General features: G+C 41.2%; 1 protein-coding gene across 1 annotated transcript; it reads right to left on the bottom strand.

Annotated features, from left to right (window-relative positions):
* Nucleotides 1-53,683: 53,683 nt before the first annotated feature.
* LOC142964558 (transmembrane protein 132C) lies at nt 53,684-263,842 on the bottom strand. The gene is made up of 16 exons (XM_076104924.1): nt 263,228-263,842; nt 194,585-195,003; nt 193,380-193,957; nt 155,650-155,790; nt 111,406-111,601; nt 91,284-91,427; nt 65,871-66,076; nt 62,156-62,219; nt 61,804-61,935; nt 61,374-61,451; nt 58,847-58,909; nt 58,631-58,759; nt 56,144-56,272; nt 55,665-55,964; nt 55,081-55,355; nt 53,684-54,311 (listed from the first exon to the last, which is right to left on the bottom strand). The coding sequence occupies exons 1-16, from the start codon at nt 263,307-263,309 to the stop codon at nt 53,684-53,686; spliced, it is 3,564 nt and encodes a 1,187-aa protein (XP_075961039.1). The 5' UTR covers nt 263,310-263,842.
* Nucleotides 263,843-288,358: the final 24,516 nt, after the last annotated feature.

Genomic DNA, 288,358 nt, shown 5'->3' with positions numbered 1-288,358 from the left:
TGGGTAACGCTATTACACATTTTAGATCCCGCCGTTAAACATCTGGCAACTTAAAGCACAACACATTCTTCTGTTTATCAGCATATAGAAATATTGGATCCGTCTGTAACTTTCTTCCTAGTAAGTCGTTTGCACAGCGCTTCCAATACAAGGTGAAGCCATGAGGCTTTGGTGAAACCGGTCCCGAGATGAAAAAAGAAAAGCGATCTGAGCAGTTGATTGGTGCTCTACTTGTGAGTGACGGTCTCAGCTCAGCACAGAACATTTTGACAGTGTGAGCTTGACAACCGCCGTTTACAGATTGCATCATAATTAAGCTGAATAGCCATCTTGGAGATTTTTTTTAACGTCATCTGTGTCAGTACGAGTTGACTGAGCTGATCCTGTTCAACATTCACACACATCTGTACGAACACACCGGTCTTCTACTACCACTCTAGCAGTCACATGGACATCATAATGTAGCCACACTACAATTGCTGTGTCCTACTGATGGCCACAGGCTGCAGACATGGACACTTGAACAGTAGCTGTTGGATTGGTGGGAGTGTAGTGGGTTCAACTACTGGTGCTACAATTCTGAGGTCTGCATGTTTAACATACGTTATGACCTGTGAACATAAATAAGATTGTGTTTGGTAGTTTAAATCGCGGCCCTGGTAAATGGTCTCATTTGTGCCACATTGTAATTAAAAGGCATCTGGCTCTATAAGAAACAGACAGTGTCTTTAAAGATTTGAGGAACGAATGATAATAAAGCCATTTATAAAAGAAAAAACTTATTTTCGTCTTGCAGCAGAAAGACCACAAATCACTTAAAAGGCTACTACACCAACATGACCTATCTGCGGCTAGCAATAGATGCAGTGTTGATGTTGTTGATGGGAAGCTGTTGGCTGGATGAGGCCGTCGTCATCAGGAGGTGATGAAGGGGAAGTAAGAGAAGTTACATCATTAGATTAAGTGAACCAGAGAGGAGCTGCCTCTTAGATTTTAAACAGACAGAAAGATAACAGAGTAGGTTAGCAGGGAAATATATGAATCATAGGAGCCAAGCAGTAGTCTGCATTTCATTTGTGCTTAGCTTTAGAATATTGATTATCAAACTGTTGCCATTGTAGCAAAACTACGAGGTATGGGTCATGATGGAGACAGATTTGTTTCCTTAAAGCAGTGGGATTAGTATTCAATGATACCAGATCAGTGACTTGAGGACAGTGCAGCTATACGGCTACAATAAGCAAAAACTCCATGAGGCTATAAAAAGTTATGGGGCACCTTTAAATGTTGGCAGCCAAATATGGAAGCTGCATTGATTTTGTACATCTCGGTTTTGATTTAAACTTTCATCCGAGTCTGTGTTGAGCCAGTGAAGCAGCTGAACACACTCGCACACTTAAGTGCGCAGTCAGTGCTACGGTAAGCATTGTGACACAGTGACGGGGCTCTTCTCTTCCTCTCCCAGCCAGCATCTCATTACTACCCTGACAGATGCAGCATTTAAAATGCTTCGCCGATTGTTTGGGACCGTGTGTGTGAGAGCGCTTCCAGAGGACTTCATGTCATGACTTCAAACAGCTCCCTATATATTTCCAAGAATGTCCTTGTGATGACAACTGCTAACTCGCTTCCCTTCCCTCTCTCTGCTTTGGACCTATGATATGTCTCTTTGTCTCTGCTCATACATAAACACACATACAGTGTATGCCAGTAAATCTAACTAATCTGCCTCAGCAGCATTTCATTACAGTGCTGTCACACCACACTGAGTGTAAATGTGTGTGTGTGTGTGTGCTCGTCTGTCTGTTGTATATTGATGTTTGTCTATTCCACGTATGTATGAATGTGTATGTGTGCATCTTCCAACCTTGTGTGATTTCAGTATATGTCCAGCATGTCCCCTTGTGTGTGTGTGTGTGTGTCTGTGTGTGTGTGTTTCCTGCCCTGCTTCCTGGCCTCTCTGTTAAAGGGGATATGTACTACCAGCTTTTAAATTAGTCAGGCATCACTGCAGGCGTAATACACACAAACACACTGGGACAAGCGGCACACATGTTAGAATGATGCATAGACACCAGTTTGAGAGACACACACACACACACACACACACACACACACACACACACACACACACTGAGCACTGGTGAATAACAATAGAGACGGGGATAACGCCTGGAAAATGCTGGCCTCTCCAAATGGTAAGAGGGGAGATGAGAAGCAATGAGAGGGGGGGGGGAGAAACATGTGTGTGATGATGACAACATGGGAGGAAACAGGAGAGCGATATTTTAAATAAATAAAATCATTAAGAAAAATAGTTTGCACACATTTGATCATGGATTAGTTGGGTCTATGTCTTGAAGGGGTCAGCCAGCCAACAGCGCAGCTCGTGTAGCTCAAGTAATGAATTACAGGAAATGACGCCTCCTTCATTTCTGGAGAAAACATTAGGAAGGTGGAGGAAGCAGAGAAAGGTGCTTACTTGAGCCATATCTGATCAAATATAATCATCATCATCATCTTTATTTATAGAGGAATTGTAGCTCAAAGTGCTTTACAAAAAAAATAAATATATATTATTATTGACAGATTAATCGATTATCCAGATAGTCGTCAGTTGCAGCCATGCTTGGAGGTATTAACTGCACACAAAAAAAACCTGGTTTTCTTTTTGAAAATGTGACATCTCTTGTCCTCTATTTACTCCTCTTCATCCCTTTCTTCCTCACTCTCTTTCTCCTACCTTGACTCCTTCACAGTAAAGCTTTGTGATGCTCTCCCTCCCTGCCTCATCCCTTATAATGAAGTTTTATGTTTTTTCCACATACATTTTAAGTCACAGGTGTGTGTGTGTGTGTGTGTGCTTGCGCCTGCATGCCCGTCTTGTCGATTGGATTATACTGTAGTGGCCCCTATTTTTAGTCCAGCACACAGGGAGGAGAGAGAGTTCAGCTATCCAAACATCGGTCTTGATATCACCGTGCAGTCACCTTGAAATCAGATAATCCTGCAGACAGAAGTAATGAAAGAGGAAGTATTCCCATTTTTCCTCTGTCTTTTATTATAGGTTCCCAAAAGAGATGCAAGTGAAGGGTGAGAGGCATAGTGACACAGGACGAGTAAAAACAAACAGACCCACGTCACTGCCTTTTTATGATTACAATTAAATATAAAATGCATATTACAGTTGCTACTATCTATATGCAAGTATTTACTGATGTTTTTGCACGTCAGCAGAGATGTCCCTGGAATCATTTGGTGCTTTAAGTCCTCTGACTTCATACACCCTCCTCATCAGACCTCAGCTCCAGTCCAGACGTCCCATTGCTCCCCCCCGGTGCTCTTCTCTTGAGCCACAGCTATCTTCAAACTCACTCTGCTGCTGGACGGCTGTGCCTTTCATCTTCCCCTGAATGCCCAAAAAAGATGAGCGCTGTGGGCATTGGACTGCCACCCCCCCCCTGCAACTTCTACCCTGCTCTCCAGGTTGCTTCCAGACATTAATTGAACAATCCAGCATGTCGCAAAAGAGTCCTTTCAATGTAATGGCAACCTTCCCAAGGCACTCCCCGCTCCAGCGGGACAACGTGCCTGGTGGATTCAGACAATGGTTTTCTTGAAGGAACATATGCTGAAGGAATTTCATTTGTTTCTCCTAATCTACCACTAGCTGCAGCCCTTTGCAGAGGACAGGCTCCCCACAGACCAGAGGGTTTCAAAGACTGAAAACGGGGTTCCCCCCTTCGGAAAAATAATCAAGACAACCGGGCAAGACTTATCCTGCCACCATCTGTAGCTCCTCTGGGCTGATGTGCTCCAGGGTTAGAACATTTAGCTCATGCTCCCGTCTCGTCCTCGAGTGAGGAGACGATGTTTGATCGGATTCAGACTCACACAGACCAGCCCAACATGAAGGGACCCATGACATCACTCCGCCGCTCTGGACTCTGCAGAGAGACTCTGCTTCTCCTCTCCTTTAGCGGAAATAGTGTAGGAAGATTCTGCCGGCACAAAATCATCTTCCACTTTCTCACTTCTTGTGCTCGTCTTTATTTCAGACTTGTGAACCTTCAGATCATTTTTAACTGACATGCAACTCTTTAATGTCATCTTGAACTTACAAGAATCTGGGTGGCAGTTGCAGTTTGTGTTTGGGCAGACTCAGCACATCTTCCTCCGCGAGGCTCGTCAAACATTTGTCCAAACAAGGACAGTTGTTGCTGGAGGTGCTGCAGGTGATTCAAACTTTGTGCATATACAATTACGGTATTAAAATTCAGTATTGATGTATCAGCAAATGTGGAAAGAACCGAGAAGGCGATCCGGAGTGAGAAAAAGACAGATATGGGTTCAAAAGATATGAAACATGAAAAAAAACAAGCTTTTTGAGAAAGAGGAAGGAGAGAGTCCATCACAGAGCGAGAGGTAGAGTGAATTATTATGGCAGGCAGAAGATCACAGACTCCAGACACCCTCAGGACATTTACCTAACACACACACACACACACACACACTGATACTGAGGAGGGATGGAAGGAGAGGGTGTTTAGTGTGGATGTGTGGATGTCTGTATGTGTTTGCTCTAAAAGCTCTGATACCACAGAACACACGCAGCAAAGAGAGCACCAAAAACATCACTAAAACAAAAAAACATAAATCTTGTGGATCAGCGCTGAGAGGAATAAAGTGTGTGTGCTTATAGTGTGTGTGTGTGTGTGTGTGTAAGAGAGGGAAAGCATTTAAGAGGCGTTAAACAGATGGAATGCCAAAGGACTAGTAGATATTACCCGTCAGAAAATACACATCTGCAAATGTGGTATATGTTTTGCCAAGTGTTTGAGCCTGAAAGGACTATTGAAAAAAAACAAAAGAACTTCATCATTTACTCACTCATACATCCGTCTTTCATTTTAGGGAACGAGTGAGCGAGCACTTTGTATTTACTCAGTTTGAGGGCGCAAGCATGACTGGAGTAAATTAAACTACTTTGCCTTAAAATAGGATCCTGTTATTGTGTTAGTGTTTTAAATGACTCATTCATGAGTGAGTTCATTGCTCTCATGTCATGCTGCATAATGTACAAACCAGCAGAGCAGTTGACACCTTCGACATCAGGCTGAACAGCGTGCACGCAACACAAGTGCATGTTATTTGTTGAATGTTGTACCTGCAGAGACCTTCCGAGACCATCAGGATATTCATCATTTCATATGCACACGGTCATACAGCAGTACAGCAGCAGCTGATTAGGCACAACATGTTTCCACTTTGACAAGGACACAGAATTAATAACCCTGAACAACAACACACACACACACACACACACAGGACAAATCCACACACATGAGTTTAATCTAAATTAGCAGGCTAACAACAGTAACACAGCATCCAGAGTACATTAGAGTTTCAATCAGGCTTCTCTATGAAGAGAGAGAACAAGAAAGCGACAGAGACAACAGAGGTGGAAAAGCAAAGAGATACAATGTTTGTATGTGAATATTTTGATATGCGTATGAATAAATTGGAAAAAATAAGAATCATAACATGTTTTATGCTTAATTGAGGTGGTAAAGTAGCATATCAAAGAATGTGTTGATCAGACAGATGTTTGGAAGAGACCTTAATGACACAGCTCACGGTGCTTCTGCTTATTTCATGGCAGACTCAGCATTGTTTTGCATGCTGCCGCTCCACCACAAACACACTCAGGTTTGATTACAGACGGATGTCAAACTCCAGCGATTCATAAAAACATCAGCGGGTACAAGTAAATCAGAAGGAACGTGGAAATGGTAGAACACATATCGCATCAATTGCCTCAGTATGAATTAAATGATCCATCAGAGGTACATGTGATGTGTAATCAAGTAAGTTAGTTAATGCATACAAACACTGATCAATGACATTTCTTAAAACCAGGGAAGGAAAGAGTACAAATGCTACTACAGTAAGAGTAAGATTACTACAGCTCACAGACAGCTCTACAATACTCGAAAAAAAATACTTGTGTGTAGGATTTAAGGGAATCTAGTAGCAGAAAAGTAAGAATTGTTGTGTCTATAATCCAGCATTTGAGGCAATAATGGAGGCATTTCTGGCATTTTCTGGTATCCGAACAAATCTAGTCGGCAAAGACAAAACCTCAGGAGAGTATGGAGGAGATGGAGAGGGAGGACAGAGGGTGAGAATGGGTGTGAAAATAAAACAACATTTACAGAAAGACACAGAGAGGGAGAAAGGGGGGGGACGCAGAGAGCAAGAAAGGAACCGGAACAGCGTCCTGAAGGACTTCAAGTGTTAAATTAATATTGTTTCCAAATGTCAAGGGAGCTAATGTGACGGGGGAGAAGCCTCTGGAACATCACAACCAGTTGATGTAATTTGATAAAAAAAAAAGTATTTTCATTTTGGGAGCTTTTGGAACGGAAGTTGGAATGTGTGTGTATGTGGGTGCAGTTGGACACATTAAAGCAATGTTACTTAGGTTATAGTAAGCATGTGAACTGGGACCAAATGTTTTATTTTGTTTTACAGGCGATCAAAGCTTTTCACAAGCGACAGAGACGCCCGAGCATCTACAGCCACAAATCTTTACTGATGTTGTAAAGTATTTCAACAGCCGGAGTCAGAGTTTAAATTAGTGGTTAATGTTCATTTAAAAAGCAGAGGAATTCACTCTCCGTTTGCAGGCCTCTAAATTCAATCTCCTATAATGTAAAGCGTTTGATTGATAGGACGTGTTAAGGTGGGACACAGCCAAGACGAGTTTGATGCCTGAAATAACAAGTTCAGGGCACAAAAGTCCCAGGATGTATTTCTTGATGAGGGAACATCTGTGTTGTTTACCAGGTACATCTATTTTTGGCTATCTGGCAGCATCTGTCATCGAGCTAAGCATTTGCAGTAGGGTTATTAACTGTGATGGTTTATTTCACGTTACACTGGAGCTTAAAGTATAAACCTACGGTGTGCTTTGAAAAATGGAGTGCACTGATAGAAAATATGTATGCAGTCGTGTACAAGCATGCTACATAAAACTAAAAACCTACTGAAAAGGGCACAGCAGCCTGTCTTTAGGCATGGTCTTCACATCATAGTATATGAGAGGCAGGCAAAGTGTAGCTAGAAAGTGGTCATGATATAAACGCTCTCTAAAGCTGAGGACTGTTGCGCTACTGTACACGAGTAGATTAAGGGTCAGTTCTCCACACTGTGAATATGACATGTCATTGATATTATATTGTACGTCACTTTAGATTCAACAGTGTCAGCAAAATGAGTCAAATGTGAAATGAAAATGATTGACTGCCTTGTATTGTTGAAATTTAACGGTGGGTTTCAGATGGGTCCCCGTGGTCTCATCGGCCCTTAGGCTGTGAGACACGGAGGAGTCGTGGAAAAGAAGAACATCCCACACACGGAGAAGTGAAACACTGCAAACGAGTGGAATAATCACAAGGTAAGCAACAGACATACGATCTATTGTAGTATCGAGTATTAAACGGGCACCGGTGCTAAATTATTAAAGACTATAATATTGATAAGCTCTGACCTGACAGGTCATTTTATCACTACTTTTTAACTCTTGGAGTAATTCATTATCACGCTGCAGCATCTCTGCTGCTCTCTGTCGGGGCTGGGCATGGAGTCCCTCCTCCATTGTCGTCTTGTTTCTCTCACACACACACACACACACACACACACACACACACACACACACACACACACACACACACACACACACACACACACACACACACACACACACACACACACACACACACACACACACACACACACACACACACACACACACACACACACAAACAGCTCCGCTAACAAGCTGAAACTAAAGGTGTCTGTGTGTATTCTAACTACTTAAGTCTTATAAAGTTAATGCAGGGGATCACATCAGAGGACAGGATGAATGACTGATACCGTCTGTGGTCTGTGTTCTTTATCATTTATAAATGTATCTCATGAATATCAGCTATTATTTAGTAATGAAAAAGAACCAATAAGAGTATTGATAAAGAACCTAAACAATAAGAGGTATCAATAAGAATAGTAGTAGTGTTATGATAATATAATAATAGTTGATGATAACGATAGCAAAGGGTGAAGCTCGGATGTGTAGCTGTCTCCTAAACAAATAGAACACCATATATTAAAAAAACAGCAACAACTGAGCAGTGTCATGGCTTCAGCTGTACACACCTATGTATTTTCTATATATATATATATATATATATATACTACCTACCAATTATAACAAATTGCCTGATATTACAAGTTGTCCATATCAGCATAGGTACTGTAATTACATACTGAGACACATAGTATAAATAAATGCTTACATGTACACAAACATAAATACACACATGAACATTGACCTGTAGTGTCATACCGGCAGTGTGAAAGGAGGAAAAGCAGCATATAATCACACATGCTTCTTCTCTTGTTTCTGGTGTTCTGTTTATATATTTATGCATGTATACTAGACTTGCTGTTTTTAATCTTCCCATGTCACTTTATCTTGTAACTTCTTTGTAACTTTATCCCTAATCATGTTTGTATAGTTACTCTCATACCAAATATACATTCGTCTTGGTGTGATTCATTTTTACGTCTGTATTTATTGGTACTTATTCAGGCTTTGTGCTGCTGGATCACCTGAACTTCCTCTCTAGGGATCCATAAGGAATGATCTCATCTCATCTTGTGCTTAGAATGCTTTAATCAAAGTTGTGATTAAACTGTGATACGCACCACTCGGATCTATACATTGCCTGCCTTGTTGCCTTCATGTGTGTACTTTGACAGTGTTATCACGGTAGTTACTGTTTGGGAGTAGGTTGCTTGACTGTTACTGAAGGAATTATACACGTACAAGATAGATGCAAGTTTAATGTACAGTACACATCCATGAATGTACATGTATGTTTTTCTAAAGATGTGTGTGTGTGTGTGGTAAACAGACTGCTGCTGTTGTTGGTGAGTTGTAATGTGAGAGCCTTCTCATGTTTTATGGCCCTCCAGGGCTCTATAGTCTCAGGATGTCATGTTTATGTCCCATCAATATTCCATCACCATGGAGAGCCGTTATTCCCATTAACACACACACACACACACACACACACACACACACACACACACACACACACACACACACACACACAAAAAACAACTAATACAGCAACAAAAGACACTCAGAAAAAGCTGCATTACAGTGAGTTTGCAAATGCTCTTGACACTTACCTAAAAATCACACAAACAAAATGCATACGCTGCATATTCATGCTTTCCAAATTCATAGATTATTCAAGACATCCTGCAGGCCCAAAACTCAAACACATAAATAAACACACACACACACACACTTCAAAATACAAGGAAAAACATCTTTAAAATAACATATCGCAAAGCATTTAAAAGACATTATTCACAAAGTTCAAGAGGGTAATTGCACTGTGCTTAAGAAGGTCATCCTCTGTTGTAACGGCAAACAATTTCTGGCCAAACAATCCCATCAGCATACCATAATGTTCTCTCACTGCCTCTTGATGCAGCTGCTTTCTACAGAGCACAGAGAGCAAATGAACTAGTCGGCTCGCTGTGCACTCTCATGCCCGCACACCTGCTCTCCTCTGAGATTTGTATTCTGCTGTTTCTTCCATTGACATTCTTAACCTCTTCACCTGCTTCTCTCTCATGCTCCGATCAAGACGTGGAATATGTCTTTATAATGTTTTAGGAGCAATCTTTCGACACGTGTCTCAATTTGGGTTTTTAATCGCAGTTTGCGACAAACGACCTCTTGCCTGTTTTGTACAAACTAACTAGCCAACAGTTTGCAAGGCTTTCGTTAAGTTTAGTGAAACTTGACGGTGACAACACTCCTGCAGTTGGAAGAGGAGGATGTACATCGTCAATTGGAGAATGATGGGGAAAATGTCCAGCAAAAACTGGAATATTTTGGGCATGTAAACAAATTCACTGTTACTCACTCTCTCTCACATACACACACACGCACACGCACACACACACACACACACACACACACACACACACACACACACACAGCTTATTAAGAGAATCAACTGTTTCTAAACAACAAGATGCTTGAAAAGGTAACAAGCTGAAGAAAAACAAATTATCACCTTTATGCTAAAATCAGACCAGTGGGTTATTCATCCACTTCTGCAGGCAAACATTCACTCAAGATCTTCTGTAATTGCAATTACGTCAGACGGTAATGTTAATTGTGACCGCAATGTTTTCTTCTGGAACATCAAAGCCAGGTTGAATAACAGAAAACCAGAGGAGTCCTGCTCTTTACCCGGAAATCATGATTAATGGCTCACAGTCAGACTTCAAGATGGATGATTACAGATGAAAGAGGTACAGACGGATATATTTTTTAGATATTCATTGTAAACCACCAACACATTTAAAACTGGGGAACACAACAATTTGATCATAATTGTATTAATATTTCCCAGCTAACTCTCGTATATTGATTCAGAGTAACATTAGCTAGCATGTGTCTGAATGGAAACAGATGTAGCCGTTATATATCGATATCAATAACGCTGCTTTCTAAAAGGTTAAGACTGCTAAAGATTCTGACAAATAAGACGTCGGCGACGAACCAGCAGCGCTTCATTGATTCTCTGCGCAGACATACGAGTCCACAGAGTTTGCAACCAGGCGATCAAATGTAAGTAACGGGGGGAAATTATTCAATACAGACATCAAGCCCTTGCTGTTGATATGCTTTTAAATGAGGAGGAGGGGGAAATTATAGTTCATCATCGCTTATATCAATGTCTGGTCAAAACACATCTCCCAGCATCAAAACAGGAAGTCAGTGGTAAAGTAGTAAAGCCCGCCTCTTGCTTACATTTTTAAACTTTGTGTTTAAAATCCGTTCTACCAGAAACTGCCACACTACGGATGAGTTATAAAACAGATGATCACATGACACGTTTGTAGAACAGATTCTGACTTGCAGGAGAACGCCTGATACAGCCCCAGTAAACACAGTAGGACACAGATGAACAGAAACAGGGAGTAAAGGAAAGGGGAAAGGCTTGAGAGGAAGACCGGACGGTGGAGAGGCTGAACCACAGTAAACAAATACATCACAGTCTTATTGTTGAACCTCAGTAATAACTGTCAGCTGGTGGCTCAGGTGTATTGTTAATCCAGCAAGCTTTCACCTGTAATCAGACAAGTCTGAAAAGACACTATGACATCAGGAACCTGTTTAATTAACCACCTGCTGTCACACACGCAAACAATGCTAGATTGTTATTGCCATCGATACTATTGTCGTCATTATCATTTCTACTTGGACACAGTGTGGATATGAATTTAGATGAAGCTCAATAGCCCACCAGTGTATGACTGCATCACAGCGTCTGTGACCTTTATCTGGAATACAGAAGAAATGCATCAGATATCTCACGTCACTCTTCATTTCCCTTTCCTTCTCTCTTAGCCACTAAGCCCTTATACATAATGCATTATTTAGATAATCAAACTATGTCTATGTGAAACTACACTATCTAACTTACTTACTTACTTACTTAGTAAGCTTAAAAGGAACTGTAAACCAGTTTCTTAAGAGAAAAGAGGTTGTGGTCTGCTTGGATTAAGGGCTGTTACAATGGATTCTAACAGTGAGCAGGAAGGAGTGGAGATTCAATGCGGGTATTAAAACCGACACCAATACCTTACTTTGAGCAGTATTTCAACATTTTTCTATAAAACCGTATTTTAAATAACTACATCGAACAACTCTAATGCATCAGTGGTTTATTTTGTCGATACTTAACAGCTGCGAAATCAACCTTTAGATCAGGAAATAGCTGCTTAAAGAATTAGTGAGAGAAACTAAGAATCAGACCAAACTTCCCATACTTGACAACGGTTGGTTTCCCTGTAAATTATAATGTCGGGATGAGGGTGGTGGACAAAAGCATTACGGTATGTAGGCGTTGTAAAGAGAAAGACATAGGACAACGGCAATACATCGGGCATGTCCACACATATGAAGCGCCGCCATCCCAGTCTGTCAACGACGGGGGCCAAGGCACCACAACAACAACAACAACAACAACTTATCACCGCTGCATTTAAGAAACCGTTTGTGGCAGAATCTTGTGGTCTATATTGGAAACATTATCATCTATTTATAAAAAAACTATTTCATTTGGAATGTGTCTATAACTTTCATATTGCCATACTTGATGACCGAGCTGCAGTTTTTAAATCTTATGCAGCCTACAAACTGTAGTTTTTCTGTCAGTGGCACGTTCGTTGTTAACCTTACTCATGAGGAAGACTTCAGAGAAGCAGGAGGATCCAAGTCCGTTGTTTCTCCATCATCTCTAACTCCAGCTGTGGCCATGGCTTCTGGAGAAGTGCAGGTGCAGTCTACATGTGAGCTACTCTGTGTCGTCTTTGAGCTGCAGGATACCGGTAAGATACGCTGTGTCGTCTTTGAAATGTTGTTTCCTTTATTTTCCTTCAGACACACAACTATGTGGGGGTGGAAAGTAAAATAATACGAAAGAACATTTAAAAAATTGCAGAACCTCCTTTTGATTCAGAAAATCGAAGGCTGAATTTGTCAGCACCAGCACCAACCGTCACACTCGATGCACCCTGCCATAATATTTTAATATCTGAAAAGTTTTGTGTCAAACCTCAATCTTGCCCCAGAAAATCACACAATATCCAATACTGCCTCTCCAAGGCTGAGCCATAAATAACCGAATCACATCTCCCACCTGTTCTTGTAAAATGCAGAGGTGAAACAAAAGACTGAACCATTTTAGTTTTAATAGATAATAGCATTTTTCAAAAATCCTCCTATTCAAGGTGCATCCAGTCTGCATCACTGCAGGCAACCCCATTTTTGTCTAAAGTAAAACTAAATTAAAGTAACTTGTAAAACAAAACTTGAATGTCTTTAGAAGGTTATTGGTCGTCTTTAACAAGGTAGAGGCAACATTTTCAAGAGAAACCCTCAGAATGTATGTCACACCATAAAGGCACACTGACATTACAGATGACATTTTGAAATGCAAATTAACAAATGGTTGGAATCTCACTTTGCAAGCTGAAAGCCAGAGTTCAGATGGAAAACATCATTTTGGATGTTGTGATCATGAAGAAGAGCAAGCCAATTATTTTCTAATGCAGCTTTTGCGTTCATTTGCTCCCCTTTTTACATGTAGTCATAGTCCTAATTGATCAGTTTTGTACAGTTACAATCCTGCAATCAAACCACTTGCATTAAACCTGCACTGACTTCATTACATATTTTGTTTATTTATTTATTTGGAGATGAAATCCTGTGTCTGGCCATCTTCGGAGACAAACGTGTGTAATGTTGTACGGTGTGTCTGCATTAGAAACACATCGCCTATAGAGTAGTCATGCATACAGATTGGCAAATCAATAGCTTCCTTTTTGGATTGCCATTTCAAAGGCCTGCTTGGAATCCAATTTAAATTGTGACTTATGTTCACATCAATAAGCATGTATAATAAAGCTTACAGCGGAGGATGCGTGTCAAATTTAACATCCTGTATAAGTGTGTACGCGCATACTTTGTTATATCTGTGTGTGTTAACGTTTGCGTCTATGCGTGCATGACAATTTTAATGTACGTTCTTGTTTGTCGGACTGTGTGTGTGTGTGTGTGTGTTATAATTATAATGATGTGAGGGTTCTCTGGTCTCTAAAGTGAAACCCTTCATTACGTACGCGCTTGTTCCAGGTGACAGTCACACGTGTGCATGTGTCTAAGTGTGTGTGCTTCCTGCAGTCAGCTGCAATGGCTCAGTAATGCATTCGACATGGTCGATCTCAACGTATTACAAGACCGACTGGAACACCGTGTAGCACTGTCTGACAGGGAACTATCTGAGCGGAGAAATATGACCTACCGTGTTCAGCAAGGCTCCATTCTGGGGCCTCTTCTGTTTAACATCTACATGCTCCCACTGGCTCAGATTATGGGAACAAAAGAAAAGACACAAATCTACATAATCATATCACCAGGGGATTATGTTCCAAGCCAAGAAATCTAGGTGTAGTCATGGACTGAGACCTGAATTTCAACAGCAACATTAAGACAATTACAAAGTCAGCCAACTATCGCCTTCACAATATACCAAGGAATACAGGATTTATGTCTCAGCAAGATTTGGAAAAACTTTATGCATTTATCTTCAGTTGACTAAAGAAGGGATGGGACAGCTGCAGCTGATTCACAACTCTGCAGCTGGAGTTCCTATTACATTACATTACAGTCATTTAGCAGACGCTTTTATCCAAAGCGACTTACAATAAGTGTATTCAACATCGGTTTTCGAGAGAACAACTAGTCACCAGAAGTAATAAGTGCATGTCCCTACCTCAAACAAGCATCTAAGAGCATAAACCAGAGCCAACGTACAGTGCAGAAACAAAGGAATGCAATAAGTGCCACAAGGTAATATAAAAACAATAAGTGCAATAAGCTAGTATGAATACAGTAGATGCTAGGTAAGTGCTAAGCGGAAGGGTAGGCCTTCTTGAAGAGGTGAGTTTTCAGCCTGCGCCGAAAGATGGGCAGCGACTCTGCCGTCCTGACGTCAGTGGGGAGTTCATTCCACCACTGTGGGGCCAGGACAGAAAACAGCCGCGACCGGGTCGATCGGCCGCAGGGACCTCTGAGCGACGGGGCAACCAGTCGCCCCGAGGTAGCAGAGCGAAGTGGTCGGGCCGGGGTGTAGGGCTTGACCATGGCCTGGAGATAGGAAGGAGCTGTTCCTTTCACTGCCCTGTAGGCTAGCACCAGAGTCTTAAACTGGATGCGGGCTCTTACAGGTAGCCAGTGTAGAGAACGGAGAAGGCAAGTTGTGTGGGAGAACTTGGGGCGATTGAACACCAGGCGAGCTGCAGCTTTCTGGACAAGCTCCAGAGGTCTGATGGCCAGCGCCGGGGCTCCGGCAAGTAGTGAGTTGCAGTAGTCCAGGCGGGAGATGACAAGAGCCTGGATTAGCACCTGCGCCGTCTCATCAGTGAGGAAGGGGCGAATCCTCCTGATGTTGTAGAGCAGGAATCTGCAGGAGCGTGTAACCGATGCAATGTTTGCTGAGAACGACAGTTGGTCATCCAGGGTCATACCCAGGTTTCTCGCAGTCTGAGTTGGCGTCACCGTGGTATCATCAATGGTGATGGACAGGTCTCGGTGCGGGCAACCCTTCCCCGGGAGGAACAGTAGCTCGGTTTTGTCCAGGTTGAGCTTGAGGTGGTGTGTCGTCATCCACTTCGAGATGTCAGCCAAGCACGCAGCGATGCGTGCCTCCACTTGAGTGTCCCCGGGGGGAAATGACAAGACCAGCTGGGTGTCATCGGCATAACAATGGTAGGAGAAGTCATGCGAGCGAATAACAGAACCCAGAGATGTTGTGTAGAGCGAGAAGAGAAGGGGGCCCAGGACTGAGCCTTGCGGAACCCCCGTAGTCAGTATGCGTGGTTCCGACACAGAGCCCCTCCATGACACCTGGTAGGATCGACCTGTCAGGTAGGATGCAAACAGGGAGAGTGCAGAGCCTGAAACGCCCATCCCCTCGAGGGTGGATAGGAGGATCTGGTGGTTAACAGTGTCAAACGCCGCAGACAGGTCCAGGAGAATCAGGACAGAGGAGAGAGAATTAGATCTCGCTGCATGAAGCGACTCCGTCACCGCAAGGAGGGCTGTCTCAGTCGAGTGACCCACTTTGAACCCGGACTGGTGAGGGTCCAAGAGGTTGTTTTGGTGGAGATAGGAGGATAGTTGAGTAAAGACAGCACGTTCAAGTGTTTTGGAAAGAAAGGGTAGAAGAGACACCGGTCTGAAGTTCTTGACATCAGAGGGGTCAAGTGATGGTTTCTTCAGAAGGGGGGTGACTCTAGCAGTCTTGAAAGCCGTGGGAAAGTATCCTGAAACAAGAGATGTGTTCATGAGGTGGGTGAGAAAAGGAAGGAGTTCAGTCGCAATAGACTGAAGAAGAGGGGAGGGGATCGGGTCAAGGGAGCACGTGGTGGGGCGGTTAGATGTAACAAGGTTGAGGACCTCGTTAGGGGAGAGGGGAGCAAGATAGGGTAAGATGGGGCATGGAGAGGGGAGGGAGAGCTGTGGGGGAAGAGCTGGAGATGGTAGAGAGGGAGAGGGTGGACAGGGGGGCTGAGAGAAGGAGGATCTGATATCGTTTACCTTCTTGTCAAAGAAGTTGGCGAAATCGTCAGGGAGAAGGGAGGACGTAGGAGGAGGGGGTGGGGGTTGGAGGAGTGAAGAGAAAGTTTTGAAGAGTTTTTTAGGATTGGAAGCAGAGGTTAGGATTTTGGAGCGAAAGAAAGCAGCTTTAGCAGTAGATAGAGTGATGGAAAAAGTGGAAAGAAGAGCTTGGAAGTTAAGAAGGTCCCCCGGGAGTTTGCCTTTTCTCCATTTACGCTCAGCCTCTCTTAGGCTCCGTCTGTCATTACGCACTAAGTCCGACAGCCACGGGGCAGGTGGGGTTGGCCATGCAGGCCTGGAGGTGAAGGGACAGAGGTTGTCCAAAGAAGAGGAAAGGGTGGAGAGGAGAAGATCAGTAGCAATATCAGGGGATAGGAGAGAGAAGGCTTCAGGGTCAGGGAGAGCAGAGGTAACAGAAGATGAAAGATCAGCCGGGGAGAGGGAGCGGAGATGACTACGGGTAGAAACCATGTGGGTAGGTGGTGGAAGTACGGGGGGAGAGGAGAGGGAGAGGGAGTAAGACATGAAATAGTGGTCAGAGAGCTGGAGGGGAGTGACGGAGAGGTTAGCAGTAGAACAGTGTCTAGTGAAGATAAGATCCAGCTGGTTGCCGGCCTTGTGGGTAGGAGGAGAAGAGGCGGGGTAAAGGTCAAATGAGGAGAGGAAGGAAAGAAGCGGTTCTAATTTATCAGTCTGGATGTTAAAGTCTCCGAGCAGGATGAGTGCGGAGCCATCATCATGGAAGTGTGAGACTAATGTGTCGAGATCTTCCAAGAACTCACCAAGAGGGCCTGGTGGGCGATACACAACAGCAATGGTGAGCTTGACTGGATAAGTGACAGTAACCGCATGAAATTCGAAAGAGGACGGGGAGAACTGAGGAACCGAGACAAGAGTGTATTTCCATTTTGGGGAAATTAGCAAGCCAGTACCACCACCCCGCCTCGCAGCTCTGGGAGTGTGAGAGAAAGAGTACACTTCTGACAGAGCTGCAGGTGTGGTGGTATTTCCTGGCGTGATCCAGGTCTCAGTTAGAGCAAGAAAGCTGAGAGAGAGCAAGGAAGCGTAGCCCGAGATAAACTCAGCTTTCGGCACTGCCGACTGGCAATTCCAGAGCCCTCCCGATACCACTTGCTCAACATGAGCTGAGAGAGTAGGATAAATGAGGTTAGCGGGGTCACGGCACCTGGGAGTGGCCCAATGTCTACATGACCACCGAGCAGAAGAGAGGACCGAGATCGGATGCAAACACATGGTTTGAACAATAAAAATGAGGTAACTACACGTTCGAGAAGTCTTAGCTTGACGAAGTCGGGCTTGAAAAAGTCACCTTGTTGCCTTTGTTCGCCCTAGCCTTCGTTTGCCTGACGCTTCCAGCCTACAGAAGTGCTTAAGGACAGCAATCTACTGATTGTCTGCCAGGAGTGTAGGCTCCTCCCTTGCAATTAGCAAGGCTATTCAGCAGCTGAGACTAAATCACACCTCCTCAGACAGGCAGAAACTCAGTCCAATCACCACTGAGGCAAGCCTAAGTACAGCTATAAAGACAACTTAGTTGAAGCAAGAATAAAATACCTATGAGATTCTGGGTGAGTCAGAAGTTCAGTTCTTGCTCCAGAAGTTGAAAACAGTCTATTAAGTCAAAAGAAGTGGATCGAATCAAAAGAAGTGGATCGAATCCCTCCAGTTCTTAGGGCTTTACACTGGCTTCCTGTCTGTCAAAGAATTGATTTCACAACACAAATTTTGGTTAACAGCTGGGAAGTATGGCCTAAAATGTATATCACAGTATAAATGTGAAGCATGTACAGTACCTGTAAATATCAAGGTATATTTGTTTCCTTAAATGTCGATAGAATATCAACCGTCAAAAATTCTTAATGTTATCTTTTTACTGTCTTTGTCATCTATCGTGGTTATTTGCAGAAAATACGCAGTTCAAATGAACAGGAAATAAATGATTGTACCTAATTTAAACATTTGCTTTGATTAACAATAACCTTTGCATTAGCAGTTTTAATTAAGTATTATAAGCTGCTTAGACCCAGTGTTAGGAAATTAAACAGTCTATTTCATATTGCTGTGAAAACAAATAACTGTATTTATTCAAGTTTATCACATTCATTAAAAGCAGTTTCAGTATATTTGCATACGATATTCTTGCCAAATATTGGAGTTTTGGTTTTCTGAGTTTCTTGGTTGGGAGTTGCAAACATCTTCTACTGCTTCATGTTGAGTTCACTGGTTTTCTGTACACACTATCAAGACCACCCCATGAAGTTCCTCCAGTGGTCCACAGGCGGCAGTTGTTACATTCACATGTGACCGCACAACACACACGTCAACAGGGTGATGTGGGAGATGGTACTCCGGATTGTCAGCCGCATTTTTTACCCACTCATTTAATTCCATAGCTATAGTAGGAATTTGCGGATGCATTTCTGGCCCACAGCCTCATTAGCTACTAACCAAACACGTGTGTGTGTGTGTGTCAAGACGGCTCTAGTTATTATTTTCATATTCATTTCTTCTCATGGAATGCCATCTCTCCTCTTTTGAACCACGTATCACAGATGAAAGGTGTAGCCAACATTGTAGCGATGCAGACGATTGTTGCCATGGAGATGATTGTTTGCTATTGGTACAGGTCCCTGAGAGGAACCACAGCCTTATGTTTCTTACCCCCCCCCCCCCCCTTTTTTTTTTTTTGTTAGAAATTGCAAAAACTGAAAATCACCCCAGAACATGTGATAGAACAAATTAAAATTACTTGAAAAGTTCTCCAAACCGAACCATAAAACATACTTGTACTGCATCCAGCCTTGCGTCGATTAGAACAATTCATTAACAAAACAAACACACACTTCCTCCTGGGGGTTGGGCCCAATGGAATGGAGCATTTGCAATGGTTACTGTATTTCTGAATGGAACACTTGACTTCTTACTTACAGATACTTCATCAAAACATATAGCACTGTAATAGTCTTCCGACCACTCAAAGCACTTTAACACTACATGTCTACACGGAACCATTCACACCCATTGACACACTGATGGCAGGAGCTACCATGTAAGGTGCCCCCTGCCCATCAGGGCTCTAACTAACATTGATGCCCATTCACACACGGCAGCCACAGCCTAGGGGAGCTATTTGGGGTTAAGTGTCTTGCCCAAGGACACATCGACATGGACTAGCGGAGCCGGGGATCGAACCTGCTCTACCACCGAGCCACAGCTGCCCTAACAAGTTAAACAAAAGCAATGAGCAGGGTAAAACTAAAGGGAAGTATGAAAGTAAACGGTGACGAGAGGAAGGTACATTTTCTTCCACATAAAGATTTTCTTTCACAGTTTATGAAAAATTAAGAAATGTATCATATATTCTTTGAAATAAGTTCAGCTCCCTGGGGATAAACTCTCTCTTATCAGAAACACATGATCTTGTCCTTCGAATTCAACTAGAATGTGCCATTCAGTACTTCATTTGCTGTACTTTTCCTGCAGAAGACATTTTTACAGTAGGTAGCATTTTCTTTAATCGGTGTAATCAAACTGTTCCTTATGCAGAATTACAGCAGTAATTTGCCTCTGAAAAATTAAAAGTTCACCTCGACAATCTGAGTCTGATTTTCAGTGACATAAATGCATCCTCTAACAATTAAATTGCAATAAATAGCATTATGGACGTGATTAGAGCCATTTAGAAATGGTATTAAAAAAGTTTCTTTGCTACTGAGATACATTTTGTGTCATATTCGCCGTACCAATAAGGAAATAATGGCAATATCAAAAAATATTCTTAAAATCATTCTAGAATATCTTTGGAAGCGATTTTGGACGTCAAGCCAGGAAGGACAAATTACATAATTACATGCTACATAATACAATCAGTTATTACACATGCTTCATTCAGTGTAGTTTTTATCCAGTCATCGATGACTTCCCCCTTTTCTGGTTTGATCATCTATTTTTAAAATTAACAAATATTCACTCCATCTTCAAATGACTTCAGTTAAAGCCTGCACAACTAACTAACTCAAGCATGCCTTTCCTCCTTGTTTTAGAGCATTTTAGCCGTCTTTGGCAGATTCACAGATCAAAATTCAAAGTAGTTTGACTAAAGCCGTGAAAATCTGCATACATACATACATATTTCGATATATGCACATCTGAGGGATCATTGCAAAAGATGTGCTTTGATCATCTTCCCAAACGCAGGTAGCCATTTCACTTTGTAGACATTTTTGAATGCTGTGTAGCAGTGATTATTCTTGAGTGTTTATTTTTCCCTGAAGAAAGCTAAGATCAGGCATAATGTGCGACCTGTGCACAGTCGGGGGCCTGAGCCGAGAAGACACCACATGACTCCTCACTTCTCTGCTCAGCTGTGATGAGATAGGGACCGCCCACATTTCAAATCATGCCTATATGTTGGCTGTTTGATGTTTAAAAATGAAAGTTTTCCTTGTTTTTTTATTTATTTGCTATATTTTGTCTGTGAGCTCGTCTTTGTGGTTCATACGACACATTCTTTTGTTAATTAGAGATCGTGGTAATCGTGACTGCATGTTGCTGCTGTGGGAGTCTGGTACGGTTGGCACTCATAAAGTGAATTGGTTTAACAGCCTCCATGAGATGATGACAGGCGTCACCGATATGAAATCTAAGACCAGCTGCCATTTGGAACAGCTTTTGGAGTGTTACACGGGGACAGAGAGATGGAGAAAGATCTCTACAGTAAAAAGGTTTAGCCAGCCTTTCTGGTTATGGTCAGACTGAGGTGGTAGGTGTCTTTTAACATTAAAAGAAAGTCTGTGTATGAGTTTCTGTAATGAACTTAAGCTTGTAGTTTTGTTACTATATTGGTGCCAATGTGTGTGTAGGTTGATGTATCCTTGGGCAGTGCTATATTGTAGCTATATAAGCTGCAGAGGTATCCAGTTAATAAACATATTTATTGCTAATGCCTAAACTGTCCCCAGTAAGCCATGAAAGCCTCTATACTCACTCACTCACTCACTCACTCACTCACTCACTCACTCACTCACTCACTCACTCACTCACTCACTCACTCACTCACTCACTCACTCACTCACTCACTCACTCACACACACACACACACACACACACACACACACACACACACACACACACACACACACACACACACACACACACACACACACACACACACACACACACACACACACACACACACACACACACACACACACACACACACACACACACACACACACACACACACACACACACACACACACACACACACACGGTTTTAATAAAAGCACACTTTAATCACACTACTAACGTTATTGTATTTTTGAACCTTTTTTCCTCCCAACCCTACTGCATGCCAGTTAAGAAACCACCTACTGTACAAATGTGACATATATATATATATATATAATATATATAGGACTGTTTGAAGACCTTCATACATACAGTGCTATTCTACTTAACCCATTTCAAGTATTCAGTGATCCTCAATCATTTCTAAAAGTGAAACAGAAACTCACAGCAGTGTTTCTCAGCCTCTTAAAACTCAATGTCCTCTCACAACCCAAAGCTGCTTCTATGTGGCTCATTATAGCTGTGAGCACAGAGTGATTTCATGTCTTGGATTCCATGTAGCATTATCACATGCACATATGAATTGTGTGTAGGTTATCAAAGTCTGGAAATGAAGTCAATAACAGCCCTCGCACAATCACTACACACTCATTATCAGTCATTATCATCATGGTCACCATCACAAAACTTTAAAAAAGAAATAAGTTGTGTTCAGCAATCAAACTTTCAATTTCAAAACGCGATCATTTTGGAAGCAATCAGTCCGATTGCTATAAACGTACAAATATTGCGGTGACACTGGCAAAGCCACATCTAATAAACAACTGATTTAATTTGCATCTTTTAGAGCTAGAGCGATAAGTTGTCTAGGCCAAAGGCAGCTTATTGTAGATATCAGCTGGTGTTTTGCTGTTGGGGGTCGACCGTCTGACTTAACTTTAGCGCTGCTGGTCACAGTTTAAAAAAAAAAAGAAAAGGAAAATGGCCTATATATTATTTTGTCATCAGATTCTTTTTTTATACTAAATTCCAATGTAAAAATGGTCTTTTCCAACAACACAATGTAGCAATTCAATAAATGTAGTCAAACATGCTGAATGAATACTTCATTAATTCCCCAAAATGCGGATGCCTACACAGTTGAGCTGAACTAAAGTATCTGTGCAAACTTCCTGGCTGAATACCTGGGGACTTGAATTTTATCTCAAAATGATGGAAGATTATTTTTGTTGAGGATGGAAGACTTGAGGGACAAACCCTCTAATCTCACGTATCAAAGCTTCTTATCTGCCACACAGTATTAAACTGTCGGCAAAACTTCACCTGCATTAAATCCTGCAGTCTGAGAGAGCAACATGTTGAGAGCAGCAGAGCTCGTCTCAAAAACATTTGCAGCACCATTCATAGATCCAATGAAATGTTGACTTGACTGACAATGAAACTTGAATAGGAGACCTAAAAAAAAAGCAATCAAGTGGATGCAGAGATGCTCTAAAAGAGAACGCTTTGAGGAAACTCTGAAGGGATCATCAAGTCACAATCACAACTGTGAGCAAATTTACAACCAAACTTTCCAAATGATCCAGCAGCTAAACGGGTGACTTGAGAATTCCTGTAAGGGCTTTGCAATGAGAATGGCCCATCTGGTGTCGCATATCCTCAAGGTTTGAGCATCATATCAATCTGGTGGAATTCATAACAACTCATGTAGTTCACTTGGTAGCAGTTTGTTGCATGCCCACTAGCAGTTTGTGAAGCAAATCTGTCCCACTGAGAAAAATGGATTTCGTGGAACTCCGGTGAGATCATTTCTCCCCTGGAGAATAAAGCTGAACGGCCGACATGCATTGTCTGAATAAAAGAAGCATCTAGTCTGATCACGTGTTTCTAGCAGCCGCTCTAGACAACGCTCGTAGTGTAGCAGAGGCAAAACAGTCCGCTTCTTCATACATTGTCGTATGAAGTCCAAGAACAAAACCAGATCACAGCCGGAGCGGTGCGCAGCAGCACCGCCTGGAAACCAGCTCTAGAGTAGTGTTGATCAATAATAATATTTTAATCGTCACTGCTTTATGAACACGCATGAAAAACTCCTGAAACAGGATGAATAGGGAAATGATTTTACCAAGGGAAGGTTACCAAAACCCGATGTTAAACTGGTTTTGAGATTACTGCGCTCATTAATGTAAGCAAGTGCAAGAAATATAAAGCCAATACTTTATCAACACCTGTTCAATAAACAGGTCGAAAAATCTATATTTTAATCTGCTCTGTCTGCAGGCAGGAGGGCAGGAGGACGGACTTCATTCTTTTATACATTTCATTGAGTATTGTTGTCAGGAATATGATTGATGTTATTGATTTGTTTCCAGTGAGATGAAGCTGTAGCGTAAGTTCAGTCAGGAAGACTATACTCTTGCACGCTTAGGCTTGTAGTTTATTCCTCAAACATCTGCCATCCACTCCTCTCATGCATGCTCACTCATAATTTCCTTGCTGTCATTGTTCGGGGATGTCAATCATGATATCAGCTGTTCTGATCAGCTGGTCTCTTCTATCCAATAGCACAACGACACAATTACATCCTTAGTAGTGGTGCGACGGGCCACTGTCGATCCGCACGGATCCCCACTCGTTGGTTTGGCACGGACGTGAACAGCGGATTAAATACACAGTTTAACGTTAACCATCACAGTGTGAAATAAAGTTTCCCCGACCATCGTTATCTGCCAATAGTCAGTATATTCAGTTATATGCGAACAGGACTTCGGCTTATATGCTTTTGTAGTTGTCGATCTCTGATAATGTAACATTGTGTTTACATTAACCGGAGGAGAGCTGCATTTCTTTATCATCTGAATGGTGAGTTTTTATGAAAAAAAAATCAGAGGTTTATGATCAGTTGAACCACCGTGTGCAGTGTGATGCGACTGCTGCTGTTTATGGACAGAGACCAAACTTTCAGTTTAGCATTGTAGCGCCCGTTAGCGCATTAGTATTGACAAGTTTTTGTTTTTACAATTTTTTCTTAATTTTATGAACGTTGGCGCTGACATACAAAAATTAACTAAATAGGTTTTTATTTCTATTATTTTTAAAAGAAACAAGCAGACCAGCCTTCCACACACACATTTATATTGAGCACATGAATACAAGGACAAATTCTCCGATATTTCTCTTCCTTTTTTTAACTGCACAAACCCAATACACACATACACATATACAACTGTATTAAAATGATGTCCTGGCATGGTGCTCTCCTCTCCATCTTGGGGATGGATTCATTTTTATTTCTGTTCTGGTGATTTATAGGGCCAACAGGCTGCTATTAGTTAGCTTAAAAAATGTCTGTGCACTGAGAAATATCAGCCTTTATTGGACGAGACACGTTCCAACTTCTCACTTCCTGCTGCTGAGCAAACAAACTTACTTACAGTATGCACACAGACATTTAAACCTTTTCTTTCCTCTTCCATCATTGTCCATCCTCTTTCCTCAGGCCCAAGAGGGTAAATTGAATAATCAAATAAAAACGATTTACCTGATGAATCTTCAGCATTTATCACAACCGTGTTTGCTACAATAGTTACCATTCATTGTTCAGCGTGTAAAATGCTACAGCACAGGTGGTATTAAAGACATGTGGGGATGTGAATCAACACTCAGCCTTGAGGCTACTCATACTAACGGACAGGCCTCAGCAGATATGGTTGTTGCCAAAGACAGGCTGCAGGTCTTACTTGAGCTGTGTTCCCATCACCCCCAACATGTAGTATGGACATTTCCCTTCATTGTTGCCTCGAACAGGCGCAGTCTCTTAATGTTCAGCAACAAATCAATAAGGAAATGACAACCATGTGACCGTGACACAATCATCAAGGTATGCCCAGTGACCCTCATTAGCATACATACTCATTAACACAGCTGTTATGACCTGGCTAATGAAGCCAGCATGCAGAGCTGCAACAATTAGCCAGTTTATCGATTAATAAATATAAAAAGTTCGTCAACTACTTTAATAATTGAATAATAATTTGTATATATTTTCTGAAATGCCAAACATTTGCTTACTCCGAATGATTTGATACTTCTCTTTGTCATATCAGAATCAGAATTTGGTTTATTGCAGATAGGTTTTTACATACAAGGAAGTTGCTTTGGTGTACTGGTGCATAGACAATACATATATACAATGTAACCATTTAAAAAAAAAAAAAAAAAAAGCTAGGCAAGAATGTGCAGAAACATATACATGGGGATGTGCAAATCCAATGCACAGAGATAACGAAAGATGAGCTGGGCCTTGTTGATGAGGCCAGCTGCTATGGGAATAAACTGTTGTTGTGGTGTGAGGTTCTGGTCCTGGTGGACCGCAGCCTCCTGCCAGAGCGGAGTGATTCAAGGAGTTTGTGTCCAGGGTGGGAGGGTCCGCTACAATTGTCCCTGCCCGCCGCCACAGGTCCTGGAGAGACGGAAGATTGCAGCCAATCACCTTCCAAGCAGAGCGGATGATGCGCTGCAGCCCGACCTCGTCCTTAGCTCGGCCAGCAGCGTAACAGATGGTGACGTAGGAGGTTAAAATGGATTTGATGACGGCAGTGTAGAAGTGCACCATCATGGTCTGTGGAAGACTGCACTTCTTTAATTGTATACCCTCCGTTACTTATTAGGGCGCTGATGTTCAGATGCCACGATGATGTAGTCCAGGAATCTGAGGGACTCCATGGTGTCGACAGGGGAGTCACACAAGGTGATGGGTTCAGCTGGAATCCACAAACGTCTTCAGAGTGTATAGCTCTAAGGCGTTATGAACACACCAGATAGTTAACCTCCCACCTGCAGGTGGACTGAACCCCACCAGAGATGAGTCCAATGAGGTGTCGTCCACAAGCTTCAGGAGCTTGAAGGACTGGTGACTGGAGGTGCAGCTGTTGGTGTAGAAGGAGAAGAGCTGAGGGGAGAGAAAGCAGCCTTGAGGGGAACCGGTGCAGATCGTCCGGGACTCTGAGACATGTTTCCCCAGCTTCACGTGCTGCTTAGTGTCAGACAGGAAGTCTGGTATCCAACTGCAGGTGGAGTCGGGAACGTGCAGCTGGGAGAGCTTGTCCTGCAGCAGAGCCGGAATAATGGTATTAGAGGCAGAGCTGAAGTCCTTAAACCTGGATCCTGGCTTTGGTTCCGGTCGATAAGGGGCACTCAAATGACTTCATAACCACAGAGGTCAGAGAGACTGTTATGTCGCCATGAGGCCCTGTGGTCCTCGTTTCTTTTGGGGGATATGGGGAAGGTCTGCTGGTACATAACATGTGTCCAGTGAGGTTTTTCAGATGACATTAATGATAATAAACTCAGAATCTTTGGGTTTTGGACTGTTGGTCAGTGGAGAATTATGAAGGGCATTTCTAAAATGTTCTGATATTTTATTTTAATATTAATCAATGATTAAAATAACCGTTAGCTGCAGCGTAGTAAGGCCACACTTTGGCTTCTCATTTCTTTTTGATGACCACATGATGGCAGCAAGAAATAAAATGGTGAAAATGATTAATATGCAAAGAGAGAAAGGAGAAGAAATCGAGTTGTGAAAATGAAAAAAAAAATAAAGCAAATGACGAGAGGTTGAGGTGAGAGGGGAAAGAAAGGATGAGCTAAAGAGATACTTAAAAGGAGAGATTGAGTGAGAGTAAAAAGGAAGACTGAATGGAGGAGATCAAATGGAATGAGATAACACTGAAAGGAGATGCCAAACGACTGAAAGAGGGCAAAACAGAGGAAAGGCCAGATAGCAAACCGAGAGAATGACTCAGAGTGACAATAAAAAATAAAGACAGGCGGAAAGATACACACACACACACACACACACACACACACACACACACACACACATATCAGAACACAATAGGTACTAAACCGATCCATTTTAAGCTCACATGCATCCTAAACAGACAAGCAGATCTACAATGACACCAAAGAGCAGAGTGTCATGTGGTGTCCACACAAACTGCACTGCTGCTGTGGAGCTTTTACTGCCAGCGCTCACCAGATCATCTTCACTTTCATTTTAGCTGACAACCACGTGCGTCACACGGAATAATTTGGGGACTGCCTGATACAGAGAATTGTTCCATTACATTTTTTCCCCAAATATTCTTTATTGCTCAATAAGGTCGATCCCAGCTGACATTAGGCAAAGGTCACCGTGCTATCACAGGCTCGCTCAACCTGAGCTACATTGTCTTTGGACTGTGGGAGGAAGCCAGAGAGGACATAAAAACTCCACACAGAAGAGCCAGCCAGCCCGGGATCGAACCCCTCGTGCTGTGAGGTGACGGTGCTACTGAGGTGACCACTGCACCACCATGATTTATGTACATTATGCAGGAAATGTCTGAACATTCCCCTGTATTCTCACAAATGACTGTATATTGTTATGTTGATCAGCCTCATGCCGTGTTACAGCGGGCCGTTTGTTCCGTCAGTCCATCTTGCTCTGTGTGTCAGTGCAGACCTATAAGCTATGCAGTCCACCAAATAAAGGTGCTCCATTACATACAGCCACAAGGAAGTAAAAAGCCAAGACCATCCCTAAAACTTCAAATGCTGTTTCTCACTGCCAACCAAGATCACCTGTGTGTGTGTGTGTGTGTGTGTGTGTGTGTGTGTGTGTGTGTGTGTCGAGGTCACAACAGGCCCTTAATCAGAGAGACTGGAAGAAAGAAAGGGAGTAAAATGCAAGGACAGAAACAGTGAAAGTAGAGAAAAGAAGGTAACAAAACAGCAGCAGGTCTAAAGAAAAAGAATCACAGAGTAACTCACAATACGATACTATTATCATACGTTGCCCACGACAAAAATAGTATCACAATACAGCGATTCTCGATAAATTGCAACTTAAGCACTTTTGCATCTCAAGACAAAACCTTTCTGCGATAGAAAATTATATTTTTAAAGTTGAAAAATGTATGTGATTATTAGGATCTTTTGATTTATTTTTATTCTTTGTATAATGTTTAAATAAATGGAAACCAAACAAAACGTCCTCCATGAAATTCCTGAGGAGTGGGTTGGACTTTAGTGAGTTTGGCAAGAAACTCTCAGTTGTTATTTTTAGATAGTTTGTTGTGCAAAAAAAATCAAATCAATTATGGCCTCATGTGTATGCTAACTGACTAAGCAACCAGACAGGTTAGGAATTAGAGCTCTCTCTCCCCTTCATTCTCCCCCTCTCTCTCCCTCTGTGTGTATGTGTATGTGTGGAAGAGGTTAAAATGCAGGATGCTTCACAAGCTGAGGTCCTGAGAGTTCATACACAAAGTCAGCACAAAGGATGCATGAGCCATTCTAAGAGAGTGTGTGTGTGTGTGTGAGTGAGTGAGTGAGTGAGTGAGTGAGTGAGTGAGTGAGTGAGTGAGTGTGTGTGTGTGAGTTAGACGAGTGTGTGTGTGTGTGTGTGTGTGTGTGAGAGTGTGTGTGTGAGAGTGAGTGAGTGAGTGAGTGAGTGAGTGAGTGAGTGAGTGAGTGAGTGAGTGAGTGAGTGTGTGTGTGTGTGTGTGTGTGTGTGTGTGAGTGAGTGAGTGAGTGAGTGAGTGAGTGAGAGTGTGTGTGTGTGTGTGTGTGTGTGAGTGAGTGAGGTAGACGAGTGTGTGTGTGTGTGTGTGTGTGTGAGCTGCAATGTTAGCACGCCCTTGGTGCCCTCTCCCTAATCAATCTAAGAAGGATGTGTTGGGTTAACCCCGCCCCTCTGCCAGGGCTACAGGAATTAATATTAATCAAGCATTGATTAAGGCCTTAACACCGACCAGTCATTATTCACAACACCATCCTTCTATTCATCCCTTTCTGTCTACTCCTCCGTCCTGTACTCTTTCCCAGAACGTCATCCAGCATCACTTCTTTTTTTCTATCACACTCTCTTCCTTCTTTTTACTCCAAATCACCATTTCTTGAATCATGAGAGTTGAATAGAAAGGCATACATCTCTCCCTCATTCCCCTTCCTTGATCTATTTCTACTCTACTTTCCTTCTACTACATTCATTATTCATTATTCTTTCCAGTGGACTATCCATCCATCCGTATGTGCATCTGATCCTCTTATTATCTCCCTTGTTCTACCTGCACACAGGTTTTCTAAATGTATTTATTCAATCCACCCAACCATCCCTGACTTCATTCATCAACCCATCCTTCCTTCAAATACCTTGGAGGGGAGAAAATAAAAGGAAAAGAGGGAGAGGAGGAGACGCAGGCATACTGAATAAGAGGAGGGAAGGAGAGCGAGATGGAGAGCAGGACATGGGCAGCTCAATAAAACACAATAGGCCATTGTTCTGACACGACATTACTCACCTGGGCAGAGAATAGAGAGAAAGGGGAGTTTGGGGGTAAAAGAGAGAGAGAAGAGAAGATGGGAGAGAAAGATGGAAGGAGAAGACAAAGGCAGCACAGAGGGGAAAAGAAGAGGAGAACAGTGTTGGAGGGAAGGAGACGGCCATCTGCCACAGCAACATCAGGAGCATCAGCAACATCAGGAACATCAGGGCACAAAACTAACTCCTCTTTGAGTCCATCTGCTCTTGCGGTTGCTACATCCTAAAATGTCTCCTAAAAAAAATGCATAAACTACTTATTCACTTTGTCAATTTACATTGACAGGCATGAGGAAGAGTCACGAGGAAGAGTCACGAGGAAGAGTCACGAGGAAGAGTCTCTTTAATGTTCTCTTTAAGGCTACTTGATTAGGGTTGAGCTTTTCATAACATCACATTTTTCAAGTTTTGTATCAAGTTTGTTTTAATATTCAACCAAGGCTTCAGTCTTTTCTACCCCATCAGCAGAAAACAGCGTTGATGCTAGATGCTGGACAGTTCTACAAAACTTTTACATCACACGTTATCATTTTTCAAAATTCTCGCTTTCCACTTAAATCCTGGCGGCATTGTGTTTGCCTACAAAATAGTTTTATACGAACAGATTTTTTTAGGAAACACATTCACCTAAATTAGCCACCTGACTTTAGTCTGTCAGGCCCAAAGCTCAAATGAACAGTCAAAATGGCTGAAATTTGAAAAAGCATTAGAAATGTATTATGAGAGTGAAAGATACAGTATATGATGTCACAACCTGGTGAAATTCATTACATTTTGTAAATCTCTGGTGGGCCTGAAATACAAGCGTGTTAAAACTCCCACATGTCTGTGTCCTGATGTTAAATGTAGCGAGCAGCCACATTCCAGGATGATTACACTGCATTTGTCAATATGAAGAGGAGGTTCATTATATTTGCATCCTTGTCAACAGTCAACCCAATGCTCACACAAGCACGCATTTCTTACGTTTAGCATCACATAAACTTTGCCAAACTAGAACAAAATGTTCTTTTTCCCCAAAGATATTTCTAATGGTTAAGGCGTCACCACAAGTTTGTCCTCATACCTCTTCTGTCACGCCATCTTCTGTGAAGTCAAACACTGAGATTATTCCAAACAGTAGAAGGCATGCAGAGGAGAAGCTTTTCTCTGCAAAGAATGGCCCAGCAAAAGGCAGAAGGTAGATATTGCAGGGAGACCATTCTTCTTCTGAAATGCAATGTCCAAACAGATTTCATTTGCACACAGGTGCAATTCAAGCAGTCGTACATCAACACAAGAGATGTGAGGAAAGAAGAGGAAAAGAGCTCTTTGGTTTGGAGCTTCCCAGACACGGTGAACCCCGACACTGTAGGATAAACTGTCCATCTTTATATCCTAATTAAAGTAGTAAGGAAACGTAACTCAATCCTAAAATAAGTGATAGGTCAATCAATTTGAGTGTACTTATTCGTTTTGAGCAAGTTGATATCAACGTTGAGCGACACCGACGATGAATCATCTCAACATAGAAAAAGTGCTTATTCTGTAGTCAGATCTCAACATACCAGTCAAATAATATTCTTGCAGGAGACACTGTCCTACACATAAGCAGTTGAGCAGAGGTCACATAATTATTCCATAGACCCGAACAAATGTGGTGCAGAATACACGATTATATGGAAGCCCACAGGAATGAGATAGCATTCACTCAGGCACCTCGTTAGGTTAGGTATGAGGAACAACTCCAAAGGGAGCTTTTTCCAGGTAAATCAGTCGTCAAGAGGCATTCAGGTCCCATTTACATGTGGTATTAAAATGGCGTGGGTCCTTTCCCTGAACATATTCTCGATAACAACAAAGATAAGATTCATCTAAGGTGGAAACACACAGTATCCGTAGCCTACGCATTCAATATGATTGGTTCTCAACCGGAAGCACCAAGGTGTAAATGTATATCAAACGATGCGTATAAAAAGAATCTGCTCATGGGATGAAATCACCATTACTTCACATAGACAAGGCATCACTGTGGGTGGAAGGAATTAATGAACAAACCTGTTGAACCCTACATGCCTGTGTTGTATTGGTTGTGTAATACTTGTTGGTTGTCTAGAGGGGAAAGTGGCTTATTGCAGCAGCAGTACAAAGTGATTGATGTGCTAAAGGCCTATTGCTTGCATTTATGGCCACTTTTTCTCACCTCGTCTCATGTATGCTTGCAATGTAGCAACGTCAAATCTTGGAGGAGGCCAACTGTTTCAAAGGCTAAATGGACATTCCTGTGATGTAGTTTTGGCCGTAGTAGTTATGTACAAAGTTAAAATAAAACAAATAAAAGTCAACCCTAAGTATGGGGCGAATGCGGATACCAGCTGTACAAACAAGGGAAAGATTGAATATTTCTTAACTTCATGTAGATACGCATCACATTTTGATACCAGACAACCCATTGTGAGAGAAGAAGAACTCAACCAGACAACAAGAACACTTTACCACACATAAATACTTAAATCATCTGAGCATATGAAATACAACTTCCTGTACATGAATCCATCAGCACAATGCAATGCCAGCAAACAATACTTCCAAATATGGAACATTGTTTTCTCCCTCTCTCACCCATCTGATAGGGTCAGTTAGCCTGTGAAATAAAGGAATTTCCATTTCTTTGATAGGGAACCCAAAACGGAGACAAACTTTTCACTTGGGGGGGGGGGGGATTTGATCCAGAAACTATTTCATTGTTCACTCGTCTGTGCCACAAAAAACTTTCAGATGTCTCTGCTTTGATCTGGCTATTCAAGAAATCAGTCTGAGACGGAAACCAACAAGGACAGAAAGAGACTCTGCACAATCGAAAACACTGGCGAGCCACAATCACTCAGGTGGAAAAAGAGGGAGGGAGAGGGAGCCGGCAACAAAAGAGACACCTTCTTCTTTTTGTTGAAATCAGCCCATTTTCACCTTTTGTCATTCTTTTTTTTTCTTCATTTTCAAATGCTTTTCATCTCTTGTGCATGTTTCCCCTGTGCTGCAGCAAAACAACATCAAGCGATTTATAAGCATGGCTGCCTCCTAAAATGGAACCTAGGCCTCTCCAAAGGAGGAGCCTACAACTTCACCACACATAAAATCTCAAACACCATCCAACTGTTTTATAATAGAGGCTGAATTCATTCACCGTCCACATCACTCACACACACACACACACACACACACACACACACACACACACACACACACACACACACACACACACACACACACACACACACACACACACACACACACACACACACACACACACACACACACACACACACACACAAAACTCCATCCACCTGTTATTCTAAAGGTTCACTTTATACTCCACAAACACACAATCATGAGATTGTTTAACCTCACTTGAGCCACACAAACACTTTTTTTTTTATGGCCGAATGATTTTATTCCTAGAATTGATGTTTCTTATCTACAACTTAATTAGTAAAGTAAAAGTAAAGAGCAGGTACGTGTCAGCAGCTATAATAGAGCTGTAAACCAACTTCACCACTTATTCAATAGTAAAACTACAGTTTGACTAACAAATAAAGTGGAGGATAAACAGAAGAAGAGGGCAACACTAAATCCAGATTGAAAAAAAGATGAGAAAATAGGTGATGTGAAATGAAAGAAAGAATAAGAGCACAAACTGAAGAGAAGAGGGAAGCAGTGAGTGGTGCCTCGAATAAATTCGGAGATAAATCAGTTCCAGTGGTTGCTTCCTGAAAAGTAGTTTGGCTGCCTGGAGACGGATGGTATCCCAGGACCAAACCCAGCACCACTGCAATTACTGGGCCATAATACTGTCATTGGTGTTCCTGGGTCTTACAGTTTTGGAAGAGGAGAGTAGAGGCAGATGGAGAGACACGGGAAGGATCAGATATCCCAAAAATCTACTAACGAAATACAAGGATACAGGTGGCAAGGCTTTTAAATACGATCCAACTGTACTCACATTGTGCACGTAGAATAGTTAAGCTATCCTGATGAAAAATAATGCAGTCTACAATATGTAGTTACCATGTATTTTACCAATAGGTTGGAGCATTGTAAGCAACCTCCGGTTCTGCCGAGTGAAGCCATTGCGGAAGTGTCTTAAAACCTGCATTCTCTCTACTGACCAGCAGGGGGCGACTCCTCTGGTTGCAAAAAGCCGTCTGATTGCATAGAAGTCTATGAGAAAATGACCCTTCTTCTCACTTGATTTATTCCCTCAGTAAACATTGTAAACTCGAGTTTATGGTCTCAATCATTATTTTGAAGTATTTTTCAATACAGCATGATGTTCATTTCGTAAATTATGGTTAATTTAGAGTCAAATAGACCATAAAGCGAAGTATGCTTTAGGGCGGGCTTACTGTGATTGACGGGCCGCTGCCGCTACAAGAGCCATACAAGCGTCCTTAAGTCACTCCTCCGCATTCCAAATATGGTAACTTCTGTTCATTGATTGCAAAAAACAACATGCCGATGGTCATAATCCAAGATGGCGACAGCGTAATCGACGTATTTTAAGCTTCATATTAGCAGTCCTAAAATCAATGGGTGACTTCACATCAGAGACGCTGTACGGGTATCAAGCAACATATTTTATTTATTTTTTTATTTTTAAACATGAGACATTAACACGCTTATGGCTGATGTCTGAGTTACTCAGCAAACAAAGCGAGAACGAGAGAGAGAGGAAAAACCAGAAAGACAGAAACAACAACAAGAAACACAACCTGAGCTCAAACTAGAGGGAGCCAGGATAGGCCAGCGCACAAAGCATCGCTCGTCTTTGTCGAGGCAACACGCTGGACGACTGTGGGTCTCCTGGGGAATTCAGCCTGGCTGTGAATGTAAATAAGGCTTACAGTATTGGGGCACAGAGCAATCCTGAAAGGAGGACGAGAGGGAGGAAACTAGTGTAGAGAAGCGTCAAGCGTAGCGGAGAAAAGTAATTTTAACCAAGAATGGTCATGTAGGGATGGCACAGGCACACACACACACACACACAGATGGCTGAAGCTGGGATGTAATTTGTATCAGCTATTTGTAGGACCACCAGAGAGATACAGCTACAAACATGCACAAATGCGGACATACACAAACAAATGCGCACACACACACACACACACACACACACACACACACACACACACACACACACACACACACACACACACACACACACACACACACACACACACACACACACACACAAAGAACAAGGCCCTGTGACTTCAGCCCTGAAGAGGAACACGACCACAGTAAAGTGTGTCTCAAAGTAGCCATACATCACCAAGGCTGGGAGGGGGGGAGGAAGGGGTGACGTATGAGGTGGAATGACACAAGGAGGGTGGAGGAGATGAATGGTGAGAAAGAAAAAGAGGAAAGGCAGGTGGGCAGCAAGGTAGCCTAACAAGATGACGGGTCATAGGTCAGCTAAATACTTTGTCAACACGTCTTCTTACTCTTATTTTGCATACAAATGGTGTAAAACTAAGTATGCTAGATTTCACTTATTTTTCTTCCACTGCAGTACGATTCTAGGTTCCTTCTGACAAGTAGCAATATGATCACCAGAGAGGCATCACAACTTACACTGTAGAAAACAACAACAAGGAAGCTCTCTTGTGATGAACCCTTCAAGAACGTACATCAAAGTTGACTTTTTCCAGGAGAAGATGGGTATTTGCCGTGTTTTTACTATCAGGACTAAGATACAAATGCTTAGATATGTTAAAGAAAATGTTCACACAAACAACTGTTAACATATCCCTTTAAAACACTTATTATTATTCTACATGATGCAAATTCTGACTATCAACAAAAAAACATTCCTGGTTAAATTCTAATCAACCTGATCTGTTTCTGACAGATAAGTGTCGCCGTATGTTTAGCAGAATTGAGGTTTGTTGAATACAAATAAAAGGTTCTGGTGATGTGGTTCAAGATATTTGATGATGAAACTTTAAGTCTGATACCAGCATCTGCAATATTGACTCTTTGTAATTATTTCCATTTATTTTATTCTATATTCCTGCTTCTTTCTTTCTTCTCAGGTTCCTTTCTCCCCTTGTTGAATCTCCAGTTGCCATTAAATAGAGTAGAATGGATGAGTCAGTGGCCATTTAGGGCTCCGAGACTGATTGAACATGTCATGCATCAAACACACACACACACACACGTATTGTTCTCACATAGCTTATTAATATAGTCTTAAGTAAACACACACACACACACACACACAGTCATAAATCAAGGAAGACGTTGCTGGACCCTTAATAGGAGAGTTGGGACAGATGGTGCAGTGGGCTGAACAGACACGTACCTGAAGCCAAATCTCTTCCACCTGTCTGCTGGTGTGAGAAAAGTCAATACTAAAAAGTAAGACATTGGTTGTTTTGTGTCGTGTGTGTGTATGCGTGTAGTATAGAAATAATTACGTGCTCTGACCCCTCTCCTGATTGTGTACATGTATTTCTGTATCCACGGGGTGAACTAGTGGATTTAATTGCAGAGAAACAGTCACTGAACCGTGAGTTTACTTGGGTTTTTTTTTTTTGTGTGTAGGTATATAGTACATTTTGTTTTGTATTCGTGAGTCTGATGCCATTGCATTCCTTACAATGTGTGTGTCAATTATATATGTGTGTATGCCAGAAGTAATGAGGCCATTATTTGCACCACCATTGACACAGAATATAATTTAGTTGCAAAGTGCGTGCATCTCTATCTACTATACGTCTATCCGTTGAAAACTGTGAATAATGCAACCATCTAATACCATTATGATCTGTTAACATGCTAAGTCTCTTATTTGTGTGCGTGTGTGTGTGTGTGTAGTAGATGTCATCTATTAACCAGCAAGCTCAGTCAGGCTGTGGATACCCAAACACCTCAGGAAGGTCACAGAGCGATTAATGAGCCATGGATTACACATGTCGGTGTGTGTGTGTGTGTGTGTGTGTGTGAGAAAGCCATTGTTATAAACCAAGTCACAGTCCATCTTATACACATTTACAGCCCATTGCTGCAGATCTGTGTGTCTCACTCTCAACTATTAAATCATTAAGATGTTTGAACACAACAAAGTTTGTTTCTGTCACTTACAGTAGGAGGGCAATGCAATGACTTACTGTGCATTTAGTTACCCTAACCTTTACCGCTACATGCCTCACCCCGACCTAAACCTAAGCTTAACGAGGGTTGCACCGATACCTGTTCCGATACAACGATGGCAAAGTGTCGCTGATCTCTCATCAGTTAAGCCTAATAAGTCGCAGCAACATTAACCTGATGCATGAACAGGTTAAATCCATCATTCATCGGCAGCTAAAGTGTATCCCAAAACAGGCCGTCCCCAGTAAGTCTCCATCGCATCAATTAGTTTAGCTGTGAGGTTGTCGGCTGTGTGTCTGCCTAACAAAACCTCTCAGCGTTTCTGCCAGTGTATTGCAAGCCAAGCGTAACTTTAGCCAGTGTCCGATTGAGAAAGAGTGTGTGTGTGTGTGTGTGTGTGTGTAATGATGAGTATGAAGTCAGCTGTAACATTACAGCTGTGTATGTAGCAGTGCAGTGGGAGTACAGTGAATACAGTGAATACATGGTAAACGTCTGAAGAACCGTGAGGAGACCCGAGCTTAGTTCAAGCTGCTGATTGAAGTGAAGCCCCGAGGTCAACTGCTCCAGCTCAGGCGCGATGGCCTTTAATAAGGTGGACCGAGAAATATTCCTTTGAACTGTTGATTAACAGCAGGGTTAAACGGTGTAATTATCAATATCCCTACTGCGAACTATGCTCCGTTTGAATCGGGAAAACACAAAGTTGAATTTTGAACCGTCAACAACAGACTTGTGTTGTATATTGAATTTGTCAGAAAGTGAGGAACATCTGATGAAAACGAAAACATGCTTTCAAAGTTGGCGTTAGAACTGTAATGGTATTATTAAGTACTCGTATAGGTACTCGGTATCGGCAAGTATTCAAAAATACTTGAACTTGGTCTGAGAAAAAGTGATGTCTGTGCGTCCCCATCGCTGATCATGTAGCACCAACTTCAAAAATAGAACAAATGTCTGATACAGTTGACAGACATTTACACTGGATGGACACCTTGCAGCTGGAAACCTAATTAAATACTTTTCTTTCTCTTCACAATCTGTAAAATGGACAATATTTACGAGAGGAAAAAGTCTAACCTATAATCTGTGATAACCCAATTAGACACCAATTGTTTATATGGCCAATGTAATAAAAACTCTTTTTATTTTATCTATTTTGATCAATTTATGTAAAAATATATACAAGCGGTTGTTTTGTTCACCCAGATCAGTTAAAAATAGGACTAATTCTGTCTTTCCACATTCAAGGCCTAACTGGCCCGCTGTGTCCCTTGGTGGGCTCCCAGGACACGGATGGTACATTCAGCCAGTTTGACCTCACTCTCATTCACAAACACACACTTCATCACTGTTAAAACTACACACACTTGCAGTCATAAATTACACACCTTCAAACGTACAAACTCTCCCTTGCTCTCTCAACCACACAGATGGTAAAGCTTAAAATCACAACTTACTGTTCAGTATTTCCCTCTTTGGCACCGTTTAATTCACCTTTCTGTGCCTCCATTTCTCTCTCTCTCACACGCACACACACGCACACACACACACGCACGCACAAGCTCTTGGCATGCATAGCAGCAGTCATTTTTCTTGTTAATGTAGCGTGTCGAATTTGCAGGGCGGCGGCGTGCAAATGAAAGGTTGCACGTCTCACTCGCTTGGCAATATGTATTTGATAAGAGCTGTAAATCAACTCGTGTAGCAGTGCAGAGCCTGCAGCGATGGACAACACACATGTTAATGGAAAGCAGCTCTAAATTGGAGTGGAATACAGTATGTTCATGAGCAACTGAGACTGAGAGAGCAAGACAGACGTTGGAGACATGGAGGGTCAGAGCGAGAGATAGGCTGCATGTGTGAAAAAGAAGACAGGCGAACCAGAGAGGCCGCGGCTGAGACGGTGAAGCGAAGATAACTGCAGCAAGTACGCTCATTACTCACAGTGCAATGAAACTGTCGGGAGTAAAAAGCCTTTACACCTGTTCAACAAGCATGAGCGTGATGTAAATGCGCAGCGATATTTAAATTTGTCTCTCATCCACCACCGCTCTGTTTACATGAGCAGAGCAAACTAGTTCTTACAAACAAGCTATTTAAAGCCGTCTGTTTGTGGTCTCGCTGTCCAGCCTAGTTTGCAGGTATGTTTAAATTCTTAGCGAGAGAAAGCAGCTCCTCCGCCCTCCAGCAGCATTCTTTATAAACTTCTCAGGAATGGGATTTATAATTTGTTTCCAGTGAGATATTATTGAGTTTAAATGGTGATTTGATGTTGGAAACATTATTTAGTTATATTTAAAACATATAAATTAATTCTAATCCTGCTCTGAATTTATTCTTTCTTTTAAATAATAATTTAAAAAGCAACCGAACCAATAAGAAGTATTGATAAACTGTACACCCATCTCTAGCTACAGCTACTTTACTCTTTTTGCAATATCAAAAAGTCTAAATTTATCAATTTCAACATTGTTATTTGTTTAGAACATATTACACCCTGCAAATTAGAAAAACAAACCTTCCTACCTCCAACTCCTCTCTCAAATATGTCCCCACAACCTCCTGAAACTGAGTCCCAGCCCATTTTAATATTTCTGCATTGCATTAAGAGAGCTGTTGCCCAATGTTTTGTTTTGTAATAAAATAAGTCATAAGAAAAACCCTCTCAGTGATCTTGTTGGGCCTTTCTGTCTCTCGCTCCCTTTAACAGCGAGTTCAGCGGAGCAGAGGAGAGTTCACGAGTTGGAGGGTTGACAGCAGCCCTCGATGCATTCCTGTGCACGATAGCTTTGTGGGTAAAAACACGGGGTCGGATTGGGCTCAATAGCTAAATATAGCGGATACGAATCCGGAAAAAAATAATGCATCAATTGGCCCGGTACCGATCTTTGAGATCGAATCGCTACATTTCTACAGAGTTTGGTACCCAACCCTACCGGTGAGGCTTTGCCAGGAGGAGGAAAAATGAATGGACTGGCAGACAGACTTACGTTTCTGGATAGCAGATAACTGATCAGTAGAGGTGTGGGAATTTCTTGCGTATAAGATGCATCGTGATGCGGATGTGAACGATTCGGCATCGATGCAGTGACGGAACATAATCTAGAGTTTGGTTTTACAGCTCAGTGTGAGTATTTTACCATCATGTAGTGTCTGCTGCGTTTCTTTCTCTCTCTCTCTCTCTCTCTCTCTCTCCTCTTCTGATCTGATCCGTGTTTCACTAAGGGCAGGTGTTATTAGCTGCTCTGTTGTCAACAATGTTGGGCTGAAAAAACAGAAAAAACCTGCATTGCATCGTAAGCTGTAATTCAACCGCAGAGTTGTTAACCCTGTCGTTAAACCAAGTTCAAGAGCTATGACTATGTAGAAGTCCACTGGACGTTAAGTGCCCCGTCATAGAGCTGCTCTGTGAACACCTTGGAGATTAACACACTAACGCACTGCAGAGGCTTTTATGTGTTGTGTTAATAATGTTAATGTACTGCGGTGGGTCACACAGATGCTGCTATTGAAAAGATGCAACTTTTGATATTATCGACTGTTTTAAATCAGATTTTTGAAAGCACTTGTATTAAATGATGAAAAAGTAGCCATGTGCAGTAATGTAGAACCTTGAGATGCATCTGGTGTATCGTAACCGAAACACCAGTAAAGATTCACACCTCTATTGATGAGCAACAAGTACTAATCTATTTATATTAGTATGTATACTGGATGACTCATAGATTGATAGATGACACGAGTCACCCTAAATTCAAAGTACTTTACACAAGCATTTATACGATAAATTAAATCATATTTAACAAATTTAATTTGTTGAGTAATTAAAAATATAGTTAGTTAAGTTAGGGTAAAGCATCTTGAGACTGACGTAGTATCTGGAACAGCTCTCAACATGGTCAGGAAAACAGTGGAAAAGAGACAGACTTCATCTTTAGTGTGCTGCTGTGTGTTTGACTTTAGTCCTTGTGTATGTGTGTGTATGCCCTGCAAGCATAAAAGAAAGTCTAGAAGGTGTATTTACCTTAATGGACAAAAACACAAGTCCATTTTGGCAAGGTGAAGGTAATACTGTGCTCCCTCTAAAATGACTCTATACTAACAGATTGTCATAACATTACATGCACTGTCTCTCTCTAACACGCACACATGCTTGAATAGCAACATGCAAGTACATGGTCACAAATACATAATTCATTGTAGTATTTATGCATTATATGCTCTACTTTAACCAAAGGATTTACTGTAACTCCGACCCTAATTTAATCCTAAATTATTCCTGAATTTAATCCAACATGTGACTCTAAACTAGGTGCACAACATTGTCTCTCTTTGGAGGTTTTCCTTTAACTATATATGGGCCTTAGAGCCATTTTGTCCTCATAAGGGTAGAAAAGCAAGTGCACAGACAAATACACCCATAAACACAACACACAGACGCATTTGAACATTACCAGAGTGATATGTGATTGAGGAAAATGGGATGCTATTTTGCGAAATGGCCTGAGAGACTCTGTGTGACCCGTATTACTCATAACTATACCATATGCTCATAAAGAGTAATAAGGGTCTAGATTTGGACTACTGCTCTTGCGTTTCCCTCATGAGTCTGCCTTTTCTCAATAGCTGCATTCTCACTGGGGCGTAAAATACATCTCAGTGCAGCATCCTCATGGCTCACACAAGCTGGATCATGTTCCTAAAAACTGAGCAAAATGTTGATATTGTTCAGAAATAATCAAAAAACAGCGAGTCATTTACTATTGACCATTTCACGGTTGTAAACGTGAACATTTAAAATGCGTTTATATCCTGTCCTGTCGCACTGCATAAAACCTATAAAACAAAGACGGGTCATTACATCATCATGACACAATTCTAATTTTGCAAGTACAGATATAAAAAAGGTCCAGATGTATACAGTAGAGGCAAATAAAAGACATGAATGACTGACAGGAAGTAAACACAGTAAATGCAATTCCCTCGAAACGGTCCACAGCTTGATTGATTAATTAAACGCGTGTCACTCATTCAACCCTACAGACACTGTGACCACTAAGATGAAGATATTAGAGACATTTTTAAGATGTATTAAACACAATAGAGAACACAAAGCTGATTCTCCTGATGAATAGGTGAAAAACTAACAACACAAGGAGTGACAAGCCCCAAAACCATTTCGTTTTCATGCAAAGACAATTTAATGCGGAATAATATATCCCATCTGTCGGACAAATGCCACTGAAAAATATTCTGTTTGAACAATATGAAGCTTAAAATGTGCACGGAAATACCAGACATCTGTAAAAGCTACCACTACCACCGAGAGATCGACATCAATTCAGTACATATTTGTAATAACTGCTGTCATTTATCATTTAAATGTTTTGTTTACGCTTGTCAGTGAAGTGTTGATGTAACCGTGGTCATTAAGGAGGCTGTAGTCTGTGATGTGGTGGTGCTTTAGACTGCTTATATTAAGATGTTGTTTTCTGAAAACACAATTGGTTCAACAATAAGGACACCAAAGTATTCGGTTGTAAGTAGCATTTGCAACTTATGTACACACAACCTTTTTTTCCCCCCTTTCATTTAAAATTGGAATGAATAGTTCTGACTATTTCTTTTTTTTTTATTGACACAACCCAATTCAAGCTTAGAGTTTGCACATAAAGTATTACATTTTTTTATACTATTATTTAATTAATGATCCAAAAAGAAAGATTCGTCTGTGTGTGTGTGTGTGTGTTTGTGTGTGTGTGTGCGCGTGTGTGTGCACAAAAGGGGGTATAAAACCATTAATTGGCCATCAGGTTTTTCCCTGCACCAAACTATAGTTATTACATTGACCATTAAAATCCACAAATCAGTCAACCTCTAGTTTGTACTCTTGATTTTCAGATCATGGGCATTTTTTAATTATTCGAGAAAAGAGAGTGAAATCCACCACCAGATGAGGAAGAAACAAGCAAGACAGCTAGAATGGATGGCAGAGCTAGGATGGCCTGCTTGGATCTTCATATAGGCTTTACTCCAGAAAAAAGCAGCGGAGTTTTAACGTTACTCGTTTCTTGGTAGCAGAAGACACAGCTGTCGTTCAGAGAGTGACGGGAGGGCAGGTAGTTCCCACGGGAGACAGCAGAGAAAGGGGTCGTAGGTCAGAGTCATTTCAGTAGTAAGTGGTGTGTGTGGGATGCATTTACTTTCTTTATGCCATCTAGGTGCAGGCAAACACGGGATATCAGGGAATCCTGAAAGGCTGCAACAGCCTCAGTTTAAACACAGGCTCCATGTTACTCTTATTCTGACTGGGCCTCCCTGATCATTCACATGTGTACATCAGACTGTATAGCACATCAAATGAACAATCAAGCAAAAAAACAACAATGAAATAATCCCTTATTTTAATTAATTTATTAATTAATAATTGATAATTAATTATTTTAATCAATAATGTAGGGTAGATTATGGATGTCAAAAATTTGATTCGAAATCAAGACCTGAGAGGTTAATTGGGAGAAAAGATCCAAACTAAAAGACAAGCCCTATTAGATCACAGTCATTGCCGTGGTTAGCCCTAATGGATAGTTGTTCTACTTGGATGCTTTGTTGGTATTGCAGGCAGCACAGCCTCCTGTACAAAATGGTCTTATAATTAGACAGTTTTTGGAGGTTGGGGCCATCCATTACAGAAAGGATTATCTGGAGCACCATATCAATACTGAGCACCGCCAACAAAGCATGAATCCATTGCATTCGGTCGTTTCCTAACCTTACTAAAGTCACATCGACAACTCGTTCAAAGAATAATCCCTAAAGTTTCAGACGTGGTGTGTTGGCAATTGTCACTATTTTTTCATGAATGCCTCTGAGCTTGTCATTATTATGGAGCATGATATATAACTGGGGGGTTTAATTGCCCGTCTTAGTTGGTCAAAAATGATAATCATAATTCTTTCTTATCGAAAAACCTCTAATGGAGCAGAAGAGTGCATCCTGAGCCATCAGCCTTGAGCGGTATGAAAGCACAGATGTTTCCCAGCTTCTTAAGCCTGATCTGCACATCAGGTATGAACATATATTTGGGGGACCACGCTCGCAGGGCTTCAGGTTTGAAAAACAGACTCTGTATCTCGGAGGTTCAACAGTAGATGGAGAAGCGAGTAAAAGGCAGGAATAACATTATGAGGGAATTGTTCCTGCTTCATCACCAATATCTTTTATCGTGATTGCCATTTTCCCGATTTCCCCAAATAACTCCTTGTTTCATCTTTATCAAACCCCTCATCATGCTCGATTTGATGTGGTTTATGTTTCTTTCAGATAGCTGCATTAAGAGATACTGGTTTTTCACATCAGAGCAGTCAGTGATGACGCTGACTCCATGGTCACTGTTGTAAAAGCTGCCGTGCAGAACAAGCAGGTGCCAGCTGAGAACCTCAGTGCATGGGCTTGGCACCGATAGGGCAGCACAATGACGGGTATGATCATTTTACTATTCTGTGTTTTATATGTATTTTGCCCAGTTGTGTTTTTTGACATGTAAAGACAGAGCAGGGTTTCCACCAGTGTATTGTAAGCCCTGCGGCCTGCTGGGCATAAGATGCCTCCCTGCCGGGCCCCAGAATGGGGAATTGTTAGATTTTTCTACGCATTTTTTACAAGTAGTGAACTTCTTTAAGTAATAACTCAGGTTGTGTCAAGACCAACAGCCCCCGTAGTGCCAGCAGACACACAGAAATCACCTCTGTATGGTAACATACACGTTTGAATGTCTTGTGCCTAGCTGTATTCAATTTTATGGACTCAACTGGACATGATAAACTGACTCATTTGCTTAACCAAAAGAAGTACAGACAGTGTGCTCCAATGCACCTTTTATTTTCATTCATTCGGCTAATTCTTGTTACCTTCATTTTCAGATAAAATCAGACCTCAGACCAAGCTGCAAGGACCTGGCTGGATGCTGGAGGACCACATCAGAACAACTGGAGTGATCACAGTGATCCAGTTCATCCTAAGCAGTTGCTGACAGAACGGAACACAAACCTACACACTTCTTCACTAAACATGTGCTTGAGAAAAGGTCCCCTTTGAAATAATGCTCTTTAATATAATTGGGACTTGACCCAATGCACTGATGGTGTCTCCAGAGGGTTGTGCTGGAAGCACAAAGGCTAAATAGCATTTGCGCTTAGCACCATCCAAAGAAAATGAAACCACATGATGTCCCCAGTTAAAGCGGGAATGAATCATTTTCTTCTGCATGTGTGTAAATGAAGAATTTATAAAGAGTACATTTATTCATAGAGATAGAGGGGGTTGCATTTGTTAAAAACAAACATTTATATAACCTGGGAAAATGTGTGTCTACATAAAGATAGAGTGCATTTCTCACTATATAGCAAGCAGGTGTGCTGCTGCACGCCTGTGTGGGTGTTAATATCATCTGGAGTCACTTATTATTATGTCCTGTCCAGCTGAGTCCTATTTGAAGCCGCTGTTGGATTTATCGTCTGCCCCCACCGAGCACTCAAGAAAAGGGAAGGCTGTTGATAACACTGATATACAGACATGAATTCAAAATTCAGTCGAGGTGATCAATCGGCTAACGCTTGAAACCGGACGGTTTTCAGACGTTTAGCCAGTAAACAGCCTGTCAGTTTCCTATTTCCCGTCACACAGGAGTGCCTGTGCATGGTAGTTTTACATCGGCACACAGCGCCACAGACACACACAGCATGTCATGAGTGTGGAAGTTCTTCTGCGTGAGTGAAGAAGACATAAAGCTGGCAATTTGTCACAAATACAAGTCCAAAATAAGCCAACTAACTTAATCAATATTATTGACTTGTCATTCACTCCCATTCTTCCTGCTCAGAGTAATCACAGTGACCCACTCGTCTGCAGACAGACAGCAGCCTCTCCCTGGCATTGGGTTGTATAATATATTCAATATAAAAGTGATATTAGAGAGGGAATTATGGACCTGTTTAACTTCCCAACTCTAGCTCTAAGCAGCTTATGATACATAATTAAAATTACTGATGCAAAGAGTTGTTTTTAATCAAATCAAACATTCAAAATGATGTGAATGCTATTCATTTGAATTGTGTTTGTATGCAAATAACCACTAAAGATGACAACACAGTAAGCATAACATTTTGAATTTTTGAGAGTTTTTACTGAATATTTTTTGGGTGGCTGATTTAAAAAGTTAGTCCGGAGCCTTAGTGTCGGTTATAGTCATTGGAAAGGAAAATCGGGATGAGCAGGTCAGGCTCGCATCTCTTCTATAGAGTGATCCTCACTCTTTTTGTTGTCGTTTCTAAATACATATCCAGCTCTCCTCTTGCAGGTCAATTTCCAAGTGGTGATTCCGGCCCCTTCAAACCTCAGGAGCAGTCAGTGCCAGTTAAATCATGGTGATTATGGCCTTAGTGCGAATATTAAAGTGATTTTGATTAAACAGACGAAATGTGAAAATATCTAGCATTACACAAATTAAAAAGCCGTAAGATGATAAGCCCCTCCGACCCGGGGTTAGATAAATCAACCCTGAAGCAAAGTGCCCATAAGTGGTGATTCAAAAGCCATAACACATAAGGTTTAAATTACAAAAATGTGCCATTTTACCAACAGTTAACTAATGCAAATACGTACTCTAGCATTTTCATTCAAATCAACTTTGGGATGACATTTAGAGAACATATGCATGTTCAAATCCACAATGCACATACCATAGATACATGCACAACTTTCTTATGCACCTATAAACATACACTATAAAGCATATATTCTGATACTAATCAACACAGAATATAAACAAGACTAATGCATGTCTCATAAAAACAACAACAATTTCTCAAGCAACAAGCAGATCTTCTGCATGCTCATTCCCAAATCAACAGATGGCTGAACTACTAATAAGTGCAGAACTGGGGAATTGTCGCATTATTCAAAGCCTTCCTCCTGCAGCAGCAAGCAGCACAACATGCATCAGTGAAAACAAGGTCCAGAATAATACAGCGACAGCTTCCATACAGTAGGGCTGCTGTAAGTCAGCCACACAGCGGAGGGTTAGCTATACGCACAGACAGCCAAGGAAGAGACAGAAAGACACACGTGGTGTACTGTTGTCTGACTCACGTTTCGAAGTCCATCCTCCTCTCTGTCAATGGAGATGAAGTGGTCCACCTCCATGTCCAATTAAATCCCACTGCACTTGTTGTAACCGTCGTTTAGTTAGTTAGTTAGTTTCTTCAGAGAACTCCTCTTCTCATCTCTCCATCACTGCTAAACTAACTAGTCTTAGCGTTAGCTAATATTATCAGCGTCAAAACAAGCCAACACTCACGTGTTTTTACAAGTTTAGCTAAATTAACGTGAAATGTTGTCGACTTTCTGTCACTTGCAGTGAGGCGAGAGTAAAGTCTTCAGAGTTGTCATTTTGTTTCTTTTCCATAGACTTGTTGCACTTTCCCAGTGACTGTAACCGTTAATTGACACAATTTAGACACTAATTAACTTCACCTGGCTTTTCCCTCCCTCCGCAGATTTGCCTGGATTGCCTCGACTGTGTGGGTGCTGTTCCATCTTTGACCACACACACTGAATGGCGGATACCTACTGTTACCAGGGGGGCGCTGTTTCACTCATTTGAGAAAACTGATAAAGTACATTCATCTTTTCACTAAAAAAGGTCCGCAGAATTTCTTCGTCATAACCACCGTGGTGCGATGTCTCAATTTTTCTAATTTGTTAAGTGTGCAGAACTCTTTCATCAATTATTGACACTTTAAATGAACAGAGTTGATGCAGAAATGTATAAAATGTACATGGTGTACATTACATGCACATTTTTAAGGCTAGATTTAAATTGCTGTCCTTTGTCTGTATTTTGGCCATCCTTCCCATGCAGTCTGGGATTATAGTCATTTTTAAACCATTTTATATGACCAAGAATCACACAGGGTGACTCAGAGATCCAACATCACCAAATGTACTGTGTTTGTACATCTGCTTAGATTGTGTTTCTGTGTCGAAATCTACTTGTCCTATATTTCCTCACCAACAGCACAAGCCTTTCATGTGCCTTTGGGTTTCATATGGGTGTGCTGTCTTAACATTTAGACATGGCTTATCCTGTATTTGTAGACACTAGTTCTATTGATGACAGCGGTTCAAGAGGTATTGACCTTCCCACCACTGGGATGGTGTTCAGTGCGCCTCAGGGTGATGGAGGCGCTTAAGATCAAACTTTATCGTGGATATCTAATGTCATACTTATTCAGGGTGATGCTGTAGCAGGATTATCTTAATCAACTTTTCTTGTAAATGCCTCTTCATCATGACGACTCCCACTGGGCCTCCAAGCGGCTGCTCACAGAAACCTGCCGATTAGAGCGCTGAGAAAATTAGCAATGGATCTCAAAGGATCAGAAGCCCTCAGAGGTAATCACTTAATTTGTAAAAATGTGACCATCCAACTCATGTCTGTTTTGTGAGCCATTCAAAAAAGAAAAAACTGAATATTGTACCTGTTGGTGAAGTTTTTAGCCAAATAGCAATAAACTCAGTTATGAGCAAATCATTTCCCATCATGCATGTGCCTGATGCAGGTGAAGAGTAATTGCTTTGCCTGGTTGCCTTGATGCTTTGATTGCCTTGTCACCAGTTTAAGTTGGACACAATTCATCACCAGCAGGCATTGTTCTAAGCCAGACAGCGCTGATTGGTTCTGGTCAGGCCTGGCTCATCTCAAACAAGGACAAAAGATGCCACCAGGGAATTTAATTAGTTCCTTGTCTTTGATTGAAACCGTGCTAATCTGTGAAATCAGTTACTGTTGTCTTATAGCCCTCCATGTTACAGTTGCTTATTCCTGGTTAAATGAACAGCCAGTTGATCTTAAATGTTTTTACAAAAATAACACTGGAAACGGTCTTATCTTTTGTCAGAGACGAGTCATCACAAGCTACAGACTTTGTCCAGTGTTTTCTAAACTATAAGATATACTTCACATTACTGAAATAGCTTTAAGTCATTCCCACATGAAGGTACCAGGTACATGTTTGAAAAAAGTCCCCTTATTGCAAAGCTTTCAAAAGTTTTTAAGAGTTATTGTGTTTTTGTTATGTTTTACATAATCTTACAGAAACAAGTCAACAAATCTCTGTACAGCCCTGGTTTAGATAGACGTTTCAACACAAAAGTCTGATTTAGAAACACACGTATTTTGGAAAATGACAGCTCTTCTAAACAAACCTGTGATGATGTGCAGACAATGCCATTTTAGGAAACTCAATGTCTAAAGTCACAGCTACAGTACCTTCTGATTATATTCTGTACTTCCATCGACACGAAAGGTTGAAATGCTGAAACATGAGTCCAAATAACAAGATTATCATATAGCAACAATGGCTGACTGCTATTGTGACTCCAGTGGATTAAACAGAGCATTATAAGACAAAGGAGCAGGCTGTTTTTGGTTATGGGTCTTTATTGGCCTCCATGAGCCATGTTTAAACAATGACAATAGCAAAAGGGAAAAAACTAAACAAACAATCTTTAGGGCTCGTGTCCACTGGCACCTCTTCTACCTGTAGCACATTCAACTGCTACCCCTGTGGACCTCCCACTGTAACTGCACAACAAACTAACTCAGCTGTGTATTTGTTTTTTAGTGGTTTGATTTGTTTCTGCCACTGTAGAGGTCCAATTTTATACTGCTGGTGGCTGAACTACTACTATGCACAGGCTTCATCCGAGAGGAATTGTTTAGAAAAATGCATCACAAGTTACTTGAATTGGTCTGAAAACAAGTTAAGAGAGGCCTGTTACCATGCAGAACTAATGTAGTTGGAAGGTAGTATACTCACTTCACTCAAGTTTTATAGCAAGATCGGGTTCAGGAGGAGACATCTACAGTGGCTAATTTTGTAAAATCATCCTCTAAAAACAAGGCCTCATTTTTTTTGATCAGGAAAATTTGGCAGCACTATATATGTAGATCCTAAGTAGACACAAAGCCTTACAAGCGTTGTACAACAAGGCTGAGTGACAACATATTAAATAAGTGAATCCTCAGTTCAAAAGAAACCTTTATCGTCAGATTTATGTTCATATCAAACTGTTTTGTCTTTGCAAAAATAAGCTTTGGATGAAATGCAATCTGTTGAAGCTTGAAGACGTTGTGTTATGAACTGAACACATTGTAGGCCCAATCACCTCCCTCACTGCCACACCCTTACTTTCTTTTACTTGCAACGTATGAACATCACAATGCTACCCCCGCATTCGCTAAAAATTGCTTTCACAAATTGGTTAAATATGAACATATTTCTGAGGCAGACAGGCTGTTTTGCTGGTATACAGGGAAATGGATCTGAGGAACCAGGGGAATGTGGAAAATAAAAAATAAATTAAAAACCAACGGTGCTTTTGTTTCTGCACTTACAGTTGCCTGTGTAAAGAATTCTCTGTTGAATGTCAGTGGTTAAACCGAATTAGCATGAGTAAACACAAAATTTGACTCTATTTGCAACCAACTATTGCCATTCTGTGTAACTTAGACAGAGAAGCCAAACATTTGTGCTGTTAAAACAATTCTTCTGGGAAACTGTGCTCAGGTTCAGCAGTAGTTTAGTAAGCATGCAGTTAATTGCGGTCCTTCCACATTGGCTACATACAGAACAATTGTCTTTCTCTGGTATCAAATAAAAGCTGAAATGCCCCACAAATAATCAGAAATACCCTTGTTTTTTTTTTCAGTTGACATCCATAAAGTTTCAAAATGATACAACAGGTAGGTGTCACAGGCTGATCAAACTCACAGCTCTAGTTAAGAGTCAAAATGTTTTTCATAGAAAGCATTGCTACACTTCTACCTTCAACGACCATCGAACGTGTACCTGTTTGAGTGATCCTTTCAGTCACAGCAGTCTTGTAGCTACGTTAGAGTAGGCGAGATACAGTAATGTGTATGAGTCCGGAATATACAGTGTAGTTGCCATCATCAGTCAAAGTATCTATTGCTTTGGTGGAGGCTGCGCGGCCCATTTAGTTCCCCCATTTGGAGCTGAGCTCAGGTCTCGTATCTGTGTCAAGCTCTCTGTCCTTTGAATCCTGTATTCATTCTGTTTCATGTGAGTTCATGTGCATTTTTTATTATGTATGGTGTTTTAAGGTGCAACGTGTAAGATCTGGCCAGAACTTTAGTTTAAAACATTATCAAAAGATTAGGAAGAAGTCTCAGTTTAGACATTACGCCAAATTCATCAATGATTTGTGCTGCGGAGGTATCTATTACCAACCAGCAAGGTCCGGCTCCTTCTTTCTGGTAAAACCACTTGTTCCTCAAGAAGCGATTGTGGGTCTTTCTGCAACTTTCTGCTGCTGCTGTAGCACCGGTTGGACTCAGCCCTCAACCAACCCACTATGACTCCGGGCACTGGGGTCTGGCTCTTGTGCTGGCTGAATTCTTCCGTCTCGTTGAGCTGCCGAGTGCCGACTGTTCTCTTCCGGGTTAGGGTGGTCTCCTGACCGACGAGATGAAAGTGCAGATCGTAGTTTCATTTCCGCCACTTTGGATTTAAGCCAATAAACAAACTATTAAAACGCACACGGACCGTACAGCCACATGTGAAAATCACAAGATAGCAGTGTCATTTTGACCTTGCAATTTGGTTAAATTCAGCTAATATGGGCTTTAAAAAAAACGTGAAATGCTGCCCCCTATTTCTTCGGAGCAAGTGGCCAGGTACACATTGCACCTTTAAACAAATGATTGAAAGTAGAGACGCTTGTGTGAGTAGTAATCCAGATGTTTTCTTTCGGACTAGCCCAACATCAGAACATTTGGTTTGGTTTTCCTTCTGAAATGAATCTTTTGGACTCACCGTCTTCAAGCAATTTTGATTATGATTCACGATGGGTCTTCCTCTATTTTTACATCTCATTATAGAGGTAAACCGATTATACCCTGTACAAAGACAATAACTAATTTAATACTTTAAACAAAGACAGGAACATCTTTAGAAAAAGAACCAATAAGATCACTTTCACATTGTGGTGGTAGATAGTATTGTGTACCATATTTTCACTGTAAAATGTACAAAATATCATGTTGGCTAGTGACCTGCAATCTTATTCACAAGCACTTTGAAGCATGTTTATTTATCTACAACATACAGTGTACTCTGAAACAGTAACACATTTATAAATAAATATTGCAATCTTAACAATCCTACAGTTCTCCTTTTTCATTGTCAGTTCTTCATGACCTGAGCTTAACGAAGGTGAGGCAACCTCTGCCTGTTCTGTCTCCTTCCTTTCGCTTGTTCTCTTATGTGCTATCATTCACCAGCAGATCTTCTGTTTTTTTAAATCTTTCTTCCTTTCCACCCTCACCCTCTCAAATGTTAATTTAAATAAATAGATCTCTAAAATAAAAAATAATCACATTTCCTTAAAATCTTAATAAATCTAAGGAAAAACATAATAAAAACTTTCTATTAATCCAAACGGACAAACACAAGGGAAAACATATACATAGTTATGTTCACCAACTCAAACATGTTTCATGACCCCATATCTATTCGTGAGATATTCAAGAGTTTCTCTCCATTTTCATTTGTATTGTAATTCCATTCAATATATCCTGTCAGCTCCATGTAACACTGCAGGTAACTCTGGTCTGTCTTGTTGCCTACATGGTGTGTGTTTTAAATAATCCTCATTATTAAGTGTTCGTTCAGGCTTTGCAAAGCCCAAGCAGCCTCCTTTTTACATGAGACACCTCAGTCAGTCCCCTTTTAGATTACAGACAGTATTCCACAGTATTTTACTGTGTACTTCAGTTCACTGCTGTCCAATCACAGACAAGGAGAGGGGCCAGGGGATGATGCGATTGGTTCTGAATACAGGGAGAAAGCCGTCATTGGCTAGAAGTTTCACAAAACAGGAAGTGAGCCTCAAATATGGCTAGTGTCCTTTCCTGTTTGTAATTGTGCAAGTTTAAATGCCTCTGTCTTGGATCCAAGGGAGAAACAGTCTTTTGTTCGTCATATCATCTTCCAGCTCTTGACACATTCTGTTGTTTGAGGAAAGGGCGAGATCGCCCCTTTTCAGTGCTGAATGGCAGCTCCCGCTGGTGCCCGAATTTATTGTAGAGTACTTGGAATATATATATATATATATTTTACATTTCACATATGAGCAATGCCAAAAGCAAATGGGTGACATGATAGAACAAAAACAAATAGATTGCATCTTTGAAACTCACTATCTTCAGTGATCGTAATCACTACATAACCATGACTTGGCTGGTAAATATTAAAACTAGATTTATCAATAATTAAATCAACAGCCACAGCCAATAGTGGCGAAACACCATATGGGTAAAAAACACCTCAGAAATGATGTTCTTGCCATCCTCGTTTAAATATATAGTGGCTTGATAGGTTTGTCCAATAGCGTACCCTGAATTTTCTGAATAGCGCAATGGTTTACTGGTATTCTGAAAATAAACATTCATAACCAATAGTGACTCTATTATTGATTTTTACACTAATATGTTCACAATTAATAATAAAAACAAACTTATTATGGTATTTATTGTTTGCTACCATTGTTTTCAGTGTGAGTGAGGGATGCCAGTATATGCTTTCCATAGCCTGTTCTCATATCCCTCCCTTTCTCCCTCCCTTCATCCATTGCAAAGGCATTACAGGTGAATTGTACTCATTGTCCATCCTCCCTGTCCTGTACTCCTCCTCTGCCCCTCCATTTCTCAGTCTCTTTCCCATCAGTCACAGATTGTCTTGTAGCCTCTCCATGTAGGTTCTGATTTCAGACTGACCCAGGTCCATGTCCTGGCACACCCACTTGATGTCATCCTCACTCCCATTGGTCACCAGGACTGAGGAGTTGGCGTATGGGCCACCCCCACCCGAATTATCATTGGGCAGGACGGTGGCAAAAGACGTGAACTGGACGCGTTTGCGTTTGGCGGCTGCAACTGCAGCTGCAGCCGTGGCTCGGGGGGAATTATTAAGATGCTCTGCTTGGCCAGTGGCATTTTTGCCACCAGTTGTGATTGCTGACAGGCACTGATGCGGTTCTGGAACTGATCTGGGCAAGGTTTGTCCGTGGGCGATGCCCCGGTGTCCACCTGTGCCACCACTCCCACGAATGGTGCCCATGCCTGTGCCCACACCCATCACTAAGGTGTTACCAGCCCCGTTCAGCAGGTACTTGTTCTCCTCGTATCCTCCGTCGTTCCGGTCAATGATGGTGGTGCACTCATCGGGCAGCCCGCCCTGGCATTGGTCAGAGTGGTCAGCTAGAAGGTCAGCCTCGTTCCCAAGCCACACCCAGTCATGGGCGTGGTTCATGTTGCCTCCTGCTTCCAGCACAGGGACCTGCTTGTGACGGTATCTGCAGATGAAGGATGATAATTAGCCAATATGTCTGAAGTGCTGTTGTGAACAAGTGCAATTTCAGGCAGTGCTGAATTGTTTAATATTTACATCCGGCATCCCTTAATATAGACAGTAGAAAGGTACTGAGCAAAAGACAAGGAAACCTCAATCGATGAACAGAAACTTAACACATTGGGGATTATCTTACAACCAGCACAAAGTGGTGATCATGATTTAGGCTTATCGATTCCTCATATTGAATGTTTATTATGGTATAATGTATTTTGAAAATGTTGGCTCCTTTACAACATTAATTCAGCACCTCCCTTTAATGGACAGCGACAGAAAGTAAACAGAGACAATTCTAGGGCTGTACCTAACAGCTGGAAACTTGAGATTCTAATTCTAATTCAACATTTGAATGCTGCACCACTGTTTGTTTTTCTTTACATATTACCCTAAACTAATATTATTAGTATTATATTATTTGTAGAATTAGATTCCAGTGGTGGCTGCAAAGGATAATCTACAACTTGTGTGATCCAAACATTTTCAATAACTCCAGAACATTTTTGTGTCCAAATATTAAAAGTTACAGAAAAAAGATAGATGTAAACATTTCCAAAATGTACAACATGTTTTTATCTCACGAAAATATTCTTCTTCAATCCATATTTGTTGGCGTTCAAAAACAATATTTTTATTACCCCACCCACACCTCACACTTGTATTGCTGGTATTCTCATGATTCATAAAAGCAGTTCTCAATTATCACAATGTTTTACCTGAAGGCAAAGCTGACACAGTTGATGAGGAAGACCAGTATTGCCAGACAGAACACACCCAAAAGGGCATACATTCCAATCTCCAGGTCCGACAGTCCTCTGGTGGTCTGGGTCAGCTCACTATCCCCAGTGCCTGGTACCTCAACTTGTGCTGGGTAGCTACTGTAGTCCCCTGCTTGGCTGGGGCCTCCGCCTCGGCTGCTGCTGCTGCCTCCACTGGCAGCTTTACCTCCTGAAGCACGATGGGTTACTGTGCTCTTCGTCGTTGTGCTAACCTGATTAAGGGAAAATATCACATAGATATAACTCCAAAAAAACACAAATTCATAGTTTCTTTATTTGCTGGATTAGGGATATTAACAACCATTCACATTGTTGTTTTGTAGATTTTCATGAATTCAAAAATGTAGGATTGGATGTGTGTATTTATAATGTGCATTTAAAAGAGATACTGTACTTTACAATCAAATATTGTGGAGTAAAAAGCTGAATATATCCATTCCAACTGATACTGATAAAATTTGAGTAAATTTCACTAACAATTATATTGAAAAGAATCTCTATCTATCCACTGCTCCCCCCACCTTCCTCATGGCTCCTTCCTCTCGATCCACTGCTGCACTGTTGGACTTCCACTCTCCTCCGTCCTTTGTTTGGTGCTCGCTGGTGCTGTTGGCCATCTCTCCTCCATCGTCCTGTCCACCTCTACCCATCGCACCTCTGTCTTCACTCTTTGCTCCAAACTTCACTATCACATTGCCAACTCCAGATGCCAGCACACTCTTCCTTTTGGATTTCTGGCAGGTCTCAGAGATGATCATCTCTACGCGAACCAGCGCTCCCTGTCCGTCGCCCTCTGCCACGACGATCGGCCAGTGTTGCTCCTAATAAAAAAATAGAGACAATGTGAAGGTAAACAAACACAGCACTTTGGACATCATTTTGTCCGTCTGTAAAAAATGTTTCATGAAATATGTGTCACTAAAACCTCCATGGTTTTTGTTTCTGGCATATTTTACACAGCTTTAAAACATTTTACTTCTCAACTTCAAATGACAAGTACCTGATTTGTTATGGAGATGACGCTCTCATCCAAAGACACAACCGAGAGGAGGAAGTCCTTGGAATCATAGACATCAAGTGGTGTCACTGAACCGTCACTGTACTGGATCCACGCACTGATTGCTGCCTCCTGAAAGAGAATGAGAAAAAAGTGTCATAACATAAATGTAATAAAGAAAAGTGCATCAACAGTGTTCTGAAAATAAGCACAGAAGTGTCAATCTTCCTTCATGGGGCTATTATAAGCTATGAAACGTCATATTCAAATCTGTGAATGGCAGATGAGAGGTATATTGATTCAAACCTATACAGATATTTATGTAACTTTCTTTTAACACATTGTCCTAGCCTTTTTTGGCTATGCACACTAAAAACTGCATTGTGGAACTTATGCTAACCAACAATATCAGAGCTTATACAACATGTCATAATATAAATATTTTTACCAAACATTAATGTGTGCTTAAAAGGTGCAGCGTGTAAGATCTGGACACCATACACATAGGAAGAATATGCCAGATTTGACCAAATTGCTGAAACTCTGTTCGCCGGTCAAAATAACATTGCTTCGCAAGGTGGAACGTGTGCGGCAGCCCTGGGAGATGCATCTTCAGTTAGCGAAGCTGTAGCAACTCAAATTCAGCCAAATCTTACACATCATAGCTCTTAAAGATTATATTCATTGGTGTTTGCCTTGGTAGCTTCACAGTGTGACTTGTGTTGCTGCATGATTTAGCTGTTTGCGTCTTCAACACAATGGAAATGAATAGCAGGTTGTAACTCTTGGAGAAAGACACAAAGAGAGATACCTCCACTCCCATCCATCCACCCAAACAAACACACACACACACTTGACAATGTAGACATTGATAATTGAAACCTAACCACTTGTTTTTACACACTGTTTGTTCCAACCTACTTGTATCTTTCTCCGTTCTCCATCTCTTCAATTACAAGGAGGACAAATACTTGGAAGATGAGAATAAATGTTTTTTGTCAACATCCTTCTTCCAGCAGCAGCTATTCCATAAATGAGTTCTCAGAGAAAATATTTTTTCTGCTTGTCTGGTGATCCTGCCTCACTAATTTCCCTTGATAAAACCCTTCGCTTTCTTTAATCAGAACACAGAAAAGATTGTATAGGAATAACACAAAAAAACTCCTTCCAAAAGTAATTAAGCCAACGTGAGGAACAACACTTTATCTCTTTCCCTTCCTCTATTTTCATTATGAATTGTAATTTTTCCTTGCCTCCTCCATTCCCTTACCCCCCCCCCCCCTCACCCCTTTCCATCTAATCTTCAGTTTGTTTGTTTTTTACTTCTTTCCACCCTATTTTCTCCTCACTTTCCGTCTCCATAGTCGCATCATCCTTCCACAGGTAATAGTGAATGATGTAGATAAAAACAGCCAGAAGGAAAAATAAATTAATGTTAGAATAAAGGGCAATGTCAGATCTGTATTTTCATCATAATGAGCGGCTTCTCATCCAATTAGCCCTTGGACAGAAATTATAATGTGGGGTATTGTTTAATAGAAGGGAAGGTGGGGAGGAGGGAAGAGTGTGTAAGGGATAATAGCTTGAGATAGAGGAATAAAATAACCTTTGGCAATGTGAGTAGAGTCAAGAATAGCTTGAAACATAGTTTTCTTTTTATAGATATTGTGAGGTAATGCACGGAATAAGCGAGCAAAAGTGAAGAAAACAGAATAAAAACAACAACATTGAAATATAAAAAAACCCATAGTATTGTCAGAAAACTAACTGCCTTTATATGATTCTATCAATAAAGAGTACCATTTTTTTTTGCTGTAGCTAAACTGTGCTAAAGCCTGGAAGTTCCACACTCCTAATTATAAACTGATTATAGGAGCGATAGCAGCGATGTGAGAATTACTGTTTAACCGCTATGATTACAACCTTGGGGGTATTGCTGTAGAGATGGGAACAGCTTAAGATGTAGTCCATCAGTGTGTGTGTGTGTCTGTGTATGTGTGTGATACAAACCTAAAGGCAGCGAGGTGTATATGTATGCTACTCATGGGTCTGCATGCGGAAGTTACATTCTGAAAATCTGATTTTACAACCCTGGCAGATGTGATTTCGATCAGAGATGGAGATACTGGGGTGTTTCTTAAAATCAAGGATGCTTCCTTGATAGTCGGGTCCTATAGAGGATAGGCAAGACTCCGTCCTGACATTCAGAGAGCACATGTTGGAACAGTTTTGTGAATGTGCCGGTGTCCGTGTTTGTTTTTTAAATTTCATTTTATAATTAGAAATGATTCAGTACAATCTCTAGTAGGAATATTAATTATGCATTACTCAAACAATATACACACATTTAAAACATGTAAGTCCTTCAGTGGGACTTAATGACGTGGCATCCTTGAAATTCAGCTGTTGAAGTTGAGCCTTCCTTGACTTTGAGAAACACCCATTGTGATCTCTGTGTGAATGGGTTTGCGTACCCATAGTACCTCTTACCTGTTTGGGTGCGTGTAGCAGGTCTGTGGCTGTAGTCGTTAGCTGTATAGCTTGATAGTTTCCAGGACTCGCTGTCATACTGAGGGACAGAGATGCAACCAGCTGCACTCCCAGGTCAGTGATGGTGACCTGGACAAACAAGAGAATATCATAATGCATGCCAGTAAACGGGACCTACGTTCCAAGTACATTAAATAATTCAATATGTTACTTTACCTTGTCATCCAACACAGTCACAGTTTTCTCTGCCAGGATGGAGTCTGACAGTGGGGACAGAACCTGCAACCAAAGATTGCATTAACAGATTTCAAGTTTCCGAAATGAGTCTGCATTATAAGAGTTGCAGAGGAGTCTACATATGCACTAAAGCAGGTTTATCTAAATGCTTCTGAGTTTCTGAAAGCTTTCATTCAGAATTTGCATTCCCTGCCAGCTTTCCATTTCCTGCTCTAATGTCTGCCAGGACAGAATCAACACAAGTGTTAAACCAGCTGCAAAATCCAAGTAAACCACACGACTGACTACCTGGTTGTTTGATAGGTGATGGAATGATGGCGTGTGTCTCAAAATGTCTCAAAATGATAACAATGGGAACAACAAGGTCCTGTTGATCATGCTGCATCAAGTATAGGACATTGGGAAGTACATATAAGGAAAAGTCTGAAAGACAGTTCTGGAAAGAGCAGCAATTAAACAGCTTTTGTTGTCGTCTCAGTGATTATTGCCTTAAGGTGACAGTGAAGTGTTTAACATTGGCAGAGGAGTGGCGAGAGCTGGTTAAACACCGTCAGTGCTCTGGGCCACACAGACTGGCAGTATCTGTTTAAGTTCGGAAAAACACACACACAAAAAACACACAGACTTCTAAAAGCTGAAGCTTCTTTCTGGCACAATGTAACAGACGGTAAGTAGTGGAATCACACACACACACACACACACACACACACACACTCACACACTCACACACAAACACAGTGTTCCCGTCTGCTTCTCTGTGCCCCTGTGTGTCAGCATTCAACTAAGACAACTTAGTATAGACAAAGTACAATGCCAAAACTAAAGACCTAAAAAAAGAGTGAATGAACAGAGAGGAGAGAGCGTAAGTGAGAGACGGCGAACGAGCCGGGGAGAAATAAATGGAGTAGGTGTCAGCGAGCGAGCGACAATGACAAATAGAGGAGGACAGAAAGTGAGAGTGGGCAGAAAGAAGGAGCGCAAAAGAGATTGAGGTTCAGATGGAGAGAGGGAGCAGAAAACAGACTGTGATAGAGATTAGGAGCCCCGAGCTGTAGTGTGCTACTCCGCCTGGCGACAGGAGGACAGGCAGATCTGATTGGTGTACAAAGAAAATCTCTCAGTGAACGTGTCGGGGCGTCAAACTCAATCCCACCCTCAGCGAGCTAACAAAATGCCATGATTGACAGCTCTGGGATTGCTCTTCAAGACAGGCAAAGAATAAGAGGGCGAGAAAGGGAGACTGGGCGGGAGAATGGAGAGCGAGAGAGAAGGGGGAGGGAAGAAGAGGCGAGACTCGGGGGGGGGGGGGGGGGAGCTGGGGGGTAAAATTGAAATGTCAAACTATCAAATGATGGCTGTCGACTCTGGCATCTAAATGGGAATGCTGGGTAAATTCTCTCTCCTGGCTCCCAAAAAGAGCACAGCTGTCTGTATGCTTGCATCTGTGTGTGTGCGTGTGTGTGTGTGTGTGTGTGTATGTGTGTGTGTGTGTGTGTGTGTGTGTGTGACTGTGTGTGCGTGCATGCATGCAGCAGTCCCCAATCGAACGGATGCAAAGACACACTCAGCTGTTCCCCAAAAATCTAAATCCCCAAGATACAGACGCACAAGCCACTCATCAGAGCAATCACGCAAAAGTAAGCACTTAGAAAGAAATTTGATAACTTCAAAATACATAGCTATATTGTAACATAAAAAAAGATGGAGATGTAACATCATGGAATATAACAACAGCCGTGTTGACTATGACTGTGAGATATATGGTTTTGCCTCAGCTCTGCTATAGACCAGTATACCAGTAAGCCACGGGACTGTCCTCCACTGTCACATTCAGTCGCAATGGGCCGGCTTATTGGAATGCAGCAAGCGCACGAGTGTGTTCACAGTGTGCCAGTGTAAGTGTGTGTCTGTGTGTATTGCTGAACATCACACTGAGATGTCAGTGCCAAATCCGACAGTTAATTGTGGCTGATTGTGTAACGGGCAAGCAGGCGAGGCTCACAGTGCGAGGAGAGGAAGAGGAGAGGAAGAAAGAGGGGATAATGTTTACATCACTGGAGGGCTTATGGCTGCAATGTGAGTTGGCAAATTACACATATTGCTTCACATATTGAAATATTCAACCGTCTTTCTCTAGACTTGTTGTCCAACAAGAAATGAATACACGGTCAACGTGGAGTGTTTTCTGAATCCTTAAAAGGCAATTCCAACACCAATCCTCGGATGCTTTATCGTTAGTAAATGGCACAACAGAGTTTCTAGTTGTAAAGTTTACATTCAAAGTTGAATCAAAGTGACAAACTTTGAAACCGCATTAGAATTTAAATTAAGGGCTATTTCATATTTCATTCTCAGGTTGGTATAAGAAGGTTTGTACTTTGTATACTGCTTCAGTTATGAGAATGTGTTGTTTTAGGACAATAATAGTTACAAAGCTATAAATAACGAAAAAGAAAACAGAGTGGATCACTTGTAAAGTGTTGAGAGTAGAACAGAGGGTACATACCTGTATTGTAGTAATACCCAGGTCCCGCCCTATCAAGATTCGTCCGTCTATCAATCTAGCGATGCGAGGATCTTCTACCTGTGGAGCACAGAAACAGCTGTCAGCCAGTACTACAACTCATCAATCAATTCGTTTGTGATGAAATTAATATTTGTGGATTTATCCTGGATTAGTTGACCTACTGCATAGAAATTACTTCTTTTAACTATTATTTCAGTGCAAAAAGGAAAGAGTTAAAAAGACTTTATGCTAAGCTAAGATAATCACTTTCTGTCTAAATGTTTACAGACAAGAAAGTGGTATCGATCTCCTCATCTGACTCTGATAGCGAGGTAGTTTATTTCCAAAAATGCTGAACTATTCCTTCAAAGATAATTAGGTTTCATGTGTTTGTGTATATATATATATGTGATTATTTGTGTATGCCTACTTTTAGCTGGTCCAAGACCAAATGAGTGATATCAGCCTGCCAGTCCGCACCCAACATGTAGACCATCTCACCTCTGGGGTCAGAGGGTTCTGCGACAAAATGGGTGAGGACCCGCACCAAGGCGTACTGGTACTGAGAGGTTAAGAGAAAGGTTAGACTCTGATGCTTCACTACACAACAGGCTCGTATTTCACTGCGTTAGAAACAAAAGACAAAATAAACCAAGCAAAGCGTTACACAGTAAATCACATTTCCATCTTAATCAGTGGAGGGAAAGTTCTTTCGGTCTCTCAGAGATATTGACATTGAAGAAAAGGATTAAAGTGTGTTATGGAAACCAATCAAATAATACCTGTAGGGTGCAGCCTTTGCCCTTCCTCTCATCGTCCTCATCATCTTCACTGTCCCTGGTAGGTCTGGGAGGAAAAGAGATAAATGAGACAGAGAGAGAATGCGAGGGTGAGATTATCTGTTAATTAAATGCCATTTTAATACTCTACGCTCAGCTCCAGGTAATCTACTGTATAATCTCTGCTCCAGGTTACACTCTCTGTCAAAGAAAATACACTTCAGTTTTTAATCCAGCTCTAACACTTTTAAAGTACGTTAGTTGTACAATGGGCATTTATTGGAATGCCTGGGTGAACACATTATTTCAGATTTAACTGGCCTTGCACTTTATTCTTTGGTAATACTGTCCCTGGGTGAGTTTTTCTTAAACAGTATCCTATAGCTAAACTATTATTACTTCTCTCTCCCTTGTGAATGCAGTCCCAGTTCACCTGAACAAGTATACAAAATAAATACAACATATCATACTTGATGTTGGTTTAAAAGAGCAGAAATCCTTGCTGTTCCATTTAGTGCTTTTGACTTGCTGTGTGAAGTCCCACAGGGATCAATTATCGGGCCGCTTATGTTTGATCTTTATGTGTCTGATTGGCTCCATCAACAATAAAAAAAATCGCTATGCAGATGACACACCACTCTACATGTCATTGTGTCCTGGTAATATAAGTGCTGTAAAGTCCATGTTTCACTGAATACTATCAATCTTGTTTCAGTTGAAAAGGGTAAAAAAAAATAAAATTCTAGTTTTGTTCAAGCTTTTACTTAGACTCAAAATGTTGCGTTTCTATCTTTCAGAATGTATTTTTTTGTATTATTTCAATATTGTTTTATGCCTCTGTAAAGCTGCTCTCTACAAATGCATTTTTCTCGAGTCCTTGTTGGGGGCAGCCTGTTCTCACTCCCAAGGGCTCAAATATGACAGATTGGTCAGTGGCCTATGACTGAAACTATGATGCTCCACATGGCCGTAATGTGGGAATAAAGGAGGAAGTAAGGTTACGTTGTAAAAAGAGCGACAAAGGTCGGGGTGGATGTATGAATTAAAAAGCACAGAACTGGAGACCGACGGTCACTTGAGGCTTGCACCAAAAACGAGTCAATCCACATAGACCCTCACGTTGAAATATATACGTTGACTGGTAAAAAAAGAAACGATTGAGTCTATTTAGCCAATTTCCCTGTTCATGACAAGTACATAGGGGGTAAACTTATGTATAACCACTCGAAAACTGTCCAGCAAGGATGACTTTGATGCTTGAACTGTGTGTATGAGGTGTGTTGCTTGGCGTAGCGAGTTTCAGTTGCCAATAGTTAAAGTAGTGAGTGTATTTCTTCTGCATTCCTGCTTGCTTGCATATTCTGATAACATTCTTCATCCTCCTCTTTACGTAGCTCTGCATGTCATTTAGCAGGTGGATGTTGTTCCAGAGAAGGTAACCTTGAATGTTTCTATTTAGTAGCAGGTTTCAGCAGCTAACTTTGCTACTTTGCATCTATAACCTGTCCGATGTTGGCGGAAGTGATCACCCCGTGACCTAGTCGCTTTATTTTCAGATCCAAAGGAATATAAGTGTAAAGAAGTTAGACGTCATAGCTCTGGTTTGTGGTTATTGTACCAGATCAGATTGCTTGAGATGAGCTATATATATATATATATATTATATTAATACATATATTATAATTATAATATTGAAAATACCTTATATACTTGGTGTAATTCCACAGCTGAGGAGGCAAAATAATTAGCGCCAAATAGAAGAAATAAACTTAATCTGAGAATGCTTCAAACCAGAAAACCTAGCTCCCGAGTGGAGGATCTTTTTCTCTCTCTCTCTCACACACACACACACACACACACACACACACACACACACACACACACACACACACACACACACACACACACACACACACACACACACACACACACACACACACACACACATTTTCTTTTCTTCGCCTCCTTTATAATATCTACACAATACCACATGCGGGCAGGGCCACACCGGATCATACCTTCACACAAGAACACCCACACCCACGATTACCTCGGTGTTCTATAACTGTCCCGGAGTGTGAAACCCCGGTAACATTACAAGAATTCTCTTTCTATCTCCTAGTATCCCAGTTACACACGTGTCTGTGTGACAGTGTGTGTTTCACTTGGTGAGATAGTACTGTAGTTAGGGGAGACAGAGTATGTGTTTGTGTCGGTGTGTGTGCACACGGGTTGGTGGCTATCTGAGCAGAAGTAGAAGTAACAGAATGAAAGAAAGGAAAAGAAAGAGTATATATAGGCTCAAAAAGCAAAAGCTCAAGAAAGCAAAGAATATACTCCTGCCAAGGCTCCTTAATTTTTAACATTTTGTATTTTATTAATACAAATCTAAATACACAGTGAGAGACAATCACAGGTTACAGGTGCCACATATTTTCCAATTCAAATAAGTGCAGTATCTTATGAGAAATCTCACTGCGTAAAGTTTGGACATCATATACATTTTTTTCTCAATCCATAAAATAATAATTTTTTCTTTGACTCGTAGCTTGAATTTCCACCAAAGTTCATTAAGAATAGTTCAATTTTAGAGATTCCCTGTCAACGTTACATTTTCAGAATTGTGGGAAAGAAACAAGAAATGGTTTCGTGAGGAATTAGTTCTAGTTTTCTGATACAACAATTAGCTTGTACTGTAGAATATTTATCAGGGATTTTCTTTTCTTACTGCAGGGTAGACGGAAGATAAATGCCCTGAGGTCGACAGTTATATGCTACAGCTTCAGTTATAGTCTGGCCTACATTTATTCTTTCTATATATATATATTTGTATGCCTTCCCCCTCCTTCCTTCTTTCACATTGCACAAACACACAAAAAGCTGAACAAAACAGTTGACAAGGATGTGCATGTTCTCCCACACACACACACACACACACACACACACAAGGACACAAGCTGACGCGCACACACCAACATCCTGTAACTGATCGGCCCTCTTGCATTGTCTCCCTTTTGAGAAAGTGTGTTTGCATGTGCGTGTGTGTGTGTGTGTGTGTGTGTGTGTGTGTGTGTGTGTGTGTGTTGACTGAATGCTTCATTCAGTGGCAATGATGCTAAAGCCATAATGGGTGTCATCAGTATAGCCAGGCAAGCCTTGACTTCATAGGAAATTATAGACTGGCTGGAACGATATGTGCTCTCAACTTCTCCATTCAATAAGCACTATATCACCCACGCACACATGCGCGTGCAAACACACACATAGACATTGAAACACACACATATTCACAGTCACACATTGCCTCGATTTATTCAGTATTGTCTCTCTCAGTTGCAGTGTGTTTGCTCTTGTGTGGACCATTCACTGGTGTTTCTGTATCAGTAGGCTTTGCTTATGCTAAAGAAATGTGCATGTGATACAAAAATGATCTACATTTACCATTAATTAGTTAAAAATCACTTAGTATATTTATCTTATTGTACCATGTTACAACCTCCACTCGCTTGGCCTACTAGAGCATTTAGCTGGGACGATCAATAATATGTTATTGCAGATACATAACTTAACAAACTTAAGCATGTTTTTGGAGCACTTGGAGAACTTGGCCTAAATTGCCAGCTATAAGTCTCCAACAATTTCACGTGTAGCGGGAGATGATACAAGCTGAAAAAGCAGAACTTGCTCACACCCTCTATGTTTCACACGGGTATTTTACCTCTTGTTGGTGACGATCGGTACCCTCCAGCCTTTAACCTGGCTCAGCTCAGTATCCGACACGTCTATCTGCAGAGGTAGCTTGGGCACCCAGACGGTGAGCTGCAGCTGAGCAGAAAGGTGCAGGTAGGTGAAGTTGACTGCCAAAGATTGCCGACCGCGCATTTCTTTGCCGTTCACCAAGACCTGGTCACAGTTTGGAGAAACCTGAAAAGAGGACAAGAGCAAAAGAGAAAGAGTTTGGTTGAGTTTGGGACATTGTGCATGCAGATTCTGACATTTCTAACTGACCTCGCACAGACTTAACTTGGAGATTTGAGCAGAAACAAATGCAGCCTCCGTTGTGCATACCTTTAGCACAGCCTGGAGCGAGTTTTCATTGGAACATTCGCGCCTTTGCAGCCAATAAAGTTGCTTACACATTTATTCATACTGTAAAGCACTTTGGAACAATGTCTTGCAAAGTGCCCTAGAAAGAAAGGTTAATAATATGCTTCTGTGGCTTCTTGCTGCCACATCGGTGGCATTTTGGGTTTGTGAATGCCCATGGAGCTCATGTCACCTCCACCAATCTGGAGCAATGTATTAAATGTGCAACATTTAAAGCTAGTTAATCACATTCATTTGAAGACATTAGTATAATTGCTTTGAACGCATAAAACGAGAGCATTCTGTTCTTAAATATGAAGAGGGCTAGAGCGCAAAAAGAAAAATAATGAAACATTTCAATCTTACACTGAAATAAGTTGGAGACTATCAGTCATCTAAATAATGGTCCCATTGTTTACAATAATTCATATAAAGTCACATCTACATTTTACAGTTACACATTCTGTTACATGTTTAACACCAAGATGGATTACCCAACGGGCCTACCGGGCACAGGCCCAGGGCCCAAAGAGTGAGGGGCCCCCCTGCCCTTCACTTGCAAAATGTCAGTTGTATGGACCTCAAAGAGATAAAAAACAGCCTCACAGAAACAAAAAATGACTGCAAAGAGACACAAATGCCTCCAAAGGGACACAAAAAGACAAAAAAACAACACAAAATGTATTCGAAGAGAAACAAATCGACCAAAAAAAGGCTAAACACAAACAAAATGACCTCAGAGACACAAACGACCAAAAAAAGACACAAAATGACATCAAAGAAACGAGAAATCACAAAAAGATGCATGTCGATTACAATGAGATTACAACAAGAAAAAGCATCCCAAAGTCTGTGTCTTACTCCAATGTAGATGAGATGGTGGGGCCCTCAGCATGTCTGTGTCCAGGGGCCAATTGTCTCATAATCCGCCCGTGGTTTAACATGAGTCAGTCACAGCTCAACTTGCAGTGTAAACTATCGTTATCGTGACCCCTCAGATTTATCTGGTGACCCTTAGAAGGGTCCCGACACCCAGGGTGGAAAACACCGGACTACACTACCTATTGTAATTGTATCTTTTGTATTTGAAGCTAGCTCTAGCTTGAACACCAACAACAGTAGAATACTACAGTACTGATATCGTTGCAAATGTTAACAATCTTATAGGTTAATGTAATAATATTTTCTGGTACGACCAAAACACCGTAGACTAGTCTGAGTATAAAAATCATCACAGACAGTCAAGTCCGTGGAAAATGTCTTGTTTCTCAACCTGACTGTAGTTACGCACCAGTATGGGTTTTTCCATAATTATGGAAAAGCAGATATCTAGTTTTAGAACAGTGGTTATCAAATTCCATTGATACTGAAGTGCAAAACATCCATGTAGACACTAGATTACTATGGTTGTGTCTCAGAAAGTGGACAGCACCCTGACAAGCAGAACAATGGAGAAGCACGGATTTTAGTCAGTTTCATTTTCACCCTCCTTGCTTGACTGACTGCATGACTGATTGAGACGACATTTCCTTGGACAAATCATCCCACATGTTTAACCAACAATGGGTTCATGAAGAAAGGAAATTGATCATAACCGTATAGGGATATTGTGAGTTTCTTTGCTCAATCCTCTGCATATTCAAGCTATAAAACTATGATTGTCAGTAAATACAAAGAAAACGGACTAAAATCATCCAAAAGAGGTCATCAAGAGGCAATTTTCTTTGGGGCCCATTTGGGGCCGCAGATATCCATTGTTTCAGACAGTTCATAGATTGGTTCAATCAGAGAGAGGGTGATTTTACTCTGTAGTTTTGCTTGCATTCAGTATATGATAACACAAGAGACAGAATTTCAGGGTCATAGTGAAATTTGACAACACAAATATGAACTTTTCTCAAATAAAGAGAGAAATAATTTTCCTGCTTGTAAAGGAAAGACGGATAAACTAGCTTTCATATCCACGTCACTCCCAAATCCTAATTCTTAAAGGGGCCGCACACAATGGATGGAGAATGGACCTGACAGTGTCAACTTTACATCGTTAAGTATGATGATGGGCTATTGGATTGTAATTTGAAGGGGGAGAAAACATACAAACCAGAACGCACGCACATATGTAGCATGTTAGAGTTATAAATAACTTGTCCATGTGAGAAACAATAGTTTAATTTAATGACATCACCAAAAAAAAAAAAAGTTTTTGTTTTTGTTTTTAATGCCAAATTATTTGGGGGGGGGCTGAAGAACATTTTAGGGGGGCTTCAGCCCCCCTAACGATGCCCCTGCTCCTCCCCCTCTTTCTCACACTTATATTCCTTTTTAATCTCTCTTTCATCTCTCCACGCTACACTTACACTCCCCACCCTTCCTATTTCACTCTCAGCCTTACATTCAACATGAACTCCCTTTGTTCGACTTTCTCTGTCTGTCTCTCTCATATACGGTCTGTTTGACTCTCACTGCCTGTGTGCCTAAATGTTTTTCCACCTTAATTATGCCAAACAACTCATTTCCATACATTTAGCCTTTCCTCCCCCTCGGCCCTGCCTCCCATTCATTACACTGCTCAGTTTATAAATGTATATATTCTAAACATTAATTGGGTTAGAGCTCCCTAGTGTCTGTGCTCTCTTTCAGCAACACCATCTTTCATATCAATCCAGTCATACCAGGCTGCTGTCCAGCAGAGGGGGCTTCACTTGTCTTGAATTTTGTGGGAAACCATAGAATTTGTGCATTTCTTGGTAACTTCCCAAAGCCTTAATTTTCCAAGGAGGAATTTGAGCTGGCAACGTTTTTTTTCACAACTAATTTATTGACAATTATTACTTATTTTACTGCTTTGTATTTTTGAAACCTTAAACATGTGTGTGTCCTCTAAGTATATCTGAGAATTCTAGTTTTAGCAACCTAGTGGGAGTAACATGGTACAGTGTGAAAAACCAAGATATTTTACTGTGGGTATTTTAACGGAGAACACCAATATTTTTACATTATTTTTCAAAATGTGCAACAGTCAACTCTGCAGTTGTACTCAGCCTTCTACGGGATGCTCACGTCGCTCCGTGCATGCATACACTTCAACAATGAGAGAGAAAATGTTTGCCAAAGCATCATTTAATCTCCCTGATAACTTGAAAAACTCATACGTGAAATGATAAATGTTACTTTCATATTTTCACTGTGACAAAGTATGATTTCTCTTCAATCATTTTTAAATGTTACTGATTCATGCAAACAGATAACTTGGCCTCGGCGTGAGTCCACCAAACACACACTGCAGCAAAACGTTCATCGCAGCTTTTCTGCTAAATATGAGTGATGCTAACTTGCCAGCTAGCAAACGCTTGTGAATGTGTTAGAGTTTTTCAATAAGAAGAGTAAAATAATAAAATATGTAAAGGAGAGGTTCAACACTCACTACTGGCTCTACAGAGGTTGAGGGGAGGGAGAATTTGAAGAACATTTGTGATTTTTGACATTGAAATATTGACTTGAAGTTTTTCATCAGGTTCCGGCTGATTATTGTCAAGGTCTGGCTGGATCAGACTTTCCCTGATAAACACAAACAAGCACACACAGCGCTGACACACACATTTAGTGTGGTGAGATATTTTTTTCTGGCTTCCTCGTGAAACCCTTTCATCTCAAAAGAGGTTAACATTTTGTACATAAGAGCTAAACCGTTTCCTCTCTGTCTCCCCTCACCTTTTAATTTCTTTCAATTTGACTTTCGTCTCTCTGCTCCCGCTCTCCAACATAAAAGGAAAGGTGCCCAACCCTTCTCCTCTCTGCTTGCTCGTTTCAATTTCCGTCTTTCTTCTCTCCCTTTAACTTTCTTTATATCTCCCCCAACATCCCCTATTTCCCTCTCTTGACCCTCTCTTTTTCCTTTGTTTCCGCCTCGCCCTCCCTCCCCCATCACGCCGTCTCCCTCTTCATCTTCCTCTCTCTCTGAAACCTGATTTACCGCCTGTTAACATCAAAGGCATGTTAGACTGTTGGTGCCTCAAACTATTTCTCCAAATCATTTTTATATTCCAGGTATAAATCAGTGTGAAAACGGCACTTGGTTTACTGTGGCAGGGTTTGGTTTCCAATGAAGGTCTAAGACAGCAGAAGTGGAGGGAATGCACAATGGCTCTGCTTGAACTACCACTGTCCTCATTGTCCAGCTTTGTCATTCATACCACAGGCTTACTGAATTACTTCTGCTCTATGGCTGAATGCCCTAAAGGAACATTTTAGAAAAATCAAGTTTTAGTTCATTTTTTGTCAGCAATTCGAAAGTTGGAAGAAAGAGGCTTGGAACTTTTCAGGTCAGCAACACAGGAGATTTGGGCTTTACAAACTATTGATTTGATTCCGCTGCAAGACAAAATGGATGCAGGAAAATGACACGATACACAACTCATGATCGTCATTCTACAATAGTAATAGCATGTTGAATTGTATATGCCACGTAAATTATTCATAACTCCTCCACCTGTTTACAGCTGAGCAGTTAGCAGCTTTTGTTGTTTTCTTGCAACTTTTTCTCAGTTTCTCATTTTTATTCTCATTATTTTTCAGCTCCTCTCTTCTCTTTTCTTCTTGTTAAATTCACTTTTTACTTCTTGTAGATTATTTTGTTGCTGTATTCTGTGTGTGTGTGTGTGTGTTTGTGTGTGTGTGTGTGTGTGTGTGTGTGTGTGTGTGTGTGTGTGTGTGTGTCCACATGGCACAGAGCTGTGGAGCAAAGTGCCAAAATAGACTCACGGGAGCTGCTAGAGACATGATGTGGAGAAGGCGACACAGAGAAAGCATTAACGCATGAATATACAAGCAGACACACGCACACACAACATGAACACACACACACACACACACACACACACAGCTGGGGACCTGGCAGCATGAGCGGCAAAGGAGAGGAGAGTAGAGAATAAGAGAGATTGTTAAATCTTTATTCATATATGTATGTTGTTTTTCTGACTGAACAACCTATTTTTTGAAGACATGAAAAAAAATGTGAGGTTATAATTTCTGCCTGTGTCATGCCCAATGTCTGCCTGATTAAATCAGTTATCATACGTGGTTAAAGGAATAGTTCCGCATTTTGGGAAAGACGCTTATTTGCTTTCCTGCCGAGACTTGCTGAGAAGATCGTTCCCACTCAAAACACTGATAGAATGCCATAATTATTGAAAATAAAGCACACTGAATAATAACAATAATAATAATAACATTAAAATCAGCATCCGTATTTGCAGCATGCACATGTGCATCAATAAACACTGCAGCAGCATCAAGAGGTCTGCCTTCTCTTCTACTCTATTCCTGTCTTTCCTACAGTGGTGGTGTAGATTCAATTTTTTAAGAGGAAAACTCAGAAAGTATTTCGCCTCGAGTGCACTCTACCATTCGGTGACAAGGTCTCAGAGGCTATATGAATAAATATTAATCTAACACTCGGCAAGTAAGATAATAAACTTATTCCCCAAAACGTTAGGCTGTTCCTTTAAAGACAATGCATTAATAAGTGGGAATATTTCCCTCTCTGGTAGTTCTTTTGGCAAACCACTGACGCCTAGATTTTGATGAAATAACTTCTCAGGATGAACGGCTTCATACATGAACCGTTTCCTCTGTTTCGGTCAGACAGGGTATTCAATTAAATGTTAATGGCTTCCAAAGGAACACAGAGCAGAGTAAAATAGAATCTTTTAACATTAGAGGTTGTCCCCATGGAGTCTGAAACAACTTCTAAACATGACAGCCAGTCACATTCACTTTAGAGACAGCAGGGCACAAAGGTTTTAACTTCAAAAAGCTTTATGTCATCGTGGATAAAACAAGCCTCATGAAATTTCAGCAGGAAACCATTTGTTGGAATCAAGAAATACAGAGAGATTAAAATGTATTATTGTTATTTCAAATGAATTGTTATTATTATCAGGCGTAATGTTATTTCTATAATAATTGGAAGGAAATATGAATCAGTTTGGGATGGCTGCTATGCAAACACAGACTCAGTAAGAGACACACACACACAAAGATACAAAACAAGTGTTTTGGTGTTTTTGCAAGTAAACAGCTGAGTTGGAGGTTTGAGGACACTGAAGAATGGATTTAATCTTGTTTCTGAGAAAGACTCAGAGAGAGAGAGAGAGAGAGAGAGAGAGAGAGAGAGAGAGAGAGAGAGACAAACAGTAGCGGGAACGAGAGGGTAGGTAAAGTGAGAGAAAACGGTGGCGGGGGAAAGTAAAAGTGTGGATCTCAGCAGTTAGGACTTGTTGAAAACACTAAGACCAGAAAAACTGTCTTCACCTTCATCAAATACCACAAACTACACCACAACAATTGTACAAACCTCCAAAAACAGGGACTGAAAACTTTGCAAACTTCTCAGCAGCAATTCCAGCAAAAAGTGACAGAAAGCTTGACTGTTTAAAGTGTGTTTCGGTAGAAGGCAGACTTTTTGAGAGCTTTTAGAGGAAAGATGGACACGCACAGTCATACACACACAAACAAGTGATGCCATGTGGGGAAAACATGCAGATGTTGGTTTTTTTACTTGAGAAAATCTTTCTTCCCAAATGTGAAATGAGGTGGCATAAATGTTCTTTTTTTCCCTCACAGCTTTTATAAGTGTCAAAAGCTCGAACCATTTCTTATCGTAGTATACAAACACCCATATAAGCTACAAAATGTTATGACAATTTGACTTTCTAAAATACTTGTTGGCTCTTTTCTTTAACTACTTATACTTATAATGATTCTCCTGCAGACTATCTAAACAGGATATTATGCATCCCGGGACCTCTGACCCACAGACGTCAGGCTTGTTTCAGAGAAAATGACATGTTTTACTCCTGGCTTTCTGTGAGTGTTTCTGTGTTGAGGTTAAATGATGGTCATGTCTAAATATGATGTGCATGGACGTGCAGCGCTTGTAACAATCCCGTTGCTCACTGTGCGCTTGTCAAACCACCTGCTGCTGTTTTGGTGCCGTCCCCCGAAGGAACTTCTGCTTGTTCTTTGAATGTCAGACCTTAAAAGCAATGGCCCTGTCAGTTTACAATCCCGAGCATTACATTAAACCAATTTGTTTCTACCACTGTTACCACCGGGCATTCGTCGTTACTTTAAAATATATCTCAGACCTCCCCTGGTGACTTTATTTATTAGAATAATAATAATCTAGCTCACAATATGTTGACTCTCGCTGGTGACAGACCAGTGTATGCACCCTGTGTATCGTATCCAAAGAGGTCTGATGATAGCAATACCTTCTTCTTCTGCTAAGAGGGAGCTATTTGAAATATTGTTTATTTCGTGCAAATGATTGTATGAGGTCGTCTAGTGAGTGTGGAGTTTTTGTACTGGCCAAGTTCTGCTTTACTTGAATTGGCGTTGTCACGTCTGGCTTCAAATACTTCCACAGTTCTCAGCTACTGACTTTAGATTTCACTATATTTATATTGGGAAAATGTCAGCCTATATATACTGTTCAGTTCATCTACATTATGCTGCTCTGTGCATGTTAATTTCATATTTGCAATACACATTGAAATGTGCCAGAAGTTGTGTGATTGTTTTGATCATTAGCTGCAGCATGCTGCACCTTGGCCACATCTTATATAAAAGTTAACCAGCAACTGTGTACTCCAGATTGTGTTGAGCTCTCTCACGATGTAAAACCTGCCTAGAAAATGAAAAACAAACCAGCAGAGATAAAATTAAAAACTTTGCTAGCTTTTTCTTGTTTTTTTTTAGTGCTGCATAAACCAAAATACAGACTATGGAATGAGCTTTTAGCTTATTACTCTTCTCTCTTCCACTCCACTCCCCTTCCCTTCCTCATAAACCTACTCAGGAGCCCCGTGTGTCAACCACCCACTCACCCCCATTCACCGGTGATCTCCCCAAGCTCAGTCATTTATTTAAATCCATATTCATCTCCCTTCAAGCTAAGTGATTTGTCTGAATTTACAGTTACTTCCCCCTCTGTCTTCCGTCTATCTCTTACAGTCTCAGATTCTCACTGTTAGCCTCTCTCAGATGTATATTTTCTCCCTGCAACACAATCCATCCATCTCTCTCACCCTCAGATTTCATTTATCAATCTTTTTCTCTGTGTGTTTCACACTCTCCCTCCTTCCCTCTCTGCCCCATTCCACTTGTTCTCTGCCTCCGGCAATCCAATCCATCCGACTTTAAGAATCATATCATCCAATCAGGGCCCACTCAGTAGACAGGGGCGGGCCCTGAGGGACAGGCTAATCAACTCTCTGATGGGATTAGACCTCCCACCTGTCCGTCATTTAAGAAAACCCACTCTAGGCCAATCTCCTCTGCACATTGTTTCATATGGCTGTCATTTAGTTAGGAGGCACACACACACACACACACACACACACACACACACACACACACACACACACACACACACACACACACACACACACACACACACACACACACACACACACACCACACCACCACACACATATACACACACATACACGCACAAGTGCACCCGTTAGCAGCCTGTGGCCTGATATACTATTCTGATTTGGCTCAGATAATAGATAGCTGATGGGGAGAGCAGTTGGAAGGTATATACACACACACACACACACACACACACACACACACACACACACACACACGAGTCAGCGGCATATCACTAGGCCTGTCATTTTGAATTTGGAAAAGGAGGGAGCAAAATGGCCATTTGCACTTTGCTTTTCTCCACAATAAAACTGTCCAATCAAGAGAGAGGAGAGGGATGGAGACAGAGTAGGAGAGAGGGATAAAGAAAGAGAAATGAATAGAGAAAAAAAGAAAAAAGAATCCAGTAATGGAATGAAAAGAATGGCAGGAGTTATGAAAAGTTAACGAGAAAAAACAGCCAGAAGGTGACACGGCAAAAACCTAAAAGATACAGGAGGAGAGAGAAAGATAAGAAGATATATAAAAGAAAAGACAAAGACAGAGAGAAGGAGGTATGAAAGAGATATGAGCTGATGTAAGATACATGCCTCTCCTTTTGATGGATGGGATTTATTTTTTATTTTTTGCAAAAAGTTACTTTATCCATCATTAAGTATCTGTTAACTACAACTTTTTAGCCCTCCCAAGGTTGCTGTAATAATGGTTGTTTGGGTACTTTATAGTAACTGTTAACCATAATTGTTATACCATTTGCTGAGACTGCAGAACAATGACTTGCTCATTATCCAATCATTATATTTCATGAAAGCAACAGATTTAACTGGCATTTCAAAATTCTGTTTGTAATTCATTTTACTATTGGATGGAAACATTCCTACAGAGACGGGAAAAAGAAAATAAATGGATGTATGAGGTGTAATGTTTCGCTTCCAGTTAAACCACTGCAGTAATAAAGAAAACCCTCTTAAATAGCTTTTGTGTTTTTCTGGTCTTCAACTATAAAACAAATCTATTCACGCCTTGTTGTTCATCCCACAGCCGGTTTTCATCACCACATCTGTCCTCTGGATGATGGTCTGTTACGGCTGAGGCTGTGCTGCGTGTGGGGAATATCAGTTCCATGTCCCCGTAACTGTATCTGCTGGTCAATAGCATCGTAACACAACCAAAATCATATGAAATGTATCAGTGGCATTGTTTTTGTGCAATATTAGTACAATAAATAACTAATTAGCAGCCTCGACCAAGTTAAATTTCACAGCGAGGATGATCACATCCTACCTGCCCTTATTCTTTGTTACACTAAACTCTCTTCTTTCTTCTTTGCTGTCTCTCTCCAATAAGACAATGAAAGTAGTTTGTAAAATCTTTACTTCAAAGACTCTGTAACTTGTCTTTGGTGCGGAGGTCTACAGGGCTTTAGGAAGAGGCAGGAGGCTTTTCTCGGTGTGGGTTCATATTTGCGTGTGTGTGTGTGTGTTGGACAGTAGTGCAAATTAGCATGCTTATTAGCATAGGGATATAAGTCAACACTGGCCCCAATATGTCTGCCTGTATGGCCCTATTGTGGCCTAGGTGTGTATGTGTGTGTGGGTGCTTTAGTAAGTGTCCGTATTTGCTGTAAGAGCTGGTCTTTTTTTTCTGCTTATGCCTGACACCCTATTAAAATCATATTTAAATATCCTTCTTCTCTCCTGCATAAGAGCTAACGCATTTTCTATCTTTAACTTGTAAAAAGGAGTTGAATTAGGTAGGTTAGTATAATTTAAACGATTACTCCATGGTCTTTACTCTTCTTTACCTGTCTGATATTACAACTTTCGAAAAATTACAATATTTGGCTTAAGTAGTATTTTTCACATAACAAGTAACCAGGTCATACCCTCAGGCTTTGTACAGTTTGATCACCACTTCTACTGTTACTTCTGCATAAAAAGGCTATCCGTGCAATACAAAATATGTTCCATTGTCTGAGAAAGTTCGTATTGATTATGAAACCTGTCTTGTTGCTGACTGCGGCGAATCCAGTTCAGCTGGGAAGAAAACACACGGTGCCAAACAGCGTGCATGAAACTGACGGCTTTTATAATCTGTGTAGCGGAAATGTTGAGACCGCACTTTGCTGGCCACCAAACAGTCATTTATACAAAGATGAAACCTGCCTTCGGTTCACTCTATAAACATTGTGTGTGTGTAAACATTACTTGTGTAATGCTGGATAGGCCAGACGCTCGACCTCGGTAAAAGCGGTTCAACAGCCCGGCCTTTAGCGTTAGAGTAACAGCCCTGCAGTGGAGCCCGACCGCTGGCTGCTAACAAGAGAACAGAGCAGAGAGGAAATGCAGCAATACTGCAGTTGATTTAGGCAGTCTCTCTCTGTCTCGCTCTTTCTGTTTCATTCCTCCTCTGTGTTTTCCCTTCTCAACTTTTTAAATAGGCTTAGTGGGAAAAAGGAGACGTGGTAAACATGACAAAGAATGGCAGAGAAAGAAATGACTGGAGACGGAGGCAATTTAGGAACTAGAAAACAGCATCAAACTGTGCAGGCATCTGATCAGGATGCCTCCTGGATGCCATGGAGCTATTCTGGGCACGTCCGACTGGGAGGAGACCCCGGGGCAGACCCACAACACACTGGAGAGATTTTACATCCCAACCAGCGTGATTCCCCCAGGAGGTGCTGGAGGACATGGCTGGGGAAACAAGGACATCAGGGCTGATCTGCTTTTCCTGAGACCTCAAACCGGACTGGATAAGTGGACAGCAACGTATCAATGGACCGATGTTTTACTGAACGGAGCAATAGTCGGAGTCTAAACAAGTTTGTTGATGTTCTATTGATGAACAATTATATGCGTATACGTTCTTCAAATAAATATCAGATTTGTGTTTCATGATGTCTCCATTTTCCTCCAGCATATAAACTATCTGTCTTCTTTCTTTAGGCATATTCCTCCCTTTTCTAGCTGTATTTACTACATTTATATACATTGTTTTTCGATCATCACTTTCTCTCTCTTTTATTTTGTCAGGTTGAGTTAAACTTTGCACATCTCCTTTGTCACTTTGTGTGTGCGTGTGTGTGTGTGTGTGTGTGTGTGTGTGTGTGTGTGTGTGTGTGCACAACCATACGGGCCACTGGGAGACAAATGCTTATGTTTCACTTAGTTGGTGGAAAAGAAGATTATATACAGCGCAGACACACACACACACACACACACACACACACACACACACACACACACACACACACACACACACACACACACACACACACACACACACACACACAGGGGAGTATGGAAAAATACAAGATAAGAATACATCTGTAAAAGTAACCAAACTGGGGGTAATTCGATAACGGTCCCTTTTTAGAAATAATAGCATTCATAGATTTCTAAATGGATTCCAAGTAATATTTTCCTTTTTGTATTTATTCAGTTGGAAAATATATCCAGTGCTGCTGCAGTAAATGTAAAGTGTCACCAATGCTTCACACAGCTCTAAAAGCAGCTACGCCCTGGGGGTATTTTACCCAATTTGACCCCAAGTGATTTAATATATGGGGAAATATATAGAACTTTATTTTTTTTTCAGATATGCTTTGAATAAGATATGGTGCTCCACTGCCTCTGTATTCTATAGCCACCAATCTGTTAATGCTAGGGTCAGTTTAACTTCGATAGTATCAACAGACTCTGTGACTGGTTATTTGAACTTTACTGCCAATTTCATAGGCTGTAGAGCTTCTGTTTTTGTTTTGTTTTGTGTTGACAGTTTAGCCTCTTGGTAAAGATTTGGGAACATCTGTAAACGTTCTTATACTGTGATCTGTAGGCTTTAGCGTGTGTCTTTATCTTATGAACCTGTATTCGGTGCTAAATCACTTTGACATCCTTCTGTCTGCTTTTCTCTGTAATCACCATTTAATGTTTCCAAAAATTTGATAATATTTATTCAGGGAGTGCAGTTAGTGGCAGTGTGGGCTCTATGGTAGCTCTGACTGCTTGGCAGAGTAGCAGCAGGGGCGGGGCTTAGCGAAGGGTCAGTTGATCTCTGGTTAATTGTTCTGTTTTAGTGAGAGGGAGAGTGTGTGTCTCCATGTCAGAGTATTGGCCTTGGACAATATCCAGAGGCTAAAAAAGAGTGTTTAAAGGGGTTTGGTACATGGCGGCTTCTGCTGGAGTTCAGTGAGACTTTAACCGGGACCAGTAGGAATTTGAACTCACAAATCTTTTTCTCATTTTCAGTTGCAGTCTTTAAAGTAAGGGACTGTTAAATACATACTTATGGTAATTATTTGACACTGGTCTCAAAGACATGCACACACAAACGTATTCGTTCACTCACAACGTTGCTACTCAGATCTTGAAGTGAAAAAACTGAGCTTACTTCTCTTACTATTAACACTGCATCATTACAAAGACAGGTCAAGCACAGGGCAGGACAGACCAATGTGTACACACACACACACACACACACACACACACACACACACACACACAACTAGCAGCAGTCCTGTCTGTAGTGTCTGAACTGTCCTCGTGTGCCAGTGATGGGGCGCTAATGCACTGCCAGGAAACACCATGGCTCCCATAGGGAATGCAAAATGGAGGCATGGCAACAGCTGCCAAAATGTCAGGGTGAGAGAGAGAGACAGAGAGAGAAAGGGAGGCCACCGGGGTGCATGAGGGCAGGAAGGAGGTGGACGTAGCCCCCCTGCTGGCCAGAGTGAAACACCATTAAAATACAATTTAGCTTTTTTTTTTTTATAATCTTTGTATAAAAAGTAAATAAACAAAAAAATGTGTTCACCGTTTCTGTTCAAGTGATTGGGAATGAATTATTCTGTAGTGGTTCAAGTATGAAACAGAATCTGAAGGATAAACATATCTGGTTTTCTACTTCAGTATCCTGATGTGACTGAGTGCCTTCCCCTCAGCTAAATGGTTAGAGGAGGAGGAGAAAAAAATGTCACATTTCTTCACTTTAAATAAGCCAAAACTAACAAGAAAATATAGACTCTATAGCAAAAAGGGACACAGCGTCCAATAGTGAGAGTGAGGCTGCATGTTATATGTACATATGTACATGTCCAAGCGTATATGTGTAGAATTTACTTTGGCGTGTATGCTGCCTGGGAGCTTTTATCCATGTACATAATATGTTTTCTTGTGCGTGCAGAGCAGCGGCTAACACAGGTAAGGCACAGTCTGTATGTAGGTCTACCACATATGTTTAAGTAAAGGGTTTCCGTTAAGATCTCATCAGATTTTAATTTTGAGAGTATTGGTAGTCAAACGTCTCCTTGACCATTTCACCTTCGTCAAGTGATAGCCCTGGACTATATCTGTGCGTTTGTGTTGAAAAAGCATTTGGAGGTGTAACACATAACACCACCCTACTTACGTTATCAATACGTGGATGTTTGAATGTTTATGTGATTGCTGCAGTGTATTTCAGCATAGTAATTAGCAGCTAATTAGTTATTGATTGAGGCCAGTATATTTTATGGAGGTGAGAGGGCGAGTGTGACACAGGGCACAGCATAACACCTCAGCCATAATTCACCCTTTGCTGCAAGCGCGCGCGCGCGCACACACACACACACACACACACACACACACACACACACACACACACACACACACACACACACACACACACACACACACACACACACACAAGTGCATGGCGCAAGTTAATTCCGGGCGTGGTCAGTCATAATAATGTGTCCTTTACACAGTGCCATTGACTTTAGACCTGCTTTTTTAGGAATTCTAATATAAGATCAGTTCTGATGCAAGAGATTTCTGTCTTACTGTTTACTCTAGTGACACTGAACCATATCATTTCTTTTTTCAAATAAAGCCCAGAGTGAAGTATTTTTTCATTCCACTTCCTGAATGTTTTTGTCACTAAGCAATCTGTTGAACATTTTATGGGGATGCACTGGGGAGCTTTCAGGGTTTTGCTGATTTAACAAAAAAACATCTTTCTGTGTGGTAAGAACTGGATCACTGGAGGTCTAAAAAATAGTTTAGACCCCATCAAGGTCGCAGCTGCCACAGATATATGTCTTTGGGTGTTGCTAATGGTCTGGTCTGAAGTTGTCCGCTTTAAATCGCTGGCTATTTCCTAAGCCTGTTACTGCTAAATGGAAAATGTGTGTGAGTTTAGACGTGATTGTGTGTGTGTGTGTGTGTGTGTGTGTGTGTGTGTGTGTGACCTCTGCCTTTAATCCACTTTACCTTTCATTTATTTTCTAGGCTCTCAAATGACCCAAGGCACCTGGACAGAATCCTCTGACAGGTTCTCTCCTCTTCCTCGTCCTGTTTTTGTTACTTATTCTCTCACAAAATTCATTCTCTCCTCATCAACGTCATACCCTTAACTTCATTGGTGATTTGCATTATGCTACTTTTTAAACTTAAAAAAAACATCTTATATGGACATAGTCTCCATGATGTCATCCATATGTTTCTGAAGAGAATCTTTGGGAAGCTGAAATTGGGTGACTCCGGCTGTTAACCATCTTGGCAGTGATGGCACAGCCTAATTCAAAAGTGGGCACAGAGGTGGACCTTCTGTGGAGCTAAGGGGGACCCGGATGATGCAGCAGAGGAGAGAGCTAGCAGCTGAGACGGTACCCATCTGTCACTCAAAGAGGCCACACCCTCAATTATGCATAGCTTTAAGCCCTAATATAATTTAAAAGGGAGAGTGAAATAAAAATTCACCCCTTTGCAGTTGTCATGAGCGGGGATTTTAGCTATAAAGACCAACATGTTTTTTAGCAGGCTGCAAACATGTTCATTTCTTCTATAAAGTTGGGCATTTTTTCCTGGGGGTCTATAGGGGGATTAACTCAGTCAGCCTCAAGTGGCCATTTGAGGAACTGCAGTTTTGGGTACTTCAGCGTTCATTTCTCAGCACTGGAGGTTGCCGCTTGAGCAGCACCCAAAAAGCTGATAGTGATTCTGTGTCTTGTCTTGTCTTGTCTTGACCGGCGCTTAGCTACAAAATACACAATGCCATGGTTGCAATTCAGTTCAATTCAATTTAATTTAATTTATTTTGTAGAGCCCAGAATCACAAATCACAAATTTGCCCCAGAGGGCTTTACACTCTGTACACATACATAGGAAAAACTCCCCCAAAAAATCCTTTTAACAGGGAGAAAAAAAGGAGAGCAACAGAGGAGGGATCCCTCTCCCAGGATGGACAGAAGTGCAATAGAAATCATGTGTACAGAATGAACAACATAACAGGCACATTGTTTGGTTTTGCTCATCGCAGTGTTGGTGGTTTGCACTACCCAGAGATTTACACAGGACTACTGCCTTCCAGCTTGAAACTGAAAATAAATATCCCAATGTGACTGTAATTATCCGTTATTTATATCCATTCATCAGATTAAAAGATTGTGAATACATGGACGCTTAAAGAGGATGCTTACTTATTGGACAAGTGTGCACTTCAAAACTAACTGTATAAATATACATAATATATCCATATACACTAAGCAAGGAGTTTAAACACTCAAGATATGATTGCTTTTTTAAGTTATCTGTTTTAATGAAGAGCCGGGCAGCAGCTCCAAATCTTTAAAGCAAAGCACGAAGAATCAATTTATTTGCCAAGAGCAATACGCGGACATGAAATTGTCCTTGTGACTTTGATGCATGTACACAGTGACAACTCTCACATTGACCAAGAGTAAGTACTCAATGGGATACATAATAGCCGGAATTTAAATTCACTGCAAGAGGAAAGAACATTATACATACTCTCAGACAACACTCTGTAACCTATATATAATGTTTATAGTCAATTCTGGCAAATGTGACACAAAAAGGCTGAAGCTGTAGAAAGGGATGGAGGCACATTAGCAATGCAGTTCATTGTGCAGCCCTGTGTAGCAGAATGACAATACATGATCCTTGAACCATGAATGTATTGCAGCAACATCCAACAATTTAATTTCCCTGAGTTATATTAGATTTATAAATTTTGATCAGTTCCACTTGCTCCTGAAGCTTGATGTCAACTCATCTTGACGTTATGAATAGTGTGTCATAGTGCAAGCAACACTTGGCAGTAACAGGAAATGAACTCAGAAGAAATGGCAATAAAAGAAGTATTGTTAAGCCCAGAGGGAGAAGATGGATTTGGTGTCACAAAAACCTGCTTATTGATTTTCTTTTCAATTCTCTAACAAAATGTGATATTCCCTCTGTGATGACTAAGACACTAATAATTGCTTTAAGTGCACATAGTTCAAAGAAGCCTGCAAAAGGAGAAAAAGGAGCCTTATCAGCACTGAGGATAACCCGATATGTTTTCTGAAAAGGTTTCCTTTTTCCTAACTCAACATTTTGTGCAGCATGTCATATTAAAGAAACATTTACTTTCCATCTCAGTTTGTACAAGTCATTTTCTCCCCCAATGACCCCACATAGTGTGACAGTATATCAGCCCTTCATGCTTCACTCTCACACTTACGCAAACACACATTTTTGTCACTTGTGATGATATTGACTCATATGAGTTACCAGGAGGTTTACCTTAACCTAACCTCACCCATACATTGACCCTTCGTAAGTCCCGCCCCCTTTCGCTCTGTACTCCAATAACTGTGGTGCAAGTGTGGTACTATGGGTCACATTGGTGTCACAATCTCCATAGACACATTGCATTCTATATAGTCCCATCTTATTAGCAAAACGCTAACTAACTAGATTAGATAGACAGAGTAGTTTGTCTAATGTCGTTATCACCAACATCATCCAGGTTTGCGTCCACCTTTTTTCTGTGGTAACATTAAAGACATTTGGAAAATGAGAGATAGGTGAGTTGATGAAGAATAAAAAAAAAAACAATCAAGGCTTACGTTCCTTTCATTATTTCATCTCTACGCACCTCCCCGAAGCAGCTTTTGGTGTTATTTCTATAAAGCCTATAGTCTAACATACTTACTCGGCACCTGGATAAATGGAAACTTCATTGCTTCATTGTTTCTTTTTGTCAAGCTTGTCTGACCTATTAACAGTAACTACGGGGGTACGGGACACAGGATCGGTCATGATCCGTCACCCTGAGCCTTGCCTTTACTGAAGCGTCACACTAATCGTAACCCAAAAGCAGCTCTGCCCCCTGGTGGCCATCAGGATTCACGCTTCTCTTTTTCCTCTCACCTGCCTTGCAGCCTCACCTCCTCCACACCTCACGTCTTCCCCCTCTTTTATATTCAGGTGAAGCGACAACATGTAAGCTCTCCTTTAAAGAATGCGTCCCTCTCTGTCTTTTAAATGTGATGTGCTCTACCACCTCCATCGACAAGAATAGCTTCATGACCTTCAGAAACCTGCATCCAATTGATTGATGTCTGCTTAACTCAAACTATGATGAAGCACTTCCTTTAACCACAGTCCCACATATTTACAAAAACTGCCACACTTCATTCATTTCCAAACTTTAAACCATCTGAGGCCCCAAACTCTAACCCACTGAGCGGAAGGACGAGAGAGTTGGAAGTAAATGGTTGCAAGTTTGCGAACTGCAACCGTTAGTGTGTTCATACATTTTACATCGATGTACTGGAGCATCCCTAACTGAGCTCAACTTGCTAATTACACTGTAATCTGATCCAAATACGAGTGTTAACTAGGACAGGGAATGTAAATGTGAATGTCAAATATCCGTGACTTCTCTTTCAAATGTGAAGGATACTTTTTTGCATTTCTCACCAAATGTCTTCTGACAAAGACACTGTATGAGTACAAACGCATAGCGCCTTTTCAAGGACAGAGAGATGTGTGCATGTGTGCATGCATGTGGGGTCACGTAGACGCGTGTCAAACTCCGCGACTGGTTCATTAAATGGCACACAGATCAATTCTTAACCTGCTTTGTATCTGTCCTAACACATGCAGAAACACACACCCTAAATCTCCCTCACACATGCACTCAGACACACACATACATACACACCCTCCTCCATCACTTCCGAGTGTTTTTGTCTTCCTCTTTGTCAAAGTCAATTACTGACGACATCACTAAAGGAATCTCCACACTAACCAATTACCGCTTGAATCCCCTGTGTGTCTCTGTGAGATGATCTCTGTGTGTGTGTGTGTGAACAAGAAGTGTGTTATAGAAAGCGTGTGTATGTCCAATATGGAGGAGAAATAGGACACGAGTATGTATTGGTTTTAGGATTTATGTAGTTACAGTACGGCACAAATATTACACAAATGTGTGTGTGTCTCAAGTGTGTTCAAGTGTGTGTTTTTGACAAACATCTCTGAGCAGGCCCCTCCCTCCAGGAGCCACAGAGGGCGGAGTCAGGTCATCAGAGGGATTCAGCTCACCTGGTTTGGTTGCAAGGCTGTGTAAGCTGCCCATTTTTTTGTCACTTTTACAGTTACAACAGAAAAGGCCTTTAAATTGGAGGACTAATCGATGTGTTTGGCAAACGTGACCCTATCTTGGAAAACATTGGCTTAAGTTCCTGGAGTGCAAACTTCCCCAAGTCGAGCAGGACAGAGCCGGATTAGCCAACCGGCTAACCCTCATTTAGCCAACGGTCAATTGTTCCTGTTCAGGGATTTAGGTGTTAAGCCTGTGGGATATTGTCTTGTGTTTGCTTCAGCAACTCTCCTCTCAAAATCTCTGTCAATTGATCTCTTTCTTTTTTCTCTCTTCTCTCTTTCTACCTGCCTTTCCCTTCTTGTCTCTCCTCTCTCATCGTTTACATTGCTCCCACTCATCCAAAATCTTGTATCGTTTCACTTCCCAGGTCTCTCATCTTATCTCCTCTCCTCATCGATCTGTTCGTCACCTTCTCAACGCTGCTCATCACATCCCTCGTCCTCTCACCTCCTTGCTTTGTCAGAGGAAGGATTGCGTGAGGTCAGGATAATGGTACTAATTTGTGTGTATGCGTGTGCTTGTCCCCTATCCGTGCCCTACTAGCTTTGACACACCGCTGACCTACACATACTGCTTTGTCAACAACAGTGGCACATACACACATCACAAATGACAACATAACAAGATAGTTTACACTGACAGAGAAGAGCGAGGGAGGGCTGTAGAAGAGGGGGAAGTTATTATCTATGTAGTACATCACTGCTGCTTATGTTGTTGTCAGCGATAAATGGGCTAAACTAAAAAACACAAGCTGCATCCCTGAAATCTACAGCAGTGCACCACAGCCAGTGACAGGCTCAGCCAGTCGTTTTATTCATATGTTCATTAGCAGGGAAGGCAAAAGCACGGTGCAATTCCCCCTGCAAACATTCATCCACCATGAGTAATTAAACAAAAGGTTGGTAAATGGAATGTGATGTGAAACCAAATGAGGACTCTAACCGTCCTTAGACTATTGCTCGTAACTTGCTACAGAAAAAGATCGTCTTTCTGGAGTTTGCTCTTCTCACACGTTAAGGAGTGAAGCCAAAGTGGAATGCGACAGTTTAAACACATGTGGAGGAAACTGCAGTCATTCCTTGATTCAGCCATTCATTTTCTCTGCTGGCTTAATGCTGTTTATTATTGCAGCGCCCCGGATCTATAAGGAATTATAAAAGCTACTACAGAAGGCCATTCGATTCAGAATATGTTGCTCTGTGGATACGAGGCTTGCATTTCAAGGACTGCTGTGTTTAATGGACAGATATTTTATCTGAGTTGGAGGACTTGGTGGTGTTTGTTTCCAGCTGTGACAAGAACGCTGGCATTGTTTTCACCTTTTGAGTCTGCGTGTAAGTAATCATGGTGCGGTTATGAGTACTTTACCAGGTGTGTATATTTCTTGCTGTCTGTGGACAGATTGTTAGATGGTCTAGTTGTTTCTCTGTGTATTATACCTTGTGCTTTACATTTTTTATTCTATTTTCTTTTGATCTGCTTTTCTCTCTGTGCTGAAACACTTTTGACCAACTATTACGTGTGTTATAGTAAAGTTGAGATGAACTAATATTGAAACCAGACAGAGGTCTGCAGATAAGTTACCTTGCACGGCAGGTGGATTCTGGCGATGGCATGAGATTATGCGAGAATCACAGAACCATAAAGCAGACAAAAATCCATCCAGTCAGGCTTCATGCAGTGCCTCTGGTTAGATAGAGCACGGCACAATCAGCGGCCTGTGAGGAGCTACTGACTGCTACGTGGCGTAGCTGTTTGCGAGACAAGACAGAGAAGCAACTATTTTTTCCAAATAAAATGGCAGCTCCAGAAGAGGTTACATATGCTGCAAAGCATCAGTTATATCAGAGGTGGAGAGTACGTCTTCTCTGAAAGAAGAGCAAAGAATGGCACGGAAGGCTTTTCTCGCCAGAGTGCGCATTGCAGCTTCATCGTCAGGTGAGAGAGAGGCGCCAGGTGTGCGCCCCACAGCCCTCTCAAGCTTCAGTGTCTCTCCATCACATTAAGCGCTGAAAATCCTTCTCAAAACTGAAACTAGTCTAATTAAAACATATCGGAAAAGCACCATGAAAAAGGAGACGGTCGGGGCTGGCCATCCTGTGTAATAAAACTAAACACACTCGCAGTCTGGTCTTAAAGTAAAGTATGGGATTTTCCTCATCCATCCTGTGAGTATCGCCTGCAAGCCTGTAAGATTTTAGCCTATTGCTAAAATAAATGTGTATTCACAGTTGATGTAGGCCTAATCTTTCTTGCTCTGACCGATTTCAAATAAAAAAAAAGAAATGTGGCCATAAAAGAAAAGCTTGTTCCACCTATCTATACAGTACAGATGTGTAACAATCTGAATTGAGTGAGCAGGTGGGCTTTTTACGTTTTATAACTTTGCTAATAAAACCCTGAACTCTGCGACAAAAAGTAATGAGGAGGAGTCAAATACGGAGTGCCCTGGAACGCTCCAGCGATCAGCCCCTTGACAGTGGTTGTGACGGTTGTTAAAAAAAAACGTTTAGAATTTACTCAATGCAATTAACTCCTTAATCTGTGTCCAGTGTTCTGAAGCGGTCTGTTAAATTTTGTTGTGCATTTTTTAAATGATAATTATCGTCATGAAAGGTGTTAAAATTCACCTGCTCCGTGCTGCCCACTCAGGATTAGGCTAAAGAGGGTGGTGTGTGTGTGTGTGCGTGTGGGGGGGGGGGGGTTTGTAAAGCCGTCATAGTGACTCACTGACAGCTACAGCTACCTGTACGTCATGGGTCCCATTGTTAAAAAGCTGGCTGTGTTGAAGCGTCTCTGAGTTTGTCACAGTGTGTGTGTGTGTGTGTGTGTGTGTGTGTGTTTGTGTTTGTGTGTGCATATTGGAATACAAGAGAGGAAATATCTATCGGATCAGATGTTAACAAACAACTGTTTGCGAACACTCAATCATCACCCTCTTATTTCCACACAAACAAACACAATCAGCACATAGAATGGCTTAAGGTTGCTTTACAGCGTCTCCTATGGCTCAGCCGCTGCCATGTTGAGAGCTGCATGCAAGCGAAGGAAATGCTCCAGCACGTATATATCAATAATAAAATAAGTAATTCGATTTGGGATATGTAATTCCGGGGTCCAAGCTTTGATGGTATAAAGCAGGGTGGATGCTGACACTTCAGGGTATACAGCAGTTTCCTAGGAATTGTTATAATGTATGCTTCTACCCTTGCACATGAATTCCCTGGTTTGCAGGGGAAATGAAGAAGTACTGGTTAAATACATAGAAAGCTGCCTAGACTGTATACAAAATGGATGGAAAGGCAAGGTTTTGATCAAGGAGGCGAGAAATGAGGCAAAGACGCATGAGCTGAACATGTGTGGGTTTACTTTGTGAAGTGCACAGGGAGAGAGTCTGAAGTAAAGTAGCATAAACAGCTGGAGATCCTGGTAAGTATTGATATCAGTCTGACTCTGTAACACAAAAACAGAGTCAGAAATATTCCAGCTGTCAAATGCAGATGGATTTATTGAGGCAACACTTTGCTTTGTGGTTTCTCCAAATGCAGCTTTAGGCTGCTCATTGTTTTAAATTAAAAACAATTATGAAACAAAAAAAACCGATTGGCTGCAGTTGATGTAAATGATCTACATGTGGATATAGACAACTATTAAACATGTGGTGTGTGTGCTTGTTCCGGTGTTTGTATGTTTGTCTATAAAGATCTCCCCCCCCACACACAAATATTCACACACAAGCCAGCAACTCTTTCCCAAACCCTACCCCACACACACACACACACACACACACACACACACACACACACACACACACACACACACACACACACACACACACACACACACACACACACACACACTTACATATGCAGAGAGCTAACATTACATCCATCTGAATGAGTTCCCTCCATTTTCGCTGTGTTGTTATTGATCGTACTTAAACAGCACCACTCCTGTCGGCTTGTACCAGGAAATTGGCCTCATATTGAAGCTGTCACAGCAAGAGTGCGTTTCACTTTAGGCCCTCAGGGCACAGAGGAGAAGTAGCACAAGAAGAATCAATCTTCAATCCATAGTATCAGCTTGTTTATGTAAAGGTATATCTTTTGAAGGTATTTCTGCTTTGTTAATTAGTACAGTATTTCTGTTGAGTTTATGTGGCAGAGTGGCTTGGCACTAAAGATTGTCCTTTCACCAGGTTCAAACTCAAACCATGTCCCGCCCTTCAGAGAGACACTGGATCACTGCCAGATCCATGACGGCTGCTCTAGCTGACGCTGACCTCTGACCTCCTTGTGGAGGGGATTAAGCGAACAGTAAGGAATGATTACGGAGACAAAAAGAAAAGCAGGATAGAGATGACATGGTTTTCATGCACACAGCACATTTAACCTTGATTTCATTAAAGAAAATGTTATCAATGAAAACATATTCTTTTTACCATATAAACTAAATAAAGTTTTAACAATGTTGATATACAGAAGAGCACAGAAGGCTATGTGGTTATTTCACAACTACCTGTTTCTGGTTGGACAACATTGTAACCAGCAGATTGAGCTGAAACTAGGGATGGAATATGTACCTTCCACTTTCAGAAAGTCAACAGGAGCCTCAGGAGTCTTTGACCATTATAACACTTTTGGAGCAATATTTCTACGAGTGTGTATTTTTGTTTGTTCTCATGCATACGCATGAGGATGTGCACGCATGCCATATACAGGTATAGCTTGCCATGAAACACAGCAATGCAAAGGAAGGGAAGAGAAGAGCTACCAAGTGAAAATGGATTCATATTTTTTCAAAGAAATGTCGAAGGCAATGCATTCAAAATATTTGTGTGGCCTCAGGATATACACGATGTGTTTTGGTCAGTAACACTGAATGTAAACAGAAACTTTGTTTACACAAAAACAGCCACAGGGCATTTTTAATCAGCTGAATGTCATACATATCTTTTGATGCAAACTACTACAGATGTTGGGATCTGGCAGGAGCGGGTTTGGTTATTAGCAAGTATGAAAATTAAGTTATTGACATTAGTACAATTATGAATATCAATAGGAGTATTAACGTATATAGTACATACATAACAATAACGGGGCACTACCCTGGGATCAGGGACCATGACCAAACTGTGGATAAAGTCTCAAAATTGGTGTTCACCCAAAATGTCAATAGTCAAAGAAAATAAGGAGAAAAGCACTCAAAACAAGGCAAGTAAACACAGCAGTAGTAAAGTACAGTGGGTGTAACTTTACCACGCAGAAACCTGACTTGCGAATTCAGATTTGGCACCTACGCCACTGGTCCTTTAACTAATAAAGTACAGTTTACTGACTATCTATGGAGTTTCTTTAACGGCCACATCTGTTTTCCTGGTATTTGATAATTCTGCTTTACTTTACCAACACACTGAACCGAATAAAAATAACCTTTGTTCCCTCCATGTTGCTTTTTATGGTCATTAAATGAAAAGTTGCCCACACATCAGCAATTCTGAGACTTTCATATGACTTTCAGTAAACACAAAGTGAGATTGAAAAAAGCCTGCATACTGTGATAAGTGTCTCATTATGCTCTGTTGCACCAAGTGAATTAGAGAACAACAAAAATCCTTCAAGATTTTAGAATATAATGATGATTTAAGATGGATCACTCGCTGTGTAAAATAACCCCACGTTTACTTCCTCACATTTCTGTGATTTCCTCCCTGTAGTTTAAACGGTTGTATTTCTCAAACTCTTGAGAAATGATTTCCTAATCCATATTTAACTTGCCTGGCAGACCACGACTTAAGACATTCTGTGAATTGCCTGAGCAATCTTTCACTCTGGCACATGTTCAATCACAAAGCAAAGTATCAACTAGTTTACTTTACTGCAATGCAGACCAATATCAATCATCTCAAATTGACCTGTGTAATGTAGCTAGTTAAAAAAACAACCCAGTACAGTTATTAACGATGTGTCCTCAGAACATGGATTGTCTTAGTTTGTGCATGTGTGGTGTGTCCGGTTTTATAACATACAACCTAATATAGAAGTAACTGTGTGTGTCTGAATATATGCATGAATGAATGAGATCCCTTGCAGTTGTGTGAGTGGGTTAGAAATGTGTACATTTAAAAGTCCTACTTATACATCTCTCTGTGTATACTTTGAACACGTACCTTGACCACGTCCACGTCTGTCGAGGTGCAGGTGACCGAGTCGTCCACTTCCCTCACCTGCCCGTCGGTTTCCACCGTAACCAGTTTGATGGGCACAGCGACACGACGACCTGTAAGAATGGCTGTGTTCACCACCTCTGTGTCCTACGGGGAGAAAGAGAGAAAAGAAAAGTTGCTTTATGCTACAGTCCTGAATGAGAAGTAACTCAACATGTTTTAAAAGCAGCTGCTGGTTGCTCTATGAAGGATTGAAAGAAGCAAAGGGTATTTGTATATATTGTTTTAATTTATTTCATTTATTTCATTTAATCTTGAAAATATCTTGAATTATTGTAATTTTTGTCAAATTATTTTGTTTTCTCATTCTATTTCTAACACGTTTTGTTTCGACAGCTTTCCAATTCACACTTAATGTCGAAGACAAACTTGACATCTTGTTGTTTCTTTTTAGACAACATGCAGTTTAGCATGTATCCACCCAACGTGCATGAGAAGGAAGACATGACCGGAGATGGTGAACGATGCAGACGGAGAGACAGGAGTAAACAAGTAACAGAGACCGGGGAGAGTTTTAAAGGAAGGAGAGAGATAAAAAGAGGTGATTATAAATCTCACGATTAATGTAATCAGCAAGATTACATTTGATTAGATCCTTCCAACAAAAATAGCACAAACAAACCAGCACACACACACACACACACACACACACATACACAGTCTGCCAGCGTCAATCTTGATTATTCGGCATTGAGTTTCCAAGGTGGCATTTATCACCGCCAACACACACACACAAGCCTGATTACAGGTTGTTTCGCTGGGCCCACTGCTTCTGGATGGAATGTCTGTTTGTGTGTTCCTGTTATTCGACTCTTGTGGAATTCAGCTGAGCATACAGGAAGCCAGCAGAGAAGATGAAGAAGAAGAAATGCAGAATGAATGTGCCGCATTGTCCACAGTTCGCTGTGTGTCTCCAGACACAATCAGCATTTAAATGGTTTCAATCCAAAATGTTCTGCACCTTGGGTGTACGAGAATGTGTGTGTTCTTGTGTCTCTGTCTTTGTGAGGACACATTTTACATCTTCAGATTGAACACGTTTGGAAAGTTAGACCATTTTGGCTGTTCCTCACTTCTTTAGTCTTCTTTTGTTTAAAGGGTTGAGATTTAGTTTGAGAGTTAAGGTCAGCATTGGGTTTTGGTTAATCTTAATGTTTGGTGAAAGCATGTAGAGTTATAGGTTTGGGGGCGATAAAGTGCATTGTGGCACTGAGGCTTTTTGCAAATAGCCTGTACTTTTGTTGCACTTCTCAACTGGCAGTATTCAGATCCTTTACTTAAGTAAAAGTATCAGTACAACAATGACAAATAAATCCCTTATAAGTAAAGTTCCCATGAAACTTAATTGAGAATGCAGAATAGTTGTATGGGAAAGTCATTTTGTAGGAGACTGGGTTGGAAAACAGAGCCACAACCATCAAAAATGTCGACATTCACAGACACAGTTACATGTGCTGTATATAGAAACTTACATAAAGATGCAGAAAAAACAACAAAACTAAGAGAAAACACATACACACACATAAACAAGTATAAATAACATATCAGGGTAGAGATACACAAATACACATAACAAGATACGATCTCTGATACACACACACACACACAACAAAGAGTTTAAGTGCATGTGACCAGTGAGAAGTTTGCTAATGCCCTATCATTCTCTACTACAGAACGTGGTGTGACCTTTACTTAATGAGATCTCTCTCCCTCTCTCACACATACACAAAGACACTTATTCTGTTATTCTCTCAGTTCTTTTTCTCTCTCCTTCTTAAACGTGAACTTCTTGCCTGAAATCCGAAATAGATACTGTAGATACATAACACGAACAGAAGAGAGTGTGCAGGTTGAAGGTGAGAGGCAGGTGGGCAGGAGGAAAAGAGGGGACAAACAGGATTAAAAGCATGCAAAGACGAAAGAGGGAGCGCATGGGAGGAAGATGAAGGGCACAAAGAAAGTCAACGTGCGGGAACAAAAACAGACAAATTAACGGGAAGATTATTTTCCCTCGAGGGGAGGAGAGCAGATGGAGGGATAAAAAAAAATCAAAGAGGACGAGGGAATGTGTTTGTGTTAGTATGTAGTCTATATGTGTATGTTGAAATGTATGTGTGTGTGTGTGTGTGTGTCCCGGGGCAGTAGTCATACATGCAACCGATAAAATCATGTTTACATCTGCTATCTGCACCACAGGCCAAAATAAATGATAACAAGCAGGACATTTTTATTTTAAATAAGTTTAAAAATTAGACTAACTGGATATCTCTGTATTTTATTGCCGCCTCCAAATCCTTTAGATCGGATTTTCTTCCTTGAAATATAGGCTTTAAGTGAATTTAAACTGGCTACAAAGTGGTCTTTAAATTGTTTAATTTTGTGTGTCGGTGGAGATTTTCTTTATCTGAATCAAGTGTGTGCAAGCAAATGAAATATCTATGCACCACAAGGGAGAGCAACAAAAGTTCATTTTAACACAAGTTACAAGGGGACCCTTAACACTGATGAGTGCGGTGGGAATTCTTAACGATAACACTGATCTTTTGTGGCCGACTGCAGCCGAATATAGCATATTCATTTATGGCTAGCGTGTTAGCACCAGCAACAGTAGTTCACCAACTAGACCTGTAAGCAGTCCTTACATCACCACGCTTCTAGAACCACATATTTAAGTACGTGCCGATGAATGTTGCTGTGCCACTTTGGGTCACGATACTCCATTCAGAAGGATACACTGACACAGGGAAAATTAATTGGTAGTCTATTTCAACTCGCGCCCGTGACCCTCTGTCCGACCGGCGTTGAACACGACAGACAGTAGTTAGTGTTGGAGAACAAGCATCTCTAATGAGGATGGAAATGTAATTGAATTATATTCTTATTTCATCATAAATGAACTGACTCCCTGAGGAGAGAGAGAGAAAACAGCCAAAGGGTTTAATCTGTCACAGTCATCTCATATAAATAGATTTAATGCAGGTTGAATGAATGTACAGAAAACCTATCATTGCAAGTACCTTAATAACCTTCATGTTACTAACGACTTGCGTTTAGTAGCAAATACAAAGAGGATTCACAGAGAAGCAGAATAAAGAGAGAAGCAGAAGAGACAGACGGAGACAAAAGGAGTGGAGTGAAAAAAGCAGAAAATTTGAAAAATTGAGAAAGTGAAAACAAAACCCAGATAAAACACAGCAGGAAGAAGAATATTAGAGCGAGAGCAAAGGAGACAGAAAGAGAGACAGAGGGAGAAAAGAAGAGAATTTCATGCCTGTCCAAGGGAATTATTAAGTGGCTCGTCAACAACCGGCTCCCTACTGCCTTCAAAAGCTGCTCCACACTGCACTGAGATAAGCTGCGAGGAGGTGTGTGCATGCTTAGGTCTTGTGTGTCAAGCATCTCTATGTATGAATGAACCAGAGTTCATGTAGGTTCCTGCATACACATACTCCTGCATACATGTGTGTGCGTGTCTGTGTGTGTGTGTGCATGAGTAAGTGCATGAATAGAGAAATGTGTGTGCGTGTGCACATATGCATCCAGTATGCACCGACAAATTTGTTTGTGTGTGCATGTTGCAGAGAGAAGTGAAGTCTAGGAAACAACCTTTCTCTTCAATGAAGCTTATCCACGCATGCATGTGTGTGTGTGTGTGTGTGTGTGTGTGTGTGCCCTGTAAAGTGTGTGCGACTTAAAGTGAAGAAACTAGAGCGAGACCACCCATCACAGGAACACACGCACAGTGTCGCGCACCAACACACACACACACACACGCACACACACACACACACAGGGTTGTAAATAGTTGACACAGTGACAAAACTGGAGCTTTTTGCTCTTCTGTACAAATTCAATGCCAACAGTGACTTACAATAAGAGTATGTAAGCAGTTCTCTTTCTGTCTCGCCCTCCTTCTCTGTTGGTCTATTCCTCTCGCTCTTTCTCATACACACACATACACACACAGACACACACCTCTTCCAGTCAAAATGGAAGTACTACTGCCACTAATCTATGACTGATTTTCCAGTAAATGCACAGGGACAATAACACACACACGCACACACACGCACACACACAAACAAATCTACTTTTCTGTTGATTCCTTAAATTGTTAAGTTTCTCATTTGGGGGAAATTGCTTGGAACATATACGACTCTCGAGTCTCCCTTTGGTCTTATTGTGACCTTTTTGTCACAGTCTGATAAAAAGAATAGAGTCCATTTTTACAGACAGGTAAAAGCTGTGTTATACAGCAATGACTGCCATTTCTTTCATTTAGAAGGTTGCATTTTGTTTGTCTCTTATGTTAGTTGAAAAAGTTGCTCAGACATACTCTTGTTTCTACACAATTGCACGCTGTTTGTGTCGTGTATACCTACGTTGGGCCTCACGCACTTGAATCACCACGAGTCCTTCTTAAGGGGCTTGTATAATTGATTTATTTAGAACTTGTCGAATTCACCGCCTTTTTTTGTGTTTGGAATTTTCTCTTAGGAACGAACACAATTTACGAGCGGTGCAGACCTCTCGTAGGAGTCATGTGCAATTAGTCTGCTGTTATTCAAGCCTAAGTTTTTCACTAATGGGTTAGATATTTCATTACTCTGAAGCAATTTTGAGTTTGAAAACCCTAAATTACACTTTATAATTATGTTGATGTCATCCTGTTTGACTCTGGAATTCAAAACGACAGACTAATGCAATTCTACATGTATTCACAAAGCATAACAATATTACCACTAATTTAAATTGGCTATCGATGCTTTTGTATAACACTACATTATGAACATCTTGAATTATTTTACCCCCCCCCCTCCTGTAGCAATCATTGGTCACCTTGCTGCGGTGATACGTTTTTCTTCCTTATTTCAGTGCCAGTACGACCATCGGGTGTCACGGCAGTAACAGCACTCTTTATATTTTTCCCCATTCCTTGACTTAGGCAGGTCCCTTAATTCTGCTGCTGAAGCTCTTAAAAAATTATTGAATTTTCTTTATGCATCCCCAAAATCAAGACATCAGTATAGGACATATGGGGCAGGACGCGTGGCCTTATATGATATTATTGGGGCGTCACTTATGCTTATTGACAATTATCATGAACTTATTCGTTTGCCTAATCTGATGTGGCACACTGGTACGAGCACAGCGTACAAACAAATGAAGAGAATGTTAAGATGAGAATACAGAATAATAATGTTGAATGAAACGCAATCAATAAATCAATCAGTCTCTGTCCCTTTGGCTGTATTACCAGCGTGTCCCTGACATGCTGACACACGGGCACATGCTGACACGCGTGTAGAAAACACCAGAACCTGTTGAAGCCATCAAATGAGATAAAAATACATTGAAGCCACTTCATTTATCGACGTATTAACCGGTTAGCTAAGTGACGAAACTGTTCATGGGGTAAGTGGCTTTTTTATCAAGATGCATACAAATACCCTCCAGTAACAGGCAGACAAGTTCATCCAGACCTAGCCCTTGTGTCTCTCCATTTCTCTGTGTGCACATATAATATAAAAAGTGAGAGAGGGAAAAATGCATTAAATAAGAAAGAGACCAACAAAAATTCTGCTATAGATCAAAGATTGATAGACGGACATTGTGAGAGGAAAGAAGTTCAAGGATGAGGGAGAGGATAGAAAGGCAGTTTTATCATCAGGAACCTTCCCTCATGTCTTGACACAAGCAGAGCTTTACAAATGGGATTAAGTAACAGTTTGAGAGGGAGCAGTGCAATTGGATGGTTTATTGAGTTTGACCAGGGGCAAAGCAGTGAAATACTAAATAGTGTGTTCATCTGACTGAACGTACAGTATACGAGAGAGCAGGGCAGAATGATAAGGAGGCAGGAAGACATACAAAGAAGAATTAGTAGAATGTGGCCAGAATACTCTTTTCTTTCGACGCCTTCTGGTGGGTCTTTATTCTACTGTACTGGTTTGGCAATGTTTTCTTTTCCGTGTCTATTGTCCCTGCTCCTCCTCACCTGTTTCTTACTTTCAACCTAAAATGATTTTGTATCTGTTTCTGATTGTAAAAGAGAGCAAACACAACAGCATCAAACATAAAAAGGGCTTGTATGTGTGTAAGTAACATGCATGAACATCTGTACTGAGAAGCAGCAGAAGGCCAGAAAAAAACAAAGAATTACAGGTCATGCATGCATGTACGTACGTTGTGTATTGCATTATATGTGACATTAATAAAGCAATAAAGTCAGTGAAGGTGTGCATGTGTGCAAATCAGATGTTCAGCATGTTACTGCTCCAATTGCATTGTCACGGCTGGGTTAACACATTAATTGAGGTTGTTTCAAGTCGAGTTATCTTGCTGCATTGACATAAACCTGGAAATAACACTGTGATAAATCAAGGTGTTATTTCAATTTGGCAGCATATGCAGATTGCATAAGTATCCAAAGATATGCAATTGTAAACCATTTAATACAATAAAGCAAAACCAAACTAAAAGCATACTTAGCACATGAAAGCACATAAGCACCAGACTAACACATTATGGATTAATACGGATAACTGTCTGGATCTTAACTTTACCGGAAATGTGTCATTTCTCTTTTGATCTATTTTTCCCCGTCTCACTCTGTTGTCACATCTGTCCAACCTGTACCTGTACAAAGTCTTTTCTGTATGAGTATGTGTTCTTGCTCACTTGTGCATGTGTGTGTGTGTGTGTGTGTGTGTGTGTATGTGGTGTGTGTTTGTGTGTGCGTGTGTGTGTGTGTGTGTGTGTGTGTGTGTGGTGTGTGTTTGTGTGTGTGTGTGTGTGTGTATGTGGTGTGTGTTTGTGTGTGCGTGTCAGGGCTCAGCTGGGAAGGAAAATTGGTTGAAGGCACTTAGTTGCAATTTACCTCAGACCCATTAAACACATCAAGTGTATGGCACTTTCTTTTTGTGTGTGCGTGCTTGTGCCTGTATGTGCGGTGTGGCTGTGGACAGTATTTTACATTTACTGCACATGCTGACTACAAGTATTCACGTACACACACTAAGCACACTTGGATAGTGATAATAGCATGCAAGTGTTTTGAATGAACACGCTTTTAACAGGAAAATAGAGGCAGTGACCACAGAACCAACCTTATTTTAAACACATTGTCTAGTTAGTCTTGATGGTTGCCTTGATTAATGCTATTTTGTATTTAATTATTATAATGTAAGTAGTATGGTTATTATAATGAGCAGTCTTTTATATAAAATATAAAATGGGGGAAAAGGCCACAGATGAAATGTTCCCATTGGAGCTTCTGTTTCTGACAATGATGGTCATAGACTATAACTCATATGATTCATTGCTGTTATTAATATATAAGTTATGGGTAAGGTTAACCAAAACTACTTGGTTAAAGTTTGGGAAACATCGTTAGGTTTAGGAAAAACAAGGTTGGGCTTCAAATAAGTATGTCAACTCAGTAAAAAGCGTAAACACCTCATGAACGCAACTTCAACAATACTTTGGGACACAAACACCTGTCACGAACACCCGTAACCTGGTTGAAAGTCCTGTGTTTGTTTAGTATGGGCGCAGTGCAGAGAAGTGGGCCCTGGGCAAACCAGTGGGGCACGCTCACGTGCACTAACACGCACTTAAAGATATGCACGGCCTAACAACACAGACAGAGGGAGAGTGACTTCGTTCTCTGCTCGGGTAGGCATTGCTCCACACACTCTTTACATCGCAAATAGTTATTTGATGCCAAATGAATGCTCCATTTAGAGAATCTCTAAAATTGTTGTGGGGATAAAAACCACTTTAAGTTGTTACTTTTGATGCGGGCTGTTTTTAAGTGGCAGTAACGCCCACGACAAATTGTTTGACAAATGTTGGTTCTGCTTCTTTCCTAATATGTCTCCCTCTCTCTCTTCCTGGAGAGAGCCTCAAAGAGAAGATCTAGAAATAGCTTGTGTTTGCATTTGGTCTTGTTGAAGTAAATGAACCTCGACTTCCGCTGATATTGTGATTCAGCGGAGCAGCTGCCCGGTGCCACATAAGTCGATACTGTTCACTAGAGACTGTCATTCTAATGTGCAAACTGTTGCATCACCAATATCACTTCAGTTCCTTACGTCTATGAACACAGACAGTCGGCAGATGCTAATATCACTATGTAGTAAGTTTAAATTAAGAAAACTATAAAAAAAAATGTCTGATGTCGCACATTTTATACAACACTCTGTGAAAAAAACAGTGATACCAGCTGGTAGTAACTCCAGACACAAATTGATGCCATGGTAACTGTTATATACAATGGAAACAATGAAAGTCGTGTCTCGTTTTCTTGTTTGACTCTTCAGTTGAAATGATTAGAAAGGATTCCCAGTGCAGTGGGATCTTTTTTTGTCCAATGTGGGCAATCCACAACAATAATATATTAATATATAATATATAGTAGGTGTGTGCATGTTTGTACTTCGGGCCTATGTGTGTGTGTGTGTTGCATTTCTTCTAGTCAGCTGACCTCAGTAAATGTAAGCTATAACTGACTCTCCCCCAGGTGTGTCTGCACCCATTATCTGCTGTGGATGTTCTGCTGTCTGCTGGTTCTGTTTGTTCAAACCTGCCGTGCTTGTTGCCAACTGTAGCCTTCAGCATCTACCATTAGGGAGCCTTTTAACCTACCTGGCCAACCTGTTCTGTCCATGCCTTCTCTACCAAAACTGTCTCAGTCTTTGTTGTTGTGGTGGAAATACACATACGGTTTCCTGCTGACTGTACTCTGCTGCAGTGTGAACACAGCAAGTTAAGAAGACAACGTCGCAACGTGAGACAGAAACAGACGGAGTGAGGGAGAGGTTGAAGAAAGAAATAGAAAGACGACGAAGAGAAGAAGAATGGGGGATCGAATATTTGAAAAGGAAGTGAGAGAAAGGAAGGGAGATGATGGAGTGAAGAGAGAACAGAGGAAAAGGAGACAGGAGGGGGGGGGGGGGTGAAACTGGAAAAGAAGGATCATGAGGTCTAAATACTGAAGAAGAGGAGGAGGAGAAAAGGGAGGGGAGGTGGGAGGGAGACAGATGAGGGAGGTGACAGCTGGGCGAGCTGCCTAGACAAGATAGAGGTTTTGGACTGTGTGTATGTGTGTGTGTGTGTGTGTGTGTGTGTGTGTGTGTGTGTGTGTGTGTGTGTGTGATATGTCAGGGATAAATGGCTATTATCACTATGACAATGTTAATTACAGCCAGACTATTAGGCCTGAGGAGTGCCGGCTCATTTATTTGGCTGCAACAAAGTTGTGTGTGGGTGTGTGCATGTTCCAGTGTGGGTCTATGCTGTTATTTTATGCTTGTGAGTGCATAATTGTGTGTATGTGACTGTGTGTATGTATATGTTTGTGTGTGATAGCATCAAATCTATTTGTTAGACACAGTAATTACTTCAGGCTTTGGACAAACGCTGAAATGTTTCTTGTGATCTATAAGACTTCAGACTAATCATTTATCAGACTAGTTATTTTAAGACTTTCATAACCCGTGTTTTCTCCTTATGGAATCAGAAATGATTAGTGCAATGGTTGGTGTTTTCCCACATTATTGATTGAGCTTGTGTGCCTTCATCACACACTCGCACCCTCTAATTGCCTAGTATGCATTGAAAGATAATATGAAGAGACATACACAGAGTATTATTATGTATATTATATGTGGGATCAAAAAAACTGACAGTTCGCATTTGCATATCACCTTTTTTATCGATTATGGATGTTTCTTGATTTGTGTAAAAAAAGGGGGGGAAAAAATCAAATATATACAGTTAAGAAAAAAAACATTTGTAGAAGCATTTCAAGAATGGGTAAATACAAATGGTGCATGAATTATTTTGAATTTCTGGTTCCAAATAAAGTCTAAGAAGAAAGGAAATGACACTCCTATACAACATTTCACTGCAATGCCAGCACTGACTATTACACTTTGCTTGATACGTCAGTGTTTATTCGGCATACATGTAATTGCATGAACTAGGCACAGCATTTAGAATGTGTATGTAGGCGTGCAGGACTGATGAGAGCTGAGAGCAGGCATGGATTGGAGGGCGTTTTTGAAGGTACTGCTGATCCTTGTGTGACTAATTCAACCACACACTGTGCGATGAAACATGTCCAATTGATAACGTCAAGGCAATAAACTCCCAGCTGGTGGGTGGACAACAGTGAGAGACTTTGATTATATCAGCTGAATGTGTGCAGTATTGTGAACTTGAGGCAGAATATTTTGTATAAATGATGATTGAATTGGCTGCTGAAAACAACCATTGCATTGATTTCCTGGGTGAAAGTCTGTTTGTTAGTCCCAGCCATCCAGTCTGACCTCCTTCCTAAGTGGACTTCCGTGCTCTTCGTACTACGTCGGTTGCTCTGATCGTCTAATACTGACACGGAGGGGATTACAGTGGGGTTGGGACTTTGTGTCTGCGTCAACTCCTACGCTAATATTAGACCAACCTGCGTATGGACATCAGTTGAATGTCTGCTATGTTGAATATACTGTCGATCAAATCATGTCTGTCATTCGAGAGGAAAGATTTTCATTGACTCTCCGCATCCTAAACCTCGGCCAATGTCTCGCTGTCCCCTCGCTGTCCCACCTGTCCGTCTGTCGCGACACTAATTGCAGCTGCTAATGAGATGCTAACATGCTTATGGGGGTATCTGGGAGTCAATCACCCCGTTGCTGGGGCAATTAGCACATGCCTGACCTACTTTTTTTGTGTCCCACCGCCAGCATGGAAAGCAAAGGTTGAATCCATGGGCTGAGGCTCCATCACATGCTCCCCACAACACTTGTGTTCCCATCACGAACACTTATACACACACAGGTGCTAATGGGGTCAAAAGGATAAGTCTTCTTGGGGACAGCGTTTAGGTCTGCCAGTGGTAATTATGCAAAGAGCTTATTAGAGCAGGTATAATTAGCCAGAGAGACTGGTGTTGTTTTAAGCCTTTCCTGAAACATAGACTAATGAGGAAAATATATCGTTTAGTGTTTGTGAACGCCTACAGTGTGTCTATGTATATGTATGTGTATATTCATATTGGTATGTATATGTCAGTATGTATGATTTTAATGTGTATTCTCTATGTGAATAATGAGATCAACATGTGGCACATAGTAATCATTCCAAATGCTTGATTGTGTCATAATTACATCTAATATACGTAAATGTCAAGCAATTAATCTCAAATTTGTAATTAAAATATAAAGTTTATGAGATAATTATAAGCAATAATTTGACAGAAAGCGATCATACATTTGCTTATATTTATGTGTCTAAGTATGCACTACTAGAACTTTATTTCAACATACTCTAACTGCGTAAAAACAAACAGACTTTCATAATGTCTAGAACAAACAGATCACATCATATTTAGTATTAGATTAATCAGAGCACAGCTGATAATTGATGTTATAGATGTGGTGTCGCACAAATAATTCAAAATGAATGAATTAAAGAGTTCTGTCCTTTATTATTTTGTGTTATTGAGACTCTTTGACGAATATAGTTTTCTAATCTTCTAAAGAAAATCCTATTTGTTCCACTGCGGCACTAAGGCCACGTAGACATTGTTAGGAGCATCAGCTAAATGTCTGAAATACAAAATGGAAATGTGAAAAGCAGCTGACATTTTGCTCCCGTCTTTACAAATGTCTGAAACACAAAAATGCAAAGGGAGATGGAGGAGAAGGGAGAGAGGGGCAGGAATGGATGGACCGAGAGAGAAAGAAAGAGAAAATGAATGTAGGGAGGGGACAATACAAGGAGAGACGTTTTTGTGAAGTTAAATTGAGAGACAAAACAGGAGGGAGCAGGGATGAAGACATTAGGTAGATATGAAGGCTAGGAGCTCTTCCCCCTCACACAAAAAACGCTCTTTCAAAGATCCCAGGGAGAATTGTACTTTCAATTTCCAGACCACTAATTGCATTATAACTGCCCTGCACTCATCTCCTCCCTCTCTATTCCTCTTTCTCCATCTCTCACTCTTTTCTTTCTTCCTCTGTGGTGCCCAGGACTTCCGAGGGCCTATTACATGGTGCTCCGCACTTCCACTGGGCCCTTCTCTCTCTCTCTCTCTCTCTCTCTCTTCTACTCTCTCTCTCTCTTCTACGCCCACTTCTACCATTTTAAGCTAGTCTAATTTCCTCCCTCCATCTCTTTCTCTACCCTCTCTTTATTTCGCCATCCTTCTCTCTCTTTGTCTCCCTTATTTCCACTTCTATCAATTAGTCAAACCCCTCCCTTCTTTTTCTGTCTATTCTCTTTCCTGCCTAACAATTCAGTCCCTCCCCCGTTATTCCTCTCTCGTCACCCTCTTTTCCCAGCCCCTCATCCTGACTATTTCGACCTAGTCGCATTTTTCTATCTCCTCGTTCTCTTGCTAAGCCACCTCATCAGTCTGTTGGTTTCTGCCCACTTCTCTTACTTCTACTTCTCAGCTAATTTCATGTGAAGGAGAGTTGCAGTGTGCAAACTGTATAGAATAAATATCCATCTTACCATCTGTATCCTTCCCCCCTCGGCGTTTTCCTGACAGGTTTTTGTCTCTCGATGAACACACCTTCTCACTTGAATAGGTTTATTAATTTGAGCAACAGCAACCGACCAAATCTTAAAATGTTTATAGTAAGACGGTTCCCAGTCTTAACTCCAAGCTGTCACCCATGGTGGCAAGACTTTGCTCTGCCTTTTAGATCGTTGCTGATGTATACATGAGCACCGCATTCAGTCCTCAGCTGCTTTCGCGGCCCATGAGCACATTGTGGTCGGACTAAGCAGCTCCCGGGTGGGATTAGAATTAAGTGAGCATGAAGGAGGCTCTCCTCAGTTTCTGATTTGGTTCATGAAGAAAGCAAAAGTCAAATCAGCGAATGTTATAAGAAAATGAGAGTTGTTTCCTCGCCCTCCATTACTCATTTGTCTCAGTTTAACTCTCCTCACTCTCTGGAGCTCATGTAGCAGATCTCATACATGCCAGTGAGTTTCAACCACAAACTGCAGTGGGTGATTCCTCTTTTTTAGTTTCTGCTCTCTCTCTCTCTTTAAAAGCGTAATCAACGGTAGTGTTTGCGTGGATTAAAAGAACAGCCAACATTGCCCTTGGGCCCATGATGACTCATCCCTCACCTACACTGCATTTGGTAACATAATAGTGAGTGAATAGTACATTGTTTACTCGGGAGTACTTGTAATTGACGGTGTTTTTTTCCGAGGTCACGAGTTTGCTCACTTGACTCGGAAAATAAACAGTAGTGGTGAAATAACATGATTGTTTGATTGATGCAGGCATTCATACATTCATCTATTTGTTTGCCTGTACCACCATTACCAGTGTGTCTTCTTTGCAAAGTTCCTTTGGGAAGTTGGAAATGTAGTTTTCATGAGCAATTTCTTCAGACATTATTGTTATGGCTGCAAAGTATGGAGATGTTTTGCAATGCTGGATAACAATAAGGGACAGGCATTTGCATTGTATCAGGCAAATGTTTGAGGAGGAGCACGTCTTCCTCTTAACACACACTGCCCAGAGCCATGAGCCGTTATCGTACTTGTTTCATTCACTTTTCATGCATCTTAGAAAGTAAGAGCAGCGCCTTCCTCTAGCTTTATACGTTTTGTCATTTTATTGCTTCACCACCACACTTGTATTTCTAGCTTTAAACATTGCTCCCTCTCTCTTCCACCCCTTTCTTTTTCCTCCTATTCTTGTTGACTGATTGGAGCGAGCTGGAGCCGCTCGGTATGGAAATGAACCTGGAGCCCAGGACACGCGAGCTCTCAGTGACCCAAATGCATACACTCTCGCGCTTACATCGAATATGTCATGTGTGTTGATTAATTGGGTGGTTGAAGGCTAGTATAAAGAAAATACTGTAACTGAAGAGACTTGTGCTGGAGTGCTGGAGTGCTGGAGGTTAATAGCCAGTATAACAGGGTTGAACTAGTTAAAACATCTGACAGAGGAACCCCTAAAAGTGTCAGGAATTGCATTTAATAAATAATGTGAAAAACGACAGAAATAATCTACCGTGATTAAATAACGGCCTTGAAAAGATTGACTATCCTGCTTTCTCCTCTCACCTCCTGATTATAATTGGCTGATTTCATGAGGCACAAGAGAAAATCTGTGGGGTGTTTTTTTTTTTTCCAAACAAAATTACAGGCAACTATACCGAGGAGTGTGTGAGTCAAAACAAACAGCTGAGTGTGTTTGTAGTATTGATTCCACAGTGTGTTGCTTAATGTTAGTGTAAATTAGCAATCACAAGCTTTTAAACCACTGCTGACACACACACACACACACACAAAAATAGGGAAATTGAGAAAACAATGGCTTCAGACATAAAGATAAAGAAAAAAACAACTGGAGGTGGAGAAAATGAAAAAAGGCTATTTCTTATAGACACACAGACCGTGAAAATGGTAAATCTATAATTGAGTTTGAAAACTCTGTGTGTGCATGTGTGTCTGCTTTCATCAAGAGATTATTGACTACTGAGTTTCCTCTTCCTACTTACTGACTTCCTTTAGAAGAGGACCAATCAGAAGAGGTAAATTAAGAAGCCACTTAGCGTAACTACTCTACTAAGAGGGCTGCACACACACACACACACACACACACACACACACACACACACACACAAATAAATAGGGACAAACAGACTGTGACGTAAAGGCATTATTACAAAAGGGCACAGGTAACGGTTCAACTAAAATCAGATGGGATATGCAGGTTGTCAACATGTTGTCTCATTTTCATCCCTCCTTCCTTTGTCAATCAATCCAAACTTCAGACATTGGTCTAGCAGGACACCTTGCCGCTAACATGCAAAAGATAAGTCCATTTTAATTGAATGTATTCAAATCATGCTGATTTCACAGAATAAAGTAAATATGTTTCAGTCTCTGTCTCTCTCTTCCTCACTCTGAGAGGTTGTGAAACACCCTCATTCCAGGCAGAGGTATGTAATGGCGCTGGTAGGGAACATAACACAACATTATTACTGATCCAATTTATCAGCCGCTAAAATACCTCTAAGAGCAAGGGAAGTGTAGCAGGCCCATTTCTGACCTCCCTCTTCATTCTGTTTTTACCTCATCTAACATGACGGATTGTTTTGTCCCTCTTTCTCTGTCCATTTGTCTCCATTATGTCCTCTCGTGTTTTGTCATTATCACAGAAATGGGCCTCATGTAAACCAGGTAAAGTTATAGATTCATAGATGGAACTAACAATGACCGCATTCACATAAACACAAAGCTGTGTCTTATTAGGATTCTGATTCCACTCAGCGAGCATCTTGCTTTATGCAAGGATGCAGCACGGACTCTTTAACTATTGATAACAACCCCTACGATCACTACATACTGTACAAACTATTTAGATCAGCTTTGATATTTACTTAATATTTTTTGTTAATAGACTATACATTTTATGTATATACCAGTGTCACACTCCTGTTGGAAATAAACATATTTCAATACTTTAAAACTACTACTACTACTACTACTGCTACTACTACCATTATTATTATCATTATTTTTACTATCAGTATGATGCACGTCAGATCTCAAGACTTGCCAATTCTAGATACCCCAACGGGAAAAACTGAACTTGGAACATTAACCTAATTCTCTTACACATAATCAGTGTGGACAATGTGGACATGTATTCATCTGCTGCCTGGTGGGCAAACAATTTTAAATGATTATTTTTTAATAAATTTGAATCTCTGTCTCTACCACTTCAAGCTTCTATTAAGTTATGCAAATAGCAACTGGGCCAATAGGAATTTGTTTTTGTCATATCCCGTCTAGTGACATGTTGACGTATTCTGTGGGCCCTTTAAGACAGACTGTGTGATATCCTCAGTCAGTGGGAATCCAGTCGGAAGCTACAATTCACAGACTGTGCAATGCAGTTAGGGCAGGAAAAAGCAATTGCATTAAGAACCAACAGTGGATTTATCAGAGCTGTGTACTGTGTGAAGCAAAGGGTGTTGATTTAGCTGCCTCTTAAATATGAATGTTGTGTATTGTTTTTAGCTTTGGCTTAAACATTATTCAAGTTTATGGCCTTTCTCCCTCCTCAAAAGTCTTCAGAATAAAATTTGAGAGCACTGGCTATGGTTCAATAAAAAGGAATGTTTTTCACCAACCGACCATGTTTGAAAGGCATAAATTCTGTTCAATGACTGGCTGCCACTGTGGGTTGCCTTTCAAAGCATTGACTGCAAGTCTACTTTTCAGAGTGTGGGATTCACATTTTCACTTCCCCAAAAGTTAGCACCTCTCCTGCCCCACCCTACTGTTCCCTTTAAGCTATATATATATATATATATATATATATATATATATATAATCCACACTTTGCTGCAGCAAGAGGGTTGTGAATCATTGTGATACATGATTTGTTTGAGGGAGCAGTGACAATAATCACACAGCATAGGATATCTGGTACAATGCAATAACGTTTTTCCTTTTATTTTTCTGGTTGAGGGCTAAAAACTGCAGTAGATTACAAAGCCAATATTTTTGGTCCTTTTTTCTAATTTTTGTTTGACTATTCACAGAAATATCGCACCGGTAACATTATTAGAAAAGCTGTCATTGAGTGGACTAATGCCGGCAGCCTTGTCGTGGTATTGACCTCAAATGAGACGTGTTGTCAGTCTAACTCTGTTTCCATCTCTCTCTGGCTCTCTTTTTGCGTCCCCCCCCCCCCCCCTCCCACTCTCCCTAACTCTTTTTCCTCTCCTCACCTCACCTTCCCACTCTCTAAAAGATGAAACCAATTTTTCAGCCCCCGCAGGAGACAAATTACTCCTAATAATCCCTTGTTTCCTGAAGAGGGCCTCTTTCTTTCCCACTCAGCCAAGAGACCAGAACTTTAATGCGGAATTAGGAGGAAAATGTCAGCGAGGGCTCGGTAATGATAGGCAGTGTTCTGCTTTTCATTATTGCCCTGTAACGAGAGAACTCACTGCATTACCACATCGGTATTGTTGATAAGCTGACTTTTGATTTGGGAGATGGTCGAAGATTTCTGAGAGTTGAATCACCCAGGCAGATCAGACAGAGAAACAACGTTTAAAGCTGAGTGCTGAGTGCTCCTGATGCAGTAATGTGTAGTTTGTTGAACTATGTAACAGCTGTAAAGATCCCACATTTTGTCACATGGTTGTACATTCTGTGATATTATACTTTTATTCCATTCCTCAGATGTGGAATTGTTTAGGAAGGAGGATGCAGGACATTGTGAAAGCTTTCACATCCGGCTCACTTTGAAGATTCTAACTCATAATTTGATTCCTTATCCTTCCATCCTCCGAACACCCAAAAACGTGGCTGCTTTCATCTCAGTGACCGTCACAGAGACCCCTCTCAAACAACCAACTAGCAATCAACACCTGGTCAGCTGTTTTGGTAAACAAATAGGGTGACCCCAATGGCTTGTGATAGCAGCCATTTTGATGCTTTTAGCCAAAGGAGAGGGCCAGTGAAGAGATGGAGGGAGAGCAAATTAAACTGGGAGAGTAGGTGTATGTATACAAAGATCAAAGATATGTGTATTTGGTTGTGTGTGTCCTGTGTTAAAGTTAACTTACATTAATATACCTAAGTAACAAACATACTTATTTTAACTGAAACCATTATCTTTTGTTCCAATTCATAACGTGTTTAAAACTTTGACCATTTAACTATAACAATGTACTAGCAGGTGCAGTTTGGCCGGTCTGACGCATTAGAATGATAGTGAGAACAACTGAAACAACTATTTAATGGGCTGATAACACTCAAATGGTTAAATTCAATTGCTTGTATACCAGACGGTAGTGGACGCTAAGTGATTTGATCAGTATGAAAATAGTAATAACACCAGGGCCTTCAGAGTTACCGGATCTCAACCCAACTTAAGGCTTATCATAGGAGATTTTGGACGCGTAAGAAAGTGCTCTCCACCTCCGTCATCAAAAAATAGCGGTAACTTTGGGAAGAATGGTGTTCATACCTCCGGTAGAGTTCCAGAGACTTCTAATCTAAGAGGCATTGCAGCTGTTATGGGGGCCTGTGGTTACTTAGTCGTGCATTGCCAGACCTATCTGGGTTGTTGCATACTAGCATACAAAAACTATGATCCTTGCATCGGATGGCTATTTTTCAGTTCGTCCATGTATATTGTATCTATCCCTATTAAATAAACCATAAATAAATGAAGTCTACACAGCGCTGTGTCAGCTCCACATATTATCATTCTGGTACAGGGTAAAAAACACTCTGGCTTGTTTGTATTTCTTTAAACCAATCACAATCGTCTTGGGCAGTGCTAAGCACAGGATGCAGCGATGGTTTTCCTTAACTTTGTCACCTATTCCTATTTAAATCCACAAAGGGACCAAATTGATTCTCTTCTGATGGAACAAAAGCAACCAAGAAACTGTGTGTTATTCAAAATATAATCATGTAAAAGGAGAATTACTTCAAGGCCCTCTTTGTCAAGTTAGTGGTAATTAATGACATAAACAGACACATTTTAAATTGACGCCTACAAAGCTCAAGGCTCAAATGTAAATACCAACTTAAATCCATGATTTTTAATAAAAAATATAAATGCTTCTGTTTTAAAGTAGCAGGGGATGAGGCATAGCATTACTCACTCCAGAGCACTATTCACACTGCCCCCTTAAAAAAAAAAAAAGCTAGCAAAATCCCAACAGCACTGCTATTTGAAATGATGGTTTCAAGCTTGCTTTTGCAGTGTGTCAAAGAGACAGGGGTTGCAAAAGCCCTGAACAAAATTGGGTTTTCTCACTAGGGCTTTGCTGTTTGAAGGAGGGCTATCAGGCCAGATTAGCTCTACCTCAGTGGTAATGGAACTGGGAGTATTTTGAAAAGCATCCTCCTCCTCCTCCTCACTTTTTAGCCTGAGGTTCTTGGTTGCTGTAGCCAGAGCAGTGATGTCTGTTAAGGGATGTGTCTGTTTTGATCTGTGAATGTAAGAAGTAATGGTGAGACATGTTACAGATGAAAGCCGACCATTTTAAATGCGGTCTTTTCCTTCACCTGACCCTGTCTGATAAAAGGAAGAACAAGTCCAAAGTCATCATTTTTATGTAAAGGTTTGCTCTCTTTTCCAGACAGGAAGCATTGAATTCAACTCAGTTTTGACTTTTTGATGCCAAATATACATTACCTAATGCGCAGACATTTGCATTTTATAAAAGTTTATTTTAACTTTATAATTGTATTTATACATTTCAACATTATTTCAGTTTTGTATCTATACGATAGGAACTGCTCGTGACAATGATTTGCCAGCAAGGAGAAATAATGGGAAATGTAAAGATTGGAAAGGAAGGGAATGAGAAAGAATAAAAAAGTGTATTGATGATTTTCTTTGTCTTGTCATTCACTTTCTCAGAGTTCCATTGTTGCATTTTAATCAAATTACATCACATTATTTCTTTCTATCTTCCAAATATGCAAATAATGACTTATGTTCAGTTTTTATTACTTTTGATGTGAACTTAACATTTTTTTGTCAATTGTTTGTGTCAATGCTTCTTATACTAAAATCTAGACTCAAAATAGGATACAATGCCTATGAAGACCTAAAGAGGCCAGGTGCGCTTAAGGCTCACCAGGACTGACACCTGCCAGCATGACGCATACACGGGGGAAGCATCAGTGCATGAAGGTAGGTGTGTAAGACTGTACCTGCTTGGTTGTGTATCCATATTTGCGAGGCTGCTTGTCATTTTGAAACCTGTGAAGGTGAAACCTGCTGTGTGTGTGTGACCAGGAGGCTTGTAGCAACAGGAGGGGGTAAGCAAGCTGACCTTTCGAGCTTTGATCAACCTGAGGGAAGGGGATGAGCTAGAGGTGTCAGCAGGAAGGTTAGGAGGAGGGAAATGGAGGGGAAAATCTATTCCAGCATAAGAAATGTGTGCTGCTGGGTATATCAACATGTATGCTCACCGATATCAGTAATGCAATTCAATATCTATCTGTATCTGTGCTCATCTATCAGGTCATCTCTTACCTCAGCTAGTGGTACGATTCCCTGTATGTCAGCGTTGCTGATGTAGAGGTGCGAGACTTTCTCCGTTTGCCTGGAAGATGTCTGCATGCCAGTTAGGTACTCGATGTTCCAGTGTAGAGTCTGGGTTGGCACCAGGTTGATCACATTATCCACCTCAAATTCCAGCTGCATCACCTCATATGACGGACTTTCCAACCTGCAGACACGGAGAGAAAGTGGAAGGAAAAAGAAATGTATTTTTTCAGGATATTTAAATCTTTTACATTTTCTGTATTTTCCTGCAAAGACCTCCTCTGAAGAGCCCAGATAACTACGCTGACTGGCCAGACAATGTGAAGAGTGCCCTGGATAAACATTTCAAAAGAAACACTGATTACTGGTCACATTTTAAGATGATAATGCTTGCAAAGTGCATTGTAAAAACACAGCAGCATTGGTGACCAAAGAATATCACTCTCAGGTCTCATTTAGGTCAACGCAACCTTTATGTCCACTTCCTCATAATAGAACAATACTCTGTCACAGATAATGGTAACTTTAAGTTCAGGATTTTGTTTTTGTCAGCATCAAAATATATTGTATCCCAAGTCCAGAGTATTTGAGTAATCAGTGAAACAATAAAAGCCCTTAACAATATTTGGAGCTGAGAAAAAATAAATCTGTTGTTTACGTCCCCGCCAAGCATCTACTGCTACTTGTGAAGATGTAATTATGATGATAATAAAGGTGATGACGGCGAGGATCTTGGTGATGGCGGTGATAATGATGTGCTTCTGGCTTGAGGACTGCTCAGAAGAGGACAATGCTATCCACACCTGCACATGTGTGTGTGTGTGTTTCTGTAAGTGTGTGTGGGAGAGATATGAGGAGTCAAATAATGGCATCCAAAAATAATGAGACATTTTACAATTTAGGAGCCATTCTGCTTTATGCTTTATGCACTCTAAAAAGTGCATTCATTTGCCTCTCTCTTTATGTTGGTGTGTGTGATACTATTGTTCTGTTTACAATGCTGAAGTTCTGTGTTATTACCACGGACTAGTAGCATTGCTAAATATGTTTTTGATGCAGGTTCATAGCTACGTTATGTTAGCTTAGCTTAGCATAAAGACTGAAAACAAGGGACATAGCTAGCCTGGCTCTTTCTAAAACAGAAATAAGTCTCGCTACTAGCACCGCCAAAGCCACTGAGTGATTCCAAGAGACATTATCAATCTTAAAATCATTACAAGGATCTATCATTTATTATCAAAAGAATCTGTTAATAACATCTCCAGACAATCACTTCCAGTTTCAATTTAAACTTTCTACCTGGCACCTTTAAAAAAAACAAAAAGAAGGAAATCCTGTCATTAATTCCAACTCTCTATTCTGATTCCTACATACAGAGATTTGTCATTTTGTCATTTTGACAACTTGGATTCGTGCTGCACATCATGCCCTCACAGCTTTGTAGACTCATTACCCGCTTTTACTCTCTGCCTGTCAGACTGCTTCTCTGCTGCTAGTGTGAATAACACACCGTTGTATCATTTGTCCCCACAGAACATCTTTGCATCTTCTTCTTCGAGACCTCAGCCACCGATGTCATAGTTATTTGGAAGTCAGGGTCCTGGCCAGATTCAGAATGAATCAATGAATGAATGACCAAAGACACAAAATCAAAGAAAATGCCCACACGCTCAATAAAATGTTCAGTTGGTTGTGCTTTTATCTGGAGCACACAGAGCAAAAGAAACACGGCGGTTTTAAATAAAACACGATCTGAAATGTGACAGTACGTTTTCCGCGGTCAAGATAGTAGTGAAATATACCCACTTACAGTTCCCAGTGAGAGCATCCTGGGTGGGATTTTAGAGATAAACATTAAACACGCACCACAGTCGACTGTTTCACAGTGTCACGAGAGATGCTTCGAAAATATTTTAGACACAAAAATATCAACAAAATATCGCTGACTGAACGTCCGACTGAACGCAAATTGATTTTTGAGTCAAGGTTCAATAGCTGTCTTACAGGCATCTCGGACACACACACACACACACACACACACACACACACACACACACACACACACACACACACACACACACACACACACACACAGATATATAATGGTTAAAGGTCATGACAAAGCCAATTGCTGAGGGTCTGTGATATCTGGCCCGTGGGTGTGTGTGAGTGTGTGTGTCTAGGCAGATGGGGTGAGCGATGTCTTACACGGATAGATTAAGGAGGGAAAACTGATGGGTGTCAGCTCCCCTTGACCTCTTCCCGATCCTTCCATCATGCTTGCTTTTCTTTCATCTACCCCTCCCCATATGTCTGCTTCTCTCTATCTGTTACCAAACCCCAGCCTGACATCATATTATAGTCATCCCGTCTTTCAACAGAAACCACAATTTTACCCCAGCCTGCCTACATGGCTCCCCTTTAAAAAAATCGTTTTTTATTTCATCATTTTATCATTATTGCATTAGTGGCTTTAAAAGTGGCAAGCTCCTGTTTTCAATGGCTGCTATATGGGACAATAAATTATGTTATTGCAGATTGCGATAAAAAACACAGGTAGTGAGTTGATCACGGTGAATTTCCATGATCGGGATGATTGAGAATATCCTCATGAGTGACTTGAAAAATCTGTCTTGCTCGCTATCAGGGAAGTTATATTTTCATAAACCCATTTTCATTGCATTTTGAAGTATCACGTCAGAAAAGCTCTATGGAAATGGCAAAAATTCAGTATTATGTTGTTTTGACTTTTTTTTAAAAGAGTTGGTGCGCTATGGGGATATGGAAACATCTTTGCTGAATAAGTTCTGACATAGTGAACATTTAAATCACATGATAATGCACAGAAACATTGCTGGTAGAAGCAACAACAGGTATGTGTGGCCCGATGAGACCGAAGTAGAAGTAAAGAACTAAAACTCTCCATTTTTCTCTCATAGATGGCGTCTTGTTTTGTTTCCGGTTCACAACCTCTACTTCTTCTACTGTGTTTAGTGGCAGATTACAGCTATGCATAAAGCGTGGTCTACACCGCCAACTTCATATAAACAATAAATCTTGTCCCCAAAAAGGACAAAATTAAGATTACGCTTGTGGAACCCATATAATGGCCGTTTCTGAATCACGGTTAACTCCTGCTATTCCTGATTATTTTCTCTCAATAGATATGTACCATCTATAGGAGAGATTGCACTGATAAAACTGGCAATGGAGTTGCTTTTTATGCGAGTCAGAAATGTGTACACTCAATAACACAAATTGAAACTGAGACGTTGCAATTGGTTGTAAATTTGACATGTCAACATGCAATTACTGTCACATAAGGCCCCAAATGTCAGTGCAAGTGTTTATTTATCGCTGCCCACTGATGTTGTAAAATCCGTAAAAATGAAGGAGCTTGTTATATTGGGTGAAATCAATCTGGACTGGAATGTCAGCTCAGAATCACTGAAAGCTACCGCAATAAAGCTCGGTGTCTATCAATTAATCAAGGAGCCGGCTATAATCTGTAACACTCGCAGTTCAGTCCTTGACCTGATCTTTACAAAACGACCCTCTAAATATGCACCGTCTTAAGTAATTCACACCACAATATCAGCTCACTCACTTATTCACGCTGTTAGGAAAACCGTCAACACCCTGAGAAGCCCGACTCTCCACTTTATCTCAAAAATATCAAACTCAAAACTACTTCAGTTTAATGCAAAAATGAGAGAGATTGATGAACTGTCATTTGAAAGACAGAAAGAGTTCTGAGTTCAAATACTACGAAAAAACGATGTCACTGCCTACAAGATAATCACGGCTGACTGAACTACAAGAGATACATTCTGAAATCCTGAAACTATTAAAAAACGATATTCTTTCTCTCAATACAAATAACTCCTCGGAAAACATGGGAGAGTAACAGACATTTCATAGAGCTCAGCAAAAAATACTACCACTGAACTGCACAAGGCTATGGCTGTGCATTTCCAAAAATAATTATTTAAACTGCCCGAAACCTAAAACATTATGGCACTGAAAAAGACACAGAAAAGACACGTAAAAAGAAAGACAATATCAATATTTTTTAACAATTTATCAATATCACTTTACAAGGCACTCCTACTACTGAAGTGAAAAGATTGTAAGTGGTTTCAATAATTATTTTGTTACATCTGTTCAAGAACCCCCCCCCCCCCCCCCCCACCCCCCACCTGTTTCTTCTTCTACATCCACCAACTTTCTTTCTCCGAGATCACACAGAATGAACTATCTGATATTTGGAACTCTTTGAAACATTCTCCCGCTTGTGATGTGTAACAATTAAAAATGCATTTTCTTGAGACTCATGCTGACGGCCCTATGCCTCTTCTCCACTGTCTGATCAACCTGTCTGTATAAGGCCGTATATCTTTACCTCCGGCTGGACAACTTCTCAAATCACCACCATTTTTAAATCTGAGGCTCCAACTTTTGTTTCAAACTCAAAGGCCAATATTCATTTTCCAAGTTATATTTCAAAATGATTGGAAGAAAAGTCGTAAAGGTGCTGGACAGATGTGTTAACTTATAGTATTTAAAGAAGATTTGGTGTATCCTTCCAAGTTGAACTAAGTCCTTATTGGACCCACACCAATGAGTGGTGTGCGTTCTATCCAAACATCCAGGCCTGCATTATTATTATTTAACATATATATGTGCTTCACTCAATAAAGGTCGTGTTGTTGGAGGCATTTCATTGATTTTCATAAAGCCTTTGATACAGCGAATCATGACGTCCTGCTGAGCAGACTCAGCTCATTTCAACCTTCCTCTTCTCTGGTAATGATGCTCTGCTCATATCTATCTAACTACTACACACATCATCCAGCCATTACATTTTACTCTCAGACCCAGAACAATAACTCCCCTCCACCACTTAATGCTCTACATCCAAGACACAACTCAAGTCAGGAATACATCACTAGATCAATTTTGCATGCACTTATTCCATTACTGCCTTGCAAAAGCAATTATGGTCAGAGATCTTTTTTTTTCATACGTACACTAAAATCTGGAATGAGATCCCATATCACATTAAAGCAATAATCTCTATTACACATTTTAAACAGGCATATAAACACTGTCTGATGGAAGAAAATACCTGCCACTACTGATTTTACATATTGCTCTCTCCTCTTAAGTCCTCTCCTTTGTTATGTCTGCACAGCTGTTTGTGTTCGTCCATCTTGTTTTGGTTTGTGTTTGCGACGGTAATGTTATTCTGTCTGTTATGTGCTGCAGAAGAAGAACAGAAGCCTGGCTCGACTTGATGGCTTTTGGGCGGCAGTAGTTACCATCATCATAGGTGCTCTGCTAAATGAGCTCAAGTCTTCAATCTGGTAATTATTTATTTCACATTATATGATATGGGGTGGACGTCAAACATTCCCATGTTGAGGACTTCACATCATGTGACGACTCAAGACAACTCAATGACTGTAAAGTTAAAGTGGCAGTCCTGATCCAATGTAGACACGCGGATCGCACGCTCCAAAAGCGAGACAGACGCCATCGAGGTGCACGAAGCTCCTGTAGTTCAGAGGGCAACGGCTTTGTCCCAAGAGACAGGAGCGCAACCTCCCAAGCATCTTGATGAAGAGGATGAATGCGACAAAGCTGGCGTTTTCCACACGTTTTTAGATGCAACATGTGAACCACAGACACCCAGTTTGTAATACTGCAAATATATAAATATTGCAATACTTTTCATCAATGGGCAATAGCTTGTGACTTAACTGACATGTATCGAAATTATCGATAAATAATAATCTTCGAGATTTAAAAGATATTGTGCATTGACAATATAGCACCCTATCCAATAAATGTGGGTTCAATTGCCCTAAATAACAGGCTTTGGCTGACAGGAGGCATATATGTTTGTTTGACATTGAGGAACTTTGTTATTATCAAAGACCAACTTGGATATATCAGAACTTCCAGAAAGACAAAAATTGGCAATTACGGTTATTATAATGTGACACGAAAGCAGCATTTGTTGTTGGTAGTTGATTAGTTGAGGTTATATATGTCTAGGATATATTTCTACAACAAGCATCACTCTCTGTCTTTGTCAATCCAACTACCCTCTCAAGCCACCCTGTGCAATCACAGGCCTCCGTCAGATAAAGTGTCATGAGTGCCTTTCTGAAGGACACACTAAAGAGTTCAGTATGTGATGCTGTAGAGTAGCAAAGAGTGACAAAAGAAAAAAGAGACATCTTTGTCCACATCTTTTCACGAGATACAATGAGAATTTTGGTGAGTGTGTCCATCAATACGACTCGTTGTTTCAAGGACACTGTAGAAGTAGCATTATTTCATAATTTTCTAGGGAGAAACCTAAACTACAGCAGAGGTTTAGACACATACACAGCGAGACACAATGTTCTGTCACTCTCATCACACTCAGACACATGCACACAGGCAATGCACAAGCTACACACCTCTCTCTGTGTCTCGCACACGCACACACGTGCTCATGCACACACGTACAAAGAACCACCCAGAAAACGTTGAGTGTGTTTGGGTGCAGTGTAATCGCTGGAGCTGAAAAAGCAATGTGTCTGCAGTGACAGGTTCATTCAGGTGTTAGCACCGTCCCAACCACAAGGCTCCCAAACAATATTACACTGTCCTCTAGTGTATACCTGTTCGCCTACACACATACACTCTCACACACACACACACACACACACACACACACACACACACACACACGGCAACACACACACATTAGAACATTGTTCAGCAACACTCAAAACCAACCAAACAAAACTAGTGCAGAAGTTGTCACTTTCTCACCGTCTGAGTGTTTTTTCCTTCAGGCAATGCTGACCTTGAGCTATTATCCCTGTTACTGACAAAGTGATGCAGGTTTTTTCTGTCGGTCTGAGAGGTTGAACATGTGTCATCTGATCTGGTTTCAAACCCCTTCTCTCATAGACTTCTATACAATCAGACTTCTTTTTGCAACCAGAGGAGTCGCCCCCTGATGGCCATTAGAAAGAATGCAAGTTGAAGGCACTCTTGACGTTGCTTCACTGTTCAGACGCGGAGGTTGCTGCCTGTGGTGAACATGCATTTCTATTTAGAAGGGAATTCAATTCAATCTTATTAGGTTTGAAGAATCAGAGGAATTAAAGAAGAAGAGAGCAAGAGAGAGAGAATGGGTGTATGCAATTCCATTTTGTTTAAATGGACAGTTTAGCAATCGTGTAGGGAACTGTTGATGCAGACTTGAACATGCAGACATGAACAATGCATAATGCAGTGTTTTAAATATAAGTCATATTCATTGAAATATAAGTTAATTGGCTGGCAAGCAGTAAATATATCCCATGTGCTGACTTTCAATTGCAACACAGTAGGCATAAACCTGTGTTTTGGTGGGTTGTAGAAAGGCATTCTGGGTAGGTTTAGATTCCCCCGCCTGAGGCAAAAGGTACATGGCAAAGAAAAAGTGGTTACACCACAGCATAAATTACAACAATGCTTCACAAACAACTCTTTGAAAGTAAGAATCTGAAGGTGGACTTTATTGCTGACTCACCTGTGGTGCTAGATAATTGAAATAGATTTGATACACAGCGAGACAGACGGGCAGGCATCTTTTTGATAGTGAATGTTTTCTGGCTGGCCTGGCTTAGCCTATAAACCCAGATGAAAAGATACACGTCTGGCAGCAGAGTGTGTCTTGTGAGACTTGCAAACTGGACTCACTTCTTACGCTTGTGTTTAACTGGCTTGGCCCTTCTGGAGTCTCAGAGCTGATTAAGAGAGATGATTGACAATTTTTTTCCTCTGTTTATCTATTTAGCCATCAATTAAACGATTTAGTTTCCAGGCTGGTTCAACAGAGATAAAAAAAATCTTGTTTGCAGCCTCAATGAATTAGTTCTCTCCTCATTCTTAGTCACCTTTCTGTTCTCTTCACTTGCATGTCTGTTTTTCCATTTTTCCATCAATTCTTCTGGATTTTGTGGGCCATTTAACTCAGACTTAAAAATCAACAAATCTCGAATGGATTGCCATGGATTGCACGGTTGAACATTGAAACATAAATTTTGTTAGACAAGACGGGTTTCCGCCAGCTAGTGTATTGCAAGTCGAGCGGCCCGTAACATTAGCGAGTAGAGCGAGTGAAAGAGAGAGAGTGAAAGAGAGAGAGTGAAAGAGAGAGAGAGAGAGGAGAGAGAGCGGGCGTGTGAGTAACAGTAAAGGGGTTAGCCCGAAGTTAGCAACAACCTTGGCCCAGGCTCACTTAAGGTGGGCTGACCTTTAAGGTGAACCAGCTATTCTCATTTTAGTGACAAGCTGCTGAGTCAAGTGCAATACCTAGTGGTCAAATTTGGTATATCGGTCCAGTGAGTTGCTCGGCTCAATATCAAGCCTGTTTGAACATTTTTACACTGGCCTAACTCAACTGCTGTGTCTTTGTCTCGTAGCAAGAGTGTGTGTGTGTGTGTGTGTGTGTGTGTGTGTGTGTGTGTGTGTGTATTCTCGTGCTGCCCCCTGGGTCAGTGCACCAAGTATCCTTTTCTTTTGCTCATATAACAAATGACTGCCGCACACACACATGCATACCTTGAGACACTTCCAATAGCCTCACCGTAGACGTGGATACGCAGTCAAGGTCAGTTCATCTGTGTGTCACAGCTTTAATAAGAGACACACAAAGCATTTGAGATGTTTCTTACACACACATCCTCACACCATTGCTTGAAGGATAAAGTCAAGTCTCACAGTTAACTAGGCTCATTGCTGTACCCAATATATGCCAGATACACACACACACACACACACACACACACACACACACACACACACACACACACACTAGATTACTACCAGAGCATCTGATCTGAAACTGATTAGTTTTACTTTCTCGGGAGGGAGACAGATTTCACTCCTGTGTTCCCTTTAGAGTTTGATTTTAAGTGTTGCAATATTCATCAGTGAGTATAAATTACTTTTGAAATAAATATGAGCACGGTGGTTGATTATGATAGAGTTCGACTTTTCCCTAAAACTTGTACTGTTTTCAGAGGAGTTCAGCTCAGTGTGGCTCCTTAGTAATTCACACCCGGTTGCTGACCCCTCGCTGGCTTTTTCCTCCTGAGGAGAAGCAGGTAAAGGAAAATCTCTCCCTTTGAGTCACCCTCAAAGTTGCAAAACACACACACACACACACGCTCGCACAATGTAGTGCAGGGAGGACAGGTTGTCTTATCAAAGTGTACTGTAGGAAAGTGGTGGTCTCAGGGGAAATTCAAAGGACAATAGAGAACAAATACACACACACACACACACACACACTAACAGACATGCACCGCTGGCAAGGCGAGAGGAAACATCCCCTGGGAGAATACAAGGCAGAAAATAAAGGATGGAAGAGGGAGGAGGACAAGAAAAAAGGCAAAGGCAATTTTTTTCTCTTTTTGCTCAGAGAAAGTTGTCATTTAGAGCATTTCCCCTCAGCACCCGCACAGCCAGTGGCTGACAGCAGGTGTGTGTGTGTGTGTGAGAGAGAGAGAGAGACACAGGGGGTTTTGTAGAGAAACATTTGATATGAGACTACCACAAGATAGAGGTGAAGGATAGATAGACAGAGAGACGAAGATAAAAAGCACTACATGGAAACAGAGGTAATAACACTCTCTCTCTCTCGCTAACACACTCACACACGCTCACACACACGGCTGTCAGAGATGTGTTAGCTACAAACGGCGAGACAGAGAGAGACAGAAGAAAAGGCAAGACGACACCAGGCGGAACCACAGGCCGACAACACTGTCACAGCCATCACCCACCTTCACCTTCACTGTGTTTGTATGTGTGTGTAAGAGAGAGAGAGCGAGAGAGCGTGTGTGACAGCTGGACGCAGAGATGCAACGCACCATCGTAGACAACCCCTGTCAGTTTGGCTTAAGACAACCCCGAACTGTGTCTGTGTGTGTGTGTGTGTGTGTGTATGTATGTGAAGAGCGCATATCAGTGTGCATTTTTGTGTGTATTTCACCTCAACCTGGCAGTCCATCAGCCATTCACACTTAATTTCAACACCTCAATGTGCACTTGGTTGCACACAAGCAACCATCCATCCACACACACACACACACACACACACACACACACACACACACACACACACACGGACACCCGCTGAGTCTTTTTAACCTGGTTTAGCCTCCACTGACCAGCTGTCAGATCTGGGTTGCCATCAGTTACCAAGAGCTCTATAATGTCAAGGGAAATGGAAAAGAAAGATGATAGAGACGGCGAGAAGGAAATCCGGTGCTATTTTAAACTCTCTAGTAGGAAGCCACATTAAAAGAGAGTAAAGTAGTAAATACTTAAAGACTGATCTTGTTTATGCAGCATGTAAAAAAACAGCTGTGTGTTCTCAAGGCCAGGTAACCTCAGCTGAAGGAGCAAGGATGAGTTGACTGTTTTCAGTTGTGCTGTTTTACTCAGTCCCTTGATTAAATGTTGATCTACTTTTTTTAAGTAGTTTCTTCTCTCTCATATATAAATATATGAATATGAATATGTAGGCAACTAAACATAAATGCACCTTTAATACAATCTAACGCCATTACTTTAAATATGCCACAATGTATCACACCATGCCCAATCTTTAATTTATCATATTATTTTAATGGATTATCAGATGAAACAGCATTCAGTCTAATTTATTTAAAAAACAAGTTTAAAGGTTGCAAAGAGTTCAGAATGTGTGTGTGGGGCAACATGTCTGGTTTGTAAAGAGATTCTTGTATTTATAAAACTCCAGTGATAAAAAATGTCATGAATTGATTATGCTCAATCATTAATTCAATAAGTTTATTACATAACTGTGTTAATAAAAGATTCAATAAAAATTCTATTTAAACATTTGTCATTTAATTTTCATTACATCCAGCCTTTATGAATAATAATGCACTTAAGAGTTACTGTTGATTTTATTCATCTCCAGACTAAACTGAATCCACAAACATGCAGATGCTCACATACAACATTCTTCTGTGTTATTCACATCGACGCATATGTAAATAAGCTTTTTTAGAGACAAGAATATGTATTTTCACATAGATACACACTATTTGTAAGTCCAACCCTGATGATGTTTCTATTCCAGTTGTGGCCCCTACTGAGTAACTAAAACACACACTGAATAAAAACACAAGTTATAAGATAATAGACACAGAAAAAATGACACACTCACAATCTCTTTCTTTCTTATATTTCGGTGCAACCTATCTAATACATTCGCACAAACGGAGACAAACACATCCATGCCACACCGCACCAAAATCACACCATGTGATAACACACAGATAGTTACAGTTTGCATAAAATTGGCTGCAGCTAAAATCTACACACATACACACACACAACCAATGAAAAGTTGGTGTGTGTGTGTGTGTGTGTGTGTGTGTGTGTGTGTGAGAGAGAGCGTGAGTGAGTGTGTCCAGGCTGTCCAGATACAGTCAGGTTGTCACTGAAAAGACAGAGGGGACTCTGGGGGAATGAGTTTGCAATATCAAAGGAGGCATGCGCGCGCGCACACATACACACACACTTACCCCAACATACGTATTGTATTGTACGCACATACAGCCATACAAGACAGTTTGCTTTACAATAAGCTCTAATTTGAAGTGTGTTACTTGTACATTTGCACACACCATATCCCGGTCCTGCACTATTCATTAAAACTTATACATGTGACACACCAATGCACGCTCTCAAGGTGAGAGTTAAGAGGGTGTAAGAGGACAGATCAATAGCACTGAGAGAGACACACACACTGACACTGACACGGTGGCCTTGATAGTTACACCCCTCCTCTCTCTCTCTCTCTCTCTCTCTCTCCGCCCCCGCCATGTTGTTATACAGAATAGGTTTGCGTCATCCCCTGAAGTGCCTTGGACCTTGGATTCTGGATCCTCTCCTTGACGAAGGAGATGGCGAGCCTCTTTTGGACCGTGTCATCCCTCATCCCCGAGGAGGAAAACATGCCTTCCTTCACTTCCTCATTTTGATGACACTACTGTGGTGGTGCTGCATCAGGAGCCCAACATTCCCCTGCTTATAGGATCAGATGCACCCAGAACTAAAACTAACTCTGAGCTCAACTTGTTAATAGTGCTAGTTAATGATGTGTTAATCTACCCTGCTAATATTAGTCTCCGGGTAACGAGCATCACTGTAACACAATATCAACCGAGACTGGCTTGCTCCTCACCTTCTCCCTCTCACACACAGAAACAGCGATGGAGGGGAGGTAAGTAATGGGCTATATCCTGGCATGGTGGTTGTCTGATTGCAAATAGGCCTTTCTCCAACATGTACAGACCCCCTATTCAGCACCTATAGACACACACATACACACACACAGGCAAACGTCATGTCTTATTCTTGTTCTTTCTTTCTTGTACTACACCTACCCCCTACCTCGACTACCAAATAGTCTTCTCTCTCTCTATCGAACATACAGTCACGCACACATATACGCTGCGCACACATTATACTCTTTCATCCTTCACTTTAAAGAAAAAAACTGCTCTCGCACTCCTTCTTTCCTCATTTTAACAACAGTGACACGCACTCTCTCTTTCCATCAAGTACACACAAGGGGACAAAGCCAGAACCCCACCCGGACTTACACCAATATGCAACATGCAAATGCTTTTAAGACAAGCTCAGCAAAGGGACACGAGTGTGCGTCTCCACCTGTGTGTGTGTATGTGTATACATACTTAGATGGTCTCCCAGGCATCATGTTTTTTTTCTTCTTCTTTTCTTTAATAGATTTAATGCTTTGTTTTTTTGGGGCACACAGCAGAGACGGTTAAAGAAGACAAGAGAGGGGAACATTTAGCCAGGCCCGCAGAGCTCCAAAATGGAGCTGGCATTCATTTGTAATTACTTGCATCTTGATCTCGAATGTGGCTCACTCAAACATCTTGGATAAGAAGTTTACTACAAGCCAACTTATCAAGCGAGGCATCACATTTTAATTTGAGTAAAACAGAAAGCTTTTGCAGTTGACGTGAGCCGTCCATTCAACACCAAAGGCATGACACGAATAAGATGAATCATCACTGATAAGGTAAATGGTTGTGACCGTTAAGACTGTCACACACAGGGCTCGCATGTAAAATGTAAATGCTTTTAATACAACGAAATATTATCATATCAGTTGGTGACAAAGGAAGAAAAAGAAAGATATTAAATTTAATTAAAATGAATTAAAGTTAAATACTTTTAATAAACAAATATGCCATTGAGTAGAGCCTCATAGACTCATAAAGCCTTACTCTCCTTTTTAATGCATTTTAAATTTGCCATCCAAAGAGGTTCTGTGTATTTAATGAAAACATAGTTTGGTTTTGATCATACTGGTGGTTGCGGTGCATTTTAATTGCCAAAAAACATTTTTACTCTCTTTTTAATTTGCCACTACTTTAATAAATAACTGATTGAAAACATATCTCAATATTTAAAGAAAATCTGGCCATTTCTGTGATTGTTGGATGACAATAATCTGCTCCTACTTGACAACTGAGAAAGAAAGAATAACAAATAAAAGATAGTCGGTGAATCTGAGAGAGGAGAGGAGAGTGAGACAGATATCCGGAGACAAACGAGAAGACGATAAGACAGACGGGAAGAGATAAGATGGAATGAGGACGAGAGAGACAAGTGAGATACAGAAACTCCGACAAGACGAAACAGGACAGAGGGAATGAGAGACATACAAGTGAGCCATAGAACAATATGCAGAGAGAGAATTCACGCAAGGTTCTCGGCATCAGACTCCATTAGGACTGCTCTGCTTTGTCTAATTGCTGCAAAATAACAAGATATGAATTATCATCTTGATGAGATACGGATGATGAGCCGCTAACAAGTGAATTCCCGACGTTCATTTCCACGTATCTCTGAAGAGCTCATTAAGTCCGACACATCTCCTCCCACTCAGTTACCTCACACAACCCTCTTTCCTTAAGCCAGCAACTTCAACTCTGATCATTTGACAGATTGTCGCTCAGTAACTTTAAAAGGATTTTCATATGTCATGTTGGCCTTTTACAACAAAGTCTAACCCTCAAACCAGTCCTGATGAGTTACATATAGGTTAAGACTATAAAAGTGAAGACTAAAAAAGTGCAACAAGACGAAGAAAGCTGAAATGTCTCTGCAGGTGAAACAGAAATCAAAAAGGGAAACATTATGGACCGCATGAACACTTTTCTTTTCCCTCCACACGCCATTATGTATACACTTTTCTTTCCATCTACTAATAATTATATTTTCTTTGGCAGCAGACAATTCCAGTCCTCTTTTGTCATTACATGTAATCATCAAACTACCATGTGAGGACTACAGCGGGATTCTGTGCTGCTTCTAAAGCAAGACAACTTTTTAAAGATAGAAAAGACGCTGGAGGGTTTCTGGGTTTGTTGTATTAAATATATTCGGCCTGGATTTTGGAGCTCACCATACAGTTTTTGTTATGATTACAAAAAAAACTTTTAACTGAAATGTTTAGAGTTACAAAGCTGCCTTAAAAAACAAAAAACTAAAACCTAAGCAGACAGAAATCTCCTGGCTGTACAGCACGTCTGCTCTGATTTACACTTCATTGGTTCCTATTGCGCTTAAATCCCCCTTTGCCAATCTCACAAACACACACACACACACACACACACACACACACACACAGTATTGATTTGTGGGGGCTGCATGAAAAATCTGGTGCAAAAGCAGAGTGACAGCTACCAATACCACCACCATAAACACTCGCACACAAACACCCACAAACACACGCATTTAAAATCAAAAACCCGTACAAGTGCAGTCACACGTGTAATATTTGACGCCGTCACCCCAACATCGTCACTTCGTGACCTGTCGTGCTCCGTTTTGTTCTCACACACACACACACACACACACACACAGACAGACACACTCTCTAACCTTTCCTCCGTGTCTGTAATCAGATATTGATTTAATGCAGCACTAGGTATCACATCCATCTCTGCTTTTCTCCATCTTCTCCAATATTTCTGTGCTTTTATGATATTTGTCCGGGGAGGCGAAGACATGCCTTTTGAGGTATGGGCTACTTGGCCCTGCCGGGATCAAAATGAGATTTTTTTCCTCTAATTTATTTGAGCAATGACCATTTCTCTTGGAGGGAAAAAAAAGAATGCTAGGCTATTTGTAGCAAGTTGAGCAAGGATCCAGACCATTGCACCCCCAAACTATTATCACGGTGTTTCTGCTCGAGTGTATCGTGTTTTGATTTGATAGCTTTTTGTTTCATTTACCCCATCCGGGGAGGTCAGAGGTCATGCTCGCCTAAAAAACAGATCCTTAGAGCAGTGTCTGGGTTTTGCTGTTCTGTTCGATGTGTGCGTGTGTGTGTGTGTGTGTGTGTGTGTGTGTGGGGGGGGGGGGGGGGGGGGGGGGGGGGGGAGTTGTACAATAAAAGCAAAACAATTCCCGTCATTGTGGTGACATTTAATTACTGTCGCTTAAAACTAAAACTGTTACTGGGGGATTCCTGCTAGCTTAAAGTTGCACACCATGTAGCTGCTACTTACTGTGGAAACAAAATGGAAATGTAGACCTTTTAGCACAGTGCTGTGTTTTGTAAAAAGCAATAATCCACTCCACACTGTGATTTACAATGAGGTAGAAGAGCCAAGAGGGTTTTAAGTAATCTGCATCTTGTGGCTTTTTGCTTGAATAGGGCTCAACTCCCACAGTGAACATTAACCGTGGTATATGCAAAATAGCCTGCATAACGTCTGTTATTTTTTATTTTGTTTGTAATGATACCAAATCAAACATGGTCGTGACTACAGTACAAACTTCCCTCCAGTGGATTTCCCACTGTTTAATGACCAGTTATGTTTACTTATTATATTCCCTGCACTCTGGATCAGAAATCTATACCAATCTGCGTGTGGAAATAAAGAATCTAATTTATTTTATACGTAGGGGGGAGATGTAAAGACATCAATTAGTCTAGCTGATGTTACAGTGTTGCAAAAAGTAAACAAAAAGAAAAGAAATGGCAAGGGCCCGGGAGAGGGAAGTGAAAGAAAGAAGAAACTCTTACAGCAGTCAAACACAACAAACGGCAAAATAAAGACAAAAACAAAAGAGAGGAGGAAGAAAGAAATAGTTTGGCAGATAGACACATACTGTGTGGAATTTTGAGAAATGAAAAGAGTAGAAAAGACTTTTGATGTTCTTTAATGAAACATATCACAAGGGAACAGAGGAGCAGCTGAAGTCGGGCGGACTTTGCTTGTTGTGGTGCACTGACTGGCCTGCAGCACTCTGCTTGAATACTATAACAAGGACAGAGTGTAAACCAGGGGGGGTAAAGGCCCCGACATTACATCAGCACGACACAATATGGAAGCGTGTTAAAAGAAAAAGGGTGAAATTAGAAAATTGACATGGTAGGTTTTTTTAAATAAAAAAATGAAGCAGAATGGTTTCTGTTATAATTTATTCGTTTGTACGTGCAATAAACATTTTGTGCAGTTAATTTGAAGAAAATACCTCTGTACAGACAAGACAATTGGAAATGAGCAAATTTAACAAGATGGTTTTAAAATGATGATTTTTTACTAAAACCTCATTTTACATAAAAATGTCATCAAATGGAATAAAAAAATATTTCTTCCACTCAGCCCACTCTTCTGCCTGTAGGAGACTCCTTTTGGTTATTGATGTTATAAAGAAGCACAGACAGTTTTGAGGGCATGAAATTACACACACACACACACACACACACACACACACACACACACACACACACACACACACACTCCTATAGTATTGCGCTTGTGTTATACTTTTGAATCTCTTTTGGTTAAAGAGTTAAATCAATTATCTGTGGGCGGGATGATGAACAGACTCACACTCCCTCACGGAAACTCACGCTGGTGTGTGTTTGTGTCTTTGGGGGAACTCCTTTGTGTTGTCATTGCTTTACATATGTCGTCACACTGGCGGAGAAGCTCTTTGTCTTGACGGTGAACTCATTTTTATTGTTTTTATCATAATGTTTTTATTGTTTTTGCATCAAAATGGAAAATGACTCAATCGCTGGGTTTATATTGTGTGATGGATTTCTGCATCCCCCCCCCCAACACACACACACTGACATACACACATACACACTCAGAGAGAGACTCCGAAAGAGAAAAAAAGAGAAAGAATGAATTATTAATCACGCCGTCTAATTATGGTGTGTGGCCCTGAGAGAGAAATGATCTTGGGGAAATCACATCTAACAGTCATTTATCACAACAAATAGAGTGAAAAACACTGGTTAGAGGAGAAAAGTGAGCAGAGAGGGCAAGAGAAGGGGGGAGTTAAAAGGCCAGCCCACTGCTATCAGACTTTACTATTAAAATATGTTAAGGAGATGCAAGGATAGGGAGTGGAGAAGAAGGGTAAAAGGAGAGTCTAAAGTAGGGAATCAAGAGATGCTCAAGGGAAACTGGAGCCCCGTCAGAGCTTCTAAATGCCCCCTAAAGCTGGGTTTACAGGGCGACACATTGTACCTAAAAGACAAGGCTTTGATATAAAAAAAAAAAGGTAAAAATAAATGTCTCTGATCTAGTGGAGCGTACATGTAAACTTAGTAAAATCGTACTTGTATCTGTGTTAGTTAAATATGAAATAAAATTACTGAATCTTACCAGAAGGTCAAAGTTTGGGCCAATAAAAGCATTGCACAAGTCATTTCTCTCTATCAATGTCCTTGCAACCACTGCAGCCGATAGCATCCTCCCTTCTTTGCTCATACAATGCAAACAATATAAGAAATCAACCCCACCAGTTAATTATTCAAATAAATGGGGAGCGATAACCGCTCTAACAGCAGCTTGTATATGCGTGGGGTTTGGTGATATCAGGTCATTTCCAGCCTCAACTGAGTACAAGTCTCATCAGCCACAGTCCTTGAAAACACCTGTGTAGGTGTGTGCAGACCTTTAAAGTTTAGGCCAGCACAACATCTTGGCTCTGGGTCAAAGTAAACCTTTATCAACGGCCCTTTTTCAGAGAAGACATGTTGGCACAGTAAAACCACGGGTATAAATAATAAGGTGCAATATGCAAGCTTGGAAGCATTTCTATTGCTTCTCATCGGCTCTCAGCATGGGGCATAACAACACACAGAGAGGGAGATCGACTTCACTCTCTGCTCAGGTAGACTTTACTCCACTGTATCTTTACATAGCAAATAGTTGTTTGCTGCAAAATTAATGCTCTGAATCCTGTACTTTTAATGATGGCTGAATTCCAATTAGCTGCTTCAGGGTCCTTTGTGCATGCTGGCTCACCGTCAAGGCTCACTGGAACACTTGAATAAAACAGAGCAGATGTTAATAGTAACACCTGATTTTTGCTATTCTATCAAAATAGAATAAATAACAAGTAATTTTCTGGAACTTCATGGTAAATCCATCCACCAGGATCCATCTATCCACCCATCTCAACTCACATACTTTCTGTTTCTTCTACTACTACTAGAGCTACTTTTTAGTTGTATGTCCTCCACATAATCCTTAAGTGGTGTGAAATACATACGGCTGAGCAGTTTTTCAGAAGACTCATTATACAAGGTTAAGGTCATGTGCGTTCTTCGGAGATCTATTTTCCAACTGACAAAGCCTGACGCCCTCTCTTTCGCAATTATACACAACCCTTCCTCCCTCCAATGAATCACCATTTGGGATTGTGCCTTGCGTATATTTAGCCACTAATAATATACACAGGGGCAGCTGAGCCGTGCCATGATGTGCTGGGCTGGGCTGGGCTGGGCTGGGCGGAGCTGACAGACTGACTGAATCAGGCCAAGTATCAAACCCAGCCTGTCAGCCATGCAGACCAATGGCCCACTCAGGCCTTTAAAAAAATAAAATAAAACACCAACTCCCAGAAGGCCGGGCTCTTCGCCTCTCCGCCTCCTCTCCCTGACAGCTCGGAGGGAGGTGGAGTATGATGGTGTGTGCGAGTGTGTGTGTGTGTGTGTGCACGTGTGTGTAGGAAGACGGGATTCAGGGAGAAAGATGGAAAAAGAAGAGTGATGGCAGGAGAGAAAGGTTGAATAGGAGTTCGGAGAGCGGCAGGAGTCAGAAAGACGGATAGGAAGAGAGAGAAAGACCGAGCGCTACTGTACCTCCGCTTCCCATCAAGGACACTGGGTTCATTTTCCGTCTGTCACTGTACAACAATGGCAGCTATAGAGGAGCTGAGAGACTTTCTGTAGTCACTTATCGGTATATGTGTGTGTGTGTGTGTGCAGTTGAGGGTTTATATGCATGTGTGTGCACATGTGCAAGCATGCAGTATACGTGCTTCTGTTCACGTGTGCGTTTGTGTCTATCTGTGAACCGCCAGAAGCACCGTATGTCAGATGGTAAGTGGTCTGGCCACAGTGTGAAACGAGCCTGTGGGTCCAGTTCCCCTGCTCACACCAGTGACCCTGTCAATCAAACTATCGGGGTCAGGGAGAAAGAGAAAGAGAGGAAGGGGAAAGGAACAAAAAGAGAAAGGAGTTGGATGCCCCATCATGTGTGCATGTTTGTGTGTTTGCATTAATGCGTCTTATATCACAGCTCCTGCCAACATGGTTTCTCCTGTATAAGGCAGAGCCCGGCTTTCAGAAAGGTCTCTGTATACACACAAATACACAGGCACGCACACTCCCACACAGTGTTCTTGGAGTCAACTGGCAAGTAAACGCTGGGACACTTTGTGTGTGTGTTGACACCTCTGGCATCAGAACACTTACTGTCGATTAGAGTGGCGGGCAGACAGGTCACTTTATGGAGGAGACAGTGAGCGACACGGACAGAGGGGAGAGTGACAGTGAAGAGGTTTGGGCTTCTCATTTTCTTTGTTGCGACGCCGCACAGAAGACGACTAAGTCAGACTCACAATGTTAGCAGCTCTCACGCACACATAACAGATGGCAAAAGCAGCAGCTGTGAATACCAAAACTCCTTAATGCTTCCAGGCAGACACATTGGCACAAATGGCATTTAAATACAAATAGCCAGATCAGCTTCTCCCACTGTAAGTCCCTCAGCCCCAAAACATTCAGGAGTTTGACATATTCATCCTCCAGCCTTCAGATTCCTAGACTTAAGCATTGCCATAAGGTCTGCCACGGGGGAGGAGCAGCTCTCCCTTTGGTACTGCAAGGACCTTAAATGTTCTTTTGGATGCTGTTTGGATGGCTTGGAAGCAGTGGAAACCAGCGCGCAGTGCCCTCTCCATATCAAACTTTAAGCCAGTGTGTTAGACTGTGGCCAAGTGAATTATTTATTTCCTGTCATCCACCATAACCAGCATCCAAAGTAATGCCCAAAGACAAAGTATCCAGCGGTTTTTGACTGGTTGTAGAAGCAGCTCACATGTGTCTGTCCAAGTGTGTAAATATTATGCTGGCTGTAGCTCAGACAGGCATGTGTGCTCAGCCAAGTTTCCCTGGACAATGGTTAAAGGTTGAAGCCAGGCCAGTGGATGCATACAGATGAGCAATATAAAACATTTTACCCCCAATATTAATTTCTAATCCTGACAACTCACAGTTCAAATCATCCAAAAGAAATGTTTTCGCATTTAAAAATGCTGAAGATTGAAAATAGATTATCCTCGTCATCATAAGTGCATAAATGTGTGACTGACATGCCATGGAGGCCAAAGGTTGAAACTTGGTGTACCTGCACACACTGCACACACTATGCATTGTCATTGTGCTGTCTGTTTGTTGCATTATAACTATAGTGATATTACGCTGTAGATGGCACTGTTGTTTCCCAAGCTTTTAGTATATTTTCTTTATAATTGTGAAATAATTGATTTACTTCCCCAGCATACAATATTAGCCATCTGTCTGTCTATTTAATCCTTCTCTAACTATTCATATAAATGTGCTTGTGTTTTGTACACCACCGCACTGAGTCGCTCCTCGAAGTAAATGCAATATAGCGATTCCCATCGGTTTCTCTTGTTGTCATTGAGTTAGGAGGAGACGAGAGACATTGTTGTAGTTGGGAATTGTAAGCTACCACATGGTGGTGTGCTCCAATAACAGCGCCTTCAGACAGCAGGAAACAGAAAGAGAAACAACAAATCACAGACACACAGAGGCAGACAGAAAATGAAAAGTCAATGTGCGAGCGAAGAAGAAGGATGGAGAGGAATACAGAGAGAAGAAAATGAATGGCCCATCTCCATAAAAGTAGCCGTGCCTCTCGAGGTGGGAGCCGGGCAGCTAAAAGTCAACAACCGGAGAATGGATAGGACTGATTTAATTTATAGGAGCTGCTTTCTTATAGGAGATCAATGCCACACACACTCTCTCTCTCTCACACACACACACACACACACTGAGAGAAAGTTCATGTTGGAAGCAGATTTGTTGCCCATCAATACCTCAGTTCCTCCTGACTTCTGAAGAATTAGTAGAAGTGAAAAGCAGCAGCACAGTTAAAATTTTATTTGCTCATGGATTGTTGACTGAGCAATAATCAACTTTCACACATTTATGCAGTATGGGCTTTCAGAACAACCACAGTCTGGAGAAGCTAAGCGCCTTGCTTGTTGAAAGTTTTTCAAAGGGGGATGACAGCATTTTACCTGCACTTAACCTCCTGAATGTCTTGGTTAATCAGTCGATCCAGGATTGGAACCTGCAACCCTTTAATAAGCTACAGGAGCAGCATCTTTATACCATACCGATTGGCCAATTCGCGAGCAATCTGATCTTTTTCGACTGATTTTATTTACAAGGAAACCCATTTAACTCGAGCTTGTGCGCAGCACTTAAAAGTGGCATCTTAACTGACTCGCTAGTATGAAGCTTAGCGACAATAAGAGCATTATTCATTATGAAAAAAAGATTTTTTTTCAAGAAACAAATGCACACACTTCTGCTGAGCCTAAGTGGTGAGTCCAGCACCATTAGTTACTGATGAAAAATGAGGGCAGGCAGGAAGACAGCAAGAGAGAAGCGAGAGTGAGGAGAGCGCAGTGCGGGGGCAGCGGGAACGAGAGGGAAGAAGAGAAAATTAGGAGAAGGAACAGAGAGCTCTTTGCAAATCTGTATGTGTGTGTAAGAAAGAGGGGAGGAGAGAGAGATGAGAGCCAAGAAGAGGTGGCGAAGAAGAGAAACAGGGACTTGGTTGTAGTGAGAGAGCAAGAGGCGATATAAGAGGTTGAGAGAGAGAGAGAGAGAGAGAGAGAGAGAGAGAGAGAGAGAGAGAGAGAGAGAGAGAGAGAGAGAGAGAGAGAGAAGTCAGACACAGGGACAAAAAGAGAATTTGAACAAGACAGAAAGGGTAAGACAGCCCAACAGGGAGGAATAGACATAGACAAGAATAGGAATGGGTGTCATACATAATCCTGTGTACCTAATATGTCTTTTTTTGTGTGCTTGCCTTTAACTTTCTCTGTCTGGTTTCTTTGCAGGTGTGTGTGTCTTAAATAGCAAGTTTTCACTGCAGGAACCCTTTTAAGAACTTTACTTCAACAGAAGGAACGAGGGCCTTAAATGTGTTCTTGCAGTATGGTCCACCCCCCCCCCCGTAAAAAAAAAAACACCTCAGTACTCTCCATTTTTAAAAACCCACCACAGAAATCTCTGTGAGTGATTCGATATGGCTGCCGAAGTTCCGGCATTGCCAAAACATTTTCCAGATGAAACCATCAAGAGACAATTTGATATTGTGATGTGAAATAAAAAAAAGTACATTCGAGGTTTTTGTCTTATTTTGGTGACTTAAACATACGCTATAACCACAAAAAATGCTGAGAGGTTAAAACATTTAACATCACAGCAAAATGAAGGACTAGCTGCAGTTTGTTTTGTTTTTCAAGCAACAAACAACAACTTGTTGTTTCAATGGGACAGAAATGAGTGTGAAAAGTGATTTCATTAATCTAAAAATTGGTAAAACCAACCATGTGGGAATCCTTGTGCACATACTGGATGCAATATTATCTACGTGGCTGCTTGTGTGTTAGGAGACGCAGAGAGGCGACAGAGAAGGAGAGAGGGAAGTTAAAAAGAATCACTGGTGTATGTGACAGAAAAAAAGTGGGAGAATTAATCTCCCATGAACTTCTAAGTACAGGTTTCAAAGGTTGAACAAGTGTGTGTCTCTGTGTGTGCGTGAGACAAAGAAAAGGTAGGAGGATAAATCTTCCATGAACCTTTAAATCAAAGTACAAAAGTGGAACAAGTGCGTGCTCGTGCATAAGTCTGAGTGTGTGTGTGTGTGTGTGTGTGTGCACATGTGTCATCTACTACTACATGCATTTCTCCCCCGCACACACACTTACTGTATGCACACGTAAAAAAGACGGAGAAAGAAAGATTGTCGGCGAGGATCACATGCGTTTAATCCAGGGCATGCGCCTTGCTCGAGGGTATTGCAACCCCAACACACATCAGCATGACGGATTAAAAGTATCAACGTAAATCCCCTTTTCATCACGGAGGCCTTAAACTGTGTCAGAATAAGAGCAGCGATGCCATTGTTTCTTTCCCTGTACACTCTCTGATCCTGTAGAAGTTTTCTTTCCGTCTCTTAAAACACCAAGAAGAAAAACTTCATTGGTGTTCCTGGCAAAGACTTGGAAACTTTTAGAAAAAGGCATAGTAAATTAGCAGATTAGCATCAAAGCACACTGATTATGAGAAAAGGAGCTGAAATGAAAATTAATTAACAAAAAATTACATTTGTCTTTGGAAAAAAAACATATTCATAAGGAGTGCAAGAGTGTGTGTGTATATATACGCCTGTGTTGTATATAACGATATCCTCTTTTCGGACCCTCTCCTCTACCCTGAGGTCATATTCTAGTTAAAACCCTGTTTTACTTGCTCTCATTTCCTCTCTGACACACCGACATCCTCCACCGTCCCACCCTGCTCTCTCTAAAAGAACATTATCAGCCACTTACCTCTATTTAGCATGGCATCGATTAACGATGAACTAGCATAAAATGTCACCAAACGCCCCAGGTCGATGCCCTATTCGTTAGCTCCCATGCTAATGTCCCTGGCCATTTGTTGGGACATGCTAATGTCCTAATCAGAGCGGAATAAATGTTTAGCCTTAGGGGGGAAAGTTTCGGCCACACTTTGGTCCTCTGCCAGCTAGCTCAGGTCACACACATGCGCACACACACAGGTCACTTAAGGGGACATTACATAGACTTATACATTCCCTGGAGGCTTACCTTGATCCTCCTCACAAGAGTCTGAATCAGGATTACTAATCTTCTACATCCATAAAAATATAATGACGGTTTCCAGCAGTTACAGCTACTGTACAGAAGTTGTACAGTATATGTATGGGCCAATACAATACACATTTGCATTTGGTTTACAGTATAGCAGTGGTGATGAAGGAGTAGAGAGGTGCTCAGTGGCAGATAGATCTCTCTGGTGCTGTAGAACCGTCTCTGCTCCCGAGGCATGCTTATCCATCATGCATGCACGTGAGGACACTGAGGAGACTGTTTAGTCAGTACAAGCTTGTACATATGTCTTGGCATCTGACATCATGCGAGTGCAATTGTACTGTATGGAGTGTGTGTAATGTGTTACAAGACAGAAGAGGCCAAGCGTAAAGATGGCTCGGGGTCAACTTTGACCGACCTCTCTCTCAAGCTGTAACATGGTTTCACATCTTTCACACGTACTGTATACATGCATATGCACACTAACATGCAGGCAAAGCTAATCTGCTTGAAAACGAAAGAAGAAAAGAAGTGCACCAACAAATGTATGCATAAATATCTGAACAAAGCAGAAATCAAAAGTCTTGTAAGTAGGTGGCTGACAGTAACTCAGTTCTTGAAATGTTTGCATTATTCACTCATAATTTGTTTCTATATAGTTAAGAAATCAAGTTGATTAAAGAGTTAAACATTTCACTTGTGCGCAGTGTAAGAAGTGGAGACGCGTCGTTCATTTACTTATAAAGTCTTTGGTGTTAAGCCTTGTGATGTGCTTTTCTTTTTAGGAATTCACTTTGAGTTCTGTTTATATTGGACTTTTGCTTGTTATTTGTCACCAACTGGAGGTCGTAGTCCATGCACCGTTTTGTTTGGCACTATATCACGGAGACTAGTATAAGGCTGCTGGGACCATTTTCCTTGAATAAAACTTGCAGCAGTCGTCTACAAAACCGCACCTTTGCCTCTGTCTGATTTTAATGCAGCATAGCGCTTCTTTTTCACCCCCTTGTCTCTGGCAGTTTTTCATTGGATCTGACACTGAACACAACTCGTAAAACCCCTGCCTCAGCAATGTCGGGCAGAGAAGGCAGAAGAATGCGAGAGAGAGAGAGAGAGAGAGAGAGAGAGAGAGAGAGAGAGAGAGAGAAGAAAATGGTGTGACAGAAGTGAGTAGAGAATGAAAAAGGCAGACAGATGGCAAAATGGAGAAAAAAAAGAAGCGGAATGCTTGTTAGCACCTCACTGGCCCAAATAAATATAAGATGACACACCTGACTGATAATTAGTCTCAAGAGCATTAGTGCCCCTGTGTGTAACAGTGAAAGTGTGTGAAAGCATGCGTACGTGTGGGTTTGTGAGTATTTTTGTGGGTTATGGTGGAAACCTCACTCAAACTGTGGATGTGCGTGTGCGTGTGTGTGTGTGTGTGTGTGTGTGTAATGGAAAGGAGGGCAGAGGCCTTTGCATGTGTCCAAGCTAATGGGTATCCTGGCACACATAATCAGAACTGTTAATCATGGAGAGAGGAGGGAGAGATAGAGAGATAGAGAGAGAGAGAGACCGTGAAACAGGGAAAAGAAGTTTCCACTGATGCCAAAATGAGGCGACGAGCAGCGAGAGAAAAAGGTTGAAAAGTCAATAGTGGCAGAGAGGGAGGGTGTGAAAGGGTGAAATGTTACAGAACTGTCATTTCATCTAATAGTTGACCTATTTCATCTGCTATTTGTTGTCTTTTCTTTGGCAATAAGCACCTCTGTACTTCATCTAATGCCAAAACAGCACCTTGGAATTTAATTACTTGGCGGGCGGAGGAATGAGATCGAAAAGGAAGCAAGAAAAAGTGAAGGGAAGACAGAGGGATGGAAATGGATTTTACTTGCTGGCTCGTCAACAAACTTGCGTCATTGGCCTGGCTTTAGTCAATATCCAATCTGAAAAACAATCGTCTTAACACTTACATATTGTTCCAGATCAAAACAAAATCTGTAAACATGGGGAAATATGCCAGTAAAATACCACAGAATAAGTTTTGGCATATCACCACACACACACACACACACACACACACACACACACACACACACACACACACACACACACACACACACACACCAAGAATGTAGTGCAACACACACTTTCCTTTCTTTCTCTTTAAATTTACATTACAACTGAAACACACACACCTCTCCCATCCCATCACTTTCTCAGCTCTAGGGCTAAGCTTTATTGTCCTTGCGTGCTATTTATAGATTCTGTTTGTCCATTCTCCCTTGTGTTTAGTTTGATGTTATGTGCTCGATTGTTGTCTTCTATTTTTCCTCCAGGGGTGAGATATTTTTGCAGCACCAATTAGGGTTTTTATGTCTCACCTGCACAGATTGCACATCCTCTTTTTTCAGGATTTGCCATTTGTTCATGCAAATACATTAAACCATAAAACAATACTCTATGAGCAAAACAAATCAAGAGATGGACCCAGCGGCTGCTCTTGGTCTTGAGGAGACAACATAACATTACCACTTCTTCCTTGTTGACAATAAAAGGTGAACGGAAATACTGTGAAAAACGTTTTTCCTCAACAATATCATGCAGCCATGAGCATTTGGAGAGTAACACAGTGGATAAAGAGCTAAACTGAGGAACATATTGGAACAAATATTCATTTTGCTGGCCAAACACAACCATTATATAATTTCACTCTGCATGCCATGGCTTTGTCCTTTACATATGGCAATGTACCCTCTATTAATTAGCTCAACAATGGCAAGAAATGTTTAAATTTGTCATAAAAGAGTCACTGATAGTGTCACATACAAGCGGCAACATCCAGGTCTGAAAAGTGTATTCATAGCAAAGTGCCTTAAACCTGCATTCGTTCTGATGTCATCAGGGGGCAACTCCGTTGGTTGTAAAAATAAGTCTGATTGCATGGAAGTCTATGAGAAAATGACTCTTCTCACTCTATTTATTACCTCAGTTAACATTGTAAACATGAGTGTATGGTCTCAATCACTAGTTTCAAGTCTTCTTCAATACAGCATGATGTTTATTTTGTAAATGATGGTCTCATTTAGAGTAAAATAGAGCATAAAGCTATAGGTATGCTTTAGGGCGTGGCTACCTTGTGATTGACAGGTCGCTACCACAGCGTTGTCTGGTCTGGGAGTTGATCATTCATTGTGTGTGTTGCGTTCATTAAAGTTAATTGTAACATTTCGGTCGCCTAAAAACGTCTCATTCAGCTTTCGGTTGTGCTTAGCTCCACCCTCTTGTATCACTTCTTGTTGCAAAAAAAACCCGATGGGGACGGCGGAAACGCCGAACTCAAGGTTTCAAAATGGCAAACCAATGGGTGACGTCACGGTGACTACGTCCACTTCTTATATACAGTCTATGGTTACAAATAAATCAGCCCAGCCCAGGTTTCATTATGACGTCTCTTTAGGAGACCTCCCTGTTGTTGTATCTTGACAGGCAATACGTGTTATGACTGAGCTGGACAACTGATACAGCACTAGGACACGCTCATACACACACACTGTCATACACACACACATATAGCATGGTCCAGGAGGTAGGGGGTTATTTTATGTCCTTGAGCAAGACACTGAACCCCTAACTGCTCCTGATGAGCGGTGTATGAATGTGTGTGAATGGGTGAATGTTGGCATGTGTTGTAAAGCGCTTTGAGTTGTTGGTAGACTAGGAAAGCGCTGCATAAATGCAGTCCGTTTATGATTGATTATAAACAATGGCTTTAGCCCTAGCAGTCTTTTTCTTTGTGTGTGCCAGAGAGGGGTAGTGTGTGTATTTGTGTGTATTTGCGTGTGTGCGAGTGTGAAAGGCAAGGTAATTAGGTAATCAACAGCTGTGCCAGACAGACAGGAAGCAGCTTGTTAAGGAACTGAAACGGAGATGGAAATAGATAATGAGAGAGAAGGAGAGGTAGAATGAGCCACAGATAAACAGAACAAAATTAATTTAAAATAAGAGGTTGAAAAACAGGAACAGAGCAGGAAAAAAACAGAAGAGTACCAGAACTGAGAGTGAGAGAAAGACTGAGGAGTGATGGAAAGATGAAGGGTTTAGGAAGAGAGAAAAGAGAAGAGAGAGACAGGAAAGCATCCGTTGTGAGGACAGGTGCTGTTGTCAGCTATGAAACACATTTTAACCTTTTATTGTCAGTAGGAACCAATTACTGACAGCGAGAAGGGAAGGACGATTTTCACTCTCACACCAGGAAGCACAAACAAACCTACGTGGAAAAGTATTATTGTTTTTTCATTGTCAAACACCTGATGTTACTCCCTGTGGGTGGGATGATGTGCCAACGTGCGTGAGGATAAAGACAGAGCAGCAGGAGGCTGGAGGTTAAAGCTCCAGGTCTCAGGGCAGAGAGGACAGAGGCTTGAATCTCTAAATTGTGAAAAAAAACTGGGCGGGGGGGGAAATCAAGAGAGAAATAAGCCAGATCTGAGTTCTTCAAAACATTGTTCTTATTGATTTCCTGTCTGCCTTTACTTCACCTCAATGCAAAAGTTCATGAGGTCAAGAAAATAATTTAAGAAGAAATAAACAGTTTAGAAAACTCATTGACTTTGAGGAGTTACCAGCTGGTGTCCACCATTGTTGTTTGGTTGTCACCTTTGCATTGCAAAGCGGTTGAAGATGTTTGTCCTGGACTAAAAGAGACAGAAGAGAAATCAGTGAAGCAACATTCCTCAGTCAGGTCTTGATATTTAGACGTTCTGGGTCATTTAACCCTTTCAGTAAGCTTGCTCTTCGCCGCTAATGGTTAAAGCAGAGCTGCTAAGAACATTACACAATATATATATTTTTTAAATTATTTGCGAAAGTAAGTGAGAGAGAGTTGTGGCTTTCGGGATTAAGTTCATCTGCAAAGTTTTTTTTACATGAGGAAGTGATAGTTCCCATCCCCAGACTTTAGGTTTAGGTAATAAACACATTTTGGTTAAGGTTAGGTAAAGTTATATGTTATTTGTTAAATCAAAGTCATAAAAAAAACAAAAAACCACATGACCTGACTCCTTAAACCAAGTACTTTGAGCACCTAAACAAAACCACAAAACATAACTATCACGCTTTAGTTGCAATTATCGTATTGCAAGAGCAGATATTGCAAGAAAATAAATTAAACAGCAAGAACAACGCTGGAAGAGGGTAGAGGTAAAATATTTAATTTCAGCTACACGTAAATCTACTGGCAAGCTCTTGCTTCTGTCAGAGCAGAACAATGTGCTGGCTGCAGCCATACAGCTACTAAATAAAATTGGATTACATGGAGAAGGCACTTACTCAAAATACAATTAAGGACAAAATCAATGTCAGAAGATCATGTCAAGTGACACAAGCATCATTTTTATATTAATGTAATTTATCCAGCTGAGACCTGTACTTGCTGAAATCAAAACTGTGTAGAACTCAGATGAAGTTTGCACACTGCCCAGTAGCCATGACTGCAGCAGAATACATTTAAACAAAGATGCATCGCCAAGACAGTCTCCGTTGACATATACAGTACCTATTGTGCAATGGGTCTAAATATTGGTCGTTTTGCTGGAGGAAATAAAGCCATGGTAAATTGGATAACTTTTTGCAGGGAGAAATAAACTGGCACACAGGAAGTGATGTGTTTTTGTCACTAGCAAACTAAGTTTATTTGGAACAAATTTGAAGAAGAACTGTGTCTTTAGAACCTTGACTGAACGAGACCGCCACCAGAAACATGCAGTTTTAGTCAACAGAAAACCCAGAGGACATGGCGCTACCAAGCTGTGATGCCAGTTGATTGGCAAGTCGCCTCCTAAAAAAACATTCCATGAAATGAATAACTAAATAAATGGATTTTAAGATGCAGCCTTCAATTGGATCTTATATCACTCCCCCCCCCCCCCCCTTCCCAGTTCTCAAAGGAATTCACTAAAGCAAACCACAATGCGCTGACTCTTGTCTCCCTTTCTTTCTCCATCATGCCCTCACTCTTCGCTTGATGTTGAAGACATGTTAGCACGGGAGCCTCAAAGTGAAGACCATTGTCTAATCTCCCAACTCTCCTTCCAATCCCCATCATGGCCTCCCCTCTGTCTATCCTGTCCTTTTTTTCCCTTGCTGTCTTAGCACGTATAGGACAACCAGGAAAAGTAAACAGCTGCCTGTTTCCTTTTTCGGCATTCCTTTACTCCCTCTGTTGCCACCCTCCCTTCCTCCTGCTCACTGCTAAAAATACAGGCATTCACCAGAGCCATGAAAGAAAAGGACGTCGAATTGGTTTCCCCCCCCCCCCCCCCCCCCCGCCTCCCACCATCCTTCTCCTCTCCCCTTCTCTATAAGGTGGCCATTAAAGTGAAAAACATTCAGCCAAAGCAAAGATGTCGATCCTTTCCTCTCTCCACTGCTCTCCTCCTCTCCCAGCATGCTTTTTCAAAGTGGTTTGAATAGTGTGTCATCTTAGCCTCCGTGTTCTGCACATCAGTACTTCTCTTCTCCGTCCTTTTATATTCTGTCTTTATATTATTATTAACAATACAATTTTCTCATTATTTAAGTTTCTATTAGTCAGAGGGGGTTATGAATGGGGTGTCAAAGAGCTTACTGGAGTCACCGCCACCGTATTGTCTTTCCCTCCACTGAGAAATACGCTGAGTTTTCGTCTTACAAAAAATCAAATCTCCACCACTGATGTATCATTATTATAAGTATTACTATCATTAAGTGGGTTTTATTTCCCATCGTATGCATCCTATCTCTTCTATGTTATCATATTATTATCTTCTAAAATGTGTTTCTTATGTCTGGACGCTTTTAATGTTTAATGTTGTTGCTGAAATGTGCTTTCCTTGCAGCTGGATTATCACGATGTCACAAGATCACCTGAGAATCGTGGGAGCACCTATGACACGAGATTCCATATTGTCAGGGTTCAAGAAGGCCTTTCTGACCGGCAAGCCAGAGCACGGACCAATCGGCGTCCTGTGAGCTACAGGCAGCTATGGCCGTGCAGCTCAGCTGTGTGCGTGACAACAAACAGAGGCGACTGTTTAGCGTTGATGCTGCATTTGGATCCGTTATATCAGAACTGGAGGGTATTTCTTCACTGAAAGCAAAGAACAGCACTGAAGGCTTTTCTCAACGGAAAATGTATTTTTGCTCCTACTCCCTATACTCACTTTGGCAAGAGTTTGATTGACAGATGGTTCATCCAATCACCTGCAACATATTTTTTCAAGGTGCCTGCCCTCTTCCAAACTGTTTCCAGTAACAGGTGCTCAGATGGTTCTGTGTAACAAACCATCTGGCGGGTCAGGTTAGAAATGTGCTGCTATATAAATAAAATTGCCTTTGGGATTATTTCTGTGTTTTAGTCTTTGGCATTTTCTGAAATGATTGATGCTGTTGGAAAGAGAACATTTGACAAACTTTTTCCTCTCTTTTTCTTTTCCTTTTCTTCTTTCTGCAGATCCTTTTAGCCTCCTCCTGGGAGACGGAGGCGCTTGGCCCCCTCAGTTTGTTTGTGTCGTTCGTTCGCTCGTGCATACTCGAGAGCTCTCGACTCAAGGACACAAGCTCAGTTTTTGATTTACACAATGAAAATAATTAATTAAACAGCAGCAATGGGACCCTGGGGTTCCTGTCGCCGAAGGAGGGTAGGAGGGCAAAAGCAGGAGGAGAGAATGAAAGAATGGAGCTGGATGGAAAAGGGAGGCAAAGAAGGGACGGGAGGAAAGAGAGGAGGGTTGGATGAGAGAGCTAAAGGAGGACAGGTTTTGTGGCGTGGAAGAGACGGAGGACATGTGGGACGCAGGGAGGGAAGGGATGGGAATAAGAGAGGAAAAAAAGAAGAGAAATGCAGAAAGGGACTGAGATATCTCCAACGTTTGACACCTCTTCCCCGACAACACACAAACACATACACACACTCACCCGCACAAGGGACACGGAGTTAGTGTTAGCATCGGCACTGCCGCTCGCTCTATGACACTGTACATCTCTAAGGAGAGGGACTCGAACACGCGGGGTCCGCGTAGGTCGCCTTAATTAGCCACACATCCCGCTACGCAGGCTCCCAGGGGGGCTCTAACAGGGGCATGGAGGGTGAGGAGAAGAAAGATGGGGGGAGGCAGCAGGGAGGGCGGGGAGCGGGAGAGGGAGCGAGGGAGGAATGGGTGTTAGAGCAAGGGGAATAAGCCAGTGGGATTGGAAGGTTATTTAAAGCATGGCCTACAAAAACATTCAGAAAAGTACAGTGTGCGTGTTTGCATGGGTGTTTGTGTGTTTAGTCACGAGTGACCGATACCATGTGTGTGTGTGTGTATTAACTTTACAGTCAGGATGAACCCTGGGATCCCACGCAGCTTATTCAATAAATTCAGTATGTGTGTGAAGCCAGTGGGTGCATGTGTGCGCGCCTGCACGCATCCACGCTTGCATACGTGTATGCATACGAGTACGGCCTGGTGATTGAGTGTGCTCAGGTGGCCAGGGTCATTTCAGTGAGTGACAGAATGATGCTAGGCGAGGCTATACACACAAACCCCATCCATATCTGCAAGGCCTAATTAGCCAGCCCAGGTCATCGCTCAGGGCGATGATAGAGTGTTGAAGCACATGAACGCTCACCAAAGCACACGTAATGAACACAAATGCTGCCTTTATCCCACCGAATATCACTGCTTTTTGCCCTTTTTCCTGTAATTGACAGCTAGTGTTTTCCTCCACTTACATAAAACGTCTCATAACCTGGAGAATTACAGGACTATCCTTTGAAGAGGTGTCCCTTCTCCCTTTGTGCCTTCTGAATTGAATCTTCAGCCTGAGAAACTCAGTAAATAGTGTTTTTTGGAGGACTGTCACATGGGTCAACGTACTTAATTGGATGACGGCATTAAACTCCAGAGGAGGTAAATTATGGGGCACCTTGGAGACAAGCTGATGGATCTAAACTGAAGTTACAAGGACTTAAATCAAATTCATTCGGATGAGCCATGCTCCCAAAAGTATTGTCTTGGAGGATGACAGGTTTATTTTAAGAAGGTTTATTCACTTACAGGTATGTGGTTTGCCTGCAGTGAACAAAGCTGGCACCGTCCTGGGTTTGGACCAAAAAACAAACAATTATAATCAAGAATACATGTTGTTTTTAATTAGCTTTCCCTAGTACCTATCTTCCCTTCTCTGCCTCCTTAAACCTCTTCTTTTCTTTCTGTTTCTACTTTTGCTCCTTGAACATTTTTTTCCTTTTGTGCTGTCCACCTGCAGCTTACAAGTCTTTCTTTCCTCCCTTATCTCTCCCCTCCTCCTTCTTCTTCTTCTCCATGTTCACCCAGATTGTCGTCTCTCAATTCCAAAAATTCAAAGCCAGGTTGAAGTTTATCAGCTGTAAAAGCTGGACATCTTTACAGCTCTCACACACAAACCCGGCTCCTGCTTTACAGGCAAAATGTTTGTTTGGGACCAAATTATTCTTCAGGGTCAAGATGTGAGATGACAAAATACACAAAGTTAGAATGGCATTGTTGACTTTTTGCAAGCCAAACATGCTTAAGTGGAATTGAAATAGAAAATCAGACAATAAAAAAACAGAGTAGTACATTTGCAAGCAAGCAAGGGAGAGAGGGCAAAGAGGGGAACATGAGGCAGATGAGGAAACATAGAGTATGAAGAGTAGGGAGGAAGAAAGTAATTGGTGAAGCTTCAATATACTATAAAGCAACCAAAACACGTATTGTTTGACGTACTGTGTACATAAATGCACCTTTAGAGACACTTTTGGCCTCAATTCTGTATTGAGCAATAAAGGGAAGAGAGAAGAAGGAAGGACAATAAACACTGTCCATTACCACTGGGGTGGTCATTTCCTCTGCTCTTCTGTTAAAGGACCCCCACAGACTTTTTTGTTTGTTTGTGTGTTTGTGTGTGTGTGTGTGTGTGTGTGTGTGTGTGTGTGTGTGTGTGTGTGTGTGTGTGTGTGTACTTGCACTATTATCCTTGTGATTTTTTTTATATTTCATTCAGGGACAAATCTATACTCAGAGGATGAGTTGTTGAAATACAGTAGATAAAAACTCTCTATAATACACTGGAAGCTTGGGATGAGGAAAAGCAGAGTTGGGGGATAGCAAAGCGAAAATGTTTTGCAATTTTATGGAAATTATGAACTTCGGAGACACGATTATTTAAGACTGATTCAATTGAAAAGTCAACTAAACTCTTGTGCAGCCATCTGACCACCTGGATAATTGAGATAAAACTTAGCTGGTTAGGGATTGTTGTTTTAACGCAAAACCAAAATCACAAAGGCCAAAATGCTGAACTCAAGGCTTCAAAATGGTAGCCCACCAATGGGTGACGTCAAGGTGACTATGTCCACTTCTTATTTACAGTATATGTCTCTAATACACAGTATGTTACTTCCCCATAATAAAAGTCTACAAAAGCCACAGATGCAATCATAGAGTAATATGACAATAGGCTAGTTTTGTACTGTACTGAACTGAATGTTACAGATTGGACTAGCAACAGACTGAAAGCACTAATGAACAGAAGACAGTCAGAATCAGCGCTGAACTGTGAAGCCATACTGTATGAATGGTGATGCTTTCATTGACTGCCATACGTACTGTACAAAAGCGCCTTTAAAACACTGTGACTACTTATCTACTACGTCTCTTTAAACTGAATGAATGGTTTGAATTAGCAAAGTCATTTATGATATTAGAACCTGTTCAAAGCGAAGTCTGTGGAGGATCCAGAGTGACCAAGACATGCTTTTGATGCACCCCACAAACAAAAAGACACATATCTCAATTTAAAACCGAAACTTTCTGCACGGCTTAAGTAACAATAAGTTCACATGATGGGTTGACATGAAGTGTCATGTATGGTTCTGGAAAAGGTGATGAAATATTATGGTCAGTGAAAGGAACTCACTAGGAGAGACATTCAATGATGTGTGTGTGTGTGTGTGTGTGTGTGTGTGTGTGTGTGTGTGTGTGTGTGTACAGTATGTGTCCATGTGTGTGCTTATGTGGCATCAGGGGGATTTCTTTAGGATAAAGTAGGGCAAGTACTTTGGCCCTGGTTAGAGTGACGGGGCAGAGAAATGTGTCATACAGAAGAACACACACAAATAGACTCTGCCTGCATATATATATATGTATCTCGTACATGTACACACATTATGCTATGAAAGAAATGGGATATGAGTGTAAGGGAATTCTCCATGTTTTCCTCTCCAGGGACAAACACCAGCAGCAACACTGTCGAGCTCTCAGGGCCTCTCTCTCTCTCATTTTTTTCTTGTTCTGTTCCTCCGTCCGACTCACTCACTCACTTTAACTCTCCCTTTCTGGCTCTCTCTCCCTCTCACCCCCTTCCTTCTCTTTCTCTTGTTGGCAGAGAACCCTCTCTCTTCCCATCCTTCCTCCTTACTGCTGTGTTTTTAATCCTCATGTCTGCCAACAGAGACTGCAGACATCTTGGCCCCATGTGTGTGTGTGCGCGTGCGTGTGAGAGTTTGTGTATCCCAGGGAGACTGACAGCACTCAAAACAAAAGCTCCCTGTTGAGTTAGTTTGTCTTTACAAACGACTAAAACCAAACACTTAACCCCGCGCCCTACATCTTTCCCTCTTGTTGTGTGAATTAAAACTAGCTCAAATATTAAAAACCTAATCCTCACACCTGTGTGTCTCTGTTTGGAGCTAGATTTGTGATTCAAGTTTTTAAAGTATACACATCCTTCAGAAGGGCACAGGCTCCAAGGATTTTTGACAGGTCACATACAGAAGATTGACTGAACAGAACGTGTGTGTGTGTGTGTGTGTGTGTGTGTGTGTGTGTGTGTTTGTGTGTGTGTGTGTGTCAGAACTGAATATCTTTTAATTTCACAGCCGACAGTAATGCATTTCAAATGCAAAAAAAACAAAAAACTGTGCAACATTTGATTGTGTGAAGCACTTGTTTATTTAAAAAAGGCAAAGGTACCATCCTCCACACAAACACACGCACACACACACGCACACACACACACACACACTTTGTGATTGACATTCCTGAAATGTATGACTCGGTTTAGCTTACCTATGTAGGCTATGCAGTGATGCATGGTAAAGCAAAATGCGTGCGTTTTTTTAGTTATTTGCATAAGTTGGGTGTGAATTCACGTTTTCCTGAATATGTTGTTCATGTGTGTTTGTATGTGTGTGTATGTGCGGATATGCTCTATGGACTGTGCAGAAGGTCTTGTTGAGGATCAACTACATGCATGTCAAAAACGTCTTTATCGTGTCTGAACGCTGGGAACTCTGGGAGTGTGTTCACATGATTACTTTTAAACTTGGATTTCTTATTGCAGCATGCACAGTTTGTCTACAGTAGTGGCCATACAATACAATATGAATAAGCCATTTGTCAAAGATGCTGTAGAAGGTAGACAAAGGATGCTGTTTTCTGCCATGATCTTAGATTTTAAATATAATTGCTATCAGCACCCAGAATATGTTATTAATCAACGGGAAAGTAATGTAAGTTTATTCTCGCTTGTTAATTCACTGACTTGCCAGTTTGTAGTGAAAAAGCAGCTCATGTGGAGCTGTTAGTTTTGCTCACATTTCAGCTTAGAAAGAAACCAGAATCCAATTTGATTGAAAGCCTTTTCTTTGTTGTACAAGGATTTGGTTTAACTGCAGTGTTCAAGATTAAAGCTTACGCAACACTATTGATGATGATAAATGCATCAACACAGCGCTCAACAACTGTCACCATCTATTTAAGAATATTGTTCATATGAGAATGAGAATAAAACAAACTAGCATCTTAAGAAAAAGCATTAGCTCACTGTCACTCTGTTTGGTCCTTAACATGAGAGGGTACATGGAGACAAAATAACTGAAAATAAACACAAAACAACCAGAAGAATACAGATAACGGCAACAAATGACCCAAAGCTACTACAAAGGCATGCAAATCAAAGAAAAATGGATGCAGAACCACCACGAAGAGATAAAAAACGATGAAAAGTAGACTCATTGAGACTCAAGTTTGGATGAGGTGGGGGGGCCTCCTACATGTCTGTGCCCAGGAGCCCATTGTCCCATCATCCATTCATGGTAGCATTTCATTAACTCACTGTCATTCAGCGTTTGGAGAATATTTCCACTACCTCTTTGTCTTTCCATCATTTTCTCCTCTGCTTCAGAAACTCTTAAGCATCTCAAAAGTCCTCCTCCGCACTCCTAACAGTTCTTCACTTAGGAGCTCTCTTAAGCACGAAGATGCTTTGTGAACAACTTTTATCTTTCCCAGGATCTTGTCTTATAACTGGAAGAGAAAATTCTTAGAAAATATCCTAATTTTAAGAATTTTCTGGGAATTTCGTCACTGAAATCAACTCTTTGAACGAGGAAGCTTCATGAATACGGCCCCTGGTGTTAACTGCTCAGAAACAATCACCTCTCATGTGCAACAATTTCACAAATTTCCTGGAAAATTTCTGCTATGATTTTGATTTTGTGTCATCATCTTACACGTAACACGTTGCACAGAAATGCTTTATTGCTTTCTTTAAACAAATGTATTTATTTTTACTTGCAGTACAATATATTTGACGATGGTTCAGCTACTTACTGTAAAATCATTAAATGGCTTCTGTTGCTGCAAGTTAAGGGCTCAGGATGATGAAAAACTTGGAAAATTAGCACGCGCAACCACACACATACACAACCACAAAAACACACACACAAGCAGATAAATATCCCGTCCCTGTATGGAGTGTGGGCAGTGTATTACCCCAATTTGGCTATCGAACGAGGCCCATTAGTGTTAATCCATAGATCTAATCATGATCATGAAATAGAGCACTGTTTCCATGGGATCATCAGCCACACTCAAACCATGGCACATTTTCCTCATATATTAGAAAACTAAGGTCATCCTGAGCCTGTTCCACTTCCTGTTAGATTCAATTTATTCAACATGCAAAGTAATACAACGGCTGTAAACATAGCGGGAAGAACAGAGAAACTCATTTTACAAGTCAGGCAAAACTCCCGAGAGGCTGTAAAAAAATGACTAACAGTATCAGGAACAACACTGAAAACTCAACAAGGTCAAGCCTACTACATAAGCAACACAATTTTATGGATGGAATAAAGTATATAATTCAATATATTTGCTAGAAATAATAAACATAGCAGGATTATACTGTATCATAAGATGATATTGAAATGATACTAAAATAGCATGCAGTGAAAGATGAATGAATAACTTGTAATGATAATCAAAATGAATTCCAACAAAGGACATAACTTGCTCGAGGGCGCTTCAATGGCATTTTCTGAGGTAGAGGAGACACACACATGCACATCCAAACATCTCATTATATTTTATTTTTCAGAGCACGGGTACACGGCGGCAGAAGGGCAGGGAGGCAGAACCGAGCAGAGTGTCAATAACACAGTGTGATGGTGCTGTGTAATTACAGCTAAGTGATATCAGAATGGCCAAATAGTGAGAAATGCCCAAATAATGTATAATTACCGTATAATCAAAATCAATAAAGAAACAAATGAGCGCTGAGAAGCTCTGATCCAAACTTCTGGGCAAGTACGGGTGCTTTAATGAAACAAAAATGAGGTTCCCTGGTATGTGTGATGATGGAACAGTAATTAACATCATAATCAACAACTGGTTTCTTTTTTGGTCTTTTTTGGTCAACCTACATACATGTATACAAAAGTACTATGCATGCAAGACAGCATATATACATGCGCCCACCTCATAGACACACACGGCCATAAACACACCCACACGCACAGCGAAGCCTACGCTTCGGTTCTAATTAGTGCATCCGCTCACCATACAGCCCCTATTATACGCATACACCGTATCATGTCACATCATATTATATCACACAACAACAATAGGTAAGAGGAATCAATACACAACATTCATTGTCAGAGGAAGCAATCATTCCACCCGCGCATTCATAAAAAAAACACACTTGCTGTTTCATGTCTCAACCAGTAATATCTCATTAGAGATTAATACAGATCAGCTCTTTTAATTAGCCATCCTGCCCACACAATCGCTGATAAAAGCCTGAGATCTTGCCTGTTGTACGCTGGCAACGATCTGTATATACTGTGTGTTTGTGTGTGTGTGTGTGTGTGTGTGTGTGTGTGTGTGTGTGTGTGTGTGTGTGTGTGTGTTCTGCCATGTTTGTACAGGCCTGTACATTTGTATATATTTGTGCTTGCCGCATCATAATCTCAGCTTTTAGGCACCTTTTTTTTGTTTACGGTATCACTTTGAAGACAGCAGGAGTGTGTATGTGTGTAAGTGGATGTAAATGTGAAAGAATGCGTTTGCTTCTCATTACATGTCCTTGTGAGATAGCCATATCATAATCTGGTGTCCAAAGCATCACTTTCTGTGTTTACCCTGACGTCACTTTGATGAGTTTTTCCTTCAGGGCAAAAAACGCCTAAAAACCCCAAAACATGAAAAAATCTACCAAACGTGGATAAGTGCCAAAGCTCAGGGAAATAAGCAGCCGCTTAGAATCATCCATCTGAACACCTTTAACAACGGCGTCCCGATGAGCGACAACAGGCCAGGAAAATAACTTCCTTGCCTTGAGGCTACAATGTCTGGCACATCCCAAAATTCATCAGATGCATTTAGTTTCCCCTAGCCATGCTGAAGAGGACCAGGGGAGTCCGTGAGCAATTCATTAAAGAAATATGCACAGCATCAAGATTTCAATCAAGTCGTGGACCTAACGTTAGCATAATTAGCTATGTAGTTCCTGTCAGTGACAGCTGGGAAAATCAACGGTTACGGGCTGAAAATTAGACGTCTGCTTTTGTTTCCAAAATAACTATGAATTTGGATGGCAAATATTCCATCATTATCAGTACGTAAACTGTGTACTGTGAGGTATGTGCGGTAGGGGAATGGAAAGCTTGACATGCATTGCAGGGTAACAAGGGGAGGTTGGGCTTAGCAATTAAAGATATGGCTCCCAACGGCGTTTTGATATCCCTCCAAACAAACTACGGTGCATGCTTTACCATACCGTACAAAGACAAGCTCCAAAGTCTTGGAAACATCCGATGGAAACCTTCGTCTCATGCTCTTAATTAGAAAGCTTAAAGCTGTTGTGTCATCAGTTTTATTTCCCTCAGTGCCACATTTGGGTCACCCGTTGCTGCCGATGACGTCCATCAGTCAGGGCTAGACGTGGCTAACGGCTAGCTAAGTGGTGCTCATTGAGCTGGGGTCCTGCTATAATAGTTTCATGCAATATGAAGTCATTCATCAGCACTGTCCTCAAGCAGCAGAGAGGGAGAGACAGAGAGACAGAGAGGGGAGAGGGGAGAAGGAAGGTGATGAGGGACAGTGAAGCAGGAACTTCAGTCACTCCAACACAAGGTTGAAGGAAGAGATGGATGGAGAGAGATGAGGTGAAAAAGAGAGAGAAAGAAAAGAGGATCAAAACTCATCCACGTTAACAGTACGTTTAGTAAATAGTTTCCAGCTGTCAGCCAGCATGGTACATCTAGCATTCAGTATTTTCCACCCTGAGCGATGGGCGTTTGTATGCGTGTTGTCTGGACTGCATTTTAAATCACCTCATTAACACAGCATTCATACTAGTGGGAACCAGCTTCTATACATTACACTGGAATGGTACATTAGTGTTACTTCTTCTGAGAATTCATACTTTTTCTGAATAGTTTGTTTTACTAAATAGCCTGTATGTTTTTACCAGCAGATCAGAGTGATGAGTGATTGTACTGGGCAGATTCAAGTCTGTGAATGTGTGTAGGTGTGTGAGATAAAAGGTTAAACAGTTCATTAAATCTATGAGCATTACTGCAGGACAGCGGTTAGTCACTTGAAAATAGCACAGTTCAGTTTAACTTATAGACTTATATTTAATAATCACTTCCCTTAGAGTTGTTCCAAAATGCCATTTACTGTATCCATTTTTAAAAGAACCTTAAAGTCAATATTTAAAAAAATACACAAGAATAAAAAGGGTATATGTGTCTCCCTCAAAGGTGTTAGTAAATTCACAATAACTATTCATCCCCACTGTACATGTGTTGATCACAGAGTAGGAATACATTTTTTGACAGTTGTCCTTGGAGCCTGCTTTGAGCTAAAAGCTTGGAGCTTGTGTGTGAGTCAAACCACTGGTATCTCCTGGATCAAGGCTATTTCAGTTCATGTACTTCAATTCCCCTACCTGATACACGTGCATTGTGTTGTGTTTGCTACACGTGCATTGTGTTGTGTTTGCACCGTTGCCTTGTGCACTTTGAATCAATATTTCTCTGCTACCCAGTTAACCTCAGTCTCTGTTTGCCATCTTGATTTTACCTTCTTTAAGCGAAACATTTATCTCACCACCTTGTTTTTCTTTTTTAAAAGTCTCATCCAGACTTATCCTATTTCATCCGTCTTTGTTATTTTTTGTATCAATGAGACGACAACCTTTAACCCATGCACTGGGGTCAAGTGCTGATCACCCGACTCATTATCTGGTTTTACCCTCCCGACACAAACTAAACTCACAAGCTCAAAATCCACATACACCACTAACATAACCAACCAGGGCAGAGCAATTACCAAGTAAATGGCAAATTTAGTGTGACACACGGGTCAGTGCTTTCCACTGCAGTTTTTTAGCCCACTGTGTATGTGTAGTACATGCTCATGGTGTGTGTACGGTACAGGCTGTAATGTGTAACCACACAACCTCTCGTCTATGAATTTGACACTCCTCAGTATGTAAACCTAAACATACACTTTTATGGGTTAGAGTTTGCAGTTTGAAGGTCACATTATAAGCAAATCAGTAAATAGACTTTTGGTGTTACACTGTCGATGCAATACAGTGTTCAATCATTTATAGGATAGCTCCTAGAAACCTAGGAGGAGACACCCCATGGGTAAAAAAAATAACTAATAGATATTGTCATGGGACTTCCCCCAGTTGATTAGTTACAATAAAACAATTATAATTTTTTTTGGCATTGCACGTTTACTCAAAATGTATGTCTAAATATGCAAATGAGGGATTATTTTATTGTTCTAATTTCACATTTCCAGAACAGAAATCTAAGCATTGGATTAAACCAAGTGCAACATTTGAATCTCATTTTGTTGACATATTAGAGTTAAATGCTTTTACAGAGGGAGTTTGGAGATTTATTTTTATAACTCCCATTAATCAGAAAATCCTGTCAACAGCTGTGAAAAAAATAAATGTTGCCTTGTTTTTAGGAATAAAATGTTCATCAAATGAAGCCTATGAATGATATATGAACAAACTTCTCAATAAAACCATTTAGAATATAGATAAGAATGAAGCCGAAGAGTTTGGTGTAAGTACCACTGATTTCTGGCTCAGGGTGAAATTAATTTTGAGAAAAGCAGCCTTTAAAATTCTATAAACATTGATATCACCATGAAACAGTTGGTTACTTAGAGTAAGACAATTAGTTTTTGTATTACAAGTTTTCTGAAATGTTATGTTTAAATATACAAATGAGGCATTGCTACATGTCAGGCAGGAACAAAGCGCCCGTGTATGTGCTGTCTTCCCTCCTGCCTTTCTTTCTCTCTCCCTCCCTTGTGTTCTTTCCAGCTGCAAACAAGGTGATTGGTTTCTACTTGTGCAGGCCAGTCATGCTGCTCCTTGGTCTCCACACACTTCAAGCTGGACAATCAGCACACTGGGTCCAGAATAAAAGGAGGTAGCCTGAGGAGTTCACCCTCTTCGTGTTTGTTCTCTGCCTGTTTGAGCTGTGACACAGTTATTGATGATCTGTTAAGGTTTGTAGTGGGAGGTGGAGGACAGTGGGTGAGTTGGGGTACCCTTTACATTTGTACACACACGTTGTTCACCGTTGTCTAGATACTTGAGGATTATTGGCAGGTGTACCACCCCTGTATTTGTTTTGGTGAAGCTATTCTTTTAGATAAGCGAGTAAAGCCATGTTGTTTCTGTTTTGTTGTCAGAGGTTGGAGTTAGCCAGGCCTAGTTTTGTTATATTGATTTATATTAATTTGGCACGACCACTTTGCCCCAGCCTCTCCCACATTGTTTGAGAACCTTTGTTTGCAAGTACCTGAGTTTGAAATAAATCCCCTTAATTGTTACTTCTACTCTTGCCTTCTACTCTTAACAGGCATTATCTATTGCAAACTTTTCGTGACTTTAGGAGAAATCTACAGACGCAAACAGACAAAGTAATAAAATAAACACCGAAATGTGTATTTTGGATGTTTTCTTTCCACTAATCTGAAAGAAGACGTGGAAGCAAAATAGGCAGAAATATCAAAATTGACCAGTGCATAAAAAAACAGTGTATTTGCCTCGGGTGTCTCCCTGGAATAAGAAATAATAATAATAACAACAAACAGAAGCAAGAGCCATCCTAGTTTACCTGTAAACTTAAATGTGTAGGTGAAACATACATCATAAATATTTAATTGTTCTTTGTTGCAGAAACTTCTACTGTGAAAATAACTGACCTATCTTTTCATAATTGAGATTTTTATGGCCTTAGTGCAGAATAACCACAGCCCCCCGCAGACTTTTATGAACACACAAATACAAAAGGAAGAAACTAGAAGGGTGATCGGAGAGCGCAGACCTTCAACAAGGCCATGAACCATCTCAACAATGACAAATAATTAGTGTATCCGCCCTGTGATTTAGATCCACTACAAAATGTAAAGGGTTATTCCCTGGTCCATGCTACACCCTTCCACCAACAAACGAACCGAAAACATAACCTCCATGTTGGAGCTAATCGGTGGCTGACGGAGGAAGCTGTTGAATAAACAGGAGTAGATATGCGAGCTTCAGCCCTACCTCTCTGCTGTGGAGGACACCCTCCTCTGACACATCACCGCCAACGAACTGCTTCCCGGTGCCATTTCCTGTTTGATCTCCCACGCGACGAGGTTGCTGGGTTTCACAGCCAGGAAGTTAATGCCTGACTGGAACCACACCCTGCAGAGAGATGAAGAGAGAAATGAAGAGAGTGAGAAGAGAAAGCCAGGTTAATCTAAAGTTCACAGAAGCACATCACAAACACAAAAAAAGGAGAGTTGTCACAGTGACTGACAGTCGGGGGGAATTTGCTTAAAATTGAATTTGGTTCGCTTGGAATTTCCCCCGATTTCCTCGCTGATTTTCTTTAATCCCTGATATGTGCCATACTCTTTGTATAAAATGTCTTTTTAAAATGATTCACCCAGCATGGTGCTGCCTCCCACGGTATGTTTTGGTGGGAGAAGACGACGGAGTGACAGGAGAATCTCTTATGAAAGTTAACATTTTAGTAAGTAAGTGCTGCGTGGTGAATTGGATGTATGCTGTGCTGGATATTATATATAATACACAAAATGTGACTTTGCTGTTAATATAATTTATTGTTTGTTCCATTCATTTTGCTCTCTTTCTTTTCCTTTGTCCTCTTCAAATACTTATTTTTTTCTCACCTTCACTTTATTCCTTTCCTTAGTAAACATATACATCAAACCTCCTAACTGTCCCTCACATGTTGCCATCCCTAATCCTCTCCCTTCTCCAGTGGACTTTATTCTCTATTCAATTAGATTAAGAACATTCATCGGTGCCCTTTTTTTAAATCCAGGTTTTCCATTAAACTGGATGATTTCTTCCTCCATTTCTCTTGACTCCAACTCTCCCTACACTTCCATATTTGTTTCGGCTTTCTGTTGGACGACATACCCCTTCCCTTCTTACCCATCTTCTCTATCCTTCCCGTCCAGATGTCCTCCTTGTTTCTATTCCTCCTACCTCACCATTCCCTCGCCACTCTCTCTCCTTTATTTTCCTTACCAGGTCTCCTCTTTCATCTCTTTTCCTCACGTCCTCCTAAAGCTTTCCTTCTGCCTTTCATCCATCCCTCTGTGATTTCTTTCCCTGCCTTCCTCCCTCTCTTCCTTCCCTATATACCTTCCTTCATCCCCACCTCTGCACCTCCTCTACCCTTCAATCTCAAGGCATCCTATGGTTAATCTCTTTATTTTCTTTGTCTCCCTTTCCCCCTCTCTTTCTCTAATCCGTCCCGGTGTGTTTTGTATATTTATCACTTTGACAAGACCCTCCCTCAGTTTATTAACACACTTCATAAGCATGCGCGCACATGCACGCAAGCTTGTTTACTGCTTTTCTTATTAACACACTTACAATAGTCTTTGGCAAACAACAAATACCAACACAGACTCAACTTTTTCCTCCACACAGAAGGGAAGCAAATCCTCTTTTGTCTCCTTTCTCATTAATACTTTCTCGTGTTTGTCTCGCTTCATGTCTTGCCAAAAACTGCCAGCAAATATGCCATGCCCGTCCCTTGATGTGCTTTCTGTACATATGTTTGTGAGTATGTATGTATAGATGCACCTGTGTGTCTAAACAAGATGCTTTTTGGCAAAGGGAACGACCCTCTTGTGAAAACTTGAAAACTCACTTTATTTTTCTGTTTGACTCTGAACAATTGTGTCTTGGTTTATTTTAAACGAGGGGAAGATTTTCCATGGTTTACCAATTATGTGTTGTTTATGTGCTCCGGTTAGGAAAAACAAGGGAAAAGGAAGTGAGAAGTTGTAAAGGTCTTGTGGGTGCTCATGTTCCCAAGAAAAATACCGTTAGTGTGTGTGTGTGTGTGTGTGTGAGAAGCAAAGCAGCATAAAAATAATGTGCGGTCCCCCTCTTTTATAATTCAACAGCTGAATTTGACATAAAATAATAATATTTTAAAAAACTTAGAAATTGTTCTGCTTCCTGTGTTTCTTTCTCTGTATCCTTCTCTCCTTCTGTCTCCTCTATCTCCCTACCTCACCTTCTTCTCCCTCTGTCTCCCATTCACTATGTCCTCCTCCTCAACCAACCCAGAATTTAAGATCATCCACTTCAAAGGAAATTTACTTTACCCAGACGGTGGCTCAGAAAGTTCAGAAAGCAAAGCGAGTTCGGAGAATAACAAAATACAGCAGATAGAATGTGAATGACAGACTGACAGGAATGGAGAACAGAAACGTTTGCCTGAACAGCGGCTGGGAAACATTCACTCGAGAAAGACGGTTGTGGAAAACACAAATCATAAATAAAACACACTAATACAATGAATACAACCTCTCCAGCACTTCTTAGAGTGAGCATAGATCTCAGTTAATGTGATATCAAATAATGCACTTTCTTTAGCAGCAAATACAATGTAAAGATTCATACACAACACATTTAGAGAGGCAGTCCTACACTACAACTGGAGGCCAAAACTGTGGCAGGCGTAAAATTGCAACATTCGCCCAAAGCCACCACTAATACAGAAAGTAGAGGCCTGTCAGTGAACATTTTGAAACTGACTGCCAATGATTACAACTGACATGTTATCTGAAGGGTGACAACCAAACACTGCAACAAATCTGTCAAAACAGGCAGAAAAATACCTATTTTCTGTGAGGAATTGTAGGATGTTTAAATCAGATCAGGGTTGAAGAAAGAATAACATGCAGCAAATATGAGACTGTCACAGTACAACATTTGTAGTTTCATCAAACGCTTTACACATCTTGCCTTTTACTGACAAGTGACCTCCTGTGCTTAATGTGACAGGAGTTGGTCGTTGCAATGAACCTCAAGAGAATTATCACTTGACTCCCCAGCTTCCCTCAGGTCTGTGGACCATTTTAGAGTCTTTCAGCTAACTGTTTGAGAAGGGTCTATCAGCAGTCTCGCAGGATCCACGACAGACCCACTTTACTACGAGACACACTCTCTTAACTACATGACACGTAAACCCTAACCATGCAGTTTTGGCACCTAAACCTAACCAAACTGTGATCGTGTCAATGGCGTGTCACGTAGTGGGCAAGTTATGTAGTACTGTGCACTCACAGCATGCCACTTTACTGTTCAAGTTCGCTCGGAATGCTCCCTTTGACCTCACTTCTAGCCTCAGCAGGCGGTTGTTTTCAGCAGAAGAGCTCTGATAAACCCACTGTGCGCCCACTTGCCCAGCACCAAACCACGTACTAGCTGGTGAACATGTGGAGCATAGGAGCTACAGAGCCAGATATTTCCCTCAGGAGGAGGAGAAGAGTGAATGTTGAATTTGTGGAATTTCAAATGATGTTGCTTTTTGTAGGGCATATGTCAAACATGTATACGAAAGTGTGACCAAGTCAATGGTGCTTTAATCATGGCAACAATCTTTCTATACGAGATGACTTATTTAGTTGTATTTGCGGACATTTTCCCTTTGTTTCAGTCAACATAACTAGAATTACCATCTCATTGTTGTATGCCTCCCCCAAACAGTCAGTTTCCATCCATGTCCTGTCCAAATGACCCCCCCCCCCCCCCCCCCCCCCCCCCACACACACACACACACACAGAGACACTCACATATGTAAGAAAATACAGCAACACTGTTTTCCCATGTTGCATCCGTCAGGACTGTTGTGTGCTTGTGTGTGTGCATGTCTGTCAACAAGCAGAATGATGGACAAGGCTGCGTCCCTAAGCTGCTTCTGTCAGATCTGTGTACAGCAACAAAGCCTGACAAGTGTCTGTGTCTTTCTTTCTCTATCTGTCTGTTTTTTTTCTCTCTCTCTCTCTCTCCATTTGTTTTATGTTTCAGGTCAATGATTCTGTTCTAATCTGCAACACATTCTGTGTGATAAACCTCAAGACATAATAAGTTGTGATGTACAATTACAATGACATTCTAAGAGTGACCTAACCATCTAAAAAGAGTTGTGCTTTGTCTCGTAGTGGCGCTTCACATTAATGCTTTTAATATTCGCCACGGTCTCTGAACATATGAGACATCCTGGTTTTAAACTGCCCGTGTGAAGAATTCACTTATACGAGTCTGTCCATTCTTAGTTAAAGACTCTGGTCTGTAAAGGCTGAAAAAGCTGCGCCGGTTACAATATAAGCGTCTCCATCAAAATGTAATAATTCTCAATTATCCGGATACAACGGCGTCTGGGTCTGGATCCGGACCGCGGTCCGCCTATTAGTGACCCCTGGTGTACAGCATATTGCTGATGAAACTGCTGCCAGTAAAATACTGTAATGTTTCAATTATTACAGTAAATGATGGTAAGCTTATTATTTTGATACAGCAGAGATACTGTAAAAAAACAGTAGCTTTACAATAGCTGTCAGTTTTCGCCATCTTATTTTCCTCTGAAATCAAAAAGTGCCTTAACTATATTATAAATCTATGATGTTGTCAAAGCAAGAATTTCAGTGTAATACACTTAAAACTTTATTTACAGCAGGAACATTAACTGGCCATCTATTCCTCCCTCGTTCCCTGGATGACACTCATACTTTACACACATTCACAGCTACAGTCTGCTCCTGTTGGCCATGAGGTAGCTCACAGAGCATTAACATTGATTTTATTTTCTTCTTTTTTTCTGGAGCAGTGCCTTGTTTATAGGCACTTCAACACTTATTTTCCAAGTAGAAAAATAAAGAGTATGCAGAGGGAAAAGGCAATATGCCAAAAAGCTACACTGCAATAAAGTGATGATGTCTCTTTTTCTTTTTCTTTTATTTTGGGAGTCATTTCATATATGCCCAAGGGGGTCTCTTTACCTCACATTTGCACGTACTTAGAAAATTCTGATTTTGCTCAATTCTTAGCTGCTGGATGACTCCGGTAAGAGACGCTACATGTATGGTGTATCTGCCTCTGGTTTACACAGAGTACATCTAATCATAATCACCATTACACACCCACACGCTATCGCTCTCTTACACAGGAGCCCTATCAGCACTGACACAAGGTCATGTATGACTGTGTGTGTGAGTAAATCACTGCAGTGTTTGTGATAACTCTGGTTTCCTTGAGGAGCATCTGATGATAGAAGAAAATATTTACACTCAGCAGAGAGAGAGAGAGAGAGAGAGAGAGAGAGAGAGAGAGAGAGAGAGAGAGAGAGAGAGAGAGTGAGTGACAGGTAAAGAGGTAAAGGGGGATAGGGAAGGCAGGGTGAGAAAGAAAGAAAGGGAGAGGAAGCCCAGAGAGAGACCGTTGAATCCACACCCAGACCTTAATCGTCACCGTCTTCAGAACCAGTTGATCTTTCAGCATCACAGCTGAGGAACTGAAATGACAGCAGGCTGACCATTTACCAGGCACACAATAGGAGATTGAATGGACAAAACTATTTTCAAGTATGTTGAAACCAGAAAGCTCCAAGTGTAAACTAGGGCCTTGATTGATCTCTATAAAAAGAGTTCACAAACCTTCTTGTATCTGTTGTGACCATGTGAACTCTATTTATAGAGATCAATCAAAACAGATACAAGAAGGAGGTTTGTGCTTTTTCAATGGCAACTCTCAAGCTTCACGAAGCACATAGCATTTGTGACCTCTTTTTCATACCAGTGGCATGTGTTTGCCCCTAATTCATAAAGTCAAGATCAAATTTCCTGACGTCTCAAGAAGGATGTTGCTGCTACTTCACCTTCACGTTCCCTGGAGTCTGTCTGGATGTTTGTTTCCTCTTTTACCCCATTTCCACCTCTTACACCATAAGAGTATGGACATTAAACTAAAGTAAATGAGGAACGTTAGGTTCACATCTTTGCAGAACCATGTTTGTATTTCTATGGCCCAAAACCAGAACTGAAGTCTGAACAGTCACGATGGAGATAAAGTCTTGAGTTCCTGAAAAGCAAATCAACCAATGTCCTCCTAAAGTATTCACAAGGGGTCAAAGACACAGGCATTAAGTGCCCATGGTCTCAGGGCCTGTGGTTCTTCAAGCATTCAATTTGTAAGATGTTTTTTAACCTCACTTCTCTTCAACTACCAAGTTCAAAATATAAGAGACCTATGGTAACAATGGCAATGCTTCTTCTAAACAATCCTTTTTCCTGTTCGGTTCATTATTTGCGGTTCACAGTGATCCATAGCTCTGAGCTTTGCACTCAGTTGGTTTCCTGTAAAGTTCAAGAAATTGAAGGTTATTCTACAGTTTCACTCATTGCCAAGTCACTCTGGATGAAAGTGGAAAAATGTGGCAAAATGCCTGAAACATAAATGTAAACTCAAAAGGCATTCTTCTCAAAACAAAAGAGCAGACCCGCCATACGCTATGTGTCAGAAAACGTTGCTGCACGAACAGCAGCAGATGTGTCTGAGAGACAAAAGTAGAAGAAGACATATTGTTTGTCTGAAGTTGTTGATGGAACAGATGTTTTTGGGAAAGACAGGTTGGAAGGATACTGTAAGAGGCACTGTAGAAGTGCAGCTTATCCTGCATCCAAACTGAACCAGCAGGTGTCTTAAGTGTAAGTACAACAGTTTAGGGCCAAATTGTGACAGTACAACACATTTAAACTGTCATCTGAAGGTACAGGACTCAGAGAGCAAACCTTTCTAGATGATTCCTGCTGGTGTAGAAGCCAAAGTTTGCCGTCAATATCTGCACGTTAAGATGATTGTTGAATCCTGATATTCGGCTCAGAAGAGGCAACATTCCATAATGGGATAACAATAAGGAAAATATTATTCCTAATGAAAAATATTCCTCTTTTAAAAGGTGGGCCAAGATTGCTGTTCGGTAAACCACGACCATCGTTGATAATTCATGACTTGAAGAAACAGCACTAGCAACGATAAGGAAAATGGCAGCGAGTTATTAGAAGTGCAGACAGATGTTCAACAACAAAAAAAACCTGCATATTTTCTCAACACATTCTGGAGAAGCTGACTTCATTGGACATGAGCGGCATTTAAATGAGTCAACTGTCAAATCATTAAAATCTTGTTTTGTGCTTTTCCTGCTTTTTGAGAGGCAGAGGCAAAACAATCTGTTGTTGTGATCGTAACACTGAGAAGAGACAGGGTTACTTTCCCTACAAGTGACAAGCTGTCAACAAATTGAAAAGTCGAGAAAGGGTTTCTAACGAGGTCTTAACAAGTTGCAAAGTTGGTGCTATGACAAGAAGTTCTCGTCCTGTGATGCATAACTCTTGGCTCGCCAGAGACATGTTATGAAAGGTTAATCCTGTTGGAATCACTTTCACTTTACAAAATGTTAAAAGTCTTTTTAGATATTAAGTTCACGATGTGAACTCTTCAAAACAGATACAATTACGGATGATAAAAGGTATATACAGCTGTATGAAGAAAGGCATAATTAATACTTTTATGATAGAGATTGTTTTGTGTTCATATTGCTGATGTGTTGCCTCGTGGGAGCAGATGTCTTTTTCTTTTTAAAGACTTTTTGTAATACTTAAAACGTCTTGCAATTATGGCGATTTACTTCACTAAGACCTTGAGTGTATGTATTTTTTGAAGATGGGAGTGATGGACAGACTGGAAGGCAAGGGTTTCAAATTGTTAGAATGAACAGGTGGGGATGTTTTTCAAGATATTGTGAGACAGATGGGAAGCTGTAAATTTGGAAAGTCATTACAAACTGTTGTTAGACATTTGAAAGAAGGATGTAAAAGAGCCCCGTTATGTTGGTCACAGGTCACATGTGTCTCACTGTGAGAACATCTGTTATATCTGTCTACCCAGAATCTTTTTTTCTGTTATTTTACTTTGGATGCATCTCGCCCTTTTATTCACTTCCTTTGTTGTTGTTTCATCCTGTCTTTCATTTGTTGTCCTTCTGCCCACTTTTACATTGGCTTTTTATCTCTATCTTCTATAAAGCTGTCTTTCCCTCTCATATTTCTTTCTTCCAGTACAACATTCTCTATCACGCCCATTTTCTCCTCGAACACAAACGGAGTATCATACAAAAAACTTCCCTGAGGCCTCTTTCTATAGCAGCTGCACTTACCGTAACTGATGATTGGCATTCAAAATACATTACTTTTTTATTCCATTACCTTGGTTGAGACTGTCCTAAAAAAAAACAGCTTTTGTTGTGTGTTAAAATGCCTTATTACAGACCTGTTTACGTTCACCTAGCAAGGACAGCTAGCGGACATGTGAATTATAACTCTTGTCAGTGTGGAACAAAGGCCGAATAGCATGACGCCACAAAAGTTCTTAGGGAGAAGGTCATGTAGCATAAAAGCAGGTGGAGTTGACACAGGAGACCACAGTTTGTCCCACATTGTTTTCTTGACAACCATGACATCACTCTCTCCCTAGGCTAGTAGTTGCAACTAAACCAAGACAAACCATTACTATAGAGGTATGAAATGCTCATATGGTTCAGCCCACTAGTGCCATCAGATCAGAAATCGCTCTCCTTTAAGATGGCAATGATTGCCAAATAAGTTGTAATATCGTTTACCATGTGTGTAAGAATGGTTGTACCGATTGCTCAAAAGACATGAGTTCAGGGCTGAATTATCCCCGATTCACTCACTCATTCAGAGGAGAAATCTGGTCTGGGTCCTTGGTTGGTATCGAAGTTTGGCCGAGCTAATGGTGTTGCCATGCAATGGTAAACATTCTATCACTTGAGGCTAATGATAGCATACTACTGTTGACAGATATTACAACTGACAGTTAAAATATCACCTCCACTCACTGAAGAGTAGCCGACCCACGTCGACCCTGTCTCCCCAAACATTTTCTCACCCAGACTTGTTTTGCTTTTCTTTTTTTCTCCCTGCAAGGCATTACTCAAGTAAGCTGAGATTTTGTAAGCTGTCAAAATCTCATTATTTCAGCTGTTCACTGCAGACTGCGATCAAACTTAACCTCTGTAAATGACACCTCCATAAAGGTTTACAATTTTATTTGCAAAATCATATTTTCAGTTTGCATTTCTGATTTTGTCTTTGATAACAACAACATTTAGCTTTTCTAATTAGGAGTGAGCGAGGAGTTAACCCCCCAACCATCCACCCAATGACCACACACACACACACACACACACACACACACACACACACACACACACACACACACACACACACACACACACACACACACACACACACACACACACACACACACAATGCAACTGCTGTCCCTCTCCACAGACCCTCTTGCTCCCTGAGCAGCTGGCTCCCCAGTTATATAAGTCCACTGCTAAATGACTATTGTAATAATGATGAAAGCTGCTGGAAAACATGATGTGTGTGCGAGTGTCTGTTTGTGTTTGTTTGATTCAGTGTACGGTACATGAAGTAGACATGTGAATTCCCTTACACTGCATGCCTCTTTGCTCAATGTATGGGGACTTCTACATGCCTATGTTCACATATGTTGGCCCCTCTTGTGTGTTAATTATGAATGAGTGAAGAAAAATGCCATCAGTTGCCTTCTGCTCCAGACCTGGTCTTTGTTTTGCACCACTGAACAGGCCTCTGCACCACCAGCCCTGCAGGGGTAGCCATTATAGAAGCCTCTATGCATGCATCCATCCTACATCTGTCCTGCATGGTACTAAATACCATAATCTGCTGGAGTTTGTCCTGGATGATCGTCAGTAAAAAGTACAATCATCTAGCCAGCTGTTGAGACTTCAGACTTCAGAACTCATTTTCTGACTGATACGTTAATGTTTTGTTTGCCAGAGACCTGCCACTGCTGTTGGACTTACTTGGTCACCAAAGGGTGACGCGATTCATTCATTCCTTAATTCCAATGTATAATACCAGCTCAATAACCAGCTCAATGTATAATACCAGCTCAATAACCAGCTCAATGTATAATACCAGCTCTGTGTCCTTAGCTGCATGGCCCAGGACACAGTATTATGCAAAGAGAGTCATGGATATAATGATGGTGAGGAGTATGACAATTAAGATGATGGTTTGCTGTCCTGTGAAAGTTGTGGAAGCTAATGCAGCTTAAGTACAGTAACTCCTGACAATTGTCCCAAGGCAGCTGTCAAACACAGCTGTGGAGGAGTAAGATAAAAAACACTGACCATGCCTAAATTTATAACTTAATTAGAGTTACAGTGAAGCGTTGAAATATGTATTCCTTATGCATTCTGTGACAGTTTGACCAGATTATACTGAATGAAGTGCCAGTCAGGTTGAGGGCTGACAACAAGTCACATATTTTTCTGTCAAACTTGTTAAAAAGGTTGTGAATGCAGAGTGAACTCAGTGAATGGTGTTGAGGTATGCTGAGATTTCAGATTTCCTTGCGGCCATTCTGAGAGGGATTGGCATCTGTTGGCCCACACATGTATGGATTTCTTCCATGTGCTCTAGTTTCTTTCCACAAAGACATGGAAGTTAGATGACTCAGAATCATTGCCTAGGTGCGTTAGCTCTGACTGGAGACTGGAGTCCTACTCACACAGTGCATTGTGGCATTGGTCACAGCCTCCCACGACTTTTAACAGAAAAGAAAATGGATAAATGAATGAATAAATGGATGGATGGAGAGATATGTAGATGGAGGTGAAGATCTACAAGAGCATATCTCAGGTGAAGTCTGTTTACGTTAGGGACAAGCTCCAAAGATATTGTATATTGAAGGTTTTAAAGAAACCATTGCAAAATGAGTATGAATGCACAAGTTAAAAACTTTGCTGATTTACTTCAAAATTAAATGTGACTTTGGGGCGCTGCCATGTAAATGAAAAATCAACAGGGGCAGATTAACAAGTCATTGACATAAAGCTGTGAATGGGCTGCATAAGTGTAAATAAATGATTGCTCTTGACGTACCTTAATAAAAGTCTGAGTCATCACACTTTGTCAGTCCTACATTAGTCATTCTTTCTTGGATGTTTCACAGCTGTCACACAAAGCACTTATCGTATTACCAAAGACTAAGCTGTTACCGACCCTCTCTTTGTAGTCTCAATCTTTCCTCGCATTGGATGAAGCCAATGTGTAGCAGTCCAGCATGCATGAAGCAAAGCGTGGGACTTTTACAACTGCTACCTCTGTACACATTTCTAAGCAGGACGCCGATAATGTAATCTGCACAGCTTGATGTTTGGTTACTGGATCTCTTTCAAATAAAAACCCTCACACATGGAATCAAACGCGCCCACTCCACTTCCCACCCCACATGGGATTAGAACGACATATTTCTCTGTAAACAAAGACACAGACAATGGTGGTGGGTTGTTGGCTGTGGTAGTAGCTCGGAGCTAGTTCTCTGGGCTAAGGTCCCAGATTAGCAGTGTAGCAACCACAGATCACTTTCAGCAGGCAGAGAGTGCAACGCTAAAGGAAGACTTTTACCATTACATTTGATAAATCTGACCAGAATGAAAGGAAATCCCTTGAAATTCACTTGGTACTTTATTGCTACATAATTAATCTGATTTGGTTTGTTTGTTTGTGTTGTTTTCCAGTATCAGGACTATTTGGATTTCTTTTTTGTAACAAGAGGATGGGGATGGCAGTTAGTGTGCTGCTGATACCCTTGTATTATTTGTTAGAATGCCTTGCACTTTCTTAACTTAGATTAAGGTTATTTGGAAACACTTCAGGGTAACCTGCTGGGATAAACTGGTGGTGAAAAGCAGTGTGGGCGTATTTGGCTGGAATAAGTGGAACAGTCGGAATGTGGCCTCACCAGGTCGGCAACAATAGCCAAAGACCATTGGAGCACAAATCTGCTGCTGCTCTGACAGAAAGCGGGAAAATTGCCCTACCAGTAAGCTTCAGTATTCAAGGTTTATAAGTAAAAATGTTTTCGTCACAATATATGAAACCCAAAAGAGAAAATAAGACGGAAACAAGAAACCACATTGAAACCAGGTGGAAGTCAAAAACATCAAAATGAGTCCAATTTGTGGATAATTAAGTAATTTTCCTTCTAATCTTCTGATCCAGAGACGATTTTCATTTCTCCTGATGCTCCTGGCCACGCACAAACCCAACCCCCTTCTCTGGTCGAGAACAGAATGTGAAGAAAGCCTCTGATCTGTGAGATCTTTACACCTTTGCGTGTGTTAATGGAAAATGCAGCTCAATCACAACAGTCCTACTTACTGTACAGAACAGCAGCTGTGCCCGGCTTAATGTTTGTAACAATGGATTAAGCTATACGAACTTCTAAAAAGGTAATTGCAGCTATATTGAATGTTGCCAGATATGTTAATATTGCAAAACACATTTCCCCGAAAAAGTTGTTGCCTATTTTCTTTGTAACGTAGATTTGTTTTCACATCATTCTGTCACTAAAACTTAGCAGAGAGGTTTGTGCCGCTGTTATCAAGAGGAACTTTAGGGAGTCCCAGCTGCGATAATGAATAAATTCACTAATTTTTGAGGAAAAGCTCCACCAATATAAGGCTCCATGAGGGCGAGAACTGATTCCTCAAAAGCGCAATAAAGCTCTACGCGGCTCATTTGGACGGAGAGATAAAAATGTAAGAGTCCAAGACTTCAGCCTTTCATTTATTATGAGAGGAAGAGATCCAAAAGTACAGGGATGGCAATGGGAGAATGTATGCGTGTGTGATTTGATTGGTATTTATCAACCAAAGCATCCCACTGGAATTCAAGTCTACAAATCACACACAAACACACACACACACTATTCTATTCTGACTGGCTAGCTTGCACTTACACATACAGTACGCTGACATCCACCGGCACACACACACCAAGACACATACATTTGCACAGCAAGAAAACACAGGTCTCATTGGGCTCCATGGAGCAAACGATGCAACGATGGTCACCAGGGTACCAGCAGGCCGACAGAACAAACAAATAAACATGTCAACAAAACCGGTGTCAAAAAAGAGAGTTGAGATCCCAGGAAAGCTGCCTTTAAATGAAGGAATACAGTTCGATATGAAAGTAGGCTAAAGGGACACAAAGCATATACTTATAGTTAAAGGATGAAATCTAGTAATCATTTTAAAGCAAGTGTGTATAAACATAAGAATTATGAAGTGATTTAACAAATGTAAAACTGATAATAATAATGAATGTGTAACTAAGTAAAGTGAAGTCTGTGTGTGGGTGGAAAGAGCTGATGTAAGCAGGGTGGGGGCCTTAAAGGATGAGATCATAACAGATGTTGGGGTGTTGTCCGAACACATCCACGGGTGTAACTTGAAACACGCTCGAACATTGAGGAAGTGAGAGCATCCACAGGGGGAAGTTAGGTGTGTCCAGCACACACACACACACAGAAAGTTAGGGTGTTGTTCGCAGCACATACACATAATCAATGATGTCATGTAAATCACATGCCGAGGGAGGGAGTGTTGGGGAGGAGGGGGGAGAGAGAGCTCAAAGTGTTATAAAAAGAGAGACTTGCAAAGAGCAAGACGGGATTCAACGCGGGAGCCACCCAAGTGCTCCACGGAGGAAGAACACTGGACCTCGACAGCCGCATCGGAGGACTTCGTCTCTGTTCACGGAAAGAAGACAGCCGTTCCGGGACAAAGATTGAAAGATGGAGATTTTCCTCTCCCCTCTGTTTGACTTTAACAACCGGACAACAGATGGACGCAGCCTCCACAAAGACGTTGTACTGAGCCTGAGGGATCACTGAACGGACTTCGTTGGCCACGCAGGAGGAGCCGAAGGTCAGGCCTGGCCTTCGGCTCCTAAAAACCCCAAAAGGACTTTTTACCACATCAAGAATCCAGCTCCACCGAGCCGCCTCGGCATCGAAAATGAATGAGTATAACCTAAGAAGAAATTGTAATCTGATCGAATCAAGTGTAGTATTATTTTATGTGAGCTGTAGCTGTGCCCCTGCTAATATATCCTGCAATAAATATCTAATCTGCATTTAAAGTAAATTTCTCAAGATAATTCATTTGCTGAAGTAGTAAAAGTTCCTCGTGGCAGTAAAAGGTTAAATCTATTGTATGTTTAACAACAAGAGTTCTTAATGGTTATCCTAGTGACCGGTCCACTTAACAGTCCCTTACGGTTTTAGTTGTAATCCTAGCCGTTAAAACCTAACCTGGCAATTTACCAATAGCCCGGATCCAGAAGAGGAAAGCTGCCATAACTGACGCGACTAGGTAGAAGCGCCCGGCCAGGGTGGCCCCTCGGCCGAGTGCACGTTACCAGTGGAAGCAGGGTAGACGTCAGGAGTAACGGTAGTTAGCAGAAGCCAGGCGAGTTTCCTCGACAGAACACCAGCTCGCCAATCTTTTAATAGAGATCTGAGTCAGTAGGTAGCCCCGTATCGGGCCAGAGAACCCCCGGATCTAACACGTGGCGCCCGAATAGGGACGTTGATCAAACAACAAGTTTGATCAACAATCACAGCTGGGAGCAGAGACTCAACGATAAGAGAACAGTCACCGGAGTCTGAGGTGTGTTTCTGGGAGTGAATGGAACAACAGTACACATCATATCAGTTTGTCAAGCAGACAACTCACACATTCACACAAACATCAACAGTACCAGGTGAAGTGGATGAAGGAGCTGAGGGTATATGTGAGGTTGTTTTGGTCTCAGTTGGTCTGTGAGCTGTCAGGACACTTTGACACACACATCTGTGCACATACAAAGAAAACAGTCGGTTTTGAGTCTGGTTGGGGAGCTGAATTTTATTAAAAATTGACAAGAAGTGACTATAGAGTAAATGAAATGTCCTTAGTTTAGTTAGTTTCATCATATTTAGTCATCCTGTTCCTTTAGTCAAGTTTTAGTTGACTAGTCTCATCTTATTAACTATAAACCATAAGTATTCCGTTTTAGTCAAACCTTTTGACATTTTAGTCTGTTTTAGTTTTAAGATTAAATTGAAAATTTCAGTCAATCTAGTCTAGCCAAAATATCCTGTTGTTTCTTTCCCCTGTCCTGTTTTCATGGTTAACTTTGATCACAGTAAGGAGGTAAGTTACTACAAGTCCTCCTGACTGTGCCCATGTATTCTGTATTCATGGCCAGCAGAGTTTAGGAAATGGAACTGCTGCATTTAGAAAAAAAAAAAAATCTATATTTCTATCGACAAAACGACTTGCAACACAACCTCCATGTGGGGACAACGTTGAAAAACCGGAAGAGCTTTGGAAACTCCCATTGTTTCTTTGTTTAAGAGCACTTCAACATTCAATATGTTCACCACCAACAAGCAATGCATTCAGAAACCTTGTTGCCAGAAAACCAAAGCCACGTTCTCCTGTAAAAAGGAGAATGTGTTTTGAGTCACTTTGTGCTTTTTAATCTCAGATCTTGAATGTCAGAATGTCCTTGCTCAACAAGGAAGTTTTGCAAACAGTCAAAGCCGGTTATTGACCTAAATACAGCAGTAGTTTTACAAATATGTAAGTCCATTACTGCACTTACTACTGCTAGTAGTTGTTGGCCAAGCAAAGTAGAGGCTTGATTAGAGAGTCAGACCATCTTACAGGTTAAAGTGGCACATAAAAATGACAGATTGCGAGTGAGACTATTTCAGCTCTATCTGAAAACTCTCAACCTTCACAAGAAACACTTAGCGGATAAAATGTGAGAGGGGCCGGACATTTTAGAATGCTAATGTTGTATTGCTAATCTTAAGCAGAGCTAAAAGGTTAAAACAGTCACCCGCTGCGGGAGAGATGCAGCACCTCGGGGTTCCATTAATGTCATCGCAATTAAAAAACCTCAGCAGAGGCACACTTTAAAACGCTTCATCTTCTTCTGTGCTTCAGTAACACTCATAATAAGCAGAATCACGCTTACACACTTACACACAAACACACACACACACACACACACACACACATTCACGCAAACAGCACTGTCTGGCATGTGGCCGGGATTGTGCTTTTCATAATGGCTTCTTTTACACTAGGAATTCTTAGTGCATGCATGTGTGTGTGTTTGCCTGTGTGTAATTTAGTCACTTGAAAGAGAGAAGGGATCTAAAAATGTGGAGGCTGGCAGAAGAATAGCATGAATTTTGAGGTAAAGACAGAGAAAAAGATTGCCACGAGGAATGACAATGAGATGGAAAACAACACGGAGAAATGAGGCATCACAACAAGGAGCAAAAAAGACCTTCAGGTCGCTGTATGTGCGTAAATTGATATATAAGAATTATATTCCATTTACAAGGGCAAAAAGGAAGTTTAAGGTTTTTAATACATTTGAAATAAAAAGTGCATTTCAGATTTAATTCTAATTGTTTGAAATATGTCAACCCTGTGTTGCTACACTCTATTCAATATATCAGGCGTCTCTGCTAACCGACAATTGCATTTTAGTTGGTGCTGCATGTACGATTAGGAAATAATTATTGCGTTAAACATGAGTCATTCGAAATCATTCGGCGTTTTGGAGCAAACTGCTCTGGGGACTTCCTGAGAGGAACTGCCCACCGGGGAGATCTTCAAATAACTACATGCATTCAGACCACCAATAGGAACGCTAAGGTGACGTTAACCAACCGGTGCTCACCAGCTAGGAGATCGGTGAACAGCGAGTTCGCTACATTTGCTACGTTTGCTACATTTGCTACATTTGCTATAAACGCTGTGCTTTAATATGTCTTAATGTGCTTTAGTAATATAATAATATTTAGACAACTCTGTTACGTGTCACAATCATGTCGACACAAGCAAAGTAGCCTTCATCAAAGTACCTGTTGCGATTTCTGTCGAATCAGCGTCTTCGGCCGAGTGGGTGTGCTTTGTGCTACTGGGTTAGCACACTGATCAGTGGCTCTAATTTGTTCTTTGGCTCAGTGGGTTTGTGCTCACGAAAAAAGATAACTTCTAGACCTCACTGTTGGGTTTTCTTTCTTTTTTTCGTTATTTGCTGTCGTTTGCGTTGTCTGTTGTTTACACAGCGAACTTTAAAAAGTTTTTTTGCCAGTGCTACTTCGGCTCATGTGTTCAACGAATCACCGTACAATTTTGTCACTCATGGTTCCTCTTGTACTGGAAGAGTACCTACTCTGAAATAGGAGTTTAAAAAACGGCGCTCCAAGAACCACGATAGTTCTTGTCATGTGGACACAATAAAAACGTGAGTTTTTAGAACAATAAAAAAGTTCATCCGGTCCGAAAAGATACTTATTTAATGCTGGCATTCCAAAGCACATTATATGAATTATATAGACACAGACATAAGAGAAAGACGTCAAGACTCAGAGAGAGAAGACAAGGCACCAAATTAGGAGGAGTAACATGCTGTATGACAAACAGGAAGAAATTATAGGGAAGGGAAGACAGAAGAAGACAGGGAGAGGAGAAGTGACAGAGATGAATTAAGAGAGAAAAGGATGTGACAGGACAGCCACAATGACCTTTAAGAGCGGAAGAAAAGTGAATCAACAATTCACACAGTATTGGTGTGTGTTATACTGCTTGGGTTTTGCTTGGTGTGTGTGTGTGTCTCAGCCTCAGTGTGTTTGTGTGTTTGACAGACGTCTCTGTCCCGTCCTGTCTGTCTTTGGTCCAGGTGCTGCAGTGTGATAACAGCTCCGCCTCTCTCCTCTCCTCCCTCCTGGCGTGGCTAAGTCCACTAATTCAACGCATCGCCGCCGCCGCCGGAAAGCTCGTTTCCGCTTCGAGAGTCAACTCTTTGGAACTCATTTAACAAAAACATCCAGTGTAGACTTTAAGGAGCTCATTCAATGGACTCTCTGAATTTATTTGCCATGGCTGACTCATCTACACTGTAATATGGAGTTAACATCAAAATGACAAATAGAGGTGGTGGAAGCCTAATGGTGAGCGAACTGAACGGCTTGCCGGAGGGTCACATGCTCTTGATGACTCTACGGAGGACAATCTGTGCAGAGGAAAGTGAGTGAAACTAAGTCAAACATGTCTCTTCTCCTTAACTGTGGTGCTGAGGCACCAGGTCTGCCAGCTGCAAAGTAGCAGAGGACTAATGTTGTACTGAGCATCTCCCAGGTGGGGATGTTTGGAGGTAAATAAGTATGAAAAAGAGTGCCGCTGAAGTATTTGCTCAGCAATTTTGTTGAGTGGATAAAGTTGAGGCAAACATGTATTTAAGGCAAAGAAACACGGTCAGCGTTTGATCCAGGGTCTAAAAATGTCCAGAGCAAGACAAACGTTTAGACCGAGGCCACATCACATGTGCTATAAATAAAACAAGGGTGTCCCAATTGCCAATTATAACTGTCCACTTTTATCCCTGTGAGTCCACGTTTCACTGGCTGGACAAAAGATAAAACCAGTCCAAATAGCAACAAAATTGAACTTGGATAATATCTGTTTTAATGAATAAAAACCTCATACTCAGCTTTCTGCGTTTTCCTGACTGCTTGCCAGTCACAACCACAACGAGTAGCCTCTTTATTTGGAAATATTAACTTTAGAAAGCAATTCATCTAAAGTTTAAAATGTCAACGTAATGAAGTGACGGCATTACAAAACATCCACAGTGATGTAAAACTGTACTAAAGGAGAAAAAGGTTATGATTGCAAAAACTGATATTGTAAACTGGCCTTTAGGATTATGATCATGGAATAGTAAATAGACTGCATTTACATAATGCTTTTATCCAAAGCACTTTACAATTTGCCATTCACTTATTTACACACACACACACACACACACACACACACTGATGGTGGCAGAGCTACCATGCAAGGCAGTGGCTCAACCATCATAAACAATGAGGTATCGTCGTCTTGCTCAAGGAGCCACAGCCCACCCACGATAGGGGTGAGTTTATCAACAGTTGGTTAAAGTTTAGGAAATAATTGTGTTCAGAGGAAATTATAGAATATGGGTGCCTGCACGCCTCACCAGAAATATACAAATCACTTCCAAAGAGCCACTGCTGAACCTTTAAGTCACCAGAGAGCCTTCACTGTTCACAAACTGCATGTCAAACTGCCTTAACCTATCTCCTGTCTGTTTTGTTCCCTGCTTCAGTCAGTGGTCCTCAATCAGCAGACTCACTCACTCCCCCTCACCACCCCCTCGCTTTGCCACGATGGATAGAGCCTGGTCTTATCCTCATCTTCTCCTCCCCTCTCCCCTGTCAATAGCAGAGATTTCTGGTGAGGAGAGGTGGCAAGAGAAGTGAGAAAAGCAAGAAAGAGCAGCAGAAGAGTAGCAGAGCAAAAAAAGGTACAGCAAAGAGAAAGCAGGGAGAAGTAGTTGTAGAATAATCTTTTTTGTTGTTTACTGGTTGTTTTAGAAACGCAAGACATGTGCTTCATTCTGGCTGAATTTTGTAGAAAATTTAAGTGTAAAGATAGATATGAGGGTTATGTCAGTTCCCTCCTATTTTCAATTCAAACTTCAGAATATTTATGTGAGCATGAACAAGGACCTCAGACTGAAAGGATAGGTTCACATTTTTTCAAGCCGCTGTTTACAGACACATGCAGAATACAGTTGTATGGATAGAACAACACGTTCTCCCTATCAATGCGTCAAATAACGCAGCTTGGTCAGTGATCCTTCAGTGTCTGACATCCCTATAACCCTAACCCTTAAAAAAAACACAGGATTTTCAAACAGAAGATCGCTCTCTGTATCACCTGCGGAACGTAAAGTAAAGTTGACTTTTTGTCTCATCGTCACGAGAGTCAATAGTCACATGACTCACTTGAGTTGCTTGTCACTTGAGTTGCTTGTCACGTGAGTCGCGAGTCAGTCGAGCTAAACCTAGTGGCTTTCACATTTTTATTTGAAAAAGGCACGATGTGCATAACAAATGTATATTGACACGCTGTCACTGACACTTGTAAAACTGACGCTGGAAGGGTGACCCGTTCTTATTCCCAACTTGTCACGTATGGACACTTGCTTAGGACCCGTTAGCGTCACTGAGGTTCAGGCAACAAAACTCCTTGGTAAGGTTTAGAAAAAGATCGTGGTTTGGATTAAAATAAGCGTATTTGTTTCGTAACTGTTTGAAACAGATACGTATATAGCCAACGTTACGTATTTGACATAGAGACAAGTACTTTTCGCAACTTAAAATAAGTCAACGCTGACTTTCGGTTTCACACTGGACACGGACAACTGTCTCCTGGAAGAAAGTTCCGTTATTGTTTGACCCATCCATTGAGTCCAGTCCTCCTCCCTACATGGACTTTGGTGCTTGTTATCCTACATCACCTGACTTCCAGAGCAGTTGCTCTGAGATTATAATGTTGCCATGGATGGGTTTACATTGGAGATACTTAAAAAGCCCAGTGCGTCTCATTCAGATGCTAAAGACTGTCTTGTGCGTCAGTATCGGGAACCGTGACACCCTGGGAATGAGACCGGGCTGAAGAGTCATTGGTGGCTGTAATCCATCCTCTTAAAAAGAGTAAAGAGATCCTTACCAGCTTGACTCCCAGTGTAAGAGAAGGGGGACAAAATCTACAGTCCCTCTTTTGTGAGTAAATGCATATCAAATTACATTCAAAGCTAATATGAGGCATCACAGTTAGTCTTTCTAGTATGCAATTATTGTGATTTCTTGACTTCTATCGGCATCAACTTCTTCCATTGAATTCCTATAAACAACGCCTACTCTTTCCTCTCATCCTCCTCACACGTCCTTCCCCATGTTTCTATCGAACACCCTCTCTTTGTGCTTCCTCTACAGCACCTACCTCCATCTTTCCATCTCTCATCTGTCTGAGGCTCTTATGTAACTCCACATTGAGCGCTATAGGTGTCACTCTCATCCCTTTCATGTCCCTGTTGCAAAATCCCTGTAATCCTTTATACCCTCTGTGTCTCCTGGTTGTTTGATTATGGCTGTAGGAATATCTACCAACATGATTGCCTGTATCTCTGACTATGTGTCTAACTGGTTGAACGGATGGTTTGTTAGATAACTGCCTGGTTGACTGGTGAGATGGATGGATATATTGTTTGTTTGGATGACTGCATGGCTGACGAACTGACTGACGGGTTGGCTGGGAAGCTGATGACTGGACAGCTGTCTATCTGTCTGGCTCGCTGCATGTGTGCATCTGCAGGATGGCTGACTAAACACGCATATGGGTGTGTGTGCGTTTGTGTGTATCCCACTTCATCTGCTGCTTTTCTGTCCATCAGCATGCAGATCCCACTACTTCTAAATTCCTTCCTCGACTTCCTCTGTCCTTCCCTCTATGAGTGGAGGAGGAGAGAAGAGGAGGCTGGGTAATTTGGCATGTCTACATATTCAAAATGTGTGTGCGTGCATGCATATGCATGCGGTGTATAATTCTTTTGTTGTTGTTTTGCTTTCTCTCCTCCTATCCTAACCATTGGAGTCCATCAGTATCCGTAGATATTTTGGCGACGGGTCTCCACTCATGCCACCCACTACTGCTCGTACTATGACAGCTTCTGGGAACAAACACACACACACACACACACATCCACATACTCACGTAGCAGGTTATGGCATCGTACCTTATTGTTTAATTGTTAAAGCACCACTGGGATCCTGGCGGCTTAGCCTCATCTATCTGTTGACACTGACATTGCATGTGAAAAAGAAGAGTGTGGGGCTATGTGTGGAAGTGAGTTTGTGTCTGTGCATGTTTGCTGTCAATCACACATCAGTCACACATACGCAGTACTGACAGGTGTTCTGGAAGTCTGTCCTGTTTACACTCAAAAACAACCCCAAAGCTTTGCCTCAACTGCAATGTGAGTACAAAGTGAAAACTATTAGAGAAGTCAGTCATTTTATTACAGTTTTTCCTGGTAAGTATTAACATAGCAGGCCGTTATAGAATAACACAATCAGTGTATTGCAACAAAACCTTTTCACAAACCTCCTAAGCCTGACAGCTACAGCAAAACTCTGAAGAGTTACCTAGCTATCAATTGGAGATCTTTTTTAAATGGTCTAAACTTCTGAATCTGTAAAACTGCTAAAATGACATATGACTTCAGTATGAACCACTGTGGTTATTAAACAAGACGGTTAAATAAAGCCCCTAAATAATAAGGTAATCCTGGTGAGATTTAGTGCAGGCCATTGGTTTCTTTGAGCACATTCATTGTCAGCTTCTTCATTGTCAGTTACCAGGGGGCACGAGCAAAGATTGCGGAGTAGCTCAGACAATTTAGTATAATTGTTGTCACGTTGCAACGTTGCACCTTAAACCAATACAACTTCCAGCTACTTGCACATGACACACCTGAGTCTGCTGTAAAACCTTAATGCCACCTGCTGCTATTTGAGAGTTTGTAACAACTAGTTAGAAAGAGAGCAGGAACATCAAAACAGCAGTATGATATACAGCAATGACCATTTTGATATTGTGTTTCTATAATAAACACAGCAATTGTTCACTCTGCTCACTGTTCATTTAAGCTTTAACATCTGGCTGCTGCTATCAGTGGATCTTTATTAAGAATATTCTGTGGTGCCTGTGAAGCATTTTATGCTCACAGTAGTTTGTTTTGGTATAAAGGAAGAGCTGGGTAGCTTTGTGAAACCCACTGTAATTACAGCCTAACATACAAACAAAACAGCATGACCAAAATAAGGCTCAAAAAACAAGTGGCTTGTAATTACTTCATTACTTTATTACTCTAATCCTACATCGTTCTTTTTTTGTCTCATTTCAATGCCTTTGAAAGTATTGAAGTTTGCATCATTTTGTCTCCCTCCATGTCTTCTACCTTACTCGCTGTCCCCTGGAAAACTCATTACAGACCATTCTCTGTGATCCAATCTGCCTCGGTTGCTTTCTCTACTCTCCGCTGGAATAGTCCCGTTCATCCCTCCCTCCCTCCCTCTCTCTTTCCCTCCTTCCCTACCACATGCCACCTCCATGCTGGAGGACTCATTATGCAGACCAACTCTCCCTCTGTCTCTCTTATCACTCTCCACTGGAGTGCTCATTACTGTCTCTCTGTCCCTCACTTCTGTTTCTCTCGCTCTCTCTTCCTTTATATCTTAATCTCTGTCTGTTAAAAGACACACACACACCTACATACACTGCTCAGTAATTTCTGTTCTTGGTTTTACAAAAGTGGCAACAGAATACTACATATCGTATTAGTTCATTTTTACATGTGAGACTAAGAATGTTGAAATGGACTAAAATGTACTGTATGTGTGCACATGTGGAATGAGAGGGAGACAATGTAGCTTTTGAAAGAATAAATAACCTAATCTAACTCTTCCAAATGAAAAGGGGAATTCATTAGCATTGAAATGCATCGTTTCTAAATTCCATACTTTTTTTTCTGCTGCAGCCTTACTTGGTCTGGCTACTGGTGGCTTATGGCGGCCAATGTAAGCTGGTACTGTAGCTAGGTATTGCTCTGCTTTTCTTATTCATAACAATTGTGCTACTTCTATGTTTTATCATTCATCAATGTCCTGTAATTGCAAATCATGACCATGATGGTCGCTGTTAAGTCAATTTTAGATTTGACCTAATCATTATCTTCAAACATTTTTACATTCTTTGGTTTGATCGATTTTGCCATCAGAGGGCCCTGAAGAGAAGTGCTGCAGGCAATAGGAGACTCCTTCTGCACAGGGAATGTCTTGCTTCAGTAACACCAACGATGATAATGCTGACTCCTTGCATGAGGGTTGACCTAGGAGGGCACCTCAAGTTCTGAAACAACATTAGTGAGACTGCACTCAGGCCAGACATCACCCTGATGTCTCAAACAGTGATTTCAAAGACACTGCTTCAGCACTCTTTTTGGTGTGATCTCTCTGACCTGAAGCAAATACTTTACATTATATCAGGCCTTCACTTCATGCTGGCACAGATCAAGCATAATGACTTTGCATCAGCCAAGCAGCAAATTCACTGGCCTCAAGCTGACTTATTTTCTTACTACCTACTGTTTTCCCTCTTAATTTGGAAATGTTGTGGCTCCCCATAATGTTGTTTGCTCTGAAATATACATGAGGTGAAGCTAAAACCAAAATGTACTACTACTTCCAATGCTACACAGAACAGTGGCACCAATTGTCAAAGGTCTTTCATACATTTATCGTTTATCCATTCTTTTTATTTTGTAATCTGCAGATAGTTATTTCCTAAATATCTTAACTTGTGTGCTTATTAGCACTTTATAAAAAAATATGTCACTTTTCACGTAATTCAACTCACCACTACTGCAAGGGGGGGATAATAAAAGGGAAAAAAATGCATGGAGTAAAAGTAATGTCTTTAATTCCACAATGGACTGAAGTGGTTTCGGAGACATTTCCATGTGGACAAAAATAAATCACATAATCCTCAACAGCAGATGGAGTTTGCCAGTTCTCATGGAATCAAAGATATAACCACGTCCATTTTTTGAGGCACATTAAGGACTTCTCATCCATGTTGATTTGAAAAACTTATCCTTGATCTTGGACACAGACGATAACTGAATCATTTAAAATCAATGGCTTTTAAGTAGCTGTCCTGTAGCTTTTAATTAAATCATATACACCTTTTTTTGGGTAAAACAATGCACAGACATCACTGTAAATGTAACCATACCAAAACTATGTGCATGGATAGACACCCCTGGAGGGTAAGGGGAAAATATAGGGCTTCTGGCTTTTGGGTGAATTGACCCTTTAAATGTCTCAAATTGCCAAACTTCCAAACAATTTGAACAGATTTGTAGGAAAGATAATACAATAGGGAACATTAACAGTCAAGCACATTTGTCCAATCAAGTCTCAGACAGAAGACTGTGAATTATGTCTTCACAGACCTCAAAGCGCAGTTTGTGGGCCAGTGAGGATATGTGCCAAGTGTCGATATGTGTGTCCGTGTGTGTGTGTGTGTGTGTGTGTGTGTGTGTGTGTGTGTGTGTAACACATCTTTGTGGATCGTGTTCCATGGGTATAAAGATGAGTCCTTCCACGAGGATGTGCTGCAACTAATCACGAGATGACTACTTTAATTAATTAGCTGACTGTACAGCACACATAATAAACGCTAATTAGGAGAAATAGTGGCGCAAGAGAGAGAGAGAGAGTGAGAGAGAGAGTAGACAAATAAATTAGGAAAAATGAGGTGGGCAAAGTGATAATAAGACGAAGGGAGAAGGGAAGACCAACAATCAGTAACAGATGTAGTATAGGTGGAGAAATAAAGGAGATGGATACTGCTTTCACTTTTTAGCTTCCCTGTTCTGTTCCTCTCTTACATGTTGTGCACCCACTCTTTTTTATCTCACAATGTTCTCTTCTTTCTCTCTTTCCCTAAGGGATTTAGATATTTGCAGACAAATGGTTCTGCAGGCCCAGGAGCTCTGGGCAATGTTCTTATAGAGAAGCCACCATTTACACACGCATACATATATTCTTTTGTTTTTCTGTATACTCAACATGGCTGTGTGCCATTTGCATGTTCTTGTGGTACAGGCACATTTACACACACGGTGTGTGTGCGTGCGTGCGTGCATGTGTGTACGTGTGTCAACTGGAATATATTTTTGTTAAGTCCTGTTAAGATTAGAATAGAGAGGTTTTACTGGGAGAAGAAAGGGTGGTAGGAAATAGACTTGAGACATTGGTGATTCCTTTGTTTTTCCAACAAGCAGCTCAACCAACAAAGGTGTTACACATCCAGTTATAATTCTATATGTATAAGTCCTACACATGGCCCAAACTGGTGGCAATGGTTTCTCTTTCGCCTCTTCATGTATTCATCCTGCTTCCTGCTTCTTAAGTGCTTTTTGGAACAATTTTCTTTAATCTATACAGTGTATAGATTTTCAGTTTCATATACTGTACAGAGTGAAACTGTCTTAAACATTATTACAAACAAATAACAGAGCAAGCAAGCTGTGCAGTAGGTCCCATAGAACAAGAGGTTAGGGAAGAGAAAAACGAAGGGCTGAAAACAAAGAGGGAGAAAGAGGGAGAAAGGAAACTTAAAAAAAAATGAAACAGGCGAATGGAAGTGGAGATTTTGCCATGAATAATAGCCCATTCATCAGTGCTAATTTGCTAGGCTAATGTTCTCACTGAGCTTAATGGGGAGATTAGCCGGGCAAATTAGCACTGATAAACGAGCAAACACGAACCACTGTGGTCAATCATGGAGCCAGCCGTGAATTCATACCATACCTCAGCAATGGAAAGCATCTGCTCTAAATGAGATTTTAGTTCAAGTTCAACAACTAACTGCCCCTCACGGCCACACTGCCTTCCAATAACGTTGATGATTAATACAGATACGAACAGGAACAGACAATAAAATAATCAACATTAAATGCATTGACAGAAAGCTGTACACTGATTAAATGAAGTACATTGGTTGAGTAAAACGGGTTTGCAGTTGATCAGGTTGAGAGCATGAGGGGAAATTAAAGCCCTTCTTGTATTTAAATTAGCCAGCAGCTGATTTAGCTTTGGAAACACAATACAATGCCAACGATGTCTTTTCAATCTGATCCCACATGATCATGGTTATGGGAGTATATCTAACGTAAGTCATGGGAATCCAATAAGACACAGTGCTGGTGTTTCCCAACAATCACTTACACACTCTGGAATCTAAAAAGGACTTCAGGGGATCTTCAATTCCTTCATTAATAAGTAATGTACCGTATTTTCCGCACTATAAGGCGCACTTAAAAGCCTTTAATTTTCTCAAAAAACGACAGTGCGCCTTGTAATCCGGAGCGCCTTATATATGGATCAATTGGTTAATTGGTTGATCCATACTGGTTGTACACGGCGCTCTGTCAAAATGTTTCAGTACGACTGGTAAACTACAAAGCCGCACCGCGGTAAACACCGGTACTGTGCTTACTCCTAGTCCAACACCACTTGTGTGTATAAAGACCCCAAAATGGCACCTTTCAAGAGACACGCTTACGACGCTATTCTATTCTATGCGCCTTATAATCCGGTGCGCCCTATATATAAAAACAGTTCTAAAATAGGCCATTCATTGAAGGTGCGCCTTATAATCCGGTGCGCTTTATAGTGCGGAAAATACGGTAATCACTAAAGTTTTACACGATTGGGTGATGCTCGTATCAAGAGTGACTTGAGAATGAGCGCAAACAGCAGAGTAAGCTTGAATTTCCAAGATCACAACATTACAAGCGACCAGTAGATTACAAGGTTGAGAGCATCGGTGCCCTGTGACAGAAAATCCCTGTGACCTTAAAACACGTCATGTAGCAAGGAGAAGTCCAAAGAAAGAGGAGAAAAACACCACTGCTGTTGTGAGATCCTTTTGAGATCCTTGAGGAACTCCATGAAGGATTTATGAATTGCTTTTGAGGGTCCACCAAACTGTGACTGATCCATGTGGATGCAGCGTGTCTGGAATGAACAATAACATCCTTATTTTCAGGGGGGTATTTTCGGAGATTTCACAGCTCAGAGCCAAACTCAAACACATCATTGGACGGGTTTGATAGGAAGTCTTGAGTAGAGATTAGCTGAACTTTAAGCACTCATCCATTGCTATCGCATATTCTGCCTGATATTGTAGCTTCTTCTTTGGCAAGAGATTTGAGGAACATATGCCAATACAACAAAGACACATAAAAGAACCAGTTTCTACCGGGTGTTTTTTGTCTACTCTGCTGGGCTTTCTGTAACAACACATAACTGTCATGGTGGGTGAGCAATCACATGTGTGAAAAAAATTCTATACACTTTTGATGGTGTTCACTGGCTCAGTGGGTAAATGCGACAGCATGAATTGCGACTGAAAGAGGAGAGGGAGACGGTCACACTTGATCGAGCATATTATTCTATGGGGAGAAAATAGTCAAAAGTTGCTTTTTAAATTTTCGAAGTACATGTCTTGGATTTCCGAGAAACAGTCTTTTAAAGATAGAACAAAAAGTATAATAATGTTAACACAGTTATAGCTCTTGGCCTCTGGTTTTAAAGATAGGAAAGAAAAGAAAGTAATTTGAAGTTGACCAGTGTGACGAATAATATCAATATATATATAACAATTACTCAGATCGTGACAGGCTCACGTGTGTTTACATGTGTCCACAGCGTACGATGTGTAAGACTGAAAGACCTAAATAGAAATGCAGATTGAGCCCGGTGACAAAGACACGCCCACACATATGCACTACGCACACAGACAGGAAACAGTATTGTTCCTCAGCCCCTCAGCTCCCTGCAGTGCATAGTGAATATAGGAAGAAGTACTAAAAGAGAAAGCGATATTGGGAACTGCAGGTTTGGATAAACTAAAGCATAGAGCTCATCACTGTAAGCAAATGGGATGGAAAGAAAAATATGCGCAATGTGTTGAGCAGATAAACAAGCTACTTATAGCAGAAAGTCTCAGAAGAATGGTGTCATTCTGCAACAACTAAGGGCCATGTAGATGAGATTCAGCCTAAAGAATCCCACTTTGTGATCAGAGTGGAGCTGCAGAGCTATTTTTCATAGAGAGAGCTAAAGAGAGTTAAAGGTAAAAGAGGAGAGGCTAACGGATGAATACTAAAAAGGCCTGTTAAATTAATTTGATGCTTTGAAGGCACAGAAATTCCTTCGCCGATAAATATTAGGTTCAAAATTACAACATTTGCTGTTTGAACCCCTGTATTTAGATATTTAATGCAAATTTACCAAAAAGTAAATATGAACTTTTTTCTTTTGGTTTCTGATCATTTCTAAAAGTAAAAAAGAGGATATGTAGTTGACAGAGCGGAAACACCAGCTGTACTGCAGCAGACAAATGCAACATCTATAATAATTAATAACAAAATAAATGTATTGTATGAAAGAAAAAAACATACCAGCTACATACAATGTCTAACTTCCACAAATCCCCCCTGTGGAAACGGAGCCAATGTGCAGCTGCACTTCAGCCATTGCGCAGTACAAATTGGGACTTTTACAACAGCAACATCTGTAGCCTATTTCAAGTGGGTCCCAGAATAATAAAACAGACAAGATGTTTTCATGAGCCTGGGTTCCAGGCCAAGTAAATAAAAATGTTATTCGAGTTCCAGGGTGGAAAGCTGCGGGAAAGGGATTTCTCTCTGTCAGTAAAAATATCAGCTGTTCTCTCCCGGCTTGTTAGAATAATAACAAACTTAACTCCTGGGGTAACTTAGAGGTAAATGCCCAAACACACAGAAAAAGACACACACACACACACCATATGGTTTAAAACATGCTACTCAGAGTAACTGGTGCATCCTCAGCGCAGAGGAATGCAGGAGCAGTACAGAGGAGCCCCGTTTCTAATTGGGGCTCCTCTATCCCGCAGCAAGGAGAGGCACGCACAATAAACACAACACAATGAACCGGCCAGGCATTTGCATTTGAAGCATCCCCAAACTAGCGTTGGCAGACCCAGACTCAAAGAGTGATTAGGAAAACAAAGAAACGAAGAAAAGACACAGAAGAGTGCCAGGAGTCGAAAAGCAGGGAGAGATGGGACACTTGCGGAGACAGCTAAATGAATACGTGTGCACATACACGGCTGTGCTGTGGATCACAGTCATTTAAATAAGTTCAAAAGGCAATTTTGTTCAAACACACTCATACTCGGAGACTTATTAATTAGAATTCCAGTGATAGTGTCAATCATTTGGCAAGAGATACAGCCAAAGTACATACAATCCCCCATTCTTCTCTCAGACTTTGCTCCTTCTCCTCTACCATGTCTACCTTCGTCTGTATTTTTCTCGCCCTCACACACACGCAGAGCCCCAAAAACACACAAACACTGGCACTATCCCGAGGTTGATGGCTGTCACCTTTGTGTACTCAGCCTCTTTCAGGAGCCAGCAATGCAAATAACACCCTTATGAATATTCATGACAGATTTGAGATGGAAAGAGGGAGCGAGGGGGAGAACGCAGGAGAAGGGAGAAGGAAGAAAGGAGATGGTGACAGGGAAATTGAAGGGCAGGGAGGAGAGAAAGTAGAGGAAGAATGCTGTAGACAGAATGATAGCGCAGACTGGATTAGGGAAAGAAACAGAGACAGAGTGACTGTGGGTTAAATAGAGAGAGTAGGTGCGTCTGTGTGTGTCTGTGTGTGTGTGTATTTTGCTCTTCTCAAGGGAATATCAGAGTGAAAAGGTGATAATACCATTAGGAGCACAGTCCTAAATAATAGCTACGCTACATTAAAAGTATTTGACAAATTACCCTATACTTAGAACAACGGATCCAACAGTCTAGTAATATTGCAGAGCTCTCCACCTCTGCCCAAGTGACACTGCATTAAGAAGTAACCATACCTGATCATCATTGTCTGATTTATTTTAGTTTATCATGACGTGTCGGCTGCCATGAATGTTCCTCAGCACTTTCCGCAAGAAGTACTATTAAAGACTGTGGGCTCCAGTCTGACCTCCCAGACTCAGCAGGAATTTTACATACTGGCTGCTGGCATTGGGTATCAGGCTATCGAATAATGGAGCAGAGCAATTGTACACATAATCTGTGTGTGTCAGCTGATACTGGAGAGCAACATACACAGATTAATGGGTCTATTTATCTACATTCTTGTCAAACATGTGAATGATTGCTTTAATATGTATGCAAGTGTGCATGTGTCTGTGTTAACTCTCCCAGTGTATACGTACAAAAAAAAGACCAAATTACTTTTCTGATAACAGTTTTATCTTGTTATTTTGTATTTTCTCAGTGTGTGTGTGTGTGTGTGTGTGGGTGTGTGAATATGCCTCTGGGTAATCCCACATATCTACCGATCAGATTATTTGGATGTTTATAGCAATGAGTGCTGCCAATTACCGCCATCAAATCAGCCTTTCTTTAACGTAATAATGGAGAACTTTATGATTCATAAGGGTAGAGTTCAGGCATCTAAGCCGTTCATTGACTACCTTTACATGCACACTTATATTCCACTATTATCCAGATTATGATGACATTTCAAATTTGATATGGCTCATGTAAACATCATATTCCATTTGGATATTCTGCATTAGGCCTTATTCCAAATGGAGCATTTTCCGATTTAGAGATGTGGGATATGCCGATATTATTTATGTTTCAGAAGCATTGTAGATACAGATTATTTGGAATATGCGTTTCAATCGGGTTTTTTTTACGGCAATGCAACACACGGCCTCTTTCCTGTTAACGACCAGCTCTGTGTGTTGTACACAAACCAACTAGCTAATAGTTTGGAAAGCTGCAGTAGAGTTGCATTCCTTATGGAAAAGCCCACATTTCTGGTCAGAACGAGAAACACATACTTGAAGGACATGGATATCAACAGGTTTTTGAATATGCACAAATATCGCAACGCTGACCTTTTCAAGAAGATGCTTAAAGGAATGAAAGAGAGAGGCTGTGTTTGCAAGCTCGAACAAGTCTGCCACCTGGAAAACTTTGAAAAAACATATTTTCATATCATAGTAGGGCATCGACCCCTTTAATACACAGCCAAGAATGGCGTTGGGGTGGAATTCACTGGCCCCGGTGATAAGGATGTGGCATGGGGTAATTTGAAGTTAATCGGGATATGTACAGCTATGCTATATGGGAATAGTACTGGAGTATTAATTTTCCTTATCCATGTAAACAGCTTATTCAGAATACTGCTTGTTTCAGAATAAGGGCAAAAAAACTGAATATTTGGTGCATGTAAAGGTGGTTATGTTACAGCCTCTTCTAGCTGACTCCCCCCAATGAAGACAAAAATGACTGCTGGGTTTATTTTCCACCAGGGAAGCATTATGTTTCTTGACGTTACACCTCATGGCACATTAACCTTATTTAAGCAACTAAAGCTATTAGAGAGTAGAAAGAATGGAGGAAAATCTAGAAGAAGAAGAAGAAGAAGAAGATGAAGAAGATGACAAAGAAGAAAATGAAGAAGGAGGAGGCGGATCCTGTCAGAAAATTGCCTTTCCAACCCCCTGCTGTGTTGCAATTTCCCCTTATTTGGTTTGAATACAGCAACCATATTCTTAACACAGTATGGATTAAGCATAGTTTAAAGTAACAGTGGCATTTATAGAGCTAGCCAGAGCAATCTGGGCTAGATATATATATATATATATACAGTATGTGAGTGGAAGTACATATTGTTGTTGAGTGCAATTTAATGGCGGGTGACTACTTAAAGTGCTGCTTCTGTGGAAGCAGATCCTCCTAGAGAATGGACAGAGAAATATCTGATCCAGGGAAGATTTCCTTTACAGAATATAATAATCAGAGGAATGCACGCACAGAAAAGGAGAAAGGCAGAGAGACACTGACTTGGATACAGAAATAGATTCGATGTATTTTTCTCAATTTTGTAGAGTAAAATTAGTTTACTTATACATTGAGTGATGACTCATTCATATGTCACCAGATTGTATCTCTGGCACCATACTAATGGTAGCAGACTAGCATATTTGGCGTGCAAATTCATACGTTTCATAAACTTTTTTTACTCTCTGCCTTATTGTAGGTTTGTTTAGTAGTAATTTCTTTAAACAGATTCTGCTCATGAATGCAGAATGTAGGGAACAAGACAACACTTTGGTATCGGGTTTATGTTTGTAGTCCGAGTAGTGTTGACCAATCACATTTGAGAGGGCTTTAATTGCACGCACGTAAACAATTTACAATTGTCATATTTGGCTATGTATAATTTGATATTACTCATTAGTTAGCTTCAAAGTTGCTACAAGATCTCAGTTTATAAATAGATTATCACCCAACAAACGACATATGACAATAACAAGAAGCGCTCAGACCAAAGCGTCTTCCACCAATACACGGTTGATTTGGGAAGTTTGGGAAGTGTTTATTTTTTTGTATCAACCCTGGAAGACTATTTATTGCCTTTATCAGGGCTGAAAGAAATGCATCTAATTATCATTTTATCTCCGGCGCCTTTCAAAGATTGTATAAAATATATGTGTCAGTTGGAAGGGTTCAACTCAAAGAGCAGCAGAGAAACAAGGACACTGACACACATAAAGAGAGAGGACAGACTAAACCAGAGAGACAAACAAAGACAACGACATCACAAAGTTACACACACTACGGCTCAACATGAAGTACAGGATGCACACAGAACACATAATATTCCCGAACACGATATATAACACACACACACACACACACACACACACACACACACACACACACACACACACACACACACACACACACACACACACGTTGTAAAACACAGATGAATGCGAATATATGTACCGAAGCAGATGAGCACATGTGCAGGAATGCATTTGCACAAATTGCTGTGTGTTTACTTACTGAAAGGCTGCTTATACTGTACATTCACAAACAAACACACATAGTCACAAAAACAATTGATTCTCCCTCCTTGGTGGTGTAAGAGCATTTGTCCTCGGTATATGGTGTGTGTGTGTGTGTGTGTGTGTGTGGTGACACAGAGGAGTGTGGGTGGAACCACCAGAGAGGACTAGCTGGTCCTTAGAAGTACATTTCCCCTCTGAACCTTAGGAAATATCCACTAATCCCTTCACACACACACAGACGGACACACACACAGAAAGAAAGAATTGGACCGTAAATACAGGCCGTATACTGAAACAAATGACTATTATAACAACAAGTCACATAAAAAAAGTTAGAGTGAGAGAAAATACAGGAAAAATGAGACAAGCAGAGGAAAAAAAATGTTTTTTGCCTTTTGATGATTTCTGTTCCAGTCGCTATGTCTGCAGTATATGCCTCACACTCTCCCACAGACACACACAGACACACACACACACAAAGACACACTCACACACACCATGTTCCCCCTCGTCGGTAATCATCTTGCTTATTAACTAACTAAACAACGATAGCACCCAGTTCAAGATGACAGCTTTTTAATGAGGGTGATACTAATCACTTTGACCCTCAGTCTGTCAACATTCCCACTGCTGAAAAATGCTGAAATGCTCAACTAAAAATAGATTCAAAGCATCAAACTTCTATGGAAAAGGTTTCCACAGATTGTAGCACCGTATTAAATACTTTCGGTTGAATGCTCACTGAACTGGAGCTGCACAGAGCATGAATTCATCATCAAGTGTTGCCCTCTTTTCCACTTTTTGAAGATACAAAAGATGATGTTGAAAATGAGAGATAGTGATTAAGTCTTTTGTTTTCTGAGGAACTGATCTATCGGATTAACGCATGAAGAGAGAAGCTCGTTTAGCCTTTGGAGTTAATGCCATATTGTGGACATTCCAGCAGAAAACAGCTTACAAATATTAACAACAGGAATAAGGGCTGTATTTTGTTCCTTTATAGAATGGTTGACAGGAATGTACTTTGGTGGGAAGACTCGGTTTTTAAATTGCATCGCCCAACATGCTGTCATCCTGTGATTTTTGATGTACAATGACACAGCGGAAATAAGTCTTATTCTTTGTTTTGACAACATGAAGATCAAATCAGGGGCTCTATAAACGGATTCATATTTAACGTGCATGCCGCTACCCCAACATTTAAATACTCGTGGCCTCATTATCTCATTATTTTGTTGTCTTTAAGAATGCTCCACTTGAATTGCATCTTGGAGAGCAGAAGTAAGAGCGTTGCAATGAGGAGTGTGTCCTATATGTCTTTTGAGTGGAAAATGTGACATGCAGTCATAATATAATTATATATATATAAATATATTTATATATACACGCATTCTCCACCGTGTGGCAAAGTGGAAACATGGCAGGAACGTCTGCATTGGAAACCTGTTTAATAATCGAGAAGCTGCATCTACTCTGATGTAACCCTCAGAGGATGATTTATCAAACTGGACAAATAACCTCTCTTTGACAAATATGACATTTTTCTTTAAAAAATAAATAAAAATCAAGAGCAAATCTTGAATTACACGAACAGCACAAAACACCTTCACAGTTCTTAATTAACCATGAAGTCTGTCCATTTCATCCTCTTGTCCTTTCAAAATTAATCTTGGCTTCGGCACAAAGAGCGGGGGAGCCATTTAAGTTTGACTCATTATCTTGGCATTTTTATTAATATCTAAGCTTGAGTACCAGTGTCAAAAACCAATTACACACTCATCTAGCACATGTCTCACATGTCAGCTGTGTTCTTTCAGCCATAAACATGTTTAATTGTCTATCTGTATCATTTTCATTTGGTCACAGTCTGTGACTCTGGCACTGAATCTATAATGTCTGGAGACTGTAGTCACTGTGCATTCGCTAGAAACACTAATAGTGAAGACAATGTGTTTACCTGCAAAAAGGGTCTGTACTTTAGTTTCATATAGGATTGACCATTTTCTATGAGAAATGATTAACTCTTTCAGGAGGACAAAAGCCACTATCTTTTCTAATGGCCTACTTCTGATGGTTTGATAATGAATGAATAGATGAATACGAAACACATAACATGTATTCAAAAATCTTATTTTCATGTCTGGCTCTATGGAAATATGAATAACAAAAGAAGGGCAGTGATAATTTCACAAAAAAATGTGTTCAATTCGACTTTCGATTGTACAAAATCAAGGTCAGTGTTAGCAGAGAATTGTTCCGGGGACAACTGTGGTGGGCTTCAGCTTTAGAATGAATTAAATGATAACATTTTAAATCGAAAAAATTGTGATCAAAGCCGATGATGTGACTCATACTGAAAATGTGACTCAATTGGAGGAAGAGGGCTCGATCAGTGCCGGATGTCTCAGATATCCACAACCACAGTTCCAGCTACTGCTTAGCAGACGGGGTAGTCTCATCATAACGTGACAGAATCATGTATGGTTACGCCAGACTTCAAGCCAATCCAATTTGGCACGTGTGTTGCTTCGAGTCCTCCATCCTTGCATCTTTACCTTTTAGAAGAGCAGAGGAGCGAGGAAGAGCTGTAAGTGCAAGAAGCATTTCCCTTCTCTTCCTCACTCGTCTATGTTACGGTCTCTCCCTTTTCTCCACTTTCTTTTAGGCCCTCTCTCCCCTTTACTTCCTGTCTCTGTCTGTCTCTCTCTCGCTCGTCCTCTCTCCGTGTGCCCCCATCTCTTCAGTAGTTTATCGTAATCACATCACCTCAGTGTGATGGAGCACACTTAAGGCTTATTATGTGTCACACACACACCCACACCCACACACACACTTCACATATGAGCACACTCACACAGGAATGAGATCCACTTAAGCCTTATTACATGTCTGACTGTGCTTCTAACATGGGAGATTATCCGTGTGCTGAATGCTATAGAGCAGAGGGCAAGAGCCGCAGTTAGGACGGGAGTGCACGCACGCACGCACACACACACACACACAAACACAGACACCTCAGATGCAAATGAAAGATAAGCTCAATACTAAGATGCTAAGAGCTTTTTTAAAATAGTCATTCTTCAAAATGGACACACGGGTGGACACCTGTTGCATCAGACTGAGAAATGTAGTAAGAGAATAGAATAAAATAGAGCAGGAGCTCCACTATCTTCCTGTAGCAGTATAGCACACACATGCAAACACACACACAGCAGGGGTGTTGTACAACAAAGACAGAGACTAAGTGTCTGTAGGGGGAACCAAAGAGGCCACCTCATCAGTTATATGTGTGTTTGTAAGTGTGTGTGTGTGTGTGTGTGTGCTTAATATGCGCACAGATAAGACACGGCAAACAAAAGTGTACAGTGTATCTGTGTGTGCGCTTGTACTGTGAAGAAGTATGTGTGCTATACATGGCAGAGAGAAATCGTGAGCGTATTTATTTCCCTCCTTCTTGAATGTGTGTGTGTGTGTGTGTCTGTGTGTGTGAATTTCATCAGCAGGTAGTGCGACTAGGTGCAGTGCAGTCTAGCCACTTGTTCTTTTCCTCCACTGTCCTCAGGTGACCTCAGGAATGATTGCGCACAAACAAATACACAACTGTGGTGCTGTAAATTATTTTACGTAAAGTATATTACGTCCTTCCTGGTCCCACGTGTATTATTGGAAAGGTATAATTTTAGCGTTTCAAAATATTTTTAGCGGCATAAATGTGCCGCTTACAATATGTAAAGACTATTCCTTTGACATTGCGAGAATGATCTTGTTAAAGGCTCATGTGAAAAGGGGAGTCGATTGACAATTACAGTGAATGTTAGACTGAAACATTGAAAAATGTATTCAAAGTTGCTGTGATTTGCTCTCTAAGACTGTTTCCATAATTCTAACCTCATAGGAGTATATTGTTATGGCGATGCTATTTCCAGCCAAGGTTTTGTGTGCTGAGATGTTCTCCGAACAGAATAATACATAGTGAAAGATGATAAATCTGTCATTTGTCAGCCTGAAATCCCTAAAGTCAGTGAAATGATGAGGCAGAGATGGGATGCAGATATGCATGCTTAGCTTAGATCACAGGTTGTAAACTCATTTTCAGCCAGCGAACCAAAAATAAATCTGTTTCTTGAGATACAAGCGCATGAAAACACATTTCCGATTATGTGGGAAACCATGTAGGTGACCTCTTAAAGCACACCTCAGAGGCATTTTGGGCACCACCATTTAGTTTGAGAAACCAGGATCTACTCTAATTTAATGCGCCTTCTTTCATTTCCCCTTCAGTCCCTCTCAGTCACCATTCCCCTCTCACGATTCACATTCTCTGTGTTTTCCTCTCTCCTTGGATCAAACATGAATATTCATGAGGTTGTTATTTGCATTGCTGGCTCCTGAAAGAGGCTGAGTACACAAAGGTGACAGCCAACAACCTCGGGAGGCGGCAGTGAGAGATGAGACAGCAGATGAGGAGGAAAGAAATAAGATGATATAGAAAAAGAATAAGAGAGAAACCGAAGAAAGATTTAAATGAGTCAAAAAGAGAACAGAATACCAAATGAGATTGAAGCCAGATAAATTATTTGAAGGCATTTGTGTTCCCACCTTAACGTAAACTGTTGCGTGTTTGAACCCGTCTTCATGTAGACGCCAAACGCCACCGTCTTGCCGAGCCGAACCGGGCTGGGAGGCACCAGAACCTCCACATTTTCATCAAGTCTCAATTTTTCTCCTTTGGCAGAAACCGGGCCCATGGTCATTACCACAGAACCAGCTTTCAGCATGTCCTGAAGACCTCCATCCACTAGGGGGCTCCACTGTCCCCCGAGACCCATGCCCAGGCCGCCAAGAGGCCCGACGTTTGCACTCTGACCTCTCCATGGCTCATTAACAATGGAGGGACACTCTTGACCAGCCCCTTCCACTGGTATGATTGAGTAATACACATCCAGTAATGGTAGAGTCACTTCAGGAGGTCTTTTTCTCACTTGCGGAGGTGTAAACCAAGCTGGGGGAATCTCCAGACGGACAACACAGATGCCAGATGGTCCCACGAGTCGGCAGCCCGCCGAGGGTGCTGCTTCACTGGTGTCACGGATGGCCATGGCTCTGACACATGGGAGGAGGGCTTGAGGAGGCGGGTCCTGCTCATCCCAACGCCGCCCCACCAGATAAAACAGTACCTGAGGACAAAACAAGTGCAGATAATGATCATGTCAAAATGGGTAAATTAGCAGGACAGCTATAAAAAAAAAATCTCTTTCTGACACTGTGATTGACAGTTGAAATTATTAATCATGTTTAAACACCTAAACGCACAGAATGGCAAAGAAAACTGTTCATTAAAACACTTTCGTCTTCTTTCTTTCTGTTCAGAAATATTTCTTGCACAAGCACTAATGAGCATACTCTTTACAGCGGCACTAATCAGTGTATTTACATCAACAAACGATCAAATGACTGTGTGTAATGTGAAAGGTGTCGCTCGTAGTGACAAACCCACAGGGGGAATCGTCACCTGACCCCACAGCTCCACAGAGCGTTTTGTAGTCTTTCATCTCTTAACTCTCACTTTTTTATCAGCCAAAGAAAAAGCTTCAAGAAGTCAATAATGATTATATGAAGATTGAATGGATATGATAAATTTATAGATTAAATCCATTTATTAGTTACCTCTGAATTTGGTCATGCTTAATGTATGGGATTGGCATATTAGGTATATGGGAATCCTAAACCATTATTTAATGGCATTAGAAGATTTATGCGGAAAAATCAATTATATTCAAAGTAAAACATTAAACTGCCAGTACCTGTATCCAGGGCCGTGTTGAACCAACTTTGGGCACCACCACTTGACCTTTGACCTTCCAGTTCAGAGTCACCTGGTTGGTTGTCAGCAGCAGATGCGGTGGAGGACCCTGAAGCAGCTCCACTGGGATTGGCTGCTCAATGCTCAGGTTTCCGTAGCTGCAATTGACGCTCGGCAGGGATTGTTGGGCGGCAACGTCTGGTTCAAGTTGCTGGAGGAAGAAGGGCTCAGTCCGAGATGATAGGCTGCCATTTCGCATAACATCCTGATTGGATTCCCGCAGAAAGAAGGAGGAGTCTGCACCACTGAGCTGGCATTGGACGGGGAGGTAGGTGGGGACGGAGGAGCTGAAACGGGGCTGGGAGGAGTCCGGCCCTCCCCCTGGTCCAACTCCTGCTGCTCCTGCTTGGCTGTCAGACACTGAGCAGGGAAGGCGAAAGAGAGGTGAGCGGAAAACACGAAAAAAAATAATAGAGTAAAAGAAAAAAAGCAATAGGTTAACGGAGAAAGATGAAAAGGGGAAGGGAGGAGAAAAAGAGAGGAAAAAGATTAATTTCAATATAATCATCAACAACAAACATCCCTTTCATAAATCAGATAACTAATGAAAAACCTATGGCTAAAACATGTAAAGCTAACTGTGTCATTTCTATCTGAAATCCAAAACATCCAAATCATCTAATAAAGTCAAGTCAACAAACATAACTCGTGTAAATCCGAGACTCACTGACCTGTGAAATGCATTTTTATTGCATACACAAATTGATCTAAACACAGACACATCTATCAGCTTTTTCACATTGTCATACATGCATTACAACACATACACCACAGTGCATGGTGTTTCTGCACAAGGAGAAGTGAGTACGAACACATTAGCTCTCAGTCGATCGACTCGGCATCACACAGGGCTCTACATTAATGCATCACTTTTTTTAAATCCCTATTCTATAGGCATTACACCAGCATTTATCAAAAATGACACATTGCTCTGCAGTTTATTTCCATATTTTTACATTCAGTTTTTATTCATTTCCTGGTGTATTTATCAGACATTTCACAAAGATTGGGAGTTTAGAGCCTGGGATTACCGGTTTTGGAGCAGTATCTCATTTCCAAAGAGGACAAGGGTTACAATGACTGCGCTGTGATGGGAGTAAGTTTTGATCCCTACGCCTTATCCTCCATCACTTACGATTTGTTATTCATCCGCTGTTTGGCTTGTCAGCATTATATTGTGCTTGCACTGAACCACCAAACTGATCACTTATTGTAAACTATTTGATGTTAGCTAAACAGGAGCCACAATTAATTATATTGTGGTTCAGTTTCTCATAGTTACATTGTATGCACTTAAGGCCCCTTTTTTAATCATCTTTTTATGAGTGACAGGATCCAACATTAACACACAATATTTGCTGCCAAACAGTTTTGTTTATTTCACATTGGAGATTTCTGTCTTTTTCTATCAGTGCTTTTCTCACTGGCTTGAAGTGGACGGGGCCTCAGTTGGAAAAGATTATTTACTTCTGTGAACCAATCAGGATTTAGCCCATTATGAATCAGATGATGGTCTTTTTATTTTGAATGTTGCTTATTAAATCGTGAATATTCCATGTTACAGAATAAGACTTGAGATTTAAAGTCAAGTCTTCGGGGGCTTTAAAGGGGAACTACCTCTATGTTTGAAATCTATACATGTTATTCCTGTAGGCTTTCAACTGACCATACTGTAGACAAATCATTTAGAGAACATGAATACTTTAAATGGCTACTGCCACAGAGAACAATTTTAAAGAAGTGCATTTTAATATAGAAAAATAGAATTTCCATTTTTAAATTTTAAATTTCCACACCAAGGAACCAGCCCTGGCACAAACAAAACACACATACAAAAGTATGTGTGTGTGTGTGTGTGTGTGTGTGTGTGTGTGTGTGTGTGTTTCCATGTGTCCATGTGTCCTAGGGTAGCGGAGTGTGAAAATATAATGAGGGTGGGACAGCATAGCGCTGTCTGGGGCAAGTCATACTGATGCGACTTCACAAAAAAATAACAGCAAAGATATAAAGTGATACCTCAGTGCAACATGAATAAGCAGGCTGATTTGGTTATGGTGTGTGGGCAAGTAAGGAAGAGTTTAGCATGAGAAAGAAAGGAAAAAAGGAGAGAGTAAAATAGAAAGACGGGGTGGGACATGGAAAGAGAAACACAAAGAGGCATGAAGCACAGAACAGTGAGACAGAGGAAAAGGAGGAACTAAATGGAGTGAGACGAAAAAAGGGACAAAGAGAGGGAGAAGACGGGGGGAAAGTGAACACATAGTACAGTGTGACAGATTGTAAAATACTGGCATTTTTATGTTACACAAGAGGACTGCATAAACTTCACTACAAATGACACCAAGTTGTCTGTGGGTGAATCTTTGTCACTGAAGAATTCAATTAAACTTTTTGAATAGATGAATATGTCCACCTGCACCAACATTGGGGCTAAGAGTTTTTAGGGTCACAAGAAGACACGTTTCTTTCATATTAACAGTGTGGTAAAATATTCAGCTTAATTGGCTTCCTCCATTCTTTAATAAAATAAAACATCCAACGAAGGGTTATAAAATCCTTTTTGGTGCCAAAGTTTGTGTATAGATTAAAAGTCGACATTATGCACATTTATGCCTGCAAGGTCAAGGACACTTCATGTTTTGGAGCATATCATGAATATTGAGCGGTTGAAAGTCACATGCAAAAAAGGCTGGTTGAAATGTAGCCAGAGCGAATTTTTTAAATGCAGTTTGTAATCATCCACTGTTGATAGACAGATAGGTCATGTGGTTAAAACACATCAGCACATTAGCCTCAGTAACCCATAGTTTTTTTTCTTTTAATATTTATGGGTGTCCTTGAGGTGCAAAAGCCTGCATGTGTGTCTATGTGTGTCCACGGGAGTCTTATGAAGCATATGTCCCAATCCCGGACAGGGACTTCGAACAGCTGATACACACAAACAGGCAAACACACACACACACACACACACACACACACACACACACACACACACAAATCTTTCACATGCAGGCAAAGGTTGACCCTTGGATGGAATTATTAACATTGTATAAATATTAGGAACAAATGTCTCCCCTTTATCTCAGGTCATATTTATTTTCTTTATTTATTATTATGATGATTTTCAAACATATTAGTGGAATGTTTTCTTTAGTCTTTTATCTACTTGCTGTTGATGTTGAGCCTTGGTTGCTTGTTATGTTAGCAATCTGAAAATGTAAGCTTTTGCTGTAGTCAAAATAGTAAAAAAAAAAATATCCTGACAGTGTTATCGTGAACTTAAATAATAAAAACACAAGTCAGGGTTGGCCCTTTGAAATCTGGCATCCAAACACGAGTATGCAATTGGCTACTATTAAACTTGGCATGGTCCAGATTACCTGGCATCAATACTTCCACAATAGGATTCCATACCCGCTGCGTCCTGCTGCAGAGTGCTTCAGTGTGTGTGCGTGTGTTTGAAAATGTCTCTAAGTGCCAGTGTGTGTGGATTATTGTAGTGGGTCCCTGTCCGTGCATGCATGGTTAAGCAAAAGTGTAAATGTGCATATACTGTACGCAAACTTTTGTATAAGTAATCACAAGTGAGACAGGGTATACTGCAAAAATGTATGTGTGTGGGTGTGTGTGTGTGTGTTATGTGAAATTGGACAGGAACAAAGCCAGATGTACAGAGATTTGACAAGGCCCATCTGTGATCCTTCTTCCCCCCCAAAAATGCCCATCCTGCTTTATTTCCAAGTACACACACACACACACACACACACACACACACACACACACACACAGCCAATAATCAAAACACACTGGAGCGTGTAGGACAGGAAGAAAGAGAAAGGAGGAAAGACAGCGAGAAGCAAAGCAAGATGGGTTTCCAGTGAAAAGGAGAGATACCAAGATGTGACAATGGTATCAGTTCAGCTTGATATTGTGTTGGTTATATATTGACTCAGAGTTTTATTTAATTAGAGACAGGCACACCAACACATACACACATGATAGGGGCTATCTTTTACATCAGCCTGGTTTGAGTATCTGTCTCTAAGTGGGTCTACCTGGGTGTGGGTGTGAGACAGACACACATGTAGGACAAGTAGAACCAGCTAAATGTTGCACCAACATTGTCTGCAGCAGCAAGTTCTTGCACCAATAAAACACAACATAGACTTCAATGTGAACGACTTCTCACCCACATATAATCCATAGCTCCATTGAACTTTTTTGTGAATACTTTCATTTTCATATTCAGCCGGTGGTGCACTGGCATGGTCCAAGGTTGGCATTCATTGCCAAAGCAGCAGGTGTCAAAATGCTGTAGAATGTTATTCTTGATTTACTGTTACTACCAATTTCCCTTTAATATATGACAACCGTGTACAAACTTCTTTCTCCACTCTCTGCTCCCCTCTCCATCTGTTTGCTCCTCATTGCCAGTCCCACTATTTGTCTTGCTTAGGTTGTTTTGCACACTTGAACAAATAGCTATTCCTTGTAAATTCTTAGAGCTACTGAGCAAAGCTATTCCGAGCACGCAGTAGAAAGCTAAATATTTCTGCGACTGCTTTCTTACTTCTGTGAACTGTCTGTGAAGAACAACAAAATGTCCAAAATTGACGAGTTTGAGCATCAAAACATCAGATTGCTTTTGCTCCGTTCAAAGCTTTTATCCACAGAAGTAAATTGCCCCCCCCATCCACCACCACCACCACCTGGTAAAAAAGAAAAACACAGAGCAGACACAGCACAGCAAAGAGAAATCCATCATGGGAGAATTTCCTGAAAAGAATTAACTCCATTGATCACACAGATGGCACACTATCTGAGAGAGACGGAAAGAGATAGGGGGAGTGAGAGAGATACAGATGGATACGGGAAGATATATAGACGAGGATGGTGTGAAATGTGGAAGAAAGGAAGGAGAGAGTGCTGAGGAGGAGAGGTAATATGGTGAAAGAGGATGAGAGAGGGATGAGGTTTCTATTTCTGAGCAGAACATTCATCACAAGCATGAGTTTATTTTGGTGGTCTCTCTATCTCTCTTTCTCTATGCCTGTCTCTCTATCTCCTATCCTGCACAATTTCTCCTTAATGGTTTACATTTTTTAAATATTAAAGGGGAACTCCAATGATTTCCCACATGAATGTCACTTTACTCGTCTTAGGGAGCGCTCTACTACATGGTCCACAATAAAGGTAGAATTGTGGGGAGGCAATTAAACCCATTGTGACGTAGGTTGTGAAGAGGAAATGGAAAGAGTGCCAAAATCAAAGTCAATTAGTTTCCTTTTTCATGGTGGACAAACACATTGCCCGGTTGAAGAGAAATACATTTTGATTAAAGTCCATTAAGGGAGGAGGTTAAATTGTTTCCGTGGTAGTGGCACATCCTTTCATTTAATTACATGCCTTCACCACATAATGCGCTGTTAAGAAGTTGTGGTCATTTCAAGTTTCTCTGTGAGATCAAGTTGGGATGATGGGAAGTGGAGTGGGACTTCTGATGAGCTTAGCGAAAGGAACATTGGGCACTGTATGTGACAAAGACTGGAGGTGAACGGGTTGCGTCCGTTTGTGGTTTTTGTTTAACAGCAATGATAAGAGTGAACGCCCATACTCTGGGGAGAGAGAGAGAGAGAGAGAGAGAGAGAGAGAATAGAGTGAGAGAATAAATGAGTGTAAAAACAGTGTCTTCCTGACTTAACTTCCGTCAAGCTTCATTTATGTAATGTCTTCTGTGGTTCCGGTTGGAACTTTGTCCAGTCTGAGAGAATAACCCCTGATGATGTCAAAGTGATATCATCTGGGCTTGATCTTAGAGACTAGGAATTTACAACTGAAAGCTTGTGTTACAAAATGGGAGTGTAGCATTTAAAAGACACGCTCCTTTCAAAGACCAAAGGGGCTAAAGCTATTAGCTGTATTGGAGCTTCAGTCAGCTAAAGTAAGTATATCCTTATATTAGAAGTACATTCCCTGATTTTATTACAGTGTCTCCAAACAGGCCTACTCTCTGTTAATGTTTTGAAGTCAACCACGAAATGTGGCAAGACATTTTGGGTAATTTGACAATCGAGCCAATCTACCAGCTCAATGTGTTAGTGTTACAGGGTCTGGAGAAACACCTAACAATATTGTGAAACCCAGTTCAATATCCCTGGAAGAAACTGGCAACAAGAGAACTTGTAAAGGATAAATGTTCCTTGTTTTTACTCCACCTAAAACACTGACTGCAGCATGTGTTATGGGACCGCTGTCCTTCCTTGTTGATGCAGTTTGTCTGTGCTTGGCTGACATGTTAAAAAAACTTTTTTTGTATCTATTCCAGCAGTTTAGAAACAGAAGATTTGTCCTCTTTCTTAGTTGTTCATATATCAAAGTGCTGACTGCCAGACCTCTCATTAGTCGCTGACTAATGCTGCTAATTGGAATCCAGCCTAACATGATAAACCTTTTCTTAGAGTTTTTTGGGGGGAATTGTGATAAAGTAACCTCTGAGTTTGTCCTTGTCCGCGGAGTGTTTACAGAATTCTGTGTAACCCTGGTAAAATAATCCCCAACACTCCCACACACATGCACACACCACTTGTTGATTGATGTCCCTGTCATTGGGTCAGTGGAGTCACATTTCCCCAGATATGGTCTGACCACCACCTCTCTCTCTCCTCCCCCCCCACCTCACCTCACTTGCTTGGACCCAATATCTCCCTCTCCCTTTTTATCTGCCGGCCTCTTTTTCTCAATTCCGTCCTCTATACCTCCCCATATTAGCTTCCCTCCCCTCTGTTTGCCTTTCTGTTTCCCATTACACCTTTCCATAGAAGTAATTTAATGGGAAGACAGGGAGACAGGTCATAGCTAATCATTTCAGATAAATCATCCGCCTCCATCAGTTAATCACACTCTCACACTTTTTGAATACATGAGACAGTCAATGGGAGAAAGGTAAACGTCACATTTTTTATCACTTTATCACTACTATTCTAATGCTTCAGATAAACTGCAGCTGCAAGTTGTGAAAGTGACGCAAAACAACTTTAAGTATAGGCAACAAAACTAACTTCATTAGATTCAGGAAAATATCGCGGTTTAGGGTAAAATAAGTACTAAGTTACGTAACAAAAGAAACAGCGGCGGCGTCTGCCACCATAGTCCTCCTCCACGCTTGGCATTCAGTTGTATTCATATTTTATTCATTCATTGTTTGTGTCCAACCAAGAAGAAGAAACTCAGTGGTGATTTACATTCAGATTAATTATGAATATGTGTTTAGTTAATTTACTCCAAAGACAGAATGGCTTATATACGTATATCTTCAACATCCTTATCACTTTCCCTCACTCTGACCATCCATTGCATTTCCAATCTCTCCTTGAAAAGTGTGAGAGAGGGGGGGGATGCTGAAATGGACTTACTGAAAGAGTAGGAAGGATAAGATGGTGGGATGGAGGATTTAGGGAATTGTGGATGTGAATTTTGGGACCGTGATTCGTGTGTGTGTGGGGTTCATTGCACTCGGTCTCTCAGAGTGTTTGTGTGGGTGTGTGTTTATGGCAGCAGATGCAGGGAAGTGTGAAGAGCAATTTCACATGGTCATCATACTACTGACAGAGACAGAGGTAAAGAAGGGAAAGAAAAGAAAGACCTCTCAGAACGGAAGTCGAGCAGCACAGACCAAAATGGTGGAGAAGCGTGCAGGAAATACTGAACTCACACACACACACACACACACACACACACACACACACACACACACACACACACACACACACACACACACACACACACACACACACACACACACACGGTATCCAGAGAGATTGTTTTCTTATCAAATTGCACCAAAATGGTTAAAATTATAACACAGCAAATTCTGAACTTCTTTCATGTTCTGTAGATTGTCTTTGTTGTATGGGATTTAAAAGAACTGTATGTGTGGAAAATCGTCTTTCTCGGGGCAACGGGTGCTACGTGACGTGCAATTTCAACTTTGTCCACAATGACAAAATGTGCACACAGTTCCTCTGGTCTGTGCGCCACATTTGCAGTTGTATTGCTGTAGTATCATGTAATAATCTCAGCTTCTTTTCAACCTTTATTTCAGGTGGAAAATGACCACATCAAACATCCCAAAATCTGTGGCTCCCAATTGAAGAGTTGTGTTCCAAAGGTGGACTGCTGGTACACTGATTGAATCCTGAGTGTGTAAAGTACTTTCATTTTAAAGTACTTATGCACAGTGACAATCAGGTGCTCGGAGCAGTGGTAGTACCATGATAAGAAATGCACCCAATTCAAGGACATGTGTTTGAGCATGTCTATTATAAAATAGTTTAAGAACTACAGTATTGAGTTTCTAAGAAAATCTGAATTAGTTTGTAATTAACCACGTTATCTGGTGATAAAAAAAACTGTTAAAGCTCAATAGTGTTTGACCTATGGGCATATTTGCAAAGACACATCAACTGTAAAATGCTGACATTGAGCCAACATTAGAACCTGCCGTGCCTCACCCCAAAGATGGCCCCCAATAAGCGTGATAAACAAAGTAGAAGTTCTTTCAGTTAAAACAGAGCTGTAAAGAAAAGCAACCGTGTGTGGCGGACCGGGATCTTCTGGCTATGAATATGAGGAAAGGATAAATCCATTGGGCCTTGGTGCCATTTAATTCTATCCTCCAGTAGTCCACAGCCAGGCAGCCAACTTGTAAAAGCTGCTTTTAAAGGGGCTGAAGGACTCAGAGCCTCAACTGACTTAACTGACCAATAGGAACCAAGTCGTTATTAGAGGAGAGGAGAGGTGAGGAGAGGGGAGGTAAGGAAATGGTGGAAAATAGGGATAAGATGAGTTTCTTTAAGTATTCTTGAAACCACAAACGTTCAATGCATATACAGTATATAGGCCGTGAGGATACAAACAATGCAGTTTGGTGCAAAACTTAATTAAGCTACACGGGTTACCTTTAAAGTAAATACATCAATGATGTTACAGTGCATAGCATTCGGCATTGACCATCTAATTGCAGCCTATTGATTTCCAGTCTGACAAAATGCCGCCACTGGATTTTTTTTCAAGGAAGAAGATGTATTTATTGTGTTGACATGGCCGAAGCTGCTTTATAATAAAAGATGTTCAGCAGCAATCTGCAATTATTTTGTTTTAACCAATTTGTTAAACACTATGACTAGAACTAGTTGTTTCCATTTGATTTTATGGCAATTATATGGTTTGTTATTGTGCATTCTGTATACAAAAATGTGCATATCTATATCTCTTTATCACTAAACTCAAACTGAATCACTCATAGACTCAAAGCAAAATGCCAACACCAAAATAAAGAGGCAAAGTACCTTGACATTCTTGTAGTTTTAAAATTTCACAGCTAGTGTTTCAGCTCAGTTGTCCATGTTGGCATTGTTTTCGTTCCTGCAAACCACTGATACGTTAAATGTGGCCGTGCTATTTTTCAAAGTATGGCTACGATTGTGAATTGTGAGAAAGTCCACAAAGGTCGGGTGGGGGAGGTGGTTGATAGGTCAATCAAACAAGACTTCCAGGAGATCACATTGTTTCCCATGTGAAACCAAAACTAAACATTGAGTTTAAACTTGTATTGTTTTTATAGTTCTTACAATGCTACTTCACTAATCCAAACCATGATTTCTTTACTAATTTTCTTGCCTACACTTTAGCAAATGTTTTACGCTTTGCATGTTTCTGGCAAAATGAGGGTATAGTGAAACATACGTTTGGTTAACAAACCTCGACATTCAACGCATCAACGGTTTGCAGAAACGTACAAATCCAACGTTTTTCTTCTGGCGACTGGGTCCACAAGTGCCAGCTGATCAGAATTGCGCATTTTCAGTGACATGATGAAATGTATAATTCATGAACGGCATACATACAGCAACTCGTGCAGGTCTTTTAGAAATGATTCCCAGGTTTTTATTATGACAGATTAGACGAGCCTAATGACGAGACCAGACAATCCAGCTCAATAGAATGCATTCACATCTTCTTACCATTGTACAGCCTGCCACGTAATCCTTGTCTAATCTGTTTACAACTCTAATCTGGTTAGGCCAATCTGATTAATGTTCGACAGTTAATTCATCTGATGTACTAATAAGAGGATCATCATCACACAGTTGACGAGCACCTCTCGCTCTGTCTCTCCCCATTCGGTCTGTATCTGCATCACTTTTTGTAATGCTCAGTTTGTCTGGCATCTTTGGGCTCTGTTTATCTGCGACTCTTTATCGGTCTTCCGCTCTTCACTCGTCCCCCTCCGTCTCACTTCCCTCTGCTGTCATCAGTCTCTCACTCCCTGTTTATCAGTCATTCTCTGTCTTATTGCCATCGATCGCTACAGAGGCCACATGAGGACAAACTTAATTAAGTCTGACAAGTGCAGGTATTTTTATCTCTGCATCTGAAACACACTCCCACCGTCCACATGGACACGCACCCACTCAAAGACATTTTAAACCTCAAACTGTTTCTTATTGACAGATTCTTGACTTTTGGGTGAAAATCATTTGTGCTAATAGTGCCCTTGTTCAACTTTGATATTTTGTAAGCACGTGTGCTACGGGAGGGTGTCAGTGAATGTCAGGTCATATCACACACACACACCCACACAAAATTCACACACACACACCTTTGAAGATCTTCCATTCCTGTCATTGACAGATCATGCACACAAACGCACTCACACACTGTTGCATTTGCACACTTCAGTCTTCACCATCGCCTCCCCTTAGGTCATCTATCAAACACACAGCTGCGTCAATGCGCGAGTTCTTTATGCAGAGGTGTGAACTAACATTTCAGATTAGCCCGCTCGTGTTGATCATCTGTCTCTCTGTCTTTGAGTCCATCACATTTTAAAATCAAGGTCTGAGTTTTTATGTTTCAATGATACGTTTTCTCACACATTATTTGTTTCTTCTTCTCAGTGTGTGTGTGTGTGCGTGTGTGTGTGTGTGTGTGTTTGCAGTGTATGTGCATATATGTGTGTAGAATGACAAAATGGCAGTTTACAGTTATAATTAGCTGAATGATTGGCAGCGTAAATGTGTGTTTTTGTGCATGTGTGTAAGTGTGAGGGTGACAAGATGTGAGTGTCTTTGGGAGGTTCATATTGAAACGACATCTGGGAAAGGTCACTTTCATAATTCTAAATTCAAAAGTTTTATAAGGGCAAATGAAAAATTGAAGATGAGATATCAGTTTTGAAAAAAAGGGCACCAATCGAACCAATATTATCGATACAGGAGCACAATATGAAGATGTTCTGAGAGAGAATTGTCATGATTCACTTCATGACAATACATGATAATGTATCAAACCGTACTGGAGATACAGCTTAGTGACATGAGTAGAGATAACTGTCTTTCCTTTAATATCAGATACAAAATAAAAATAAAACCATTAAAAAGGAATAAGTCAACAACCAACAGACAAACAGTTTAATGAGTCCAGTCAAATTAGGCATAATGTGGCCATCAACAACACGATTTGACTTTCTATGGATCTCTCAACCTTCTGTCTTTTAGACCATCCACTCTCTGAAGCCATTTCTCTTTCCCTCCGCCTCGTCCACCTCACCCAATCCCTCTGATCTCAGTATTTCTCATAATAATCATATTAAGCAGAAACACCATAAAATGAACATCAGATTTAAATTCTGAGGTCGAACATTTAAATATGAAACAGAACATTTGTAGTGGAAGGAGAGCAATTACAGTGTTGCGGTAACTTCAGATAAGGTCATAAGTTATTTCAGGGTCGGCTGTGAGAGACCGAGCGTGGGAGTATGGGGCCCAGCCTGTGATTGGCCCATTTTAACCTTTTTAATGTACAAAAAACAACTGTATACTTTGTTGCTGACAGCAACTTAGTTTGTTATGCATATCTTACAAACCTTAAAGACAAAGAGTAAGCAATCGTAAATGTCATGATAATATGATTTATGTGTATTTGGTAGGTCAATATCCTGAACTGACGCATGCGCAAAAGAACCAAAACAAAGACATCACTGAAGTCAGCTCTTACAGGCGAGCAGACGATCACTGTCCCTCTGTGTTGGTATTCACCGAGTGACCCTTGTTAGCACAGAACTGTGACGAATGGTTTTCTAGAGTGAAAGTCACGAATTCTGTGATGACTGGTTAGACTGAAACTGCTTTGCAAAAAAATCAGACCTGTATGTAATTTAGGACCACATATCAAAGTGGCCCAAATCACGGTTGAATAGACCAGATTCCATGTGATTTGTGAGCCACTTCTTTCCTCAGTGTGAACATTGCCAAAGCTACACTTTCTGTACTCCAACACAACAAACTATGACAACACCGGCACACCTCCCCCCAACTCACATCAAGTGAAAGGTCAAGAAAAACCTTTTTTAATATGGTCCTTTTCATAATGTTTTCAGTCACTTATAATAACAATCTGAGCCTGTTTTTGGCAAAAACAAGCACTTTTAGTGAACGTACATTGACGGTGAAGAATTGCCCCGAGCATGTAGCAGCTGGCGTCTGCAGCGTTCTCCCTCAATACTGGACCAATTTAAAAAAATGTTGGCCCTATTTGTCATTCAGACTAAAAACATGGGGAAATACAGACTCCCAAGTCAAAATTTTCCCAATAAAAATCTGATTATCTATCTCAAATAAGCCAGTTGTTTTTCATATGCCGACATTAACTGAAACCAGAGGCTGTCTGCACTGTAGGAAAATTCATCCATCAAAACAAAACGTTTTAGAATGGTTTAAGACAGACAGTACTGTTATTTAAACGTGGATATAGTTTTGAGGTGATTCAGTGCCTCACTAAAGAATAAGTAAGAGAATCAAGGACTCATTCATCCACACTGCTATTAGATTTCTAATTCATAAAATAATGCCAACTATGACATTACAACGACTGTTAAGTTTCACTAATGATAAACTACTTTGAGCTGTAGCAACCACTTGACAAGGCTTCTGATCTCAAGAAGAGATGCATGTTCCCATGGTGTTGTGATTTGTTAAGTGTTTATGATGAGGCTTTCTTTTTCATTGATTGTGTTGTATTAGGTGATTTCGCTAAACTCAGGCCTGAAGTTTCCCTTTCGGCATGAGAGGTTTTGATTCAATGAATACAAAGAAAAAACAGCTTGTGAGCATGTAATTGGATGAAATATTAGGTGAAACACACAAATATGACACACGTTCACTTATTATACAGTTGTTGGATCCTATTGCAGCACCTTTGCGATGTTAATCAGCCCATCAAGGTTGCGAGCTAACACCCACCAGAGGGCTGGTGAGATGTGGTCGTAAATAAGTCCGCCCATTCAACTAGGGACTTTGGCAGGCAGCCAAACCTCATTTGAAGGTAGCGTGTGTGGAGATGCAACAGTGCAAGTGGCTGCTTAAAGACTGGGCTCTGTAAGCAAGGACGTGAGATCCCCGTTTGAGAAGTGACAAATGCAAAATGGATACAAATGACTGCAAAAAGAGAGGAATAAAGGAAGATAGTGGCATTAGGCAACAGTGGTGGATGGTGTTTTTCAGAGAAAAATAGGTTTCCTGCTTGATGCTTTGCAAAACAGGAGCATCCGCTGCATACAAAAATAATAAAACAAAGGGGGAACAAAAGATGTGCTGACACTGATGAGAGCAGTGGACTGCATAAAGAGTAGCAGTACACACCCACAGTGGTACTCAAGAGTTCAAGCTGGCCTCATTCTAAAGGTTAAAGACAAGCAGCCTCTACCCACGACAAGAGGAAGGAGGAGCAGAGAGGCACAATGGAAGATTCCTTTTACCACATGTCCCCCTCTGTCTTGCTGCTATAACACCTGTTCTCCACATCTCCACCTCTGACTTCCTCAAAGCATTTAAACTGAAATTCACCAAGTTGGATTTCTCAGACGGTTTACAGTGTATGTCACACACTGAATGATTAATTGAATCTGGCAAAAAACTTGGTTGTCATAATTATTAATAATTAAAACAACAGTGTTTCATACCAACTCAGGACACTCTGTCATTGTCCCTGTCCCTCAGGCTACGGCACGCTGACACATACGGATCAAATCAGTGAGCAGTGCCAAAGATTTTTTTTTTCTCCTCAACCTCTCTTCAGTAAGAAGAAATTCTCTCACATGGGCCTTTTGCTAACACATATTTCGCATACATCATAATAATTTCAATACTTTCTTTTATCTTCTCAAATTTTTGAAGGTCGTCCAGTTTGACAGAAATTAGTTAACAGTCTCTCAATTGACTAATTCATCCATCATCATCGCTGCTACCCATCGTCATAAGTCAATCATTTTGACCGATTGACTTACACACACACACACACACACACACACACACACACACACACACACACTGATAAAGAAGTCATACCAAGCATAAATTCAGGACATCATGGAGCGGAATACAAATGGTGACCTCTGTTGCCTGTCACTGGCAGACACATAAGAAATAGGTGCAGCCTTTGCTGTCCCTTCCTAAAAGAGAGCCTGGAGCCAATTTCACTACTTTCCATGATTTCTTTTCAGCCACTCGACTGCAGCTTGTTGCTGATCCACTGGTGGCATTTCGGACTCCGATTTGTTCGTCTTAAGCAATGCATTAATCAAGTCAGTTCTCGGTGTTCTGGCTTGTTTTAATCTTCGCATGTATTTGCACTTTTACGGTTTAATCAGAATTTCTTGTTATTTATTGCAGCGTTTTTTTCTCTCACCAACAATTCCGTTTTTTGCAAAGCATACTCTCAAGGCCGAGTACATCCTAACACAAGGGCTTTTATTATTACTGAGACAACTGAACATAAACCTTTGAGTATGATCTAAGCTGCTAATCGAGGCTCATTTAATTAGCATCACATTTTGGCTTGATTCTACTTCAAGGGTGTCTTTAACCTCTCCTCTCTCCTTCTCTCCAGTGTCCACAGCGCAGAAACAGCAGGCTCCCCATTGTGTGGCTCATCTTTCAGTAATTGAGCTCACTAACATATTGTTGTTGGTGCACTTTGGTTTTCTGAAGTGCTGACTGTGCAGCCTCATGCCTAGGGGGAGGGACTCTTTGGCCCATTGCTTAGAATGATGGTGGAGTTAAAATTATAGGATGAGACGTAACAAAGATGTAAAGCTCTGTAAGATCAGACGTACATGAGCTCAAAGAACATTTTAATTGGTAAAGGACTTCAATATATGTTTTGTAAAGTGCTTGAATAAACTTTTTGGTATATGTAGCTGTTCCCTTTAGATGATCTCATCAACTTCTACTTCAATTTGTGACTTCCGTATGCTGACATCCACTTGTGTGTAAGTGTAGGCGGAGAGAGAGAGAGTTACATAAAACGGTGCAGTTCGTAAACCTTGTTTTTTTCTTGCATAGACAACTATTCCTGAGTCTCGGGCAGGTAATGTGGTTGTACCTTCTTCCAACGCCTCCTCCTCCTCTTGGTGTTGGCCAAGCATCACGGTCATTAAACTTCATTATAGGGACAGTTGGTGCTTTCACAGAGGTGTGTGTGTGTGTGTCTCTGTGCTGGGGGGTGGATGGGGGTCAGTGTGAAGGATGGGGTGCCACTTGTACTTTACTGTAGTCAGCACACACACACACACACACACACATTTACATCAATGCACATACAGTCCCACACACTTAGAAAACAAGCCCATAAACAAACTCAGGGTTCCTTCATTGTTACAGCAGTGAGGTGTGTTTACTGAGCCACGACAAAATCTTTTGACCTCAACACTGTTCAGATCATTAAAGAGTTTTGTCCGAACAATGTGATTAATGAGAATGTTCCAATAAAGCGCAACTCCACTTTGTGGGGTAACCTTACAGAAGCTATCGTGCCAAAAACAGTGTTCAGTGTGATTATGGGTAATGGATGTCAATATGTGAAAAAGTCCAAATGGTTTGAAGCTCTAAGACTTAAGTGTGATAAACAGAGGTGTTGCGAGCACATTATAATATTGACGTTTATGTAAACCACTGACAAATAAGAGACTTATGATGACATTTTGTAATTTTACGAAGACTCTAAATCAGTTATGGGCATCTCCAATGTTCTTACATTCTGCGGGTGTACAGATGTTTATTATTCATTTTTTTAAATCTGAAAAGCACCGGGCAGTATGCATATGCGCACACACACACACATGGCTATGCTGCACGTTATCTCAAAACAATGAAAGGTTTCTTTTTCAGGAAGACATTTACAAATAACCTAAGTTTCAGTATAGACAACATGATGGACTAATGGGCCGACAACATGCCGGTGGCTGCGCCCCGAGATGAAAATAGTTCAACTTTGGGACCGCTGCAGCGCAATATCCATCTTGGGTAAATATATGGAGGAGACAACATTCGGATGAAAGGTCAGCCTAACTGACACAGACTAATCGAGCAGTAAAGCTACTGGGCGAGATTTGTAGTGCTTGAAATGCATTCATCTGTGTTTTGACTTCTGTTGGTTGAGTCAGTGAGGCTTACTGCTAAATTACCGCAACTTCATCATCATCATGTGGATATTGGTTGCTTAGGAACGGCAGGCATGACAATACCGCAACCACTTAAGCACCTTAGATGAAAGGATGAAAGCAGCATAGCTGGTGTTCTCAACACGTGTTTAGGCCTAACATGTGAACAACCCCTACATGTGTAGCTGTACTTATATTCTAACAACCATTTTCAAGTGGAAACAATGAACTTGGTGTAATGGTGATGTGGTGGTGAAAACGCGGGATTATATACGAGGTGTTGTTGAATAAAAGAATGCATCTCTTCAGGTCCTGTTTTATGAATACTGATTTTTTTTAAAGACAGTGAGATGTGCTAAAATGCCAAAAACACGATACAGTACAATCTTGATGGTCCTTTAAATGCAAAGAAATCAAACAGTCTCACACAGAGGAGCAGCGAAACGACGAATGTATCCAAACACCATCACACATATCAGAAAAACTGCTGCGAAAATCTGAAGACATCCTTATCTTAAAAAAAAAGGCTAAGTTGCCACTCACTCAAACAGACACATCCGCAGATAAATGTGCAAACATACACACACACACACACACACACACACACACACACACACACAGTCACAACCGCGCATACACACACAAAGCACACATTTCAATCACACTTTGCTCTTTCTGGGATCTCACCTTTGCTGGTGCGCAACAGAGATCACTCTCTCTTGTCACTTCTGTGTCTCACCTGCTGGTGTGATGATGTCACATACAAGTAACAGCTGTTTGGGTATTAAGTGTAAGTTAGTGTGTGTGGGGGGGCATTAGTGACACTAACTTGATCTTGAAATCAAGCATAATTCTCACACACAGACGTAACCACATATCTTTGACACTTTGACACACCGATGCTGCACTATTGCAGAGCATTTGGAGGAAAAGGTGCTTTATTTTGAAATGATCAAATCATGGTCTGGATACTGATTGGTTAAGCAGCCACTAGGTTTTGTGGTACAGTGACAATATTTCAGTAACCGGAGCACTTATTGGTTCAATGGATTGACATTCAAAAACATTTTTATCATTAAGGTCCAACAGCTATAGAGAAAAAGATTGACGTACAGTAAAGAGTTACATGTGGCTACGTTCTGTTATATATGTTATATTTGCATGCCTGTGTGTGGGTGAGTGTCTAGGTTTGTGTGTGTGTGTGTATGTGTGTGTTGGGGGGTGACATTCAGCAGACAGTGGCAGTGGGATGAATGTATAAGTGATGTCTGATTAACATAATGCTCAGGAAACCAGCCGTCTCCACCTTTATTGCCTCACTCAGCATTCATTTCACTCCGATGGCAGTTCGCAGCAAAATGTAAACAAACATTAATAACCCAAAGCCCCCCCCCCCCTCCCACCATCTTACTTCAATAATGTCATATTTCTTTCCAACAAAATTCATACCTGAAGTTGGAAGTATGTCTGTAAACTTCTAAACTTCATGACTGGGGAGTTAGAATAAGTGAAGGGCAACGTGGTGTAATTGGAAAATGCAAAAAAACTAAACACTACTCTAACAAACTTTGACCTATGGCCTTGAGCAATGCAAATAACCCCCAACTGCAACTGTCTGCCGATAACACCCATATTAATGATCTAAGTTTGGGTTACGCCTATTCACGTGATAATTCCACAGAGGTTTTGGCTTGGATTGTTCACTTCAGACTAGATGCTTTACGTTGATGATCTTTTCTAGACGCTTTGAAGCATTGCACACTGTTGCAGGACAGTTGACAATAAAGCATTTCTGCAACAAGCTGATCTGGGCCAGAGGAGAACCACACAGACACACAAGTACCAAATCACAATTCGTACTATTTGCCAGCTCTAAGCCATGTTAATAACATCACAAATCAAATCAGCCAAAAATAAAGAAACAGTGCTATAATTTCCAATTAGCCTATTTAACTAGAGAGGAGAGGGACACTGTGTATAGCAATGGAAAATATGTGGTGCTGCTCAGAGAAGAAGAGACACAAGCAGAGTGGTAGATATGTCATATGTAATTTTGTTATCCATATTTCTCCCTAGAGCAGAGCTTCTATCCGTTTGATATATCTGTACAACTAGATTAACCTTTTGCAGCATCCAGACAGACAACTGTCAACACACACTGGCTTTAGATCTCTCCCTCCTGTCTCCTCCTTTACTTTAAGAGATATTTCTACATAACGACACAGAATATGATATTCAATGGTGGTCGGTCTCAATCGGGCCATTATTCTGAATTTAGGGCAGTGTACATGTTTTGATGACGTATTATTGGACTTATAGTTATTGATTTAGGAAATTGGGGAAGGGATTCAAGATAAGAGTTAATTTGGTGGTTTTAGCATTTTCTTTCTTTCCACAAACTGTGATGTTAAAAGCAACATTCGAATTCACTTGGAAGAACACTGTTTTTTTAAGCAAACCACGGTTGACTTGTTTAATGTGCACCCACTGCTTTGTGGATGCCCAGGGTTGGTGTACAAGCACCACTTCCTCTCCCCTGTTTTGTTTCATGAGGGAGGAGGAGGGAGCAATGCTACACTACACTATTTTGTCGTCGCTCAAACTAAATAAAAAGGGCCCAAAAGAGACTTTGAAAGTGCGATGTAAACCTTCTGTTATCACTGAGAATCAAATCCAAAGAAACAGCTGAATCGTTGTTATGAGTTCATTAAACAAGGGCTCGACACGAGAAACTACACACCTCTAGAGCATATCAGCCTAAAGAACACAAGAGGAGCTCTTCCTCAGTCTTTATCTGACTTTCGGTCCAATTTCTTTCTGAAGTGGTCATCACTGCAGACGTCCCTTTTTATGTTTTTTATCTTGCAGCATCCCCAATACCTGCAATGGCCACATACTGCATGTACCTTTCCTTTCCTTGACTTCTCCCTTTCCCTTCCTTTCCCTCACAATCCCTCCTTGTCTCTAATCTCAAACTGCCTCCCCACCTCTCCTTTTCAACTTTACTTCCTCCCACTCACTGTCACACCATCGACCTCTTTGTTTCTCCATCTCAGCTCCTGTCACACCTCCTGCCTTCACTCTCCTCCTCCCCCTGTTTCTTTCTCCTGGTAATCCTACCCTATCTCGCTACAACAAGCTGGTAATCCTACCTTTCCTTTCACGCACGCTCACGTGCATACAAAAGGACACTCACTCTCTCTCTCTCTCTCTCTCACATACGCGCACACTCTCTCTCACACAGGATACAAACACATGCACAGAAACACAGTCTTGCACACAGGTGCAAACAAATACAAATGCACGATCAGATGTGTCACAACAACACACGCAGTCACGCCTATGCACAAAGTCACACTAAGGACAGGTAGATATACAGTATGCGTAATGTAAAGATCACACAAATATTCACAGACACAGTAGCTTAAATACAGTTTGTGTTGTCACGTCATCAAATATTACTAGGAAGCAACACAATTTCTGATTGGCTAAGAGCCCTGAGGACTCAGATACAGGAAACCAGCTACCATTAATTAAGGTAATTGTAGATAAGCAGGCAAAAAATAAAAGCCTACGTGTGTGTGTGTGTGTGTGTGTGTGTGTGTGTGTGTGTGTGTGTGTGTGTGTGTGTGTGTGTGTGTGTGTGTGCGCGAGAGTATAAAGTGATAAAACTCTGGCTCAAGACAGCCCGGATATATTTCCCCTTGTTTAAAACTATTAGGCCATCGACCTATTGAGGTTTCTTTGTGTTCAAACCATTTTGCTTGTACACTTGTACACTTAAGTCAGACTTCCCTTGGACATCACTGACTTATTTTTCAATGACTTTAGCTAATGCAACACTAGGTGACATTAGGCCAGCGCTCAAATGTTTCCTACAGACCCACCTTACAACAAAGAAAATATAATTAATCTATATAAGATTGAATATTAGATCTTTTTTTCTTTTCTTTTTACAATTAGTAATTATTGAAATTCATCTAAACAAATCTAAATAACTGCAGACACACTGCAAAAACAACACTTGGAATGTACTTCATACCTAGATCAGTGAGAGTAAGAGAGCTCTCCACAAGACAGACTCAAACTCACAGAGACAGATATACTGTATACTCCCCCCGACACACACAGATAGTGCTTAATTATTAACAGTAAGGATCTGAGAGACGAGAGAGAGAAAAGGAAGGTTAGCCATTGTTTCTGCTAAATGATTCAAAAGCAATTTATTTCCCTTTTGTAGAGAGAGGGATACAGAGACTGGGGCAGTTGTCTCTGTCCTTTTTCCTGTCCTTCACATGAACTGAAAACTAACTGATTGAAGGAACTAAACCGTGTAAGAGTGTGTGTGTGTGTGTGTGTGTGTGTGTGTGTGTGTGTGTGTGTGTGTGTGTGTGTGTGTGTGTGTGTGTGTGTGTGAGAGAGAGTAACTGGTGAACTCACATCACCTATTAAAGTAGATGTTATGCTGGAAGGACTAATAAAAGTTGCATAAATGTATAAAGGATGGTCTTCAGAAGCAGCTGTGGAGATATCTGTGTTCTATGATGGTAATAAGACAGATACACGTTATTACTCTTTCATCTTGGTCATAGAAGCCCCATGAAACTAAAGGTTTGTAAAAAAGTTGAACCTCTCTTTTTCTCCATCTCTGGATCAGTGGTCGTTCTGGCCTCCTGGTGAGTTGATATTAGCTGTCCTCTAACTTTTAACCTCGAAACACCACATACGCAAGAGCGCACACACAAAAGGTGCTTGTGTGCGCGTGTGTGCGTTTGTGTAAAAGACCTCTTAGCCTTGCCAGTGACCTCACAGGCTAGAGCTGTCAGGACACACACAAAATCTATGGACAGTCAGCAACAGAGGACACAGAGACATTCAACTATTAACTCCTGCAGTATATGATATACTCTCTGGTCTCTTTCTGAACATATGGTGAGGGTGAAGGAAAGAGTTTAGATGTAGAGCAACTGGAAAGTAACTGACAATCAAATAAAAAAGTTTCATTCCACACCTTAGGAGAAAAAGTAATTGGAAGAGTTCTGCTTTAACCTCCAAAACCTGAGCACTACAGCAGATAGAAGGAGACTTTAATAGACTTTTGTGGCCCAAATTCTCCCCGCTGTGATTCATACCCAAACTTACTGCTTATTAGCTTCAGATATGAAGTTATGTGTATTAAGTGTATGCATTTATCACGCAGATGGGATATCTTTTAGAGAAAGAAACAGCCAGTCTAGCAAGTATGTGGCTAAAGGGTTGTCCGGCAAATATCTACCAGTCCACAGGATCTGCTGCAACTTCCTCCGTGATCAAAGAACTGGAGTTGCAATGTCAGTGTGGTGGGTGACAGCATTGTGAAAGGGAAATTGGATAGTTGCTTTAGCAATAGACTGACAGTCTCACTGGAGTTTGTAAAATAGTCAAATCATGCAATTTATTGGTTTCGTAAACAGGGACACAAATTGTCTTCATTTTTTTCCCATCCTGCCAACCAGAAGTGATCTTTGTCGATATGTAATACTACATCACTAGCTCTGACCACGTGTGTGCGCTGAATTTGTGTATCCACCACAGAAAAAAGGACCCTAATCGACTTTCCGTTGGCATTGTTGTCATTCTGAGGGACAATTCGTGTCCATATGCATTTCATGACTACTTCACAACCTGCCACAGACCAATATATTTGTCATTGTTTCAGTTGCCTGTGAATAGTGAGTTATACAAACCAGTTCTTAAGCAGAAAAATGAAAAGAAGGTAGAGGCTTGCACCTGCAATTTTAACAATTCTGATAAATGCTCTTCACGTAGTGGGCACAAATACAACAAGAGAGCTTGAAATACAGAGAAAATTGCAGGCAGTAATAAAATTGTAGATCCAGGTAGATAAATGTATGTCTGTGAGGTATACTGTTGTTTTAAAGATATTTTTCAAAAAGACGTATTCAATATTAGAAACAGCAGTAGAACTGGCAAGATGGAAACTGTTAAAGTGTATCTATTGTGCATCAGATATAGGAGAGTCACGAACATTCCTTTACTAACAGACTACATGTTAACACGCAGTGGCCCAGTAATGTGCAGGCTTACTGTAAATAACTAATGTGACATTCGGCTTAGCACAGTGTATGCACTTTAAGCAGCTTTCAGTCAGTCAGTACACAACAAACATGAAGCTTAGTCCCTTGGCTTACAAATAGACAGAAATCCCATTATCATCCATCTATCCATATCCATCACTCTCTCTCTCTCTCTCTCTCTCTCTCTCTCTCTCTCTCTCTCTCTCTCTCTCTCTCTCTCTCTCTCTCTCTCTCTCTCTCTCTCTCTCTCTCTCTCTCTCTCTCTCTCTCTCTCTCTCTCTCTCTCTCTCTCTCTCTCTCTCTCTCTCTCATTGCAATAGTTTGAACTAGGCAAAAACTATCTACCAATGTCTGTCTCAGTCCATCTTCTTTTTTCTTTCCTCCATATTCCCATGGCTTGGAACTAGACTGAAATCCCATTTACTCATCCACCTCTCTTTTTCTCCCCACTATTTCACTCTCTTTCCCAGACCGCCCTCATTTCTGTCTCCCTCAGCCGATGTCATCCATTCATCTCCCTGTCCATCCGTCTCTCTAATTATCTCTTACTCCTCCCTCATAGTTCCCCGTGTAATAAAAAGGGTGGGGGTTGTCTATCTCATTCATATGTTAGGTGATTTCAGAGTCAGATTTTTAATGAAAGTTGGAGAAATTCTAAATATTTGCAATTTGTTTGAAAACATTACAGCCCACAACTGCTATACCACAGGGTCTTGGATTAATCATGTCTGCATCTTTTCACTTTTTTGTTTCAAATGTCAGTGGTTTGAACTCTCAGCATGAATTAGTTGTTGATGTGCTAATGCTAGTGTGCATGAACAATTTGAAAACTTCTCTAAAATCCAAAATCCCATGGAGTAAGATAGAGTAAAGTGCTTTTTATTTTTGATAAGCTTTCTTACTGCGATAGAGGCATCAACCCATCCCGCTGTGTGAAACAAACATATTCAAAAATGTACATTAGTCTACAACAACACAGAGGCTCCATAGTCCGAACCAAAGACGGAAAACTCACTCCTTTCAACCTTGACAAAGGCAGCGTATAGCAGATCCACTCCTTCCATTCTAAACTTTCACAATAAAAGCCCCCCAACATATACAGTACACTGAGGAATCTGAGGAAACTCTATAAAATAGCTTACAGTAGCTTCGGCTATACAACAATTTACCTAAGAAAGACTGCCAGACGCTGCTCTCGGTCAACAGGATATCAGTAGTTGGTTCTCTGCTTGCACAAATCTATTGGAACCTTTTCTTGAAAAATTCCTGCAACTGTCACACATTTGCATCGCTGCCTATCAATAGATTTGATGCAAAATATTCAAGAGTTTTTTTGCATTTTTGGTTCGTTAATGTGTCAAACCCCTGGTGTGTAAAGCTTCTCGATATTGTATATCATCTCACACCATACATGATGGAGAGAATTGTTTTTTTGAAACATTGCTTAAGGCAACTGGCTGAAGGTCACATATTGGTATGGAGAGGTAATTGTGATCAAGGCACTTATGGATTTTGTCCACAAAAATCCTCATTTAATCTTTCAGTCTATGTATGGTTCAGATGCAATGAGAGTATCGCAAGTGGTCACCTCAAGCATGCTTGTGTGTGTGTGTATGTGTCAAATAATGAGCTTCACTGTCAGTAGTTAGAAAGCTACCTTTGCTAATGGATTACACTGGCTGAGTTGCCACGTCTAGGCCTGGTGTCTTATGGATGGGGTTGTTCATGCAGTAAATGAGTGCAGGTGAAATTCCAGCATCTGCTGTCTCTGCTACCACACGGCTTACTTTACGTTCAAAGGCCGAGATGCACGTCCAAAACTATCACAATACATGTGTGTGTTTTGTGTGCAAGGCTGTGTGTGACCACTTGTTTCAGTGCGTCGTCTCAATAATTCACAAGCTGCACTTTCCCAGAGGCAGCGTGCGTTACTTCCGTTCTCTCTTTTCAACATGTGCAAAGTGTGTGTTCCTACATGCACGCCTATTTTCAAGTGTATGTGTGTCTGCAAGTGCGAGTACGACGCATGCTTATGTGCATGGATGTGTGTGAAAGTGTGTGTGTGTAGCTACATGTGCGCGTGTCTGTGAGTGTGTGAGCTTAGCAGTGTGTTTGGCAGTATTGTATTACATAACCCTTAATTATAACTGGGGAGGAAATGTGACAGCTTGTGACCTAATCCTTAATACAAGCATTAGATTTTCACAATTCAAAAGGAGGGGGCCTATGCCAATTAAAGGAAATGTGACAGCACGGCAAACATACTCCTCAATTTGGAAATGTGATGACTTGATAATGGCACATTGATGTGGATTTCCACTGTGTGTGTGTGTGTGTGTTATGAGGAGACACGGACAAAAGAAGGTTCTTGAAAGTGTGTGCGAGCGGGATCCTTTAATTGTGCTGAATGACAGATCTATTACTGTAGAAGAGTGCGTCATTATCAACATTAAGCGGCCTTGTGGAAGCACACACACTCACGCTGGCTGTGTGATTAAAGCTGACTAACGTGCTTAATGTGTGTGTGTGTGTGTGTGTGTATGTGTGTGATTATGAAGGAGTGTAGAAGCTGCCACTTGGCTTTCAAGGCACTCTTTAATATGGCTTTTAAAGGCTTCTCATCTCATCTCTCTGTGCCTGCACCCTTTACACACACACAGTGACATGCACACACGAGAAAAGGCCACTGACTCACTTGCATACTTTCACCCACCATCTTTACACACACACACACACACACACACACACACACACACACACACACACACACACACACACACACACACACACACACACACACACATTCTTCCTCAGTCTTGTAGCTATGTTAACTTCATCACATTGCTCAGCTGGATATATTTATAGCCATCTATACACAGTCTTACCCTCTCGCTACACTTTATTAATTCAACCTCTCTAACGCACTGCAACCAGGGACACAGTGGACACTGTCCCATATACTGTAAGAACAAGAACTATTAAACTGTAAGAAAAAGTTGGAGAGGTTTCAGATACGTGTCTTTGGTCAAATATCTGAAACCTCTACTCTCCTCTCCCATCATCACTGACTCATTCGGTCAAATGTTAGAAATGCTTGGTCAAAGATGCCAGGCTTAACTGAAATCAGGTGCCTGCAGTCGTCTACGCCAATTAGATGTAACACTTACGGCCCCAAGCTTACAGTGAATCCTGCCAGTAAAATGTAATGCAATCCCAGAGCCCATCGGCTGACGGTCTGACGACAGCCAGGGGCTATATTTCTGGGTTTCCAGTCTAGTCAGCGTATATCTGAGCCAAGACTTCCTGTTCCATGCACTGCTCATTGTTTACAGTCCGATTAGCAACTTGAGATGCAAGATTGGAGTTGGAGTTGAGAGACCAACTGTACGACCAGATTATTTCACAAGTAGCCAGGTAACAGACTACTTCTAAACCCATAGAAATAAGAAATCATCGTTAGACGATAGCCGGTGGGTTGGCATTTCGGGAATGTGTTCCGCCTCTTTTGCTCTCCACACGGACTGTTTACCTGTATTCAACCAAAGCCTGCTTGAACGTGATCAGTCACTTCTACTCAGGCTGCACACTGAGACCACAACACTTCTGATACCAAAATCTTGTTCCCTGTGTAGGAAATTTGGGTTTAGAACTATGTTTTAGGAAATTATAATAGAAGTGTTTAATGATTCATAAATAAGAAATCATAATTAGAAGTGTCTTGGAATACATAATTAGAAGATTCATAATTGTAGAAGTGTTTTAGAATTTGTAGTTACAAGTGATTTGTAGTTAGAAGTGTATCTTAGTAGAATTTGTAGCACCTTTAGCTCTATGCTTGTGAAACTTGTGAAGGTTTTTGCCAAAAGTTGCAAATCTTTATCTTTATATAGAATGTTTACCATAGAAGTGTTAAGCCATAAAAGACAGTCATTGAATGTTTTAAACTGTAAAGAATAGTATGTTGGGAGTAAGGGACAGATAGATTTCTAGACAGGCAATTACAGGTCATACCCGTGCGAGGGTCCTGCGAGGAGGAGGAGCCAACTGGATTTAGCCAATAGGAACTACGGACATTATGGGAGGTTTTTTGAACTATGTAAGGCGGGGGATAAAGAAATTCCGGCCTCTTGCTCCTGTACCACTGGGTGGGTGGTAACGTTGTTCTGGGGTGAGCAGGTCATATTCGGTGTAACTGTAAAGCATGAGAGGTATTAAATGCTTTGTTTATAATTGAAACCGGTTCTCTTTGTGTAAGCGGCAGGATTACATGAGGTTTCCCCACAGTCTAGAGGTTCCTTGAACCTAACAATTTGGCACCCCAGATGGGACGACCTCTTCGACTGGTTTCGTGCAAGCTTATGGTCATGAATCATGGAAATTTTTGGAGTGGCCACGAACAAAAGGTACGGAGAGCCGTTTAATGAAATCTGTTTAGGTAGAAATAGGAATTTTAGCCGGAAATGGCCGTGATTTGTGCCCAGAGGCTGACCACGAGGGGAGACGCATGACGCTAAGTAGCATGTGTTGATGCTATGGGTAACATTTCCAAACTGAGTAATGTATATTTACATTGTGAAACATACTGCAGAATGAATTAAGGGTACTGACTATAAGGGTGAATATTACGAGTGCTGTGATTAAGGGTTAATATTACGAGCACTGTAATAAAAAGTACATTTGCCACATTGGAATTAAAAAGTGGTTAGTCTGCTCGCCGGTACTAGTGTGCACGGACTGGGAGTCTCTCTGGCCTAGCTTGTGTACTACTGGGTCAGCAGGCTAACTGTTTAAAAACAGTTTGTTGGGATCGGCGTAACTGGAGATGTGTGGCCGGGAGAGTCTTTAAGTGGCGGCTTTTAGTGGTCCGGTTTTCGTATTCCCGGGTCGAAATCGGCTTACTGTTTAGGAGTGCTAAGGCTAGCGGTGGTTAGCTTCTGAGGCCGGGGATCCATTGTTACATGGGACACCGACGCTCGGGGACCCACTCGTCGGACCTTTGCCGTGTATTAAAATAGACATCGTGTGGGCAATTAAGAGAAGTAGAATAACAAGCATTTAGTGGAGCTGGGCGGACTGAAGTAGTGATGCCTTAACTGGTCGAGTCAAACTCCCGTGGGTTTTCATGAATATCTTCGGGTCTGGTAAAGTTAAATAGCGTGTTAAACCAGAGGACTTAAGGTTGAATAAAACAGGACAATAAGTCCAATAATACGTGTGTCTAGTCTGCGTTCTAGCAGTGTTGAAATACGTTTAAAGGTTGGACGGTGCAATAAACTGTTTGTAAGTCACTTTAACTGTTATGGTAAAAATGTTCAGTTGAGAGTTTATTGAATACTCCTAGGCTGCATAATGTTTACATTAAATTCGGCAGAAAGGGGGTATGGAAGACCTGTAGGTAGAGGGGAGTGCTATGTGTGTGGAAGTGAAGGTCATTGGGTGAGAGATTGCCCACATAAAAGAGGAGGAAGACAGTCCAGAACACCACCACAATGGGCTCCATACCCACCACATCAGCAGTACTCAAGACCAGGTCTGGCCGGACCACCTCCCTTCATGAGACCCCCACGACCATGGGGCGGTGCCGACCAATAGAATATACAAGGGCGCTAACTAACATGAGTCAAGTTTTGTTTTCACAGGTGGAGAACACAGAGGCATCCGCTGACAGGAGAAAGCAGTTGCCTATTGTATCACCAGGCAGCTGGCTGTGGATGGGGTCCACAGGTGTAAGTGGTACTGACCAATAGGGGGGATAAAGAAATTCCGGCCTCTTGTTCCTGTACCACTGGGTGGGTGGTAACGACTTTTGGGGTGAGCAGGTCATATTCGGTGTAACTGTAAATGATGTACTCCACTATGCAATTGTTTTAGCATGAGAGGTATTAAATGCTTTGTTTATAATTGAAACCGGTTCTCTTTGTGTAAGAGGCTGGATTACATGCGGTTTCCACACAGTCTAGAGGTTCCATGAACCTAACACCTGTTGCCTACAAATTCTACATTAAAGATTAGAAGTAATGCAGCATCAGCCTGAAGTCAGATGTAATGCACAACAAAGTCAATACCACTTCAGCTGGTTTGGTCGAAGGTTTAATTAGAGTCAAATACAACTACATTATAGCATATACTGTAGCCAAAAATGCAGTTGAACGCCGTCTTCTAAACTAAAAGCACAACAGTGAGTTGTTCATATGGACTCCTCTCATGAACAGGGTTAACAAGGCTCTATCTGAAGATGCCAGAAGCAGAAACACAATACCGAATGGACCTTTTGGTGAGATTATTTTGTCAACTGCTTTTTCCAAGATAGGGAATGAACTTTTAAGTCAACATGGATGAGGACTTGCTAAAATGCTCAGACAATTCGATTTTTGAACATCTACAGTTCAAGGGCAAGTACGCAACTCCATCTATTGAGGACTGTGTGACATGATTGAAGGCCCAAATCGGAAAAACAAGTTACTGATTTATCTTGACCACTGAAACACTGTTGAGCTTACTTTCAACGTATTTAGGAAAGAAATTGTCCTGCTGATGCTCATTTGCATGACCTCCATGTCTAATCCAAACAGGTTCCAGGATCACAGCCTTCCCCACAAACCCTGTAAAACTCTTGCTGAAATACAAGTAGGGGATCTGAAGCAAACACATTCATGCATCAATCAGTGCATGACATAATCTGACAAGAAAAGGGCACTTCTTCTGAAGAAATAGCAACACTTAATGTGACATCCAAGCTTCAATGCACCTCACAAATGCTTTGTACCAGAGAGAAGATAAATTGCTCTAATATATTTGCAGCTATACCAACATTTTGTTTGGTATGTTACTATATTTCCCATTTACTAAGGCTTACAGAAAATACCCCCTGCCATGCCCGCTCCATTTCTCTCTACGTTCAGCTGCCCTATTACTTGTTAAGGAATCCAGTTATCCAATAATGTCTCGGGCAATGCTTGAATGATCACCTTGTCCATACCTTCCACACATTACATGGTCTTATTTCCCAACTTGTCCGTCTCTTGTATTGTCCCTTTTTTCCCTCTCAGATCAATGATCTCTCTCCTTGTGTCAGCTTCTTGTACTCCTTGTCACGCTGTCTCACTCTCTCAGATGGGTTTAATCAGTTTCTCTATTCCTTCTCTTTTTTTTCTTGATGGAACTCTCTTTTTCTGCAAGAGTAGATTTAGACAGAATTACCTCCCACATCACCTCTCTGTTACTGCCTCTCATTCTCTTTCTGTCTCTCATCTCTCTGCTGGGTTTTGTCACATGGCCACCCAATGGTGTGCAAAGAATTTAAGCCAATTTTCAAACAGGTGGCAAAAGAAAGTGTGAATTAGTGCTGTGTTTCCATAAACTGCTTCTATGCAAAAATAAGTGTAGTGTGTAACAGGATTACATCATCAAATCACAACAGTAACACTCTTGTAAATCACGGTGCTTCACTGCTGCTTCCCATCTGTCATTTAGTTTCATGAATTAATTCAACAAATATAGCGATTGGATCCCCGGCGCCGCTAGTCCATGTTGATGTGTCCTTGGGCAAGACACTTAACCCCAAATTGCTGCCGCAGGCTGTGCCGGCAGTGTATAAATGGGTATGAATGTTGAATGAATGAGTCCTGAAGGGCAGGTGGCATCTTACATGGTAGCCCCTGCCATCAGTGTATGAATGGGTGTGAATGGCTCAATCCAGAAGTGTATAGTGTGCAAGTGCTTTGAAGACTATAAAAGCGCTATACAAGTACAGACCATTGACCATTTTACCTTATGTGCTCTTTGCACACATGTCATTGCAGGGTTTTAATCACACTCACTGTTGCACAGCTGATCAGCCTTTGTTTGTCAGATTCTGGGTTTCAAAAAGTTCCAACCTCTTAAAGGTGTGGGGGTTGTTTCTGTCCCTTTTTTTCTTATCTTTCTTCTTTCTCCTTGCTCCGCTGTTCCCTTTTGCCCCTCTCAGCATCCCATCCATCTCTTCCAGCTTCAATTTCACTTGCTCCACTCTTTCACTTTCTTTCCACTCTCCCCCTCTCACGGTTTCGGCTTCCAGTGTCTGACTGTCATTTTTCCCCTTTCACCCTTTTCATTCTCTCTCCCTCATTCCTTCGCCATCCTTCTCTGAGTGAAAATCGTCCGCTCAGCATTTCTTGATCCATCTTAACCAGGGACATCAATTGACAAACCCACATTTAATTGTAGCCGTTCTTATTTATTCATGTCACGTCTTTCATCTCTTTTTCATCATTTGGTCTCCTCCTCACCTGTTAAATTCCTGTTGCCCTCATTTCCCTCCACCATATATATATTTTATTCTTTTCCAGGTCTTCCTCTCACCATTTTCTGCCCCTCTGTTTGCCATCTTCTTGGCATTTTTTTCTTTTTCTTATCTCTAACAATTGCCATCCTCCTCGTACCATCTATCTGTCTCCTCCTCTGTCTTGAAACCCAGCCTCTTGTTTAGCAAAGTCAGACTTGAGTATGCAAATAAGTCTGAACACAATTATCTCAGAGATGTACAGAGAAAGCGTGAACAAGGCTTTCTGTTGCATCAGCCTCTCTCCATCCCCTCCCATCAAGCTTTACCTCATCATGCTTCTCTCTGTTGTCTCCGTTTCTCTTTACATTCTTATCTCAAATCTGACATGGCAGCAACTTTTCACTTTTTGTTGAACATGTTAGATCTTTAATGTGCGAGGAGATAACAGACTGGCTGGGATGTGTACACACGTTTTCTGGGTATTGTAAGTTTATGAAAGTTCATGGTTTCCTGTCGAAAGCAATGTCCATCCTCAAATGATGAGAAATAAACAAAGAGCAGACATTAATTCAATAACTCTATCCAGGATGAATGGATGGACGGATAGAAGGCTAGCATAAGATAAGGTCATTGAAAGACAGGAAGTTGAGTGAAAGAGAGATGGCAGCTTCAGACAAGGACGGGGAGGATGAACAGAGGTTTAGCAACACTATCAGAGAACAGAAAAAAAGAGGTAGAGAGCGAGACTGATTTAGCAGAGCCAGATGAGAGCTCGAACGGTGAAGTGAGCGGTGGAGAGAAGGTCACGAGGTTTGTTGTGTTTCAAAATGCATCCCTCTTACTGCCTGCTTTGATGTGAGAGCTTGGACACTTGTTCAGCCAGGAATGGCGATGAGGAGAGCTAAGTCATTTAAATTTCAGAACATGTGGCTTCATAGAGCAGAACTCAACAAGGCTGTTTCTTGTATAGCTGCTATAGAAAAAGAACACAACCTGAGTTTTCTGAACCACCTCTCCTTAGGATGTGGCCAGACTGTAGCAGGTGTTCAACCAGCACACTCCTGTGCCTAAAGATAGTAACTAAAGTCCCATGCGTCGGTATCCCCGCTGGACTAGAATCACAACCCACCATAGCTTCTCTCCCGTGTCAGCCCCCGCTCCGTCTTCAACTTTTCTTCCCAATTGTGTGAAGCTGCAGCATTATGTAATGTACTGTACTATATGCATGTTGAAATAATAATTCAAATGAAGCTTCACTTCTGTCCACCCCATTTTACATTAAGTTGTAAACATTTTAGAGCTGCCTTGCAATACAACACTTCAAGAACAACGGTTGCACCTTGGAAGTAGGTTGGCAAAAATAAATTCCTTCTGGTGCTCTTTGTGGTGAAGCTAAAGTGCAGCTGCAGTTCAGCAAGCACACAAAGAATATGAAGAAAAGGATTTCTTCAACCGCTGAATCTCTACCGATAACATCACACTGTGTACTGAGGCATCCACATCTCACAAGTTCTACATGAACTCAGTTGCCATATTCATCAACTACTGTTCATTAATGTTGATATATAGAGGCAGAAACATCTCTTTAAAGTGGTATAGCTCTTCTATGTGTTATGCTGACTGCATATATGCACCTCCCCTGAGCGCTACTGATGTAGCATACGTATGAACGACTACAGCCCTTGTTAAACATGGCTGTCGTAGATTTTTGGAGAGCAGGCAAAAATGGCTTGGTTTGGTTAGAATATAGTTGGGCTGAGGGCTGTCAGGGTCAAGTGGGTCGACTATGTTGTGCCAACTCACTACACGACGAATCAGACGACCAATGTGTCACAAACACACACATACACACAAATCTAGCACGGTGGAAGCGCCTCTGACCCAATTATTTAATATGCATATATCATATGATGACATTAGGAAACTGCAGCATGCACACAAACTGTACATTCAGTGCCAGCATGCAGGGTGATGTAGAACTGATGTGCTCACATTAACTCAAGTAACAAGGCAGCTTAAATAGTGATCTATTCATTTCTTGGGGTCATAGAGGTTGATAGTGCGTGATTTAAAATACAAGAGACCCCCTACGGAAAAATAATATTCATAAATAATATAATAACTTCCTACAAAGCCTTCACTCAAAGGCAGAGCACTCTCATGCAGACTGAAACGTGCTTCTTAGAAAGTGTTCTACCACAGAGAGGAGGAAACAGTAAGGAGCGGGGGGGAGGCACTTGGCGCCACATTCTTGACTCGTCTGTGTTTGAAAAGCTGAACCTGCAGCTAAGAAAATCTCAAAGCGGTATACTCTCTGTGTATGTGTGCATGTGTGCGTGTAAGGATGCATTGATTAGGCGTGAAAAAAATCAAAGCTGAGCTTTGGGTTAGCAATCGATCAAACAAGCCGACTTTCTTTCGCCTCTTTTTTTCCCTTTCTCTCCTCCAAAGGAAAGAAAAAGCTGTTTATTTTAGAAGAATGAAGTTTTTTCTTTGAAGGCTGACAGATCGGGGAAACTAAAAAAGGGAAGAAAAATACACAGACACACACACAATGCTGAAACACACACAACACACATACAAAACATATACACAGCAAAATGCACAAACGAGCACAAACACACACACACACACACATAAACACACACAGTACAGACACACAGATATAAATGCAAACACTGAATTCACACACACAAATGCATGCTGACATACTTACAGAGAACAAACACAAAGATCACCAAAACCCAACAGCAAACACACACACATACACACACACACACACACAGCAGGTTTTGACAGGAGCGCGCCCACACAGCCAATACACAGACATGCAGATAGGCAAGCTGCAAACAGGGAGACAGAGTTTGGGAAATGAGGAGAGGAAAGATTGAGTGGAAGACAAAGAAAAGAGAGAGCAGAAAGACAGGGAGAAAGGAAGTAGATGGGGGAGAGGGGAGGTGAAGGGGGGTGAGGGGAGAAACAAAGTTTGAGAAAAAAAAGGAATGACAGAGAAAATAAAAGGGGAGAGAGATTTGCTAGATGAGTGATGAACAAATGAAAAGGACTTCCTGCGAAACATCCAGTCACCAGGCATAATAATCAGCAATATTATAGGAAGACCGCTAAATATGGGAGCGAGGCAAAGCTTTGACCTCAGCAACCAAATACTCTTGAAGAAATGTATTCACATATTCTGTTCCTTAAATGTATCAAACACTCTGGTATCCTTTGTGTAAAACGAAAGTCCTTGAGTTCGAGTGCTAGCCACTGTAAAGGTCCCCTGTATTAGTGCAGCAGACAAGACCGCTTTTAAACATTGGGCTGCAGAAGCAAGTTGGCGTTTCTTTAAAAAAAAAATCTGAACATCTTTCAGTGAAGTTACGCAGATATTTTTTCACAAGATCTGACATCTGAGAAGAAGAAAAATCTCAAAGGGGTGAAGCCAAAGTGCAGCAGCCGTTGAGTATGCAGCAAGAAGTGGGATTTCTCTGGCTGCTATGTGCGTGCAGATATATATTTAAGTATATTTAAAGTATCTTTCAGGACAGATTTTTGTTAATATGACACCTCAGAGCTCATTATTGCATTAAAAACAAATATCACTGATGATTGCCTTTTAAGGGCTGCATCCTGTTCTGCAATTTCTCTCTCTTTCTCCCCCATCATCCCTCTCCCTCTCCCTCTCCCTCTGTCAAAACGAGCTCAGCCTCGTCTGACTCATCTGTGATGTTGCTCCTCTTTGCCAGCTGAGACATCCATCCGAACAGACAGACTGACAAACATCAACACGCTGGCACACGCGGACGTGGGGCAACACAGATACAGGCACGGAAAAAAACTGGAAGTAAATAAGCACAAAGACACACACAAGTAACTGCACTTGATACTTGATATGTATGGGTTCATTAACGGATATCTGAAGAGTATTTGCACAATTGAGCTCGAACAATCAAGTTGTTAACACTACGTGCACACTAAAATACAAATTCAGTGACAGCTTGGATGTCATCTGAGAAGCGTACGGTCAGGTTTACTTTATTAAACAGTGTGTATTGAAGAGAGAGAGAGAGAGAGAGAGAGACTTTCAGGATGAGGTGTGAAAATGTGTATTTTCTGAATGAAACTATACATTGACTTTAGAAATGTATATATGTTTATGAAATGTGCACCAATGTAGTGATGACTCATGCCTGTGTAACTTCTACTACACCGCCTGGGGTTGCTTTATTCAGACACCTCCTACCAAGGCTCAAACTAAAGAGGGCCGTCTGTCATAAGACACTACAGGCAGAAACATTTCATGCACTGCTTCATTTTGAGATTTCAGTCTATTTTGCTTCCATAACATATCTACTTTTTAAACTAGTTGAAAGAGAACATGCAAAATAAACATGTATGTGTTTATATTACTATTACTATATTATTACTACACTTTGTCTATTTGTGTTTTTTTCTCTCAAACACTGAGCCAGACATCCTTACTTCAGTAGCACTTACATACTCCTGTCTTTATTTTGAAGGTTTTTACTGAGGGGGTTGTTAATATATCATTCATAGCTTGATTTATTTAACATTTTATTTCTAAAAACATGGTGAAAATGGATTTTATATGGCTGTTCACAGTATTTTCTGATTTACGGAGTGATACAAGATCTAAAAATCCCTCTGTAAAATAACTTTGACCCTTATGTGTTAACAAAATTAACCTGGCTTTATCTTCTTCAGATTTCTGTTGTGGAAATGTATGCAAAGTAGCACATATTTGATAAGCTAATGCCGCAATTGCATATTTAAACATTTCAGTCAATGTGCAATACAAAAATAATTGCCGTTATTTAAGTATTCAACTGGTGAATTTCCATGTGTAATCTATTATTTAAAATGTTACCATGAACTCACCAAGGTTGTCTCCTCTTAAGCACTCAGAAATGCAGAACTGTTACGTAGAGAAACATTCAATTGAACATATAAATGGATGGATGGACGGCTGAATGGAAAGAAGTAGAAAAGAGAGCACAAGTGGATACATGGATGTTTATCCATCCATCAGTCCCAGAGAGTTAATGTGCCATAGAACTGAGAGGGTTTAATGAGCTCGCATTGCCAAATCACAGTCTGTAGGTGGTTTGTTGGCTTGGCAACAAATTGTACTTCACTGAAAATAAAAGTTGATCACTGAAACTCCATAGACCGTTGTTTTGATCAGTTTCTGGTTCTGTAAATAAGCCAACATTGATGGATGGATGGATGGATGGATGCAGAAGTGGTAAGGCTACAGGTCAGGTATTGCTTATTGTTTTCAAATATATAAAATGTTTAAATTTATCAAAATATGTGTATAGTGACTTATGGATGGATTTCATATCGATCATATGTTGTCACAGTCATAACATCTTTCTCAAAAACACACGTCTACTTGATTACATTTTGGGTTCCTTACAAAAAAGTGCCCCACCTTGAAGTGCCAGTGTGACTTTTAGATAGAGAGCTGCAGTGGGAAGGTCACAACAGCGCTCCATTCAAACACCAAGTGACCTCACGGCACAATGGGAAAAGAGTGTAAGCAGCATGTGTGTGTGTGTGTGTGTGTGTGTGTGTGTGTGTGTGTGTGTGTGTGTGTGTGTATACCACTCATGGACAATTTGCTTTTTACACCAACACCACCTCCCTCCACCACCAACACCACCTTTTCCCAGCTCTCTCTTAGTGCCCCCGTTGGGATGACACTAACAGCAAAAACTGAGAGTAGCTGCGGAGGAAGGAGGGACAACCAGGGACAGGAGGACGGAGAGGCAGGGAAATAGACATTCTTGAAGACACGGTGTACGATATTTCTTCTCTGCTGTGGAGGGACTGCAAAAACGTTCTGTACAGTCGATGGAGTGCTCTTTCTTATCACTGCCACAGATATGATGCACAATACGACGTATCCTGTTGAGCGTGCATGATGGATATATGTTGTGTATTGTGTGCGTTTTTTCTCTGTTTTATGACAATGCACTCTGGGAGTGAAGCCAGTACTCTATAGATAATGTGAATTGCAAAGGAACTAGGAGAGACTCCCCTGACTAAGCATAGAAACAGAGGAGAGAAACTGTGGTGTCATAAAGTTTTTCTACAGATTAAAAATCAATGCACCAATGTTTCTGGAGGGAAAAACCCAGTGTCTAGCTTTCCTGATCAAGACAGATACCAAAGACATCCGTGTATCCCTGGTAGATTTGTCTACTTTTCTCTGGCCCTTTATGTCAACAATTTCCCATATCCTGAGCGTAGCGTTATCCAAACTGCAACCGCCATGGCTGAACGCTAAAGCCAATGTGGAAGGGCCTCTTCCCTAAAGCAATGGTGTTGATGCTGACTGTACCGAAGTTAGGAAAACGCTCAACGTATCTTTCAAGACAGACTCAACAACATTTTTCCGGCATTAATTCGGGTTTCAGGTGATATACTTTTGTATTTTGTGGGGATTCCGGGACTAGAATTAGAATTTTTATGAAGAAAATTATCTATTTTAAACAAGGATATATTTGTAGGCCTGCTTGTTTGATTGACAGGTGCTGCAGCCTTTCACATTCAGCTTTGATGATTCCCATTTGCTTGCCCTGGTTTAGCATTTACTAGCTCCACATCATGGCATAGGCATAAACATTAGTAAAACTCCAGTGTTGCCATTACATAGAAAAAGTATGAAAAGCATCAACTTTGCAAAAGACAAGTAAACAAGCTCTTCAGGTATAGTTGATCATATCTTTATTCATTGCCTTGTTTTTTGTAAAATGAGTAAGGTTCCATAAATACAGTATCATTAAATGGAATTTAAGTAACTATCCCTCAGCATTGTGTATGCTGGAGTCAGTGTGGAGGATCTGAGTATGTGATCTACCCAGGACGGACGTGTGACTCACTTAACAGTGAAGTTGACCTTAGAGCCAACCTCTAAAAGTTTTTAGTGTTTCCTTTAAGACTTTTCTCAGGAAGAGAGAGCGAGAGACAGAAAGATAAGGTAAACACTAAATAAAAAGGGTAAAAAGAAAGAGATGCTTCTCCACCTTCAGAGAGCTTGATCTCTGTGACGCCAGGACACAGCGTGTGTTCTTGAGCACTTTATGAATACCAGTGTTTGTGGTCCTGCCTGCTTTGGGCTAGCGGTCGTATTGTTTGCGCATGTGTGATAATATCAATCTCAGTGAGTATTGTATGTAGGCTGCATGCTGGGTGAATGCATGTGTGTTTCTTTCTGACGGACGAAATTGTGACATTGAAAGTGTGAGAAATAAAGTAAGACAGAGTGTGTGTGTGTGTGTGTGTGTGTGCGCGTGCGTGCGTGCGTGCGTGCGTGCGTGCGTGCGTGCGTGCGTGCGTGCGTGCGTGCGTGTGTGTGTGTGTTGCAGCTTTGGCCTCCCTAGGGCTAGGGGTACCAGATGCACTAAGCTTCATCATCACGGCTAAAAATATACATGCATACACATGCATGCACACACGCACACACATAAGAACACCCACACACAGCCCTGTAAACAAACATTAACCTCATGCCTCACTGATTAGCTCTCTGTCTTCAGTTATCTCATATTTCTGTACTTTTTAAACTGATATATATACATATATATATATATATCTCCGGCTGCTCTCATCTGGGTCTGCCTCTGCATTTTTTCCCCCTCACCTATCTGATTCCGTCTCTCTCCCACAGTCTGTCTTTCGGTCTCTATCTCTGTTTTGCTTAGAGATAAGTTGTTCAGTGTTTGCATTCACGTATCTGTCTCTCTCAGGACCTCATTCCCTTTTCACCCATAATCTCTTCCCAACATCTCACTGAGTTTGTCAGTCAGTGTCACTGTTCTCTGCAGCTTCCTTTACTCACTGTTTAACTAAATCACCGCTATGTCACTCTCATGTTTCTAAAAAGTAGGGCTTTAACCTATGATTATTTTCATTACCAATTAACATCTAAATTACTTTTTAAATAATTGATTAAGATGTAGATATGTAGAATCAGATTGCTCGTTTTGTCCAACCAACAAAGACACAAATGAATATTTGGCATTGTTGCTTGATAGAAGACTGAAATTATCAGTAATGTAAACATATGGCAAATGTTTGTTTTTTTCATATTAGGACTTCCTTGCTAACGTTTTTTTTTTTGGTATAAAAAATGTGAGAAATGATTGCTGAAATGTAAGTCTTACTTGTCTTTTTTGGCGACTCCATACCGTAACAGCACGGATAAACGAGCAGCGGCTGGCTTGACCAGGTTTTTGAAACCACGGCTCACTTTAGCGTCGTGTTTACTGCCGTGCTGCTCTCTCCTGTCTGAGACGATATCAGTTCTAACTTTGTTTTTCATCGCAGGAGGAAGTAGATGTGTGGCGTGAGAGCATGAGAAAAGTGTCAATTACGTCTCACGGTCAATGTGCGAGAGTTGGCAGTCCTGAATGAGGATGGCTAATTCAATCCTAATGATCTTCATCAACTCCTTATATTTGCAACATAACTGGCACTAGACAGGAAAGGTGAGGATTATTTAAATTTGATATCCGATACTCTGTTCATTCAGGGTGGTCTTTTCCTGGGATGACACTCCCATTGGACCAGTCAGTTTTTGGCTGGCTTTCTCCCCTTCCACACTGTGTGTTGTTACCTCTCTAAAAATCCCCCTACAATGGCAGCAGAGCTAGCTGTAGCAGAGTAACAGAACATTAGCACACGTAAGATGGAAAACTGCTTAAAAGGTTTTACTAAGCCCAATTCAAAGTGTGTACAATTCAATCAGCTGATAGCTTTAACAGAGCACATCTCAAGCATGCGTGCTAAGTCAACATTTCCCTTTCAACACCGTTCTGGACAGGTGCCATCCCAGCGTCAAGGGCTAAGCGTTGCCCAAGACAACAGTGATTAGAGGCCTGAACTCAAACGGCCCCATCTGCGTTTTCTGCTCAATGCGTTCCACTGGATAAACAGCCCGAGTACCCATAACCTTACATCAACCTTCACATTATTTCAAGCACTCAAGGTTTCGAGAAAAAAACAGCAGCATCAACAGCAACCCAACGTGCTGGGGCCCACACAGTGCCCCTTCACTTTTTTTGTAACCACTGTGGATGCTTGAGGGGAAATTATGGAAGAGAGGTAGAATAAAGGCAATGATGGCAGATGAGTAAAAGAAGAGAGATGAAAGGAAAGCAGAGGACAGGAGATGACGAGAAAAGAGGAAATGACACTAAATGAAAAAAAGAGACTGAAGAGACGGAGAGATAAAAAGGAAATGAGAAAAGTGGAGGGAAGACAGAAGGCAACATAGATGAGAGGAGAGGGGAGAAAAAAAGCAACAGAAGAAAGGAGGAGAGACAAGAAGGCCAGCTTTGATAACACAGCAGGAGGCCCAGCAGGTAGAACCTCCAATGTTTTCCTAATCACCTCTTAGACACCCCCCCCTCTAGTTAGCATGCTAGAACTTGTACTGAAAGAAAAGGGCATTAAGACAAGAGGAGGTGGAGAGAAAGAAGAGAAAGTTTAGCAAAATAGGGAGAGAAAATATGACAAAGATGCAAAGTAGTGACTCAGGTAGAACACGAGGATGCCTCTGTTTCCCACAAGGTAAAATTACATTTCCTCTCATGTTACTCAGTCCGACACAATCCCAGTTTGAACAAGTGCCTGTTACTTGTGTGGTAGTGTACATTTGCCTATTGCAAGAAATACAATCATTTAAACTGTTGGTATAAGGGAAAATGTGACATTTTGGGAAATGCGCATGTTCTTTTTTGGCTCAGAGTTCGATCTGTGTGCTAAATATGAAGCTACACACAGCTAGCTTAGCATTAAGACTGAAGAGGGGGAATCCATTAGCCTGGCTCTGTCCAAAGGTAATACAGTACAAGTGTAAAATAACAGGTTGTGGTTATATGGGGGGGGGGGGGGTTATGTGCTGGAACGATGTCATGGTTGGAAGCAGTGACTTCCAGGAGGCAAGCAGCAGATGTTACTACACCCGGCTAAGAAATTGTCCAGCATATAATTGCCAAAGAAGACACACATTTCTGTACCCCACTTCAGTTTCGTAGCTCTATCTGCGTAGGTATCATAAAGCGAATAGGTGCATGTCCTGTAAATAAAAGGTTCCTTTAAGATGCACATCTGATTTGATGCTGTGCTGTTCTAACAGCTAGAAAGGTTTTTTGTGCGTGTCTGCTGGTAAGGACATGCAGTCCTGTGGGACTCTCCAACAGAGCGACTCGGTTCCAGTACAGTCCAAGTAATACCAACACGCTGTCAAGCTTCACACAAACACACTCAAACCCAGCAGCATGTAGGTGGAGGAGGAAGCTCATGGCAAATCCTTAAAATCCATCAATGTGTTGGCTCTTGAGGCTTTGTGTGTGTGTGTGTGTGTGTGTGTGTGTGTGTGTGTGTGTGTGAGAGTGTGTGTGTGTGATAGAGCTCAACACGCACATCTTGTATCTTGGGATTCAGTGTGTGCGTTTGTGTGTGTGTGTGCTCACTCTTTGCACTGTTTTTCAGTTCAATGTGTTATTAATCATACTGTTGCTCTGGTGGTGGCTAATGAGGGTCGAAGTAAGTAAACAATTATACAAAGCATAATTAATACATAATTAAAATACATGTATCTTTCTTCCACACTGAGCACTTTTATCTCAGTTTTACAGAAGTTTTGCAGAAGACATAGAGAATCCTCAGTAAACTTCTAAATCCAAAGCCTTAATCCAGCATTTATTAGCACAGTTGGGTACACTTGGCAGTTTTAACGGCTGCCTCTACAAACACAATTTAATAAGCATCGTGAAACTCAGAAGAACTCAGGCAAATTGAAAGTTCCAGTGATTCCTGCTGAAGTCACACTTAAGAGCAAAATTAGAGCAGTGTAAAGCTTAGTCACTCTTACTGATCTTTGGGTAAACAAAGTGACTGCCCCTGTCACCTTGAAGACAACTTTTTTTACAAACTTATATCAGATTTTCATTTTCAGTATTTTATACAGTATAGAGATCTTACTGCATCTGCAAACTGTTATACAGGAGTTAGGATCTAGGTTTCTATCTAAGGCACTGCTCTGATGCTATTTTCTGTAACAGCTGATAAAAGGTGAGCAGAGAGGAATTCAGCGTTTCCCTTAATTTACCATAGAGTTATATGCAGCAGTGACCTGTGACACCTCCTTAGTTAACCACCTCTGAACCAGGCCGACAGATTTTGGTTCATTTACAGTACATAGAAATGATGCAAACACAAGGGGAAGAGAGGAATACAGAAACTTCTTTCAAAGTTTCTGATGTTTGCTTTTTTTTATCTGCCAGCGAAACTTGAGAATGATCTGCCAGTAGGGAGATAACACGCCTATCTGCGAGTAATCTTGATATGCGTGAATATGAGACATGATCTTGCCGTAAGCTTCTTTGCGGTGTCATGTCATCTTACTGTCACTCACACACAAACCCTCGGTAATCCAAGAAGCGATACCGTCGGGGCAACAGGGTTTTGATGAGCGTGTCGGCTTCTGTTTAACAACGGCCAAAACGATAACCACAATTATTTAGATTCATTTTGGGATTATGATTATTTATTGATTTTTGGGACAAAATGTTTATTGCAAATTCACATAAAAACAATAAAAAAAAACAACAGAGTACTGCTTTCACTTCCATGTTGCACAAATGTGCAGATCTTTGCATCAAAATAAGACCTGTCCTTATTCACAGTGTGTCTCCTAGAAGCGCCAATATCACAGTTGATCATGTTCATTTAATTGTGGGAAGCAAACATCGTGGTTGCGTTTTCAACATTTGATTCATTGTGCTGCAGTAGCACCGGACTCATGTTTATGTTGGATTTTGGTCCAAATAGATTCAAACCAGCAACCTCCTCATGTTTCAAATACCTGGCACCGTCACTGCCACAGAGCACACTCCCTCATCGTTCATATATCTCATAGAAATAAAACACAGCCAATCTAAGCCTTTTTCCCAAGACATTTTTTTGAGAATGTGGAACATATTTCAAGTATATTTCACCAACACAAAACTGCCAGACTCCACATGCATTTAAAATGACTTAATATCAACTTTCAGAGCTGCAACAAATCCTTCTTTTCTTCCTTGTGATAGTATACTAGCTGCTGCCATGTGGTGTATGCTAGAGCATGAAGTGATGCAGTATGTGAACCACCAGGGACAAAGTTGCGTATGTTCTGAACAACAACGTCAATGTTACAAAGTGAGAAAGTAAACCAGTCATTCATCCTGCAGCTACTTATTTCAATGAATAAGATGGAGCACCGCCCAACAAGCATCCAGGAGGATGAAAAGGCAAGAAACAGCTGGCACGAGTAACCAACCTATAAAAAAAAGACGACACATTGTGCCAAACTTCCAGACTGGACACGTCATAATGGGCCGAAAAGACCTGTCTAATTTAAAAAGACCCTCAAATGTGGCCAACAAATGTACTGAAGCGTTCTTTTGCCTGAATTTGGAGGACGATGTGACCTTATGCAGAGTATTCCATACACCATTGTCCATTCATTACAGATGGAAGTATTGCCAGTTATCCATCTTGTGTTAACTCAACTCGTACTGCATTCTTACGCATAATGAAGCTTGTACCCGTTGTTATTTTTTGTTGACTGTTTGAGGGTCAGAATGCATCATAATACTTGTGAGCAATGGATAATATTCAAAAAGAAAACAATTTTCAAAACCACCGTTTCTAATCCAAGTGCCAGACGAGCCCTTGTAATGTTTCACAGCTTAATAAAGAACAAAACAACAACACAATTATTGTCGTAGTAAACGCAGCCAGCATCTGTCGATCAGTTTAATACAACGCTTATGAGCACGAATAACCAGGGGGCCGTTTGATCAAATCTGAAGGAGAACCAAATTCAAATTTGAGGGAGACATTTTTCCAACAGATACCAATGTCCCAGCTCATGCTGCATATGCAGCACATGCCAGGTTGAGTGAGTCAGAGGGGATGATTCATTGATACAGTGACAGCTTAGGGAGCAGGTTAAGTCAGAAACCAGCAGACTGTCAGACATTGTCTCTCTGCATGCGACTGTAGTAATGCGATTGGGCATGTGAATAAGTGTGTGTGTCTCATACGAGTATGCAAAATGTCTGCTTCAGCGAGAGTGTGTGTCTTCTACAAAGCAGCGTGTTCGTGTGTGTGAGTAAATCTGTCTCCTGGTCCTCCTCACAGTTCGTGAAGAGGATGAAAAAGATGTAATACCTCTGCCAAGGTGATGCCCTACAGTGCTGCCTGTATTACACACACACACACACACACACACACACACACAGCAACAGAACCCAGCTACAGTATTAACCTCTAACACATAACCATACACAAAAAAAACTACAAAATGTTGACAGACATTTTTAACCTATATGTTCTCAACACACACACACACACAGTCTATCTCTCTGTTCAACCTCAGGGCATTCCCTCCATAACTGACACCATCTCCTCTCTCCTTCTTGTTCACCTTCTGTTGTCATATCCTCCTCTTGCACCGTTTCCCCTGGGCAGGTTCCCACTCTTTTTTTTAATGCGTATTTCACTTTATGTCCACATATTTAATCATTGAATCTACAACATGTTGATAGAGAGATGAAGATAAGAGGTTGCCAGTTAAATCCCTCAACAGCTGTAAGAATTTGACTAAGGTGTGCAATGATCTTGTTTTTCTGTTATTCTGTGAAAGTGTTATTTTCATCATCTTAAAGCTGCTCTGGAGGGATTTACATGTTTGCTACGGAAAATGGCAACACTTACTACTACTGTACTATCTTTCCGTCCATATGACACCCAAAATGTTATTTAGGCCAAGACGGAACCTCATTAAGTGGTGCTTTACAGCAGCTTTAAGGGACTATTTCATATTAAAACATGCTTAAACAGCAGTGTGTCTTTTCAGAAACATTGTCCCGTACAATACACATTTACTGTTAACTGTCACGATCAAAACAGTTGATAGTAAAATCTGTAAATGATCCAGAATAACAAGCACACGGTTTCTGGAAACAAAGGCTTTTTTTAATGTAATTTGCAGTGCAGAGAAAAAAACATGTTTTAAGATAAATATCTCAAAGCCGGGGGGGGGGAGCTATCTGCTATCATAAAATACTTTTTTTTTTGTAATGTGGACCAATTGACCCGGAAATATTCACGAATCCAATTTAAACTTTGCCGCAATTTTCATTATCCTTTAATGATGCAATTTAGATAAAAGGGGAAAACTCACCTGTAATTATGAGCTTACAGCCAGCAGGCTACATTTGTGTCGTGATGATGCCACCTTAAGACATATTTCCGTGTCTCCTGTAACTGTAAAGATGCTAGCAGTGATTAACACAGACGGGTATGTCTTTAGTTAGTTGTCCCCAGCAGGTGAGCAGACAGGCCTGTGGATCTCTACACCGTCTGGACTTTCATGTAACTCTTCCATAAAGCTCTCCGTCTCTCTCCTCTTCCCTGCCGGGGGATGAGCAACTCTCCTGTGAGAAAATCCTTTAATCTTTACCCACGGTGCAGCGATGACCCACAGACACAGGCTGCAGCAGCGACCTTATGCATATGTTCCGGTGTGTGTGTGTGTGTGTGTTTGTTCCGGTGTGTGTGTGTGTGTGTGTGTGTGTGTGTGAGAGAGAGAGAACTGAATTTGATTTGGATGCAGGGAAAGTGTGAGACTCAAAAAGCAATTGTGTCCCTTTTCTCCACATAACTTTAAACATTTCTACCAGTGTGTCAATATTCAAGTCACACAGAGAAGACACACATGCATAACACATCATGAAAATGAAAAAAATGTAAAAATACATATACAAAATCATATGAACAGGCTCCAAATACATAGACACAAGCAGACATGACAACACATAACGAAACACACAAACACAGCAACAGGCCCAAAGCGGAGCAGAAGAGAAGTAAGGGGACAAATCAGTGAAACGGAAGAAGGGTGGGAGGACGAAAGAGTGAAAAAACAGGTTAGAAACTGTGTTTTTCTTCTCCAGGCTGCCAGGCTGCTAACACAGATGAACACACTTACTCTCCTTCTGCTGCCTTTCCTTCCTTTCATCATTGTTCTTTACTTTGGTCTCTGCTCCTTTGTGGTCAGATTTTGCACCATTCTCTTTTTGATTTTGTTCTTCTTTCACCTTTTCTCTTCCTCTTCCTTATTTTAATCATTATTTCTGTTCTCTTCCTTAGTTTCCCTTTTTAAAATCACCATCCCATATACGCTTCTTCTTCCCTCTTTCTTTTCCTGTCCCTTCTTTTCTCCACTCCACTCCCTCCTCTCTTTCCCATCATTTTTACCTCTCTTCTTCTTCCGCCCCTGTCTCCCTCCTTTCTCCTCTATTTGTTCTGTGCAAAAAAAATAGAAACCTACTGCAATTTTATTTATAAATACTAATTTACATACATAGTGTGCATTTTAATATAGCTAAGTCACCTAGACACCAGTTTACTGTCTGATAACAGCTAAGAAACCTGTCGTGTGTGTGTGTGTGTGTGTGTGTGTGTGTGTGTGTGTGTGTGCGTGTGTGTGCGTGCGTGTGTGTGTGTAGGTGTGTGCATCAGTGTCTCTGTGTGTACTAGGTGAATGATAAATTAGGCTGACTTTGGCCTGCCATCTTTAACCACAATTAGAAAGCTTTTCTGACAGACTGTCAGACTCAAGGCTAGAAAACACACACACACACACACACACACACACGTCTGGAGGCACCCAGCAGCTTACAGACAGACATGGAAGAATGACGTATATGAGCAGAAGCCGTTTTCAAACCACCACACACACACACACACACACACACACACACACACACACACAGTGATGCATGGCCGTCATTACCCGCGCCCCTCCCTTGACAGCTGTTCCCTCAGCAGCGTGCCCTGCGATGGTACCGCACTACGTACTCACATACACACACACACAAAATGTCACCATCCCTCTGAGATTACAGGCATAACATGTGAATCCCTAGAGAGGTCAAAAGTACACACATAAACACAAAAAATGTCTGTCCAGCAAAAAAAATTAAAAAAGCAAAGCGATATATAGTGAGTCTGCGGTGATACCCATTAAACAGAGCCTCTTATCCTGCAGCTATCATCTTCTACAGTACAGTGTGAAATACTCGGGTAACATTTCACCTTGTGTTAGCACCATGACTTTGATCAGTTGACTTGCAAATGCAATTCAGTGCAAATGATGTGACATGCAAGTGAATTGATGGCACCACACAACAACAACAACAACCAGAAAGAAGCCAGGGCAAGAGTCACAGCCATTGTGATGAGCGGTTTTAGGTCACGATTCCTCTTTATTAAAAGGGAATAATTATGTACATAAAGAGGAGAGCAATTCATCAAAAGAGGCATCATTTGTGTGACTTGATTTTGAATGTGCCAAGATCACCTTGAGCCCCATTAAGGTGAATTACAAAATTATAAGAAAGCACAATAGATATTTATAAAAACATTTTCTTTCCAACAATGTACCACCCACACTAAAATCATGCCTGGCTAAATAAAGTGTTAGTCCACTGTTTGCCTTCCAGGTGATACTCAGGAAATGTAATCTGTGTCAGCTGAACTAATTTTTGATTGGGGGAAAAATAATATTTAACACACACACACACACACACACACACACACACACACTGATATATATTTAAAGCATTATGTAATACTATTTCTACTGCCTCGCTTTCTATGCACAGAAACAGAATGCAACCTATAGGAAAAAAAGGGTTTTCTTGTCTGGTCATAAATTTCAACCACTAAGTGCTCTTTTATTTTTCCACATTAACTTGGAGAGAGAGTGAAAAAGAGAGGTTGAGTACAAAGTGATACTGCCAAACTGGAACAATCAGAGGAGCTGCTCTGCCAAGTAAACGACAGAAGGGTAGAAAGAAAAAGTACTTGTCCTCACTTTCACCCTGCGGCTAATATCACGATTCTTGAGTGTATCTCTACATTTTTTCTTCTAACTTAACTCATTCTCCCTTCCTTCCGTTCCTCGCGTTGCTTCTTCCCTTTGCTCTCTCCTCACTTTATCCTCTTCTTCATCTCACCCTGTCTGAGTCGCTTCCTCCTGCAGTTCAGATATTTTAGGCAAATGGTGTACAAATCATTGAGTTTCGACAAAAGCACCAAAACTGACATGCATTTAATAGTTTTGCAGCTTAATGCCACACAGAGATACCATGTTACAAAGATGGGACTAAAGGATATGATTTTGCTCATCTGCGACAGTCCAGATCGATAAGACAAAAGAAGAGTTTGTTGCAATTCAAACAGAAGACAATGTGAGCTTCTGATGGCATCAGTAAGAATGCAAGGAAAGGTGTGTCAATTTCACCTATAGCTTGGGAGCGCAAGTCTCATCATTCCCCGGCTTGGGAAGAGACATAAGGAGTTTAAACATCCTTGATGCGTTCTATGTAGCGCTCCTATTTATGGAGCTTGAAAAAAATAAAAATACATGTCACGACCGCTGTCTACGGTGCTGATCCTGGGACCACCAGGGATGCGGGAGCTGTCCATGGTGCTCACCATTGTTCACACTGCTGAAGCAGGATCCCAGCTGGTGCAGTCTGATGGCCGACAGAAAAATCCAGTTCATTTTCCTGTCGTCCCCATCTGTTTCAATGTCTCGACACCACCTTGTTAATCAACATCACCTCAGTCAAGTCTGCCTATCCGTTACTGTCAGAGTCTGTGCTTGTGTAGCTTAAAGTCTGGCCTGTTTAAGTTAGTTCACAATTTTGATGACATTTTTCGTCATTTTTTTTCAATTTGCTATATTCCAATCCAGACCTTGTCTTCTCTTCTTCTATGTTGGATATCATGCATTCCTGAAAGATAGAGTGCGGGGACTGCCCACCTCAGGAGCTTCTGGGATATATTGTTCCACCCTGAATGCAACCATATTAGCAGCCACACTAAAAGCAAAGATGGCACACAGGAATTTAAATGGAACACAAAACACTGTCACAATAGAGCAGATGAGGTTTAAGGGGATATATATCTGTTAAAACTTTAAAGTTAAATCTCCACAGGTGAATAAGACCTCCATTCCTCTCTCCATTATCATCTCACCCCTTTCTGCTTCCTTCCTCTTTCTTTCTTTTCTTTTGTCTTTGAATCTTTCTCTATTCCACATCTCTCTCATCAGCTGCATCGTATCTTCTTCCCTTGTTTCTCCTCTATCTATCTATACTCTGACCATGTCCATTCCTATCTCCTATTTCATTCTCTGTTTTTCACTGTCTTCTCTCTCCCACTCTCATATCATGATGTCCGTAGAGTTGGCAGCTTTATCTCCCTCTTTCCTTGTAGATACAAAGGCGTTTTAATCCTCAAACATTGCCAACAAATACAGGAACCTCCAATCGATAAACTGAGATCTTTGTTCGCCTCTCCTCTCCTGCTTTAGTCCGTCCCTGACGTTTATTTATTCAAGCCTGTACTGTATTTCCTTTTCACTTTAAATCCAAATATCATTTTTTCTCCCCTTCCCGCTCGCCTTCTTTCCCTGCAGCTTGTCTTCTTTACCTCTCTCTAGGCCTGCCAATTGTTATCGATTTTAAACGGTTTCCAACTAGGGCTCGACAAATTGCGGCTGACAGTCGCCACTATTTTGCACACCCTGAAAACTTTAACATTTATATACCAAAATGCCACAAATGCATAGTGTTTCGACCAAGAATTCGTCTCTCTGCAGTGAGAAAAAGCCTCTAGCAGCATCATTGTCATCATCATGCATACTCAAAGCCCAATCAAAATGTTGCAATACAAGTGTAACCCACTCTCTCTGTGCAGATACCTTTCCTACACACGCTGGGTTTCTGCCATACACAGTCTCTGGTCTCTGCATTGTGATTTTGTTTGTGGTATCTTCTGCAGAGAAACAAATCCTGGGCACTGGGTTATGTATTGTGATGAGACAGTGAAGCACATTATTGTCTTGGTAAAAAAAAAGCTCTTGGACTCTGCTCTGCTCTAAAACCTTTGGAGGGTTTTTTTCCACAATTTAAAATTCAATTTTCTCTCTACATGAACTTTGATATCGTGCTCCAATACTGATAAAAACTACAGTCAATAAATCAGTCTGAATTAAAGTTCATCTCAAATAATAAATGTATCAAGCTATAATACTTGATTTGATAAGTGTGTCTAAAAAAAACTAAATCAATTTGCAGTTGTGTTTGTAAAGCCTGAATGTCTTTACCTCCCTGAACAATTACCAGTAATGAACCCTTCAGCAGAACAATTAAACCCCGGTTACTCAGCTGGGGCTGCTTCGTGGTGAATAGTCAAAGGCTGTGGTTGTACTGGGCAGCTCCCAGGTGTGGACTTGTGTAATTGGATGAATCTGAAGTGCGGCACTGCTGAAAATGCTCATTCAACCACTGCAGGATAAATAAAGAATGAAGTCTCATGCATTAGCTTGTTAACTTGTGTTCAAGTCGTGTCAACTTGTAATAAATAATGAAGGGGAATTCATTTTTCATTTCGAGTCCATCGGGCAGCCTTCTGGGGGAAACCCACACTTCACACAATTGTCTTTGTTTTTCTTCCTCAAACACTCATCTCAAAGTAAACACGAAACGCCCATAAAACAGATGAAAGACAAAAGACAACAACAACACAGACACACATTGTCTCGCTCTATCTTCATCTGACTCAATGTATCTCTCTCTCTCTCTCTCTCTCTCTGAGAGAAAACCAGCATCGAGGAGTGATGGATGAGCAGAGGAGCTGTGTGGGTGTGGCTGAAATGGAACTAATGACAGAAAGACAAGCGATTGAGAAAACAAACCAAAAAAAACCAAGTGGGAGACAAGAGAGCAGCAGAGATGGGGAGATTCAAAGAAATAAAGACGAGGAGAGGCAGTAAAGAACAGAAACAGCCAGACAAGAGAAGAATAGATGACAACAATACATAAGAAATGGATGCAGCCTCTGATGTTTGTTCAGCCTGAAGCCAATTTTGCGTAACTACAGCTGAGTTATTGGAGCCATTCTGCTGTTTAACTGCTACACTGGTTTTGTTTTGTGGTGTTTATGGTTTTGAAATAATTCAACTGTCGCTTGTAGTCCGGTGAAATTAATGTACAAGGTGTAAGTGTCTTGGCCCAAGCGGGCAACATGGCATAGATATACATAGATCTTTGATTTCAGTAACGTCTTCAATTTACAACCGATATCCTTGAATTCATTTTTATCCATCTTTACATAACTCTAAGGGCTTTGGTGCTAAACTGTCGTGTGTATTGTGGTGCCATAATTGACACATGAAAGTTCACATCTATAACTCTGTATCTAATTGTCGTCAGTGTGGGAGACGATACAGCTCGGAAAGCCCTGATGGCTGATTAACTGGTTAAAATAGCTGCTCTCATAACAGCATCTTATATAAAGCATTTGTCGGCCGTCTCTCCTGATTAATATACTTACATTTAGAGGTGTGCTGAAACACACTAAAAACAACTTCATTTGAAAGAATGGTGAGTAGTTCAGGTATGATAGGACACCTGAAACCCCTTGATGGAATGGGTGTGTGATGGTAGTGGGGGTGCTCTCAAACATGTTACAGCTAGATAGGAGAAAATTATGAAATCAATCCATTTCTACCCGCAAACACACACACACACACACACACACGCGCGCGGTCTGTGATTCAGGCTTTAATTACCTCTCATAGGAACATCAGATGGCAAACAGTTCTTAAACAACCAGCTGGTAGAAAGAAAAGAAGACAGAGGAACAGATAGAGAGAGATAAACAGTTGAAAAGGACAGGGAAAGAAAGATATACAGAAAGAAAGAAAGAAAGGACTTGAGAGAGATGACAAAAGAATGAAGAACAAACAAACAAACAGATGTAAACCCCATCAATAAGATGCTGGAGAAAAAAAAGGAGAAAAGTCACAGCGGGAGAAAGCTGAAGGTTGGTGTAAGGGATGGTACATAAATGAAAAGGACTAAAAGTTAAAATAGTGAGCAAACTGAGAGGGAAGAAGATACAGAATACTTTATGTAGAGCAGGAGACAGAGGAGAGAAGAGGGAAGGTACATATGGAGGGGTCCTCCTCTCCTCCAGCGATGAGCAGAGAATGAACAGATGTCCAACAGAGAGAGGGGGGAGGAGGAACAAGTATCACGACGCAGAAAAGAGGCAGTGAACTGAAGTTAGAGAAAGTGAACAAGGGAAAAGAAGCTATAGTGGTGACATACGATAGAGTGTTAATCACTGGCAACAACTTCTATGTTAATAGGCTGCAGCCATTGTTTGCATTTCCTTTTCGGTTTGACACATTAACATAAAAGGAAGAGCACACAGTGAGAACCAGAGAGTAGATTGTATAGAGTGAGATCAGAGCGTAGAGCCACAGGCTCCATGTGGTTTCCTGCAGAGCACCACTTACAGGCTAATCCCTCACCGGTCTGCAGTATCTATATGTATGTCAGACTTACAATTATTAACAGGATGGAAGGGAGAGCAGGAAGACCTTCTTTACAATGGAGGGCCTCGGTTCAAAGCCACCTGCCTGGCTGAGATCACTAAATGAATCCATATCAGCTGTTACTACAGCTGATCCTCACCGCTGAGGGAAAAAGGAGAAACACTTTCCTCATGGAGATCAGCAAGGTGTGACAATATTGTAATGAGAGCCATTTTCTGTCATATAGCAGCGGAGAAAACCAGATGGTGAAGCACTTCACTGTGGCAGGTACTTTTTAAGACAGACTTCAATAGCTCGGTTGTAAAAGACCTGCCTCTCTTAACATCCACTGTCATACACTATGGCCTAATATTAGTGGAGACTTAATCTCCCCATGTGGCAGGTTTAAGGGTTAAAGGTTAGATTAAAAAAAAAAATACATTTAAAAATTGACCACATGTAGAATGACATATGCACATGTAAAATGTATAGTATGGCTAGGATTACTTTCTTGGCAGGTTTCATTATTTTAAACAGGTGACCAGTCCTCAACAGGTCAAGAAGTTTCTTTTGAATAGAGGATGAAATGAATTGTTTACGGCACAGCGAACCAAATGAATATTAGAAAGGTGCTGATTTGTCGCACAAAAATACATAAAACTAATACAGTATTCTGTTCGGTCTGGATGTCATGCAAGTGTAGTTATTCAAAATGCATATCTCTTGCATAAGTTAAATAACTTGGCCAAATAGAACCTTTTTTTTTTTTTTTTCTTTAAACATTTTTTCAATTTCCCTGTAAATTATTATTTTTTTCTGGTTAAATGTTTAAATGGGCCCCTGGGCGACTGTATCTCCATTTCCTCCAACAACAGAAATATCCAAAGTGCAGAATAGAAGAATAAAGATGTAGGAATGACAGAGAGGGACACAAAGAGAGAGGGACAGTGCTGTCGCTACAGTTTTAGATAGAAAGGAAACGGTAGAAGGATGGAGAGGAAAGAGCTAACAGTAGAGTGATAGAGAGGTGGAGGTGGGAGTCCTTATCGGAAAAGAGCAGGCACCTTTATCTCCCTACCCTCCAGACACACACACACACACACACACACACACGGACTGAAGACCACTGACTGCCCACACAAAGACACACACATGCACACATGAACACACAAATGGCACAAAGACTAGCAAAGCACAAACACTTTCTATCAACAGACATTCACATCCACAAACGTAGCGGTGACTCCGTACAACACTGCGTCACAGGAACCTCCCCCTGTACCTGACAACACACACACACACACACACACACTTCACACACACACACACCACACACACACACACACACACACACACACACACACACACACGCACACACACAGGCGCCATTTACACACAGACAGCCATGCCCGCCTTCCCTCCAGCTGCCATGGCAATGAATACTATTAGCATCCAATAAAATGTCAGGGGGGTATGCCCAAGTAACTCATCACACACATGCACTTGCATACACACACACACACACACACACACACACACACACAGTCAGAAATGTCAGAGGCCCATGCCCAGTAACGTATCTGATGGAGAGGAAAGGCAAATGTCAGCTGTTTCTCAAAATGGCAGCCAGCAGCTGTGTGGGCTCTGAGGCTGTGGACTGATACTGCCAGACACGCATACAGCATGTGTGTATGTGTTGCATATTTACCTAAATAATTCATCAACAAATTAAATAGGGCACAAAGATGAGAAAATGCTGTGAGGTTGGTGGTCTCTACATTGCATAGAATCTGCTTCATTGCTTTACAGCGCCAATATTTTGCATGAGCTAAAGCTTTGACATGATTTCACTTCATCTCTTTCAGCATATAAAACATTATCATTACAGCCACAGTGAGTCTGCACAGTAGTGCAAGAGAAAGGGGCTTGAGCTTGATTGTTTTTTAATGGCGACGTGTTTTACAGATGATTAACAAACTAAAGGAAAACGGCATATATTTTCTCAGTGCTGGCCTGACCCGCTGCTCCTTTACATCGAATTGATTCTCTGTCCTGGAGCTCTATGGAACGGATGGAACACCAGCCTTCCAAAAGTTATTTATTCATTGATGGTTTGTGGCGAACAATGTCTGAGGTCACACTGACAAGAGTACCGCATGACAAAATGCAGCCCCTCATTCATACTGTATAAATTATATCCACTGGGGTGGCAGACGAAGAGGGCCCTGGCAAAGAAGAAAACAATGCAGGAACTTCCTGCTTTAAATTCAAACTTGGTTCAACTTTTCGTTTTAATGCAGCTCACCAATACGTGCAAGGGCACAATCCAGATAACATGTAGGTAACCTGAACTGGTCTCCTTATCGGTACACGTAGCCACACAAAGAAAACATTATAATCTAAAGAGTCATTACTTTTAATTTGATTCTGGGTAAAAAAATCATACGAACAAAAACAAAGGCCATCATAAGAAGGTGTTGTGTTACCTCCTGTGATTCATTTCATAAACTGACTATGCAAACTATACTGCTGAATGGTTATGGGCTTTTTCTGTACAACTGTTAACTGTTTTATGTTTCAGTTTCCTCCTGAGTACTCTCCACTTCTCATACATGATAACGATGACTATCTAGTTACCAGACTATTCCTTGTGACATCAAACAGCGAAAAAGTGAGAGAGGTTTTCAATTATCCTTGCGGACAGGGCTTAAACGCAGCAGCAGTTCAGCAGGCATGCGGACAAAAGAAGTTGGAAGTCCGACAATTGCTTTTTCTGTGATCAGTCAGAGTCACTTTGTGAAAACTGAATTTACGCATAATTTGAAAATAAATGATGTTGTTTCGAGCTGGAATCCAAAGAAGAGCTTCATTATAAATGAACTCCTCATGAGTCCCCAAAAACTCAACAGCCATCTGTCAACAGAGCGGGGGAAAGTTTTCTCTCATTCATCAGCCGGACGAACGGATGGATAGCGGGATGAAAGTTGTGTGATCCCTGGCCAAGCCTTTCTCCATCCGCCCTCCAACCCCCTACGCAGAAATCTCAGCAGCAGCCACTGGCAACACTTGCCCAAGGTCACAGGGACAAAGTCAGGGGTAGAGGAGAGGGGGAGCGAGCCAGGGTGTGTGTGTGTGTGTGTGTGTGTGTGTGTGTGTGTGTGTGTGTGTGTGTGTGTGTGTGTGCTGGTAGGAGAGAGTGTGTTCATGGGAGTATGTTTGTGTTAAGGCATAAGGGGTTTAAGATAAGGTATAAAGGTGTGTGTGCTCATGTGACTCTGTGTGTGTTTACAAAGCACAGGGGGACATGTAATAACTTCTACAACTCCTGAAGCTCTGTGTGCGTGTGTCTGCGTGTGTGTGTGTGTGTGTAACAAAGATGGCTGCTGACTGTGCCGCAACTCAGCAGGCTGGGCAACATGACGATAAATAATCGCCTATGAACCACTGCACTAATTAGCCAGCATACACACACACACGCACACACTCAGCATCTCACTCTCTAACACACATACACACATACCGTGCCATCTTACACTCTACAGTCCTAAAAAGTAGAAAAGTAGTTTATTCAAACAGATAAACTGATTGCCAAAAATAAGCACAGCTATCAGTATTAGATGACGTACACAACACACACACTTTCCTGCACATGAGCAGAAGGCAGCTCTCCCAGAACAGTATATACAGTATTCTACATCCGCAGCAGACCATTGGGTGTGTGTTGGCTGTAGCGAGTGATCCATCAGCAAGCCCGTTGCCACACAGAGGTCAAACCCATCAAACCCGGAGACAGTTGCCAGGACGAGACACACTTCAGCCAAGAACCAATCACAACAAGTCTCTCATGCTTCACAGCACACCATAGCTCATCCCAGAACAGGACAGGACTGGCGTTCAATTCTATAGAAAATGTGAAAGTTTCAGTCCAAACTCATAAACGAAAGTGCTGCAGGCTAGATTGAGTGTCAAACGGCCCCAATATGTCGCCTGGTCTCGCATCGTCAGACCTATATATGAAGAACGGTGCGGCTGCACACATTATCTGTTTGTATTTCCTTAGACCAATCCCAATTGTCTTGAGCGGCGCCAAGCACAGGATGCAGTCACTAGTGAATAGAAGGCGCCGATAGGGGAAGGGGAGGACAATGCTGCGTGAAGCCAGCGGCCGATGACAGACTTAGACCGTGACAAAGTTGACACATAAACAGTCTAAATGGGCCTTTTCTTGTTGAAATGTTTGTTAATAAAGAAGCTGACAGGAAGTAAACTTGGACCAAAGCACCCTAACAATAGCAACAGGATGGCAAAAAAAGGTCTATACCCACATTCTACATTCGGTGAGTCAGACTACATGTTGCCTAACGATTCCCGACCACTTCATGTCCCCCTTAGGATGAATTGCAGTAACTTTGCTGATGGCTTAAATTTCATCTCGCACCATAATCAGCCCTAAAGTGTCATGTGTCCAATACTTGGATTTATGACCAAATAGCGTACATCCCATCCCATCCCATCAGCCTCAGTTGTACTTCGAGTTTAGTGTGTTAGCATGTTAACATTGGCTTATTAGCACTAAACAAAAATAGTAAACATGGTAAATATTTCACTAGAAATATCAGCATGTTAGCATTGACATTGTAAGCATGCTAGATTAGCATCTAGCTCAAAGCATCGCTCTGCCTAAGTACAGCCTCGTGGAGCCACTAGCGTGGCTGTAGCCTCTTAGTATCGTTGTCTTCATATACAATAGTAAATCTTGATATACAATAATATAAACTACCACAGATACAGCCCCACACGAAGTCAAAATATAACATTTACCACACCAGATAATACAGGAGTCGGAACAAAGACAAAATTTAAAAAAATTAAAATAAAATTACTTGTTGGGTGCTGGCCTCTGCTCCACCAATCAGCATTTTCATAAGGCACAGGATAATAAAAATGTAATCACAGTTTCAAAGATGTTAAGAACTGCTCCTTTGTGGAATCTGGGCAAGCTGTCAACTAAACACTTTCTCGTGTGTACATTTGCACAAACTGATCCATCACCACCAGAGATAAGCGGTAAATTGGCTGAAATGTAAACAAGAAGTACAAAGCAGTGACAGTCTCTCTTTTCTCCTGACTACGTTCTCTTTCCATCTCCCATACCTCTGTCTTTACCTTTCATCCCCTGTTTCTCTAAATGGCTGCTCCCAACACATCCTGCGCTGCACGTTAAACTTGTTCAACTCTTTGTTGTTGTGCAATCTTTGTAACCTTCGTCTTCTCTAACCCTTTCTCCTTCCCCTCTCCTCTGCCTCTTCTTTTCCTCCTCACTGCCTTTGGGTAAACAGTTGTCAGTACAACGCCAGTGTCTCAGGTAAAGATATGCAGATTAACTCAAACTCGTTTGCATAACGAGCTCTTATTTGCCAGTCTAATTATGGTGGCATGCCGAGGCCGTCCCAGAGCTGCCCTCAGGGTTCATTAGTGGGGTTCGTTAGGGGGTTAGTTAACGGAGAGCTAATCGCTTCCTCCCTCTTTAACAAATAGTTGAGCCTCAAAGTCCTGAAAAGACTCCTACTAAGTACACAGCGATGTTGGTTTAAAGACACACATACACACAGATTCGGTGAGCAAACACATTACACACTTGCAGAAAAACACAAGACATTATTCACACACACACACACACACACACACACACACACACACTAAGTACTCACGGGACAAAAGAGACAGTCAATGTATTGAAGACATTTCCTTTAAACGCTACAAGTTTGCTCAAGGAAAAAGCACACAAGCACACAAAACACACTTAATAGATGACTTGATATAGTTGAAGATGGCCATCAAAGTATGGAATAAAAATACTAATGACAAAACACACATATTGAAGTTCTACCTTTAAGTTCTTGTAGTCAAATGCAACATTTTACAAAATGTGTCAAAATGATTGTGTTATATTACATGTGACAGCTGCTTATAGATACAGGCAATGTATCCCGTTAATCTGTTTGATTACAGCAGACCATATCTCCACAGCACTTTGTCTGGCTCAAATAACTCCATTCAAGATTCAAAAAGAAAATAGGCAATAAGTAAGGAACTCAAAACATTAACACGGTGATATTCATGGAAGGCTTTGCAGGGGCAGAGATAATAAGACCATTACTCACAACAAATGGGAAAAGGTCAAATTTGAGGTTCAAGTTCTCTCCACAAAGGCTGAACAAGACAGTCTATGAGGTTATGTGATAATCGCTGAGTACAGTCTCTTTCAGTGAGTCACTGTCTTTAATCACCAGGCTGCCACTGTGATCTACAACAGATGCAGCTCTAGTTGTTCATTTCTTAAGCACAGCCTGATGCCGAATCTCACTGAGATGTCGATGTCGGTTTATTTCAGCCACATTTCAGGCAATTTTTGCTCCCCAAAGAGCACATAGTGCGTTCTATCAATCAGATGTAATGCAACTGTACTTTTACTTCAAGGCAGATGGAAAGAGTGTGTTTTTGTACAGGAAATCTGATGTACTTCATCATCTCTAAGCCTCGAAAAGTAGATATAGTTCATGAAATTGAAACTCTCAAGAGAAGAGTTTAACTTTCCTTGTGCAGCGATTAAGCCTGTAATCAGCTCATCAGAGGTAACAAGCTCATGGATAATTCACACCTGGGAGAACTCATGATGCATTATGGTCTGCTGCTCTCAAATCATTGGACTGTTAAAGCGAGACAGTCAAACCCAAGATACAATCAAATGATTAGGAGTATAGGTTTTCAAAAGTTCCGTACAGGACGTCTTATTACCAGCATTTTAATTCAATTACTGTGTGTTGTGTCTGATTATGTCTACAGCATCTCGGCCACCCCCACCCCCTGGCCGCCTGGCAGTCCTCAGGGATTGATGCCCGAAATCCTTACACCGTCTTCCTTTGACGGGCAGAGCGCAGCCAAGTTGAGCATGTTAAACATTATGTAGATGGAGTCCTGAAGCCACTGGGAGCTTTGTAAATAGTGCAAATCTCCTCTGTAATGTTGGCCTACAGGCTAAGAGCAACACAGACTGAAATGTTAAATCTCTCGCCGTCCTTAACCCTCGCTCTCCAGCTTTTTCCTTTCCCCAAATGCCAGTCCCTCCCATTCTTTTGTTTTCTGAATCTGTTCATCTTGTTCTTTTCCCTTCGTTGCGTCTTTTCCTACCCTTGGCCCGTGATTTGTTTTCACCTTCTCTGTTATACTCTCTCTCATCTCTTTCCAATCTTCCTCTCTCAAGTCTCATTTCACACTGCTACTTTTTCATCCTCTTTTCATCTCTTCTCCCTCACTCTCTCCATCCCGTTTTTTTTCACAGCGCCCAGATCGTGGCCTGGTCTGGCCTTTTAATGTCTCCCTCTGCAACTTTCCCTTTTTAACAGTTTCCATTCCCTCTCTCTCGCTCGCTCGCTCTCAGACTGTAGCTAATGCCATCAAGTGTTTGCAGCAGTCCTGAGCCAGAGATCCAAAGCCCGTGGCCTCTACACTACGTTCACTCAAACTAAATAAAACAACACCCGTATATATATATAAACATACACCTATGAAAACATTTGTACATGCACATTCCTGAACATAATTGAAGACTGTATTGAACCAGCACATTACATAGTACACTCACATCCAAAGAGCAGCTTGTTGTGCCACTGATGGCAACAGTGAGCTTCTCTGAGCCATAAAAGGGATCCGGGGAAGGAACGTACTCGTCTATCTATCCGCTAGCAACCACTTTTTCACTCCATGTTGGCATTTTTTGTTTAATTTTATCTTAAGGTCACTATGCACCTCTTTCACACCTCTTTTGTACCCTCCTTAAATTTGTTTTGCCAGTTTGTCTGAGCGACCTACCAATTCGTCAACAGTCTCAAAATATATCTAAATTCAAAGCCCTTAGAGTGTCTTAAACATCTATTATGTTCATCCAAAATAAAAGTGTGTGCATGATTTAATGCTCTGTTTAGCACTGATGATGGCTGATGGGCAACATTTCTGCTCTTGCACACTGTGCACTTTATATGCCTTTATCATTTTATTTGCAGTTTGACATTCTGCAACTATAACTGTAATAATAACTACATAGTATAGCTCCCAGTCATGTCTTTCCTCCCCAAGTGAGAAAATTTGATAAGCACAATACTTTTCCTAGTGATGAAAGGTCAGTTGGTCATCAGGCGATTAGTGTCCTCTGACTCTCTGGCCTGTGTTGCAGATGTGAGCGCCATTGCAGAGCAGCAAAAACGCAGCCTCTTTGTGTGGGTTTCTCAGAGTTCAGGTGAGAATTAGGCTGATATCAAGATGAATAGAAGTTTATTCTAAATGATCGTTAAGCTCACTTCTTTTGTTTACATTTCTTTCAGTGGATTCAATCAGGAAACTGGACTGCTGGCACAATATAAAGGTAACTTTTTAAATCCCTTTATAGCCCCAGAGCTGAGAAGACTTCACAACAAACCAGGCTACAAAACACAAAGAAGAAAAAAACCTTTAATTCCCTGAATGTGACCAGAAATTCAACAAATAAAACATTTATCTTCTATTTGCTGACTATGGCTATTTACAGACAACGAAGTCAAAGCAGTGTATTTCGAGATGTGCTTAGCAAACATAATGCACGGGTGAAAAAAGTCCATAAAGAGTAAATACACTTTAGACGACAAGTACACCATTATTGGAATTGCATCGCTATAGAAAATCCACAATATCCTGTGATAGTACTGACATTCTTGCATTTTCCTTTACCAAAGCAGGAAAAAAAACACACATCAAAAAATGTTTGCATTTCAAATTTTTGTATTGAAATGTGCACAGGAAAAAAGAACTGAGTAAAAAATGCTGAGTCAGAATCAGATGCTGGACTAACAGATGTGGGCAACAAACAACTCTGCAGGAAGAGTAAACTTGTTTTTTCTACCAACAGGTAAGACAACACCAACTTGGCCCAACGAACTCATGAAGCCCACATTGGCTCCACAATCGTGGCGTGTGTTCACGCCAGTAGCTAAACTAGTCCCTCTCTTTTAGATCCATGTTCAGCTGTTGAATCAAATGTCTGGGCGGGGGGGGTAAAAGTGAACACACGTCCTGTGAGGCATGTTTATCTGAACAAAACGAGTCCAGTATTCTACTAGTATGTCACATTATATTATCTAAATCAGAGCAAACTTCAACTACCCATAAGCAAAAAAATACAAACATAGTCAATATTGGTCAAAACATGCACAAATGCTTGCACACATGGTCTCACACACACAAACTCACAGACAAAAGACAAGGCATGTTGCTCCTTCCATATTCTAAAGACAATAGTGAAATGACATACAGACTAACTGATTTCTTTGCATGTCTAAAATGCCATTCTCCACGCACACAACATCTTGCATTCTCTCTCTCTCTCTCTCTCTCTCTTTTTTGGGGCCGCATGCGGTTTCAGGTTTGAAATCAATTTAACTGAGATGAAAGTTTTCAATTTCATTAGCTTGATCAAATGGAGCGCTGTTAACAGGCGGCGGTAATAGAAAATCATTTAGGCCGAGCAGCTCACACACTCTCAAAGGACTGGTTAAGAGCTGCTCAGAGAGGGAGAGGGGAAGAGAGGGAAGAGAGGGGGGGGGGGGGGGGAGATGACAGGTGGAAACATATCGATGGGAGGCGGTGAGAGAATAGATAGGAGAGAAAGAAGGGTTCAGAACAGAGGAAGAGATGACAAGGAGAGAAATAATGCATTTTGGAGAAAGGAGGAGAAAGACAGGGAGACAAAGTCTGAGACATGATGGCAGGGGGTAAAGTGATGGAGTAAGGAAGGCTAGTGGTAGAGAAAAGTATTAGGGACAGAAAATGCTCTTTACGAGACAAAGAAGAGCATGACGAAGGAGAGAGAAAAGGACGATGGGTGGAGAAAAGGGAACAGGAAGAAACAGACAGATTAAATGTAAGAATGATCGATGACCATATGAGGATGATTAAAGGAGCGAAAATGTCACAATAAAGGTTGAGAAGAAACAGGATGCAAAGAACAGGAAAGAAGACAGAGAAATCTGTCTCTTCTTCTTGTGTGCCTGCTAACTATACCGGCCCATTAAACCCCTGTTATTGCTCCTCAGAGGTTTTGTCAGAGAAAAATAGTGTTGTGATGAAAGGACATAAATAAACAATTAGCCATCTAAAGACTCAGCAAGGCAGCAGATCGCCAGCTTAATACAAATAGAATATCAGTCACAGATTAGTACTCCAGATGAATGCAGAGGCAAAGAGGAAATTTGAAAAACAGAGAGAGGAGACAAAGAATGATGGATAAACTGATTGTATAAAGGACGGAAATTCCTCCGTCAGGTTAAAATCCGATCACCTAAAGTTAGCTTACTCACAGGCAATTGATATAGTTTAGCCTTCACACTCTAGTGACAAACACACAGACACACAAATTACATTCAATCTAAATTCAATGAGAAAAATGAAAGCCAATGTTAATCCATTGTTATTCTCCTCTGAGTCATTATGTCATGATGATAATGATCAGCTAATTCAGTTTCTCACACACACACACACACACACACACACAGCATCGCTAACCAGCCAAGTGGAGCTAATGTAGGGGGAAAAGTGTTGCTGATTAGCTCAACCTTAAACCCCTAGACCTGACTTCTAGACATACAGTAGCAGTCACACACATACACACGAACACGCGCACACAAACGTAGTCCGCCTATTCATGCTAATCTGAGGGAGAATGACTTGCTCATTAGCAGGACCCTTAAACTTCTCGACAGACCTTTGAAACCCAGCCATCTCATGGTCACTGAGAGTATACAGAGAAATGCAGACTCTCTCTCACACACACACACGCACACACACACACACACACACACGCACACACACACACACACACACACACACACACGCTTGTGCAGAGGAAGTTGGATTATTCACAAGTATTCCGACTAATCAGTTGACTTTCAGTAACTGCCTGTAGATTTGAGATGTAAACGACAAAGGATAAAACGTTCACAGATAAACTTATAAACAGATGCCTAAAGAGTGCAAAAAAAAGAAGCATCTCCATAAAATGAAGTGGATAACAATACAGTGAACACGTGTGTTAACATGCAACGATCAAGGCACACAAACGACTTGCAGAGACATCAGGGAGTCAGTGATACATCCAGGAGAAGGATTATCGCTTCACCTTCAAGTGTTGCTATTTGAAACCGGTAGAAACACTTCTGCCCTTAGAGGTGGTCAGACAACACGGCAGATGACCGTTATAAAATGATATGCATTACAATTCAATTTTCACCTATATAAGCCATGACATATATGCCAATAAGCATCGTTACCTTGCTGTTGTATTTACCACAGACGGCTAAAGTATGAAATAATTGACATACACACAGATAATGAGAGCAGGGAAGAACAACATGTTTTGAGTAGAGTCACCTTTCTGTCCAAACGCCACAAAATTGCTCAATTCTCGTGATTATTTTACTGCATGATTTGAGCTGCATTGTGGGCATTTTACTTTGGCAACAATATTGTGAGTATACGATCACACATTGTGGCTTTCTAATAACACATTCTTGCATCTGTCATGCACGCCAGAGAGAGAAAATGGGTGTGTGACTGTGTGTAAATATATACAGGCCCTGCTGCAAGCGGTATCCTTCTAGATGAGCTTTACTGATATAGAAGGAATGGAAACAGAGGATGAATACACTCAAGGGAAAATCTCAATCTCTCTTCAATCTCTCCATCTCTGTCGCTTCCTCCTACTTCCTCTGTGTGATGACAACAAGAACTTTGGTCTCCTCATGACGATGAGAGCCAGTTCTTTTCCCTATCATCCAGCTCCCTTACATCTGCTTGTGCACGTCTCTGCGTGTTTGAGTGGTTTTGTGTGAATTCAAGATTCAGAAATGAAGAAGAGAATATACACAAATATGATCCTGGGTTTCCTAAAAAGGATTATTTACTGAATATATAAAAATTATAAAACAGGTTCAACTGAGGATAAAGCAATGGATATATACACTCGTGAAAACAAACTACGATTTACAAGACCTTTGTTGCAACTGTATACCAGTATGTACTAAGATCTGTGTTTTCCTTTCACACTGGAAAAATGACAAGACAAAGTATACGCTTATGAATGCCAGCTGGCAAACATCAATCTATTTTTTGTGTGGTGTTGGACATTATCGGCCCACTGGAATGGAAGAGACACTCGCAGCTGATAGAAGGTGAAGAAATTGTGGATGGTAGAAGAAGCGCTCTGGTGACAACTCGGAAAACGAAAAAATTAATGAATAAATCACATTTACCGAGTATGTGCAAAAAGTTTTGTATTTGATATTCGCGGCAGCTCTTTAAAGGTTGCAGTTTCATTCATGCTCTGCACTGCAAAGCTCTGTATCATTTCCTATTCATGCAACATATGTAAATTACATTTCTGTATACGAAACACCAAAACAGTGTGATAAAGGGAAAACACAGTGCATCCGTACACCTCCCCATTTCAGCCACAGTACTGTGCAAAGCAGTGGCAATAGAGGGCTTTTTTTTCAAATTCAGGAGCACCGTGACGATAGTTTTTGAAACAGGGGAGAATGTTTCTCTTCGACTTGCCCAAACAGGCAACCTTGCAGTCACACCGCGATATCCAGAACACACAAGATGCACAAAAAAAATCAATACTGGCAAAAGCTGAACGTTTTGACCGAGGAAAGAGGAGGCAGGGAGTGTAGACTGCCTCATGTTCACTTCTTCCAGTCCACCGTATTTGTTTTTCACCGTCTCTGTGACCCTCCATACCGTGTCTCCCTTTGTGCTCTATACTTTCACCCTGTTTGTCACCCTGACAAAATGGCCAATGCGAGTGTGCGCATGTGTGTCTGTGAGGCCGAAGGAAATGTCTCACTCTGACGGAGTATGATTTTCTAGCATCATTGTGTTGAGGCGCCGCACACACTCACATCCCACTCCTTCATGCCCCGCCCCTTCCCTCTCGCATTCATGGGGAAAATGTTAAAAGTTCACATTTTCCATCTGTGAAATGTCCCCTGTCTGATTTGAAATCTTCTTTGTTGCTTATTTTTCAGAGAATAAGCTCCCTCTGCGTGTGCATGTGTGTGTGTGTGTGTGCGTGTGTGTGTGTTTGGGTGTGCTGTGTGTGTGTGTGTGTGTGTGTGTTTGGATGTGCTGTGTGTGTGTCTGAAAGTGTGTGCATGTGTTTGCAGACACGTGTGCCTGAGTGAGTCAGCGAGCCAGTGAATGAAACCAACAATGAGACACAAAGAGCGATACACTCGCAGAGAGGGCAGCGTATAAAGGACAGGGTGGGAGACTATTGTGTGTCTGTGTGTGTGTGTGTCTCTGTGATTTTACATCAGTAATTATTAATGCTCTCTATTGCATGAGTAATGGTGCATAGCGCTGACATTCTGCTACAGGTTAGCAGTGTAGTGCGAAACGCACTCAAGCACACAGACACACACATTTTGAATGGTGCCGGGTTTTTTGACACATAAAGTACAATCTGCCACTGAACAATGAGGTAATCCCTTTTAAATTATAAAAATGAAGCTTGTGCAACGACAGTGAAACTGTTCAGATTCAGATGGATAGTAAGTAAAAGTAAGCCTTTTTTATACTGAGTGAAACATTTTACAGTTTAAAAATGAATAGTTCTCTCTGATGGACAAACTATGTAAATCTGTGTCTTTATTTCTGAAATAGGTTAAGATTAGTTTTAATATCCAGCTATATACGAGTGCAGTAACAGCCAACATATTACTCAGATATAAAATAATGCATTATGCATATGAACATGCATGCAACAAGCACCAACATACATAACATATATAACAAAGTATCATCACTGATTGACGGCACATAAAGGTGGTACATAAAGCAGTGGATTAGTCACAGTAGCCCTAAAACATCAGCAATGCTTGCAACATTAGTATATAAACTGGGTTATACATTTAAACAAATTATGAATGTGTTGACTTTTTGTTTGATTTGCATGAGAGCATGTTAGGAAATCCCAGAACACCCGCTGCTGCCCTCCTGCTGAGAATAAAGAGCCGAGTCATGACCCCGAGGACTCAGCCTCTGAGCCTTCAAGACCAAACTAACCGGTTGCCTCTGAGCAGGCATCTTTCTGATGCTCTGCGTTTGAACAAACCGACAATGACATCCTGGGTGATGAAATAACAGAGTGATGCAATTACGGTGTAATGGAGTGACGTGGAAATAGAGACGCCACTCAAGGAATAATGAGACAATAATATGAATAGGGACTACTGGGGAGATACGGTGAAGGCAACTCTTTGATTAGAGGCACAGCGACATGTGGTGCTTATGACCAAAAGTTGCTGGAAACGCATCACATTGAAACTGCAAAATGTGTTTAAAATGGTGGTTAGAGACAGAAAGGAAGAGGGAGAGAGAGAGAGAGAGAGAGAGAGAGAGAGAGAGAGAGAGAGAGAGAGAGAGCAAGGTTGGTGGTTTGCTTTTTTAAACTGCCTTAGGTGGCCATCAAAGCATTAGAGCCAGAGCTCCCTGATGCCCACTGAAAACTGTTTAACCATGGCCAAGTCGGAATGGACCTTTCCCTATGTGAGTGTGAGTGAGTGAGTGAGTGAGTGAGAGAGGCTGATATAGAGATCGCAAAGCTATTGGCCACCCAAACTGTCAAGGGAGCTATAAACAGCAATCAAAATCAATATGCACCGTCAGACAAAAGGTAGATACAAAGGAAAAACGGTCCTTTGGATTTCATGAAGAAGAGGAGGAGAAAAGGAGGTGTCAGGAGGAGAGCAAGAGAGTAAGGGTTTTGGTTGATTTCACCCAATGGTTATTCGGCCGTTTTGCCGGGCACAGCTGTTCGGTCTCCTGTCGGTATGCCGTGCGCCGCGGCCACAGCGCCGGCGTGCTCCGCAGCGCACAACGCAGCGACTTTTTAACTGCTCAGTGAGCCGTGAGTGACCGGAGCTGATTAAAAACGCGCACGCATGCAAGCGCGCGCACAGAATACTCAACTTACGGGAGTGTGATACTAATGCTGAAGGACTGTCATGGAAAACGGAGGCGTACAAGTGCGCACTCAGAGGGCTTCAAACCCAAAATATCTGTCAGCCCCCTTCATCTTATGCTTCTTCTTCGTTTTTTTTATCTCCCGGGAATAAGTGGGTGGTGGTGTTGCCTGACCTGAATTCAGAATACCTCAGCCCTGTTTTAGTGTTCTTGAGCAAGACAGTGAATCGCATGCGCAGACTGGAACAAAATAATGTTGTGGCTTCAATTGAGCTTAAATGACCGCTCACATTGTGGGTTTTCCCCCCAAAGTCACGCAGTACAAGTCATTCCAGCCTTATTTAACGAATCGTGCATTTTATTGGTGGACTCTATTTTTTCTATATAATGCCTGTAATTTTGTAGACGATAAATAATCTTAACGTAATTTCACTTCTATCACTTCCCATATGGCAAGTGAGGCTCCCTTTGCTGAGTTCATGAGTACATTTTGATAAGAGATGAGAGGGAACAGCCGATTTTCCTTCGATTTAAAAGGACCTCGTCATATAAAAACATGCAGACCCCCTCTTGCAGGGGACACGTCTCTAAACCGGATCTCAGGAGCGCAAAAGTTTCGTGTGTCTCAGATGGCACCACTTCGTACGCATCTGTCATTTGACGCTTCAACTCAATCAATTACTTATTGTTCATCTCACTTGCGCGGATACAGGAGGTGTAAAGATGAACAAAAGCTAATCGGTCGTCATTTTGGCCCAAACAAAATAACTTATTTAAATGTCCATATTTGGCAGACATGAGATCAGCCTGTGATCATCACATGGCAAACACAAATCTATCAGTTCGGAAAGGCGTCGTGACTTCATGCAACTTGTTCCAGTTTAACACTTGTTTAGTGATGAATAGTCCCGATGGTTGACAGGAGGATGGATGGGTAAACTGAGTTTTGAGTTGGGTTTCCCTTCTTCGTCCTCCCTGTCTAACACCACTCATTCCAAAGCGCACATTGACGCACCATAAAAGCCAAGGAAAATAACAACTGCATTAAATATGACGGTTCCTTTGGGACCACAATAAAGTTGAAACAAAAAGGAAAACAAAACTGAAAAACAAGTGGGCAAGTGGGTGTGACATTCCTGACTTCCAGCCCCAACAATTAAAGCGATTATGTTTCAAACTGACACGTTTTCTACTGCATCTGCATCTCTTACCTTTCCACAGGAAAATAAGAAGCACCGTCTTCCAGAGGTGACATCCCAACAGCGCACCTCCCCTTCTCCAGACAGTCTGCATCCCTCCTGTCGGTAAAAAAAAAAAAAAAAAGAAAACTCCGCAACTGTTCACAAAACGGACAAAGGGGAATCTTTTAATCAGCTATCTCTTTACCCCAGAAAGATCACTACCGCATCGGTGCCATCAATAATCTCTATTTGACCAAACTGCGCTCCCGCTGTGCTTGACCTAAAACACCGCGCAGATGAGGTTTGGAATAAACTATAAATCCTCCTGGAGTCAGTCATACAAAAAGAAACCCCCGATGGGCAATTCCGGTGCAGGCTGGTTTCTTTTTAATCCTTCCCTCAAAATAAAAAGTCTGCGGCGTGTCTCCTTCAAGACAGAGCCGAGGAATGAACCCGTTTTCCCCGTGGAGAGCTTTTTCCACCGGTGCGCTCCTCCGCTTTATTCATCCAAACGGGACAGCTACAGCTGAGGACACCTCAATGTCTCTCCCTTTATCACACTTTTCTTTCTTCCAAAGTTTAAACCGACCAGCAGAGTTGACGAAAAACTCCCCCGACGAAGAAAAAGTCCACTCAAAAGGCGGGTTTGAAACAACTAAACCCAAGACAACTCTTGTCACTTAAGGCTCATCTATTAAATAAAATCAAAATTCCGCTCGCCCGGCAGCAGCTCCGTCCGCTTTCTTTTTCCTTCCTCCTATCTATCCTCTCACTGTGCATGTGTGTGCGTCTGGGTTCAACTTGAGAGGCTGTATACTCTCGTCCGCGGGATGGAGGGAGGAGAGGAGCAGAGAGGACAGAAGAGGAGGAAGTCTGACGCTTCCACCAGCCGGCAGAGGAGGAAGAGGAGGAGGAGGGCCAGCGGGGGCTGAGGAGGGTGGGGGGCGTAGGCGGGATTTGGGGATTTGAGTGACAGTTAAGCAGCCAATGGAGGGTGTAGGAATTTATTTGGGCTTTTTATTCCCATTTCTTTTATTTATCATTATTTACCATTTAAGATTTGTTTAAATAGTTAATTATTTATAATTGTATGGTATTATTATTTATATATTTAGTCATTACATTTTGTGGGGGGGAAGACTCCTCCCAGAATAAAGGTCAGAATATGTGTACTGAAAAACTAAAATATACACACACACACACACACACACACACACACACACACACACACACACACACTAAAGAAAACAGGCTAAAATAAGCCAATAATTGAAAGCAAAAGACCTGTGAATCAGTCGGTGGAAAACAGGTTAAAAGGGATGTTCCCACGGCAGCTTTTGATGCTGAAACGACTCAAACATAAGTTTAAAACAAGAACATATCCCATAAGAAGAGGCCCATTGTTCTCTGTGCTTTCTGTGTGTGCTGGTGTCAGTTGCGTGTACGCGCGCATCTATGTGTTGTTTATCCTTTCATAGCCTCTCTCTGCATTATTCATATAAAGACACACGCTACACCTGTTCTCTCTGTAATCGATCGACGCCACCATCGCACGAGCTCTCGTGTTTGTGCGCATGCACACACGCGCGCATAAACACACCGCATCCGCTTCCAGTGGCGTGTGACAGCTTGTAGCTACAACTGGAAAATGTAATACACCAGGCACCTTGTAATGCAACTCATTCACTTTATATTGATAGGACGTGTGTGTGTGTGTGTGTGCGCGTGTTTGGGACAGGGGGGGGGGGGGGGGGGGGGGGGGCGAACAAGCCAGAAGAGAGAGAACATTAAGGTCTTCTTTGAGTCCGAGGCGATATTTCATAAGGCAGCGTGCCTGGTTCCCTTTGTCAGCTAAATGTGTAAAAGCTAAAGAGATGACATTGTGACTTATTGAATTGCAAATCAGTCCGTCGGCGGAGGGACGGGAGGATTTCCGGAGACGGAGATACGTGAGCCACGCTGTCTGTCTGACTCCACGGCTCTACACGAAGTTAAGGAGGAGCGACAGCCCCCCCTAGTGTCACATTCAAAGAAGATACACTAAGTGATGGCTTCCACAGAACAGCACCCCTCTTCATCCTTCATCAGTCCTTAATTAGCAGTAGCCTATTTGATTGTCACCGAGGAAGGCCCGTGCCTTGGTGCGTTCATCTATGATGCATCCCACATTATTCTTCTGCCACCTCTCTTCACTGTGATTCCACCGTGTGAACCTGACTGAGCCTGCATGCTCTTTTTTTCCACCTGTCCCGTTTCGTTGTTCACTCACTTTCCCCAAACACATTTTTCTGGCCGTCCTCGATATGGAGCAGAACCAAACCAGTGCATTTTTTAAATGTTGTTATAATTCCCCACAATGTCTTTTTTTCTTCTTCTTTTTTACGCAAGCCAGCCAAAGCACAGTCCCTGTGACTGAAAGATCTTGTTTTTTTAACTGCACTATTCCTCTTGGGGCTGCAACCGAAGCAAGGCATTAGTTCAGCAGGCATATGGTAAAAAGTAATATTTGTACAAATACTTTGTCTGTATACCAATGAGGCCCCACTGGCTGGTTGGAGGAAATTTGACATATAAAAAGAATTTTGAATAACTCCCATAGGACAAAACACAAAGACTACATCTTTCAAAGTAGGAGTGAAAACATTCTGCCGGTAAAACTATAGTAAGTTTGTTCATCTATCAGTTCTAAACATTTTCAGCTTATGACCCCAAAAAGAAAATACGCCAACACCCAACTCTTTTACGCAGGACAAAAATTAATTGGGCAATTTAATTGCCAACTGCTATTTTTCTTTTCCACTTTGATGTTGTTTCACTTGTCATTATTAGAGGAAGGCTGGAGGCAGCAAACATTCATTATACCACAAAAAAGGAAGGCATTCATCACAACGATTGCAATGTCAGTAACTCTTCAAATTCAAAATGTAATTAATGTTATGTGATAAATGGAGAAATAAATAAATAAATGATGTGCTTTCTAAAAGTGGTTCTCCGTGTCTTATGGCTGGCTGCTGTGCTTATTAACTGCCACACTGACCCACAGACACTGACCCGTCAACCTGTTCTACTTTTGCTATTCAGTTATGCTTCGTATTCATTCCCAAGAGGAACTATTCAAAAGTAGTGCTCTCGTGTTTAAGGTCAGCTTAAAAGCTATAGTGGACTAAGTGTGAGTCTTGAGGGGAACACAATAAGGTTGCATGTAAACATCAAAGTAAGGTGGGGGAAGCCCAAACTCTCTTTGATGCAACCTTTCATTTTCGGTTTTATGAATCATTTAGCACATAAATAAAAGAATGTAAATATTTGATCAGATTGTGGGTGCACCCGTATTTCCCCTCAATGTGAATTCAAAGATAGTAATTCGTTCAATTATTGCCACAGTCATGCAAAACATGAGCGATTTTGATTTACTTCAAAATCCTGTCAACTGCAAAAATGATTGCAAATTATGAAGCAAGAGTTCAGGATGATCGCATGATCAGGTGAAAAGACAACAGCTTTTTACTGCTCACCATTCGACATGCTGAGTTCTAGTCAGATACACACTTCTCATGGCTGAAGTACACATGCACAAACGCATCACAACAAGTCTAAGAACCCCTCCCTCTCCCATCACCGTCTGTCTAGTGCTGTGCGGCGCCCACCCTGAGGTGACGATGGTCATCACTGCACCCGTCTCAGCTTCTCTCCCTATGGCTTCTCAGCAGTGAGATGACCTTTGCACTGCTAGTCACATTGCATCTTCTGTCGCAGGCTGAAAACTCATCTTTTTCAATAAAATACTGCATATCACTCTTGTCCTGCTGAAACACACCATCTGTCAACGTGAATATATACAGTATATGTATATCTATTTCTCCTTAATGCTTGTCTTGAAGAGGAAAATCCTTCCTAATATCATTATTCAATTGTGTCCCCTAAACCCTTAAGATAAGGTGATAAGAATCATCAAAGTTTAACCTTCTTGCAGGGAGGTTAAACAGGGATTAACTGCCAAATTTTTGATAATCAAAGAGGAAAAATCCAGATGTGTTTAAGTATTTCTTTGTGGGGGGCAGAGAATAACCATTTTCTAACATCAGTGGCCCAGAAACCTTTCTAAAACACGATCCAAAATTGTCTACCCTCTTCTACCAAAGAAACCAAGTCCAGTCAAGCTTATTTTCACGTACATCATTTAGTGTCCCACCAGAAGCACATCTGCAAAGCTTAGTCCAGCACAATGTGTATCACATTTTCTATTTCACAGTATTGTTTAACAAAAGGTCACATTAAGTTTCCCAGCTGTCAGTGCAGCAGTCTTACCTACTATATTGTTCAACTAAAACCATTTGAGAGAGAAAATGTTCTCTCAGTTATCACAGCTTTTAATGGTCTCACTGATCAACAGTATCTGTGGAGTGTTGGGCTGATTTATAGGCTTTTTATTAGCTTAGGAAAACAAATGTTCAGTGCTTGAACGCCAACACCAATCAGCAAACGTAAGTGTGTGATTATTCTGGCCAATATAAAATTATTGACATGCAGCAGAAGAACTTCTTCATATGTGATGAGTAATGTTGAAATGCTCTAGGGCAGTGGTTCCCAAAGTGGGGGTCGCGACCCCTAGGGGGGGCGCGGTGGTACTACAGGGGGGTCGCGGCTTCATCACCAACCCACACACACAGACGCACACATACACCGGTAAAACAATATAAAATAACCGACGTGACATGCACTGTGTTCCAACCACGCCACCAGAGCGGCTCATGTCACAGACCGACTGTGGCAAAACCAGCGAGAGCGAGAGCGAGCGCGCGCGAGCGAGAGAGCGAGCGCGCGCCCGAGCGAGAGAGCGCGAACGAGCGAGGGAGAGAGAGAGTGAGGGAGCGCGCACGAGAGAGAGACACACAGCGACACAGAGCGAGAAAGATACGGAGCGACAGAGAAATATAAAGATTGGAGTGGAGAAAGACTACCCACTACTAGGCCAAAGAGCTATGGGCATACTGTTGCCTTTTGCCACATCCTATTTATGTGAAACAGGGTTTTCTGCAGTTGCTGCAATGAAGACCAAATACAGATCAAAGTTGAACATTGAGAATGAACTGAGAGTAGCTATCTCCAACCAGCAACCCCGCTTTGACAAAATCTGTAAAGCAAAGCAAGCCCACACCAGTCACTGATTGATATATATGAATAGGAATATACATAGGAATATGATCACAAAATAATATGGTCCATGTAGACCTGCACACCTTGTTCATAATTGTGTTATTTTATTGTTTGAGAAAACCTGCTGTTCAATGTGAGGAAATACAGTATATGTTGTTTGCACTTTGTTTGAAATTAAGTTAATTGTATTTACAAATTATTTTATATATTTTTTATTTTATATATATTTTATTATTGCTATTTTTTTTCCCAGTTAAACAAACTGAAGAATAAACTGTGAAGTGATATGTACTTATTTTAGAAAGAAATAAAAATATTTTATACAGTTCATGCATTATAATGCAATTCATTAAAAACCAAGAAAAATTTGGGGTCGGGTTGCGGGGGGGGGGGGGGGGTCGTCCAATGTTCCTATATCATCAAAGGGGGTCTTGACAGAAAAAGTTTGGGAACCACTGCTCTAGGGGATGCCTGCTGAGTCTATTTGGAGAGAGGTCAATTGAACCTAATTGGTCTAGTTTTAACATTCAACATGATTGTCAAGAAAGGAATGTTGCCACCTCCTAATACAAGGCAAACATGATTTACTCAGGGTGTACGCAGGGTCTCTAAACTAAATGGGAATTACATATGAAGCTTTTTTTCTGCTGAAATGCCATGCCCAAAATCATGCACTGGATCTTTAAGATGCCTGACATTGCAGACTACTGCTCTAAGCTCCCAGGTGGACTGTTCCATAGTGCTGAAAATGCGTATTACCAAGGGATTTTTTGAAACTCAGCAGTTTCTCCTACATCATGTTAAACACATACACATTTTCCATGGAAACAAAAACTGAAAGGTATTAATCGACACACATGTTCACTTTAGAGTCTGACAGATGAGTCAGCGGGGCCAATATATGCCTAAATATCAATATTGGCATATATGTTTGCCAACAAGTAACGCAAAAGTGTAGTACAGAAATGCTGTTGCCGTCATCATTACATGGTTTGTGCACCAGAGAACACCGACAAATGTGTCAACAGTACATGGCGCTGCTCAGTTTATATCTTGATCACAATATTTTATTAACCAAATATAAAAGGATCCTTTTCAAAAATGTTCGTTTGTGTTACATGTTCATGGAAAAAGGAAAGAATGTTAGTCGATGCATCGGTGTGAACAAGTAATTGTTTCCAACGCGAACAGACCTCACCGACACTTAACAGCTGTTTGTCTTAACTTCCCTAAATATGAAACGTGAACAACGGAGGAATGGAGGAATGAACGAGGTTAGGCAACATAAGTGTGCGCTTAGACATAAATCAACCCTTTGTTATATTGTTGTTTATATGGAAACTGGGTAACTTTGAATGAAAGCATCCATTAATTAATAACTTTGTCAGCCAAGTCTAAACCTTGATAGCAGTGCCTTAATTAAATGATCACAGAGTCCAAGTAAACATCGTGAGGTTGATGTGTAGCTAAAATGAAACCTCCACTTCACTTGGAAAAGTGAGAGTTCTGCTTTGTGATCATCTCTGACTGGAGGTCAGTACTACACTATGCATGTACCACTCCACCAGAGTGTACATGAAGCGCATTCATTTCTAAGCACTCACAAATGCAAGGTGAAGTGGTCAGGCTGAGAGAAGACACTCAAATTGGGACCCTTAGATTCTGCTTGGGTCGAAATGTGTGTTTGTGTGTGTGAGCGCATGACAGAAAGAGTTATTTTCTGCCGCAGTTGATACGACTTCCATCCTTGTATGTAGACAGAGAAGATGAGAGAGGAGAGCGATACAGATGGTGCTCCCCTCGCTCAGGTCAAACGGCTCTTGTTCTACATTTCTTGTAGAAATTCTGGCGACAACCTTGTTCAGACGGTACACTCCACTTGAAGGCTGGAGGAGGATGACCGCCACTGACAAACCTCCCTATGTACTTCTAATTCCCTCTCCCCCCCTCTCTCTCTCTCTCTTTCTTTCTTTCTCTCTCTCTCTCTCTCTCTCTCTCTCCAGTCAAAGAACCAGAGCCATCTCTTTGCTCAGTGGAACAAACTGAATACATTAGAATCCAATTAAGGCTGGTAAAGAGAACTGCCCATGCTTGGAGAGTGTGTGTGTGTGTGTGTGTAATCTTATGTGTGTTATACATATCATACGTATGACAGCTGATGTCCAGCCAATGTGAAGAAGGGTTACCGTGTTTTTTTAATTCATTTATTTTTTGGGGGAGGCAGCTTATGCTTCTATGAAAACCATACTGTACATGTGCCTTTTTGTGTATGTGTGTGTCCATGCTTGTGTGTATGCATGCATTCATATACATATATATATATATGTTTCTATTACACAAGTTGCCATAGTGCATAAGTCAGTGACATAGGACACCTTTCTGTCTTACCCGAAGTGGTTTCTGTTGCCATACAGCAAGACCACTGTCTGGCTCTGTAAATCAGAGTAGTCATGTGTGTAGGTGTGTGTGTAGGTGTGCGTTTGTGTCTGTAAGGGAATCAATAAATCTGTGTTGCATTAGGTACTGCCCTTGTTCGATTTGAAATTGGGGAAAGACACAGAACTACAACGACACACAGAAAAAAAACACAAAATACAGAAACTGAAACACAGAGAGAAATAAATGGACCACTTGTGAAGATACCACAGATGGATACACACATCTGGAGGGAGAACACTTGACTTAATATACACACACACACACACACACACACACACACAGTACAAATTGTCGTGCACCATCCATAAACACAGGTGCATGCATACACCATGTTGCTTCAGACTGCTACAGACACACACACACAGATTTGTTTTCTTTATTTTCAGTCCGTTTCTTTGTTTCCCTATTTTTATTCTTTCACCTATTCTTCTCCCTCTTTTAAAATCTTCATTTTCTCTCTCTTCCCCTACACCTGCCTCTCCCTCTCCCCAACTCACCTCTCTCTCAACCAGTGGCATGCCTCTTTACTGGGCTTTATGGGGACGTCTGGATAGGAAGGAACTTTACACAGTGGACTTAAAAACCACAGGCACATCGTTTGTAGTAAGTTCATCAAACAATCCATTCCTTGTGAAAATGTGACAGTTTTAAGGGATTATACATAATAAGTACTCAAAGCTGAATGCAGGACATTGTATTCAAAAAAGCAAAGATATATTTGTGCATTGTCTTCATAAATGGCTTGCTGTATTTGGTTTATGCCTTTTTGGAGAATGGAGGTTGAGATGGAAGTTGATTCTCCTTTGTGCATTTTTAGAAAATTACATTTTGCAGACAAGTTGATAATTTGGACAAAACACTTTTGGTTAAATTCTAACCTCCTGACTATCACTACCTCTTTATGTATGTGTTGCTGCCAGTGCCAATTATAGTCTTTATCTTGAAGTATAAGAAAATGGTTCAACCGAACTGTGATTTGCACGTTTTGTTGTTGTTCAATGAATATTAAAAATATATGGAAAGATCTTCTTGATAGAGTCCACTTCTCGAAGACTAAAAATCCCTCTTAATCTTGTCTAACTTAATAATACCTGGAACAGCTTCCGAGGTCCTTTGACCCCCCCCCCCCCCCCCCGCCCGCTCTGTCCAAGCACATGTAACCAGCAGCCATCTGAGAAGAGGTTAGATTTAAGTGTTGCAGCCATGATGACAGTGTGGTCCTCTTGTCTCTCCTGTACGGCGTCTGTCACCATGAACACGCACCAACAGCGGCCTGAGATCAATTACAGAGGAACTCAAGCACCTCTCCCACTACAGAAGCAATTTACTCGCCCACCGTAAATCAATGGAGACAAGTGGGGCTAATTTAGACCATTTGATGTCAATTTGGCCTTGACCCCTCCCCGGCACACACACACACACACACACACACAAACTCGCCTTCCACTTAATGACTAGCTGCACGGGAGTTTATTACAACTGAGAACCACATCTCAGTCTCAATGGCAAATACACAGACACTCAAACTTATAACATTCATGGACAAAAGCACTCCTTATTCCGTTTCTCACACACACACACACACACACACACACACACACACACACACACACACACACACACACACACACACACACACACACACACACACACACACACACACACACACACAATGTTGCAAGCCATAACTCGTAGCCCCACTGCCTGAGATTTCCATATTGGTCCTGTCAGAGACGATTTTGTTTACAGTGCCCTTTGGATGAAATAACAGCACTGGGCGCTATCAATTACTGTGAGAGAGGGGAGGAAGGGAGGAGAGGAGGAGAGGAGGACGACGGGTGGGGAAAAGGGGAGAGTAAAGTAGGACAGGGTGTAGAATATCAAGAAACGATGAAGGGTAGGATGGGAAGAGAAAGATTGAGAGGTGTGGACAGAGAAGATGTGGAGGGAGGAAAGGAAGGAGGACATGGGAGGAGGAAGACAGAAGAACAGAGCCAGAGTGAGAGATGGATTTATTTTCCCTCCATAAGTTGCCAAAACTGAGACCGAGACCAAGTTATCTCTGCCCTGACCAAGGTCTGTGAACCAAGGTCCGGGAACTATTCAGCGGAGAAAAGTCGCCAAAAAAAGACGATTATGTGTTAAACCTATTGTCCATCCGTTAATTGCTGTTGTCTTCATTATCAACTTGTAAACAAAAGGGCAAACGAAAAGCCCAACAAGAGAATATACATTTATATCAAAGCAGGTCACAACTAAATCTAAGTAATGTTTTCTGATTGTCAAAATGACTTGTTTATCGAAGCGGCGTTTTAAACAACGGAGCCATAGCTCTACGTTCAGAATCTGATACACTTTTGTCAAAGGCAAGTTATAATAAATGCATTTGCAAACTCTGTCGGAGCAAAAGATAGACGCCGTTCAAAAGAGTGCATCCCTCCCAAACAAACTGCTACAGTGCAAAGGTGGGTTTTCAGCCTCCGGCAGAAGATGGGCTGTGACTCTGCTGTCCCCACTTCTGTGGGGAGCTCATTCCACCACTGCGGGGCCGGGGCAGAGGAGACCTTTGAATGAGATGATCTCCGGCTTCTTCGAGTGACGGGGCAGCCAATCATCCGTGGGCATGCTGGAGTGTATAGGGTTTGAGTTATTTTGAATTGAATGGCTGAGGAACAGAAAATGCTCATTTTACACGTATACCAAAACACCTATGTTTGTGAATGAAGCTCAAATTTATATGGAAAAAAAATGTGTGTGCATGTTTTATCCTTACAGTGTGCATTTCTTACATTTGCCATTTTACTGACTCATGAATTCACCAAAATGAACAGTGTGTCAGACAACTTAGATTCAGTACAACCACAGACTACTGTTCGAGAAAAGAAATAAGTGCTTTTTAATATTTTCTTCCTTGGTGTTACTTGTTCTTTAGAGTGCCTGTATTGCCCTCCCTTTTTTCTGCATTTTCGAAGATCACCTGACACGTTTTTTTGATCTACGAATTAGCAACCTACACAGAGAAACCAGTTCTGTCTTCTTCATAGGCTTAGCAATGCTGGGAAGTCCTCCAAATGAAACAACTAAATGTTTTGTAACTGCAAGAAATGAACAGCGAGCTCCTTTGTTACAGTCCAACGTTTTGTTGACAAGAATCAAAGTCACAATTACTGTGGCGGTTAGAGGGCTTTGTCACTTAAATATAAACCTGTGTCGTTTTGGGGAATTTTGCTGTTGTTATTCTTACTCTCTAGGAATTACATGATATCACCAAACATGTATATTGTGATTAAGCTGCGGTCACACCAGATTGTGTTACCCATTCATATCAATGAAGAATGTGGTGAGACATATTCTCTTCCAGATGGAATATGACCACCGCCACACGCTTGGCAAAACCTAGCCTCACCACACCTTCAGAGTGAACTGATGAACACATGACTAACATACAGCGAGATTAAGCAGGATATCAATCAGTCTCAGTCTGTACACTTCCACACACTGCTGTGAGGAGGACCAATGGAGCAAAAATAATGACAATTTTATTTATTCAACATGGGTGTGTTCAGCATTTTAAGTGTCTGATGTACTGAAGCAACCCATTACTCTACTTGACTGGACACCAAAGCCTTGACCTTTTACACGGAGGTCTCAAACCACCAGGCCATCCCTCAAGCTTGAATGCCAGCGCAATTCGCAATTCACACACGCACGCGCACACGCACACGCGCACACGCACACGCACACACACACACACACACACAATGCATTTTTGTTGCCAGATTTTGACAGCACCACAGAGAGGCAGAGCAGCGTACCACTATGAGAAGCTTTTCACCACTTCAATGAACAATCCCTCCAGATTCATGATATCGTTTTACAGATATTTCTGTGCTTAAAGTCTAAGGAAATGCTCACGGGCCCCGCTGCCAGCAAATGTTGATATTCCCCATGAACCCTGTGGGTGTTTGATTTCAATCTCTGTGTGTGTGTGTGCGCTTGTCTTTATACCACTCTGACTGTCCACCCAACTGTATGGTTATGCAGGCTTTAAGTGTGTATGTGTGCGTGCATGTGAACCCCAAGAAAGTGGCAGTCTTGGACAGGAGATTCAGTGCAGATTGTAAGGTTTCTGATGATTACTCAAGAAATCTTCAGTAAACACGAAACCATACAACATTACAAAAACAAAATAATTCAAGTTATCTCTGCAAAATACAGCATTCAAACTCAAAGTATAAATGGGGAAAAAGGGTTGAATTTGCATTTTTTAAGTTCAAAATACTTTTTAAACCTCTTTTTCCATATTGGAGAACATTTGTTCGGCTTATTAGTTTTGAAAGACTTTTATTGAAGCTCACACTGTTCTGCACCTCAATGTGTGTATATTCTCAATATTTGAAATAGCTTTAACACGACAGTGTCCAGGACAGCTTCTGCTTCAAGTTGGTGTCTATAAACAGCATTGATGAATTAGCTTTGGGCACGTCTCATGTGTCATTTCAACTAGGTTATACAACAGTTGATTGACAGTTCTCTCCTTCAACATGAACTCTTCCTACAAGTGACTGTCACACACTAAGTTGTCATTTGGGTTTATTGATGATTTTCCAACCAGCAAAAAATAAGCCAAGCAGTAGCAGCATCGTGCTTCATTGTGCAGCTACAGCATCAACTTTAAATCCTCATTAATGCGCTTTGGGAGTTTTTTAAGTAATCAGTCACGTGATCGTCCAACTGTTTGCCAGTTGATTACAATGTATCAGAATGAGCTCAAACTGGTGCTCAAGTGTTTGTTTCTGGATTTTTATGGTGTTAGCTGAGCTTTAAAGTCCAGCTGTGTACTGAAGATTTATGATTGCAATATTTTGTTCACTATATTAATAAAACAGTTCAGTTTGACCTCGTTCTATATGATGAAAGGGGAGGTAGAGTTTCTGTCAGCAACAGTAAAAATAATTGTTATAATGATAGCTTCCTCTGAGAGTTAATGATCAAGACTTTCTGTTCATAAACGTACATATTTGGACAGAAACAAAACCTACAAACAAATCAAATGACATATTTGAAAAGGGACTTAGGGACAAATGGAGAGAATGAGTCTGGGAGAGACATATCACACTTTCAGCATATCACAGATGTACTTATATCTCTCTCTCTCTCACACACACACACACACACACACACACACAATGTCCTGAGCTGGATAGCGATTCAAACAAACATCCAATTTGCTGGGCAGATTACCCAGGGGGCCTCGCTGTTTGCCACCTGAAAGGGGGTTGGATGTGACTCATCAGGAAGATGCTAATATCAATCTTTACACACACACACACACACACACACACACACACACACACTAGGATGGGAAATATTAATTCTTGACAGAAGCCTGCCGCAACTGGCAACTTAATTACACTCATTTCACTGTGATTGTCCCCCACAGGAGCACAAAAACACACACTAACACACACACACACAGACAGATAAGACAATTTGGCCCTAACACACTGAATTAAGGATATTGTCATATTGGATAATTTCCCCTGCGTGAGTGTGTGTGTGTGTGTGTGTGTGTGTGTGTGTGTGTGTGTGTGTGAAAACAAAGACAATTAGTAGCCGCAGCAACACAATGTTATTAAAAGATTTTTTTTTTTCTTCTTTCTGTTTGCAGTGATTCAGGTCACATTTTACCGATTTAAGTTATAATTTCCTCTTCAATGATGTACATTGACTCACTGCTACACTGACAATAGATAAAATACTAAATTGCTGCGGCAATCACCGAATGATAATGTGTACCATCAAATTGAGAAACCCAATAAAAAGAATAAAAGACTTGTTGAGAAAACTTAGAAAAGGTTTAATTTGAAGTCATTTGAGGAAGATTGCAGGGAAATGGCTTTCTACTTGTGCGAAGTTCCAGCTCCAATTATTTAAGTCTTTAATTACTAGTTTGAGTTAAATTCCGTTTAAATTCCATTTAGAGGATACTTACCAAAACAAAATACTCTTTAAAATGTATCCTACGAGTGACTTTGAGATGAAGTGTTGCAATTTATTTATGTTTGTTATGTATCTATCTCTCTCTCTCTCTCTCTCTCTCTCTCTCTCTCTCTCTCTCTCTCTCTCTCTCTCTCTCTCTCTCTCTCTCTCTCTCTCTCTCTCTCTCTCTCTCTCTCTCTCTCTCTCTCTCTCTCTCTCTCTCTCTCTCTCTCTCTCTCTCTCTCTCTCTCTCTCTCTCTCTCTCTCTCTCTCTCTCTCTCTCTCTCTCTCTCTCTCTCTCTCTCTCTGCATCACAGGCCCACATAAAGCATGTGCATTGCAACTACAATACTGTTAGTTAAGGAGAGTTAAAGGTTATGGCAAATAAGAAATACCGATACATGGCCGTGCACTCACCATTACGGTATGGTTAAGGCTATCAGTGAATGATACAGTCACATGGTGTCATTTGTCCCATTGAGTGGTTGCCGAACGCCAAGACGGACATCATAAAAGGAGAAAAACAGAGACGGAGGAGTTGGGGAAAAATGCAAGAAAGTTGGTATGCTGCAAAAAAACAAGGGGCCAAGATGGACAACGACTGATAACCCTCAACCTTGAAGTTGTTTTTGGTTTATTTTCTGTCTGTGATTAATTGTCAGGTAGAACCTGTGTCCTTTCACGGTAGTCAGCAACTACTGCACCATGTTAGTAGATATAGCCACAAGACTTAGCGTTAATTAGTTTCCCTTGAGAAAATAACAAATCATCACTACTACTCCAAAAGGTGTCACACAACATAAATAAAACACTCAAAGTGTATATTAAAGATCCTGATCACCGTTATGTATTCATGAAAGTCTAACACCCCCCACGCTTATCCACTACCTCGAGAGTTATTGGGACGCTACTTTTGTGACATTCGTGACATGTTTACGTATTTTACTTCGTTGACGTTCTTACTTTTAGCTCAACCAAGAGGTTTTTCCTAAACTTAACTAACCCTCCACAGATCACAGATAATATGGGGAAATTGTTGAAAGGAGTTGTAAAATGATGAATGTTCATAAAAGCCTGTGCTCTTTGATGTGACACGTTGACAAGAACAAATATGACCCAGTGGTGTTTCACATTTATTTATGAATCCATTTTTTCTGTTTTCTGTCATCAGTTTACGTCTGTGCTAGAAATGTCACTGTGTTTTATTCGGTCTTCGTTAGGCCAGTTAGTCAGAGTTCAAAGGTCAAGCTATTACGTTTTAGTTCAGCGTTTTAGATAAAGTTGTTTTGGATCCAAACAGAGAAAGAGGGAAGATAAGACAAAATAAGAAGCCAGAAAGAAGGAAAGGTAGGGGGACAAGGAGACAGAGTGAGATGTCGGGTAGATATATAGATATATAGATACAGAGGCAGACAGGCAGATGGAGAGTAGAGCGAGCAAATACGAGAGAGTTAGCGATGGATGGAGGCTGTGATAGCAGTGAAAGTGAGCAGGACAGGAGTTGTTTCGAGCTGGTTGTTTGGACAGATGGTTGTCTGTGTGATAATTACAGACTGAGTGCTTGACACTGAACACAATCAAAGAGAAAACTAGCTTTATTTGTTCAGCTTCACCCACACAGGCACGCAGACAAAAACAAAAAGAGACACTTTCATACACACAACAAACACTAATGAAAACAGTTTGCCAATGCTACAAAGAGGCACAAGCAAACAGATACAGAAACACACGTTTATACACACAACAGGGCACAAATAGAGTCCTGCACAGAGGCAAATCTCCATGTATGCACAAATGCTAGAGGACAACCAGATCACACAGGCCTTCTTGTGTATTTTCTCCTGCAAAACTCAATTCCCATCGTTTTAAAAAGACGCATCATTGACAAACTGCATTACATCATGTCTGGTGACTGTTCTCCTAATTGCCTTCTCTTAACTTCAGTTAACGCAGAGTCTACTATTCGTTTCAGCTGCATGCTGGGAAAAAACAACAACTTGCTGGCTTACTGGAAGGATCTGCTTTTTATCTAACCAGTATGATTCAGCACAATGCAGGGTAAAATGGTTACATGCACTACAAAACTTCTGATTTTTGGTCAATTATCCAATGAGAATGAGAGACATGATTTGCCAACCTCTAAAAAGGTGCTGCACCACCAACACAGAAGCTTCGAAACAGCACACAAAAAAATGTCAGAACGGTAAACTAAACATACTGAACACACATTTTGAGACTTCCTTAAAACACCCTAACCATCGTCAACAAGTAAATAAACAGCATTTTTGATTATCTATCAATTGTTGAAGTCTTTGACAATCTGGAAGGGAATTCATGGAAAATGGGCTGGTTAAATAAATGCAGGGCTGATGAGGAAAGTGGGACGAGGTAAGCAGGTGGGCGGGGAATGTCAGGTGACTGGAATTGGAGGGAAAGGGGTTATTGCAGAGCAGGAGGGAGTGGCTGAATGTGGGAGTGAGGTGACTGAGACAGGTGAAAAAGTCAGAGGGCATCTGGTGGACAGGAAGAAGATGGCCATTAATGGGTTTGGAAGAAGAGGGAATGTGTCTGGAGGGAAAGACAGAGGCCAAATGTGACAAATGACTCTTTTCCATAAAAATGTTCCCCCAGAAATATTAATTTCAGAAGAGACACTGGAAAATAACTATCATGACTAAAAAAGGTGTATAAAAGAGCAGTTTATACTCAAGAAACTGCAACTCATTCCAAAATCCACCACTGATTGTTTTACAAGTATTTTCCCCTTTGACCAATTACATTAAAATGGATGATTCAGACACTGATAAGTATTCCAGGTATACAGCACAAACCCTCATTGCACTCCCATTGCAGACTTCCAAATACAAGTAACCATGGAACTATGAACCCTTGACCAATTCCGCCCTTCACAAAGACTGCAAGGAAGATGCACCAAGAGCAACCTTAGAGCCGATAGCCATCCCGCCAAGCGCTGGAGTCCCAAATCATATGCATGTGTGCAAAATATTATAGGACAGAAAAGCCAAAAACAATTTATTCACTCACCCGCTTGCAGCTTACATCAGACAACACGGATACTCAACCACAAATAGGAGGAAGAAGAAGGACCATAACTGTCTGAAGGTTGTGAAAATGATTGGTAGAAGAAAAATGTTTTTTAATCTGGAACTGTCTAATCTCACTGAAAAATCCAAGTTCATCACACAGGTGTTTCTAGTTCTGGCTAATTAATCCTCTGCTCAGGTTGAAGCTGGGTGGAGCCATAAAGAGATGGCTCTGTGTGGAGCTACTGAGGATTTGAAAAGGAGGGCTTCGACTGAATGTACTTAAAATAAGTAGCTATAGGTTAAAGGGGAACTTGATATTTATTCTTTCTGGTAAAGACACTTGATAGTGTTGTTTGTACCAAGTTTACAGTACCAGAAACAAACAAACAAAATCCTCTTTTTTTCATCCACCTATCTTTCCTCTCTTCCCTCTACCTCTATCTTGATCTCACTTCCTCTCTCCTCGCCTTCCCCCCTTTATGTTTCCTCCCCTTATCCTGCCAAGGCCATGTGTAAGCTTGTTGAATTTGCAACCTACACAACACATTCCCACATCCCTCCACGGCTCAGTCACCTCCAAGCAGCCTCATTATGAAAAAACATAACGAGCTGGGCCTTAACGAGCTTAACGAGGGCCTAACGAGGTGTTGGTGTCTGTCGTTACCGTGATGTCTGGTCACACCTCGTCAGCCAGCCTTACAATACAAGGTGCCAGACACCAGATGTTCTGTTAGGTTCGGGCTTTTTTGTTTTTGTTTTTTCACTTGTAATTTAGATTTAAATGAATTATTTATTTAATTGAAAAAGTGAATTTATTCTTCAACAGTTCTTTATTTTTGGTATCTATTGATTTCACACTTTTTTGGCACCTGTCTGTTTGATTGTATTGTAATGTGCAGAATCAAAATGGCTTCATCAGAATGTTTCTGTTGGGATTTAATGGAAGAGAAAAATATAAATAATCTGCACTTGCTAAGTGAGTTATTGCAATTCCAAAGGACTGTTTATAGGAGATTAATTTGTGTGTTACCTGGAACTAGATCATCCTTGCCAGATGTTTTAACATAAATATCTTATTTTTCTGAAGTGAGAGTGGGCTGCGATTGGTGTGCGGCCGATTGGAAGTTATGATTCAATCGGCTGGCTGTCAGCTGGTTACAGCTGGGGCGTATGACTTCCGTGTCCTGCATGAACTAACACAATGCTTCATATGTCTTGACCTCTCTAATCGGGGAGATTGTGGCTCAGTGGAGAGCAGGGTCGTACCTGAATCAGAGGATCGGCGGTTCGATTCCCGGCATGTAGATGTGTCCTTGGGCAAGATGCTTAACCCCAAATTGCTGTAGCTGTGTGTGTGAATGTTAGTTAGTCCTTAGTTTATGTTAGGTAGCCCCTTCCATCAGTGTGTGTGTGTGTGTGTGTGTGTGTGTGTGTGTGTGTGTGTGTGTGTGTGTGTGTGTGCGTGTGTGTGAATGATGACATGTAGTGTGAAAGCGCTTTGAACGGTTGGAAACACTGGAAAAGCTCTATACAAGTATCTACCATTTAACCGTTATGCTTTCTATGTTTCCAGTGGATATTCCTTTAGAAATACCTTGAAACATCAATAAAGCACCTTATTTCTTAAGGGCTCCATTTCTGTTTCCTTAATTTCTTCATGACAGCAAGTCAAAAAGAAGTTGGTCGTGTTAAAAACTTTTCAGCCAACCCATCTAATTCATTATTTGTTTTTGTTTTTTAGGGAATGTTTACTGGAGTAAGACAGACCGTTCTGTCACCGCTGACAAGGCCGCTAGCCTGGCTCAGACTGAGCCGGTAATCCTCCTGTAAGAGCCGTTAAACCACCACAGCTGCGGCAGGCAAGCTGCCACCTGAAGCCAACTGGACTGTCTCATGCCACACACATGGAAATCAAACACACACACACAGATATATACATCATATAGAAAGACAAACAAACACACTGCTCTTTTTCTCTCTCTCATCCAGTGTCTTAGTGTGTATTTGTATCGTTCACACACACACACAGGATCAGCCTCATGATACACATTTAAGTGTGTGAGAGAGCGAAAGAAAAATAGAGCAGAGCAGAGTTCATGGTTCATGGCTTTTGTTGTGTTTTATGTGATTAAAAACGCTCATGAGGGAACACACTCTCTGTCCTAATTGTGTGCGTGTGTGTGCATGTGGGTGTCTGAGCGTGTGTGTGGGTGTGTGTGTGTGCATGTGTTTATATGTGGGCAGTTTAAAGAAAGACAGAGAGAGAGAGCGAAAGCAAAATAAAGGGGCAGAGGCATAAGATTAGGGGGATAAGGGTTTACCTGTTTATTTATTCATTTGTGTTAAACACATAGACACTTGGATCCAGTCCAGGAGTGCCAGCTTGTTATGAATAATCAGTGAAGGATATTGTTTGAGTGTGTGTGTGATAGAGAGAGAAAGAGAGAGAGAGAGAGAGAGAGAGAGAGAGAGAGAGAGAGAGAGAGAGAGAGAGAAGGATGGTTACCGCCTTGTATAATCCCACTCAACAGGAAACATACACTCCTGGGACGGGACATTTTGTCTGGTGTGTGTGTGTGTGTGTGTGTGTGTGTGTGTGTTGGTGTGTGTCAGCATGTGTGTGCCCTCCCTCCCAGTGAAGTGGGGACACAGAGGGTACTTGTGTTTCTAAATGAAGGAAGAATTAACGGTATAAATAAAAGGTTTAGCAGAACACACACAAACACATAACCTCTGCTTTTGGCTCCTTTAATTTTTTTTTTATTGAAGCCAAACATTTCTGCATTGTGTGTCTTTTTGTTTGTAATTACAAAATGTGCAGTGTGCTTCACTACAAGCCAATTTTCACACTGGGGGGAACAATATTGTGAACAAATAAGTGTTATGAACCCTGAGTATGAACAGCATGGATCTGCGAGCAAAGATAAACAAAACACTGACTCAGTTTGGAGCTTATCTGTATTTTTGTCAATCCAAATGTTTTGCAAATCAAATTTCTCATTATGATTTGCATGCAGGGGACAAAAGCAACTCATCATGTTGACTGGGTATACTGTAGTAGACTGTAACTTCCATATTCAATTATTTTACCCGTCACAGTATGACCTGTAAATCATCTTACATTTAAACCTGTCTGCCAAAGCGTCTTATAGTGTAGACAAGCAATAGTACAGTAAATCCTTGTTTAAATGCCCCTTAATAGCCTGAACCATGTTGTCACCTTGTCTTACCTCAAAACAGTAGAGGAATACAGACAAACATATACAGAGGCTGTGTGAATGCAAGCATGCGCTGCATTAGGAGACGAGTTCATCAGTCTTTGTTAAGAGACTTCTGGTAGCATTTGTGTCTCTGATTAGATGTCCGTATTTTCGGAGCTTGTTTGGAGCAGATAGCTAATTGGTTGATTAATGAGCTGGTGAGACGAGATTGGATAAATTGACAGCTGTATAATGTGTGATCATTTTATCAGCCGGCTCGGTGATCGTCTGGTCTTTTTATTCAGTCAGTCATTTGGTGCAAGATCCGGTTAGCTCGTCAATGAGTCAGTGAATCAGTCGATCAGTCAACCAACCAGTAACTCTTCATGTAGTCTGCATCACACAGGTTTACTGAAACCAGCTGGCATCAGAAAGGACAAGGGAAACCGCTGAAACGGCGTGCAGGCAGTATGTGAGGCCGCAGATATGAATCGCTATCAGCTGATAATCAAACAGCAGTTGAAATGCAGTAGGTAAATCTTATCTTTTGACAGCCTTTGAGTGTTGGCAGAGACTATATAATACAACATCTTGTCACTCGGCCATCCTGGTTTACAATCCTGTTGGTTCTCTTGCTGTCGGTTCATACGCCCAACCGACTGACTGCATGTTTCATTTCACTTTGCATGGATAATTGAACCAAGCAGGTACCTGGAATATGAATCTGTGTCGGCTACTTATCATGTGGTCCAAATCAAATGTGAAAACTAAATATATTTAAATCATAAACTAATGAAAATGACCTGTGTTTTAACGGCTCGTATTATTTAGTAATAATACTGAAAGAATGAAACTGCAAAAGGCCAGTTTAATGACTGGACTCTCCCTGCCTGCTGAAGTGCAATTTTAAAACATACAATTCAAGAGATGAGCGTGCTTTAAAATAATTGAATTTCACTTTTCATAGTTTTTAGATAGTAACAGCAGCACTCATGTATTTGGTGATTTAATAATGATAGAAGTATATCAGCAATGGACATCTTCATCCCTAACACACTAGTAATACACGTAATTCATGACACCGGAGGGGCAAGCGAGACAGACAGAGCCCCCCCCTCTCTCCTTCAGGCATGGGAACATTAGTGTTAAACATTAAAATCCTCGAAAATCCTTAAACCCTCCCTTCATGCTTCTCCTAGCCCTCCTACTCCTCCTTTCCTTGCATGCCCTTCTAGATCCATCCTAGTCTCCTTGGCTATTTCTGAGCCAATTACGGTTGTTCCTCTGCCCGGTTTTCGGATGGCCGAATGAAGTGGATGGCCTTCAGTATAATCCAGGAGAGTGGAGGGTAAGGATAAATTCACAGCAGGTCATGGAGGGAAAGAGGGGGAGATTTTTCTGAGAGATGCATGTAGAGAAACAGAAATAGACAAATAGAAAGGACTCAGTCTGTTCGTCGAGGAAGGTTGGACCCTCCTATATTTGTTATTTTAATATTAAAATATTTTATGATTATTTTAATCTGCATCTGTCTACAGTTATGATACAAAAACATGCTAAAGTTTAAAGAAATACCTAAATCTACTCTGGAAATATTAAGAGTTTTTACAAGACTGAATTGTGAGAAAGAGTAATCTATGTATGCACGATGAGAGCAATGTTTGTAGGCACTAGGGTTCACTCAGACCTGTCTTCAGAGGGTCTGAGGTCCAGAATCTTCATCCGAAAGATTGGCCTGCAAAACTGAAATCTTGCAATAGAGTACAAAATTTAGTGGCGACAATGGTGTCATCGCTCGAACGCAGGCTCTAAATCGATACCAGAGCTGTCGTTAGCCAACTATTGGCTGAGCCTTTAATACGTTTCTGTCAGCAGCACACTTATTAGCATCAGTCAAGATATTAGAGGCCCATAAAAATATTCGGTTCCCCGGGAGAGACCGACTAAAACACTCCCAGGTGATGATTCTTTAGCCCTCTTTAATATCTTAGATGGAGATGCAATCGATCCACAATCCCGTTCGGAGTGCTGAGGTGAGGATCTTCCCACAGTGAGACCACGATGTGTTATATAAAGCAGAATAATATCGCTGCCATATTCAGACTTCCAATAATGATTTCTCAACCTAATTTACAAAACCCTCTGCTGCACTAAATGTGTTTGGTCGCTAGAGTGGCATAAAGTGTGCGTGTCTGTCTGCGTGAAGTATGTGAGTGTGTGTGTGTGTGTGTGTGTGTGTGTGTGTGTGTGTGTGTGTGTGTGTGTGTGTGTGTGTGTGCGTGTGTGAGGTAGTAAGGAAGACAGAAAAAAGAGAGACAGACAGCTTTAGATAGAGATGCAAAACCAGACGACAGAAAGGGGCAGATAACGAGAAAGTAAATGTACTTTTTCATAAAAAAAAAAAATACATGCCAACATTAATTCCATGCGTCAGTGGGTAATGCTTTGGGGGGGGGTTGTTGCCATATCTACACTTTGCATGTTGGTTCAAGCAGAAGCAGGCATGTGAAAAATCATGTTTCTCATTGGGGCTGTTCCCTCCCCTTCAATTTCATGCAAATATGCACATCCTGTTCAACTCAGTATGTGGCCAAATGTGGATGCAACGACCATGTGCACAGTGTCTGTGTACCATGAGCAATGCCCACATAAAACACACTTACAGGCAGACAAAAGCATATACAAGGACACAAATGCATGCACCTCCTTGTTACAGCAGTTAACTTTGGTTTGCTAAAATCAGCTGTTTTACTTGCTGAAGCTGTCTGGAATGTCTAAATAATGAATATTGGGACACAATAGCTGTGGTATGCTAATTTGGCTCAAGACAGCATTTCCTTATAGCTTATACAAAAGCATTAGGAGCTAAAAGGATGATCACTTTATCAAATTAGCAGTAAAAACTGAGCATGATCAGGAAGTAGTGTCAACTTCTGTAAATGTGACTTTAAGCTTCACTCTAGCAAATCAGACCCAGGACAGTAAAAGACAGCAAAGGATGGAGTCGATGAAACTAGACCACAATAGGGTGGAATGTGCGTGTGTGTGTGTCCATACTGAATTAACAAACCGGGTGTGTGGAGTATACACACTCGGTTCTATATGTGGTTATGTGTTTGTGAATGTACACAGCATGAGCAAATGTAAGGTGTGTACTGTATGTGTGTGTTTAGTCGGTGGGTCAATATCAAGAGTCGAGCTTTATCCCTGCGTAATCCAGCTGCCTTGATAAAGGTGTTCTTGTGTGTGCGTGTGTGTGTGTGTATGCATGTGAAAGTGTGTATACACACATGTGTTAAGGACACACACTTTATCCCAGTGTAATCCACTGGCCCTGATAAACAGAGAAAGGGATATCTCACGTACGTTTGTGTGCGTTATGAATTCTTAATGAAAAGACATTTCCCACTTACATCTTGTGAATGTGATTGCAATCAAGGACACAGATCGATGCCGATGTGGGCTAACGGACTAAACCGTGGGAAAAATCAACATGATTCTCTCCATGCACAGCACTCTTAATAATTAACACGTTCATAGACTACTGAGAAATAAGACTTATAAGTGAAGGTCATATTGAAAGTGTTCAGGGATCATTTGCTTCACATCCTTGCTCAGGAATTCGCCTGCTTCGTTTTGGGTTAAATATTTTATGTAGATTAATGTGTTACAGTTACAGATTACTCCCTAATATTTTGTTGTTACATTAAACTAATCCTGAAAAGTTACTTCCTGTGTTTCAAGAAACACATAATGTTGGCTGAGAAAATGCAATTTCTTCCTTTTACAGTCAACTGTTAAATCATTTACCTCAAATATTGAATCCAACTCAATCACAAATTGGCTAAATCTGGTCTGTTTTTGTGGTCTGTCTGCTGATTGAGTTTTTTAGGGTCTTGATGTGTTCGTCACATGAAGTCATTGTTTTGGATCGGTCTATAGTCATTATCGTGATTTTAGATCGATCTTGGGTTGCTGCCTACAATACACATCGCAGTGCTGGCATCGTAATGTATAGTTGTGGTTGTGGTTATATAAGGAAATGTGAACAGCTGACGTCGTCAGTGTTTTTTGCTGTTGTTGTTTTGTGTTCAGGTTATTGTTGACATATTTTGGAGTGTAAAGGGCACGTTCCATCCTGAACCATCCTATTGCAGTGATTGTTATTTTTTATATTATGACGTTGCAAATTTCTGTGATTTTTAAGACGGTGCACCACTCTTTCTGGATAACTTTTGTTAACAAAACTATATTTCTCTCCAGGGAACTGTAGCTTTGCTGTAGTTCTTCCATTCTGAAGTAACTGGCAGCTTAGAAAGCTATACGCTTTCAAAGTTTCTTCTAAAAACAGTGCCTTCTCTACTTCCCTACCACTCCCGTGTCGATCTTTTCCCATGCCATTCATTCATCCATCCCTCTGTCTGTCTGTTTCTATCTGTATCCCTTGGATGGATCCAGCTGTATCCGGCTGTCAATCAAATGTGAAATCTCAGAAGCCATTGATCTGAGTTTGACAAAACTGGAATGGCACCATATTATTGTGCTAAAATTACAGGTGTGAAATATACTCAAAACAGCTGGTGAGGTGCTTACAGACACAGCTATATATTTTGATTGTACTGTAGTCTACATCTAACAGCCTTGTGAAGTTAACTTTAACACATGGATCAGGAGAAATAACTTCTAATCGAAGTAGCGGAAAGCAGCTCAAACATTGAAAATTAGTTATCAAAAGTTAATTTTGTTTGTTTCCTACAGTAGACAGAACTTGCATCTTTGTGGGAATATAACAAAATAAGATATTATGATATACACACACACACACACACACACAAACTGATTTGAAAAGAGAGAAGGTGTTTTGGCTCGTAAAACTGCCAAAATGCATCCCACCTATGAACAATTTTTATTTTCATTAACTAATCCCAATGTGTGAGAAAAAAAACTGTACGACGGCCTTCTTCAACACATTTGAACCAATCAGTCTGTCACTTTACACTCACACTGAGATTCTGCTGTCACTTGTGAGAGCCAGGATTTTTCAGGGAGTTAAACTGACACACTTAGAAAGTCAACGATGTCTTCAGAAGCCAGGAAGGAGACTTGCTACAAACACACACACACACACAGACTCAAATAACACAGATCAAGCTGTGACTGTGAAAGAGTGAACATCGGTTGTCTCGACAAAGCAGGGAGCCACCTACAGCTGAACAATCCCTCACAAAAAGACGGACGAGATTGACGGGTGGAATTGGAGAAAAATCAAAATGCTCATGGCGTTCAGCCCATATGGCTTATAGTTGTGACTTCAAATATGATTCATCTCGTTCTCA

This window comes from Anarhichas minor, unplaced genomic scaffold, assembly GCF_050575085.1.
Source record: "Anarhichas minor isolate MPS153535 unplaced genomic scaffold, ASM5057508v1 ptg000030l, whole genome shotgun sequence".
Lineage (NCBI taxonomy): Eukaryota > Metazoa > Chordata > Actinopteri > Perciformes > Anarhichadidae > Anarhichas > Anarhichas minor.
Note: the sequence above shows the minus strand (reverse complement) of the source record. Positions and strands in the feature narration are given on the sequence as shown.

What these genes read in the sequence shown, in the direction of transcription:
- LOC142964558 (XM_076104924.1), bottom strand. Translation starts at nt 263,309, where the DNA reads ATGCAGACTGTCTGGAGAAGGGGAGGTGCGCTGTTGGGATGTCACCTC. An exon ending in TCTTATTTTCCTGTGGAAAG is followed by an intron (nt 195,004 to 263,227) that starts GTAAGAGATGCA and finishes TTCCCTGCTCAG; the next exon opens with TGTCTGACAGCCAAGCAGGA. An exon ending in CAACACGGCCCTGGATACAG is followed by an intron (nt 193,958 to 194,584) that starts GTACTGGCAGTT and finishes TTTTGTCCTCAG; the next exon opens with GTACTGTTTTATCTGGTGGG.